The sequence below is a fragment of the Pleurodeles waltl genome, chromosome 3_1, assembly GCF_031143425.1.
Source record: "Pleurodeles waltl isolate 20211129_DDA chromosome 3_1, aPleWal1.hap1.20221129, whole genome shotgun sequence".
Classification (NCBI taxonomy): domain Eukaryota; kingdom Metazoa; phylum Chordata; class Amphibia; order Caudata; family Salamandridae; genus Pleurodeles; species Pleurodeles waltl.
The window spans coordinates 1,695,567,581-1,695,855,938 of record NC_090440.1 but is presented as its reverse complement, the minus strand read 5'-3'; the positions used below and the strand labels follow the sequence as shown (position 1 = coordinate 1,695,855,938).

The window sequence follows — 288,358 nt, the reverse complement described above, 5'->3', positions numbered from 1 at the left end:
TTGCACCATATTATTCACATTACTGCACGGACACTCTCGCTTCCAGTGCCCAAAGCTCCTGCAGGCGTGACATGGACTCAGTTTCTTCAGTGACTGAACATCATCCACATTACAACTCTGATCTATCCAACCACTATGTGCTCTACCTCTGAACTGAGGCACATTGGTAACCTCCTGTTGCACACCCTGCATCCCACTAGTGTTCACCATCATTTGCGGATTTTGTATTCCTGCCTGTGCTGACTTGATTTTCATCGTCATCATTTCTCCTCCAGCCTTTAATGCTTTAATTCAATTTCATTACTACAGTACCTAGCATACTGTAGTACTTAATCAATCGGTTCATTCTGCCAACAATTCTAATGATTCTGAATCATGTTGTCAATTTCAGGTTTCAATCCTTGCGCAAATCTACACACAAAATGACTCATGTCTTTTTGGCTCAGTAAACAATGACCCATTATGCTGTTTGAATGCTTGAAACAATCACTCATAATATGCATGAATTGTGTTGTCCTCTCAATCTTTTGCCAACCAACATCCTTTGGGGGAAACTTGGTTTTTCAGAAATGTAATCACTTTATACTATTGTTTCATCACCTCTTCATACGGCGCTCTCGGCAGCTCACGAGTTGTCTAATCAACACTCCGTTTGCATTCAACCCACAAATCAACTGGAACCACAATGTCAAATAATGTATTCAAATCTTCCCACAGGCATTTTGAAAGTTTAACAAACCTCTCTGTTTGCTTGTACCACTCCAGGGGTTTCTCTCTCAATTTCGGGTAATCATTTGTGAATGACAGTGTGTCACTTGTACATAACCTCCACCTGGTATCTTTCTCACTGGCAGCATTTTTATCCTCTGACCAGCTTGATTTACTCCAGCCGGAGGCATATTCTGCTTTGTTTTCTTCCGATCTCTTTTCTTTGCCCATCTACCCTACCATTTATCTAATGTTCCCCATGTTTGAATATTTGTGATTAATTCTTTAATGTGCATTCTCATGCCAGGTGCTCTCATGTTTGCAATGTCTTTTGGACTGAATTCTAATCTATAACTTTTACTTAAGAGTTTTGATTGTCTAATTCAATCTCATATTTTTCTGCCAACTCTGTCAAAGACTGTCCTGCGCGCTGTGTAACATCTTTGCACATGAAGCACAATTCTTCTTCAGTATAAGTATCCAATCTTTCCATCTCAAGTATTCTCTCATTCAATTTGTTTAATTATAATTTTAATCTGGGCACATTTACTGTCCTGTCTCTCTCTGGGGTCTCTTCTGTTCTGACACTAATGTTTATCATACCTGTTGCTCTACTCAGACTGTCAAACCACTCAGTTAATTGGTGTGCTGAAAATCCCTGCAAACTGATGTTATTTCCCTGTGTCATCTTCTCTGGGGTATTACAAGGTGCTCTCATAATCTGTTCTGGTGTGGGCATGTATGAAACTGGGGTTGTTGGAGGACATATCACATCTATTATTGGACCTGTTCAATCTAACATCAGGTTGGGATCTGCAATTCACATGGTGGTCAAAGCTGCAACAGATGTAGCAAGCCTTTCCTTTTCCGAATTAGTTGAATATATTGATCTTTGCGTATCGCACAGTAACACCCTTGCAGATACGGGATTTGGGGTCTGAAGGGTACTCCCAGTATTACCTAGAGCATACAGTGGGACAACTGGACCTATAATTACAGGGACTGTCATTCCTTTGGGCCCTGTCAGATTAGCTTGATTTTGTGGACTTATCATCCCTGTACCTTGACCTGTCAGTACCGTACTGAAAGTCTGTCCTGATTGATTCAGGGCAATATTTGGGGTTGTCAGAACTGGAGAATATATGGGCGTTGTCTGTCTCTGACTAAAATTTTGTGCGCTTGCTATTACAATAGGTGTAGATTCCATCTGACTCATCTTTGAGTTTTACACTGTCTGGCTCACACCTGGGACTGTAATGTACTGCTCTGCACTAACAACTGGAACTGGTGGATAAATTGTGGTCACCTGTATCACTGAACTGACAGGTGTGCTTGGGGCTACCTGAACTGGACTTTGTGAAACTGGAGCTGTGGGCACACTTGGGGCTACATTCTGTGATCTCCCTTGCACTGCATGACATGTCGGGGGACGATTCATTAGGAGCTGACTTATAACCTTGTCTTCTGAGTCACTTTCTTGTGTGGCTGTCTTTTTACCCTCATCTGCTGTCTGCTTTGTCTTGTCTGTCTGCTTACTTTTCGTTTTCAGTTTTGTGCTCCCATCACCTTCTTCTGTTATAGCAGTAAACATTTTCACTCCTTCTAACATATCTGATCTCAGAATTTTCTGTCCCTCATCCCATCTAGCTTCTGCCAATGTCTTTTCTGCCCTTCTCATTTCATTCTGATTTTTTTTCTGTTTCTTTCTGTCTAGCAACAAGTTCCCAAATAGCAAGTGCTTCAAATTGTGTTGGTCTTGGAGGAGCCTTTAGTTCACATAATACTCTCCTCAAATTCTCTAGAATCCTCAAATTAAAGGTTTTGTGACATGGAAAAGCCAATGAACCTTCTTTCTCTGTGATTTTATACCACTGTTTAATCCAAATACATACCGAAGCTCCCCTTGCTGCCATCACCTTATATGGCGGTGTTGGTTCACCCTCCCTAACTGGAATAGACACATCTCCTCTCAGCGCACTTCTTAATGCTTTGAAAACTTTCTTTTTTTGCACTAAATTTCAATCAACCACATGAATTTCAACCAAACCAGGAAGTAAATTCAATCCCACAATTCTTTCCGCAAGTTGTTTTCAACCAATGGCAATGCAGTATTGTCCACAAATACGTGTGCGACTTGTCACTAACTGACCTATCCCAGTACGGTACAACTGACGTCACACTCACTCCACTCAGCAGCTGCAAGTCGCTTCGCAAATGCCTCTTACACTACTACTCACATAAACTAAACTAAAGACAAAATATTGCAAGCACTAAAAAAAAAACCTGTCTCATCACTATGGGTAGGACTCAAATGCTTTGAAAATGTATGGACTACATTTCCGACCATGGCTTCCACAATTACACAAGTAAGACTTGACCAGCAAATCTCACCCTGGTTGATACAGATCCTCCACATGAACTCAGGATTCACCTAATACCTACCAACAACTCACACTCACTCAAGGAAAACTACTGGTACTGTCAATGGTCCCTCATGACCAATACCTCACTGCAGACAATAAATTAACCAAGTGTCTCCATACACTTGTGCATTACCCAGGGGTCTCAGCATGGACCCGTCAACAACAACCACGGGTATCTTTGAGCACAAAGCGCCTCAATCACTTCAAGTCTGATGACTCCACAAACACCTCACAATGTCACACTTGACCGCAATCCTACTTATACATACACCGTACACTTGTAACACAACACTGAAATGTCATCAACCTCTCAAACTAACCATTGAACTACTCTACAACCAGATTTGTCACTCTTAACATTCCCCAAATATATGGTTCCCCTCCTTATGAGACTAAATCCTCACTCCGTTGGCAGATCTGTCACTTCTCTTAAAATTCCACATTTTGTGGTTCCCTTCCTGTAGGAGGCTGGCCTGGCTTATAGTGGGTAAATTTTGGTACTTACACCCTGTGCCAGGTCGAGTTATCCTTTATTAGTAGAATAGAGGTGTTTCTAGCAGCTTAGGCTGATAGAAGGTAGCTATGGCAACGCAGCTTAGGCTGAACTAGGAGACATGCAAAGCTCCTACTATACCACTTATATCATATAGCACAATATCATAAGAAAACACAATACTCAGAGTTACTAAAAATGAAGGTACTTTATTTTAGTGACAATATACCAAAAGTATCTCAGAGAATACCCTCACTTAGGAGGTAAGTAATATACACAAGTTATATGTACACAAACCCAAAACAGGTAAGTAACAGTAAGAAAAGTAGTGCAAACAATGTAGAATCACAATATGATGCAATAGGCAAACATAGGTCTAGGAGCAACACAAACCATATACTCCAAAAGTGGAATGCGAATCACAAATGGACCCCAGACCTATGGGAGATTGTAGAGGGTCGCTGGGACTGTAAGAAAACAGTAAGGGTGTCCAAAATACCCCACCCCAAGACCCTGGAAAGTAGGAGTAAATTTACCCTACTACCCCAGAAAGACAGAATAGTCATGATAGGGGATTCTGCAAGAACCACAAGCACCAGCAAAACACTGAAGACGGATTCCTGGACCTGAGGACCTGTAAAGGAAGAGGACCAAGTCCAAGAGTCGCAATAGTGTCGGGGGGCAGGAGCCCAGGAAACCCCAGATGAAGGTACAAAAGGGCTGCCTCCGGGTGGAAGAAGCCAAAGATTCGCAACAACGAAAAGGGATAGGAACTTCTCTTTTGGATGGAAGATGTCGAACGGCGTCCAGGCAGAAATACCGCAAACAGCATTGCTAGCTGCAGAGGTCGCGGTGGAGGTTTTTGGGTGCTGCTGGGGACCAGGAAGGACCAGGATGTTGCCCCTTGGAGGAGGAGACGGGGGGGCGCTCAGCAACTCAGAGAGCCCCCGCAGAAGCAGGCAGCACCTGCAGAAGTACCGGAACAGGCACTTAGAAGATCTGTGAACTCAGAGTCACAAAAGGAGGGTCCCACGACGTCGGAGTCCAACCCAGCGGGTTGAGCACTGCAGGACGGAGTGCTGGGGACCCAGGCTAGGCTGTGCACAAAGGAATCCTTGGAGAAGTGCACAGAAGCCGGAGCAACTGCAAATCATGCAGTACACAGGTTTGCTGTCTGACGTGCGGAGGCAAGGACTTACCTCCACGAAATTTGGACAGAAGGGCCACTGGACTGTGGGAGATACTTGGACCCAGCTCCTGTGTTCCAGGGACCACGCTCGTCAGGATGAGAGGGGACCCAGAGGACCGGTGATGCAGAAGTTTGGTGCCTGCATTGGCAGGGGGAAGATTCCGTCGACCCACAGGAGATTTCTTCTTGGCTTCCAGTGCAGGGTGAAGGCAGACAGCCCTCAGAGCATGCACCACCAGGAAACAGTTGAGAAAGCCGGCAGGATAAGGCGCTACAATGTTGCTGGTAGTCTTCTTGCTACTTTGTTGCGGTTTTGCAGGCGTCCTGGAGCAGTCAGCGGTCGATCCTTGGCAGAAGTCGAAGAGGGAAGTGCAGAGGAACTCTGGTGAGCTCTTGCATTCGTTATCTGAGGAATAGCCCAGAGAAGAGACCCTAAATAGCCAGAAAAGGAGGTTTGGCTATCCAAGAAAGGAGGTTTGGCTGCCAAGAAAGGAGGTTTGGCTGCCAAGAGAGGTAAGCACCTATCAGGAGGGGTCTCTGACGTCACCTGCTGGCACTGGCCACTCAGAGCAGTCCATTGTGCCCCAACACCTCTGAATCCAAGATGGCAGAGGTCTGGGACACACTGGAGGAGCTCTGGGCACCTCCCCTGGGAGGTGCAGGTCAGGGGAGTGGTCACTCCCCTTTCCTTTGTCCAGTTTCGCACCAGAGCAGGGCTGGGGGATCCCTGAACCGGTGTAGACTGGCTTATGCAGAGATGGGCACCATCTGTGCCCATCAAAGCATTTCCAGAGGCTGGGGGAGGCTACTCCTCCCCAGCCCTTAACACCTATTTCCAAAGAGAGAGGGTGTAACACCCTCTCTCATAGGAAATCCTTTGTTCTGCCTTCCTGGGACTGGGCTGCCCAGACCCCAGGAGGGCAGAAACCTGTCTGAGGGGTTGGCAGCAGCAGCAGCTGCAGTAGAAACCCCGGAAAGGCAGTTTGGCAGTACCCAGGTTCTGTGCTAGAGACCCGGGGGATCATAGAATTGTTCCCCCAATACCAGAATGGTATTGGGGTGACAATTCCATGATCTTAGACATGTTACATGGCCATGTTCGGAGTTACCATTGTGACGCTACACATAGGTAGTGACCTATGTGCATTGGACGCGTGTAATGGTGTCCCCGCACTCACAAAGTTCGGGGAATTTGCCCTGAACAATGTGGGGGCACCTTGGCTAGTGCCAGGGTGCCCACACACTAAGTAACTTAGCACCTAGACTTCACCAATTGAGGGTTAGACATATAGGTGACTTTTAAGTTACTTATGTGCAGTGAAAAATGGCTGTGAAATAACGTGAACGTTATTTCACTCAGGCTGCAGTGGCAGTCTTGTGTAAGAATTGTCTGAGCTCCCTATGGGTGGCAAAAGAAATGCTGCAGCCCATAGGGATCTCCTGGAACCCCAATACCCTGGGTACCTAGGTACCATATACAAGGGAATTATATGGGTGTACCAGTGTGCCAATGAGAATTGGTAAAATTAGTCTCTAGCCTGCAGTGACAATTTTAGAAAGCAGAGAGAGCATAAACACGGAGGTTCTGGTTAGCAGAGCCTCAGTGATACAGTTAGGCACCACACAGGGAACACATACAGGGCATACACTATGAGCACTGGGGTCCTGCCTAGCAGGATCCCAGTGACACAAGGGCAAAAACAAACATAAATACAGTGAAAATGGGGGTAACATGCCAGGCAAGATGGTACTTTCCTACACTTCCTCATGGGACAAAACTCTCACTCTGCTACCAAATTTGTTACCACGTTTTTCTCATCCTTCGCCGGATTTGAAAATGCTTCCCGAGGTCGATGGTATCTTTGGACCAATCAATTCAAACCTAAACAACAAATTTAAACACCATGGCCCATGTAGCCATGGAAGAATACTCCCTCCAATCAATAAAAAGTTTCAAAGCTTTATTTTATAACCACAAAGCCAAGGTCATGTAAATAGTGCATAAGATCAAGTTGTAAAGGTAAATAAACACAATAGATTGACCAAATCTACAAAACAGATTTAATCTACTCAACATCAAGACCATTAGACAGTCAAGAACAATAATGCATATCAATAAAACAATCACTTGTGAGACAGACCAGCCTTCAAATCAGACTGTGAATACATTAGTCAAACCAGATTAAAAACATTTTTAAATCAGAATTTGGACATAGGTTCTCCCTACTGCTAGCCAAATTAGGATAAGTATGTGTGCGAACTGGCTAACACATGTGGGCAAAAGTCAAAAAGAAAAGACAAAAATAATTTTGAAAATTGTCTATCTTTGGCTAAGTTAAACTAACTAGAAAAAATAGACAGGTATGAACACACTAACTCTATTGGGGAAAAAAGGTTGAGGGGCCAATTAGCATTGCATTTGAATATACCTTGCCTGGGATCGGCATTCAATTCAGTTTTGTCAGCAAAGTATGTAGATCAGCAAAGTTCGTTAGAAGCACCATCAAGGGGAAAGTGCAGAAGACGGGCGGCACATGGGAAAAGAATCAGGAAACATCCAATGAGCAAGTTAACAGCACAAGATTCTAAAGAAGACTGATTAAAACCTACTAACTCTATCCAATAATTAAAAATACTCCTAACAGTTTCCTTAACAATTTGAAAATATCAATTTGTGTCTGAGTTTATTGAAATTCATTGGAGGGGCAAAACGTTAGTTTTAATTTTAATATTGATTCCTCTGCTTTTGTCAATATCAGGATTACTACATTTATTAATTGCAATACTCCCTATACAATTTATTGTCTAGTTTGCCTATGCCAAAATAAATATATTGGCAGTACCAGTCATCTGGTACAGAGATGCATCCTGGAACATATGAGAGCTATAGACAATCGAGATCCATCTTATCCGGTAGCCAGGCATTTCGAAGTATTTCACAATAGTGATAGGACATTACTTACATTTTTTTGTATTGATCACATACTCTAGGAGAAAGAGGAGGAGACAGGGTATTAAAACCAAGGCGTTCAGAGTCTCAATACATCATTGATCTTCATACAAAAATATCTTTTGGACTCAATAGTGAAAAGGAGTTGGCCATTCATTCAGGGTAGGTAGAAGCTACATATAAGTATCAAGGGATGTAACACTGTTGACCCATATAGGGATTTAATTGTTGAGAAATGAACTATGCCCATACAGGGCTTTATTATGTTCACAAGCAAAAAGAGAATTACTTGTAAAGCACAGGGGGCAATTTGAAAAACAAATATATATGGAGTTGGTTGGTAAAAATAAAAATAAAATATGAATGAATAATCATATACACGATTATGAGTTGGTAATTTATTTTGAATTTATTACTGTGGTAACATATACAAGGTTATATGAAATTTGGTGATTATATTGAAAAAGATGATTAAATATTGTTATTAGATGGCGGCCTCCATTAGACTTTACTTATAGCAATTGTCCCTTTTCACTATTGTTGAGAGAGTTGTAGACAATCATAAGTTTTTAAATCTAAGACTCGCCGCAGGAAGACGACACTGACAAAGGTGCTCACTGAAACACGTTTCTTTTGGTGAAAGACCGTGTTCTAATAATGAGCGTTGAATTCTTCTCCGAGAGTGCGGACTCTGTTTTGAGAGGGTGTATCTGGAGGTGAGCGTGGTTGTGACAGTCTCTGTCTGGGTGTGAGAGGGCATGCATCAGTGTCTTAGTGGGTGCATCAGTGTCTGTGCAGGTGTGTGAGTGGGTGCATGAGGGTTTCAGTGGGTCTGTGAGTGGGTGGGTGAGAATCTGAGTGCGTCTGTGAGTGTGTGTGTGCGTGTTTCAGTGGGTCTTTGAGTGGCTACATGAGGGTCTGAGTGGGCCTGTGAGTGGCTATGTGAGGGTCTGAGTGTAGCAGTGTGTGCGTGCACGAAGGTCTGAGTGGGTCTGTGAGTGGGTGCGTGAGTATCTCAATGGGTCTGAGTGGGTGTGTAAGGGTCTGAGTGGATTTGTGAGTGAGAGAAAGAGATTGAAAGAGAGAGAGAAATAGGGAGAGAGATATAGAGTTTTTTAGGCTTTAATGGATGATATACTTTGAATGATTTCTGGACAAATTCAAAATAAAAATGTATTTGTCATTCAAAAAGAGTGAGATCACCTTTCAGTATGAACCTTAAACCTTTGAAGTTTAAAAGAAATTAAAGAAGGAAAGTGACGAAAGGCACACCTGGAGTAGAACCCTCAACTTTCAGTGCAAGGGTCTGTGACTGTAACCTTTAGGCCAGAGGTGACACCTTACTGTAATGCTTCCAGATATACCTGTAACAGTCAAACCCACTCAAGTGATTGTAAAGAAATATGAATGTTCCAGCACTAGGAAGGTTTAACAGTCGAAACACCAGTAAATAAAGAAACATACTGTCAAGCGATACTAGGATTTGAACCTTCAGCCTACTGAGTGATGGCACAAGACCTCGACTATTAGCCCAGAAGTGATTCTGTTTCGCTCTGCATCCAAACATAACTATAAAATTCGTCCAAAACATCTTGCTAGTCTTACTCTTTAAAACCATTGCATGGAGAGACCACTGCAATGACAATCTCATTCTCTTTCTACCATCCCATTATGGGATAAAAGAGAGAGAGCGAGAGAGAGAGTGATAGGACCGTGGGTAGAGCCTGAAGGCCCCCATGGTCCTAGCCGGCTCCCCATGTACTGCGGGAGCTGGCATTGCTCCACCTAAGCAAGAAGCTGCTTTTAATAGCAGCTCTCTGCTTGGGGGATCAATGTTTTCATCTGACTTCCCCGCACGGATATTTGCATGCAGGGAAGACAGATGAAAACTCTGCTTTTTGCAAGTGAGAGCTGTTTGACTCACATTCAAATAAAAACAAGCCCCGGGGAGGTGGTGATCCCCGGAGCTACCGGGATGCCGAGCAGCCCCGTATTAGATTAAACTAAAGCCCCGGGGAGGGGTGGTCCCCAGGGCTGCGGGGGAACCACACACCACCCCCACCACATTAAATGAAAAATAAGCCGCAAGAAGGTGGCAGTTCCTGGGGCACTGAAGCCAAGTCCCATGATGGCTGCTAACTCTTCCTTGTTGAAGTGTTTGCAGCCAATCAGAGCTGTGCATTTTCCTGCCAAGCTCGTCATTATTTGTGAAGGCTTCGCGGCCAGAGATATACAATTTTGGATTTCCTTAAATTTCTCAAAAACAACTGAATTAATTTACACCAAATAAGCAAAAGCGTAACCTGCGTCCTAAAAGCTAGCTTTCTGACAAATGTGGTGTAATTCTGTCCAGAAGTTTGGGCTGGAGTTGTGTCTAAAGGTCCTATAGGGATTAACATGGAAAATGCAACTTTTTTGAACCCCCTTTTTCTTGGCCCCCACTTGACGGATCACCCCGAAACTTTCTATGTGCAACAAGAATCCTTTTTTTGGAAAATGTTTTGAAGATTAGTCAAACGTTGGCAAAGATATAGGCAAGTAAGAAAAAGTTTTTTCTTTGGAAACATGGTCCTAACTATAACTACCTAGCGGGGACTGCCACTAGGCAAAACATATATATATATATATATATATATATATATATATATATATATACATATATATATATATATATATATATATATATATATATATATATATATATATATATATATACACATATATATATATATATATGTAAAAAGGTCCATTCATTTTATTTACTTGCTGCTCGTAATTCCGACTGGCATGTAGGGCAGCAAGGAAGGTCCTCCATTTCTGTCTGTCTTGGGGAAGTTTCTGTGTCATGCCCTAGCTGTGGTTCAAGATCTTCATTTCTGTTTCCACAGTTCGCCTCCAGGTGTTCTTTGGCCTGCCTCTCGACCGTTTGCTTTCTGGGGTCCAGTAAATAGCTATTCTTCTAATGAAGTCTTGTTCTCCTATGATGGTGTGTCCTCTCATTCTCCATTTTCTTTGCACATAGTGAGTAGTTCATGGTTGGGCATGGTTTGCAGCCGGAAAATGTGCAAGATTCTTCTCAGGTTACTGGTGTAGAAGACAGTTTGGTGATGTTGCTTTTCATCCTCTGCCAGCATTATGATCCACACAAGAGTGTGGAAAAAATGCAGTTCTGGAAAAGACTCAGACTGGTGTTGGAGGTATAGGGAGACGAACCCTGCACATTGTTCACCATCCTAAAGGCATTCTTGGCCTTGTTCAGTCTGCTCTTGATGTCTCTGCCTGCCACTCCATCATGTCTGATGTCTAGGTAGGTAGGTGAACATTTCAGGCGTGGCTAGGTGTAGGAGGCTGGACTGGCTTGTAGTGAGTACCTTGGGGTACTTGCACCTTGCACCAGGCCCAGATGTCCCTTATTAGTGTATAGGGTGTCTAGCAGCATAGGCTGATAGATAATGGTAGCTTAGCAGAGCAGCTTAGGCTGAACTAGGAGACAAGTGAAGCTCCTACAGTACCACTTAGTGTCATATGCACAATATCATAAGAAAACACAATACACAGATATACTAAAAATAAAGGTACTTTATTTTTATGACAATATGCCAAAAGTATCTCAGTGAGTACCCTCAGTATGAGGATAGGAAATATACACAAGATATATATACACAATACCAGAAATATGCAGTATAGTCTTAGAAAACAGTGCAAACAATGTATAGTTACAATAGGATGCAATGGGGACACATAGGGATAGGGGCAACACAAACCATATACTCCAAAAGTGGAATGCGAACCACGAATGGACCCCAAACCTATGTGACCTTGTAGAGGGTCGCTGGGACTATTAGAAAATAGTGAGGGTTAGAAAAATAGCCCACCCCAAGACCCTGAAAAGTGAGTGCAAAGTGCACTAAAGTTCCCCAAAGGACAAAGAAGTCGTGAAAGGGGAATAAGGCAGGAAAGACACAAACCAACAATGCAACAGCGATGGATTTCCAGTCGAGGGTACCTGTGGAACAAGGGGACCAAGTCCAAAAGTCACAAGCAAGTCGGAGATGGGCAGATGCCCAGGAAATGCTAGCTGTGGGTGCAAAGAAGCTTCTACTGGACAGAAGAAGCTGAGGTTTCTGCAGGAACAAAAAGGGCTAGAGACTTCCCCTTTGGTGGACGGATCCCGCTCGCTGTGGAGAGTCATGCAGAAGTGTTTTCCCACCGAAAGACCGCCAACAAGCCTTGCTAGCTGCAAATCGTGCGGTAAGCGTTTTTGGATGCTGCTATGGCCCAGGAAGGACCAGGATGTCGCAAATTGCGTCAGGAGAGAGAGGGGACGTCGAGCAAGACAAGGAGCCCTCTCAGCAGCAGGTAGCACCCGGAGAAGTGCCAGAAACAGGCACTACAAGGATGCATGAAACGGTGCTCACCCGAAGTCGCACAAAGAAGTCCCACGTCGCCGGAGAACAACTTAGGAGGTCGTGCAATGCAGGTTAGAGTGCTGTGGACCCAGGCTTGGCTGTGCACAAAGGATTTCCGCCGGAAGTGCACAGGGGCCGGCGTAGCTGCAGAAGTCGCGGTTCCCAGCAATGCAGTCTGGCGTGGGGAGGCAAGGACTTACCTCCACCAAACTTGGACTGAAGAGTCACTGGACTATGGGGGTCACTTGGACACAGTTGCTGGATTCGAGGGACCTCGCTCGTCGTGCTGAGAGGAGACCCAAGGGACCGGTAATGCAGCTTTTTGGTGCCTGCGGTTGCAGGGGGACGATTCCGTCGACCCACAGTAGATTTCTTCGGAGCTTCTAGTGCAGAGAGGAGGCAGACTACCCCCACAGCATGCACCACCAGGAAAACAGTCGAGAAGGCGGCAGGATCAGCGTTACAGAGTTGCAGTAGTCGTCTTTGCTACTATGTTGCAGTTTTGCAGGCTTCCAGCGCGGTCAGCAGTCGATTCCTTGGCAGAAGGTGAAGAGAGAGATGCAGAGGAACTCGGATAAGCTCTTGCATTCGTTATCTAAGGAATCCCAAGAGACAGAGACCCTAAATAGCCAGAAAAGAGGGTTTGGCTACCTAGGAGAGAGGATAGGCTAGCAACACCTGAAGGAGCCTATCACAAGGAGTCTCTGACATCACCTGGTGGCACTGGCCACTCAGAGCAGTCCAGTGTGCCAGCAGCACCTCTGTTTCCAAGATGGCAGAGGTCTGGAGCACACTGGAGGAGCTCTGGGCACCTCCCAGGGGAGGTACAGGTCAGGGGAGTGGTCACTCCCCTTTCCTTTGTCCAGTTTCGCGCCAGAGCAGGGCTAAGGGGTCCCCTGAACCGGTGTAGACTGGCTTATGCAGAATTGGGCACATCTGTGCCCAAGAAAGCATTTCCAGAGGCTGGGGGAGGCTACTCCTCCCCTGCCTTCACACCATTTTCCAAAGGGAGAGGGTGTAACACCCTCTCTCAGAGGAAGTCCTTTGTTCTGCCATCCTGGGCCAGGCCTGGCTGGACCCCAGGAGGGCAGATGCCTGTCTGAGGGGTTGGCAGCAGCAGCAGCTGCAGTGAAACCCCGGGAAAGGCAGTTTGGCAGTACCAGGGTCTGTGCTACAGACCACTGGGATCATGGGATTGTGCCAACTATGCCAGGATGGTATAGAGGGGGCAATTCCATGATCATAGACATATTACATGGCCATATTCGGAGTTACCATTGTGAAGCTACATATAGGTAGTGACCTATATGTAGTGCACGCGTGTAATGGTGTCCCCGCACTCACAAAGTCCGGGGAATTGGCCCTGAACAATGTGGGGGCACCTTGGCTAGTGCCAGGGTGCCCACACACTAAGTAACTTAGCACCCAACCTTTATCAGGTAAAGGTTAGACATATAGGTGACTTATAAGTTACTTAAGTGCTGTGAAAAATGGCTGTGAAATAACGTGGACGTTATTTCACTCAGGCTGCAGTGGCAGGCCTGTGTAAGAATTGTCAGAGCTCCCTATGGGTGGCAAAAGAAATGCTGCAGCCCATAGGGATCTCCTGGAACCCCAATACCCTGGGTACCTTAGTACCATATACTAGGGAATTATAAGGGTGTTCCAGTAAGCCAATGTAAATTGGTGAAATTGGTCACTAGCCTGTTAGTGACAATTTGGAAAGAAATGAGAGAGCATAACCACTGAGGTTCTGATTAGCAGAGCCTCAGTGAGACAGTTAGTCACTACACAGGTAACACATTCAGGCACACTTATGAGCACTGGGGCCCTGGATGACAGGGTCCCAGTGACACATACAACTAAAACAACATATATACAGTGAAAAATGGGGGTAACATGCCAGGCAAGATGGTACTTTCCTACACAACCCCCCCCCCAAACGAAGGACAATAAGACTAGCCATGACCTGATGAGTCTTCATTGTCTAAGTGGAAATATCTGGAGAGTCCATCTGCATTGGAGTGGCTACTCCCAGGTCTATGTTCCACTGTATAGTCCATTCCCTGTAGGGATATGGACCACCTCAATAATTTAGGATTTTCACCTTTCATTTGTTTTAGCCAAAGTAGAGGTTTGTGGTCTGTCTGAACAATGAAGTGAGTGCCAAACAGGTATGGCCTCAACTTCTTCAGAGCCCAGACCACAGCAAAGGCCTCCCTCTCTATGGCAGACCAACGCTTTTCTCTAGGGGTCAACCTCCTACTAACAAAAGCAACAGGTTGATCCTGGCCCTCAGAATTAAGTTGTGATAGGACTGCCCCTACTCCTAATTCAGATGCATCAGTTTGGACATAGAATTTTTTAGAGTAACAAGGGCTTTTCAGGACAGGTGCAGAGCACATGGCCTGCTTCAGCTCCTCAAAAGCTTTCTGACAGCTTGCTGTCCATAATACCTTTTTAGGCATTTTCTTGGATGTGAGGTCATTATGAGGGGCTGCAATGGAGCCATAGTTCTTAATGAACCTCCTGTAATACCCAGTGAGGCCTAGGAAGGCTCTCACCTGAGTCTGAGTGGTAGGGGGAACCCAATCAATAATTGTTTGGATTTTCCCCTGAAGTGGTGCAATCTGTTCCCCACCAACAAGGTGTCCCAGATAAACCACCTTACCCTGCCCTATCTGGCACTTTGAAGCCTTGATAGTGAGGCCTGCCTTTTGCAGGGCCTCTAAAACTTTCCATAGGTGGACCAGGTGATCATCCCAGCTGGAGCTAAAGACAGCTATGTCGTCCAAATATGCTGCACTGAAAGCTTCCAGCCCTTGCAGGACTGTGTTCACCAACCTCTGAAAAGTGGCAGGTGCATTTTTCAATCCAAAAGGCATTACTGTGAACTGGTAATGTCCTCCAATGGTTGAAAATGCAGTTTTAGGTTTACCATCTTCTGATAATTTGATCTGCCAATACCCTGCAGTCAAATCAAAAGTGCTTAGATACTTGGCAGATGCCAGTGTATCTATGAGCTCATCTGCCCTGGGTATAGGGTGAGCATCAGTTTTGGTTACCAGGTTGAGACCTCTATAATCTACACAAAACCGCATTTCCTTCTTTCCATCCTTGGAATGAGGTTTTGGTACAAGTACCACAGGAGAAGCCCATGGACTTTCAGAGTGCTCAACCACTCCTAGTTCTAACATTTTCTGCACCTCTTGCTTTATGCAGTCCCTGACATGGTCAGGCTGCCTATAGATCTTACTTTTGACAGGCAAGCTGTCTCCAGTATCTATAGTGTGCTCACACCAAGAAGTGGTACCTGGGACAGTAGAGAAGAGTTCAGAGAATTGATCTAGGAGATTTATGCAATGGTCTTTCTGCTCAGCAGTAAGACAATCAGCCAAAACTACCCCTTCCACAAGAGCATCTTGTTCTGTGGAAGAGAAGAGATCAGGTAGAGGATCACTGTCTTCTTCCTGTCCCTCATCAGTTGCCATGAGCAGGGTGAGATCAGCCCTGTCATAGTAGGGTTTCAGGCGATTGACATGGAGCACCCTAAGGGGACTCCTGGCAGTGCCTAAGTCAACTAAGTAGGTGACTTCACCCTTCTTTTCAACAATTATGTAGGGTCCACTCCATTTATCTTGGAGTGCTCTTGGGGCCACAGGCTCCAAGACCCACACTTTCTGCCCTGGTTTGTACTGAACCAAAACAGCCTTCTGATCATGCCATTGCTTCTGGAGCTCTTGGCTGGCCTGAAGGTTTTTACTGGCCTTTTTCATATACTCAGCCATCCTTGATCTGAGGCCAAGTACATAATCCACTATATCTTGCTTTGGAGCTTTTAAAGGTTGTTCCCAACCCTCCTTGATAAGTGTTAGTGGACCCCTAACAGGGTGACCAAAGAGGAGTTCAAAAGGGCTGAAGCCCACTCCTTTCTGGGGTACCTCCCTGTAGGCAAAAAGGAGGCATGGTAACAGGATATCCCATCTCCTGCGGAGTTTTTCAGGGAGACCCATAATCATGCCTTTGAGAGTTTTATTAAATCTCTCCACCAGTCCATTTGTTTGTGGATGATAGGGTGTAGTGAACTTGTAAGTCACACCACACTCCTTCCACATGGCCTTTAGGTATGCAGACATGAAATTGCTTCCCCTGTCTGATACTACTTCCTTTGGGAAGCCCACCCTGGAAAATATTCCCAGGAGGGCCTTTGCCACTGCAGGTGCTGTAGTGGTCCTTAAAGGAATAGCTTCAGGATATCTTGTGGCATGGTCCACTACCACCAAGATAAACCTATTGCCTGAAGCAGTAGGAGGGTCAAGGGGGCCAACTATGTCAACCCCTACCCTTTCAAAGGGAACCCCAACCACAGGCAGTGGAATAAGGGGTGCCTTTGGAGTGCCACCTGTCTTGCCACTGGCTTGACAGGTTTCACAGGACTTACAAAATTCTTTTGTGTCCTCAGACATCCTAGGCCAATGAAACAAGGGGACAAGTCTGTCCCAAGTTTTCATTTGTCCCAGGTGTCCAGCTAGGGGAATGTCGTGGGCTAGAGTTAGGAGGAACTTTCTGTACTCTGAGGAATCACCAACCTCCTGGCAGTTCCAGGTTTAGGATCCCTTGCTTCAGTGTACAAGAGGCTGTCATCCCAGTAAACTCTGTGAGAGTCACTGACATCCCCATTAGCCTGTTTGACAGCTTGCTGTCTTAGACCCTCTAGTGTGGGACGGGTATGCTGTGCCACACTCAGCTCCTCCCTGGCAGGCCCCCCTTCACCCAAAAGCTCAGCAGTGTCTGCTTGCAGCTCCTCTGGTGTAGGTTCTGCACAGGGTGGACATTCTTTTTCCTCAGAAGTAGAATCCACTGTAGAGGGAGGGATAGTAGGAAGTGGTTTGCTTCTACTAGCCCTAGCTTTAGGGAGCACTTGGTCCATTGTTCCAGGATCCAAGCTTCCCTGTCCTTTTTGCTTTTTGGCCTGAGCCCTTGTTAAAGCAAAAATATGCCCTGGGATGCCCAGCATTGCTGCATGGGCCTCCAACTCCACATCTGACCAAGCTGATGTCTCCAAATCATTCCCTAATAGACAGTCTACAGGTAAATCTGAAGCTACCACAACTTTCTTTGGACCAGTAACCCCCCCCAGTTGAGATTTACAACAGCCATGGGGTGGCTAAGTGTGTTGTTGTGAGCATCGGTTACTTGGTACTGGTGACCAAGTAGGTGTTGTTCAGGGTGGACCAGTTTCTCTATGACCATAGTTACACTGGCTCCAGTGTCCCTGTAGGCCTGAACCTCAACACCATTTATTAGGGGTAGTTGCTTGTACTTATCCATATTAAGGGGACAAGCAACTAAGGTGGCTAAATCAATAGCCCCCTCAGAGACTAATATAGCCTCTGTGGTCTCCCTAACAAGACCAACCCCAACTAAGTTACCAATAGTGAGCCCAGCTACTCCCTTGGATTGGCTATTAGTAGGTTTGCTCCCACCACCACTGCTATTAGTAGGGACACTAGGTGTAGCAAGAGGGGTTGTAGTGGTAGGAGGCTTGGTGCTTTTCTTTGGACAACTGGGATCTGTTGTCCAATGGTCTTTTATTTTACATAAATAGCACCATGGTTTCTTTTCCTTGTTTTGATTAGAAGAGGATTTGGGCCCACCACCCCCACCAGAGTGTTTTTGTGGGCCTGATGAAGACTCATTTTTAGATTTGTCCCCACCCTTGTCAGAAGACTTACCATCCTTCTTTTTGTTGCCATCTTTGTCACCCCCTGTATGAACTTTTCTGTTCACCCTTGTTCTGACCCATTTGTCTGCCTTCTTTCCCAATTCTTGGGGAGAAGTCAAATCAGAGTCCACCAAGTACTGGTGCAACAAATCAGACACACAATTATTAAGAATATGCTCTCTCAGGATCAAGTTATACAGGCTGTCATAATCAGTAACTTTACTGCCATGTAACCACCCCTCCAAGGCCTTCACTGAATGGTCAATGAAATCAACCCAGTCTTGTGAAGACTCCTTTTTGGTCTCTCTGAACTTTATCCTGTATTGTTCAGTGGTTAAGCCATAACCATCCAGGAGTGCATTCTTAAGAACTTTGTAATCATTAGCTTCATTTTCTTTCACAGTAAGGAGCCTATCCCTACCTTTTCCACTAAATGATAGCCATAGGATAGCAGCCCACTGCCTTTGAGGGACATCCTGTACAGCACAGGCCCTCTCAAGTGCAGCAAACCACTTGTTAATGTCATCCCCCTCCTTATAAGGGGGAACTATCTTGTGCAGATTCCTGGAATCATGCTCTTTTGCAGGATGACTATGGGGAATACTGCTGCTGCCACCATGGGTTTCTAAACCCAGTTTCTGTCTCTCCTTCTCTACTTCTAAAGTCTGTCTCTCCAAGTCCAGCTGTTGCTTCTTGAGCTTCAGTCTGGTTTGTTCCACTATCAATCTATTGAGCTCCCTTTCTAACAATCTGTCATCAGGGTGGGTGGGAGGGACATGTCTTGAAACAGAAGTATGATGAGAATGGACAGAAGGAGACCTGTCCCTTACAGAGGGCACCCTAACAGCTTGGCTAACAGAAACATAATTTCTACTGTGATGAGAATGAATGCTCTTGCTATGATGTGAGACAACACTATCTGTATGGTGTGACTCAACATCAGTACCAACTATGCTAGACTGTCTAGTAATGGGCAGGCTTGGAAGTTTCTTTCCTGAATCTTTTCCTGGGGGAGTCCCTGGATCAGATTGGGAACCATTAGCTACTTTTTCAACAGATGGGGCACTTTTAGCCTTATCTTGTTCTCTAAGCATGTTAAGTAACAATTCCAAGGAAGGATTCTTCCCTACACTCAAACCTCTCTCTATGCAGAGACTCCTTGCTCCTTTCCAGCTAAGGTGATCATATGCAAGTTTGGACAGATCAACATTTTGGCCTGTGCCAGACATTTTTAGAGAGAGTTAAAGTGATAGAAAAAGAGAAAAAAAAGTTTGTCAGAGCTTTTAGAAAGACAGAGAAAAAAAACTTTTTAAACTTTTTAGAAAGTTAGAAGTACTTTTCAGCACTTAGAAAAGAGTGAAACGAGGAAATGCAAAACTTTTTGGTTATGTGTATATACACTGAACTTGTTTTGTATATTTTTCTCTTATGAAAAGTACAATGACAAGAGTGGTAAGTAGTCTCAAAGCACTTATCCCACTGCTGCACAACCAATGTAGGAGGCTGGACTGGCTTGTAGTGAGTACCTAGGGGTACTTGCACCTTGCACCAGGCCCAGTTATCCCTTATTAGTGTATAGGGTGTCTAGCAGCATAGGCTGATAGATAATGGTAGCTTAGCAGAGCAGCTTAGGCTGAACTAGGAGACGAGTGAAGCTCCTACAGTACCACTTAGTGTCATATGCACAATATCATAAGAAAACACAATACACAGATATACTAAAAATAAAGGTACTTTATTTTTATGACAATATGCCAAAAGTATCTCAGTGAGTACCCTCAGTATGAGGATAAGAAATATACACAAGATATATATACACAATACCAGAAATATGCAGTATAGTCTTAGAAAACAGTGCAAACAATGTATAGTTACAATAGGATGCAATGGGGACACATAGGGATAGGGGCAACACAAACCATATACTCCAAAAGTGGAATGCGAACCACGAATGGACCCCAAACCTATGTGACCTTGTAGAGGGTCGCTGGGACTATTAGAAAATAGTGAGGGTTAGAAAAATAGCCCACCCCAAGACCCTGAAAAGTGAGTGCAAAGTGCACTAAAGTTCCCCAAAGGACTAAGAAGTCGTGAAAGGGGAATAAGGCAGGAAAGACACAAACCAACAATGCAACAGCGATGGATTTCCAGTCGAGGGTACCTGTGGAACAAGGGGACCAAGTCCAAAAGTCACAAGCAAGTCGGAGATGGGCAGATGCCCAGGAAATGCCAGCTGCGGGTGCAAAGAAGCTTCTACTGGACAGAAGAAGCCGAGGTTTCTGCAGGAACGAAAAGGGCTAGAGACTTCCCCTTTGGTGGACGGATCCCTCTCGCCGTGGAGAGTTGTGCAGAAGTGTTTTCCCGCCGAAAGACCGCCAACAAGCCTTGCTAGCTGCAAATTGTGCGGTAAGTGTTTTTGGATGCTGCTATGGCCCAGGAAGGACCAGGATGTCGCAAATTGCGTCAGGAGAGAGAGGGGACATCGAGCAAGACAAGGAGCCCTCTCAGCAGCAGGTAGCACCCGGAGAAGTGCCAGAAACAGGCACTACGAGAATGCGTGAAACGGTGCTCACCCGAAGTCGCACAAAGAAGTCCCACGTCGCCGGAGAACAACTTAGGAGGTCGTGCAATGCAGGTTAGAGTGCCGTGGACCCAGGCTTGGCTGTGCACAAAGGATTTCTGCGGGAAGTGCACAGGGGCCGGAGTAGCTGCAGAAGTCGCGGTTCCCAGCAATGCAGTCTGGCGTGGGGAGGCAAGGACTTACCTCCACCAAACTTGGACTGAAGAGTCACTGGACTGTGGGGGTCACTTGGACACAGTTGCTGGATTCGAGGGACCTCGCTCGTCGTGCTGAGAGGAGACCCAAGGGACCGGTAATGCAGCTTTTTGGTGCCTGCGGTTGCAGGGGGACGATTCCGTCGACCCACAGTAGATTTCTTCGGAGCTTCTAGTGCAGAGAGGAGGCAGACTACCCCCACAGCATGCACCACCAGGAAAACAGTCGAGAAGGCGGCAGGATCAGCGTTACAGAGTTGCAGTAGTCGTCTTTGCTACTATGTTGCAGTTTTGCAGGATTCCAGCGCGGTCAGCAGTCGATTCCTTGGCAGAAGGTGAAGAGAGAGATGCAGAGGAACTCGGATGAGCTCTTGCATTCGTTATCTAAGGAATCCCAAGAGACAGAGACCCTAAATAGCCAGAAAAGAGGGTTTGGCTACCTAGGAGAGAGGATAGGCTAGCAACACCTGAAGGAGCCTATCACAAGGAGTCTCTGACGTCACCTGGTGGCACTGGCCACTCAGAGCAGTCCAGTGTGCCAGCAGCACCTCTGTTTCCAAGATGGCAGAGGTCTGGAGCACAATGGAGGAGCTCTGGGCACCTCCCAGGGGAGGTACAGGTCAGGGGAGTGGTCACTCCCCTTTCCTTTGTCCAGTTTCGCGCCAGAGCAGGGCTAAGGGGTCCCCTGAACCGGTGTAGACTGGCTTATGCAGAATTGGGCACATCTGTGCCCAAGAAAGCATTTCCAGAGGCTGGGGGAGGTTACTCCTCCCCTGCCTTCACACCATTTTCCAAAGGGAGAGGGTGTAACACCCTCTCTCAGAGGAAGTCCTTTGTTCTGCCATCCTGGGCCAGGCCTGGCTGGACCCCAGGAGGGCAGATGCCTGTCTGAGGGGTTGGCAGCAGCAGCAGCTGCAGTGAAACCCCGGGAAAGGCAGTTTGGCAGTACCAGGGTCTGTGCTACAGACCACTGGGATCATGGGATTGTGCCAACTATGCCAGGATGGTATAGAGGGGGCAATTCCATGATCATAGACATATTACATGGCCATATTCGGAGTTACCATTGTGAAGCTACATATAGGTAGTGACCTATATGTAGTGCACGCGTGTAATGGTGTCCCCGCACTCACAAAGTCCGGGGAATTGGCCCTGAGCAATGTAGGGGCACCTTGGCTAGTGCCAGGGTGCCCACACACTAAGTAACTTAGCACCCAACCTTTACCAGGTAAAGGTTAGACATATAGGTGACTTATAAGTTACTTAAGTGCAGTGAAAAATGGCTGTGAAATAACGTGGACGTTATTTCATTCAGGCTGCAGTGGCAGGCCTGTGTAAGAATTGTCAGAGCTCCCTATGGGTGGCAAAAGAAATGCTGCAGCCCATAGGGATCTCCTTGAACCCCAATACCCTGGGTACCTTAGTACCATATACTAGGGAACTATAAGGGTGTTCCAGTAAGCCAATGTAAATTGGTGAAATTGGTCACTAGCCTGTTAGTGACAATTTGGAAAGAAATGAGAGAGCATAACCACTGAGGTTCTGATTAGCAGAGCCTCAGTGAGACAGTTAGTCACTACACAGGTAACACATTCAGGCACACTTATGAGCACTGGGGCCCTGGATGACAGGGTCCCAGTGACACATACAACTAAAACAACATATATACAGTGAAAAATGGGGGTAACATGCCAGGCAAGATAGTACTTTCCTACACTAGGTCCCTTCTATCCACTTTGATTGGTGAAGGGCTTGGGATGTTGAGTGGCATGACTTCTGATTTCATTGTGTTGATCTTCAGGCCCAGCTGCAGTACACAGATGGAGGTGAGACATCTCTTCCTGCATATGCTGGTGTGTGTTAGAGAGCAAGACTAGGGGCCTAATTATGAGTTTGGCAGGCGGCGGAGGCTGCCCGCCAAACGCTTTGGGCTGGAAGACTGCAACCCTGGTTTTCCACCAGCTGAGCGAGTGGGCAGAAATGTTTCTGCCTGCTGGCCCAGCGGAAAACTCAACACAAAATTGACGCTGGCTCGCAATCGAGCAGGTGGTAATGTTGCGGTGCGTCGGGTGCGACAACCCCCTGTCACGCTTTTCACTGCCTGTAATTAAGGCAGTGAAAAGCGCGATGGGGCTGTCCATGGGGGCCCCTGCACTTGGCATGAACAGTGCATGGGCCGTACATGGGGGTTGTAATCCCCAGGGCAGCGCTGCTACCAGCGCTGCCCTGGTGGATTAAGACCGCCAGCACCGCCAGCATCGCCAGGTTGTCGGCTGGCCTAAAAGTGGCAGTGCAAGCAGACCGACCGTGGCGCTTTCGCCACGGTTGTAATGTGTAGGTCGGACCTCCCCTTTGGCATTGGTCCAACCGCCACCGCGAGTGTGACGGTCTTAAGACCACCACACTCGTAATGAGGGCCTAGGTCATCAGCATAGTCAAGGTCTCCCAGTATAGAGACTAAGGTTTATCTGATGCCCCTGGCTTGGTCTTCTGCTGTGCGTTGCATCACCCAGTCGATGACTAGATTGAAGGGCAATGCTGGCATCACACACCCTGTCTGACACCGGGCTTGACTTTGAAGCTACACTCACTATGTCCCACCTTGCAGGTAAAATTGTTATAGGAGCTCCTGATGAGGAGAACTGTATGCTGTGGTATGCCATAGGCTCTCAGTATATGCCAGAGCCTGTCACAATGGATACTAGCAAAGCTTTCTCAAAAGCAATGGAATTGATTTATAGTTGTATTTGCACTCCATGCACTGCTCTGTGATGTTGCACAGAGTAAAGATCTGAACAACACCCTTGCAGACCCAGCCTTTCCTTTTCTTAACTGTTTGTCCATTGCATCAGATATGTGTTTTATAATGATTTCTTCCAGGTGATTCCACACCAGTTGTTACAGTTGGTTACTGCTTCCTTTGTTGACGATAATGCCTTTGTTCCAGTCGTCTGGTATTTTCATTCCCTTTCAAAGCGCTGTAAATAGTGGCTGGAGGATCTTGGCTGATGTTTCAAGATCTGCCTTAAACGTTTCTGCATTCAGGTTTCTTGACCAGGAGTTTTTCCATTTTTGAGAGATCGAATGAGAATGATGATTTCTTCTTTCTGTGGTGGGGCGATGTGCACAGCCAAGTCTGTCTCTGCTTTTTGGATACTGGCTTTGCTTGTTAGTACTCATCTGTTCAAAGCATCTTTGAAGTGCTTGGCCAAGTGTGCTTCCTGCTCTTTCTTTGTGTGACTAGTCTCCTTTGCTTGTCCCTGATAGGGGTGTTGTATGGTGCACGAGATTTGCCAGTGACCATCCTTGTGATATTGAAGACCTTCCCCTGTTCTCCTCTACTGGCTGCCTCCTCTGCTTTGCTGGCAAGGTTATCCATGTTCACCCGCTTGTCTGCTCTTGTCATTCTTTTGGCTGCTCTGTTTGTTTCTATGTACTGTTGCTTGTACTTATGCTGCAGCCTGTCAGATTTGGCCCCCACAACCACAATTTTATTTTCTGCTGCTCTCCTGACTTCAATAGCTTGTCATGTGTGTTGTCTTATACATCCTTAACTCTTTCTTGGTATGCCCCCTAGGCATTTTTCACTGTTCTACACATATTTTGAAGAGATCTGTTCCATTATCTTGATGACTACCAGGAGTTGGAAACTGTTTTTGATTTGTAAGATGAATGCCTTTTCGGTCTGGTGGGTCCTGTAATTTGTCCACATTGAAGTGCTGTCATCCTGATATTTTGCATTCTGTTTTTCTGAGCTTTTGCTTCACAAGAGTGGTCACTAGATGGTGATCACTGCCAACATCTGATCCCTTCCTCACGGGACATCTTTCAGTGAGTATCTCCAGGTGCTGCTTATCCTCAGGTGATCAGTCTGGTTTCTGTCTCTGCTTTGGGTGCGCACCAAGTTAGCTTGTGAATGTCACAATGGGGGAAGAGAGTCCCTCCTATGAACAGGTCACTTCCAATAGTCTTTCTCCATTGTTGTTCATTGTTCCACAACCTTCCTTTCCCCTGACTCTATAATGGTTCATGTTGCCATTTCCCAATTTAGCATTCACATCACCTATCACAATCTACAGGTTGTGGTTCAGCACAGCTTCAAGCTCAGCTTGCATCTGTTGGTAGAATATGTTCTTGACTAATTCTTCTGCGTCATTTGTTGGATGATAGCATTGGACAGTGGTGGTGTTGATGTACCTGCCTTTCAACCACTTGTCATGAGTCTGCTGTTGACTAGTTCAGTATGATGGCAGCTCCTTCGTGATGTCACTCATCGCCCCTTCCTGAGTAAAGTACCGTCTTTCCTATGGTGGTTTCGATTCTGCCAGATACTGTCAACATTTTTTTGCTGACCCCAAGATGTGTAGGTTTTAGTGCCTCATATCATATGTTACTTGAGCCAGCTTTCCTTTTCAGACATCATCAGGCTATGCAGACTTTGGCCAGCCTTTATTATACCTTGCGGAACTTTTGCCGCCTGCACTGCAGTACTTAATTAAGCAGCACTACAAATATAGGTGTCAAAATGCATGTGGGCACAGTGGGGAAGGCAGCCACGGCAAATAAAAAATGGCAATCACCAAACGCTATTGTCCAGAGTTTGTCTGTGTTTGTCCCGCTATGAAATGTTTGCAAATCCATGATGTGTATGTTCCAGAATTTGATTCTGGTCTTGCACAAGGCACTCAGAACTTCCTTCTAATTTGCTTATAACTTTTAACCCCATTAACAAATTTGCATGAATTTTCCAGTCCAATCTGAACAGAGGAAAAAGAAAGTTAAAGGGTAATATAAAAAGAAGTGTTTTATCTCCCCTAGGAAATGTTCCTTGTGCCTATACCCCAAACTGCTGGATGGATTTACATAAACATAGTATGAAAGTAGAACTTCAATCAGAAACTGTGCTTTTGTTGGTTTGCTGTAAATCCATTCAGTCGGTTTTGAGTTAGACGTTTTTCATAGAGTTGGAGAGCAGGCTTTATTGGGCTAACACTTTTTATGGGCGAGCGCAAAGCGTTCCGTCCATTCTGTAATCTCTCTTTGGGCTTCAAACCACACCCATGTCACGTCAGTCACTTACATTGCTTCATGGACTTGCCTTTTAAAATCCGCTTACTTTCATTTGTGAAATGCATGCATACGTCATGCCCTGTCTGGTGTTTAGCCCACCTAAACAGCAACGGTAAACTACTAAAAACATGCGAGGCCCGATGTTTTCAGCCTGGGGTCTGGACTACTTTATCTGGTTTTTTTCCACGCAGCACGATTGCGCTGCATCTTACATAGCGCGATTGCGCTGCGTTTTTTTTCTTTACAACGCTAATAACTCTAACTCGAACAAATGCGAGACCCGTTGCATTGAAAATGCTTGTTATTTCTCTGTTCTTTTAAATTGTGAGCACTGTCAATCATATTTCGAATGGCATTAGAAATGTAATTGGCTTAAGAAGGAATCTGGATTTTTTTTAATTTGTCCATCTTGAAATCTGAGTCAAATCTGACTTATGAATTTCCTACGGTGGAAAAAAAAGTTCTGCACAGCCACGGGAGGCACTTTCAGAGGTGGCGGAACTCAGGGGAGTGCACCGGAGTAACACTGAGGCATCAAAATCGTAAGTGTCATGCGAGGGAAAAAATGCAGACCAAAGCATGTGACCCATAAGGCAAAAGGAGATATCAGTCATGCAGGCAGCAATTGTAGGCAGTGACTTCATCCACCATTGTATCACAAAATGTGACTTGCGGGAATCACAAAGGGTTCAACAAATAAAACAGACAGCATGTAAGACAGAGAGATAGGCATTTGTGTAGTTAGGTTGAATGAATGGCAGGGGGTCGGGTGGAGGGCCTGGCGAGATGCCAGCGACAGCTTTGAACCCTCACTGCGCACATCCGAAGGCCAGAAAGGGGTTGTGCTGAAGGCGCAGGCCGCATCCCAGGGTGATTTATGGCATGTGTTGTGTACATTTTAGTCTGGACAGCCGATGATGGGATAAGCCTGTTTTGGTAGGTGTGGCGGAGAATATCAGGAGTTAGAAGTGTGTATGCACTCCATGGTATAAACAGGAGGCTTTAGAAGAGTGTGAAAAAGGGAGGGCAAAAACTGCCTAGGAATCTAGCACAGACCTTAATGAACGACTATGTGAAAGAAAAAGGTGCACTGATCCAGCCAACTCAAAATCTCTTCAAGCCCCAACAGATTGTGACCGAGGGCCTGCAAATGCTTGATGGTCAGTGTACAGATGTGAAAGAACGTTTACCCTTCTCGGTGGGGTACAAAGCTGGCAGACCCCTAGCTCTGTATTCCAGGCTGTAAATGGAGGTGCTGTAAGGAAAGGGACGGCGACCTCTAGGGTTGAAAAGCCCTAGCTAAAGGGACTCCTGTCCATGTAATGTACCGCCAGTACCAAAAAGCACATGTAAGTGTACTGAAAAATGGGTCAAAGGCACTAGCGATGATTATAAAAAGTATTTTGGAAAAAGGTGTCTTTGATATTGAGCACTTGTGTAACCTTAAAAAATCAATGAAGGCCAATAAATATAAATCTAGCCTGGAGCAATAGGCAGCTTTTCTAAATTGGTACAATGGCGCTATGAACTGTAGAAAGGATACTCAGGTGCTAGTATTGAAAGCCATCCAGCAGAAACTGATATACCAATGTTAGCACTTAGGGACAGGATTAGGGCTTCTGGCTCCACTGCACAACCTCCTCCTTACATTTTTCCTCAAATTACTAGTGAGAGCTCCAAAGTAATAGGAAAAAATGAACGAGGTTTTGCTAGATATTTTGAATTTCCCCATACCATCAGGAGAAGCTGGCGATGTGCCACAAAGTATGCCTGAGGATGGAGAAATGCTAACTACTGGACTGTCTGGAGGGGGCCCAACAAATTCAGCATAAGCAAACACAACATATGTGACATGCAATTAAGTGACTGGCGCAAGGACAAGAGAAGAAGCCAACATGCCACCTCAGAGGCAATGTCAGTACCCATCTGTGAGAAATTGATTGAGGGGGGTGTGAGCTATTCGCTAGCAACAGCCACAATCATTGTCAGAGTGAATCACAAAAAGTAATTAAATTAACCTGTGCTTAACCCTCTGGTAACGACAGAGAAGCAGTTAGGAAAAACTTAGAGGCAATGTGTAAACTAATTATGCAGCACTTAAACAGTAATAAAGTGAAAACACAACACAAGAAAAATCAAACACACCAATTTAGAAAAAATAGAATAAATGTTAATAAATTATTTGACATCAAAATGACAAAAATCCAATCAGTACAATCGAAGTTATGAATTTTAAAATGTTAAAGTTAAAAATAAACCTAAAAGATCAAAGCCCCAACCGTGGACATCAAGCTGCAGAACACCGGGGCAAAGTCTAAAGTTATTGACGGATACACAAAGTGAATTGGGCCCAGTCCCTGCTTCCCTTCAGACATAGAAGTATTTTGAAGAAAAATATCAGAGAAGGTAAAGTTTAGTGGGGCAAAGAGGCTGGCAGTGTCCGAGGAGGAGGTTTTGTCACCCAGGAGCTGCTGGATGAAGTCTTAGTAAAGATGTCTACTTTCAAACTTAGTATGGCAGTCGAAAATCTCCAGCAGGACGAAGCTGGAGGCTATAACTCAAAAGGACTCTATGAGGCAGGATACCCATTCTGCTTGGAGTTACTGGACAGGAATTGTTGCTGCAGAGAAGAACGTAGCAGGGGTGTAGCATGGGCCAGTTTCTGCCGCCGACAATTCCAACATGAGCGATGATGACAGGCCTTTTCAGTTCAAGGGTAATGCATTAGTCATTAAAGACGACTTGCCCCTGGAAGCTGATGTAGCTGGAATTAAGGGGCGTGGTATTCACTAGAGGAAAGGATGCCGGAAGCTGGCAGCAAGGGGGAAGCCACGAGGAACGAAGGCGAGAATCCGCTCATTCATTAAGTTCAAGACTGTTTGTGATTGCAGCCATGAGGATGGAGACACCTTGCCAGTCAAACAGCTGCCCTGAGAAGGACACAACCACCAAACTACGAACACTGTGAGGGAGCCAACAAAGGAGATGCAGGAGCAACTGATGGAGAACAGCGTTGCAGTCCTGTCAGCTGCAGCTCCTGCCCAGAGGCGTGGCTATAGGCAATTACTGACTTCACCAATTTTTGTTTATTTACAGGGCTGTTAGTGGGGTTGTGTTAGCCTGGAGAGGGTGTTTTCTACATAGGGGACACCATGGGCACTTTTCCCACTTTCTGGGCTCTTTGCATTGGGCCATGTTCAGGGTGAAAGACAGTAGATAAGCACAAGTCAGTGAGGAAGTGAGCTTGTTTACTCCCTGTGGTGATTGTTATGAACCTTAAGTGTCTGTTGAAAACATGACTCAGGACCCTTTCCTTTTATTTTTGCATTCTCCTGAGGTCTAAAGTCACAAGGACAATATGACCTGGGCCAGTTGATGGAACCACAGATTGCAAAGCAGGAAGAACAGACTCTTCTCTTAATTGTTCTTGATATTGTTGGCTTGATACCTATGGGACACAATACATAGTATTCCCTAACCTAATAATAAAAGAGGTTTGCGCCTCAGCCAGATTGTGTCTGACATAATTTTTTTGTTAAATGGAGCACCCACAAACTGAGGCCAACTGGCGATGCACCTTGGGCGGACGAGTGAGTAGGTAGTCGCTGGTTTCCTGACGAATCTCAGAGCACTTTTCTGAGTCTCAGGTTTTGATTTGGACTATCTGGGCACGTTTGACACCACCTTCATGGATCCAGGACTACAGTAGCACCACTTGGATGGTCAGGACTCACTTAGGCTGGGTACAGGTGTGGGTTCAAGATGTTTGGAGCCTGAGACTCTGATTAGGAGGTAAGTCAACTAGCCCTTGGAGTCCCTCTGGTCATCCTAAGTTCACGCAGAAAAGCAAGTCTCTAGCAGCAAAGCAGGCCTCTGAGGGCACAGGTCCAGCCTCAGGTAGCAAGGCAGTCCTTTGGTGCAGCAGAGCAGCCCTCTGAAGTACATAGCAGGCCACAGGCAGCATAGCAGCCTTCTGAGAGTCCTTCCCGGTCCAGAAGTAAACTGAAGAGTGGGTATGAGGGTCCTAAGTTTACACCTGGTGCCAGCTTTGAAGAGGAGGAACCTTCTGGAGTTCACTCCCCGCACCTCACAAGAAGTGTCTGGAATTTCTTGATTCTCTGCCCTGGTTCCAGGATGTCTAGGAGCACAAAAGGCTGGTGTGAAATTCTGATTGTGTGGGCTGAGGCAGCTGCTTTGAAGTGCAAGTTGGGCTATGCACAGCTCTGCTCCCATGCTGTCAGTAGGGCTCATCCCAACACCAAGACCCCTATTGTGTGGCTGTCCCGGAGTAATACACAAAGGCCAGCTGTCAATTACACCTAGTCAGGTGACATTGGAACAGGCTGCAGCACCAAATGGGACAAGAAAATGGCAACTTTCTAAAAGTGGCATTTTCAGAATTGTGACTTAAAATCTGACTTTACCTTTAAAGAAGATTTTAAATTCCAATTCCTTAGACCCCAACCATGACATTTTTACCTGCTCCCAAACAAAAGTTAGCACTTACTAAATGTAATATGGTAACCCCATGTTATCCTATGAGAGAGGTAGGCCTCACAGTAGTGAAAAAACAAAGTTGTGAGGTTTTCACTACCAGGACATGTAAAACTTAATAGTACATGCCTTACAGTTTAAATACAGTGAACTGTGCCGTAAAGGCTGTTTATGGCCTACCAAGGGGGTGACTTATATGCATCAAAAAGGGGGGTTTAAACTTGGCAAAAGGTTTATTTTACTGAGTCGGATTGGAGTTTAAACCTGCACACAGGCTGCAATGGCAAGCCTGAGACATGTTTTAAGGGGCACCTTAAGTAGGTGGCACAATAAGTGCCCAATTTACCGGCCCTGGTTATATGGCATGCCACTTTAGTAGGGACTTATAAGTAAACTAATTATGTCAATCAGGTGTATGCCAATTTTACCATGTTTTAGGCAGTGAGCACAAGCACTTTAGCATGTGCACTGTGTCCTAAGGCCATCAAAAACTAATTCAGCAGAAAAGGAGGAGAGAAGGCAAAAACGTTTTGGGTGACACTGCAGAGAGGGCCAAGTCCAACACCACCATTTTGAAGCAAGCAATGGACTGAAGTAGTCAGGCTCTAGTCTGACTATCACTTGACAGAGTCTGCATGGTGGAGACCAAGAAAAAAACAATTGTACTCCCTGACCACAGCAGCAACCATACTTGGATAGCAAAGAAGACAGTGGCATTACAGTTATATTACCCATACCCAACCAGATGCTCATCTGTCCTTGCGAGAATTCCCTGGCAATGCAGCAGGGTTAGTCACCATCCATGTTCCCTGGTACCAACTAATCTAGTAAACATCAAACATCAATTCCCCTACATAAAAGACAAACCTCAAAGGTTTTGTGAATAATTGCAAACTATATTTTAATGTTTAATGTTAATTAGAATGATGTTAATCAAATGTTAAGTATCATAATGCTAATTAAAGTGATGTAGCTGCCCTCATTGTTGCTAGAGAAGCACTATTGAGTGGTGTTATTGACGTATGAACGGTCACAACAGACTAGAACGACATTAATAATTTCAAAGAGAACAAAGTTGAAACTCCTGATTATCTTGATCATTTAAAGATGTGTTGGATTGTTAGTCTGGTAATGCTAATGCTACTTAAAATGCTGAAGAAGCTGTTGGAGCTGCATCTGGTCAGGGACTATTACTCAAAGTATTTTAAGAGCTGTTAACCATCTGCCTAGGATGGTTACTGAGTTTGTTTCGGTTGCAAATCATGTGTAGGAAAGAAAAAAAAATCTACTCACATTAGCTAATGTGTTTACATGTGCAACCTCTCCGTCAAATGGTCAGAGATGTTTGAAGGCAGAATGACTGTGGAGAGCAGGGAGGAGGAAGGCTAGGACGAAGGCATTAACTGATTGTAGGAAGCTGGCTCTCTATATGGTGCACTACAAAGAAGTACACAGTGCAGAGAGTCCAGTGGATCTCCAATTGGTTTGCATGGGCAAAAGTAGATAGGACTAATGCTGTATGTTCTGGTAGTGTGGGCGAGCAGTTAGGTCTTTCAGAGGGTAGTGCTAAGTATTTGTTGTACTCATAGAGGCCATACATGAGACACACACTCAAATAATAAATCTGAGACCAAGTTAGAAAAATAACAAATCTTTTTATATATGTATTAAACCCAAGAATTTCGTAATCAGGTAAGTAGACTTTTAATCATAAATATGTTGCAGTTTCAGAAATCAACACAGTGCAATTTACAGAGTTCTCTCAATGTTATCCTATGGCGGAAAACAATGTTCAGCAAACACAGAGTTAATAATGACTTACGAGGCCAATCTCAGGGAGTTAAGGTAAGTACTGGGCAATGATTAGGACCTTACCAACAAATCACTCTAGGCAGCATTGGGGCGACCGGGTGCAGGGGTGCAGTAAGGCATTGGGTGCCCAATGGTTTCATATGGGAGTTTGGTTCTCGTGAAGACAGGCTGCAGGCTCTGGCTAGGAAGCCGGTCAGGGACAACAAACAGGTAGGTCGTAGACCTGGAGTCCTAAGGGATGTAGGTGCACCTTTGGTCATTTTCTCCAGGGCCCAGGGGCAATGGAAGCAGGGGTGTCCTTAGGCATCAAGTTTCTCCATCCGGGAGCACTCGCGGTCAGGGGATCCTTTGTGTTGAGGCTGCATGTGTCATCAGGAAGTCCAGCAGGGGTGAAACTAGGGTGGACTCGAGCTCAGCGGAGCTGTGGGATGTTGTTGGCACCAGTGACCCTCCTCAGATGGGGTCAGGAGCGACAGGCGCAGTGGTTGCTGGAGGGGTTGAGTTTTCTCTCACCACAAGGCTGCAGGAGAGGGGTCCTGCATGCAGAGGCTCCAGCAACTTGGGGAAGTACAAGAGGGGTGAAACCTAAGTGAACTCAGACTCTAGACAGCTGGGGAACTGGGCTGGCACCATTGGTTGGCTTCACCTCTGGTTGTGGTCGTTGGTGCATCAGGTCACTTCAGGTGTTGGGTGTTCCAGGGGCAGCAGAGCCCTTTCTTGAAACTTTGTTGCAGAGCAGTTCCACTGATCACGAGAGTCTGAGTCTCTGCAGAAGGCAGGCAGTCCTCCTGTGTTTCTTGGAGGCCCAGCTGCAGGACAAGCCATCTTTTGCGCAGAGTACGTCAAGGTCAGCCGTCAGGCCGGAGGGGCTGGTTCCAAGTCAGCTGCTTCTTCTTTTCCTCTTCTGCAGGTGCGACTTTTCTTTGTCCTTTGCTTTGTAGGTAGTCAGGATCTGAATTCTAGGGTTCAGGGGTGCCACCTAAATACTCAGTTAAGGGCGTTACAGGGAGTGCCAGGTGGCAATGGGCCGACCACCTTTAGGGTGACTACATCCTTTCAATGACCACTTCCAATGGGAAGTGGGCATAGGCCTACCCCACTGGCCTAATTCCTTCCAAACAAGATGGAGGAATTAAAAAAAATAGTGTCCACTTCAGCTCTTCCACCTTAGGAGTGGGACTGGCATGAAGTGGGCACACCTCATAATCTGCCTAATTTTCCAGCTTGTGCTGCTGCCAAAAAGTGGGGTCAGGACAGTAAGGTTGTTCATCTCCACCATCTGGAGAGACCTGGGTCACATTACAAAGGTTGCTAGACCTTTCAATGTCCCCGCCCTGCAATGTCCATCCTGCCTGGGTGAGGTGATAACATCTCCGTCCAGTGCAGGCTTTTGTCTCTGTCCCTTGAGAATGCTGTCTCTCACTGTGGGGGTCCAGAAATGCATCTGTGGTGGCTGAACTAGTCAGGACCAGTCAGTCAGCACACTAGTAGTTGGTAGGTTTTCAGGGGGCACCTCTAAAGTGCCCTGTGAGTGCAGTTATTAATAGATCCCTGACTGGCATCAAAGAGGGTTTATTAATCTGAGATGTTTGAAACCAATCATCCCTATATTCAGAGAAGGCATCATGTAGCTGGAGAACTCGTAATGACTAGTGTCCAGCACAGCCCTCCCTAGTCACTTACTGTGGCTGAGAATCGACAAAGACATAGCAGGGGCATAGCTGCTAAAGCAGATATACCCTCATCTATAATATAATGCACCCTGCCTTAGGGCTGGAAGGCCTGCTAGAGGAGTGACTTACATATTTTACATGAAGTGTTGGGGGACATGGGACACAGGCTGTGTGCCATGTTGTGTTTTCAATTTTGGGGGTACCTTGTCATGATGCTTTCACTGGCAGTCAGCGTAAGGTTGGTGCTGGGTCCCCTAGAGTGGCACAAGTTGTGCTGCAACTCTGAGGGGCCCTCTTCAGTACCCATGCCCTAGGTACCAGGGGTACCATTTAATAGGGACTTACAGTGGGCTGATGGGCCCGGTCACTTGGGGATGAAATGATCAGGTATCTTGTTGTAGGGACGGGACACTGGCACTGGGGACCTGGTTAACAGACAGATATCCAGTGCACTTCAGTCAAAGTTGCATCTAAAAACCAGGCAAAACGTGGAGGTGTACTGTAACCTGAACACAGCTCCCTACACTGATGCCCTACCTTTTAGGACAATCTGAAAGGAGCCAACTGCTCTGTAAGTTCTTATATACCCTGTAGAACAGAAGGGGACCATATGTAATACGTGTCATTAATTGAAAGCCCACCTCATACCCTAATGATACTGGTGCTAGTAGGCTTTCCACTACCTCTCTTGGGCTAGACTATCGATGCAATGAGCATTTGTAGCACAAATGGTCCTCACTATGTTAGTGGCCCTGTGTTTAACTCTTTAGGGTCTATCACTGACCATTCTCTTGTGTCTTGCCTTTCCTGCAAAGCTCCTAGGAAGGTACATTGTGTGTAAATTGAAATGTATTGTCTACTTGACCAATGATTGTGTCTAGTTGAATGTACCACTAAAAATAAGCATGCTATTTTAGCAGTCTTGTGTGAAGATAATAATTTATGTGAAACTGGTGACGCTAAATCTTCACGTCGATCAATGTCTGATAAAAAAGTTCCTTCCACTCCTTGGTTGGAACGTGCTAATCATGTAAGTTTGTCCTAACTGTTGAATTGCAGAGTAAGCCAAAAAATGATACTCCTATGAAAAAACCTCCTGCAAATTTCCCACTAACCTTTACATTCTGAAATGGAGGCTGTGAACATCCCAGTTATCGCTGTTGAAACAAGGGGCTCTAGGGCCCTCTGTGAGTGTCTCTAACACTCCTGTGTTACCAATTAAAATGCTTGCTAAATAAACATATAATTTTGCACAACATTTAGGTTCTGTTAATGTTGCAATCTTACCAAGTTTTCTTGTTGTGCACAACCCTGCAACTATTCTGTCATGTACACCAGAAACCACAGGTTCATAATTGTAGACTTGTGGTCTGCTTTCTTCTCCATCCCAATACACCCTGACAGCTATTATATATTTTGCCTTTGCTTTCTTTGAGGTCAAATCACATAGTCACATCTCTTCTGGGTGTAGACAGAGTATCTTTCATCATTTCACAGACTCTAAAGGACCTGCGTTAGTTCAAGACGTTGATCATTTGGAGGTTGCTTCTAGCGTATCTGACCAATGCAAGGTTGATTCAACGTATCTGCTCCCTGAATAAACAAAGAAGGGGCACAAAGCACTTAAAGTGAAATTACAGTGCTGTTTGCCCAGTGCTTGATATTCAGGTTATACCATTTCAGGGAAGGAACAGCACCTGTCCACTTAGCGCACTGAAGTCATCTGTAAGGTAGAGAGACAGTTATTGTCTCCCTAGTATGTACTCTTTTAGAAGAATTTCACGCCTGAACCTTTGTCGTGGTCCAAGGAGGCAGAACAAGCATTTCTATCTCTGAAGCACGCATTGCCCTCTCTAACAGTACTAGGTTTGCCTGATTATTCCAAACTTTCACATCATACTGTCATGAGAGAGAGGGTTTTGCTCTATGGGTTCTGGTTCAGGATCACAGTAATAACAAGAAATCTCTAGTCTAATGCTCTTTTGGTCTTGATGTGGATGCATTCATGCATGTATGCACTGGCTGTAGTGACCCATTCAGTCAATGCTCTGAGAATATTATCTAGAATCCTCTCTCACGATAGATGTAACTGATGCTATAGCAGTATGATTGCTGACCACTAAGACTCAATATCTTCCCATGTCAAGACTCTCAAAATAATAAATATCGTTACTGTGTGCATCTGATTTAACACTTGGACAATATCCTGTATTGAATCCTGCTTGTTTTTCCCCACTGTTTTTGATTGTGAGCCTCATATTCATACTGTCACTACAATACCCTTAAGCAAAACTAGTATCAATCTCATTGAGACACCTTTGCCAAACTGTGATGTGTATCATGTTGATGGTTTGTGCATTAGAAATGATAAAAGAATTATAGTTGTAGAGTGCGCCATGTCCTCCTGTTAGAAATGGGGTCTCTAGTTAGCAGTCTGTTTACACCCTGTCCAAGTAGGGACCCTCACTCTAGTCAGGATAAGGGAGATACCCGCTCAGATAACTCCTGCTCACCCCCTTGGTAGCTTGGCATGAGCAGTCAGGCTCATCTCAGAAGCAATGTGTAAAGCATTTGCACATAACACACAGTAATACAGTGAAAACACTACAAACGGACACCACACCAGTTTTAGAAAAATAGCCAATATTTATCTGTGTAAACCAAGACCAAAGCGAGAAAAATCCAATCTCTCAACCAACCCATTACTTTGGGGGTGGTAAGGAGTGGTGAACTTGTAGTTAACCACACATTCCTTCCACATGGCCTTTATGTACATGGACATAAAGTTGGTACCCTGGCCAGATACCACCTCCTTGGGGAAACCCACTCGGGCAAAGAGCCCCGTGAGTGCCCGGGCCACAACGGGCGCAGTCACTGTCCTCAGAGGGATAGCTTCCGGGTACCAGGTGGCATGGTCCACCAAGATCAGGATGAACCTGTTGCCCAGGGCTGTCTTGGGGTCCAGAGGCCCTACTATGTCAATGCCCACCTGCTCGAAAGGGGTGCTCATGACAGGAAAGGGTTGGAGTTGCCACTTGCTTGGCAAGTCTGACAGGTTCTACAGAACACATCTGCATTTTTTCTCATTTAGGGCCAAGAGAAGTGGGTGACAAGCCTGTCAAAGGTTTTGTCCTGCCCCAAATGTCCTGCCAGAGGCACATCATGAGCCAAGCCCAGTAAAAAGGCTCTGAAGCGCCGGGGTACCACCAGCATACGGGCTGCCCCAGGCTCAGCAGCCTTAGGCTTGCTATACAGGAGACCATTCTCCCAGTAGATCAGGTGATCTTTGGGCTGAGCGCCAGCTGCCTGGTCCTCGGTCTGCTGTCTAAGACCTACAAGAGTAGAGCAGACCTTCTGCTCTGTGCAGAACTCCTCCCTAGTGGGACCCCCTTCTTGCTGCCAATGGGTCAGCTCAGGTAGGTCTCCCAGTTTAGCCACTTATTCTCCTGTAGATGCCGGGGCGTCCCCCTCGCGGTCAGCCTCCTCCTGGACCGTAGGAATTTCTAGGGCAGGTTTTCCGCGCCCCTTGTCCTTTCCCTTGGCATTCACCTGGGCCACTGTTTCATGCTCCAGGTCTTTCTGATCAGCTTGACTTGTTGCCATGGACTGAGTGGTCACACACACCCACTATGGCAACCCCAACATCCCCAAGTGTGACCTGAGTTCCACCTCCTTCCAGGCGGAAGTCTCTAGCTTGTTGCCCAGCAGACAGTCAACAGCCATAGTGGGACTCACAGCTACCCTCAACGAACCTGAGACCCCCAACCCACACCACTCAAAGGGAACCTGCGCCACCTTACACTGGCACTCACAGTTGTCCACTGCAACTACTTGGTGGACTACCCCAGGGACTAACTGCTCTTCAGACACCAGGTGACTCCAGACCATGGTCACACTGGCTCCAGTATCTCTGAGGGCCTCTGCCCATTGATGGTCACCCACTGCCTCTATTTTTTAGTGTTACCAGGCATTAGGTTTCCCTGGACCATTTCACCATCCCCTAGTGAGACAAGGGTCTTCCTGGTTGGTTCCCCACACCCACCTGGGACCAACTCCTCCCCAAGCGCTACACTGGCCAACCCCTTGGTCTGCCCACCGGTGGGTGGCTTTGCCCATTTGGGACATATGGGATCCCACTTCATGTGACCCACCTGGTCACAAGCAAAGCATGTACGGGGTCCCCCCGCTGCAGGCTTTCCTGAAGAGGCCCATGTCATGGTTTCTTCACTCCTAGGGGGTGGGAATTCTTTCCCGGGTTATTAGATTGGGGCCCTTTGGAGAACTCATTTGGTTTACCCTTGACCCGCCCACCCACTCTGCTGCTGGGAACCCTGCCCACCTTTGGTGGAGTCTCCCCCATAAACCTTCTTGTGGACCATGGTACTCATCCAGCGGTCTGCATCCACAGCAAGCTTCTTGGGGTCAGTCAGCTTACTATCAGTCAAGTGCTGGGGCAGCTCTCCAAAACACAGACTAGACAAGTGCTCCCACGCAATTAAGTTGTACAGCCCCTAAAAATCTGTCACATTACTGCCCTTCACCCAACCATCTAGTGCTCTGCAAAAAGAATGTACACATTCTAACCAGGTCTGTGATTCCGTTTTCTTACTCCCTCTAAACTGATCTCTGTACTTGTCAGGAGAGAGACCATACCTGGTGAGAAGGGCCTCCTTCATGTCAGCATAGGTGAGGTAGTACCCCTTACCCAAAGCCAGCAAAGTGCCCCTCCCCTCCTCTGTGAAGTGGTTCCACAATCCTGCTCCCCAATTCTTTTCAGGGACCCCATTCATGTGGATAGATGCCTCATATCCCTGAAACCACCTCTGGATATCATCTCCCTTCTTGTACTCCCTTCCTACATTCTTGGGAGTGTGATCTATCCCATCGGAGTGCACTGAGGTATTGCAGCCACCATTGCTGCTGGATCTACTCTTTTGGTCCAGCTCCTTTAATCTAAGCTCATGATCCAAGAGCATTTTCTTCTCCTCCATTCTTAATCTCTCCAACTCAATCTCCTCCTGCCTCCTGGCTTCTCTCTTGTCCTATAGCTCCTCTGGAGTCAGGCCCTTAGAACCACCACTGCTGCAGGACCCAGGGGGTACCTCCCCACCTAGCAGCTCCTGCACCCTCAGCACATCTTCCCTAGGGTTTGGCTCCAAAGACTCCCCAATTGGATCCTCAGAGTGCCCACTGGCAGCTCTGGCTGCTATCCAGGGGCTCAGCGCCTTTTGTAGCTCCTCCTTCTTGGTGAGGCCTCTAACCTGGACTTTGAGGTTTTTGCAAACTGCCTTCAATTCCTTCATGGTGTAGGTTTCCAACCTATCCTCCTCAAAAACCAAATCCTGGGATGCAACTGATGATGCTCTTGACTGAGACACGATATCATTGGGGTTCGACTTGAACTTGAGATCAAAATAGGTCAAAGAGAAAAAATCAAAAACAAAAATCTGTATGTGGCACGTAGTGGTCTGCGATATGGTAGTAGTGTACACCAATCACTGTAGGTCAAGTGCAAATGCAAGTCCTATCTGCATAGCTGACAACCAATGTTGGAAATGGGGTCTCTAGTTGGCAGTCGGTTTGCACCCTGTCCAAATAGGGACCCTCACTCTAGTCAGAATAAGGGAGGTACCTGCTCAGATAACCCCTGGTCACCCCCTTGATAGCTTGGCACGCGAAGTCAGGCTTATCTCAGAAGCAATGTGTAAAGCATTTGCACATAACACACAGTAATACAGTGACAACACTACAAAAGGACACCACACCAGTTTTAGAAAAATAGCCAATATTTATCTGTGTAAAACAAGACCAAAAAGAGAAAAATTGAACATACAGTAATAAAGATATGAATTTTGCAAGAATTAACTTAAAAATACAGTTCCTTGAAGTCAATAGCTCCACCTGGGGCTATCACGGCATTGTGATCAACAAATCCAACAGTTCAGGCCGGCCTCGGCGTCACAGGCCAGCTACGGTGTTGGGAAGACCCGCAAACAGTACATTCGGAATTGCAGCGTGTTGTGATCCTCGTGATGAGATCCGGAGAGCGACATCGCTGGCGTCGCAAGCGTTGGTTCCGGAGGTCGGTGCGGGGGTCATCGGGCCCTGGAAATCACACGCATTGCAGATCGAGCTCTGGGCTGATAAAGTCAGGAGCACTGGTGTGGATGGCATCGGGGCTGCCATGAGAAGCAGGCCGATGCGACGTGTGGTGCCCACAGGTCACTGTGCAGCCACCAGCTCGGTGACGGCGTCCAGCGTTGTCGGTGAGATCAGGGCTGCAGTGTGAAGTGGGGCGTGTGACATGCAGTGTCACCAGCTCAAGGTGAAGGCAGCAGCATCGTTGTATGCTGAAGCGCTGTCGTCGGTAGGCCCAAGTCAGCGGTGCGGCACCGGACGGGCTCCATGCAGAGTCCACGGGTCACGGTTTAGACAGGGATGTCTTTTGTCGACACTTGAGTCAATGGTGCTGGCGTCAGTGGGCCGGGGCTGCGCTGCAAGACAGGACGGTGCTGCGTGTTCCTCACAAGCAGCGTCCACAGGCCATGGTGCAGTCAGCGGCGCTGGTGGAAGCAGGAGCTGCGTCTTCGGGGATGCCCAGGCTGCAGTGTGAGCAAGGCCATGCCAGAGTGTGGGCCCACAGATAATGGTGCAAGCAGCGGCTCGGTGGCGGTGTCAGATGGCAGCATCGGTGAGACCAGGGTTGCGGTGTGAAGAGGGGCTGTTCGACTCTGTGTGGCAACGGCAGGTCACAGTGCAAGCCAGCAGCATCGTTGGCAGTGTTGCAGTCGTTTTTCTTCTTGAACAGCACAAAAAACACAGTTCCCAGTGCTGTAGGCAGATGAAACTGAAGTCTTTGGTGTCCCTGAGACTTCCAACCGGAGGCAAGCTCTACTCCAAGCCCTTGGAGAACTTACTCAAGCAGGATGCAGAGCAAAGTTCACCCTTTGCTCTCTTTTAAGGCAGAAGCAGCAACTGCAGGCCAACCCAGCAAAGCAACACAGCAAAGGGGCAGTACTACTCCTTCAGCTCTTCAGCTCTTTTCCTTGGCAGAGGTTTGTCTTGATTCCAGAAAGATTCTAAAGGTCTGGGGTTTTGGCTCCGCTACTTATACCCCTTTCTGTCTTTGAAGTTGCCCAACTTCAAATGAAAGTCTCTGCTGTTGACAGAATCCTGCCTTGCCCAGGCCCCAGACACACACCAGGTGGTCGGAGACTGCATTGTGTGAGGGCAGGCACAGTCCTTTCAGGTGTAAGTGAACACTCCTCCATCCACTCTAGCTCAGATGACTCATCAGAATATGCAGGCTACACCCCAGCTCCCTTTGTGCCACTGTGTAGGGGAGAGGTGCAAACAGCCCAACTGCCAAACTGACCCAGACAGGGAATCCACAAACAGGCAGAGTCACAAAATGGTTTAAGCAAGGAAATGTCTCCTTTCTAAAAGTGGCATTTTCAAACTAACAATCCAAAAACCAACTTCTCTAAAAAATATATTTTTAAATTGTGAGTTCAGAGACCCCAAACTCCACAGTTCCATCTGCTCTCAAAGGGAAACTGCACTTTAAGGATATTCAAAGGCAACCCCCATGTATGAGACAGATAGGCCTTGCAACAGTGAACTCCGAATTTGGCAGGATTTCACTGTTAGAACATGTAATACACACCAGTACGTGTCCCACCTTTAACATACACTGCACCCTGCCCATTGGGCAAGCTAGGGCCTACCTTAGGGGTGTCTTACATGTAGTAAAAGGGAAGGTTTGGGCCTGGCAAGTGGGTACACTTGCCAGGTCGAATTGGCAGTGCAAGACTTCACACATAGACACTGCAGTGGCAGGTCTGAGACATGTTTACAGGGCTACTTATGGGCTACTTATGTGGGTGGCACAATCAGTGCTGCAGGCCCACTTGTAGCATTTGATTTACAGGCCCTGGGCACCTCTGGTGCACTTTACTAGGGACTTACCAATAAATCAAATATTCCAATCATGGATAAACCAATCACCATTTCATATTTATTTGGCGAGCACTTGCACTTTTGCACTATTACCAGTTGTAAAGTGTGCAGAGACAATAAACCAGCAGAAACAGAGTTCAGTATACCATAAAAACAGGAGGTCAGAAGGCAGGGAGATATGCCAAAAAGCTGCCAGGTCTAACGCCTCCTGTGTATGACATCACTAAGACCCTCATTGCAACCATGGCGGTCGGTGATAAAGGGGCAGTAATACCGCCAACAGGCTGGCGGTAAAACAAAAGGAATTATGACCACGGCGGAAACTGCTCAGACAGACAGACACTTTAACACACTGACAGCCAGGGTGGTAAATGCCGCTGGACTGGAGACTTCGGTCTCCAACCAGGCGGCCTTCTCAATCCCACCCTCTGGATTATGACCCTGCCTACTGCCATGGTTTTCCTGGCAAGCGTACCGCCACGAAAACCATGGCGGTAGGCACTGTCAGTGCTAGGGAATTCCTTCCCTGGCACTGATAGGGGTCGCCCCGCCCTCTCCCCGGGTCCTCCCCCACTCTCCTCCTCTCTCTCCACCCCTGCACATTTACACGCCCACACGTGCACACATACACACTCATACACACACGCATACCCACATCCACCCACGCATGCACACACATACCCACAACACACACCAACATACATCGTTGCTCACACACATTCACAACACACAACATACACATACACTCACATTCAGTCATTCACGCACTCATTCAGCGTGACTAACACCCGCATGCAAGCATACAAAAACAGACACCCCCCCCACACACACAACACCCCTCCACACACACACACCACCCACCTCTGCTGTCGGAGAACCTGACTTACCTGCTTGCAGGGGGTTCTCCGGCACGAGACGCAGCTCTGCTGCCAGCAGCAGCGTCCGCCAGCAAAACACTGCCAGGCCGTATCATTGCTCACGATACGGTTGGTGCTGTTTTTCTGGTGTGGCGCTGCTGCTGGCAGGAGTGCCACTTTACCCCCGTCCACCCCCATGACCATCGACGGAATACCGCCAGCCTTCTGGTGGTATTCCGTCTACAGTCATAATGCGGTTGGTAGCCACGGCGACGGTATGTTGGCGGCCGTCGCCGTGGCAGTAGGCAGCATTTACCCCCAATGTTGTAATGAGGGCCTAAATGTCGATCTTTGCCTAAACTCCATTCTTATTAAAGTGTCTGAACTAATTAATGTCCCATATCTCTGAATTTTGGGTACCTGGAAATGTATAACAATAATCACTGATTCAGAGTACGCCTTTGAGGTTGCCCTTGACTTCGGTCTTCTCTTAAAACAGATTACTGTTGCTTGCATCCCTATCAAAAATGGCCACTATGCAAAAGGTTTGCTTGCTTCTCTTTACCTGTCATCTAAAATTGTTATTGTTAAATGTGCTTCTGTGTGTGCCAGTTGAAATGTCTAGAGAGAATGCCGTCAATGATCATGTTACTAAAAAAGCTGTTTTGTCTCCCAAGCCTTAAGGCACTAATTCTGAAATCATTTGTATGTACCCCATTGTGCTAAATCCATCTTGCCCTCAATTAGGATTTCACTGAATTACAAGAATGTGCCCCCGATGCTGAAAAGAGTGTTTGGTCAAAATAGGAGTGTAAAACTCAGGAGTGTAGATGGACGAGTAAGGGGGAGTGATTGCCCAAAAAGTGTTACTCCTGTATCTTGCCACAATATATCTTGGTGTTGCCCACTTGAGCAGACATGGTATCCGTGCATCAGTGGTTTGCCCCTTCTTCTCTTCCATTGCTCAACACTATTTCACCCCTGTGCCACTTGTCAGGTCTACAGCATCAACACAACCTCCGCTGCTCACTCACCCTCATCTACATTCAGATCGACTTCATTCAAATACCTCAATGTTGGTTCTGTGTTTTTGTTCTGGTTCTGCTATAATTTTTGTTCGGGACAGATTGAAGCCTATCCATGTGTTCAAGTTGATGCAATAATTGCAGCTAAGAAATTGTTTAGAAATTGTATCCCTGGGTTTAGAATTACCTTTCAGATAGGAGTGACAATGCTTCTCAATTCGTGTCACCTGTAGTCCAGGAACTATGTATGACTTAAGGGATCAAACAGCACTTTCATTTTGCTTACCATATTGAATCCTCTGGGAGAGTGGAATGGTCCAACAACACTGTGAAAATCGAAATAGCTAAGATGAGAAGTGAAACAATGTTTATGTGTCCCAATGCTCTACCTTTGGCACTCTGTTCAATCCAAGCCATTCCTTAGTAAAACACTAAGCTAAGTCACGACCAGGTGATATTGGGACGACCCACGATCTTCTCTTCAAATCTGCTAATGTCGCCAGCTTTGCTTGATTTTCAATTGGATGATGATCTGACTTGGCTATATCGCAAAGAAATGATTCACTTCTCCATAAGCGTATGTTGGCATGTGCAAGCTATAATACCCATCTGTCCACCAGAAGCCTGCCATGATCTGCAGCCTGGCGACTTGGTGCCTGTGAAACTGCATATTCGAAACTCATCACTCCAACCCTGTTGGCACATTCTCCCTACCAGATCCTGCTGACCATGCACAGCACTATAAATTGCAAAGGACTGCCTGCCTGAATTCACACACTGAATTGCAAGATTACCACCAAACAGAGAGACTCCGGACCTTCCAATCAAGCTCCCTTGCATCTGTTCCTGAAAGCTGCACAAACTGCTACTGTCTCAGCCATTTGCCAATGCCACTGCGCTCAGAGGTGCCTCTGTTGCTGTTTCTCAGCTGTAACAATCTCACAGTAATGCAACCCTCTTGCTGCTCACAACTGCGGCCTATGATCCTGGCTGTGCGAAGCTTCCGGGCTACCAATTCTCAATGGACCTGGCCAGTCTGTTTCCTGAGAGACTTGTTGCTTGGCACACTGTGTGTCTGACTCTGGATGGGGCAGGTGGCAGGCATGAAGCAACAATAGTGAGCCTACTGCCCACCTCTGGGACAAGCATTCCCTCTTTGGAGACAATAATAACCTACAGTTACAGAAGCGGTACAAAAGGGATTTGAACGGGTGTACACCCATTTGCCCATGGATTCTAAAGGGAGTGTGCCTATGATTTTAATCCCATTTTGATTGAAACGAGCAAGGTCATGATTTGCATGTGTGTGGGCACTACATCTTTAAATGTTTTACTATACCTTTCACTTGCTAATCAGGCAGTGCCCTTGCCAGGCTCATGTATTGTAGCCCCTAGTGTCCATTTTGCTGTTGCTGCCCATACACTAGTGTGGAAAGTTAGAAATGGGAATGACTTCATTTGATACAGTGGCTGTACATTGACCATACCCAAACATACTCAACCAATCCCTTGTCCTGTCTTCACTCCAGTACACTTATCATGAACAATCTACCTTCCTGGTGCCGTACTGGGACACAGTGGGGCCACCAGAAGACCTGGTGCATAATTTATGTCAGAAAAGAGGGTCTGTGTGTGGTTTCCTAAGACTAGTCTGGATCCTGTTATCCTGCTTCTGTTGTACCTTCATGTTGAGACAGACATGTCTTCTGCCTACTCCTGATAGTATTTCAGGAGCAAAAGGCCTCATCCCCCACAGTTGGGCCCAGTACCCCCTACAAGCCTCCTGGCCCTCTGAAAGGGGTTCTGACACTTGATAAGTCACACATCTCCCGAACATCATCCCATCCATACCAGACTGCCCAAAGAGATTTCTGAAACAGCTTGTTTCCCTGTCATTTTGAGTCCTATCTATGGAGTAAAATTGTCCTTCTATCAAATCCAACAACTAGCCAAAGTATTGTAAGAGGTACTAAGCTCTACTGCAATTGCCCTTGCTTGATATATTGGATCAAATGGAACCAATAAGACGACTCTTGATTTTGTCCTGGCTGCCAAAGGTGGATTTTGTGCAATCATAAACTCTGAATCAATCAATCAAGAAATCTATAGAGCACGCTACTCACCTGTGAGGGTCTCAAGGCGCTGGTGGGGGGGAGAGATCACTGTTCGAACAGCCATGTCTTGAGGTTTTTTCTGAAAAGTAGGAGGTCTTGGGTCTTGCGGAGGTTGGTGGGGCGGGAGTTCCAGGCCTTGGGGGCGAAATAGGAGAATGATCCGCCTCCTGTGGTGGTGCGTTGGATGCGGGGGACTGTGGCGAGTGCGAGGTCGGTGGATCGGAGGTGGCGGGTGGGAGTGTGGAAGTTCACTCTTTTGTTGTGGTAGGTTGGGCTGGTGTTGTGGAGGGATTTGTGTGCGTGGATGAGGATTTTGAAGGTGATCCTTTTGTCTATGGGGAGCCAGTGAAGGTATTTGAGGTGTGGTGAGATGTGTTCATGGCGGGGAGGTCCAGGATGAGGCGTGCGGCTGTGTTCTGGATTCTCTGGCGTTTGGGCTTGAGTTTGAGTGTGGTGCCGGCGTAGAGGGCATTACCGTAGTTTAGCCTGCTGTTGATGAGAGCGTGGGTGACGGTCTTTCTGGTCTCTGTGGGAATCCATTTGAAAGTTTTTTTCAGCATGCGGAGTGTGTTGAAACAGGAGGAGGTGACGGCGTTGATTTGCTGGGACATGAAGAGGGAGGGGTCCAGGATGATGCCAAGGTTGCGTGCGTGATTTGCGGGGGTAGGTGTGGGGCCCAGGGGGGTGGGCCACCAGGAGGTGTCCCATATGGTTTTGTGGGGGGTGAAAATTATGATCTCGGTTTTGTTGGAGTTGAGCTTGAGGTGGTGTCATCCAGGTGGCTGTGTCAAGGAGTGCAGAGTGGAGGTTGGTTTTGGCAGTAGTAGGGTTGCGGGTGAGGGAGAAGATGAGTTGGGTGTCGTCTGCATAGGAGAGGATGGTGATTCTGTGTGGCTGGAGGACGTTGGCTAGTGGGATCATGTAAATGTTGAAGAGTGTGGGGCTGAGGAAGGATCCTTGGGGGACTCTGCAGATGATTTTGGTGGGAGTGGATTGGATGGGTGGGAGGTGGACTTTTTGGGTTCTATCGGTGAGGAAGGAGGTGAGCCAGTCTAGGGCTTTGTGTCGAATCCCAGAGTTGTGGAGGTATGTGCGGAGTGTGTGGTGGCTGAATGTTGCACTTTTATACCTAATGTTGCTTATGTTATACATGAGCAGATTGATCCAGTATACACAAGTGTTAGGAGCTTACACAAGTTATATGTATAGGTTTATCAGTTATTCAGAGCTGTAGTTTAGGATGAGATGAAAACATGTTCAGTAGTTGTCATTGAAGCAGTGTTAAAGAAAAGTCTATTTGTTTCCAATCATATCTTGATTTTTACTTTTAATATTACAAATCTTATTTTGACTAACTGTGGAATATATTGTACGAACAGAGGGAATGCGAAAGAAAGGGACTGGCTCTGTGCAGCTTGAAGACAAATATGGACTTTTTGCTTTTGCTGAAACTATCAATAATGGGCAGAATTGCCCTCATTAAGATGGTGACCCGCTCAAGACCATGTACATCATTACATTTTATCATGTATTCGCTGTAAATGAATAATATAATTAAAATAACAGCAAAAGTCAATGAACAGTTTTTTTTCTAAATGCAGGCGAGAAGTCCATATGCTTTGGTGCTAGATATTGAGAAATCCTCCTTTGATATTTAGTAGCATTGAGGGGGCTATTTCTTAGATGGCCATTTGATTCCAAGTGTGAGGAACGTTGAGTGACAACTGTTTCAAGAGCCTTTGTAACAAATGACAGGCCTATGAAAGGACAGTAGTTGGGGAAGATGTCAGGTTCTGCCAATGGTGTCTGACTATTGTGTGTTTGAAAGGTTGAGTGATATACCAGCTAGAATGGTGACCTTAATTAAGCGGGTGGTGAGAGGTAGCCGTGGAGTGAGACCCAGGTTTACCCCTTTTGCATTAAAGGCGTCCTATGAAGACAAATAATTTTTGGAGGCCTTCTGAATTAATCCTCAGTGACTGGAGTAAACTCAAGAAGTGGGGCTGAGCAGACACATTCTGGTGGAAAGGGGTCGACGGGCATTGTGCAGTCGATATATTCTTTCTTAAGACAGCAATGGCGTCAGTGAAGAAGCAGGTCATGAATTTAAAAGGCCTGTTTAGCTCTGTGTGAAACAGTGAGACATCTGTTGCCTTTGCTCGATATTTGGAATGCCACCTATGGTGATGTGGAACAGTAGACTTTGGTGATGGGCACGCGCGTGTGTGTGGGTGTGTGTGTGCGTGCGCGCTAGACTTTGAAGGACGCGTAGGTGCGTGTGTGTGTGTGTGTGTTACTCTTTGGAGGCAGCACAGATGCGGGTATAAGAATGTTCGATGAACATTATTTTTTGTAGTTTGTCAAAGGCTGTGAAGCGTGCACAGGCGTAGAGTTGTACAGATGTGATACAGATGCGTATTTCGAGTGTGTTTAAAAGTCAACCTTCGGATGCCATGAGGGGTATGCACGTTGTTGAAGACTGTGCATGCTGAAGGCTCTGCATTCTCGGGTTTCGTCATGTCATTGGGATGTGCATTTGGTGGTCGCGTGTTGGATGTGGTGAGGTCTGGGTGGTCACATAGCTGGTGTGTCGTCCGTGCACAAGAGCGCCGTATACATTGTAACGCGCAGCCATTCGTCCTCCTCGCTCCGTCTATCTCTTTTCCTCATCCACTTCCCTGTCACACTTCCGCCTGTTTTCTGTTTTTATTTTCTCCCCCCCCCCCCCCCCCTCGGGCTGCGTCTCCCTCTTTTGTGCAGTACCCTTGGGTGACCTTGACACACGCTAGTACCTCATTCAGTTTTTCTGGCGTCATTGATGTTCCTATCCCGCTCCCTGTCGTGCTCCTCGCTTCATGACCCCTCCCCGTTTTACAACTTCGGTTTACAGTCGTCCCTGTTTCTGCACCTCCGTCCTCATTCCCCATCCCCCCACCCCTGCACATCCCACCGATCGATGTATTTTTCTCGCCTCTGTGCACCTCTTCCTCTCAGCTTCTCCTTTCCCTCTCTGCACCTCCTTTCCCCCTCTTCTTCGCATCTTCCTCCCTCTTTTGCCTCTCAACTCCCCTTTCTGTTTCTCCATGCCTTTTCTTTATTTTCCGCACGTCCGCCCCCCCAATTGCCATCGCATTTCCTCTCTATGTTCCTCCTATATAATAGTTCTTGTCATAATTCCACAAATGTCACTGTCCCCGTACATGCTGCCCTTGCCTGTGAATAATGCAGGGCCGCCTCTGCTGAATTATGCACTCCGTTGTCAGTGTGCTGTGTGTTTGTTTAGGATTATAGGCCCCCGTGGAACCGGGGTAGAGGTGGTCCGTGGAGGAGGGTGTGGGAGGGGGTCTGGCAGGGCAGAGTGCTGTCTGTGTTCACTGATTAGCCTCAGATCCAGGTTAAGTGTCTCCCCCGGGGCCCTTCCTTGGGTTAGTGGTGCAGAGAGGGATTGTATCCGGAAGGTTACAAATGAAATGAGGACAGACTGGGATGGATGGAAGAAATGAGCACAGGCCCTGCCAGTCGTTGCTCTCTCTTAGTCCAAAAATCGTATACTTGCCACCATCGTGTGACCAGAATAATTCATCTGGTTTACAAGTTTTAAAACCACTAACTAATATGATGATGACGTTCCCCGAAATTACATCACTGGACTGTTGACCCGGTGATGACATCACGGGAAATTACAATAGGGGTTCTACGTCCCCGAAAATAATCTTGATATGTCTGACCCTGATGACGTCAAGGGGAATAAATATCAAGGCATATATGATTGACCTTTGAGCTTTGACCTCCATGAAACATCTGTTCACCAGCAGACATCTGTGTGGTACAGTGATGCACTCAGTTACAGCAGCAGCAGAGGCGAGGCATACACAGCAGAGCACTGCAAGGCTTTGTAGACCCCTGGTTTAAATCTTCGGTAGGTGGTTTACCTCCTACCCCGTACCCCACACAGCCTCTTCCAAAAGCACTCGGAAGACTGGGAAATCTGTAGGTTGTGGTCTGGGTCAAAAACACACACCTGCCTCCTAAATCAATAGTGGTGGAAAGTACACCGTCAGGCAGAGTACAGTCACACAGCACGCGAGGTGCATTGCACTCAGGGTCGGACTGGCCTATAGGGCAAGTTTAGTATAGTGACCGATGGGCTAGGCTGACAGATCAGTGTGTGGGGTGGGTTTTAGCAGTTTTGGGGCCTGTTTTATGGCTAGGTGGGCCGGTTTTTACTGTTCCTCTTTCTTGACATTACCACAAATATTACCTGCAGTAAGCACAAATGCATGCAGTCTCCCATACCTTGTAGAATAAACATGCAATGTGTTTTTTCAAGGTCAAATCTGGCCTGATTTGCAAATGTGGGCCACTTTTTTAGCTGTATGGTTTACTAACGGGTGGCCTATTTTATTTTGGTGCCATTCCCTTTTTCATGTCCCAGTCCCACCCTGATTGTACTGTACAAAGCATACCCTTTAATTGGCAATTAATAGTTCCATCATTCAGTTGCCAGAAGCGCAATATGTGGCGTATACCATGTAATTTACGTTCCTCACCTACCTTCTTGACGTCAGGATAGCATGCTTCCTCCCACAGGCTTTTCTGTTAGGCAAATAGATTTAGCAGAACCAACCCATTTCTACAACTCCCATAATACATTAGGTTTTCAAGTGAAAGTCAAGGAAATTAAGCATTATGTACTAGACATGGAGTGAGGGAGCATCCCTAGTCCTTATAGCCAATAGACGGTGAATATAGCCTCCCGCAAGACAGTGTGAGGATACAACGAGTAACATAACATATTTTCTCCACCCCTTCTCCCCCGTTCTCTCTACGTCATTCCTTTCCCTTCCCATCCTTTCCTTACTTCTTCTTTAACCTGACAGTTGTAAAATGACATAAAAAACACATGCTGTAACATGTATTTGTGAGTGCATTCATATAGCGCTTACTACCCCTGGTGAGGCACTGAAGCACCATGGTTAGAGCAGCAGACCCTGATGTAGAGATATGGTCCGGGACCAGGGTTCAATTCCCACCTCGGCGGGTCTTGGGTTCAATTCCCTTGGACCATCTAATTCTCGGTGGCTAATCTAATTAATGGGCCCCACTCTGTAACTCTGGGCAATAGCTTGCTTAATCTCCACAATGGCCCTTACAGCGCTTGGATGCCTGGCTTCACCCTGGGGCTGTCCAGGAGTGGTTGCCTCACAGGGAAAAGCCAGGAGGGGTTCCACAGCGGTATGCGTACAGTGCCTTGAGATCCTAACGGGTGAGTAGTGCGCTATACAAGTGTGACGTTTTTACAGTTTTACTCAGTTTCTGACCCCCATAGAGCCAGAGTTTATTGGTGTGGTAATTATCACCTCCGATAGGTGTTCAACTTTCAAATTACAAATTAGGAGGAGACCCTGATTCAGATGAGGCCAATCTGGGATTACACATTTGGCAGGAATGCATGCTCATCAAGAATTTCTTCATTCACATTTCAACAGGTAAAACCTGATGAAATGGTGCAAAAACTATTCGCTTGGATACTCCTCATCCCTAGTAACAGCTCTTAATCTGGACGGAATCCAGTACCATAGAATTATCGATTCCTTCAGCATAATTCCAGGGTACAGAGCTGCTGATCTGGTTAACTCACTACTTGTAGAGAGGAGATTTGTGGCCTGTTGCATCCAGATGAACTCCTGATTGGCTGGTGCTGATATACATTAAACTCCGGATTTACCCTAGAAGAACCCAGATTACAATGGGTTTTCTCATCTGCATAATCGTTGCCTTGATGATGGTCTGCCGCAATCATGCATGTGATCCAAAATGTCACCTTCCTCTCTCGACATTTGTCCTAGTGTGATAAAATCCTTTATCCAACCAGCAAGGTCATGATACATACCCTAAACATTATTATAACCTGTACTTATTGTTACTGTGTCTTATAACAAATTTCACTGTAGTGTGCAAGGGGTGACACTGTATTAAGTATTTGTTTAGAGGCAAGCCCTTCTGTCTAGGAATTGTGGCATTTAAAAAACAGAATTACTATTTGGATCTTGTTACAAATTGTGAATCATTCGGTGCGGCCCAAGCAATATCCTGAGAACGTAAAAGAACTTCCTTGGACCAAATTTCAAATAAAATGTAGTAAATTTTCAGGCATGAAAGGGATACAGGCTTTGACCTTTAATATGAAAACGAAATTTTATGACAAGACCGGAGGCTCTATTATGCGTTCTTTTCTTACTTTATTTTAAACAGCAGCAGTCAAGAAACTACAGCTCCCAAGGGGGTTAGCGACAGACTAACCAATGGGAGTAAAACAGGAACTAAAAGTGAGCCAATCAGCATAAGCCATTAACCATAGAGAGTGCCCTTGACTGCAAGCAGCCCTCTTTTCTTGCTGCTCGCAGTCAAGATAAGTACTCTCTTTTGGTCGTTCGTCTATTCAAATGTTCGTTTTTCAAACCTGTTTCCATGTAATAATTTGATATTGTTTATAACCGGTTATTTTCCTTGTGGGTTGCTATTTTTACTGTTACGGTATATTTATTACCGCCCCCCCCTCCTTTGTGCTGCCGTTATTTTTCAACGCGCGCTAACCGCCACGTTCTAATTGCTCCTTCTCCTCTGCGCTGAGTCAGCGCGCGCGATAAAGCAGACGCGCGTCTGACAGAGGTTGTTTTCTTTACCTCGCGTCTACAGCAACCGGTTTTCAGCAACCTTGCGGGTCTCCAGCTTCCCGCAGAACCGAAACTGCTTTCCTTTCTCGACGCGCCTCTAATTGTTGAATTCCTCCCGACCGGCTCTTTCTTTTGTCCCCGCCTGTGGGGAGGAGCTGTATCGTGCCCCAGGGAGCATGCTGCTCCCTCATTAACCCTTGTATTTCCATTCATTGTTCCTGGCCCCAAACGTTTATTGACACCCCTTTGTATAGTTTCCTGGTGTTTCCCATATATAAAAAATTCCATTATGGATTGTAGTTCACCTTTAAGGTCAGACTCTGGGGAGGATGAGGAATCCTTCAAACAGGATTTAAATGATTTTATTCAATCCTCAGTGAAAAATGCTTTAAAAGCATCAATGGATAAAATGTCTAAGAACATTGAGAACTCAGTCATGTCCATGGTGTCCAATTCTATGGCCCATTCTGCGGGGGAAAGCAGAAAATAAAAATTATTTTCATTTAAATCACGTAAAGGCGCACAGACAGAGAGTGAGCTTGCCTCACACCAGACTGAGGACTTGATTCCTCCCAGGCCTCCTTCCAAGGAGGGGATTTCCGCCAAAAATTTGACGCCTCTTTCAAAATGTAAAGCAAAAACAAAGCATATTCCTGCGCCAAAAAAGATTGTGATTTCGAAAATATTGGACACAGATGATGAAGACATGGACGACTTATCCCAGTCTGATAATCTTGACAATACGTTTTCCCCATCCTCTCCCCCCCCCAAACGTATCAAATTATCTTCAGGTGGCCCCTCCACCAGTGTGGTGGACTCTGAGGGCGTTCCCATGTTCGATCCGTCCCTCATTCACCACCCTAACTCAACAGAGTGGCTCCCGTTGGACCACGTAGGTGAATATATCTCTTCCCGCCTACGACTACCTTTGGACAAACAAACACGGCCCAAACTGAAATCAGAAAGCCCTAGACTGTCGTTGGATTCCAACATTACCGTAACACCGACTATTGATGAGAGTCTCATCACTTTCTTTACCAAATTCGGCAAGGACCCCCGCAAAGGGGTGGACAAGACCTGGACCACATGCCAGGATAAACTCTTGGACGTGGTCGGTCCACTAGCAAGAATTTTTTATCTGGCAGAATCAGCCAGATTAGAGGACTCTCCTATTGATCCCTTAGATCTTTCTCTTTGGACTCAAAGAGCCTTTTGTTTTTTGGGCAATGCGAATTCCGCTATTATTCATGAGAGACGCAAAGGCCTTCTTCTCAGGATGGACCCTAAGCTGGCTAATTTAGCCACTCGGGATCCTGGCATCCAAGCCGACGGTAAGCTCTTCGGCGATTCATTCATTAAGGACCTTAACCGTTTTGTTTCGACCTTCTCATCTCTGGACAAAGCCCAACAATCAATAAAAAAGGTCTTCAACCAACGTGTTTTTGCCCGTGCCGGTAGAGGTAGGAGCCGCTTTACCGGCGGCTCATACAGAAATCAAGGCTCAAGAGGATACTCAAACTCATACAATCCCTATCCCCAGGAATTCAAACCCCACTTTTACCCACAAAGATCAAGGGGCTTCCGCAATCGTGGTCAACGCTTCTCCAGATCGTCTAATAATCAAGGTAAGCCAACTTTCTGGCCCTCCCGTAGGAGGTCGTCTTCCTCCAAAAATGGAAGTCAATTTCAGCAGACCCATGGGTCCTTTCCACTATTCGGGGATACCATATCGAACTTCTTTCCCCCCCCTTCCAATCCTATCTTCCTCCTCTTCCAAGGTTTTCTCTCAAAATGTCCTCTCTAATCTCTTTAGAAATCCAATCCCTCTTAGAAAAAGAGGCTATCCACTATTGCACTCCAGACCCTTCAGGCTTCATCAGCTCTATCTTCCTCGTTCACAAAAAGAACAAAAAGTTAAGACCAGTAATCAACCTAAAATCTTTCAATCAATTCGTCGTCTATTGTCACTTCAAGATGGAAGCCATTATCCATCTCAGGGATATTTTACTCCAATTCGATTGGCTAGTCAGACTAGATTTGCAGGACGCATATCTAACCATTCCTATTCATCCTTCTCACAGGAAGTATTTACAATTTCATTGGAATTCAAAAACATTTCATTTTTCCTCTCTTCCTTTCGGCCTATCGTCCGCTCCCTGGTGCTTCACAAAGCTATTGAAACCGGTTGTGACCTATCTTCGATCCCTGGGCATCAGACTTATTATCTACCTCGACGATATACTGATCATGCACCAGAGCAAGTCTTCTCTGCTGAACCATCTTCACTTAACATCCACCCTTCTCACAGAACTCGGTTTCCTTATAAATCACAAAAAATCCGTGGTCCTTCCTTCTCAACAGATAGAGTTTCTAGGCTTCCAGATAGATTCGGTGTCGGCCTCTCTGCTCCTTCCCCATTCCAAGATTTCTGCAATCAAAAAAGAATTGATTCTAACTCTTCAAAAAGACACTATCTCACTCAGAGCGCTCGCAAGGGTCGTCGGTCTTCTCTCTTCTTCGATCCAGGCCATCTTCCCAGGACCCCTTCATTACCGCGCCCTCCAGCGCCTCAAAATTCTTCATCTCCACGTCGAGGATTGGCCTTCTCCGACCTCGTGTCTCTAGACCAAGAATCCCAAATGGAAATTCAATGGTGGATATCCCATTTAGAGGCAGATCCATCTTCCCCTCTGTGCCCGATCTTGTGTTAGAATCAGATGCAAGTCTCACGGGTTGGGGCGCCCGCTGTGGTTCGATATCGACTGGCGGTACATGGTCCGCAGAGGAGTCCAGATTGCACATAAATTGTTTAGAGCTTCTTGCAGGCTCCTTTGCAATCAGAAGCTTTACGAAAAACAGAGCACGATGCTCTATCCTACTCCGCATGGACAATATTTCAGCGGTACGTTACATCAACCACTTAGGAGGCACCAGATCCAAGCCTCTCGCTCTACTAGCCAAGAGCCTCTGGGAATTTTGTCTGTCCCACAAATTTTCCCTCCTAGCCGAATATCTCCCAGGCTCTTTGAATTCCAATGCAGACTGGCATTCACGCCACTTATCGGACTCCAGCGATTGGAAATTACACCATTCAGTCTTTTGCCAAATAGAAAGAAAATGGGGTCCTTTCCAGGTAGATCTCTTTGCGTCCATACTCAACACCCAACTTCCTCACTTTTTCAGCTGGCGCCCGGATCCACTTGCCATAGCTACAGACGCTTTCCTCCAAGACTGGTCCAGAACTCTCAATTATGCCTTCCCTCCATTTATTCTAATCAACAGAGTCTTAAATCAGGTCAAACGTCAAAAGGCGCCCCTTGTCCTGTTGGTCCCCTTTTGGCAGTCACAGATTTGGTTTCCACCCCTACTCGAACTCGCGGTAGATTTTCCAATCCTACTCCCGATTTTTCCGTCACTCCTTCTAGTCCCTTTCGGAAGTCCCCACAATATGATTCTCAACAAGTCATTAACCCTGTCAGCCTGGCACATTTCCGGTCTACCCAACAGTCCTTCGCTATTTCGTCAGAGGCTTCAGAGTTCATCAATAACGCATGGGCACCCGGCACAAGGTGAGCATACACATCAGCTTGGACTCTTTGGTCAAGCTGGTGTGTGGGAAAATGTGCCAATCCCTTTTCAACAGATCTAAATTTAATTATTAATTTTCTAGCCGCCCAGGCGGGTCTAGGCAAGACCTATCGGACAATAAACCTTTACAGATCCGCTATATCCATGAACCACTCACATATTGATGGCAATCCTATCGGGATCCATCCTTTGATTTGTGGCCTCTTAAAAGGCGTGAAACTCTCCAGACCCCCTTCTGCCAAATATTCCCATGTCTGGGACGTCTCCCTAGTGTTGAATCTACTCCTTTCTTGGCCAGATAATTCAAGCCTTTCGCTCAAAATGCTTTCGGCCAAGCTTACTATGTTGCTATGCTTAATTTCTATCAAAAGGACTTTGGATGTTAAGTCTTTAGACGTCTCTGCCCGCCGATTCTTACCTTCGGGGGTTTTGTTTCACATTTCCAAACGTACGAAAACTAATTTACATTCTGTCTTCTACCCTTTCTTCCCCAACAAGCCAAAACTATGTGTGGGTCTTTGTTTAAAAGAATATGAAAAGAGAACTGTTAACCTGAGAACGTCCTCTTCCAATCAATTGTTGATCTCCTTTCGCAAACCCCATAAACCAGTGTCTTCGGCAACTCTAGCCCGTTGGGTTAAATGGATCATGTCCCTAGCGGGTATTGACATCTTGGTTTTTGGAGCTCATTCTTCCAGGGGAGCCATGGCCTCCAAGGCATTTGCCCTGGGGTCCAGTTTAGAGGACATTCTCATGTCAGCAGATTGGTCCAATGTTTTTAAAACCTTCTATTGTAAACCTGTTAGATCTGCTTCTTCAATTGCTATTGACAAGCTTTAAACTCGCATAATAGAGCCTCCGGTCTTGTCATAAAATGTAGATTTTCCTAGTAATTTATGACGGAAAGTCTTAATTTTATTAAAGACACGGAGGCGAATATTATCCCACCACAGTACTTCTATTAATATGTACTTTTTTCTCCCTCCCAGCGACTCCAGCGACTCCAGCACTTCCTCCAACTTCCGGATAACGCCGCTGGCTCCTCCCTCTCCTTCTTCAAGAAGAAACCTCCGGATGCGTCATCGCAACCTTCTCAGGATCTCCTGCCATCTTCATCTGCCTCTCGATTCATCGCTGTGGTCCAAGAGTTTTGTTCCGTTTCCTTGGCATTGGCAATTGTCAGACTTATTTACCCTTTGTTTTATGACTCTATCTGACTTGCTCGTTCAAGAAAAGAGGGCTGCTGGCAGTCAAGGGTACTCTCTATGGTTAATGGCTTATGCTGATTGGCTCAGTTTTAGTTCCTGTTTTACTCCCATTGGTTAGTCTGTCGCTAACCCCCTTGGGAGCTGTAGTTTCTTGAATGCTGCTGTTTAAAATAAAGTAAGAAAAGAACGCATAATATTCGCCTCTGTGTCTTTAATAAAATTAAGACTTTCCGTCATAAATTACTAGGAAAATCTACATTGCACACAGTAGATAGGAATGACCTGTACTTCACCTTCGATCCTGATTGATGAAGTGATGTTGCATAGGCGCAAACTCAAGTATGCACCCATTTCAGTATTGCATACTTGGCACAAATTGGGCACAATGTGACTTTCACCAGGTAAAACCAGGTGCAAAGTGTACAGGTAAATAACACATATTATGTTTGTGCACATCAGAATTGAGAATAATGTGCAAGTAAATTGTTATCCTGTAATAAGAGGGGCACAAAGAGTACTCTGTTGCAAATTGTGAATTTTAAATTCCGAAATCAGCACACTCAGTGTTTACCATGTGTGCATTTTGTATCTGGAAAGCAGCTAATTACATATTGCCGTATGGGCTTTTGTGCATATGGCTGTGTGTCTTCCATGCACAAGACTAATCTCAATAACCAATAACATTGGACTAACCACTAAACATTGGGTTCCACGGCAGCGTGCTTCCCGGCATAAAGTGCTTCAATGCCTCACCAGGGGTAGTAAGCGCTATATGAATGCACTCACAAATACAGTACATGTCACAGCATGTGTTTTTTATGTCATTTTACAACTGTCAGGTTAAAGAAGAAGTAAGGAAAGGATGGGAAGGGAAAGGAATGACGTAGAGATATGCCGACAAATTGTGCTTCTGGGAAGGAACCAAGACTAATTTGTAATAAGAAAAAAACAAGATAAAATGATGAAATTGAATGATCCAAGCCTATTACCAGAGGTTCATAGTATTTTGAGCACTTCGGCTAGGTGTGTTACTTTATGTTCCTTGACATAGGTCCCAAGCGGCCAGAGCCCCAAGGGGGATGTGATCAGACAGTTCACATCCCCTCAGATCCATCCATTTTGGCTAAGGTGACACAAGTTTCCTTCTGGTTTAAATGAGAAATACTTTGCCTTTTTGGACTTGTAGGTTTACTTTTTTTAGCATTATGGGTATGGCCCTGAAAACCCCAGAATACAGCGTGGTATTGGTTGTAAACCATGACTGCCTCGTGACATATGAGGTGTAACCACATGCTAGCCCTGCAGATAAGACTGACTGAACTGGCAAAGCCCAAATAGAAGCTGGGGTTAGACAGAAAGCGGTGGAAGGGTGGGGGAACACATGAAACCGGTTTATAGAATATAGTCAAAACTTTTAACCTTGGACTGCACCGTCACAGCTTCTGTGTGAATGTAAAACGGAGAGCACTCCGAGGAGCAGACAAACTGTGGCCTGGGGTATTATGGGGTCATTCTAAGGAATAGGAAAGGGGCCAATACAAGTACATGTAAGGTGGTGAGTAATCTGCATGAGTTAATGTGCCCACTTCAGAGATATGTGTGTAACCTCAATGTCATACATTTAAATCCCAGCTAGTGCATATATATACATGTGCTCAGGCAATCTTTTGCATGTGAAAATGCAAATGCTTAGTGATTCCCATAGTTATTTTTTTTTAAAGTTACATATGGGTGTACTGAAACAATTAACTTATTACACATTTCAGTTGACTTTTTTTTTGTTGAAAATTAGGAAGAATAGATTACATACTACTTTTTCAATTATCCAGTACTTCCGCTAGACTGCTGCTTGTATTTGGAAGCAACATTAGTTTTGTAATGGAATTGAACAATTGACTTTGAAAAACTTAACACTCATGTCCACTTCACCAGAGTATTTTCTAAATGTTTGGCTCAATGGGGAGTACTTTCATTTTCTACCCGAGGTAGATAATTCTTCATCAGGTATCCTCTTTGCTTACAATGATAATACCTCTGTTGGTAGCAGAGGTTGTACACACATCTGATTTACAGAACTGTTTATGAAATAGAAACCCACCAATGTATGTTCAAAATGTGAACATGAATCGCCCAAGCAAATAAAACCTGGTTGTAATGTGGCCTGTTGCAATCTCCTGTGCCATGAAGAGTGGGTTGAGTGTGTACACTTATCATTAGGCCTAAAATGGTACCTTCAAAATGGATTTGATGTTCTTTTGGCGTGGTACGGTTGTACAGAGCAAAGTTTTCAGTGGACTGGCTTATGGCGGCATGGGGGTGGTGTTCATTGTAGGGTACGCCATCTGGGGTGGCAGAGGGGCTTCTAAGTCAATGTAGAGAGAGATGGATATAAGAGCAGTAATGACTCGCATTGATGCCTGGCAACACTGTGCTGCATGCCTTGTCCACTTGTCAAGTTCACACATGGCTTGCGTCCCTGCACCTTTTTGTTTTCTCTACTTTTCGTTCCCTTCAGGTTTGCCTCCAGGGAGATTCTGGATTTTTTCTTGTTTACCCTTCTCCCTTCAGCTTCTGCTTTGAGTACCTCCATTTTTGAGGATACTACGTATGACTGACATTCTGCAGCTTGTTCACTGCTGTAGCCATGAGTTAACAAAGCCGTGCCTGACCAAAACCAGCGAGTAACAACTGCAAAATGGATATGGGCTGTAAACTATTGCTTATACATTGCCAATATCCAGCCTTTTGGTGCTAATCCCTGCTTAGCAACATATGAAGCCATTCTGCAGAGGTTCTGAGACGCGTGCTTGGCCTTAACCCTACCCACATGTTGCAAATCCTGAGGAAACGCAGCTATGTTTTTGTCTCTATCTCTGTCCCTTAATCATTCAAACTACCACCTGAGAAATACCTAGCTTGCCCACTCAGGTCAACTGCAGGTGCAGAGGATAAAAACCAGGGATGGGGTGAGTCGGTGCTTAATTTGTGCAGGTGGCTGCAGGTGGGGCCTACTGGCACTCATTTTTGGGGACCGGCACTTACTTTTCCTCATGACACTTTGACCCAGAGCTAGAGATATAGAAACAGACAAGAAGGAAAGGGAGCGAAAGATGGAAAAACGGAGACAAAATCAGAAAGCAGGGATGAAAAAGCACTTGCAAGAGAGGAATAAAGGGGTCGGGAGTGTCTGCTGGTGCAGGAAAGAAACATGAGATGGAATCCTGACTATGCAGCCTTGGCATTGGCAGTTCCGACATTCATCAGCGCTGGCTGTGGGTTCCTGAAAAAACATTTGGGCACCGGCACTTATTATTTTACACATGATAAAGCACTTAGGTGGGTTATCGTCAAGCACAACCTGTGCTGAATTTCCCAGACAGATATTTTATTGGTGCTTCTGTGAAACTGCCACGCCTCCTATTCAGTCCTGTTCAAGGATAAGGAGGACACTTCCATTTCATTGTTGCTCCTCTTCCCGCTCTCTGCATCATGACCTTGCTAAAGCTAAAACGTTCTACATGTTTTGGGTGGGTGTAGGAGCATTTTGGTTCTGAGTGAGAGGACCCCCTCCAGTTCCACAGACATGCTAGTAGAAGAACTATAAATAAACTCTTCTAATTAAGTAAGGTCGAAAAAAGAAACCGGAAGCTGTGGGATATGCTGTTTGTGGAGACATTTAACTGATAACCTTCTGATTCACAGTAGATATGTGGGGCATCATATGACCCAACAACAAATACCATAAATAGAATGGTACCCTAAGGCAAGTAAGGAGTTCCAAACTAATTGATAATGGATGTGTGAAGTATAATGTTTGGTATTTTCATCATTTTGATAACCTTTGTGATATGCTGAGTTAGCTATCATTATAGTGATATTTATGATACATATGGGTCTGGAGGTACATAGGCATTTTACTGTCATAAACATTGTGCAAAATGACAGTTTGCGATCTCCCCAGCAAAGCAGATCTGTGTCTGGAAAATATTGCAAATAGTGGCTACTAATAGGCTAAACTCTCAAAATGTGCAACAAAACTTGTTCTGGAACTTCACCTCAAAAATAGCCCAACACTGCAGGAGGGTTCTTGCATGTTGTGACAAGGAGTGTCAAAACCCTCATTATGGTGCAAGAAATTCATAATCTAAAATCCCTTTCAAATGCTTCTCTAAATGTGGGCTATGTCACAAGAAAGATACTTTCATGGTGACTTTCACAAACAACGTGATGGTTTCTGTCTGTTTCTGCCTGAGTAGACTCTGACGTAGAGCACCTTTTCAATTTCATTTAGATAATTCAACATTTTTGTTGTGCTCCCTGGATTTTTCTTTACAGCTTAAAGTCTCTCTTTTTAACTTTTTTAAATTTTATAAAGTTCAATTTGTAATTGCCCAATGTACGTGTAATGTTTGGAGTTTTCATGTGCATCAGTTTCTAAAATGTTCAATACCGCCATGCTGCCAATGTTTAATCGAACTTTTGTAAACTGAAATCGCATTGTTGCCGCTATAGTATACAGTTCTCGATATAGTGACTACAAAAAACATTTTCTTTGTCATTAAAGTGGGGCTTGTGGGTCCAAATAATGTAGTATCTGATCATGCGACGACATTAGCGTTTCCATCACTGACGTATTCTCACCAACAAAATAACACAACTGTGTATTTCCATTGTGTTGATCATGCAGCTGTGTCAGTTAGCAACACCAAAAGTAACACTGCGAGAGAAGACATCACAAGCGAAGAACATATAGAGTGACAGGAAAAGGGTTGTAGAAAACTGGGAAACATACTTCTAGATGGTAAATTATGATCTCTTGATGATGCTAAGGATTTATACTCATTGAAGAAAGAACAATTTCTGACAACTATTAAGATAAGCATGATAACAGAGAAAAGGTGGCCTGAGATATATGTGGAGCCAAAGCAATCATTCGTCTTAAATACACTGGGTGAATGTTTGAGATCCAAGAAGGCAGTAACCTTATTGATAACTATTTGATACACTGTAACCATGGGACTCGAAATACACCTAGAAATCAATGTGAAATAGACAGGACAGTGGACACTGGAACAGAAATGGGCCTGAGCGTGTCAACATACACAGATGGAGTTATTCAATTCTAACTTTGAATTCATACATTTTAGGGCACTCACACCTGTAAGGGCACACACATTTAAACTTAGTAGACCCTGAAAATTCCACTGTGTGTTTTTGAAGAAACAGACTTTTTTTTACTTGTGATCCAACAGACGGACAAAGATCACCCACTACCTATCATAGGATATTTGTTGAACAAATGTATGCTCCCTTAAAATGTGTATTCTTGCACCAGCACAACCAAAAGAAAAGATAAACTTATGTTGACATTGATTTATTACAGTAGATTGGTAGGCGGATATTGGGGAAGGTGACAGCACTAGCGTATAAAGGATGGCTGAGGTCAACCATTACTTATGTGGGTCAGAGCTGCAACAACAATGCAAAGCGGGGTAGCATAGGCAAGATACAGACAACGGTCTGAAGGTATGGTATCTTTTCCGAATTCCGTCAATACATGGCATGGAGACATGCGGGCCAAGGAGGAAGAGAGGTGATAAGAGCATCAGTGTAAACTTAGTAGGATCAAATGAGTAATTGTGGATAAACAGCATAATAATTGGGGGAGACGTGCTGCCCAACCATGTGCCTTTTATATGGGTTATCCCTGTAACTCATAATGAGACTTCAGAACCAGGCTCTGACAAAGATTTAGCTACCAATAGTGCAGCAGGTGCAGTGGCACTAGGGCCCTTGGATGCCCTGGATCCCATGCATTTCTGTCTTTTACTACCATATTGTGGGAAGATGGCTATTTCTCTTGCTTTCAAGAGGATCCATGGCACCCTTGCTACCCAGTCTGCTGTGAAATTGAGGGGGCGACCTCTTTTAGAGAAGTCTTCTCAACCAAGGCTGTGACACTCTGTTGGCAGTGGTGGTGTAACTGTAGTGAAGGGGAAGACAGTTTACTTGTACCCCTCTGGAGGAGATGTCTACTGGTCTCCCCCGTGATCAATGTCTATTTATACTCCCCTAACTGGGTGCCTCAACCACCATTCTGCCTAACACACATATGGAGGGTGAGTGTGCACGTTTATGAATGAGGTTGAGGGTAAGGTCTGTGTCCATGTCTGACTTAGTGCCTGGTGGAGTCCATTGGACATCATGGTATTTTCAAAATGGTGGCATTGTTTTTGTGAAGGTGGCACTGTAAGAATCCCAAGTTTCCATCCATTTCCACCTGCTACCACCTGGCACAGTTGTTGCGATGGGTGAGGGAGATGGTCCACCAGGCCTTGAAGCAGCTGCAATGCCTCTGCTACAGTGTGTCCAGTCCCTCCCACACTTCCTATCAGGATTTGCATCTCTGAAGAATCTGGTCTCAAGTCAGGGGCTGATACATGTTCTACTTGAACCAGTTTTGAACTATCCCAGGAGACTATCCTTGAATCTTCCAAGCCTCCATCACTCATGCCCTGTGTGATTGGAAGAACACCCTAAGGTTTACGATTATAGATGATGTCACTTGTCCAGACTCTTCCAATAATGTCCTGGTTGAACACTTTCTTTAGGTAACCTGGCGTTACAAAATGGCCCACAAATAATAGACCTTGAACTATGACCCTCACCCATTGTGGGCCCTCAAACTAAAATGTTGTGCTGTTATACAATCGTTATACAATGGTTATGATGGTGTGGAACACTTTTCTCCAACTGTGTGCCCTCCGTTAATGAGCTTTGTCTAATCGGCATGCTTACTGTGTTGTTACACAATAGAACATAATGGTAAACAAAATCCTCATGGAAATGATAATGCTCTGTGTTCACTGAAAAATATCAGGGCCAAACCGTATGATATCATGGTACCTGAGTTAATGTAATAATAATACATGGGACTCTGAAATCCCTGTATAAACATCAGTGTCTAATTTCTTTATAATCGGCAGCTTGTGACACACTCAGACCCCTATTACGAAGAAAAGACGTCAGAACCTGACTATTATAAGTTATTACAGTTGAGTTCTGACATCACAATGCCTGCTGCCAGGGCCAGCAGCTAAGTTGAAAGGCAGGCCATGTCATGGAGCATAACGGAAGTAGCTGTTTTAGCCACAGAAAATAAAGTGTTGCTTTTCTTTCTTCTGCTCTATTTTTCGGCTCACAGTGAAAAAACCGAAATAACATATTTCTTTTTGCACTCTTTAGGTAATTATAGAAACGTTAGAATCTTTCTACACACCCTGAGCTACTGCAGTTAAAATAAAACTGACTTGTATTGAACTGATTCTAATATATTTTAGCAACACATTTCTAACTGGTTTCATTTTGCACCAGAGGTTCTATTTTTATTCTTTGTGTTTGCTAACATGCTCTCTCTTTCATATGAAAGTGCTATACACCAAGGTTTTAAGTAGTTTGTACAAAAGGTGATGTTATGACTGTGTATTATAAGGGACAAAGTACCCCCTGCCATACGTGATCAGGATAATTCAAGTGACATTGGAGTTCCATAACATTACAAAGGAACTCAGCCTTTGGTCTCATCCCTCTATATAGTTATGAACTGCTTGGAGACTTGCAATATTCTTATAATGTAAGGCGGGGTACTTTATCCCTTATATAATAACAGTGTTTTAGGCATTCACTCTATGTACTACCTACAGAAACTAGCTATACATTAATCTAAGGTCCAGAGTGCAATGCGAAGAAGGAAAATGTAGTTGATATTTCAAGACTATAATTGGTTTAAATAGTGGTAAATAAACTATATCCATATGAAACATTCACAACAACACTCGGGATAAATGTCAACAGATATCTTTATTGCAGCTACATGGTCATATCTCTTATGGGGTGTACATCAAAAGGTGATGGCGCAGTGCAAAAAACTGTGAAATAAGTGAGCTGTGCATATAATACAGTGCGTTCAAAAAAGTAAATTTAAGGCATTCAGGTCTTCGGAAACCCTGATGCTGTGGAAAGGGCTTTCAGTCACATAGAAATTCAGTCCAGTTGGGTAAAAGCTGATGTTTCTACCCTATTGGCAAATATCCCCATTCCCGAAAAGGACAGGAACACGGCAATCATACTGTGGGTCACCTACATGTATACTTGGGTACCCAAATCCACATCCATCCAACCATGCGCTCAGATGGGGTTCCTGGTAGGCTAATAACCATCAAAGTGACTGTGACATCGAAAGAGGTATCAGGTGCTATAAAATACTATGATACAATACAATATTTTGTATATTTGTAGTACCTTATTGATCTTACTATGACAGTGCTACCTCATTACTTGCAAACTAGAGGCAGATCCACAAGTGAGTGACAGCAAGTAGCTGCTTCCCGTTGTGCTCTGCAAGTAGATCTCACTCTTCATGGACTGCCGGGTAGATCCCAAGCTTAACCTTTGTTCACTGCTGATAGATCTCACACCTTGTGCACCGCTGGAAATCCCCATCTCAGCTCTTGGGCAATTCAGGTAGATCTTACACCTAGTGCAGTGCAGGTAGATCTCAATCTCAGCCCTTATGCACTGTAAGTAGATTTCAATCTCAACACTCTGGCACTGTAGCTATGTGTCAGCTCCCATACACTACGTGTATCCCAATCCTAACCATTGTGCTATGTTGCTAGGTCCCAAACTCAATCCCTGTGCACTGCAGAGAGATATCAATCCTGATTAACTTCCGGTTGGCCTCACAACTTGTGCACTGCCAGTAGATCTCGGTCATAACCTTTGTGCACTGAAGGAGATCTCACACCTTGAACACTGTTTCTAGAGCTCAATTTAAACCCTCATGTACCCCATATTAATCTCACATCTCGTGAACTGTTAATAGATCTCATTCTTAACCCTTGTGTGTCATTGGTAGACCTCAGTCGTGGTCTTTGTGCACTGCAGACAGATATCAGACCCTCTGCCCCGCAGGCAGATCTCTTGGGCACATCATTTAGAATCCATACTTTGCGCAGTGTTGGTAGATGCCAATCGCATCCCTTTTGCACTGCCGCTAGATCTCAATCCACATGCACTGCAGATAGTTCTCATCTCTCAGGCACTGCAGGTAGATCCCAGTCTCAACCCACATGCATTGCAGCAAGATCTCAATCCCAATGCACTGCAGATTGATCTTAAACCTTTGTACTTTTCAGGTAGATCTCAATGTCAACCCTCATGCACTGCAAGAAGATCTTGATCCTTGTAAAATGCAACTGTGCACTGCATTTAGAAGTCATTCTCAAAAGAATGTATATTGTGTGATGCAGCACCCCCTTTTTATTAGACTGAGTAAACACAAATTTATTCCAACATTCCAAATTTTTCAAACACATATATTTGAAGAAAGAAATATATAAAGGATTCTTTGTTGACATGGCCCAATCAAGTGTGAGCCACAGACAAAGAGAAAATGTCTGTGGATTTATAGATCTTAATTGTTTCCCCTGGTAGATTGCAGGTAGATTTCAACACTTGTGCATTGCAGGTGGCACCCAATTCCCACCCTTGTGGGCTGCAGATAGACTCAGTCTCAAACCTCATGTACTGCAGGTACCATCTTAACCTTTGTGCATTGGAGGTAAATATCTAAATGCGCACTGAGAGTAACTTTCAACACTTGAGCAGAGCAGGTAGGTGTCAATCTGAACTTTTGTGTACTGCAGGCTCGTTTCATTCCTCGTACACAGCTGGCAGCACTCACACCTTGCTTGCTCTGGATATGTTTCAATCTCAACCCTCATGCACTGCAAACTGATTTAACTCCTTGTACACTGCAGGTACATCTCACACCTTGTGCACCAGAGACAGGCCACAAACTCAAACTTCGTGCACTGCAGGTCCAAACTCCACACGTGTGCGCTGCTGCAGGTACATATTTATGTGTGCACCAGGGGTAAACCGCAACCCTTGTGCACTGCAAGTAGATCTCAGACCTCATGTGCTGCATGTAAGCCTCAATCTCTACACTTGTGCACCGGCAGGGTGATCTCAAGCCTTGTACACCGCAGGCACCTTGTACACTAAGTAGATCCGAATCTCTACCCTCTGTAGGACATGATCTCAGCCATTGCAGAGGTAGATCTCATTTTTGCACTGTGGACAGGCCTCACTCTCAACCCTTGTACATAGCAGTAAACTGATCCACGCGAGTCAGACGTTTTGGAAAGGACAGTGTCAACAAACTGACGTCGGCCTCTTTATATTAGCAAGGAACTGTTTCCAAGTTGTTAAAAAAAATGTCTTGCATGGAAAGCGATAACACAACAGAGCTAGTATCTGGTGCCATCTAGTGGTAGAAGTCGTGATGACCGCCGCCCCATTAATAAAACAAAAAAGGACACATTTACTTTAAAATCTATAAATGTTGTAACTTTACATTAGGAACCGGTGTCCTGAAAAAGTATGGGGTTTAAGGAATAAATTACCCCTCCGCCCGATCCTCCGGCTCCCTCCACCGGGCCTGGGCAGATCGCAATCTGTGAACACTGCAAGCAGAATTCACACCTCGAACGCCTAAAGGGTCAGGCTGTTGTGACGCCGGTTGCACTGTAGCTGACTGTTAAAGATAATTAAAGACCGAAAGCAATGTGTTTTCTCTCTATACTTATTTTCAAAAGCGGAAAAATACAGAAAAGTATGAGTAACTCTCCCTGCTGTGAATTTCAGACCAGCAGCTGAGCCAATACAAGCATGAGGATGGGATTTCCTTAAATACAAGCATGTGTTTGCATATATGAGTACAAGATGCTCATATTTATCTGCAGGTGTAGTTATTTGATATATTTGGCTGCTTACTTTGCTAAAACGCGACAGGCATCAAAGTAGGAGTGCATGCTTCTCAGTAAAATAAATGTGGAAATGTACCATTTTACAACTCCTTTTATCCTCAAAACACAAAAGAAAAAAAATATACGGATAAATAGGAAGGAAAAGTAAAAAAATACCATAAAACAGGAAGCCCTAAAATTCTTAGACAACTTGAAGTGGTATCACGCCAATTGCTAAGGAGCCACAGGTAGGTCGCGGGCCCCAACACACGGACTGGAGCAAAATAGAGACGCCCACGAGCGGTCCCTCTCTCACTGTATCCCGCCTCTACTCTGCATCTCCAGAACAGGCTGCTGACTGGCGATGGGTGGAGCGGGCTGGGGGAGGGGGAGCAGGAGTTATGAAACTCGTTCTAAGAGCCACTTAATATGTGAAGAAGAAAAGGAGTGAGAGAGATCGGTAGCTGCGCATGTCCGGTGCCCGAACTGTTGTGAGATATACCATTATACACATACAAATTAGCTTTGTGCAGCTCTGCAGCCCCGATTTAATGTAAAACGCGACATACATAATAGAGCGGTATTAAAAAAAAATTGGTCGTAAGTACCGCACAAGAAAATACAGCATGCATGACGCACTGCAGGAACTATTGTCAGCCTAGTCACCTGCGCCATACAAATTACCTGAAATGTAAAAAAAATAAGGCGGTGCACAGTCAATGCTGTGCGCCTGAGAATGGCACGGGGTGTTTCTCGTCACTGCCAGCTAAGCCAATAGCAGGCGGCGTCCACATACTGTACAGAGGGCTCTATAGATGTATATATACATGTCATCGTCACCGGGGGCGGGGGCGCCACTGTACAGCCTCGGAGTCTGTCCCGTCAGCAGCACGCCCTTCAACTTGGCCTGCCTCCCTCCCCGCCTCCGCAGTGCAGTGCGCGGCTCTTCGGTGTAGCTCCGGTACTGCACGTCTGCGCTGGTGCCAGCCAAGTGAAAACACACACACACACACGTACTGAGAAAGGGTGCAGCCTGTGTGCGAAGAGGGGCCCTGCGTGTCCGAGGCACTGCAGGGATAGGGGTGAAAGAAGGGAACGGAGGGTGGTGAGAGAGGAGAGCGGGAGGGACGGGAGGGCGGGAGAGCGAGGTCTCTGCCTGTATTTACTTTGGCAATACTTGTCTGACTAGTCGCGCCAACAGACTAGATCGGATCACGCGTGGGGTGGGTCGGACAGGGGAGAAAGAAGGGGAGGCGGCAGGAGAGGGGTAGGGAGCGCGCCAAGGGGGCGGTGGGGCAGTGAAGAGGAGGAAAAGAGAGAAGGGGGAGGGCAGAAAGGAGGGGTGAGGAGGAGGAGGCCGCGAGAGGCAGACGGGCAGGGAAGGTTGGAATTAATTGCTCCTCTTGCTGGCTGGGAGACTCGGCTCCCTCGAAGTTTTCTCGGTGTCCTTTCGTTTTCTGCGCGCGGAGCGGGCCCTCAAGGTGACATCTGGCCCGCCCCACCGGCCCTGCAGCCGTGAGCACGCCCCTCCGCCCCTGCACGGTCCTGCCAGGCGGGCGCTCCGGATGTGGCTCGGGCGCTGTGTCCGCGCTTCCCACCTGCTCCCTCGGGCCCTGAGGCGCTTCGAAGCCTCGTAGACGCCTTGTTAATCCACGCTGCGTACATAACATTGTTGACAGGCTTCAATCTCGGATTGGCCCAAGTTTTCCTGTATTTAACCAGCCGTTCTTGTTTTGGTTTTGGCCCGTCCTTCGTCTCGTGGAGACTTTTTTCTTATTTCGCGCTGCTGCGTATCTCCCTTTGACCGTCCCGTGAGTTTCGGGTTATATTTTCACTGGATTTCTGTTCTGACCGCTACCGACTCTCTCGTCTTTAAATTGGATTTTCAAAGATTTCCGGGGGAATACACGGTCACTGATCCTCAGACCCTGGCACGGAGCGGCCCAGGGCCCCCGGGAGTGCCCACGCCCTCCACTCGTCGCTTCGCTGGATACCAGGCCGGGGCAAAGCTGGCTGGAGACTCCCTATCTCGGAGGAAACATTGCTTCCGCGGAGTCCACCATGTTGCCCTCTGGAGGAATATATGCAATGAAGAAGAGGAAAAAGCCTGTGCAAAAGAGGTAGGTGTAGTTACGTCTCTCCCAGAAACCATTTGCCGCCTCGCATGAGATCCGCATCACTATAAGGACCCGTGAGTAAAAAGCCCCTCATGTGCTTAGACCCCATAAACACCCAACATTCCAGATCCCTCGGGACCCCCTCTCCCGCAGAAGACACGATACGACTTCACACTGCTCAAAACATATTTCTCCAGAAAAATGCAATATTTCAAGGATTCCACACATCTCTCAACAAGTGGAAGACAACGATATAATGTTCATACGCTTGTCACATGTCATGTTATATTATTCCTTGTCCCCTGTCTACATTCCTAGCGGTATATGTGTCCTGATGTTTCCCTCGCAGCACCGAGCCTATTCAGCCCTTGCCACTGGTCTACGACTTTTTCACTGCCTCCTCACTCTGCCCATTGGCATTTTGGCTCTCCTGTACCACCGCCATCGTCCCTTGGACGTTTTTTTTTTTATAACACCGTGGCCCCTGGAATCCATGTCCCTGGGTTCTGATTTCGCTGTCTCGTTCCATTGGGGTTGCCTGTCTTTTTTTTACTATGTCTTGCTGTGTTTTAGTCCTGGTCTCTGTCACTTGTCCACGAGTTTACCTTCCTTTTGGGCAAGTTTCTCCATCCTTTATTTAGTAGTTCCTTCATCACTTGACTATGGGATTTTTTTGCCTCTTGTGTATGTTTTGCTGTCCTTTGCTTTTAGTCTTGTAGTCTCTTGCCCATGGTTTTGTCTGTTTCTTGACTATGTCTCGTGTCCTGGTCTTTGTTATGCTTGACCATGGACTTGATGGTCATTGGTCTCGTAGTTTTAATTTATAAAAAAGAGTGCCAGGGCCCTTGTCAGGAGTCAATTGCCATTTGGAAAACCAATTTACCCTGCCAGCACTGACGATGAAAGTACTAACACAACTACTAACCATCACCCTCCTTCAACTATGACAATTCAGACTATCCCAGGCGCCCAACACTATAAAAATGGCTTTTGCAGCACAAATGAGTCCCTTTTAAAGTATAGTGAATTAAACAACTGTTGTCATGGCTCTCTGCCTTTTCCTCCTTTGCCTTGAGTCTCTGTGTCCTTCTTCAGGGGTTTTTGTGTCTTTGGGTCCTAATGTCTCTCAGCTCTACTTGTTTCCCAGTCTCGGTGCGTTGGCCCTACTGTCTCTCTTAAATGCTGCTCTTTTCATCAATGTTGCATTCACCATGCACAGCAGGACATTCATTATCCATCTCCTTGTATCGCTTTGTGGACTGTGCCTGAGGGTTTCTGCAAATGCTGGCAACACTATGTGGACACAAGAAAGTAACCAAAGCCTTATTTCACCAAAAGTACTATTTGGTTGTGATCTTTATCGATTTCAATATACACTGACTCCTTCCCAGCTACAACCTCAATCTTCTTGCCACATCTGGCTAGTGCTGGGTCTCATTCCTAGCATAGGTGCTCACATAACCCAGCCTTCATGGCAGCTTCACAGAGGACAACAAGAGCTTGTTTGCCCACACTGACCTCAAGGCACTGGTGTAGGGCAGACAGAAATTAGATTGGGGAGGGGCAGTCATCACAGGGTAGTGCAAGATGATGTTGGTTGGACACAGGACAGGCTGGTGCTTCTGCAGTAGGACTGTTGCAGCCATTGAGGAACAACAACATAGTCAGAGCAGTGCAGCCGTGGTCTCAGAGCAGGCTAATCTTACTACTAAAATCAGGGAGTTGGCACCGTGGATCAACCAAGGCATTGCCACAGAAGCCTCCTCTGTGGCAGGAGTTCCAAATTGGCTCCCAAAGTGAGTGTTAGTTATTGAACCCTATCTGGATATATATGAGCAAGGTCAGAAGCGTAAGTAGCATAAACTGAGCTGCATCACACAGAAGGGGGTGCATAGTGCATTCAAAATTTTAACCACATCCAGAAATGAAGAATGATAATGCATGATGGGTGAAGTTGGGCAGGGGTTTGACACATAGATGGACTGTATCCTAGAAGTAGTGTGTGCTAGGCTGAAGCCAACCAGTAGGGAAGCAGTACGGGAGCTATGGACGGAAGCAGTGAGCCTGGCACGCAAAATACTTTTTTGTGCGGCACAGTAGATACTTCCTCATAGGGGCCTCCACACTGTGTGGCCAAATCAGACAAAACCAACTCCTCTTTTCAGTTCACATTTTTCCAGATACTTGACAGATGCCCACGATTGCCTTACAAGGGGAAACTTACTTTTTGTTAATAGGTAACTTTGGGTTTGCATGCTTTCAGGGTAATACAGGCACAATAATTTTGATGCACACATATGCAATCCAAAGATTGCACATTATAAAAGACAATAGCCACCTATAAAAGTTGTCATTGACCCTGCTGAATGCATCACTTGCAGGTAGGAAAAATGCATTAATACTTCATATCATCAGATGGTAATAGAAACTTCTGAAATTCTACATTAAAATTTATGGTTTATAGACCCTCCATTAAGCAGTTAACCAAGCACAAAAAGAAACACCCACACATGCACAACCGTCTCCGTCTCTCCCTCTTCGCCTTCCCTCTCTCTATCACTCTCACTCCCTGCCCCGGCTGCCTCAGTCCATTCACTCTAGATGTCTGTTCGTTTTTCTTTCTGATCTGTTGATATTGCTGTTCCTAGCTCCAGGCTGCTATCTCTTTGGCCTATTGTGCTTTGGCCTCTCTGCCAGTTGTCTCTTGCCCTACCCTTCTCAGTACAGTGGCCCTCTATCTCTCCCTCCACCGATTTTTTCTAACCCTTTGTTGATGGAGTGCTTTTTCTCTTGGCCAAGATGTTCTGAGTTCCACATAATACCTTGACCCACAAGATAAGTCCCTACCGAGTGCAGAATATTGGGTATTTACGGAAACAGTAAATTTAACTTTGAATTTTTAATGAAGCTGTGGATTTTTTTCAGGTCGCTGTGTTTTCTTAGGCCGCAAATGGATTCTGATGCAGTGAGCTTATTCTTGTTTTGAATATTATATTTAATAGGTTGAGAAAAAAACCATATCCAGTAGATACTGTATGTAACATTTCAAGTAGTATGCAGTTACAATAGACAGCTGTGCATTGTCAAATAAGCAGAAGCGTGAAAAAACGAATACATCGTGGGGCATCAAAACATAAACTTCAACTATCCATATAGAACTTCTATATATTGATATCTGTCTAAGTCAGCAATAATATACATAGTAAAATACTGTCACATTCCAGTAACATGCAAGATATATGACAACACGTACAACAGCTAAAGAATTAGGGAACATTACATAGAAATAGAAATTAAAACTCTTACCATGGGTGCCATTAAAGTGATACCACATTCCTTCATTTCTATCGTCAAAGTCCAGTTTTTATTTTTAAATAAACCTACTTTTTTTTTTTTGAAAGAAGAGACATTTCCAAAATTCAACTTTCAATTACTGGAACCCCATCTGCCTTCCATACTCCTGTTATTTATTTATTTTTTAACCACAGTTTGGGCACGAATTATGCACAGAATTTGACCATGGGAAAATGTGAATTGTAGTAGGAAAATAATGTAAACATATCAACACAAGAATTTATTCTAATTTCATTCCTCTTTCCAGTAGGGAGTTACTTTTCAACAATGCAGCAGCTGTTCTAGTCAAGCAAACCCAATTGTATATTTTTAATTGGTGACCAAAATCCTCTAACATAACTATTTATTGTGTCTATTTTCATCTCAAAATCAATGTGTATATAAATAACCCTTTATATATTATATCCCACACCATATCACTAATAGGCGAGTCTGTAAAATAAACCACTATCTCTGTTTTTCAAACGTATTTTTAGTACCTATGTTTCCATTAAATAATTTATATAGAACAGAAGCGTAAAACAGATTTCTGTGAACTGTGTGCAAGAGAAAAGGTACACCAGGAATGTGTCCAGCAACCATCCAAGGGAATGTTGTTCACACTTCCGGTAGTAGTTTCGATCTATGTAAGTGATTATTTGTATCATATATATTTACATTTTAAACATTTAAAATGGTGCTATCCTTTCAGATTTGTCCTGTTCTAAAGGTCCATGTTTTTCCACAAACTATACAAGTGTAATATATTTTATATATTATATCTGTTTTAATTGAATTATCCTAGTGCAGAATATATTCTGAATCAGTGTGTACATTCTGCTGCAGTGAGTGTATTCGGTGGTATTGGGTACATTAGGAAGCAGTGGGTATATTCTGTGACTTTATGATACATTTGTAAGGCAGTGATGCAGCAGGTATTTCTTAATGAGGTACTTTCTAAGTTAGTGTTTGGTTTTTTGAGCCAAATTAAATTATAAGGCGTTGTGTATTTTTTGAAACAGTATTTTCTAAGGCAGTAGTTACAGTCTGAAGCTGTGAATTTAACATGATGCAGTGGGTACATTGTGATGTATCGGATACAATCAGAAACTGGGATACATTCAGAGTGGTAGAATTTTTCATAGTGACTTGGTATTTCCTTTGCATTGGTTATTTTTAGATACAATGGCTATTGCATTAGGCATTTGATGAGGCAACATATATAAGGTCAGTGGATGGTTTTAGAAAAAAAAAATGGATGCTTTAAAGATTTGTTTCTGTAGCACAATGTTTTGACCCAAGGGATACATTTTGAGGCTGTGGATATATTTTGAGGCTTGCACGTTGTGAGGCAGTTTCTAAATTCCGAAACTTTAGTATTTTCTGATGCATCGATTCTTTTCTGTGGCAAAATATTTTCCTGAAGCAGTAAGGATATTGTCAGGCAGTCACAATGCATTTGGGCATTGATTGCATTCACAGGCAGTGAGTATTTTCCAAGGCCTTTAGCATTTCCTGAGACCACACACATATGGTGAGGTAATTCATGAGTGTGCTCTAAGGCTGGAAGTATTTTGGTAGGCACGTAGTTTGTGAAACATTGGGAATTTCTCAGAGTTTGAATATTTTAATGCAGGGGACATATATCGAGGCATTATCTATGTTTTGAGACATTTACTATATTTTGACGGCACCGGTATGATTTGTGGTAATTAATATATATTCTAGTGAATCTACATATTTTAGTGCAGGGAGTATATAATAAAACACTGGTTGTTGTCATTGATATTTCATTATACAAATTATGTTTTCTGGCTCCTGTGCATGTTCTGAAGCATTTTTTGAGGCAGTGAATATTTCCTAATTCATTAAGTATTATAGGTCACTGAGTATATCCAAAGCAGCTTGTATTTTTTGAAGTTCTGTGTTTTTCAAGGGTGTTTACTAATTTGCAAGGAAGAGAGTGCTTTGTGAGTCAGTGAGTATTTTCTTAGACCGTTACCGTGTTCTAAAGCTGTGAGCATACTCCGAAGGTGTGAGTATTTTCTGAGACAGTATATTTGTGCCGAGGCGAAAGGTATGTTCTGAGGCATTGAGCATGTCTAGGGGCACGCCCAGGTGCATTTCTGCATTCACAGAGTGGCTATATCATGAGACAGTGGATATTTTCTGATGTGGTGACTACATTCCGAGGCACTTGAGTGCAGTATGAAGTACTGGGTACACTCAGAGGCAGCAGGCATTTCCCGTTGCATTTTTGTGAGGTAGTGGGTATTTACCCAGAAGTGTGTTGCGAGGCAGCGATTGGTGTTCATTAAAAAATATTTATTGTAATACTTATTTCCTGAAGGAGGGGCTTTTCACAGCGTCAGTTTGATGCAGTTAGTGAAACCTGTGGCGCGTCATTCTCTTAGCCAGTGGTTTTCCTGTGGGGCACTGGGTATTTTCTGAAGATAATAGCATGCTCTTAGAAAATTCTTATTTCTGAAGTATAAAGTATTTACCGAAGCGGTGACTATTTTCTGGGGGCACCAGGTTATTAAGGGCTTTTTTTGGTACATTTCATGTCGGCTAGTGTTTTGTGAGGCTGTGTTTGCATTTAGCAGTGTACATTTGGTAGTTTGAGATGCAGTGCTTGCTTCTAAGGCAATTCATGTGTATGTTGCTAAGTGGTTTGTGTTAAGACTATTTTCTGATGTAGTGGGTATGTTCTGAAGCAGTGTTCTAAGGCAGTACTTTAAGGTAGTGAGTATACTTGAAGACCAAGTGTATTTCTTGAAGCAGCAACTAGTTCTGAAGCAATTAGTGCATTAAGAAGTATTGACCGTTTTCTAATGTATTGGGTATGTTCTGAGACAGTAGGCATGTTCTTAAGCAATGTGTGCATTTTCTGAGGAAATGGTTATTTTGAGGTAGAGAGCATTATCTGAATCAGTAGACACGTGGGGAAGAATACTTTTAGAGGGACAGAGTACTTTTGGATGCAAACTTAAAAGACAAGTAGATATGGTACCTTTAGATGCCACAGGCATGTTGAGAAGTTAATATATTTTGAGGCATTATGCATGTTAAGTAAAAGTGCTTATTTGCAAGTACCAAGATGTTTACTCAGACATTAGAACATTCAGAGGCGTTGTATATTCTAGAGGCAAGGACTGCCAGTTTTTGAGTAGTTGCTGCACTGTGAAGCAGTGAGTGATATGTTCAAGGCGGAGAGTAAGATCTGAGTCATGTATTCTGCGACCGTGAATATATAAGGAGACAGGGGGCACTTTCTGAAGTCTGCAGTGCTTTCTATGGCAGGAGATATTTCCTGGGGCAGCCATTAACGTCTGCGGCACTGTGTAAGTCCAAAGGAAATAGGTATTGCCGGGGGCGCTGGGTTTTCAAACAGTGGATATACTCTGAGTGTGAACAAGTAAAATTATAGGACGTGCGCATGATTGTAGACATGAAGTGCACCCGATGAGAGTATTTTCTGAGGTGAATATTTTTTTCTGGGAAACGCGTGTGTTGAGGCAGTTTATTTTGACGTAACGTGTATATTCTGAGGCATCTTGTACATTCAAGGGCACCAAGTAGTAGAAATTAATATATTTGAAAGAAAAATATCCTGATAGAAAAAATTATAAATGAACTTAAAGTGAAGTTTTGATTGTGCAAAGTGGCCAATTTGACTTCATTTAAAATGAATGCACTTTTAATGTATTAACGGTGAGCATATAATCAGTTGGACCCTATGCAGACGTAAACCAAATTGTTCCTGTTAGGCCTCATTCGAATGTCGCCCTCTTTAATGCAATATTTACACATTTTCCATGCTTTCCAAGTGAAAAGCAACATTGAATTAGCCAACCTATATTTCGAGGTAGTAAATATACGTTGAGGAAGTGATCATTTCCTTTGGTGGAAACAGTGAACAGTTTCCTAGGCAATGGATTTAAGGCTCTGACTCCCTCTTTCAAAGTAAGATGTATGTTTCCAAAAAACAATTCTGATGAGCCAAACACCACGATCCATGAAAGAGAAAATGCTCCTCATTCGGCCCTTACTGCCAGCACAATGCAAATATTTTTACAACGGTGCAACCAGTGGTACCAAAAATCCATTGACTGATTATACCACTGCATATGGCTCTGGTGTATTTTGCACTAGACGGATGAGGTGATGGTACTAGCTGGATGAGGAGAAAGAGATCTGCACAGCGGACCCATTCATTGGGTACCTGATGTGGTTGTAGCAGTTCCATCAACCCAACACGAGTACCCCAATCACTGGACATTTTGCCCTGGTTTGTTGGGACAGATGGCTAACTGGGCCAAGTGTAGAGGGAGGGAACATGAAGCAATTGTCTAGGGGTGTCTCACACAGCATTAAAATTAGTACCTCCACCCAAACCTTCTGTCCTTTCTCCACATGTGAATTCATGTGATGTCGACTGTATTAATGTCTAGTTGTAGATTAAGTTTATCTCTGCGTTCCTATTAGCAATGGTTTCTCTTTGATGTGTTTGTTGGGCACTTGAATATCCGTTTGTGTTGGAGTGTGACTTGCATGTGTAGTGGTTTTTGACTGTAGTTGAGGTTATGATATTCTGACGCAGGTCAGTGTATGTGGACATGTCTTTATTGTCATTTTCATGTCAATGTTAACCCAGTCTTGCCCGGGAAAGAACACGCCCCACTGCATTGCAATGTGATGTAGGGTGCAACGTAATACTGCGATCAGACACACCTTCTAGAGGGAGTATAGAAGGGTGTCCACTGCGTAAACATCTCAACATGTTTTTCAGGATATCTTTTGTCCTGCCTATAGTGCTTCAATTCTTCATGGATGTCCTAAGGAATGTCCGACATCTGTTGATATTGTTGCGTTCATTGAGGTCAGGAACGCAGATCTTTACATGGTTGTCACTGATGCATAATCTTTACACTGGTCATATATTCTGCACCATCATTAGGTGCAGTACCCATTATACCACCACATGACTGCGTGTGAGCATAATTTGCGTAGGAACGGCAACATGTGTGTGGAACCTGTAGTGGGGTTATTTGTTTTTTGGACATATGATGTTGTGCTGGATACCACTCCAGTGTACTTTTTGATCTAGACCTGTAGTGGGCCCCCTCAGGCACACAAATGTGTGCACTTTGGGGTCCAGCAGCCACGTCTGGTGGTTATGTTTTGCTGCCATGACTTCCGGTTTGCAGTTGGATCTGAGGATAATTGTGTTTTACTTGGAACACAGAAACACACAAATTACGTGTGGTGGCGGAGCTTGCATCATTCATCACTTCCATGTTTATGTCTAGGTTCTTGTACAGCTGTCCTCTAGCTTTCTAGCTTTCAGGGGGGGAGTTCTGCAAGAGTGCAATCTGTACATTTAATAACATTGGGAAAGCTGGCAAGCTGATTGAATTTGGTCTGGAATCCACGCAGGGTAGCTACTTCAGTGGTAAAGATTATTGATGTGTTTGCGCTGTCATGAGATGGTTGTTAGCACCTGCTGTAATATATTATTGAATGCTGGCTGAGAGGGGCCATTTAGAAGGATCCTGTAGCACATAAATGCAAGACTGGCAGTAATTTGAGCAGTGTTGGGCTGGCAGTAGCAAGGCCTAGTTGTGGTTCAAGTTCATCCCTGGTGTGTCTTTCTAGGGTGGCGGCTACATCCAGTCCGCATTATATTTGATGCTCACTCGTTTGTTCTGGGCACAGCCTGAAGGAACAGACTTGAGCTGTCATCTCCTCCTTGGTGTGCCTTCTTTATCAACCCATGTCCAGTTGTGCATGTGTCCAATGGCCAGATACATCCTGCGTTTGCCTGGATCCCTGGGTGCATCGTTTTCTGAGGCAGTGTTTTTGAGCATTCCTGTCTCGTTTTCGCGCTTTGCACGACTGGGGTTATGACCGGTGTCTCGCATTACTAAAGTTCCCACACTTCACTCCATCTCCAAATCCATCATATCTTTTGATGGTGGCAGTTTGAACTTTAACGTCAGTTGAGACGCTTAATCTTCACGTAAAGTGTGGGGGCCGCTGCATTTTAACTGTAGCGTTATCAATGTATGCTTTGACAAAATTACGAAGTTTGCAGCTTAGAGAGTTCTGTTCTGTGCTTTGTACCTTTATTATTTTGCACTTCTACAGAATAAAGCATACGAGTAGTAGAATGTGTGGGTCTGTGCGTTAATATGCTGTTACGAGTACATGTAACGAATCTGTGAAGTGAAGAATAGCTTTTCGCATACAGTAATAACACGCATGTAACACACAGGCACATGTTCTGTTAATCGCACATCAGTCATTCTTTGACACCGTGTAGTAACAGTGCAAAGGCACCTGGCTTCTAGTTCTGGCTAAAGTTTAACACTGGAATCTGTTCCCGTTGCTGTCTGTTTTTAACAGCGGTAGCAACGAGCACGGGAACCATTTCCCTGTTCCAGTTCGGTTCCACCCTTCCCCTAGCTCGCCTGGATATCTTGGCAAGCCCCGGGAATTACAAGCAAACACCTAAACATAAATCATAGTTCTTTGTCGATGCTTTGAAAGCATTCAGCGCAGACTCCATCCTGCTGCTAAAAAATCCGTCTGGATGTGGGGGGGGGGGGGGGGGGGGGAACACTGTCTTTGTTACAAACGCTTCTTGTTTGAAGTTCAGCGCAGTAGCATAACGCAAACTACTGCCACCCCCCCCCCGCAGAATGTGAAGAGGGCCCCCCGAGTCTCCCATGTCCCACAGATATTTATTATCTTTGGCCTGAACGGGTTTGAAAGAAATGTTGAGGCCCCTGTAGTGTTGGTGCCCCGCGTGCTGCGGAGGCCAGCGGGCCCCTAAATCAGTACTTATGAAAGAACCAGCAGGTCGCAAGATTGATTCATTTTAATTATTGGTAATTGCCCGAGATTTACCACCAGATTCAGATTTGGGGCGTAGTCCCTTGTTTACGCACAGGAAGGAATTTCGAGTTGTTGGGTATTAAGGGCCACATGAATTGCTATTCAGCAACTTGTTACCAACTAGCAATTTGGGATTTGCGATTAGGTGGAAGGAAGGGGCGTGTTCAGGGGGTCTCTTCCTAATACTCAATCTGAATGGTATGTCTGATTGCTTTGTGACCATGAATGCGGTAGCAAAACTATCTCAGTTAGCCCCGATTTCTGTTAACCATGGGACCCCCTCCCCTTTGTGAATGCATGCAAAACTATTTTTAAAGAGCAGGCAGTAGTGCCATGGGCCACTCCCTACTCTTGAACAATGAAACTGAAACATTTCATTTTTTTCTTTTTAAATGCATCCCGTTTTTCTTTAAAAAAAAAAAAAAACGTGCTGCATTTAAAAGAAAATATTACTTTATTTAAAAGAAGTCACAAACATGGTGGTCTGCTGTCCCCAGCAGGCCACCACCCCTGTGATTTTTGCCATTCCCAGTGGGTCACAAATTGCCACCTACCTCATTAACATTAATGAGGTAGGTCTGTTTGCGACCCACTGGGAATCGCAAAAGAAATTCAGTGGAGTTTTTTACATTTGGAATTGTGATTTCCTAATTCCGTTTCGCATGGAATCCCAATTAAGAAATTGCAATTCCAAATGTTCATACATGTGGTTCCTTAGTACCTTAAATAACTCAATCATCATTACATTTTGGAAGGTCAAACTTGCTGAAATTTAACATGGGAAATCCATACGGTATTTACTGTATCATGTGGATTTTGGTGTGTTAAACACCAAAATCAGCATGCTGTTCCCCAACTACTCAGAATAAGTGGTAGTTATTGCACTGGATAAATAGCATACTCCTTTGTATCATTATTTATCATGTGCGATAATTACTACCTATTCTCGTAATCAGGCCCTAAGCAGAAATTGGTAATTGGCACTTTTGTAAGAACCAGTACGAGTAGAATGTGTGTGAAGCAGTACTTAATGTAAGAATCAGCATATTGTTAAAATAGACGCTTGTGTTAGACTCAGTACTCATGGAAGGGTTGGTACTTTTATAGGAAGTAATGCTTGTGTAAAAACTCACATTTATGGAAGATTCAATAATTGTGTAATATTGAGTACATTGTAATAAAAAGTACCTGTATGAGAATTGATACTTGTGTTAAAACACTTTTTAAGATTCAGCACTTGTTTAGGAGCTTGCCTTCTGTAAGACTTAGCGACATGATAACAACCAATGGCTGCTGTATGTCAGCCTTGAGGGCTTAAGCACTGCATGGTGTGGTGCAAGTTAGATAAAATGTATATGCTTACTAGAGGTGTCTTGCCATTGCAGCTGTCATAACCTTATGTGATCAAGATAAAAAGATTTCAGAAACTCTACTGAGGAAGAGGCTTAGGCTCCACCCACATGTTGGTTCCCTAGTATACATTTGATTGAATTTGAGTTGTTAAGAGAGTACTTTTATTACACTTTTTGAATCGTGGGAAGGTGTCCACTTAGTACAGTGGAACTGAGTTAGTTATATCAACAAGACATTGATCAAAGCTACAAGCCTAATCTGTTTATTATGAAAAGTTAATGCAAATGCTGTAGGACAGTCACCTTTATTGTGTAAAGCATATGTTAAAGGCAATTGGCATTCAAGGGTGGATTGTTGTTACTCTGTAATGAAGCCTGCAAGGAAGTATTTTGTATCATTGTGCCCCACAGATTACAATGGGAAGGGTTTTGTTGTTGGTTACCAACTATGGAAAACACTGGGGATTGAAGATTTGCACAGTGATAAGCCTTGTTAGGCCCCCAAGGACAGATAATACTTTGTTTTGCCAACTGTAATTTTGTATATATATATATTTGTAATGTTGTGACTGTAACTTTCATGGTGCCTTGTGGGGAATCTTATGCTTAACACAGTAGGCCTTAGTTGGTTCTTTGACAAGCCAATGACTTGTTGGTTCACAGGGAAGATTTATAACTGATGCCCCGCGTCTGATCTGTTTAATCATGAAAAGGTATGACACAGTAGTACTCTTGCCTTATTTATGTGAAAAGCATTTTTAAAGGCAATAGGCTTTTAAGTGTGGAGTATTATCGAGAGAGAGATAAATTATTTATTCAGCATCAAAACCATAAAACCATAAAACATAAATACATAGTATATTATATCATAAAAATTAATCTAGCACATAGCTTACAGCTTCCTAGTGGTTCTTAATCCAAGACAATTCATGATTGTAATGCCTTCCTAGTAAAATCTAGTATTGCTTGACATATTTCTATTCATAATAGCTGTACAGACCTTATTACAATTTTGCATAGATCAATCCAGCCTAGCCCAATAAAATTCCTAAAAAAAACAATTTAAATATAATGGGCAAATCTAAATAAAGTGAAAGTACATTACTTTAAAACCTGATTCAGGAGATATGGTGATAAAATGTTTTTCCCATGTATCTTGGGAGGAAAGCCGCTATGACATATGAAATTACGATCCAGCAGCAGTTAAATAGGTGGAGTATCATCACATTGTGTAACAGGGTATTGGGTTAAGTGTAATCTCACAGATTGCCTTGTAGTTTTTGGTGTTGGTCACTCACTCTGACAAATGCATGGTGTAGACTATTTTCTCTGTGTTAATTCCTGTGAGGCCATTTTGAGAGAGGTTTTATATTGTTTTGCCAATTGTAATTTTGTACATATTTTAAATTTAATGACTGTGTGCATGATGGTTGCTAATTTATGTACACTTCAATATATCACGGTTGGTTATGGTGACAAGTTAATGGTATAGGCCAGCGGTTCCCAACCTGTGGTCAGCGGACCCCCAGGTGTCTGTAACACATTCCCATGGGGTCCACAGGCCTGGGCCGGGAGAAAGGCACTTCTCCAGCTGGGGCCTCTAACAGTAACACGTGCGTGTTTTTATTTGTGCAGCAATGTAAAAGTCCTCAAAGTTCAGTGTAAAACCAGCAGCTTTGCAAAGAACATAAAAGCTTCAAGATAACTCTGGTGATTATTGTACCTGCTGGAGCAAGATGGGAATTTTGTCTAGTGGCAGTTTTGACTCATCTAAGGTAGCGCAGATGGTTAATATGCCTGCTGCAAAGAACAGTATTTTATGTGCATAGCACAGTGGGTTACTGCTTTTGTTACAGAGATTCTTTTGTTACTATGCAGTTTATAAATTACAGTCATAACATAGCAGAGTGAGCTATGAACTGCCATCAAAGATCTGCATGCAAATTGCATGGCACAAATTAGAAAGCTTGTTTTTCCCAGTCCCTCATTGGGTTTGCTTTCGTAGAAATACATTCTTATTATTAAAGTCAACCCTAACCAGTGTTATGTTCTGAAACCTGAGTTTGTGCTTTTCCAGACCAAGCCCTCTTAGAAAATGCCTACCAGTGTTGATGACATGTAAATCCTGCACCTTGTAGTCCCCTGCAACGTTCACCAACACCCTACAGTGGTATGAGAGGTGATATATAACAAATTAATTACATGTGACAGAAAGGCTATGGCGATATGAGAGGCTCCTGTGGTTTTACTTCCATTCCCCACCACATTTATGTGAAAAAAGCATTCTCAGATCTTATATACCTAAAAAATAAAAACAGAAATCGTCTGGGAGATGTAGAATCTGACCTGAGGATTCAGCCTTCCTAAACAAAACCAAATATTGAAAAGTTAGTTTCCAAGATGCAGCACCAACCTTCCCATTAAAATGTTTGGATTTTTGCATATTTTTTCAATATAAAATAATTATATCATTAGCAATTCAATTATTTGTTTGGTGTGTACTTGTTTATGTATTTTGTGCGAATTACTGTTTTAATGTCTGAAATTAAAATTGTACAAACTGCTTAGGGGTCCCCGGCTTCTAGTAGTGATTCAGTGGGGGTCCTCAGGAGTCAAAAGGTTGGGAACCACTGGATAGGCTTTATTTATTCATTGGGAACAGAGTTGTCGTATTTCATAGGTTTGATCTATTTATTGTGAAAGTTATGACAAAGCCAGTGGGACTGATTTACATATTTTGTGTTAAAGGCAATAGGCGTAGAATGTTATTATACCTGTGCTAAAGCCTCTACGCAGGTTTTTTATTACATGGAATATTCCAGATTACTGTAGTAAGAAAGGGTTCTGGTGTTAGTGTCCCATTTAACTAACTATAGGGATAGAAGTTTGCATTATGATGATCCTTATCAGCCCTCTTAAGAGGGATTTTATATTGTTTGGGAACTGTACATTTGTTCATATTTGTAATTGTATTACAGTATACGTCATTGTGGGAAAGCTTATGCGCAATGCAGTATTCTGAGTTGGTTCTGGGGAAGAGCTAACAATGAAGGTCATAGGTCTTATTGGTTCACTGGGAAAGGTTATTTCAAATGCCATAGATAAGAGCTGATCTCATTTTTTTTTATTTGGAAATGTTGTGACAAAGGCAAGAGGCTTGATTTATTTATTATGAAATACATGTGTTCAAGCCGATAGGCCTTTCAAAATGAATTATTTTTGCCTTGTGTTAAGGTCTACAGACATATATTTTGTTCTATTAAATCTTACAGATTACCTTTGTAGGCAAGGATTTGGTGTTGATTACCCAGTTAGACAAACCCTACTGGTAGGAGATTTGTACTGTCATAATTCTTGCTACAATCTCTTTAAAAGGCCGGCCAGGCTTAGCTATGTCTGGAAAGACACTAATAAACCGTACTGGCACTTCTAACCATAACTTCAGTTGTTGGTTATTCAACTTTTACTCTCTTTGTGTGCACAAGAGGTAATGTCATTCTAGTCCTAGAACTACGCACTTACACAGATCACTGCACACACCAAACAGTGGTTTGTGTCACCCTCTTCAGGCTCTGCTACTCCTATTCCAGATGGCTCATTTGCTCTCTTACAAAATCTAATTCCTCACTCTTCCAACTCATTAGTTCATGTATTGTCCATAGGTGGTCTATGAAAAAATGATGTGTTTCACCCATACTAAATCCTTCTCTTAATAATGCATCAGTGTAACTCCTGTTAAAATGAGTGTTCTTCATCAGGTAATTGTCAACCTCCCTGGCAACCCAGTGCATTTCAGACTGAACACCCATCTTCAGGGGAAAACTTTAATGCAGCATTTCTTGAGATTGCCACATAGTTGCCAGATTCATCATGTTTCGCCAAAACCACACTTACATAAACTGAATCTGTACTTGCTGGACAGGCGATAGGTACCTGCTATCACATCATGTGGAAGTTGGAGACAGAGAGTACAGTGACCGAGAGGCTAATCACTGTATGTGAGAAGTGCATCGGAGAATAGGAGTAGCAAGATGCTTAGCCTCCTGGGAGGGCAGCTCTATCATAGATTGAACAGGCAGACCCGATAGTTTTGGAGAAGATGAAGGAGAAGGGCTCGGATGGACGGTTCAATGGAGCTTAGGAACAGCGCAAGGGCTGCTAAGTTGAGACTTGTCAGGAATGGGACATAGCTGAGCCAAGGGTTTATCTAAGAGTGGAAAACACTATTAACGTCTTTCCAATGTCCTGATAGGTTACAAAATGTATAATGTCGGCAGCACAAGACTGGATAATTTACTCCAGCATGAGATGCTGCAGACCGGCCAAGCAGTGCCTTGGAAAGCATTACACACTATAGTTATCCATGCTTTCCAAAAGCGAGGCATCTCAAGTAATAATTGGTATAGAGGTTACGCTGATGTATTTTATAGGGAATGATTTTGTGTGGATGAAATAAATGCTTCATTTTTTTTCAAGGATTCCACATGAACAGAAAATGAACTAATAAGAAGCTAGAGTGAGGAAGACTGATTATTGCACAGAGTACATTTCGAGCACCTCGGTGTCCGATGTTAACATGTGGAATAACTATCGCAGAAGAAACTGTGCCATTTGTAACCAGGGTCCAAAAATCAGTACTTGGGTATGAAATCACTATTTGCCTAAGAGCAGTGCTTGAAATGGAAAAGTAGAAGTGCAGGTACTCTGTAGCAGAGTACCTGCTTGTTTCTGAGAAGTGCCGGTACTCCCCAATTAAAAGTATTACGTTTTTCTTGAGAAGTGCCGGTACTCTCCCTCTCAAAATAAAAAAGTGCCGGTACTCAGTACCGGACAGTACCGGCCCATTTAAACCACTGCCTAAGAGTAAATACATTGTCAGGCTGGTGACGCCAAGAGGCAATACGAGGCTTCTGAGATGGTTGCCACCATCAACGGGGTGCGATAACCTGTTGTTCTGTAGGCACCAAGTAAGGGCGCATTCCCAGTGTAGAATGTGGCAAGATTTCACTTGCCTATAGCACTGAAGATGATATTTGCACAGCAGTGTAAGTTATAAAAATTCGCACCTGTGTGAGAATAACTGTTTGCTTAAGAATCTTTGTCTTTGTCTAAATTGATACGTATATAAGAATTAAAACTTACAATTATACATGGTGTACGATTTGGCTGTTCTGCATTTATATTTCCTATGGTAATCGTTCACTTGTGTTCTAGTGCAGATTTGTGAGTTGAGTTTCTTAGGCACATTCCACAATTGCAAACGCCCTTCTGATTTGGGCCTGGTGGTGTGCATAGCGCCTGGTCTGATATGTTAAAAAAGAGACTTGCTTGAGATATGAAATCAGAGGCCAAATGGACAAATAAACCTGTGGAGGAGTACTATTGCACCAGTACTATTATGAGGAACCAAGATGGCAGCAACATGGTGTTGTAGCAACCCATGCCTGACTATCCTTCCTAGGAATTAGCAAGTCTGTCAAAGACTTACAGAAAGTGAAAGTAAGCTGTTGGGGTCAACTAATTCTTAGAGAGTACCATACCGTACAGGGCACTGGCAGTGAGCCTCCCTGGCACTGCTTTGTAGCATATGGGGAGATATTCAGTTGCACTGTAGCCAGAATAGAGATAGAGTTTAGTGCAGTATATCTTTAGACTTTCAGAGTCGTTGTGGTTCTCGGGCGCCAGCACATTCGTTCATGAGATCTGTTGCAGAAGGCAGATTTCTTGGTTGAAGCTCATGGTACCTTTTGAAGTGATACTGTCGGCTTGATACTATTACTGGTTGAACACAGCAGTGAACTTGACTTTATTCTCATCACCACCAGGGGCGTGGTTTTAATGCTTGTGTCTGTCTTTCTCGTATGACGATATCTCCGGAAATGTCTTTTGGGGAGTTTTTTCCAGAGAATGTACGTTTTCATTTTTGGACTGTGGGTTTGATTGGTTATTTATTTATGTTGGCTTACGACCTTTCAGGGATATGGGCTTTGTTTGAGGAACCCTAACTTTTATTTGCCAGCCAAAGAAAATTTCCTGTGGACAGCAACCTGTTTTGCTCTGCAGAATGTATCTGTAGTCTCTTGGCACCTAACCTAGTGCTTGTTTCACTGGTAGCTTGCTGTATATCTGCTCTTTAGACCATCTTCTCGAACGTTTACATAAATTGCTCTCCATCCCATTTGCTTGTGGCCACAAGACTTTTTGTTGGATTACCTCACAGGTGCAGGGCACATATACAAGACAATGAAAGATACAGGTGAAAGCATTTGCTCTCTGTCTCTGTGACCCTCCAGACTTAAGAAAATGTATGGCTGGTCAAATTATGGCCTTATTTGTGCTGTCCCAGTATGTTTCTATGCCGCATTAGTCTGGCTTTTACCATCTGTTCAATGGATAGCTTTTTGTTGAAGTAAGCTACATCATTTGCTTATGCAAGGTCATAAATAATTTTATAAAGTTTTGCTTGATATGTGGACAACTAGAGAAACCTTTGCCCTTGAGAGATTACATTCCCTTACATACAGTGCTAGAACTGAGATTTGTCAAGATGAAGTGTGAGTCCCACCTTTTTGCAGTACCAAAGATTGTTTGTCCAGTAGTGGATCATTTTCCTTCCTTGATTTGCCAAAGACAGGTAGAGTTTTACTACAGTTGAAACAATGGCACAGAGGGAGGTTCACCTTTTATTGTTCTTGTACTGTTTTGGCCACCATGGGATATTATGTGCATTTGTAAAGTGCACTATCACCCCAAGGGTATCCTGGCGTGAAGCATGTGTGTGCCTCGCCCTATATATGGTAGGTTGGTTAATTGAAAAGCAAGATCTTCAGCTTCTTGTGGAATTCAAGACGTGGAATTGGGGGGGGCTATTCAATGCTTTGGGAAATAACTGCAGCCAACTAAGAAACAACGTAATGAAAAGCATTTCAATGCAACTAGCCACATACTTCAGTGTCACAAACGTGTCAGTTGGAATATAACTTGTGCGTCAGAATACGAGAGGATAGCAATCAAACTCCATCTCTCAGCAGTCAACGTCGGCATGTTTCCTTGTGGTATCAAATCCCCAGTGGCAAACCATGACAAATTCTGAGGCACAATAGAGTCGTTATTGCTCTTCCAGTATAAAGCACTATACAAGTTTACTATGATGAAAGAACAAATTGGTCTGAATTCACAGTAGCATTCCGTGCTGCAAAGTTATGCTCCTGCAACTGATCTTCTCAGCCGTGTCAAGGTGTAGCTCCTAATTAATCACAATGACTTTCAACTTGATCACCACTCATGATTTGAAGAACAAGTTCCGGGTACACTGACAATGTTTGGCAAAACCCAAAGGCTCAGTCACACTGCACAATCTGCCAGCCTCACTGCACACAACTGTCGTAGTCATTCATCTGCTACCCGATGCTGAAGAACAACTTTTCTATTCAGCCATGTCATCAATAACTCAACAGTAGGTCCAAAGCCATGGGCTCCACAAATAGTAACAGAGCCTAAGACAAATTCAGGCAAAACACAAATCTGTGTAGACATGGCGATCAAGAGGTAGCAACACCTAGAACTATTTGCTACAACGTTATCAGTATCCTCAGCAAAGCCTAAGTATTCTCCTAGGTAGACTGTTGCAAAAGCTTCTATCAACTTAAATTTTAGTTGCAGTTAAAGCATCTACCTACCTTCTCCATACAAGACCTCTACCATTTCAACTGGTTAAACGTCAGCATATTTATGATTTCTCATTATTCTTTTGCACAGGATGTGACATCACTGGTTTCCAGCCCACCATGCCCTGCACTCCTCCCAGGATCTATTTGATGGACATGCAAAGGATGCATGCAGTGGGTGCACCAAAGGCAAGCCTGTCTGCATCTGTCTGTACCTGGGCTGCAACCACAGCCAAGATCCCTGTTTCTCCTCCTATCCGTCCTGCTACTCTCCTCCATGCTCTTAAACCTGGCTGCTGCTCTCCACACTGCTGCCACACCACACAACACGTAAGGAGCATTCAGATGTGCCTAGTGCTAAATCTTGTGCACTCTTCCACACCGTACATCGATCACTCCAGCACCAACATCATTCCACTCCAAGAAACCAGCTACCCTCGCACACTCACAAAGTCCAAACACCACACAAACACCATAGTTGCATGCATAATCCTCAATACCTGCCCACTCACCAAACATGCCATGGAGATATGGAACCTACTGCACAACCACACTCCAGACCTGCTCTTTCTCACAGAAATATATCTAAAGTCAACTTCAGCACCAGACATGGTACAGCCATCCCCGCCGTCTACAAGATCACCAGGCAAGACCATCAGCACAACCCCAGAGGTGGAGTCACCATCATATTCAAAGATACCCTCAGCTGCACCACCGACACGCCCAACAGCTACATGGAGCACCTCATGTTTAAGATACGCATCACACCCAACTTCTCCTTGGGTTGAATCCTCATATACAGCCCACTAGGACCCCGTACTAATTTCACCATCTACATCACAGACTTTGTCACACCCCTGATCATCTACGCCAGCACCTTCATCCTCCTCAAAAACCTTAATTTTTAACTACAAGACCGCAAAAATTCAAACTCTAAGACCCTTCTTCAGAAATCTTGGCCTCACCCAGCACATTACTGATCCCACACACCTCCAGACACCTCTTGGACCCGATTTCTTTTCTCAATCAGCAACATCACTGTCAACAAGCCCTCAACTATGACCTTGACAAACCACGCCCATGTCGGTTTCAGCATACCCATCCTGCACCACGACAGACCTACTACCATCGGAACCGCATGCCGCAGCCAGAAAAGCATCCAGAAGAGGGGGATTGTGCCCTCTTCAAGTACCGGCCCAAGAACAAAAGCAACTGCCGAAAGCCATCAAGAACCTAAATCGCATGTACTGTCACCCTGTCTCACCTCCAGTGCAACCCAACTGAAACAGCCCAAACACAGGCCAGCTGGTACATAGAGGAAGTTGCGCTGACGAAATGCCAATGCACACAATTGGAGTACAAATGGAGAGCAAATCAAGACACCGCAGCTAAAGACATCTGTAAATCAGCCTTTGGACACTACCACCAGTGGATACGGAACACCAAGCGCACAGCTCTTGCATCAACACCAGCACTAACAGCAGCAAGGGAATCTTGAAAGATTTCACAATGCCGTCTGCTGCTTCTAGCAACACCAACCCCTCACAAGACCTTTCCAACAAGCTCTCTGAATTCTTCTGTAACAAAATTACCTCCATATACAGCAGCTTCGACCATCAACTGGACCCCGGCATCGTCGCAACTCAACTTCTCATCATAGCCGATGAACAAACCCAGACCGCGTGTCTTGTCATTACCAACATCGAAATAGCTGCTACAATGAAGACTATCCACTTGGCGATTCCATCTGATCTTTGCCCCGCCACGCCTTTATCAAAGGATTCCTACCAATCAGGGAAGCACTAACACTCATCCTCAATGTCTGCATTGGCTCAGCCACATTCCCCAACACCTGGAAATATGCCACTGTCATGTCATGCCCCTGTTCAAGAAAACATCGTATGACCCAGCCACGCTCTCCAACTACAGACCCACTTCCCTGTTATCATGCCCAGCAAAGTCTTAGAGAAACGAATCAATTGACGCCTCACTGACCACCTCAACAACCACCAGTCCGAATTCAGGCCCAACCACAGTACAGAAACAGCACTAATCATCTCCACCACAGACATCATCCGCATGATCCTTGACAGAGGATACACGGCATGCAACTCACTCTATCCCTCTCGGACGAGACCCCCCGACATAAGAAACAAGATGCTAACTGGTTGATGGGCAACTGACTCAAGCTCAACATCAACAAGACACAAGTAGTGATCTTCGACAGGAACACCTCACCATGGGACTCCATCTGGTGGTCGGCTCGAACTCGGCCCCACACTCAGAATCCACGCCAGAATAATCATCAACAGCTTACTGCACATGACCGCACAAGTCAATGTCGTCACTGCATCCGGCTTCCACACTCTGAAGAGGCTGAGGAATTGTTTTAGATGGCTCCCGAGCAACACCAGAAAAACTGTCAATCATGTCCTAGTCACCAGCTGTTGGATTATGAGAACACCCTCTCTGCCAGGATTACCAAGCATCAAGGCACTACACATCTCAGGGCTCACCTATCTGAACAGTCACATCTCCTTCCACCAACCACACACCTCCTCTCCCCTGGACTCCTACTCTCACACAGCCCAAACTATTTATGAATGATGAGGACTTATATCTCTCTTCTCCTGTTTCCATGATGCATTCATATGTTTGTTCTGTTTTCACAGTTAACTTAAGGGTGTCTGTCTGGTTTCCTGAATCTGCCACCACATAACTAGTGTCCTCACATCAGGTTTGGGCCTGTGGATCTTGACCGACTACATCCATCAACCACTATCCAGCAACCTGAGTCAGCGACAAGTCGTGTTTTCAGTCATTTGCAGGGGAATGCTGTCTGGCCAATGAAGTAGCACAGTGATCACTCCATTAAACAACAGGCTCCTGTAGAGTGTGGGACGGAGCTCATGGTTAGGGGAGTTGAGGTGCACTACCTCCTCTTACCCTCTGGCCATGATTAATAAGTCCCTGTTTAGAATATTTGATGGGACTACGACCCCTTGGGGTAGTACCTTATCCTCTTAGTCATTATAACATGAATCCAAAAAGTAACATAAAGGTAGGAGAGATCACAAGAAATTCTACTGGAGTCATTCAGGGTATTTGGGATAGGGGTCCAAATTATGCTGTGTGTGGTCAAATTGACACAACCTGGTTTGTAAATATGGTTTTGATATGATTCACCAGTGGTTTCAGGTGGTAAATTAAAGACATTGACTTTGTGAATTTGAAATAGACAATTAAAGTGAAGTATTCAGGGAAAAGCAGAGGTCATTGGTATACATGGTTCTATCCTATTCTATGGGAGCAAAGTCTGAGGCCTAAAATGAAACAATTGTGCGGAATGGGGCAAAGCTCAGACAGGAACACTGCACCAGTAAACACAATATCTGCCTGAATCACACTGTTTTTGCAGTTTTATATAGCACTCTCTCGACCCAAAATTATTGAAGCGCTTTACATGAGCACCAGTTACACTACACAAGGACACATTCATTTTTTGGCACAGGGAAATTAGTTGATTACTGCAGAATGACAGGATATTGAGTTGACGTCTAAACTCGAACCTGGTTCTCTTGTTCAAAGTCGGCAGTTCTGGCCATACTGCCACATCCTCTCACTATGGGGTACCTACAAGATGAGCTTTATTCTGAGAATTCTGATAAGGCCCCTAGGAAACCATTACATAATTGAGGCAATACAACAAACCAAACTAGGTGGCAACAGTCTTATATCAGAGACTCCAAAATACAGGATGGCAAAATTTTCCAACAATTTGACATGGGAGGAGCACAGACTGTTAGCTACATTTTCCACTTACGAAGGCATGCAAGAGTGGTATTTCCGTGCATTCTGCGAGGAACGAGACTACAACCCAAGAACAGAGAGAAGATAAAACACACCCTCATCCTTGTGAAAAGAGCTGAACCTGTGGAGTACCAAGAAAATGTCTGTGCACGACAGGAGAAGAGACAGACATAGGGTCCGACAGCTCCCACGATAAAGTTTTATAAAAACCATGACAAAACAAGACACACATTGACAAAACCAAAAAGCTGACCATCAATGTCATACCTATTGGCTTTGCCAGTGTCTGATTATCTTCATGTTTCCCATAATCTTGTTGGAACTGGTTACACTGATTTTTCCATTATGAATATTTTTTGGAAGTACTAGCATGCAACAACACATTTTTCTGAATGATGTTTTCTGGGAATGATACCTAAATTTCAAAGTAGTTTAGCAGAACGTTTTTTTCCCTACTTGCATTTTTTGGGAACGTTTTATTCGGAAAGCAAAGAATCAACAATCTTTCTTTCTAGCTTTTGCAAATATTTGCATCAAACCAGAGAGCACACTGGGAGCAGTATACGTAGCCTCATAAACTCTGGTAAACTTTGCAAATGTTTGTTCAGATTTTTATACTGGAACCACTGTGAGTAGTGCAGTCCAAGCTTACAACATTTCCTTAGAGTGATCACTCTAACAATAAAGACTTTGCATTAATGAACCATAAACATATCTTCAAACAGCATTAACATATGCGCACAAATGTTACCATAACTGCAGACAGTGCCCTTTCATGATCTATAATGTGGTAAAATAAACATGAACTTTTGTTGCCCTTGGCCCCAAGCAATATGTCTTGGGCATCGTGCTATAGGAATTCCACACCCCTGACATCCACATATACAAATATCTATCCTTATAGATACATAGAAGGTCTATGGGTCAGTTCTGTTCTACCATTGGTCTGTCTGCAGGTCAGTTAGGCTCTGCTTCTGTCTGTGACAGCATACTGCATGGAATAATGGTTCAGTTCACATCAGGCATTGGCTCTCTTACCAGAGAATGAGAGCATTTACTGATCACATGTGTACATCCACCTGAAAATTTGTTTCCTTTAGTGTTAGGGCGGGATGGCCATTCTTTCAGCTTTCAATTTTCTCCTTTCATGGTTTCCCTTTCATTTTGCTTCTCCTTTTTTAATTTTAATGTTTCTAAAGATAATACTACAGCTCTTCAGGCAGTGCTAGTGGGTCACTTGCTTGCCACTCATTTGATCTGCAGTACCCCACATTTGGTCTCTTCCTCTCAACCAAGAGACCATTATGGAACGTTGTTGTTTGTAATATATCATTGTTTTACCATTCCAAGGTGTCAAACAGATTGGTTCTAAATATGGTGCCCATGCTGGAAGATTGAAACAATGAAAGACTATTTACAATACCTCTGCAAAATGGACACCCACTATTGTGTTTAGTGTTGTTATTGCAAGCATATGCCTGCCATGTTTGGACAGCAACACATTTTCTTTTTTCTATTTATATTCTTTTAGCTTATCTAGTATATATTGTTGAGTTTATCTGTCTGTTATTATGGTTGTGTCAGAGGGTAAATGCAGGAATGAGTGAGGAGATGGATGAATGGATGGATGAGTGCAAAGATGAGTGACAGATTGCATGTATGATGACTTACTGAGTTACTAAACTTATTAATGACACATATGGCACTTTCATACTTAGCTAGACCTATTGGCATTGCCAGTGTTTGTTACCTCAGCCATTGATATGGCCTACTCCTGCCTTACCTACCACTAAGGAAGCCCACCTGCTTCGGCATTGGAACTGTACCACTTCAGTACTCAAAGAGACCTCCTCTTGCTCCAGGAAGGCACTGGCCCTCCATCCGTAGTTCTTTCCTCAGCACTAGAGAGATTCTCCTCCTGCCTTGTAGTGGGTGCAGTGTTGTACTCACGTGTAAGGCAGAGGTGCTTTCATTCTGAGCCTGCTGAGTATGTTGAGGTTGTTGTTTTTCTACAAAGTGCATGCGTCTAGCCTTCTACACTTCGCACTCAGATTCTGTCTTGGTTGTCCTTCTGCACAGCCCTGCCTTGCTAGTTCCCATTTCTTGAGGAGACTCTTCTTAGGACTTTAACCCTCCGACCCCTCCTCCACTTATCTTGATCATTTCATGTTGTAATGCTTCAATTTTGCCCCTTCGTGTATTTCTTTCTTCCCAGCTTGCTTCTTTCTTTTATCCTGATCATCACACTGAATCTGGATTTGTTTTTATTCATGCATCACTTAAGTGCCCCATACTCCTCCATTACTCACTTCCTTTCTTTTCCCCTCTTTTAAATATTTCTCTTTTTTTCTGCCTTTGGTTCCCCATTTCCATTCCTCTGTTCTACTCTATTCTGCCACGCCCCTTTGCTACCTCGATTCTTTTCTCCCTAACTCCACCCACTCGCTTCTCTTCCCCATAAGCCATCTTTGTTCAATGTGGGTTGTGGGGGGTTTTCCTTGAAGGTGTAGGTTGGGGTGGATGTTTCTGGTGTGGGTATAAGAGAGCTAGGTGTAGGGGTATGTAAATAAAGCTCAGTGGATTTATATTTGAAGTACATCTACATGTGGCATTACGCTTTGCAAACACTAATGTGTAAATGAAAGCACAGCTGGCCCTCGGAATGAGCTTCAGATCCTAAGAGTTGCCCTTTAAACAAAACATCAAGGACATCCCTGATTGTATCATTTAGTAGTTTACAGCTGACATCCGGAGAGTAAGGGTCCTATTCTGAGAATATTTTGGGGGTAACACATAGAATCAGGAGACTGAAATGTAGACCCTGCTGGTTAGCATGTATATTGATATAATTTAGCGAACCTTCTGGAACCTGAGAAGGTTGTCTGTCTTGTGAGTTAACCAGATAAGACGATAGACCTACAAATGCTTAGTCAATCCCCAAAAGGTCACGTGTACTGATATAATAGCCCCACTTGAAGAGAATAGTTCTCTTGGAACATTCTCCCAGCGACCCCACTCACTTCCAGAGATATACCTCTTGACAACAAATTTCTGAAGAAATATCTAATTTTAGGATTATTTGTTTTTCAAGCTACAACTGCATTTTGAATTGAGAAATGTGGTGAACTGGGGCAAGGTAAGTAGGTTTTAATGAACTGTGATCCAGATCTTCACTAAAGTTAAACATATTGCATCTATTTTTGACTTTTTGCTTAAATGTAACTGTGTAACTATACTCAACATCCCTGGGATCGTCTGTTCTATCATACTAAATGCATTTATGGCATTTCCTATGTTTATTTTAAGCTTACAACTGGCCAGTGGTTCTTCTAGTAGCAGGGTAAAGATGTGATCGTTCTCGGGGGAGTAAAGGACAATCCATACCATCTTCTATCAAATGCTGAGCATGCCTGAGTATGCATTCGCCCTCTGTACACTAGGCTTAATCAAAAACGACACAAACATTATGCAGATTTGTAGTGAAATCCTTCTGAAACTGAGCTATTCACAGGATAGGTTAAGAGATGGAGGCCTATTTCAATGCTTCAGTTGCAGATGGACTGAAACTTGAAACTTCAGTTACTGATTGTTGGGACAGAAATGCCCCCTGCATTATATACTGTCGTGTCCTCTGCCCTGAGTGCTGTGAGTAGCTGATATCTTGGATTTTGGATCCCTGTCTCAAGCTAATCTAGAATTTGTGCAGAGGCTTAGGCTGGTCTCTTCACAAGAGTATGATCCTGAACTGTCTTGCACGCACCAGCGGGGACACACCAAGCACACACTGATCCTAAACTCCTGACAAGAAGGTTAGTCCACATTGGTGAAAGCGGGCTACTGCTCCTGTCATGGGATTTGCGTGGAGAATGGAGGTAGCACCATACTTTGTTTTTGTGACCCTGTAGTTCAGACTCGAATTGTTTATTTGTGTCACAGCAGTGAAGACCTGCCATCCCACTTGATTGAAGTTCTGCTGATATTTGCTAATCCAGATTCTAACGCTAACATCCCAGGATATGTGTGCCTGTGTGTAAGTGTGTGGTCTGCATTATACATAGCCCTTCTCGTATTGACCCAAAGTGAAGAAAGCCTATGGCTTTCATTTCGAAAGCCCAGGTTCTGTTCATGTGCGCAACATGAAAGTGAAATTGCTGTGCTTGACAGCAGACTGTGTTGCTGACATTCCTGAGACTGAAGGAAAGGACCTACAATATGGGGATGACCCTGTTGTGAGGAGCATCATCCTGCACAAAGGTCAAGTCTGGACATCAGTCGGGAAAGGAGAGAGGAATAAAGAACCAAGCCAAACTGGTTCTGAAAGGGCAGAGAGAGAATACACAACCCCTGTCTGCTTTATATAAAAGTGACAGCTGCTGACGCACGTTCTTCATATTCCAAGTTTTCTTTGGCCAGGGAGGTGCTGTGCTGGGTACTTAGAGGACTGCTGTGCAACCAGAGCTGGTGCCCTCTATCAGCCAGCTTTCCAGAGGGGAGGAGACACTTCCTGGAGTCTGATCTGTAAGAGTTGTCTCCCTGTCCTGAAGTGCCTTTAATTAATTCATGCATCCAACCCATCACTTTTATGTTTACTTCAGTACGATGCCCTGAGTGCAACAGGTATGCCCAGATTTGGGTCCTGTGCTCAGTCTGAAACTGGAACCAAGCTACACCGAATTGATGAGCCCCAATCAGGGCAAAACCAAAATCCACTTGCTTGTGTTCTGGGTCAGGGAGGACCTGGCATAGCAGTATGGGCTGGACTGTTCCTAATGAAACAGGGTCAAGGCTGAGTTGTGTATGGCTGGGTCAAACCTGGGATAGCATGGTGGGAAAACGAACGATGGATTGGAATACTACCCCAGGCAATTGCCCAGCAGAGGGCCTGTCATCTTGGAAGACCGCCGTTGATCCTGACCATGACTGATGCCACCTTCAAGAAGTAGCCCCTACTTCTGCTCCTAGGACGGGAGTTGGGTGCCAACACACCTGTGACTGGCACATCTTCCCTAAAGGAGGGGATAGAGAAGGACTGACGGGTGGTACAGCCCAAACCATGAGCCTTCCATTAGCCCGTGGATTGGTTACAACTACTGAAGACTAAGGGCCTGAGTTAGATATTGGCAGATGTGTTACTCAGTCACAATGGTGACGTATATCCCGTCCGCCAAAATCTAAATCCCATTGTATACTATGGGATTTCGATTTTGCTGAACAGGATATCCGTCACTGTTATGGCGGAGTAACTTGCCCACAAATATCTAAATCAGACCCCAAGAGACTGAGCACACCATTCTGCTTTCGAGGGGGTAACACTACACCTGGGCTTGAGATTGACCACAGACTACCCTAAGACACAGAAGGCGGGTGGGAGGGAGACCATCCGGGAAATCATTGCCCTGGGTATAGTGGCCTTGTGCCAGAGACGCAGAGTACCTACTTCTTTTAGTGCGCAGTATTGTATTTTAAAGTGCATTGTAGCATTTTCTTTATTGTATGAACAAGCACTGGGTTGGATGTTCAGTTATTGTCTGTTGGGTGATTTTTGAATGCTAAGCTTGTTGCACTCCCACACCAACATCCCTGAGAAGCCTGTGACCGCTCACCATCACCACCACTAAGAGCCACGTGCGTAAAGGCACTTTGGCACATGGAAGCAAACGACCCCAGCGCCCATGGCTGAGGCCTAATAGCCCGTGCTTGCCTTGTGCCACCCCCCAGCCCGGAAAGGGGGTGCCACCGATGGTGCTGGATCTCACTGCTTCGATTACAAATGAGCTGGGGCTCGTTGTATTGACGGGAGACAAAGTTGTCTGACAGTATTCTGGTCGCAGAGTTGAACCTCAGTGTTTTGGCAGGAGGTGAAATTGTATCGGTGCTGGTTTTATAATTGCATCTCAGTGTTTGGGTGATGAAGGAGTCGTATCGCAGTTTATTGGCTCAAACTGGAGTATTTTCTCACTGTATAGGTTACACACGGAGTAATATCATCATACGGGTTATAAATGGAATTGTATATACGAATTCCATTTAGAGAGTGAGTTGTAGCTCAGTATTTCGAATTACAGGAGGTGGTACCACGCTCAGTGTTTCGAAAGCAGCCGGGGCGGGGTCTCTCGGTCGCCTGGATGGGCAGGCCTGGAAGTCCGAATTCGAGTGAGTTGTCTGCGTTTGGTTCATGGCCTGGTCGTGAGCTCTGCGGTCAGCGAGAAGTTCCCTGATAACGGCTGATGAAAGCAGCAAAGATTGTAGCTTTGCTCTCAGACGCTTCCATACCTGCCTCCCAGCGCGGTGCTCTCCTGTCCGGGCTTGCCCCAGGGGAGCCCTGCCGCACAGGGAGGCGTTGCGAGAATGCCTTAGCTGCCCGTGGCTTCCTTTCTCCCTTTCCCAGAAAGCTCTGACTTCCATGCGCCCAGGGCTTCCTATCCCGACTGGCAATGGCCAAAAGCAACCAGGCTTCCGGCGTCAAAGTCTTGGGGTCACCTGGGGGTTGGACGGGTGATGCTCAGCTTCCCGTGTCAGTTCCAGCCGCCCTGACTCCTTTCTTCGTTCCGGTGTCTGGGGCCTCCAGTTTCGCCCGCACGTCTGGGCCCCGCGTATGCTGGTGGCTGCAGGCCTTGCACCCGGGAGTTTTCATTCTGGTGTCTGAGTGAAGCCTCACTCCTCGGCTCCCGTGCAGCTGCGGGCTGTAGCCGCCGCCCGGGCACCTTGTCCTCCCAGTGTTACGAACAACGAACTCTGTAGTGGTGCTTTTATCGCCCTGAAGGAGGCAGGATAAAAACTACCCTCTCCGAATTTCAACACGTGACATAACGATGTCACATACGTGTCTGCGGCACGCTTTGCTGACAAGTCCGTGTCCTCAGAAACCGGAGTCGTTGTTTGGTGGGCGTTGGGGGGAGGGGTACCGGCGGAGTGGTGACGAGGGGCTAAGTTTATTTCGTATGGAAAACGCGCGGGGTTTGGGTATAGGGCTCACTAGTGCGCACTGCTCGAGCTTTGCACACACTCACAGGACCGGTAATTCTTGTCGGGTGACGCCCTTCACCTCAGTTTCCGGTCCGGTTGTGGGAGGGGGTTTCGCTGAAGCAAGGGGGCTCGATGTACAGCCCTGCGGGTAGAAGGCAGTTACTAGTGGTTGTAACTGAATACTTTCAGGCGCCCCAGACCCGCCTTGTTTTGTGTGCTTGGTGTGTAGAGCGGGGCGGTTCATCGCTCCCCGTCACCCGTTATAGGCCTCGTCCTGCTGGGGATGGCGGCAGGGGGGTCCTCCGTCTCGAAGAAATATTCCACGAATCCTGCAGCTTCCTCGAAATCCCCAATTGTGGGGCGTTGGAGGACGGGGAGGCTTTTCACACTCCCCCTGGACCATTCGTGTGGTTTGTGCGGTTCGAAGCGAGCGAAGGAACTTATTGGCGGAGCCGGAGGTATAGGTTGGCTCAGGGACGGCTTTAGCGGTGGTCTTTGTTGAACCCCCACACCCCTGCCCAAATAAATCCGAGAATTCACTCACTACCAAGCTCCACCGGTGCCCCCTCACATTTCCATAGCCCCTTTCTCGCATGCATTTCGTTTGTTTTATAGCGCTATACTCGAACCAGTGTAGGGAGTAGGGCACTTAACACCACACACATATTACACAGAGTCAGTGAATCATACCTTTGTAAATCAGTCATTAGGAAATGTTACATAACAAAATGAGTATTACAAGGTGTAGGAGCCACATGTCACCTATTCTAGTAGGCAGTATATCTTAAGAGTGGTCAGGAGAAGCACAAACTCAGGATTTAAAAAAATGCCACAATAGTTGATTTTACTGTTTAGTACTATGAATGTATTTCTACCCAAACGAACATTTTTTAGCAACATTAAAAGACTGGCGGGGAAAACATAGCATTCTAACCAATACAATTTGCCTGCAACTCTTTAATGATAATTCATAGCTCAATATGCCACAATTAGGATTGCAATTTAAGAACTGCAAGTAACAAGATGATTTCTATGACAAAACAATAAACTACTGGGGATAAAATACAGTTACATGACTTGCGTGGTGCATGTTCTGTGCAGCAAGGAAATAACCCGCTAGCTACTTTATCAGGAGTGGAAACTGCCACTAAACTAAACTCCATCTCCTTCCATCAGGAACATCAATCACCAGAGTTATCTTGACATTTTTATTATTGCCTGAAAACTGCCGACACACAAGGACATCTCCAGCAGGTGGTTTTTAACCCTGTTTTCTTTCTTAACATTGTGCCAGCCAGGTGCGGCTGCACTAGTTGCACCGTCCTAGAGCCGGCCCAAGGTGGGCCTCAGGGAGGTTTCGGCTATGTGCCCAGGAAGTGCTCACTCTTCCGTGGCTTCGCCTTCTTTAGGGAGAAGGTTGTGTGGAGAGATGGCGCTGGTAAGGGCAAGCGGGGTTGGGTGGCATGATAGGCTGGCTAGGCTCCTGTACCTGGGAGGCGGGCGGGGGGTCTGGTTCTTTTTTGTCGCTTGAGGCTTAGAAAGTTTAGGAAGGCCTGGCCATACGGAATGGTTACGAACAATCGGAGGCAAGGGTGGGGGTCGTTGGGGCTCCACCGTAGGTAGCGCTTGAAATGGAAAAATAGAAGTGCAGGTACTTTGTACCAGAGTACCTGCCTGTTTATGAGAAGTGCCGGAACTCTCCAATTAAAAGTATTGCGTTTTTCTTGGGAAGTGGAGGTACTCTCCCTCTCAAAATAAAAAAGTGCCGGTACTCAGTACCGGCCCATTTAAAGCTCTGACTGTAGGTGGTGGACACTTGTAGGACGTGGAGTTTAAAAGGGACGTTTAAGGTTTGAGGGAAGATAGTAACGGCGTTTGCAACGGTAATTGTGTGAGGCGTTGTGTCGAGTTTACGTTGAGGCGTGTGCCATGGTCGCATAAAGAGGTTTCTGCACGCCTAAAGAGAGTCCGTCGTGCTAGTGCCGTGCTGTCAGATCTGCGCACGAAAACCCACTAGACTCTCTCCTGCCAGGCCCAGGGCCTTTCATTTACTCATACTTGGGGCGCGGGGGCAGGTCTCGCCATCCATCGCACACCATAGATTTCAGCTCAGGTCATATGCGCCTCCAGATAGGACTAATTGGAAGTATGTCAGTTAAGCTTTCAAGCGTGCATTCTGGGAAACGTTCTCTTTGGGGGGACTGGCCTCTTCCCCGAGTGATACGTTGTCCTGGTGCAAGTGAGGGCTGCAGACAACCACCTTCTGCTTTGTTTACTAGGGTGATGCAGTCATGGCCTCTGATTGAGAACACAGTATATATTTGGGGCTCTGGATTCCTGTATTAAAGAGGATTTCCCTGCCAGTTCCATGCCTGCGAGAAATAGGACACTCGAGCTCAGCATCGGCTTCTGCCATTTTTTTTCCTGTATGCACAATACGGTTATTAAGATATGATATAAGTATTTACGTAGCACACATTCTGCCTTTAGTGTGGCACTATAACTCTTAATTATGTGCAATTTGTGACGTCTTATGCATCTGGCGGCCAGAATCAAGGCACGTTGTTACTGTTTGTGAATACTGCCGGGAGCCCTTAGGCCTTAGCGCTTGCGCCATCATTGTATATAAGCCCTCACTGCAAGGGCACCTGCTGCTCTTATACTTCGAATACGTGCAGACTCAAACCGAAAGAGCCATCACCTTTATTTGATTTATTAATGTATCGAGATGGTTTTCTATTGCAGTGACGGACCTCGCGGGCATCGAAGCGCTGTACAAAAATGCTGTTTCATTGTATGAACCGACAACAAAGTAATTGGCATCCACGTGTGCAAATACACATATGTATGAAGCAATGTCGGCCCATCAGGAGGGGCATTACGCGTATAATTAGCATTTTTCTGAGTCAGGCTTTCAGCAGATTATAGAACGCATAAACTTAAATACAACCGTTTTTCAAAGTTAAATGGTTTCTTGTATGCAACATAAGGCAGTTTGATCTTGCAGGGAGGACACGACTCGCTGTGCCCATGTATGTCAGTGGCATCTGGCAGTGTATTTCACACATGGGTTCTGCTTTTTAAACCTGTTTTTTTTTTGCCTCTTCTATGTGCGGGTCCACCAGCCCGAAGCCGCCTCCTGCAGAGGGCATCAAGTCGAACCCCTCAAAGCGGCACCGGGACCGCCTGAACCAGGAGCTGAATAAGCTTACCAGCCTCCTGCCCTTCCCCGAAGATGTGCGGGCACGGCTCGACAAGCTGTCCATCCTGCGGCTCATCGTGGGGTACCTGAAGGTGAAGGGCTTCTTTCTAGGTAAGTGGCTGTTGCACAACACAGTTATCCTTGTCCATTCTCACGCGAATTAATCCATTCATACAATTAAAACACCCCCGCACTGAAATGACACTCAAAATATGTTTTACAACCAGCTATGCAGATCATATGTAAACTCGCAACATTTTTTTAGGTGTGAAAATGTGTGGTCTGGGTTGTGACCGAGGACCACACTGCTGTCTGTAGGTATTGATGGTTTGAAAAAATGGTGTTCACAGGGGATGAGCATTGAGCACATTTTTGTGGTTTCATTACACATCACCCTCTTCTCAGTTATCCTACAAATATCTTTAAGAGCTGCAGATCTCAGCAGACATGGAGTTTACCAAGGGTAATGACCGTTCCCCGTCCCTTTTCCGTCTCCTTGCATTATCTCGCTGTCTCCAGCCCTGAAGGGTTAAGTGGGCAAACTTTGGTTATGTATTTGGAATGGAGCAGTATTGGGACACCAATGGGATTCTGTCCATTAGCCGGCTACTTCTCCGGGAGTGAAAGAAAATCCCTTGCAGTCTCGTGTTCACTTTATTCTCTTATTTGTATACATTGGCATTGCTTAGAAACAGGCTTACTTAAGTTAGCTAGTACTATTAAGAGACCTTAATAGGACACTCAATAAGGGTGTTACCGGAAGACAAAGTCCAGCGGGTGGGTTTTGTCTGTGGTACTTGGGGACTTGATGTCTAATCCTAGTTTAATCACTTTACCAAAATACACTGGTAGTAAACATAATATTAAAATATAGGCAGGTCGCCCAACATAGTGGCACTTACATAGGGATGGGAGTCGTTCGGCCTCCGCAGCCACGCCATCCAGGTTGTAGAGTTTTTTTGTATTTTACAATTAGTAAAACTGGTTGAACTTGTTAATCTGTTTAAAAATGCCATAGGGCTTTACCCTTAGCCCGTAGACTCGCTGTTAACTGAGTTCCACTAATGTAATGTAAAGGCTTCATGGCAGAACCCTGCTGGTTTAGAACCTTTTTTTCTGACTGTCCAAGGCACTTTATGGTAGATGTGTGCATTTCTTTCTTTTAACGACCCTAAAGAGAAAGTCTTCCTAAACCTGTGTTGGGAAGGACACCTTAGTGTTGCAGATCCATAAATCAAATACTCATTGAAATAAACACTGGTCCCTCTCTGGTACATTTAAACTGCTCCTGTTTACAATATGCAAGGCTGCCTGAAGTGCTCCTACAAAGGTTCCTTGAAGCTTTGGTTCCCATATCTAGAAATCTTCCTGACTGTCAGCGACCTGGACAATAAACAGAAGCAGGATGTTTCTGTTGAACAAGAGGGGCGCATCAAAATCTCTGGCAAGCCTCAAAGCATTGCGGGCAAGGGAGTAGCCAGAAAATTTAAATAGCCCCCACTTTGAACTAAAGCGCTGATGCCGCCAAGCAACCAAAGCAAGTGAGCCAAACCCTCCTTAGAATAGTTTAATCGTCTCTTCCATCCACACATTCATTCTTTCATCCTTCCATCCACCTGCTGATATCCACTGTTTCACATTGCATTGTGTTTTTCATTCATTCATTCATCATTTTGTCCAATATTCAATCTTCACAATTCCATCTATACATCCAACATCCATCCACTCTGCCATTCATTCACTTTTCCATCCATCCACTCTGCCCTCCATCAATCCATCAATTCAGTCTCCTATTCATCCATCCAATCTGTGATGCATCCATCTAAGCACTGCCATCAATCCATTTATCCGTTCACCAACTCTGCCATCCATGCATCCACTCTGCAACCCATCCACTCTGCCATTCATTCACTTATCTTTTCACCAACTTATCCATCCATCCCTTTACGCTGCCATCTTCTCACCTATCCATCCATTCCTTTACTCTGCTATCCTTTTGCCTGTCCAGTTACCTATCCAACCACCCATCCATTTACTCTGCCATTCTTTCACCTGCCTATCCACCTATCCATCCATCTGTTTATTCTGCCACGCTTTCACCTGCCCATCCACCTATCCATTCACTCACTCATCCATCCACTCATCCCTTTACTTTGTCATCCTTTCACCTATCCATCCACCTATCATTCACTCATCCTTTCACCCACTCATTATCCTTATACTCATTCAGCCACCAACTCGTGCACCCATAATTCCTTTTTTTCACCCTTCCTTCCAATAGTCCTTCTTTCTTTCTGCGTTCTATGTACCTAGCCAGGGCAGAAGTTGAGGGTGCATGCGGGTAGACTGTGTCTACCCACCATTTTCACAGGTTGGAAACCGTCTACCCTGCCAAGAGTTTGGACCACACAGAAACATGCTAAACTTGCCATTGGGACACATTCAGCAGTGCCAGTACGTTCTGTGCTTTCATTCCGAGCCGCAGCATGCAGGCGTTGAGGGGGCTCAGCAGATTCCAGCTGGGCCCATAGCAAAGGCTGAAGTTAAGGGGCCATCAGGCCTTCTTTTGTTGGAGAATCCTGGCTGGGAGCTATGGGGAGCCTCACACTTGAATGCAATGGAGTGGAAACAAAGGCACAGAGATTCTGCACAGGTACTTAAGAAAATCATGCTTGTTCAGACCCTGTATAGAAGAGATATACATGCACTGAATGAATGTCATGTGTTAGTCTGTACCAGTATTTACATAAATAACACTTTAAATACCACTATTTTGTGCATTTCTTTCATTGCGCTGTAGCGCTACTCATCCCAGTGCAGGGTGTCAAAGCGCTTTACATCACACACACATATACATTGACAGGAAATTATGTGTCATTCACCGTACAGGATGTGTTACATAAGACAGTGATAAGAAGTAGGAGTCACATGTCCTTCATAGTTTACTGTGCTATATGAGAAGGATTACATTTTATGAACTGGAAGTAACAAAATGATCTTTGTATTAAAAGCAGTAACCCACTTTCCTATCTACATAAAATAAAAATCTGTTACATAATGCGCGTTGAATGGGACACATTAACCCTCTCTTACTTTGATTGAAAACTGGGACTAGACAAAACACAGATCTCTCTAGCAAATGCATTAACCTCTAGAGTTATCTTACCATTATTATTATTCCCTCAGATTTAGTTGGCACACAAAGATCGCTGCAGAAGGCACCTTAACCCCATAAGATACCCTAAAATGCAGAATTTGCAACCAGTTAAGCAGAACAGATTTACTGCCATATTTCTACTTATTGCCAATTTCTTTCTGGCAAAGTTTTAAAATATATATTTAAAAGTTGAGGCCCAGATTTTGCGTTGTGGTTACATCACTTTTTTTTGGCATAACCCGATGCAAAATCTAATTTGTTAAATATTGTAATGAGCTCAAATTTACTCATGATAGACCTGCTAAACATATTTGTGAGGTCTTAAGATCTGATGTCATTTCTTTTGATTTCAGCTCCTAAGAGGTCATGGGTTGTGATGCCACACCCTGTGATTCAATGTCCAGTGTTACGTGCCGTGATGTCATGCTCCATGATGCCACTTGCATACCAGTTAACTTGGAAAGCCCCTACCTCTTTTTAGGACATGTGCCCTGTATACCCAAGGAACCCCACCCCCGCTGTAGCTGCTAAAGTAGGGGGTTCACAATACCCGTGATTCTGGGGGCCGTACCACAACTATGCCGGATGGAGATGAAAAAGTAATTTCTGTGTTGCAAAGCAGTGGCCATGAGGGGGCATATTGGTCTGTATGTCCCTTAGGAAGGAGCAGATGAATGATTCAGCAGTGGCATCCAGTGTCCATTCAGGGTATGGCTCTGATTAAAGACCCAAAGGACACCTAGAAGCAAAATAAATGTGTATGCATCAAATCTACAATAGGATTTGTTAAACTAATACACACATCACACCTTAGACTAACGGATATGTTTAGTTGTTTTATAAAGTGTTGGTGTGTGACTGATTGCTACTGCATTGCGCCAATGACAGTTTGAACAGTCAGTGACACTTCATGGGGATTACTTGTACCCATCCTAGCTTGTACCCACCCTAGTTGAAACAGCACCTGAAATTGTGGAGGGTCAATATGGCACAAGTTTTAGCTTCAGTCTCCAGGTGGGGGTCAAACTACACAAAGGGGGGGTCCATCCGTTTATTGGGGGTGCGATAATTCCAACAGTTCAAAGATGAAATGGGAATGCTTCTTTGAATAGCCTTGTTTTCAGGTTTATTTTTTTTACCTAAAGTTGTCAGTTTGAGTTGGCTCTTCAGATTTAGATATAGAGCATTGTAGGGGATTGTCGTCTCACCATAGGGCTTCGGTTTAATCGCACTCAACAGAGCAGATTTGCATTTCTGGATCTCAGACTGAAATTGCGTTATAGTTCGAGAAAAACGACTCCAGGCACCTTGACCCAGTGCTTTACCAGACTTAGACGGTAGAAAGAAGTCTGAAAGGCATTCCCTGTCAGCAGCACCCAGAGCAGTTCTTTGAGGACTGGTGTGATGCCGATGCCTTCTTGGAAGTTGTAACAGAGTCTGGCTACTTGATTTTCCACTCTGGAAATTCAGTTTCTCTTTCTTTATGGCTCCGGAGTGAACAACATTGCAGTGCTCTGTGGACTACTATCAAAGACAAATGACTGGACTGTTTAGGCAACATGGAATTATAATTCCATTAGCCAGCAGCAGATCAGGAATACTGTGTAATGTCATCAGAGTAAATCAAGGTGTAGCTTCATTTGGACATTTTCCACCAGCCAACACTGGTGCAAAATTCCTATAGAATTAATATTCAGTAAGCCACAGTGCAGAATAGCGTCAAGACACCCCAAACTTTATCAATTGACTACGGGGGACAACAAATTGGCAATACAACCATTGTGAAGCAAGGTCAATGCAAAAGAAAAGATATCATATGAGTGGTTGAGGTCTCTATCTCACATACACCAGTTGTGACTTATGAGCGTCCGCCCAACAGGTGCACAGTTAAAGTGTGGAATGTTATTTTGTTGGGAAAACACTGAACTAGATTTCCTGTACAATGCTCCTTTTTATTTTTACATGTTAAACCCCTGTAGATCGCTGCTTCAAAGCTACTGAACGTCCAGTGGATTCAAATCAAAACCTTTCTTCATTGTATGGATGGGTTTAATGTGGGGGAATAGGAGCAGTGTTTTTACCGTTGTCATTGGCTCATGGATTTTTTGGGCTAAAGAGTGCTAGTAGAGTGCTTATGACCTCTGTAAAACCCATAGTAATTACTCAGAACACTCAAGGTCTAATTGCTCTGTGAGCAATGGGATGTGAGACATGTTGGCAGGAAGGCAGGGGCTACCCAGCTATATTAAAACATGCCACAATTCTCTGGACACACAATTGGATGGCAATCTTGTGTTAGCAGGGAAATGCTGTCCGTGCATTGAAATTGGGTCACACACAGAGAAATTGTTCTTTGCATGCTGTATGGTGCCACCTCTTATGTATTGTGATTCTTTGCTGGTTTGAGAGTGCAGTGGGCATGGAATGTGCTCGTACTCAGGGATTCACTGCTCAAAGTTGGCACATTTTTCAGGTGAAATCGTTCATCAAATTAAATTGTCCATGAAGCCTGATGTTATTCTTCACTTGGACCCAGTAAATGGAGAGTTCTCGCAGTCCGCATAGGTTCAGGAGTTTAAATTTGGTTGGCTGGCTAATAGTCCTTATAGGCTGCAGTAAACGCTAAAGTCTGTAGGTGCCTGCAATACAGGTGATGAGAAATCAAGCAGGCGATTTTTTTTTTATGGACACAGATTTCCTCACTGTATGAACATCCTCCAACTGCCCAACTGAATATCAAAGCAGCAGCTTTCCAGTACAACCAGGCGGTGTCGGGTGGCTTCAGATAACTAGCCACAGGGGGATTTAAGTGATCCCTATCAAACGTTATTGGGAAAAAGTCTATATATGAGGCAATGTAAAAAAGTCTATATGAGGCAGTGCTAAAACGTCTATATATGAGGCAATGTTAAGGTATAAAATGTATGGAGTTAAAAATTTATATTTTGTAATAGACTTTATGAGAAGACCTATGTAAAAAGATAAAAGCTAAGTGAATTACATTACTTAGATACGGAAATAGAAGACAATTTGGGGTGGATGGTGTGAATGACGTTTGATTGACAGTGTGTAGTGGAGGTGTTACATTGTATTTGTAACTCTGTTCATTTTCTAGAAGTGTAAATATGTTGTTTCAAAGGTGTAATGAATGTAATTAACAGATATGTTAAATTTTGCTATTGATTTATAAAAAAAAAATGATTTTAGTAAACTAAACAGTTCGATGGCATCTGTTGCTGCAGATACACATGTTGTGCACAGTCCGCCATCTGGTGTTGGGTCGGAGTGTTACAAGTTGTTTTTCTTCGAAGAAGTCTTTCGAGTCACGAGACCGAGGGACTCCTCCTCTTTGCTTCCATTGCGCATGGGCGTCGGCTCCATCTTAGATTGTTTTTTTTCCGCCCTCGGGTTCGGACGTGTTCCTTTTCGCTCCGGGTTTCGGGATGGAAAGATAGTCAAAACTTCGAAAAACTACGTCGGTATTGTTTCGCTCGGGATCGGGATAGTTAGAATCGACACCGAATCGTGAAGAGCTCCGGTAGCCCTTCGGGGTAATTTCGATCCCCGTCGGGGCCTGGTCGGCCCGACCGCGTGTAACATCGACACCGATGGAACGGACCCCGTTCCGATTCTGTCCTAAATGCCACAATAAATATCCATATACGGACCAACATTTGGTCTGTAACTTGTGCCTGTCACCCGAGCACAAAGAAGAAACTTGTGAGGCCTGTCGTGCGTTCCGGTCCCGAAAAACGCTCCGTGACCGTCGAGCCAGAAGATTACAGATGGCGTCCACGCCGACAGAACACCGAGAGTTCGAGGAACAAGGAGAAGAGGAGGAAGCCTTCTCCATCCATGAATCGGACTCGGATGAATTCGACGTCGATGAAACTGTGAGTAAGACGTCGAAAAGCACACAGCACAAGAAAACAGACAAGGCCCAGGGGACGCCACTGCCAACTGGCCATGGCTCAACCCATAAAGGTGACCGTCCATCGGCACCGAAAAAGGCCGAACTGGTGCCCAGAACGTCCGACTCGGGTCGAGACACAGGCACGCAACATTCTCGGGACCGAGAAAGTGTTGCCGAAAAAGATCGACGCCGAGAAAGCGGAGCCGACGCTGCTCGACGCAGAGACAGCGGCACCGAGGATGATCGACGCCGAGAAGGCTCGACTCCGAAAAAGAAGAGATTCGCCTCGGAGCCGAAAACAAAAAAAGACACAGTTTCGGTGCCAAAACAACCAGCAACCGAACCCACTACCGGCTCATATTCAGAGGAACAATCATTGTCCTCTCAAATGCGTAAACACAGGTTTGAAGAGGAGTTACAGACTACTGATGTAGACCATACACAAAAGAGGATCTTCATCCAGAGTGGAACAGGGAAGATTAGCACTCTTCCACCAATCAGGAGAAAAAGGAGACTAGAGTTCCAAACTGAACAACTAACACCACAAGCAAAGGTGGCAAAGAAAGCAACTCCGCCACCCTCTCCTCCACCTGTAACTCAGATATCACCGGCACAAACTCCGTCACATTCACCGGCTCACACCACCATGAGCCAAGATGACCAAGATGCTTGGGACCTATACGACGCCCCAGTGTCAGACAATAGTCCAGAGTCATACCCTACCAAGCCCTCACCACCTGAGGACAGCACAGCACAGCGTATGCGCAGGTGGTAGCTAGGGCAGCAGAATTCCACAACGTGTCGTTACACACAGAACCTGTCGAGGATGACTTCCTTTTTAACACCCTCTCCTCCACCCATAGCAACTACCAAAGCCTGCCTATGCTTCCAGGAATGCTAAGGCACGCGAAGCAAATCTTCAAAGACCCTGTCAAGAGTAGAGCGATCACTCCGAGGGTAGAGAAAAAATATAAAGCACCTCCCACAGACCCTGCTTTTATCACCTCTCAACTGCCACCAGACTCAGTCGTGGTAGGGGCAGCTCGCAAAAGAGCCAATTCACACACATCGGGCGATGCACCACCCCCGGAAAAGGAAAGCCGAAAATTCGACGCAGCTGGGAAAAGAGTCGCTGTACAAGCTGCAAGCCAGTGGCGCATCGCAAACTCTCAGGCGCTCCTAGCGCGTTATGACAGAGCCCATTGGGACGAGATGCAGCATCTCATCGAGCATCTACCCAAAGAATTTCAAAAGCGGGCAAAACAGGTGGTTGAGGAGGGACAAAACATCTCCAATAACCAAATACGCTCCTCTATGGATGCAGCGGACACAGCTGCAAGGACAATAAACACTGCAGTAACCATCAGAAGGCACGCATGGTTACGCACGTCTGGCTTTAAACCAGAAAGCAAGCAGTACTCAATATGCCGTTCAACGAACAACAATTGTTCGGACCAGAGGTTGACACGGCGATTGAGAAGCTGAAAAAGGACACTGACACAGCCAAGGCCATGGGCGCGCTCAACTCCCCGCAAAGCAGAGGCACTTTCGGCACCTTCCGTAAAACAACCTTCAGAGGGGGGTTTCGGGGTCAGGCCACACAAGCCAGCACCTCACAATCAACACCGTCTACCTACCAGGGACAGTACCAAAGGGGAGGTTTTCGGGGCCAGTACAGAGGGGGACAATTCCCGAGAAACCGGGGAAAATTTCAAAGCCCCAAAACCCCAACAACCAAACAGTGACTTACAAGTCACTCAACCCATCCACATAACACCAGTGGGGGGAAGACTAAGTCAGTTTTATCAATCATGGGTGGATATAACAACAGACACTTGGGTCTTAGCAATTATCCAACATGGTTATTGCATAGAATTTCTACAGATCCCTCCAAATATCCCACCAAAAACACAAAAAATGTCAAAACAGCATTTAGACCTCCTAGAAATAGAAGTTCAAGCACTACTGCAAAAAGAAGCAATAGAACTGGTACCATGTACAGAAATAAACACAGGAGTCTATTCACTGTACTTTCTAATACCCAAAAAGGACAAAACACTGAGGTCAATCTTAGATCTCAGAATACTAAACACCTACATCAAATCAGACCACTTTCACATGGTCACGCTACAGGAGGTGTTACCACTGCTAAAGCAACAAGATTACATGACAACCTTAGATCTCAAAGTCGCGTATTTCCACATACCGATACACCCTTCGCACAGGAAATACCTAAGGTTTGTATTCAAGGGAATACACTATCAATTCAAAGTCTTACCGTTCGGTATAACGACCGCACCAAGAGTATTTACCAAATGCCTAGCAGTAGTAGCCGCACACATCAGAAGGCAGCAAATACACGTATTCCCGTATCTAGACGATTGGCTAATCAAGACCAACTCGCTAACAAAGTGTTCACAACACACAGAGTATGTCATACAAACCCTCTACAAACTCGGGTTCTCCCTCAACTACAAAAAATCACACATTGTGCCGTGCAAAATACAGCACTACTTAGGAGCGGTAATCAACACAACAAAAGGATTAGCCACTCCGAGTCCACAAAGGGTTCAAAATTTTCACAAGGTCATACAGGCCATGTATCCAACACTAAAAATACAGGCAAAAGTGGTTTCAAAACTCCTAGGCATGATGTCCTCATGCATAGCCATTGTCCCAAACGCAAGACTGCACATGAGGCCCTTACAACAGTGCCTAGCATCACAATGGTCACATGCACAGGGTCACCTTCTAGATCTGGTGTTGATAGACCGCCAAACATACATCTCGCTTCTATGGTGGAACAGTACAAATTTAAGCAAAGGGCGGCCGTTCCAAGACCCAGTGCCACAATACGTAATAACAACAGATGCTTCCATGACAGGGTGGGGAGCACACCTCGATCACCACAGCATCCAAGGACAATGGGACGTACATCAAACAAAACTGCATATAAATCACCTGGAATTACTAGCAGTATTCCTGGCGCTAAAAGCATTTCAACCCATCATAACCCACAAATACGTTCTTGTCAAAACAGACAACATGACAACAATGTATTACCTAAACAAGCAAGGGGGAACACACTCGACACAGCTATGTCTCCTAGCACAAAAGATATGGCAATGGGCAATTCACAACCACATTCGCCTAATAGCACAGTTTATTCCAGGGATCCAAAATCAACTAGCAGACAATCTCTCTCGAGATCACCAACAGGTCCACGAATGGGAGATTCACCCCCAAATCCTAAACACTTACTTCAAACTTTGGGGTACACCGCAAATAGACCTATTTGCAACAAAAGAGAACGCAAAATGCCAAAACTTCGCATCCAGGTACCCACACAGACAGTCTCAAGGCAATGCCCTATGGATGAACTGGTCAGGGAAATTTGCATACGCTTTTCCCCCTCTCCCTCTCCTTCCATATCTAGTTAACAAATTGAGTCAAAACAAACTCAAACTCATATTAATAGCACTAACATGGGCAAGACAACCTTGGTACACAACACTACTAGACCTGTCAGTAGTACCACACGTCAAGTTACCCAAGAGGCCAGATCTGTTAACACAACACAAACAGCAGATCAGGCATCCAAACCCAACATCGCTCAATCTAGCAATCTGGCTCCTGAAATCCTAGAATTCGGACATTTAAACCTCACTCAAGAATGTATGGAAGTCATAAAACAAGCTAGAAGACCATCCACTAGACACTGCTATGCAAGCAAATGGAAAAGGTTTGTTTGCTACTGCCATAATAATCAAGTTTATCCATTACACGCATCCCCAAAAGATGTAGTGGGATACTTACTACACTTACAAAAGTCAAATCTAGCCTTCTCTTCCATTAAAATACACCTTGCAGCAATATCTGCATACCTGCAGATTACCCATTCAACTTCACTGTTTAGGATACCCGTCATTAAAGCATTTATGGAGGGCCTAAGAAGAATAATACCACCAAGAACACCACCTGTTCCTTCATGGAACCTTAACATCGTCTTGACAAGACTCATGGGACCACCTTTTGAACCCATGCATTCTTGCGAAATACAATTCTTAACCTGGAAAGTTGCATTTCTCATTGCCATCACATCTCTAAGAAGAGTAAGTGAAATTCAGGCGTTTACAATACAAGAACCTTTTATCCAAATACACAAAAATAAGGTTGTACTAAGAACCAATCCTAAATTCCTATCAAAGGTTATTTCACCGTTCCACTTAAATCAAACAGTAGAGTTACCAGTGTTCTTCCCACAGCCAGACTCAGTAGCTGAAAGGGCACTACATACATTAGATGTCAAAAGAGCACTAATGTACTACATCGACAGAACAAAGGAGGTTAGGAAAACAAAACAACTGTTTATTGCATTTCAAAAACCTCATACAGGAAACCCAATATCAAAACAAGGTATAGCCAGATAGATAGTTAAGTGCATCCAAACCTGCTATCTTAAAGCAAAGAGACAACTGCCCATTACACCAAGGGCACACTCAACCAGAAAAAAAGGCGCTACCATGGCATTCCTAGGAAATATTCCAATGCACGAAATATGTAAGGCAGCCACATGGTCCACGCCTCACACATTTACTAAACACTACTGTGTAGACGTGCTATCCGCACAACAAGCCACAGTAGGTCAAGCCGTACTGAGAACTTTGTTTCAGACTACTTCCACTCCTACAGGCTGAGCCACCGCTTTTGGGGAGATAACTGCTTACTAGTCTATGCACAACATGTGTATCTGCAGCAACAGATGCCATCAAACTGAAAATGTCACTTACCCAGTGTACATCTGTTCGTGGCATTGGTCGCTGCAGATTCACATGTGCCCACCCGCCTCCCCGGGAGCCTGTAGCCGTTGGAAGTTATCTTCAACATTTGTACATTTGTATATATATATATTACTTAACCTTAATTTGTACATACTTATTCATTCCATTGCATGGGCACTATTACTAACACACACAACTCCTACCTCACCCTCTGCGGGGAAAACAATCTAAGATGGAGCCGACGCCCATGCGCAATGGAAGCAAAGAGGAGGAGTCCCTCGGTCTTGTGACTCGAAAGACTTCTTCGAAGAAAAACAACTTGTAACACTCCGACCCAACACCAGATGGCGGACTGTGCACAACATGTGAATCTGCAGCGACCAATGCCACGAACAGATGTACACTGGGTAAGTGACATTTTCATTCCTTTTCTGGCCATACAATTTGATGGAATAATAGAAGTATGTTTTTTTTTTATTTAGATTAGATAATTGCCTAGGGGGTTTCTTTGCATTGGCTTCAGCCACGACTCCACCCACAGAAAGTGGCAATGTCAGAATACATAAGGCAACAACTGAGTGCTTGCCTCAGTTCCTGTTTTTCTGGTCCTTGTGATTGTGGACTTGGAGCACTTCTCCATCCTTTGTTGATGTATTTCCTCAACGTTTCTACAGGAGCTTAGTCAAATGTCTCCTAATAATTCACAGGGATAAATGCCCTTTGCAGATGCAGCAAGATGTCATTGACATCATGGCATCTATATGGGTTGCCTTGTAGCCAATCAGGACCCCTTGACCTTCAACTCCTGTTCTCTAATGCACCCGGTGGCCATCACTGAATGAAAGACCAATCTATATTTGGCCGAGCCTCAAAGGGAAATGCAAAGCCCTCCTTCATTTAAGTCCATAGATAGGTATCCCACGAGGTCTTCCTACAAAAAGCTCTGTATGAAAGAGAATTCATCTTCTTCCTTGAGAAAACAGCCCGATCCAACAGCCCCGCTTCTGTCTCCATTCAGAGATTTAGTGCTGTTCACTAATGAAGGCCTCTTCCACGTTAGCGGAGCCAAATCCAACTTTAAAAAAGATGAAGCTGGAATTTCAGCTCTTGGGCGACAGTACAAAGTTCGATGCCTTCAGGCTAGTTTTGCTGGCTCTCTTTGGGATATTTCGCTTACCCTTTAGGCCATTCGCAAAGGATGGACCAGAACCTGTGGGTTTAGGGACTGCGGTGGCTTCAACTCTGATTCCACCCAGCTCCACACCTGCAGTAGCTCTGACATCAGCGCCTCCACTGAAGCAGTGCTTTCCAGGTCTCTGTGCCCAGTCCATTTGGTGCTACATACCACACAGGCATCTTGCTGGCTTTGGAGCCAGTTCTGGCACTGCCCTTGAAGAAGGGTGAAATTATTTGAGTATTAAATGAGAACGATAAAGCCTGTTTTGCTTATGAGCTCTTGGCACAGACTCTTTTGGGCCCCGGAATTTGCCTGGGTGGAAAAACATTCCCGCTCAGAGTCTAATGTCATTATAATGTATGATAAGAATTATGGAAGTACAGAAAAAAACTCCAATGACCTCCTCACCTCTTAAAAACACAAATGCAAGTGGGTTGAATACCTCCCCATAAGGGAGATATATACTCCCTATTCTGGCAGTCATTCATAGGAAGTCTCTTTGTTGACTAAGGTGGTAAGAAAAGCATCAGGATCATTGGAGTTGACTTTCCACCTGTAGAGGCAAAGTCATTTGCAGAGGCAAAATGTTTTGATGGAGGTCTTGCAGCCTTTCTTTATAGTTTTGGAGCCTCTGCAACCTGTCAATGAGGAGGTATTGGAGCTCGTCCTGGCTGCCTGGGAAAAAACCTGCTTGGGCTGAGCAGTTCATAGACAAATAGCTAGATGGTACAGATCTGCCATTTGTGAGCCGAAGTTCTTGTCACACCCCCTCAATGAAAAGTCTGATGGTACGAGCTTCCTCTACAAAGCTGAACTCAAATGCCGTTCCCTTCTGGCACCATCCAGATCAAGTCTAAAAGACTGGACTCTATGGATCAAATGTCTTTGCTCTGCTTATTGCTGTCTTTCCATATGCACAACAAACTCCAGTTGCCTTCTAACAACTATGACTATGTCCTGTGAAAGCTATCAAAACTGACTATCATTTGTCTATGGGACCACATGAAAAAGGCCCTTTCCAACCTCCTCAACAATTGTTTGGACATTCTAAACAAAAGGTGAAGTATAACTTAGATTCAGCTGCCACCCTTCCCTGTCACAGTTTGATGCGATCCACAGATTTCTCTTGAGATGTCCAAGCTACAATTGTGGACATACTCTGTGAAGGTGGATAGCTCTTTAGCAAGGCCAACTCCTCGCTGGAATGCATTAAGAACAGTAGAGCTGTGACTCACTCGCTGGGCCTTGCCTTCCTATGTGATAGCTCCAACAAAATGTTCTTGAGGCTATTACAGGGCACAGTAATCCCAGAAGAGATAACCATCTCAGCCAGTCCAGTTGTCCCAAGAAATGTACCCCTTATTTTAGGGAAAGTGTGTATGGCCTCCATACCCAACAACAGCAGCAGATCCAGTCAGCACCGTCTTCTGCTGATTCTGCTGCCTCAAAACACTCTGCTGCCCCCCTTCCACTGAGTCTCCATCTTCTGGTATGAGGGAGGATTTTCTTTTTTTCTACTATTTGAGAGACAGTCATAATGGATCGCTGGGTCATCCAACTAATCGGCTAGGGCTTTGCCCTACCTTTCCTCTCCCTCCCCTTCAACTGCCCTCATTCAGCCAGGATGTGCTCTCTGGCAAAGAACCATATTTTGGAGATGGAAGTACTTGCTCTCTTACACAAATGGCCCATAGCGTTGGTGCCTCCATAAGAAAAGGCTCTAGGTTCTACTCCCTTTACTGATTGGTTCCCAAGAATGATGCAGTTCTAAGATCAGTCCTTTGCCTTTTCCTCTTGAAAGTGTTCATTTGGCAGAACAAGTTCAAGATAATGCCCTAGAGCCAAGTCAGCTGGTCCTCAGTGCCTGGGATTGTATGGTTTTCCCTGGACCTCGAGTCCACCTTTTATCTGTAAATCCTGCCCACCCACAGTTGCTACCTTAGCTGTTTGCCTTGACACCCCCTTGCACTAGTTTCACAAAAGTGCTGGCAGTTGCGGGATACTTCCTACAGAGGTCAAGGGTCTATTTATTTTCATACTTGGACCACAAGGTGGTGAAGGCGTTGTCTTGGCAGTGGTCAAGGAACATCTTCATCTTGTTGGTGGGTCTTCCATTCAAACCTAAGATGCTGCACAGAGCTGTGGTCACGAGTGCGTCTTCACTGGATTGGGTGAGCCATCTGAGCAACATTAAAATACAGGGCCTCATGTCTGTTGGAGAAGCACCTGCACATAAAAATGCCTGAGGTAAGTGCAGTATGCCTTGCCATAAAGGCCGGCCTTCCTTTCGTTTAAGGAGGCACCATTCAGTTTCTGTTTTATAACATCACCATCATTCATTATGCCAACAGATAGGATGGTGTGGGGTTGTCAACAACCCTGCTTTGGGAAGCAGTCCTTCTGTGGTGGTGATCTTAGCATACGGGGATTTTCCAGTGGTACACCTTGAGTCGCTTTTTCTAAAGAGGGCTGCAAATAAGAACTTTAACCTGAAGTGACAGATGTGATCTTCATGCCATGGCCCGGACCATAAATAGACAATGAATGAATGATTACATTTATAAAGCGTGAACAGCTGTCTCAATAGGCTTCCCGGTGCTGAGTAGAGAACACAAGGTATCATATTTAATCAATCACCAGTTACTGGGAGGAAAACAAGCATGTTCTTGGCAGTTTTCTAAATTTAGATTCATGTCAAAGGTACCACATAAATGCGTTGACATGAATGTAAGTGCATCTATTTTATCCTAATGCACTGAAGATTTGCTAAAACACAGGCTTTAACCGGACAAAATGTGCATAACCTAACCAGATGTAGGGGCTAAGTTTAAAGTAGCAAGATGAAACTAGTAAAATACAGTGTTCTGAGCTCTAGGAGTGATGAGTGTTTATCCACTCAGTCCCACACCTGTCATGAACGTATCTTGTAATTGAACATTTATCAAAGTAAAACTCAGTTTATGTTGCAAAAGACACTGGATCCCAATGAATTCTGTATCAAAGTGATGATATGGCTTCAATATATGACCTCTAAATGCACTCCACGGAAGAACGGCTCCCATTTTTTTCTGTCAATATTTGTTGCAGTGGAGAGAGGGCCAATATGTGTATCTCTTTCTCTCTCTGTCGAGAGAAAGAGTCCGTCCCTGTTCCAAATTACCCCTCAGTAAGCTGTAACGTGTTGTCCCTCAGCAGAAACGATAATGCACGTGCCCTGAGGACTTTCTGTGATATGCGGTGAGACCCAGAGAGTGGCTCTGTGGTCTGAGGGGCCCAGCAAGTCCTCCCATTATTTAATCAGTGTAACTATCACCGGACTGTAGATGACTGACCGTGTTGGTAGCGACACAGATATAGTAGTAGGGCAAGTCTTTTTACCTGTCGCTTGTCAGGAAGAGCACCCTTGTGGCCTCTCCTGTGTTTTTAAGTTGTTGAGCCAGACCTTTGCAGTGTGGTCTCTTGCCCACCCGTATAGGACAGATAATGTATTTGAGTCACTGGAAGTGCATTACTCGAAGCGTGCAAACGATGCCTGTGGACAGCGTGTGAGGCGGACGGCTGCGTACACGCTGGGAACTGTGAAGTATTGGGCATACCGTAATGGTATCCAAGATGGAGGATTGGTGGAACAGCAAGACAACAGGTCTTCCCCCTGGAGCATTCCAGGGATCCTTTGTAATGTACCTATCATTTAGCCATCTATTCTTCCCCACCTTCAGTCTTCCCTCCAGCCAGAGCGGTAATAAGGCACGGACAAGGTTAGCTCTGGCCCAGTGCCCCAGCCTTTTGACCCTCACGCCCCTGCCCCGACCCCCGATAGAGCCAGCTCTGTTCTGCAGAGTCTTACCCGATGACCTTGAACAATTCTTAAACATATTGTTAAAAATACTGTTTTCCTTTCATTTATTTTAATGTGAGTGATGTGTGAGTCTCACATAGACATCTTGCAGCCAAATATTGTGTTTATTTTACATGCACCATCAATAAAAAAGTTTATTTTAGCTCAAAACAGGACCTCACTTATGAGAAATGGGAAGGTGTCTCGGAGATTATTTTCAGTAACGTTAGTGAGCAGCTGCTGTGTAACAATAATGAAAACCCCTTACTATCCCTGAATATTAGATGGAAACACATTTAGAATTTGGGCATGTGTGCCTGTGTACTGGCAGGAACTCGCCAAAAAGGGCATGAAAAGACTATTGGATCATCTAAGTTCAAAACTGTTCCAAACAGGAACGCTCAAAATATTTGGCTCCGGGCCCCCCAAATCCTTAAGATGTCCCTGTCTCCAGCGTCAGTGGATGACACTCTTCCCACAATGCCACTAAATTTGAATCCCAGTGGTTCACATGTGCCCTGATGACTTAAGTGTCCACCTCCCAACACGCAGCATTGCCCTGGGGTAAGAGTTTGGCTCCACCGACCTACCGAGCTTAGGAACTCTTGCAGGATAAAACTGAGAGAGTACCCGGCCAGGTCTCTAAAAAGAAGTACCTTGGGAGCTATTTTGTGAAAGTGTCTTCATGAACAAAGAATAAACTCAGCTCCCTGGCTTCCAGTGGACATAAATCCAAACATCTCATCTTGCCACCTTTCGCTCAACTTTCACACATTCGACATCCAGTCACTACCAGCCCAACATCCTGTGAGTACGTCACACATTGCTTCATCTCTGGGCGGGACTGGAACATTCTGAAAATTAAAGCACGGGAACACACACATTGAAACCCTCCCAGTGCTAGTCCGAAAACATACTGCGAGTAGAGGAAAGCCATTCACCATGCCAAGCGTATTCTGCCAGGTAGCTCTCTTTTGCATACATTTATATCAGAAATCTTGCAAAGGTTAACGTTTTGATGGCCTTGAGTTTAGTGCTGAGGACAAAGGTGAATATATTTGTTCAGTCTCCGAAAGAAGTAGATTTTTTTTTGTATTGTTAGAAAGTCTAATTGGGTCTTCATAGTTGGGTTTTCGTTCTCTTTACGTTGTCTAGTGTAAGCTCGGGCATGAGCAAATAGGGAGTGGGGCAGAGAGAAAGAATGGGTTGTTAAATTCTGCATTTATTGTGCTAACTTTTTTGATTAATTGAAGCCACCTATGACCAGATCATGGCACAGAAGGCCTTGGTAAGGAAATAGGGGTTTTACAAAATACTTCATGTGGATCACCACCAAGCACTCTACACTGTTGTCTTCCCATTGTCATTTTTCCCCTCACCCACCCCTGTACATTTTGTTTTTAAAGTCTTCTGCTCTTGCCCTGAGCTTTTTCTTATGATTTCTTGGGTGGCGTCACAAATTCAGGGTGGGAAAATGGAGGAAGGCCACACATTCATGGAGGCGGGCTGAGTGCAGTAGTATCCTATGCGTCCCCATTCGCTGTGTGTCTGAGCAGGTGTCTGGACAGCGGAGAGTGAATGATGTAATAGAATGTTGATGCGTGTGTGGTGTGGAGTGGAAGCGCGGAGATGGGAATAACTGGAGAGAGGATGGAGCCCCAACAAAAAATAACTGTTCCCCCAGCCCACGACGTTTCACATTTTTGTATTATTTACAAGTCGGACCATGATCCCCTGTTGCTTTATTTTTTAACAAGGCAATAGTCCAACTGTACTTTTTTTTTGAGCATCGAAGAAGATTTGACACAAGCATTGTGTTTCTGGTGGGGTGGGGGTAGCATTTATCTCCCCTTCAGTTCATTGTCTGCATACCCAAACCAGGTCTTTCAGAAAGCACTTAACAATTTTGCTTATGTTTATGCTGAACAGCGATGTATGAATGGCAGGCTTATTAAAACACTTTTTAAATAAAACTTCTTTCCTTTAAAGATGGTTTATCTGTTTACTGTTAAGCATTAACATAAAATTGGATTCAGACGCCCCCTCTCCTCGGACAAAATAAAGGTTGTGGAATAAAAAGACTGAGGGGGCTTCACTTTAGATCTTCGATTGTCTGGTGCTGTTCAATAACTTTGTATTCTCTTGAGTTACAAGGCCATCCACCCTACTCCTTGTTGATGGCTAACTTTATGCTTTTGTGTCAAGATTAGGCAATGAGTGATCAGATAGATCAGATAGGGTGGGCCTACTCTACTCCCAAAGTGTTTTTCTTATTTAATAATAATTTACTTTTAATATATATCTTCATGCCATGTTACCACTGCTTCTAATTGCTGTAAATACATTTGTTATCATAGCTTAGTAAAAGAGTGCTTATAAGAACAGGAGGCTTTGTTGACCTTCCTACGATTTGACTCTGCGACCTGCACCTCACAGTATGTTGGCTCCAAGTGGTTCACGTGCTGATCCTAATTTTTTGGCATCCAGGGCACACTGGGTTTGTAATGGTGGGCAGGAAAACCCCTGAAGGGGTGCAGTGTAATTATAAAGTGGTGTAGATAATTTTATTCAAGTGCTGAAGATCTTCAGATGGTGTAGTTGTCCAAAAATATGCACGCGTTCTTTAAAGAGGGACATGTGAATTGTAAAGCCATACAGCGGATCCTTAAGTAGGAGAATGCAGGAAATGGAATCCTTAAAAGAGAGCATAGGTTTTTTAAGAGGTTCGGGAATCTTTCAAATAAGGCTGGTAGATTTTTAAAGTCAACCTCTCACTGTCCTGGTTCACATACACCTTGATTCCTTCTTTCACTGCTCCACACCTTGGCCACACAGTTTTGTGTATTAACGAGGTAAAAAGAGACTTGACTGTTCTTGGGCGACACAGCACAATCGTGCCACCCAATCATTGACAAAGCAATTGCTCTGGCATTGTGCTAGGTAAACATTTGGTAATAAAAAGCTATCGTCTGAAATAATCGTGTTACGAAAAAGAGTCTGAACATAAAGTTTGTGGTGTAAGTAGTGAGTTTAAAAGGCACGTACAGCACAACATTGCATCGTACATACGCTTAACAGAGGGTCAGTATTTAAGAAACACCATGTATGCACAAGTCTTTGTGAACAAATAAGCTCTAAATCTAACATAATGTTGTAGGAAAGTAGTATCCTTCTGGCATAGTTATCCCCATTTTTTGCCAGGTGTCATTATGTTTAGACTGTAGTACAGTGGGATCCTGCTAGCCAGGACCCTAGTGTCAATGTTCTCTCGCTTAAATTTAGTTGCATGATAACTTTTTACATCCCACAATTGGCATACTGGTGTACCCATGTAAGTCCCTAGTGTATAGTACTTAGGTACTCAGGGCATTGGTACACCAGGGGTCCCCCGTGGCTGCACCATGTATTGTGCCACACATGGGGCCCATGCAAACTATGACTACAGGCCTGCTAGTGCAGCCTGTGTGAAATGGTGCATGCACGTTTCACCACAGATATAAGGTTTGCCTTATATCATGGTCACTTCACTCTGACCCTATAAGTCACCCCTAAGGTAGGCCCTACAGCCCAAGGGCAGGGTGCCTGGTTCTCAGTCTAAGGGCACTCCTGCAGGAGCAGAGGTGCACCTACAAAACCCAGACTCAATTTTATGGGCTTTGTAAGTGTAGGGAAGCCATCTTAAGGTATGTAATAAGACACTGGTCAACGCAAGATGTCCAACTACATAATAGCTTCACCAAACCTAGGCATTTTAATATCAAACATGTTGGAATCATGCAACTACACCGATTCAAGTGCTAGTTGCATGATATCTTGTTCTCTGGGGGAATCCCTAGGGGATGCCGCATGTCTGTTTGTACACCTTTGCAGGGTCTGCATGCCAGTCCTTGCTGCTGCTGACCGCAGACACTGTTGTGCTTTCTTGCTGCTGAGCTTAATTCGGGCAGGGGAAAGCAGAACAAAGGATTTCCTGTAAAGGAGAGGTGTGACCACCTCTTCTTTGGAAAATTGGTGTCGCTGGGGTGGGGGTACCTCTGAGCACCACCAGACTGCTTCGAAGGGCACATATGGTGCCCTCCCTGTATAAACAGGCTTGCACCAGTGCAGGAACATCTGGTTTCCGCTGTGGCACAAAACCACACAAAGGACAGGGGAGTGCCCACCCCTATCCAGCTCCTCCACTAGGGAGGTGCACAGAGCTCTACCAGGTGGCCACTTGATTATACCATCTTAGAAATAAGATGAGCAGAGGCCCCTGGGAGCATCTGACTGGTTAGTTTAGCTGGATGACGTACCTGACCCCTGTGATATGTAGGTCACTGCAGTAAATGGCCAACCCCCTTACTGGGTGACCCTAGATTTGTCTGCAAGACTTCAAGAACCGTCTGCAAGCCAGGAGGCACAACACTTCTGCAACTTGGACACCGGAACTGCTGCTGTTTTTCGCTGGAACCAAGAACAAGAATGTAACCAGTAATAGGGCTCCTACTGCAACTTTGTTTCCAAGTACTGCAAAGACTTCTACAACCACATGGCCGTGCATATTCCAGCATCACAGGCACTCTGCCTCCATTTAGGAAAGCAAGACGGAATCTCTCTTGGAGTGAAGGAGTCAATCCCATGCATCCGCAGGCATCTCAACGACGATGACATGCTGGTGGATCTGCTGTCAAAAGAACTTTTCGAGGGTCTGCAACACAGGTGGTGGTTCTGTGGCTTTCCCTTGGTCCGACCTAGCTTCCGTGCAACTGGAAAGTCTGTGGTCCCTCGCTGGAGCTGCTTGGCTGGAACTCCTGTGCACTGTGTCTGTTTGTCGTTGCCAAGGCTTGTTGGCTCTTCAGTCCAAAGACCTCCTAGCTTTAAGAAGCCCCGACCTCCAGCATTCTCTAGCTCCAAAAACAACGTCCTCTCTGCAACGCCTGCGACGTGGGCATCACTTTGCTGTGCTCTTGAGGCCTCCTTGTGACTCTCATCTTGTTGGCAGAGGATCCTGCCGGGGGCTCCACTGATTTCTGCTGGCTCTCCTCCATGCTGAGGGCTGGCCTGACCTACCTGGCAAGGTTGGGTCACCTGGACCTTCCTGGTCCTCACAAATCCTGCAAACTCCGTGCAAAGCTTCCCTGCATTTGCCAAAGATTGTTGGTGGTCCCTCTGACCACTGACCCTTCTGCAATTGGACGACCGGCGTCTGACAGCTTATGGACGACTCCTGGAATATTCCTGCATGTCCAGACTCCACAGCTGTACTTCTTCATCCATCACCCAACAGGAAAGCATCTCTGAGAATAGTGGGCATTGCCCTCCTGCACCGCTTGGGCAGCTCTGGGTGGTCTGGACTCTGTCCCCTCTTTCCTTAGGTCCTCTTCGTCCAGAATCCATGCCTGGGTTCCACCAGCCTGGTCCATTGGGCCACAACAGCAGCTGGACAACCATGGTCCTCATTGACTTCAAGGGAGGTTCAGACACAACTTCACCCCTATACACCTGGGCTCCCAGTGTAGGTACTCCCCTGTTCTGAGTATCCATGGGTGGGGGCACTATCCAACCTCCCTTGTCCGAACGGGTTTCCTAAACCGCGAAAACTCCAACTGCGACTTCCCCATGTTATCCTATGGACACTGACCCGAGATTACAACTCTGCACACGGGTGACTAAGGTCCTTGGGTGGTACTGTGAGTTGGGAGCGATTTTCGCATTCCATTTTTTAGTATATGGTTTGCCCCCACCCCCTCAATAGGTGCCCATGTTGTTTTATGCTTTTACTTACCTGTTGCTATATTTTTGAATGTTAATATTTCCAGTTAGGAGATATACCAAAGTTAGTTCTAGAGTGTGTGTTACAATAAATATAACATTATTTTCTAATACTGGTGTGGTTCTTTCCTTTGTGTACATAACTGACTGACCTGTGTGGTATTTGCAACCACTTTGCACCCTCCTAGAATAGCCTTAGCTGCTCTCCACAGCTACCCATTTGAGAGCTCTGGTTATCTATAACCTCCTACAATATCACTAAGTGTTGATTGTACTCAGAACAGGGTGCCTCACCTATAGGTGTTCACCATATACTTAGCCAGCCTCCTACAAATGTTATTGTGATAACACAGTGAAACAGATTAATGCGCATGGGTTATTAATGAACAGTACCATGTTTTTTTAACAGGCTAAGGCATCCAACCAGCAGAGACTTACTAAACAAGCTAGACAAATGTTATTGTCTGAGCAAAGTAAATACATGAAAGGACAGGCAATGCCTCTAGTTTAACAGAAAACTGGAGCCCGATCACCAAACCCTAATGAGAACACAAATAGGACAATGTAGCCATTCACAAAATGCCTAGGGCCTTGATTGACAGCCCATCCAAACAATGGGAAACCATTAAAACACATGAAAACCAATGACTGAAGAAAACTGACAAACAGCCTACTCTGTATTTTGCCGTTGTGCTTCTTGAAAGAAATGCTTTCATGAGGTTTCCCAGGCCGCTTGTAGCCAGATCTAACAGTGTGTTAAACACCACTTTAACACGCTGGACCTGCATATTATTTTAATGTAGGCAGCACCTGTCTTGGAGGACCTAAATCTAAACCTAACCAAGGAGTCATTTGTATCCTGTCCTCCTCACCGAATGACCTGTTTACTAAGGCATACCGCCCCTCGCATTCAGAACAGAAGAGCTTATTTTAATAGTGCTATAAGCTCCTTATATCCTGCCTCTTCCTTCTTACAGGTCCTGTTCGTGCAGTCCCCAAGCAAAAAGGGAGGGTGAGATCCCCAAAACAATTTGTAAGTAGCATCAGCACAGCTAATAGGCCTCGTCTTCTGTTTGGCAATAGTCCTCGTCTTCTGTTTGGCAATGTAGACCTACTGGCTTTGTCAATACTTTTTGCTGATGCCAAATAACATTGACAAAATAAGAAAAAACATTTTTGCCAAAGCTATTAAGCATGAACAAAAGAAAATAAAAAATGGTGATATTATGTATGTGTATGCATTATCCTGCAGGCGCCTATGCTTGGTGATGTTTCTAGCAGCCCTGTGTCATGATGTTTGCGTTATCCTGCAGTCGCCTATGCTTGGTGATGTTTCTAGCAGCATTGTGTCATGATGAATTCATCACATCCGCATCACCCCACATTGCGCCCGCATATGGCATAACGCAGCTGCCATTTTTTGTTTTCACATTTTCCGTTCTACGGCGAATACGCCCATCTTGAAGTGAATAGAAAAATTATTTACCTGTGTGTAGAACCGCATTTTGAAAAAGAAGCATCTGGCAGAAAATTACAGCTGTGGTCCATCCAAACATTTTTTTAAGAAAGGTTTTTTATAGAAACTTGAAGCCTTGATAGGGGTGGACAACAGAGGAGTGGGAGAGGACAGAACTCAACACAGCGAGGCGATAGAGCAATGGAAAAAGGGGGCTGGGGCAGCACTATTGGAGCTTATGGCAGGGAGGAAGGAGAAAAAACACAAATAAAAAAAAAATAAAAAAAACTGGGCAAGAAGGGGTGAGAAAAGCAACAGAGGTGCTGGAGGAGGATGGGGCATAGAGTGTGCAGGTGGCAGGTATTTGAGAGGGAGAACAGCAGATATGGCAGGGAGCAGGAAAAAAGCTGTATTCTCATGAAGTGCTGAAAGAAAAAGAAAACAGTATTTCTCCATATGTGAGAATTGAAAAGATGAAAGTCATCCAATCAAAAACCAAAAGGACGTAAGCCATGCTCCAGGTGCAGCACAATCAAAAGAAGGGGGAGTAAACCCACTGAATTAGGAGCAAGCAATTTAGATTAACAAGAAAGCCAACCAATTTTAAGCAACAGGCATGTCCAAATCACCTCTGTAAGTATTGGTGTGGTCCACAATAGGTCTTCAACATCAGACAGCTAAAAGCTGTATGTAGGCAAAAGCTAAAACGGGCAACTGAAAGTGGGTACACTCTTAAATGTGTCCTTCCCTTAACCCATTGCAGCTCGGTGATATGCATTGTGAGGTTTGAGGACTCTACCATTCGTCCAGAACTCAATGTCTGTATCCCTCAGTATCCCTGAGAATGTGGGCATCCACCTGCCCTTGTGGTTGCCTCCTTGTGGGAGTGGCCAGGTTAGTTCCTGGCACTGTCTGTACAAGATCAGCCTGCCTGTTGACTGCTGGGGCTTGATGTTTGAGTTAACTGTCCGACACTCAGAGACTGACATAACACGTGATGGACTGCTCAAGGTGTTTGAGGGCGGGGCCGGTCTACGCGCTACAACAAAGAGCTCTTTGAAGTAAGAGAAGACACCAGCAGGGCACAAAACCACCTTTGTCCTGACGGGAAGTGCAGTCCTTTCCGGGAGCCTGGGGGGATGTGTACTGCACCTCCCCTGAGAGCACATTTCATCGAACAGTAACCATAACTTGCATAGGAGGAAGCAGCACATGTGGCAAGTTAAAATATCCTCTTGCAATGCTTGACGCCTTAGGTGGTAGTACCTCAGTTTACGGGTTGTTCAGAATGAGTTGAACGTTTAAACTCGCATTTTCTACATAAACCGGACGTTTACAAGTAGTTGGCCCGGGGTGACAGTGGAGGTCGCCGTGGCCGCGCAGAGACTCAAGGTCAGAGAGCAGTGACGTCACGTAACCCAAAATGACGGGGGCCCCACTGCAGAATGCAGACATCCATTGGCCTTGGGCTGAATGGGGGTCCGGCTGCTGGGTTGGTGGACCCCCCTCGACGCAGGGTTAGCGGGGGCGTGTGTTACGCGGCCCCTGCCACAGAGAGGAGAATGGGGATAGCCGGGACTAGGGTGCTCAGATTTTGAAAATCAAAAACCGGCCACAGACCTCAGCGTAGGACTACAATTTTGCAGCAACCAGATGGTTCAGAAAGACAGGCTTGACAGCACTCCCCAGCCGTGAAAACGAGGGACAGCGACGCCCGCCTGGTACCGTGATCGGTATTTTTGCACTTGCAACATTCCATGCAAAACAGAACTCCTTCCCCCTTCTTATGTACACATGGAAATCTATACAGAGCTACAGTAGATTGCGAACGTGCATTTCCAGAGACCCGTTACGTGTTTGTCTTTGGTACTGTAGTTTAATTAAATTAATACAAGTTTATTTAATCACAAGCTTTATCATATTTGAAATTAAACTGGCCATGCAGAGCCGAACTTCACTGGGGGAGGCCTACCAAACTCAATTTCACAAGAACCTTCGACTTTCAGATGAACGCAATGATCCTTAAAAATCCTTAGGCCTTAATATCTGTCAAGAATTTCTTGATTTATGAGTGAAGTTGGACGCCGACAAACCCCCATTCCACTAGAAAGCCCAAACTCCTCTTTTAAAACATTAAAGTTTTTTTCCCAGTTATGTGAATTATAGAATCCATAACAGGAAATACGACAAGAGTGCACCACAGGAAAATGTTTTCCCACTCTTTCTACTGAATGTACTATTTTTCCATGGTGCCTTGTATATGTTTTTCCTAAGCTTTCTTTTCTACTACCTGATGTTGTACTGTAAACTTTTCCCATGTTACCCACAGGGGCGTTTTGTGCACAGGCAAGTGCTGGGCCTTCCCAAATTAACTTTACACTGGTGCAAAAAATACAGTGCACATCCAATAGCACAATTTTGCTGCTTTTGGAGTATGTAATGAAGCAAATGGTATTTGTACCAGTGTAAAGCTTGAAGCAGACCTATTTAACAGTGCAAAATAAGGGAGTACAATAAATTGCCTAAGGTTTCAAATGTACAGTATGGGGTCTCTGAGGCAAAGTCAATTTGCTTCATTTTTTAGCTTTATTTATTTTTTATTTTTTAATTTTTAAAAGGCTTAGGGTTTGTTAAAATATATATGAATCATGTGTTGCAAAAAAGTTCACAATTCCTTGCCCTCTGTTTGCTTTGTTGCAAAAATATTTGTGCTGTAGACTGCAGCAAACATAAACCTTTATTTAGGCCTAGAGTCTGGCAGTGAATCGAGCAGCGGGCTGGGGGAGATGCAGTGGGACCAGTTAGAGGCCCGTGTGGAATGCCTCCCAAGGGCGGGCAGCCAGGAGCGGGAAGGATTGCAAGCCTGTGAAAAGTGGGCGCAGCATTTGGGTAGCGGCATTCGAATGGCCCAGTTGGATGGAGGGCCATTGTCCAGGAAGAGGTTAAAGGGGCAAGCGGCAGCACAGAGGTCAATGTGCTTTGCCTTCATGAAAGTTTGGAAATGCTGTGTTTCTCTGCTGCCCCGAAGAAGCACTGACCGTAAGGATGCTGGCAGGAGCCAGTCGTCTGACTGCTTGAGCATTGCCAGTAACAAATGTTAGCTGCCTCCCTGCAGTGGGAGAGACTGGGACCCGCTACATCTCAGGACGTGCAGCTGCCAGCCGCTGAGCAGGCAATCTGACTACGCAGCAAGGGACCGGCCAGGTGGATGACCGGCAGCAGCAGCACGTGTGGGCCTTACCAGCTGCAACAATCATCTGGTGAGCCTGGAGTGGCGGTCTCGGCACACAAACTGGGTGCGGCCTCACAGTGAGTGCAGGGCAGGGGCGGTACTAAGATAACAGCCTGGTTCCTATTGGGGGTGCAACCGCAGGATGTTACAAGTGGATTTAAACAAAGACTATTCGTGAGTGCAGGTGTATGTTCAACCATGCAAATGCTCTTTTTGTGCATTCCTTGATAACATTTCCAAGACTTCAGATGCCTCTGTGCCACTCTTGCTAAGCTGGGTGAGTAGTTATAATGCACCCGCCTTACAACACAGTTTAACGTGAAATTTATTGCATGCGTGGAAAGTTCTATGCAAAAGAGGCTTAGTTTGCTGATGACAACCTGCTACTGTGTTTGAATTGCAAGAGTATTAATACTGTCAGAGATGTCAAGCTGCCCAACGTCAGACAACATTAACCCATCCTTTTCTGAACTTTCTTTGCACCGTATTTGCAGTTTTGCTGACTGATATTTCTACAAACTTAAATGTGTGACTCGCAACAAACAGATCTAACCCATTTTACACTCAAAGCCAAATAATACAAGTGAGGCGGCTAACAAGGGGAACTGCAGAGCAGGGTGCGAGTGCACGCCAAAGCAATGGACTGGCAAGCAAGTGCAGCCAGGAGGCAGCCAGGACAACATTGTCACTGGAAGACATTGATGATTGTCGACACTGTCTGATATGCCGCACAGCAATAATAAAGTGGTGGAGCGATTCCCCCAGAGATGACAACCACTGGGCAGAGTGCTGTGCTGCAAGGCATGGTCGGAAGCTCTACCCAGGGGACATTGTGCAGGGTGGAACAAACACCAAAGATTTCAGTCCCACCATACTGGCACCTGCAACCGGGACGGCAGTGCTCACGGGTGACAGCGGGCATCTGGAATCGTCCAAAGCAGTGCGGAGAACAGGACCAGCAGTTCAGCACATATCACAGGAGGAACACACCTGTCCTGTTAGACTGGCACCCGCAGCTAAGACGGCAGGTCCCAAGAGGAGGCAACAGGTGCATGGGATCTGCAGTGGTAATGAGGACCTCTGGACAGAAGTGAGTGTTTCCCGTAGGCACCTGGAGCCAGCGCAACTGTTTCAGTGGGGAGCAACACAGCTGGGCCATGGGGTATCCAACCATGGAGCTTCTGGTTCTTGCTGGAAGGGCTGACCTTTCTAGGGGCTCACCCCGCACAGACTGTGCCCCTCCGGAGCAGTCGGCAGCAGCACATAGCAGAGGCTGCATGCAGATGCCTTCCGCTAACTTGATGTGAGCTTTGTGATGGCTGGTAATGGCATGCTGTGCGGCATCAGTAGATTTGGGTCATGCGTTGCGTTTGATGGAGTGCGAGCGTGGTAATGAAGGGACTGTCTTGTTTCTTCAGGAAGCAGGCCTTTGGGTACCGGTCTTAGGCACTAGATAGCCAATTCCACGTCTCGGTTGGGAGGAAAATAGCTTAACTGTGCGTACATCCTCTCCCCCTCCACTGCTTGTTCCGTTATTTGGCTGTAGGATGCACAGGGCGTAAAAGCGTAACCAGTGCTGGGAACGAGAACACTGATATGGCTCATTCAGGGGCCACGCGCAAGTAAAAGGACAAGCACAGCCGTGCACACAGAGGTAGGTGATTGCTTAGAAGAGGAAGCCTGGCAAGACTGCCAATTCGGGCAGTTGAAGCCGTTAGTCATGCCTCTTTATCTACGGTGTTTTAATGCTAGCGATTAACTGGATCAGAGAAGGCTGCACACCCGTCAACCTCCCCATGTGCTTCTGTGTTATATCTGTGGGACCTTCTTACCGGTGGAGTTGCTGGCGATCAGAGGGGTCCACCTAGCGAGATGGGTGGTATGAGATCCAGGCGCAGACCTTAGGGGCGGCCATCTTACAGACAAACTCTGAGAGCGCCCTACCTGAAGGCCAGAACGTTATTGGATCACGGTATACCACATGGGTAAAGGAGTAGCCAATGGGGCATGTTGAAAACCGAACATGAACTCGCTCCATGGCGTTGCTAATTAGAGGGCTGCTTTAAGTCGTTTTGCAGCCGTTTTGTACAACTTAGCCACTTGAGTCATGACGAGAGCGGGTAACAATTCGAGTGCAGGTATAGTTAGGTTAGCCACTATTTTCAATTGCTCACTGTAATTGGTTTGACAAGCGGTGGCGTTCGAGTGTAAGGCAGTGAATGCTGGTGATACAACAGGCTCCCTAGGTCGTTTAAACATATTTTGCATTGCCAAGAAGGCGGCAGTGCAAGAAGGAATTGTAACAAGGGCATTTCCTAGTAGTGATATAGCAAACTACATGCACTGGCAGGGGATGTGGCTAATAGCCAGAGCTGCTGAATGAAACTGGAGGGCAGAGTCAGAGTCACGGTGGTGACTCGACATCTTGGAGTGAGCTTCAGTTGCACAATCGGCTAGCGCGCTGTACTTATTTACCAATATAAGTGGCGCTGCAAAAGACTGGCGTCAATCACAACAGGTAGGCCAACATCTTAATGATTTGCTGGAACTGCTCAAGCATGTGATAAAACATTTCAATTGTTGGCATACGTGTAGCTTTCAGGCATTCCCACAAGTCAATAAGAAATAAGTTAGATTGCGATTCGAACAGTGTGCTGCACCTACAGAAAACATGAGGCTCCATGCAGGATAGCCTGCAGTGAGTACAAAAGAGGTTACGGTCTTCCAAAGAGCATGGCACCAGGCAGGGGAACATGGGCTCTTTCCCACTCAATCCATTTCATACAAGGGCTAGCACTGAAGGGGAGCCATGGGCTTACGGCAATGAGGCAGACTGGCTCTTCCCCAGCACTTGGAAAGGTGTGACCCTAGGCAAAGCATCTACTTGTTACTTGAGAGGTTCTATGTGATCTGGTGTAAGCCAAGATCATTGTGCTTCCACTTTCATATGCAGGATGCGCTTTCTCGTAAGGTCTTCAGCCAGGCTATGTTTTCCAGGGGTCAGTTGTCCCTTTAACAAGGCGCACATCCTCACACACAGTAGTTCCCATATGCCAGGGACTACTATGGAGGCAGCCTACTATGTGACAAGGATATCTGGAACTAAAAAGTGCACTGTGGAATGAGCCTTCCATGGCTTTCTTACAGTGCAAAGGTTTAAGGGCTGTTTGAGTTTAGCCAGGGAGTTGAAAATCAGTTGAAGGATGGAGTTGAGTCGGCTCAGCTACCACTGAATAATTCCGCAACGATCGTGCTCTAGTTCTTCGTCATTTAGGAGAAGCAGGATGGTCAGCTCAAAGGGAAATGAGAGGAAGCAAAGATTGGCAGGAAAGCATGGGCGTCACACTAGTGCAGCATTTACGGGCTGACCCTAAAACAGCAAAGAACACCAGGGGGTGGATTTAGTCATACCCAACATTAGCCCTCTGAGATGAAGTATGACAAGGTAATAAAATATAACACAGAAGCTGCAGGAAAGTCAGAATTGGGGGCCCGTGGCGATGTTTGTCACAAAACCAGCCATGGGCACATGCAAGTTGCATACAAAGGTAAATAAACTACTTTTGCCCCAAACCATAAAGTTTGACTGTCATCTCTATTAGAAGAGAGACGCTGGGTGGCCTTTGACACAGGATTCCCTCTCATTCATTCCTGTCGGGATCTTACTACAGATTACAGATAGTTGGTGGAGGAGATATCCGGGTTATCGCCATAAAAGTACCACTATTCTTCGTCAGGAAGGACAACAAGTCTAGGGTTAGGTCCCAAAGGGATGAGGAGGAGCTGTGCCTCAAGCAATTAGATAAATCATATCAAATGAATATGGAGAACTCGATGGACCAAGTGGCTCCCTAAAGTCTGCGTGATAGACACGGAGACCAAAGTAGAAGCTTACGGAGTGATGGACATCTTCATGGCAAAGTTCCACCGCTGCTCTGGAGCCATTTTGATAAACAGCCCTGTAGTGCGAATGGGCAACCAACAGCCATTTCAATACACAGAGCACACAGTAAGCTCATTGCGGTTTGTCTCTAACAGCACTCACCACCACAAAAGCAGAGGAAACACATTGGCACACCCCTATAACAGTATTTGGTAGCAATGACAATTGGTTGTATAGCCCCAGCAGGCAGGCAGGCCGTCACTACTACAGAAGTCAGTCAACCATAAGGGCCAGGGCATCCATTAGAACCTGAGCAGGGGAGGACCAGTAGACTCACGATAAAGAATTATGGTGCACGTGGGCACTAGGTTACTGCTGTAATCAGATCCATATGATCAAGAGCTCAGTTGGAATGCGGTTAGCCCCCCTTTTTTTCTTCGGAGAAGTGGTAGAGGAAATGGGGGCACTCCCGAATGCTCCGTTGCACAAATAGCCTGGGTGACGTACTCACAAAGTATTTAATAGGGGGTTGTAGTTGGGCAACGGATCACTTGTAAACAATACAAAGGTGAATTTGGGATCTCCAGAGATAGCAGCTGCTAGCCTTGACTTTCCTTTTGGATAGCCTGTCACTGTCCTTGCGACCCCTGGCTTCAGATCTAGTAGGAGTGATGTGCCAGGATTCAGGCAGGCAGGGCTGTGAGACCCTGGTTTGTTTTCTGTTATCAGCGTCTTTGTCTAGATTCCCGTTGGCTGCCAACAGAATGCTCTTGCATAGTACATGCATTTGCACAGGCAGCATGCATGCATGCAGTCCCTCTGGAAATCGTGTGAAGGTACAGACAGAGCATGGATACCTTCATTCTCCACTTATGACCCTTCAAGTGTGCTGCCAGTGGGAAGAAACGTTTTCATGGGTACCTAGATTTTCTTTGCAAATATATTCTTGTAATCGTATTTATATAGCGCTTACTACCCCTGACAAGGCTTCAAATCGCTTTTCGGCGAGCAGCACTCTACTCCAGAACACAAAAGCATTAGTATAGGGAAATATGAGTACAGTATGACTATTCATATAGGGAGGTATAAGTTAATTTGAGCAGAGGACATGTGAGTCTGTTAGTTAGATTTGAATAGAATAATAGGGGGGTAGAGGATGGAAGAGTCCAGAAGTCTTAATTGGGAGATCATAATAGTAAGATGTCAAGTTAGAATTATATATATGTAGTACTGTCGGAAAATCACTTTGTTCACCCTTCGGGGTGCGCGTGCCAAACTCTGGCCTATTCGAGCCGACGGCGTGGAGAGCCTGATGGATCGGACTCCATTCCGATTCTGCCCTCAGTGCCACGCCAAGTACCCATACACAGACCAGCATTTGGTTTGCAACCTATGCCTTTCTCCAGACCATCGGGAGGAAAACTGTGAGGCCTGTAGATCGTTTAGATCAAAAAACACTCTTAGAGATCGAAGAGCAAGAAGGCTTGAAATGGCGTTGAAGTGCAGTGAACATCTCGACGTCACCGAAGAAGAGCAGGCGCAGACAGCAGTCTCTATCTGAGACACAGACTCCGAGCAGGAATCCGAAGACGACAAACCCATCACAGCTGGCCAGCATGTGAGTACGTCTGCCTCTGCACCCCAACACAAGAAACATCTTAAGGCCCGGGGTACACCACTGCCGGAAGGCCATGGTTCGGCCCGAAAAAAGACAGTCGGCGACCGACCTCTGGGTTTGGCACCGAAAAAGGCCACTCCTCCGACTACTTCGGAGTCGACTAAAACTATAAAGGGCTCCATTTCGGACTCCAGCAAGAAACACCGAGTTTTGGAGTCAAAAATTAAAAAGCCAGCTTTGGAGCCGAGACCTTCCACAACATTTACGATACAGAAAAAACAACAAACTTCGGAACCGAAAAAGACATCTTATACAGAGGAAGAAGGACCTTCCAAAAAAGTACGAGAAAGCCATAAAACCTCTGAGGAAGAGTCGGACATTGAGCCCATTCTACAAATTATGGATGAGAGACAATCTAGAATACACAGCCATAAAGTGACAGGGAGAATTATTACAGCACCTCCTCTAAAAACAGAGAGAAAGCTGGCATTCCAAGAAGAACTGGACACTGCACAGCCCCCAGTTAAAGTGCAAAAGCAAAAAGAGAAGCCAGTACCTCCTCAGTCTTCTCCTCTTCATTCTCCTAACAGTAGCGCTCCACCAATGCCTTCTCCAAAACACTCCTTTTATTTGCAAGAAGACATAGTAGATCCATGCGACCTTTATGACCCTGATCCCATCTCGGATAATGACCCAGATACCTACCCATCCAAACCATCTCCACCTGAGGATACCACAGTATACAATCAGGTCATAGCCAGGGCTGCAGCTTATCATGGGGTAACAATGCACACTGAACCATTGGAGGAAGATTTTTTGTTTAATACATTATCTTCAACACATTCTAGGTACCAATGCCTCCCAATGTTACCAGGCATGGTAAAACACGCAGACCAAATTTTTAATGAGCCTGTGAAATCCAGAATAATCCCACCTAGAATAGAAAAGAAATATAAGCCTGCACCCTCTGACCCAGATTATAATACTCATCAGGTGCCTCCAGATTCAGTGGTGGTTAGTGCTGCACGAAAGAGGGCAAATAGCCAGTCTTCAGGAGATTCACCCCCTCCGGATAAAGAGAGCAGGAAATTTGACGCTGAGTGGAAAAGAGTTGCGTCCCAAGTGGCAAATTAATGGAGAATAGCTAATTCCCAAGCACTACTAGCCCATTATGATAGAGCTCATTGGGATGAGATGCAGGATATCATACATCATCTCCTAAAAAAAACACCAAAAGCGGGCACAACAAATAGTAGAGGAAGGGCAAGCCATCAGTAACAATCAGATAAGGTGTACCGTTGATGCTGCTGATACAGCTGCAAGGAGTGTTAACACAGCCATTACCATCAGGAGACATGCATGGCTGTGCTCCTCTGATTTTAAACCAGAAATCCAACAGGCCATGTTAAACATGCCTTTTGATAAAAAACACCTCTTTGGCCCAGAAGTGGACACTACAATAGAGAAATTACGAAAAGGCTCTGATACAGCAAAGGCAATGGGTGCTCTGTATACTACACCATATAGGTGGTCATTTCTTAAGCCTCAGTTTCGAGGAGGTTTTAGAGCACAATCTACAGAGACTTCTACTTCACAAACAAAACAACCATATCAAACCCAGTACCAGCGAGGTGGGTTTAGAGGAACATACAGAGGCCATTAGACCTCAGGCCCCTCAATTTTTACATCTTATCAGAACATTTTCACATGGTAACTCTGCAAGATGTTATCCCACTGCTACAAACAAGATTTTATGACAGCCCTAGACCTCAAAGATGCGTATTTCCAGATACCCATCCACCCAGCTCACAGAAAATACCTCAGGTTTGTTATACAAGGAAAAAACTACCAGTTCAAATTGTTACCTTTCAGCATAACAACAGCTCCAAGGGTGTTTACAAAGTGTCTAGCAGTAGTAGCAGCATACTTAAGACAACACATCCATGTCTTTCCATATCTAGACGATTGACTAATAAAATCAAACAATAGTATGCAATGCCAAAGACATATACGTTGTGTGATAGAAACTCTGCACAAGCTAGGATTTTCTATAAACTACCAAAAGTCACACCTTCAACCAGCACAAGTACAAACGTATTTAGGTGCTATCCTAAATACTCAGCTAGCTCTAGCGTATCCAAATACACAACGGATACAAGCTTTCCAAAATCGAATTCCACTTATACAGCCAAATCAACAACACACTGTAAGATTTATCATGAAGATTTGAGGAATGATAGCATCTTGCATAGCAATAGTCCCACATGCAAGATTAAACATGAGGCCCTTACAAAAGTGCCTTGCACAACAATGGTCACAGGCACACAGTCGACGTCAAGATCTAGTGTTGAAGGACCGCCAAACACATATGTCCCTTCAGTGGTGGAATCGCAGCAATTTAATGAAAGGGTGGTCGTTTCAAGACCCTGTGCCTCAGACCATAATTACAACAGATGCATCAATGGTTGGTTGGTGAGCTCACCTATACAATCACTCCATTCAAGGGCGATGGGGTGTTAAACAGAAACAGCTCCACATAAACCACTTAGAGTTATTAGCTGTATTCCTTGCCCTAAAAGCATTTCAACCTCTTCTCAAACAGAAGAATGTTCTTATAAAGACAGACAACATGCAGGGAGGGACACATTCATCTCAACTGTCCCTTCTAGCCCAAACAATTTGGGAATGGGCAATTCACAATAAAATTCCCCTAATAGCACAGTACATTCCAGGGATAGACAATCAGTTGGCAGATGTTCTCAGCAGAAATCACCAACAAACACACGAATGGGAGATTCACCCCCAAGTACTTCAAAAGTACTTTCAAAGGTGGGGAACACCAAACATAGATCTAGTCGCAACAAACGAAAACACACAATGCGAAAACTTAGCATCCAGACACCCACATCCCCTATCCAGGGCAATGCTATATGGATCAATTGGTCAGGGATATTTTCTTACGCTTTTCCCCCCTCTCCCACTCCTTCCATTTCTGGTCATCAAGTTGCGTCAAACGTTACTCAACATGATACTCATAGCACCAACATGGACACATCAGCCTTTGTACACTACACTACTAGACATATCTGTAGTAACTCACTCCAAACTCCCAAACAGACCAGATTTGTTAACACAAAACAAAGGCCAAATCAGGCATCCAAACCCCAGTGCTCTCAATCTAGCGATTTGGCTCCTGAAGTCATAGAATTTGGATACTTAAAACTTCCATCTGAATGTATGGAAGTCATTAAACAAGCACGAAAACCCATTACTAGACAGTGCTACGCAAACAAGTGGAAAAGAGTTGTCTACTATTGTCAATCTTAAACCATAGATCCACTTACAGCATCAATACAAGATATTGTATGTTACTTACTTCATTTACAAAAATCAAATTTGGCTTTTTCCTCCATAAAAATACGTCTTACTGCAATATCTGCATATTTGCAAACTATTCAACATAGTTCTTTATTCAGAGTTCCTGTTAACAAAGCCTTCATGGAAAGATTAAAATGCATCATTCCACCAAGAACACCACCAGTTCCATCATGGAATTTAAATATTGTACTTACAAGACTTATGGGACCACCTTTTGAACCCATGCACTCTTGCCAAATTAAATTTCTAACATGACAGGTTGCCTTCCTTGTTGCTATTACGTCTTTAAGATGAGTTCGTGGAATACATGCATTCACTCTTGAGGAACCGTTTTCCCAAGTACACAAACATAAGATTGTACTAAGAACAAATTCAAAATTTCTACCAAAAGTACTATCTCCTTTTCACATCAATCAAACAGTGGATTTGCCAGTCTTTCCACATCCAGATTCTGTGGCAGAAAGAGCTCTTCATACCCTAGATCTCAAAAGAGCTCTTATGTACTACATAGACAGAACTAAACAGTTTAGGAAAACAAAACAACTTTTTGTAGCTTTCCAACAACCACATACAGACAATCCTATATCAAAACAAGGTTTAGCAAGATAGATTGTTAGATGTATACAAACATGTTATGTCAAAGCAAAAAGACAACTTTTACTCACTCCTAAAGCACATTCTACAAGAAAGAAAGGTGCAACAATGGATTTTTAGGAAACATACCAATGGCTGATATATGTAAAGCAGCTACATGGTCAACCCTTCATACATTTACTAAACATTACTGTGTTGATGTTTTCTCACAACAACAAGCCACTGTAGGACAAGCTGTCCTAAGAACATTATTTCAGAGAACTTCAACTCCTACAGGCTAGCCACCGCTTTTTGGGAGGACTAACTGCTTTGTAGTCTATGCATAGCATGTGTATCTGCAGCTACACATACCATCGAACGGAAAATGTCACTTACCCATTGTACATCTGTTTGTGGCATGTTGTGCTGCAGATTCACATGCACCCTCCCTCCTCCCCGGAAGCTTGTAGTCGTTTAAGTTAATAACATTTGTACATATGTATGTACATTTACATGGACATCTCTTTTCTCTTATATACTCTATCACTCCTTTATTCACTTTCTGCAGGAAAACAGTCTAACAATGGAGTCAATGCCCATGCGCGATGGAACCGAGAGGAGGAGTCACTCGATCCTGTGACTCCGAAAAGGCTCGGAGTGTTACAAGTTGTTTTTCTTCGAAGGCTCCGAAAAGGCTTCTTCGAAGAAAAACAACTTGTAACACTCCGTGCCCAACACTAGATGTCAGAATGGATATGCATAGCATGTGAATCTGCAACACAACATGTTACGAACAGATGTACACTGGGTAAGTGACATTTTCCATATATGTATGTATATAAACACACATATACCTACACATACAAATACATACATATATACATTTAACTAGAGTAAAATAGACATTTGTTAAACAGGCCTAAAGAGTATGTATGTATTTTAAGGTAAAATAGTTATTATACATATTTGTACAAAGAAATAGATATATCTAGATATATACGCAAAATCAAACTATAACATGTTTACATACATGGGGATATGCAGTCCATTGCTGTTTGAATATAGTGGTTATGTAGGAAAGAGTTGACTCTCAAGTAGTCTTCTGACGATAAGATAGTTATCCATGGATCTTAATTTTGGGGTAATAAATTCCATAGTTTGGCCGCTTGAACAGAGAAAGATGTACTACCTATTGTCTTTTTCTTCCGTGGTGGTGTTTGAGGCGGAGTGCCAATCTTGAGCAGAAATTTCTTTGTTGAATGTATTTGGTGATTTTATTCCTGAGGAAAAGCTGTCCTGTTCCATGTATTGCTTTGTGGGTGATGCACAGCAGTTTGTAATTTGCCTCAACACAGTATTTACCTAGGATTGGAAAACAAAACGTCAGATTTCATTTTTGAATGAAGACATTCACACAATAATTGTTGTGTAATACAGAAATGGAAACTACTTTGTAGTTCATTCTTTCAAATACCTTATTACTGTCCTAAGCAATGTAAACAGTTAATTAAAAAACGATCTTAACAAGCACTAGTGAAGCAGTTCAAACATGCATAATCCTCCAGTTTTACAAATTAATTAGATTTAATTGGCCATGCATTATTTTGCGAATATATATTCCTTCTGGGACTTATAGTTTAGCTTTCGTTGTATAGTCAGACCCCTAATGGATAAAAAAGACGACCTGCTGAAAATGCCACACATGCCCTCAAGCTGCTTGATGGCTTTGTGTACAGCGCCTTATGACGATTGTGCAGTCTTCACCTATCTCCAAATGTTATTGGATTCTACCTAAAATGTTGATATAATTGTGTATCAGTTCAGTGCTTTAAAATACCTAAACATTGAGCCTGCAAGATGTGTGTAACGCAAGGCAGGACCCTACTCTCCAAAGCTTGAGCCAGTAAGATCTGTGTGACTTGAGGGATCGTTCTGCTGTTCAGAGCTTTGCGCTGCAAGCTCCGTGCAGCCGAAAGATCTGTGCAGCCTTATGGGTAGCTCTGCTGTTTCAAGCTTGAGCCTTTGATATCTGTGTGACTGATCTGTCTGAGGGTCATGGCTGCAATATCTATATAGCCCAAGGTTTTGTTCTGATCCATGAGACCTGAGCTTGTATTTTTTGTTTAACATTAAGGATATTTTACCTTCTGATGGTTAAGCATAGAAGATCTATGTCGCTTTAGGGAAACGTCTACTAACAAAAGCCAGCGCCTGTATCATTTGCATAATATGATCGATAGTTCAGCTCTTTGCAGGGTCAGTCTTTGAGATCTCTCAAATACACTTCTTATGACCTTACACATGATGTGAGTTGTGGAGTCACAAATAGTATTGATGACAGCTCTGGTGATTTTAAATTTCATGTTATTGACATCGCTGTCGGGACATTATTGTCCTTTGTTTAGACATGTGTTGGTATTTATTGATGTTAGATTGCTTATTTGTTGGTATAAACATTGTAAGGTCATAAGTAGTACATTTGGTTGGCAGCTACAGTTTTCATGAAAGAAATCTGAGTTATGCTTTGTGTAGCTGACCATAAATTGGCCAGTTAAGTGGGTGTGCAGGGATCAGGTTTCTTTTTTTCATAGCCATAACTTCACTTTAACTGTGGGTTCTTAGGAGAATTTCGGAGTTTGTTTTTGAACATGCGTTAATGTGTTATGCACGTAAGAAATCATAACCCACCAATAAAAAGGATTTCAGAAAATATTTTGATTGGTTTGCAAATCCTCATGTAATCTTGAGAGAAACTACTCCCTCATCCAACAAGATTTTTGTAGTTTTTAAAATTTTGCGTCTAAAGGATGCAAACCTTGGTTTGTGAACTATTAGTGAATTAACAGTCAAGATAGACAAGTCTGTTTTTTTTTTGTTTACCCATTGCAGCCAGCCAGACTCCTTTCTGTAAAGCAACTTTCTCAAAGAGTACTGGATGTGTTTACACCACACCAAGCAAAGACATTCTTCTTAGTAAAGTTCTAGGTTCATGCCAAATTGGTTGTAACATGGTTCATAGGTTTTAGCTGTTATGGAGAGCAACATTTCCTTTAGGAGTTCGAAAGAGCGTGTGCAACTCTGTTAGTCCTTAAAATAGCTGAAAGGTGGTCAGCAGTTAAGTAGGATTACAGTTTAGAGATAGCTTGAGAGCTGACACGGTGTTTCTTAAAATTCACCTATAACTTTAGCACCTTTTGACGAATTTGCATAAAATTTGACAGGCATTTATCATGTGTTCAAATTCACGGGGATCCATCAAGGGAGGCACATGTGGGGGGCAGAACTTGTTCATTTAGTAATAACTATTACACTGTTAGGAGAATTTCTATGAAATTTGGCAAACCTGTAGCATATTCTGTTTTTTGTTGGCAATTCAGAATTACTGCAGCCCGATCAAGGAGGCCAAAGTTGAAAGGGGGGGAATAACATATTCCTTTGCTAGTAACTTTGATACCGTTTAATGGATATGCATGACATTTTTCAGGTTGTTGGCAAGTTAAGCGCACCTCAGGAATCTACCTCTGATTGCTAATTACCGTGGTTGAATTGTATGGCTCTGTATACAGCTTGGCACATTTTTAGTACATTTAGCTTAATTTTGATATTGTGAGTTTCATTCATATCTGCCAATATGTGACACGACTACATGGGGGAAAAAAGAAGTATTCGTTTGTTAATAACCTCTGACAAATTCACACAAAATTCGGCTAACAGGCAATGTTTAGTTTTCTATTAGCATGTCAAGGAAACCCTAGTGCAGCGAAATTGGGTAGCATCAAGATCTGACAAAGGGTAAAGGGGATTAGTTTAAAACTGGGGGAGGCGTGTCAGAAAAGTGTTCCTTGGTTAATAACTGTGGCGCTCATTAACAGATCTGTCTGAAGTTCCACAGTCATGTACATATTTAGATTTCTATTGTTATGTCATGTTTTGTGCCTGTACGTTGGAGGAGACAAAGTTGAAGGGAGAATAATAACATAATTCTATTATAATTTTGGTGCCATTTGATTAACCCAGGTGAAAATTGGGAGGGAGTTAAGAAGTTAGGCCTCTAAAGCCTGCAGACCTGTTCTCGAATCTACAGACCTCTGCACACTTCAAATGCTTTCTGATGTTTTCATTTGGTAAAAGTTTGCATTTCCTTCCACCAAATCAAAAGGTGTTTTTAGTGTACAAGCCACAACCACCTTGTGAGAAGAGCGGGAGGCCGTAAATAGCTGAAAGAGTGTCTCTGAGTAGCAAATGTTGAGACAGGTCTGAAGATGAGGTTCTAGTGCCTTCAAGAGCGCCTGCTCCTCAAAAAGAGGAAGAAGTAATGTGAACAGAGGAGTCTGGAACAAGAAAAAAAACAAGGATTGCATAGTTTAGGAGTTTTTCCCTCATATCTGCATCGGACATGGTAATGGCAGCTGCAAGAGAAACTTTACTTTTGCGGTCATCCAATCAGAGCCTTTAGGTTTGTTGACCATACACGATCTACGAGAATAAAAGATATTGTTCAAACAAACTAGTTTAATGTTTAAATGTAGTCCTCAAATGTTCTGCAAACCTGGTTCCATGCACCACCCATGGACTAATGGCCCAGATCTATCAAATTTTGTTTTACCCTTTCACTCCCCACAAAACATTTTTGAAATATCTTGAAAACTAATGAATTGATTAACACTAATTCAAGCAAAGGCACTTCCTTGAGTAAAGTCACTGGTAATATTGAACCCTATTATATCATTACCCGTTATGTATCATATATAACAGACAAACTGTCTACAGTGCTGGAGATGGTTTGAAATGTATAGTCTCAGCCATGCCAGTTCTTTCATACAAAAAAATCTACTTTATGCATCTTGAAGTCCATAAAGCAATGAACATTTTTGTAGTTAATAGCAAAAATCTGCCATTCACATTTCCCTTTGTTACAGTCAATAATAATAATTTACAATATGCATACATTTATTTACATGGAACTTTTACGATCTCAGGCATTGGGACACAGGCTGATTTAGGTGAAATGACACAAAGTCCCTTGAAGTACCCATCGCTCTTCTGTAGACAGCCCGGCCAGCCAATGTATATTTAGACCTCATCTCCACAGGCTGTGGAGAGGCAGCCACTGGCACCCACCGGCAGTCAGGTTGTTTTGTCAGGCACCTAGCAGTCAGACAGCTGCAGTTAGGTGTAATTTAGCAGTCACGTAGCTGCTGTTAGGGTGCCGAGGAGGTGAGGAGCCAACGTTTTGCAAAGTATAAGGAGTAGCTGAGACGCTCAGTCCGATTTTCTTTCACCTCAGATATAAATGTTAGGTATCTGTCATTTTTGAAAATTACAATATACATGCCATAGCATAAGAATATTAATGTTGAGCGGAGGGGACAGGCCACTGTGCTGGGTATGCTCCGGGGACAGGCTGTGGCTAAGAGCAGACACTGTGTTTCCGTTGGTAATTACACATCCTGCTTAATTATATAGCAACAGGCTCCAAATATTATCCAGATTCCGGTCTGCGGAAGAAGAGCAAACTTTCAGTCTTTGTTTTTTTTTCTTCACTTTTTTGATGAAAGCGCCCACAGGGTTCCACGTTATTCGCTGCGTCATAAACAGAGCTCCCTAACTCCACCTCACACACCCCAACCTCTCCCAGGGTACGCATCTCTCAGCACCCCCAAGAACTATGATCATTCAGCCCCACAGCGAGGGGTCAGGGGCCCTCTGCACCCGAGTGACAAAAGCAGGGCCACACAGACCCAGGGAGCCCTCAACACGGACTGGATTATCCCGGGTGTGGGTCTCACGTGAAACGAAGGCGAGCATCGACGGAAAGCGTTGGCAGGGGTACAAAGACACCAGGGGTACAGTGATGACAAGGGGCACAAACTGTGCCCTTTGTAGGGGATGTACCGGCTCTTAGATTTATTGTATCCGAAGCAGGCTCTGAGTGATTTTGGAAAGCTTTGATGTTTCTGGTTCTGGTGGTTTGTAAACTCGAATGACTGCCCAGCTTTTTCCATCGTGCCTGGAATGGTTAATGCTCGTTTCACTTCCTCTGATTGTTCCCAGCTCAGAATTCTTTAAAAATATCAGCATGCCTTGCAGCATCCGTAGCGCAGAACAGGGACAGGGGCGTGTGTGTAGGCGTGCAGAGTTGCAAGAACAGATACTGCAGGCCATATTGTGCCTTACATGGAATACCAAGAACAGGTATTGCTGGACCTATGGGCCCCGATTACAAGGCAGGCGGAGTGGACCTAGTGTATGCAGCTCTGCTCCGTCTGATCATGACAGGCAAGGTATTCCTGCACCAGGTTTACCCAGTTATTCACAACGACAGGATACCTTAAAGGCCCTAGGAAGATGTGAGATGTCCAACAACTATTGTCCTTGAGTAAGTCTCTTAACTGAGAAAACCTCCCAGGGATGAATGCCTGAAAAGCTTCTCAAACCGAACCAAAGATGGTCGTGAAGCGATATCCAAGAGGCTGATTTGAAGATTCAAGTGTTCCCATACTCTTGCCATCTAGTGTTGGGAGCGGACATTTGCAAGTTCTTTTTGTTATTTTTGTTTGCAGAAGTTTTCGGTCACAAGGTGTTTCGTGACCCTTCCTTTAGTACAGTGGTTCCCAACCTTTTGATTTATGTGGACCCCCATTTTAACATAAATGGAACCCAGGGACCCCCAATGAATCATCATTGGAATCCGGGGACCCCCGCCTGAGTCATTACTGGAAGCTGGGGACCTAATTTGTCAATATTTGTTAATATTTCCTAATTTTCTAAGCAGTCGCGGACCCCCTGAGAAGGCTTCGCGGACCCCCAGGGGTCCCCGGACCACAGGTTGGGAACCACTGCTTTAGTACATAATGCACCAGGACAAACACTCCTTTCAGATTTTTTCCACCATTGCGTTGGATGTTCCAGGTTTGGAACTAGCAACATTATGCCTCGGACCTTTGGTGCCAGTTGCCTTGAATTTCTCTCCATTGATTAAAGAACTCTCTACCTGATAGGCAGCCTCTAGGGATTCAATTTTGAATGCTGAACACTGCGTCCTCGAAGAATCTTAGGTGGTATTAAGAATGACTTTTGCCAGAATAGGCACGAACCTCAAGGTCTAGCTTCTTGCTTCATGACCTCTCGACCCTGAGAGTCTCCCTCCGCTCCGGACAAGCTTTCAGGGAAGGACATGGAGCGTTGGCATCCATCCATGCTGGCTCAAACTAGAGTCTCTGAGAAACCATCATCAAAGATGAAATCGACGCTTAAGCTGACTGACAAACCCACCCAGAGGCAGGCTCCTAAGCAGGCCTCAACACTGAGATTGAATTCGAGGAAAACTCCACTTTCCCTTTGGCTCCCTGAGAAGCCCAATGTCAGGTAATCGAAGATTTTCATACATCCCTCCAACAGGAAAATCTTAGCTCAACCATCTCAGACAGAGAGGAGGAAAAGCTCAGCTTCAAGGCCAAATATCAGAGGAACTGCAGTACATCTGATTCCCAGAAAGGTTAGGGGCAAGGCCACTAGTACCCCTCTGGACATCCTTCGCCCTTCTCCCTGGCCTCAGCCCCCACAATTGACAACACTGGTAACTCCTCAGCCCAACAAATCACCACCTCCTGAGTCTTTATGGCCTACTCTTCAGACCACTCTGACTTTGACCAAGGTAACCCTTCTGAGCCTCCAGATCCACAACTCTATAACACTCAGCGATGAGTATAACCCTAGGGAAGATTAGGACAATCTTGACTTAGAGTCTTGTCCTTTGAAGACAACCCATCAAGATGACACCACTGCGTACTACTGCGATTATCCAGAGAGTGGTGCAGCACAACAAGGTTAAGCTGAAATTGCTGAAGGAAGGGACCACTTTTTAGTTGAAATCCTGTCTAAAACAGAGTTCAGTCATGTACTTGCCCATGCTAAAAAGTATGACTGATTGCACTAAGGATAACTTCAAAGACCAGGCCAAAGTGAGGTTTATCATTCTGAGGGTTGTGTAAAAATATAATGGGGCCTCATGCAACCCAACTGCCAAGGATGATCCTCCACCACACAAAGAGAGCAAGAAAATGTATTCTGCTGGGAAGTGAGTCGCACTGATGTAAACAAAAAAGTGATGGGTGGGATGCTTGAATTAATCTCAGCCACAGGTAATTACTCAATGCTTCATGGCACTCCATCATTTTTTTGTCCACAATGCCACCTAGAACCAGTCACATACAGATGAGCCTTGAACCTGCTCCAGTAGGAACAGTTAGGCCTAATTGCCAAGCCAGGTTCTCTGTGAACTGGAACAGAAGCATTCCAACACTGGTTTCGCCCTATCGGTGGCACTTCTGTCGATGCAACTTGGTTCCAGTGGCAGAGTAATCCCGCAACTCACATCTGGGAAAACCTGTTGCACTTAGGGCATTGCACTGAAGTAAACAAAAAGGCATTTGGTGGGGTGTGTGAAGGAAGTGGCTGTGGGGTTAGCTACGCAGTGGAGGATTGGCAGTTTATTTGGACTGCTCTCCAGATAATATTGCTATCACTGAGAGGAGTTAGATGAGTTAGTGAAGCACCTCCCTAAAGCTTACCACTAAAGGGGCCAAGAACTGTTTGCAGAAGGGAGAATAATCTCTAACATCCATATTTAGAATACAGTGGACTCCGCTGACACCGCTGATAGAGAGAACAATACCGGTTTCCTGCAGAGATGCTAAGCTTGGCCTGAGTTTCTCGGGCTTTAGATCAGAGGTCCTGCACCATCTAAGTAATGTCTTGCTTGATGGTGAGCATGTGTATATCCCCTCATTCAATTCAAACTCTTTGGTGGTGGTTGATACCACGGCAGTGGCAGAGTCAGGATTAGATATAATTCCAAAAAATGTGTCTACCTCCAAGGTGTGACTCACCCATCATCCCTCCTTCACTCCTGTCGGGGGAGGATTTAGGTTGTGCATTCTGCAGTGGGAGGAGAAAATCTTGAACAAATGGGTGCTTTTGGCAGGAGTGCTGCCTGGAGTTCCACACAACGCCAACAAACATGTCACCTCATCACCACGTAAGGAATCAATACCATCTCTGATTGTTACGGGAAGAAAACAGCTCCTCCTCACCAAAGGAGCCACCGAGCTGATGCCCCCTCACCAATGGGGCCAAGGAGTCTACTTCATATATTTCCTAATTTCCGAACACGATGGAACTCTGCAGCCTAATCTAGACCTCAGGATTTTAACTGCTACATCCTGTCTGAGCACTTTCAATGACCACCCTGCAGGACATCATTCTACTGCTCTGCACCGGAGATCACATGGTGACACTCAACCTGAAGGATGCATGCTTCCACATCCCTATATCTCTGCCCCTTTGCCAATACCTGCGCATTGTGGTAAGTGAACAACACCACATATTCAAAGTTCTACCTTTTGAGGTCACTATAGTTCCTTGGATATTTACAAACGTCTAGCGGTGGCAGAGGCAGACTTCACAGAAACGCCATTGACGTCTTTACTTACTTGGACAATTGCCTGATAAAGAGTGGTAGGTGAGAGCAATACCTAGCACACACTCAGATGGCAGTGTCGTTGGTACACAGGCTAGAATTCACAGTCATTGCCAAAAGTTGCATCTTGTGCCACAGTAGATCCACCCTTTTTTAGTGATTGTGTCAAATTCCGTCACATGGAAAGCCTACCCAAATGAATAGAGGGCGATTACATCCTAGAGGCTGCTGTATCTTTTTCAGCCACCACAACGTCTAACGGTGAGGATGACAAGTAAATTGTTGGGAATGATGGCTACAGGCAGACAGACAATATGGAAGCCATTTATTACATCCAGAGTATTATGGGAAGCCTTTAAGGTCACAATATGTTGGAAATACAAGAGAAGTTCATATGGGGTAAGTAGGACTCTGGTAGAGGCAATAGCTAAATCGAAAACGTTCTCACTATAGAGGTTCAGTAAGTCAGAGGGACTACTGACAGAGGATTGAGGCTAGAGAAGAAAGAGGAATGAATAGCAACAGGGGGTCAGATTGCACGATTACAGCTGTTATGGTGAAAAGCGACATGAAAGGGGAGATAAAGCTGGACATCTCTTGACATGGCTGGTAAACTGAGACAAAGAGAATAAGGCATTAGGAGCGATACAAGGACAGTGAGCGGTGATTTCTAATTGAACAAATAGCGACAAAATACTCTGATTTGTGTTGTCAGCAGGGAGAAATGAATCGAATGTCAGTTGAATTAGTCCTGAATAAGGCAGGTTTGCCCACACTGGAAGAATGCCTCGGGGTTGACCTTAGTGCATCTCTGTGTGTAGATGAAATAAAGTGAGTCATACTGCAAATGGAAAATGGTAAAGCACCTTAGTGCGACAACCTGCCAGTGGATTTTTATAAGGAGTATGCAGAATTGTTTGAGAGTTGATTGTGGTACGACGCTGGGATGCCTGTGTCCCCAATGGACTTTGTTTTGTTTATAGAACCAATGGCGTAAATAGTGTGGTCCAGGAATGCGGGGGATGGGAGAAAGGTGAGAAACACACCATATAAACTCTTTGTAGGATGCTCACGTTTTGTTCTCAGATGCCCAGCTGATACCTGGTGAGGTATCCTTCAAAGATGTTGGAGCCCTATCTGGGCTCAAGCTTCACCGCTGCTGTCCAAGAAAAGAGTAAAAACCGTATATTTCACATTTGACTTTATTGAGAGCTGCCCAAGATAGGGTACATTCCCACTGGGCTGGGATTTGTATATGATATGGGGCGGTTGTTGTTTATACATAATTCTGCACCAAATGGCATATCAGCAATGCCGAGACGGCAGCCTGATGTATAGCGCTCGCTGTCTTCCGCTGCTGGTACTGCAGGCGTCTCATTCCACATTTCACCATAACCCGCCTAAACATGTCCAGTTCGTAGGATTGAAACCCTGGCGCTACCAGCCTCTTTTATTGTAGTGCAATTGTCCTCTTAGCAAGGACCAGTCCCAGTTTCACTACTCTGAACAGGAAGTACTCAGCCCCCTTTCTAACGAGTGACTATTCTGGGCAGGTAAAGGTAAACCCAGATCTGAGTCTGGCGGTGAGTGTTTGAAAAGTTTCAACACTCTGTGCATCATTTTATTTGTGATGTTGCATGTGTGCTCTAATTGGGTAGGCTATGCCCAGACGTGGGACCCTTTCTCGCTGTGCCACTGGATTAAAGCTAGCCTGGCTGATGAGGGGTGATACCCCGAAACCAGTCATCTCAGGATGCTTATTTCTGGTCAAGGGAGGACTTGGGATGGCAGTTCAGGCTGAACTGTTCCCTTGAGGAGCAGGGTCAATACTTATTTGCTTATGGCTGTGTCCAAACTGGGGTTGACGTGCCGAGCAAAATAACAATGGATTAAACCCAGATCTGTGACCTGGGGTGAGTGTTTGAAAAGTTTCAACACTCCGTCCATCATTTTAATTTGTGATTTCATTTTATTTTGTGATGTTGCTATTGAGTGTTCAAACCATTTATCTTGCTCCAGAAATGGAATGCAATGAGCACTGTTTTCCTCCAGAATTGAAAGGTATGTATACATTGCATTCAGTAATGGAAAATAATGTGCAGTGTTAATCTTTAGTAACAGAAAGGAATATATACTTATTTGCCCCATAACAGCATACTCACCCCCACCTCCCACACACACACTCTTAGCTTGGGGTACTTTAAGGCTTGTATATCCTCTCTACTTTCTCATTCATCATTACTTGTATGTATTACAAACTCTTTAATACCCCAGGTCTTGCACTCTATCTCTGTCCTTGAATACACCAGTACTAAATTTTGTATGACTCTTTATTACCACAGGACTCAATACTCAATAATCTTTAATATTACAATCCTTGCATATCATCCGAGGATACTACATCTTTGGCTTGTACCTCCTACTGGCCCTTGATTTCACAAGAACTGGTGCACCCTAAGGTGATGTAATAACCTATCCATCATGTAATGGTACACTCCTTATACTCCATGAGTGGCACATCACATACACTGTGTAATTCTTCACTCCTTGACTATGCAACCTGATGTTTTGCTGTGCCGTCAATTTAGAGCTCACTCTGGCCATGGTCCGAAGATAGCATCTGTCTCTGAATCCCTGCCCTAAGGCACGGTTCAGGAGGTAGACTGCTACATTTGTTCCTCTATAGAAGCTGTCTGTGGAAGTGACACTTTATATTCTTCCAACTAAAAGGGTAATAAGCACCACATTGGCTGATTTCTTACCTCTAATCCAGTTTGTACCACTTTCTCTGAATTTCCTTTTTAGCCCATGTCTGTAAAATCCTTTCAGAATATGGCTCCTATTTAAACTTTCCATCAGGAAACACGATGTGTCACATGTTGTTCCACCAGACCATCATAGCCACCTATGCAGTCTCTAATGTTGTCACATCCCAACTTATCATGGCAGCACTATTTCCTGTATGTAACTTTCCTCTTCCTCTTTCAGCTTCTCCCTGTTTCATCCTACTTACTTTATCAACATTATACAGTTTATCAAGTTTCAAGCTTATTTTTATTTGTGATACGGAACTCCCATGGAGCTCCATATAAAACAAACATATAAAAGGAAGACCATAAGTTTACATTCCCCATTTCTATGAAGTAATTCTATAATTAAATTAATACAAAATTAAAAAGCATTAAAAAAAGTAAAAAATTCTATAGGAAAACATTTCATTTGGGGAGGCAGAGAAGGCCTGCAATACTTCTGATGCAGTATGTAGAGAAAGGTGAAGGCTGATAGGACATAACAATCTACGATGAAATAACAGTAAGGTCAGACAAATGAAAATAACATGATTCAGGTCTTGGTCACCATTTTGACTGAAATTACCACTAGCCGAAGATCCATAGCCTGTAGTGTATTGAGAGGGAGCAGCCCCTGTTGCAATAGAAGCCAGAACCTTCTGTTCCCATGTGGCAGGTTCCACCTAAGATAGGGCTGCATTTCCTTTAATATTATAGTATAAGTTATAGATCAGAAGCCCTGCCTGTGTGCACAGGCATTCTTATCCAGACAAAGTCTTGCAGACCAAGTTGCTTGCCTAATAATGGATTTAACTGTAACAGAGAAAGTGTAAGAATAGAGGCAGGATCTGACTGTAGGAGATCTGTGGCATATGTGAAGTTCCTGCTAATGGTGTATTTTTCCCTGCTGCCAGCCAAAATATATTTTTTTAACAAAGACCTGAGAGAATCATCACCATAATTCATCAAACTGACCACCCAGCGTACAACCCTGACCAGTCCTTGCACAAATGCGCTTCGCAAGCCTATCTCAAGCCTTAAGGTTGCAGCTGAGAGGGCCGAGTTAGCTCATGTTAAATTCCTCAAGACGCGGCCCTCCAGCTTATTTAAAAAAAATATTTTGAAACTCCAACTTGCTCTAGGCCATAAAGTGAAGAGGGAGGTATCTTTGCCCGGTATACCTCTAAGAGGCGTTTAAGATGTCTCTTGCTGGTTGCCCTATAAAGGGCGTTTCAGCCATTAGCTTGGAATAGAGCCTTGCGTTGGTTATGTTCTTTGTGTGCCCTGTCGCTGAGGTTTCTACAAACAGTTTTACCCAAAAAAGTATATAAGTTTACCCTTTCGAGTTTTGGAGCTCCCAATGACCAGCAGAAACTGTCATATTTAAACCTTTTTTTACCATGGAACACAGGATTCTACTTTTGGAGCAATTTATTTTAGAAAGTGGGCTTCTGTGAATTGCCATGAGGCTTGAAGGTGATTACTTAGCCCTTTTGGTGTACCATCCAGAATGATTATGTCATCAGCATAAAGCAAACAGGATATTGGCCTTCCTCCCAATATGGGGGCGAAACCCTCGCTCCGAGTTAAATGACCAGTTAAATCAGAGATGTACAAGGAAAACAGCAATGGGGCCAACATACAATCTTGTTTTAAACCATTCTGAGTTGGGATTTCATGGGACAAGCCTGTGTCTCCCCCTAACAACACCCTACATCAGGTGGAGGAGTGGAGGGCAATCTACAAGGATGCCTGACATGCCTAATCTTAAGAGCTTTCTCCACAGTGTGGCTCGATCTACTTTATCAAATGCCATAGAAAAATCGATAGAGGCTGCATAAATCACCCCCCTCTCAAAGAGACATGTTTCTCATTTATTACCTGGAGGGCTGAGATGTTATCATTTGTTCCATGCTTTTCTTTGAAACCATATTACTCCAGAGGGATGATTTTATTTATTTCTGCCCAGTCACTCATCTGAGAAAGCAAACATTTAGCAAATATTTTGCCAACTGCATCGAACAGAGCGATCTGGCGGTAGTTCTTGGGACATTTGTGATCCCCTTTCTTAGATAGAGGAACAATAATACTACCCTTTCAGGATGGAGGGATTTTCCTAGTTTCATAGCAGCACTGAAAGACCTGGCACAAGAATTTACTCCAGGTAAGAATATCATGTTTTATAACCAATACAGGAATTTCATCTGGACCCATTGCTGCGGAACTATGCATGTCTCTAATAACATCATCAATTTCTTTCATAGAGGGGTAAGTATATGAGGGGTCGTCACCAGCTTGAGGAAGCTCCACAGTAATCCCATTGGATGCATAGAGACCAGATATGAAAGTGGACCAGCTTGTTTTGTTGATGGCCACTGGAAGAGATCTAGTTCTCGAGCCACACCCTTCTGCTACCAATGACCAGAAACGCCTTGATTGGCCATTAAAAGCTGATTCCTTTACATTAATCCAGAACCAATTGCATATCTTTTTAGACGTGCTCTTAAATGCCTCCTTATTCTTTTTAATAGGCCCAGCTGAATATGCCTTTCTAAAGTGTATTCCCTGTATTGCTTGCGAGTAAGGGTATTGATTTCTCTGTTCAGGGAAAGTAGGGGGAGTGGTTTTACCATATGCTTGCTCTGGGCCTTTTGGCGGGTGATCATAGATAGTTGATGCATAAACTCTGAGAACTTCTCCAAAACATTTCCTGCCCAGTTTTTGAGGTTGCCTGAGGCTGTCTCTAGAATACCTTCCAGCCCCTTGATCCTGTCCTGGGACCAATGCATCCTACCAGTTTTAATATTAAACTTTAATTTCAACACATCAAAGCTCCAGGTATCAGCGGGGAGAACTTTCAGGTTAATAGATGCTACCAGAGTATTAAGATCTGTGCTAAGTGCTGTTTCTGTCACTTTTATGTCATGTACCAATGGCTGATAGCTGGTTATCACATAATCCAGAATAGCTGTTTCCCCCTGAGATCTGTGCATATAATGGGCTGGCGAATTGGAGGGGAGTCTACCATTCGCTATGATACAGTCACTCTTCTTCAAGTGCTCAAAGAAAAGCTTCCCACGCCTATTGGTTCTTATTTTATGGGGAAAGACGCAAGTGGGGATTCCAAATTCTTCCTCATTTAACTCATCCCAGAATTGTAAAAGGACGGGGTTAGAAATTTTACAATTTACAATTTAAATTCATCCTATAAAAGTAGTACCGTGCAATGCAAATACTCAAGAAACTGGGGTTGCGGAGGTGGATTTTCCTCCTGGTTACCTGCTCTTGGTTTTATGGGTGTTCCTCCTCCATCCCCTGAAATCTTGCTAGTGCTGTATACGGTCCTCACTTATTCCAGTCCAGATTTTGTGAAGACCAGGTACCTAGTGACCCTTCAAGGAGATACCTGTTTCTTGAGCATGATATTCTTAAGTACTAAGAAACACAGAGGCAACAGAAAGGAGCCACCCTTACTTCTGGCAGCTTCCACGAAAGAGGAAGATGTGGCTGTTGTGTCAACCTATTGACACCTGCCATATAATACTCCAGGGCTGGCACATCCTCATCACACTGTAATTATACTCTGCGGTATCCCGTGCCTGTATAGTCCATGCACAATACTCCAGCTGGGTCATATTTTCCCAAGTACCCTGACACCTTCCCTGTTATGTAATTCTCCATAGGCCAAACAGCTTCTCTGTTCTTTAATGCTGCATCCTTAATGGCCTGTAGTACTCCTGTGTTTGCTCATTTCCTCTGCTATGTAATAATCTAGTACCGGCACATCCTCTCCATGTCATGTAATACTCCAGATCTGGCACCCCATAGCTACTCTGTAATACTCTAGCAGTAGAACATCCTTTCCACGCTGTAATACTCCATGGCTTGCACATTAACTACTCCACATACTTCAAAACTGGCACATCCTCTTAACTGTTTAATACTCCTGAGGTCAGACATACCTCTCCTCAATAATGCCATATACTTCATGTCCAGTAATGCTCTAGTGTTTCCATGTCTCTTGTACGCTGTAATACTCCAGCACTGACACACTGCCTGCCTTGTAATACTGCTATTCTGGCACCATTCCTACTGTGTAGTACTCCAGCACTGGCACATTCTACTCTGTAATACTCTAGAACTTGCATATCCTGTTTACAGGGGCTCACACGTTTTCTTTTTTTCTGATGCTCTAACACAAGTACATCCTCTCTACTCTGCAACACTCAAGAATTGGATTATCTTCTCTACTCTGAAAATACATCTGCAGTGAGACATCCCCTCTACTCTGCAGTACACAGTACACCAGGGAATGCACATCTCCTCTACTCTATAATACCCCAGCTCTGGCATGGTCTCTGTTCTCTGTAATTCTCCAGGGCTCGAACAGACACTGCATTGTTAAATTTGTAATTTCCTGTAATACAGCGGGGCTAGTACATCCTCCATGCCATGTCACTGTATGGGTTTGGCACATTCTACATCCCTTAATATAGAGTTGGTACATTCTGTCTGCCCTGAGGTACTGCAGGGTTGACACTGTTTTGCCCTGTAGTGCTGGTGAAATGGCTCATTATCGACACTGTATAATACTACACACCCTCTTTGGCCTATAATATTACAAGGCTTGCACATCCTATATGCCAGGCATCTCCAATGAGTAGCTTTTGAGCTACTGGTAGCTCTACAACTGCCTGGAAGCAGCTCCCCTGTTTACAGCCTACTAAATTAGATGCTTTTGCTTGGTTGAGTAATATATGTACCCCAAAACTGACATTGTACCGAAGATGTGTTTATTTTCATAACTCATTGCCTGGTATTTGGAGAACATGTGTTGGATTTCTAAATATATATTTAAAGCTAATATCTGAATGATGAATTATGAGAGTTTGGGGAGACCTATAAAAAATAATATGACATTGGAGGCAGGGGCATAATAGCTATATTTGTTATGTATTATCCATATAGAGGTATTCCAAATTGATAAAGCCTTTTTCCCTTCTGGTAACTCTGTCTGATGCACTGAGGTGATCATTGTAATCTTGCCTGACAGGATCACTATTACCACATTAATTAAAATTATTAGTAGCTTGGTATGATTTTTATTGAACACAAGTAGCTCTTATTACAGTAAATGTTGGATACCCCAGCTATATACTCTGTAACACCAGCAGTAGCATTTTATGTAGAACAGGGGTGCCCAGTGGAGGTTCATTGGGCAGGTTTCAAAATAGATTTTTAGGATAAACACAATGTGTATTTGAGCTCCATTTAGATCCATTTTATGTAACTATGTGATATCCTGAAAATCTGGCATTGATCCCACACTCCTTTGCCTATCATGGACATCCACTCTCTATATTCTGTTTTTTAAAAATGAGGTACCGCAGCATGGCTGCCTTGTAGTACTCCAGGGCTGAAACACACTTCTTCCTATAATACTCCAGTTTTGGTCCATTCTCTGGTTTTAGTAAACCGGGTTGACACACCCCCTGCCTGTAATACTACAGGATTGACATATACTGCCTGTATTACTCCAGTGTGACATATTGTTTGTCTTGTCATACTTTGTGGTTGGCTCGTCCTCGTTGCCTTTTAATACAGAATGATTGGCCCATCCTTGATACCTTGGTTTCAACAGCACCAGAACCTTCTCTCTGCACTGAGAGACCCCAGAGCTGGCACGCCCACGCCCTGAGTTGTTCCAGGACTGGCACGCCCGCACCCTATGGGAATCCAGAGGTCGAACATCCCTCCTGCCCCAAACCCCAAGGCTGGCTTGTGTTCATGAGCTGTAGTGCCCAGAGCTGCTACACTGGTCACAAACCGCTTAAGTCATTATGATTTTTCTCTCCTCTTCCCCGCCTCCCCACCACCTGCCTTCTCCCTTCCTTCCAGAAATCTCTTTAATCTCATTTCTCCTTCTTTGCTCATTTGCCCTCTTGCCTCCTTCACCTTGCCGTTGATCCCTTTCCTGCCCTCTATTACTCACCCACCTGGAGGCCTATCTGACCCCTTCCTGCTTCAGTTTTTTAAAAGGTTCCTTCTGTCAACATCTGTGGCTATCCCAGTTGGAAATCATGGCAATAACTTGTTAAACAAATGGGACTTTACCCAGTGGAGCAGAGGAACGCTTACAGATGCCCATTAATAAAGAAGAATAGCTTGATTCCACACAACCCGAACAATTACCAGAGACCAATCCCCAGTGGACCTTTCCTTGACAAAGTTATGAAAAGTGTTACGAGCATCCCCTTTCTAAGATTGAGAGCCACCGCCATGAGTGCTTTATAAGTTTACATTTAAGCTTTTGTTGTGGGGCAGACATCTGTCTACATAATTTTATGTATCTCTGTTTAGCACGTTATCTATATAGATAGGAACCGGGGCGCCACCACATGGGGACATTAAGCGCTGTACGGATACTACAGTGGTTGTGCTATCCCACAATCAAATAATGTTGTGTCTTTCTACAGTTTTACATCCCCAGATCGAATTCTATCTAAAAGATACCTCTTATATTTCTAAAACCATGCATTAAAAAAAGTGACTTTCACTTAAAACTGGTGATTATTTCTCTCTCCTTCCTTCTTATCAAATGACCCTCACCTTACCCGCCATACTCTAAGTGTAGCCCACCCTAAGCCTGTCTGTCTACTCTCCATTAGTGTATTTCTGCCGTTGTCTGTTACCTGCCCTCATGTATTACAACCTCCTTTGAAATGATATCCCTGCAGCCTAGCAGTGTCTAATCTCTTGCCTATAGATTTACTGCATCAACTACTACATGAACTCACATACAGTACTAAGGATCCCAACTAACTGCTATTAATGTAATCTACCACAAAGAAACGGGAGTGCATGTATGGGATGGTTTGCCAGTAACAATAAGTAATAATGAGTACTAACCAGTAACCAGGGCCACTGAAAATATGTGGCAAAATTGGACCAAATTATGTGGCAGGGTGACAGAATTATGTTGCAGTTATGGAGCATAATGTGGCACATTTTGTGATAGTATCACTTCATTACTTTGTCATGTTTACACATGATAAAACTGTTGTTGAAAGATGTCATCTTATTTGTACTAGTTGAACTCATAAGTACAGTAATAAGGCACTGAAAGATGATCTGTCGATCTCACTGTGCAAGAATATGTTTAGCTGTGTTTTTTTTGGTAACTTTTGATCCGTTTGAGCTAGAAACTGACGATTTTGTTAAAATCTGCAGATAATGGATTATGTGGCATATGAGACAAATTCTTAATTATGCGAAAATGCCACATCTGCAGATTCACATAATTCCAGTGGCCCTGCCATTAACCCAACAATAGCTACTGGATTAACCACTAACCTTGTGTTCCAGAGGACAATATCCAGGGCTTCAAGTGGGCCAGGTCCTGCCGGTGCTCCTATCAGGCTCTCCATTTTTGCCCTCATCCTCAGGGTGTTTTTTTTTTTTTTTTTTACTCTGCAGCTATACCACACTTCACTCCCTTTGATGTAGCTTCAAAGAAACTTGTTAAAATTCTTTCATAGTCTCATCATTTCAGAATCTGAAGCTTTTTCAGTATTTTATACCACTAAGCCGTTTTTGCTTATTTATCTTATGCAACTAACAATTATTGACACAGCCAATAGTCCAGGCGTGTTGTAATTGTAATGTTACTTGCTGTATTATATATCTGGATGCAATGACAGAAAGAAGCAGCAAAATAGCAGCAAGCGGTACACTAGAGAGGATGTGACATAACGGCCAGAGCTGCCAACCCTGAAGCTGAAGAACCTCAACATCATGTGATCCTGCGCAAATTACTTAATCTCCCCCTGTCTACCATAAATGAATGTGTCCTTGTGTAACCCAACTGCTGCTCGTGTAAAGCGTTCCAATACCTTCGGGTCGAGCTCACGCTATATAAAACTGGGGGAAAAAAAAACTGATTACATCCCCTTTGAGAGACTTCCCAGTTTTTTCATCCCATTTGAAGCACATGGCATACCACCTGCCATAAAGTGCTTCAATGCCCATCTGGGGTAGTAAGCGCTATATAAATGCAGTTACAGTACATTGCCTCTTTCTCTCCCCTATCTTGTCCTTAATCCACCGCAGGCCATTCATTCCTTCCCTCGCCACACTGTTTTCTGTTTCCTTTCTCACTACCAGTATTGCTCTGTATCTGCGGTCCCTTCTCTGTTGCGCGCGCCCCCTCTCCCGGTCAGCTCGACTCGCCTCTCTCGCTTTTCTGCTGGCCCTGCTAAACGCCTCCCTATCCCTGTGTCCCCCTTATTCCCACCCCACTTCTTGTTCAGCCACTCTTTTTTATCTTCTTCTTATTGGCCCCCCTCCCTCCTTCCTCCCTCGTGCCCTCCGCCTCACCACAGCTCCCCCCGCCCCCTTGTTGTCTCCTCTCACTCCTGCGTTCTTTGATGGGAACCTGCAAAACTGGTTTGAATAATTGATGCGAGGAGGAAGCTGCTGTCTGCGCATCTCCAGCTCTGAAGGAAGCTGTGACCCACATAGGCCTCAGCATCAGATAGGAACCTGTTCCCAGGGGCATCGTGCTTAACCCCTGAAGTTCCAGGGCACGTGTTGAGTAGCGCAACTGCACAACTGGGCCAGTTGCAGTGCATGGTTAATTGTTAACCAGTGCACTTCTGGGTGCCCGTGAGATAGCGCCATGTTCTCCTCCTGTATTGTTTTGCATCAGAAGGTTATCCGCACTGAACGCCTCGCGCGCACCACTGGTGCACCTGTGAGCCACAGTACGTCTCCCCTTTATCTGCTGGGGCCCCTGCACGGCCAAGGTATCTGACGGGCACTGTACTTGTAGTAGTGCCACACTGCAGCTCTTGCACCGTCGCACTTCTGAAGGTTAGTGCCACTTTGCCTTCCAAAATAATGCTGGCACCTGTGTTTATGACGCACCGGTGTTTATGACGCACTGAAGCATTTGTTTGTTCGTGCCGCACTTAACTAACACCCAATCTCCATTGTCTGTTTCCCCAACGTCTTCCTCTTCAGACGGCCCACTGTTCCATCTCTGCCCCTGTTCCCAAGGGCACGACTCGTTCCATGGATGAAAAACACTCTCCTTAGTCCATACGTGCTCACGTGATCTGTAAGGATTATTGACAGCCCTCAAGCTAAGGTGGGGAGTTGGTTCTATGCTCGAAAGCCCAAGGGAAGATGTTTAGGCAAATCGGGCAGATGCGATTCTACATAAAGATGGAATATGGCTCCAGTATGATACCAAGGTTCTTTGCATGGTGGCAGACCCAGGGAAAGGCTTCTGTACTGCAGTTGGTGGGGCCCACCTACAGTAAGAAGTTGGGCATAGTAATCGATTGACACTCCGTGGCCAGGCGCTACAGTTCAAAAGGAAAGATCGATTCGAAAAAATGAACGAAATAAAGGAAAAAAAATATCATACTTTAAAAACACTTGCTGCCTTTGATAAGCATCTGTGCCTTATAATTTCACTTTTTGCTCCACATTAATGGCTAGACGAAGAGAGCACTACTCTGGTCCTCACAAAACGTCAAACTCTACCCTTATAGGCCACATTGTATATTCACACTTCCACCTATACCACTCCCGCAGAATAGTGAACTGCTTTTAAGCAAAAAAGCTTTGGCAACTCGTGGGCAGGGGGACGAAGCACTGTGTAATTGGGAATACAATATGTACAGTAAACCAGAGTGGGGCATTCAGTGATGATGCGTTGAAGAGAGGTGCTGCAGCAATGGAGAAACTGCAGATGAAAGGCAAAAGTCTAAAAGACTGTGAAATTGACACACTCCTGAAAGGCAAATCAAGGTAGATCAGTTGTAATAGTATTTGCTTACTACCCCTGATGAGGCGTCAAAACGCTTTTTGTCGAGTAGCACGCTACTCCGTAGCCCAGGAAGAATTAGTGGTGGATTAGTACAGGGAAATGTGAGTGCCGTTTTAGTATTATAATGAGTTAATTTGAGCAGAGGATATGTGAGTTTGTTAATTGGATTGACTAGAGTAATGGAGGGATAGAGGAGGGAAAAATCCAGGAGTGTTAATTGAGAGTTTATAGTAATAGGATGAGGTTTAGGGTGAGTAAAGGAGAGATGGGGGAGGGAAAAATCTGTGGAAAGGGTTAGGGAGATCACAGTAGAAGAAGGGGGTTTGGATGAGTCAAAGGTGAGCTAAATGAGGGAGAGTTTAGTAGGGTTGTTTGAGAGATAATGGTAGTAAACTGAGGTTTGGGGTGAGCTAAATGTGGGAGAGGAGGGAAGAGCTTAGGCCGGGTTATTTTGGAGATTAAAGTAGTAGAATGGGTCTGGGATTAGTCAGAGAGGGAATGGAGGATAGATTGATAGAGACATGAGATAGGGTGATGGGTAGACAAAGTAAAGCTTATAAGAGAGTACATTTATATAATTTTTTATTTATTTATGATTGTATTAATATCTATCTATATATTTTTATATGTATGTATATATACACACACACTTTTTAAATCATTATTTTTATTTTTATTTAATTTATTCATTATTATTCTTGTTTTTTTACTTTAATTTACTTTTTTATAATTTGAATTTTATTTATAGATTTTATATTATTTGTATTCAATTTTTCTCTAGTACAGTAGGACAAGAGTAATAAATACATAGATATGTAAATACATAGTAAAGAAATATATGTTCAAGGAATATAATATGAGAAGAAAAGTAGTATTGTATAAACACATACTTTCAAGATTTGTAATATTTGAAGTTAATTAATAAGTGTACTTTTCTAACATTTATCTTTCCTCAATTTTTAAATAGCAAAATGCTTATGATAATAAAACATTTGGTCTCTGTGATATAAAACATGAGCAGGGATTCATAAGTATGTAATAGAACAACTTATTTAGGAGCTATGATATGACCTATGAACTTGTTAAGCATAGAATAGCATACACATATATATGTATATATACACACACACACACATATATACATACACACACATATATATTTAACAGTGAGTAAATATACATTTGTTACACAGGTTTAAAGAGTATGTGTATAATTTACGTAGTAGCAATACATATTTTCTAAAGAACTATACATATCTAGAATATACACATAATCAGATTAAAAATATTTATCAACACAGGAATATGCAGTCCATTTCTGTTTGGTTTGAATATGGTGGTTATGAAGGAAAGAGCCAACTCTTGAGTAGTCTTCTGAAGAAAAGATAGTTATCTGTGAATCTTGTATTTGGGGGTAATGAATTCCATAGTTTGGCTGCTTGAACGGAGAAGGATGTACCACCTATAGTCTTTTTCTTGTATGGTGGTGTTCTAAGGCAGGGTGCCATTTCTTTGTTGAATGTATTTGGTTATTTTGTTTCTGATAAAAAGCGGTCCTGTTCCATGTATAGCTTTGTGGGTGATACAAAGCAGCTTGAAGGTGGATCTTCTGGCAACGGGTGACCAGTGTAGTGCTTTCAAGGCAGGGGAGATGTGGGCTTATGGCTTTACATGTAATAGTAGCCTGGCTGCGGAGTTCTGAATATGTTGTCGTTTTTTCATAATAGAGATGATCCATGGTAGAGGCCATTGGCATAATCCAGTTTGGTTAATACAAGAGAGATAGTAGCCCGCACCTTGTGGGGAAATCCGAGGTGGGGGAAGATGCGTTGCAGAGTCTTCAAGGTGATGAAGCTTGTTCGTGTTAATTTGTCCTCTTGGGCATTCATTGTTAACTTGGAGTCCACGGTAATTCCAAGATTTTTAACTTCCTTGGATAATTGAGGAAGTAGTCTGAGATCATCAGCCTAGGCGCACTGTGGGTCATAATTTTTCCAGTCACCACATATATTTCCGTTTTGGATGCATTTAGTTTGAGATGGCTCCAAGCATCCACTGATCAACGGCTCTGAGGCAATTGAAGATTGTAAGTTTTCAATGTCTTTGGGGCATTCCAATTTAAGTAGTATCTGTGTGTCATCTACATAGTTGTAGCATGTGGGTTGGAAATCATTGATCAGTTCTGGTAATGATATCATGTAGATGTTGAAAAGCAAAGGTGAGATGACTGATCCTTGGGGGACCCCTGATTTTGTCAGGTAGGGGTTGGACAAGAAGGGGGCAGAATAGATAATATTAGTTCTGTTTTGAAGGTAGAGTGTGATCCAGTCGAGAGCAGTCCTTTCTATGCCAGCTTTGTGAAGTCTTTGAATTAGGGTGTCATGGGCAACCGTATCAAAGGCAGCCGAGAGGTCCAAGAGAAGTAGTGCAGCAAATCCATTGTAGTCAACTGTGTTTTTAAGATCTCCCCAGATTGCTATGAGTGCCGATTCAGTGCCTCTTCCTGGGCGGAATCCAGTTTGGTATTCTGAAAGTATGGAATTGTCTTCAGTGAATTGTAATGTCTGGGCGAATCTGCTCTTTCTGTCAGTTTGCCTAGGAAAGGTCCATTTGTGATTGGTCTGTAGTTGTTGGGGTCCTGTGGGTCTAAGCTTGTTTTCTTTAATAACAGACGTATGTATGCCTTTTTCAGGTCTTCAGGACAAGTTCCTTTAGTTAAAGAGTTATTGATGATTCTTCTTATAGGTGTGGCAGCAGAAGTAGATAAAAGAATGTTCTTGAAGATGTGTGGTAGACAAAGGTCAGAAGGGCAACCGGAAGGCCTGCTTGCTTTGACCAAATCCATAAATTCACCTTGTGATATTTGTTTTAAGGACTGTAGAGGCTGGGTTGGTTTATTCTTAGAGGGGATTTTAGGAAAGGGTGTTGGTGCTGATGGTTTTCTTCTGTTTTAAATAGGAGTCCGATGTGTCTGCCTTGGTTGTGTAATTAGTTGCCAGTTTGTTTGTGAAATCTTGAGTCGTGGGATGACTTCCTTCCATGCATTTAGGTTTTTGAAATTCATTGAGCATTTTATGTAATTCTTTGGTTGCAGATTTAGCATGTAGAATTCTCTCTGATTAGTACCTTTTTTTTTTTTTAGTTTTTTTGATTGATGATTTGTATATTCTGTTATGTTGGTGTAGCTGCAGTTTGTCTTGAATGTTGTTTGTTTTGAGCCAGGTCCGCTGCAACCTTCTGAGTTGTTGCTTTATAAGTTTAGGTTCTGTGTTTCTCTAAGGTGTTGGTTTTCTTTTGTCCTGTTAAGTTTTTCTGAGTGGTATTAGGTTATCAAAAGCTTCCTGTAGCCACTTAAAGTTTTGGAACATAATTAATGGTATCTAGATCGATGTTGGCTGTTAGTTGTGTTTCTAAGTCTTAAAAATTGAGTTTTCTCCATGGTTGATAGGTGCATGTTTGTAAGTTGCTGTGGGATGTGTTGATTTGTGGTGTTTTATGTCGGAAAGTTATCAAATGGTGGTCTGACCATGTGATTGGCGTGATGCTATGAACGATAACTAGTTCAGGCTTTGCAAAAATGACATCTAGGATGTGTCCAGCGATGTGTGTGGGACTGTGTACAATCGGATGTAGGTTCAGTATGACTAGGCCAGTAGTGATAGCTTTTGGATGGGGCATATTGGGTTTCTTAAACCAAATATTTAGGTCCGCAAGAATGCATAGGTTTGAGTATAATGTAATAAGGTTTGAGTCTGTGTCTAGAAAAGCATCTGGGAATGTTGAGTTGTTAGGTGGAGGTCTGTAAAGGAGGAGAACGTTACAGGAGGAAGTTGGAGTTGGGTTGCATTTGGTTAGGAGGACATCACAACCTTGTATGGAAATGTCTGTTTTACTAAGATGTATTGCTTCTTTGAATATAATAGCTAGTCCACCTCCTCTCTTACCTATACGGTTTTGCATGATGGTTTGATAGCCCGGAGGAATGGCTTTATGCAACACCGGGACCATGTCATCTCCCAGCCATGATTCTGTTATAAATAGTAAGTCGGGTTGTGTGTCCGTGAGCAGGTCGTAGATGTGGTGCTTGTTTTTTTAGAGTGATCAAACGTTAATGAGCAGGCAGTTTAGAAAAAGTGTGTTAGTGGTGGTGTTGTTTTGTTTAGGGGAAGGGTGAGCGGTATCTTTTGAGCTTGTAGCAGGTGTGTTGCTAGTTGTGATAACTGTGTGAGGGTCACTATACTTCTGTTTTTTTAATATAGTGATATATCATCAGGATTGGTAGATGTGGTCAAATTCTTGGCATGCGATCAGATAGTATGCTGCATGAAAATCTGTGCAAAAAGGATGTGCGATGAAGTGACTGATCCTGACTTTGGGCGTGGGTCCATGTCTGGCCTTAGCGCTTAATTGAAACATTTTTGGAACTGGGAAAATCACGTAATATTCCTGTGCCTAAAATGGAAGTATGTGAAATGGAAATATAACCCAAAAGATGTAATAATGTACAGGGCTCCGATGCTAGGTTTGTGGTATTTGTATAACAGTAGATCACAAGGCTGCTCCAAGAGGGGCTAAACTGGTGCTTTACAGGTTGCTAGCATTCAAACCCTCAAGTTCAAACATGTGATATTAAGATAATGGGGGCCAGATATAGAAAACCCTTTTGTGGTTCGAAACCCTGCAGTTCCCCAAATCTCAGCCTTTGTGTCTACAAAAGTGCCTTCAACAATGTATGAAAGCACTTTTTTACAAGTTGAAAAAGTCTTTCTGTCTTGTTACAGAACTTTTGCGACCCTTTCCAATCTGCAAATGGGGGTGGAGGAGCTTGAAAGTGGCGCCCTGCTATGTGCAATCCTCAAAAGATGTGCATCATTAGTTTGTGCCGTAATTGTAGTTGCAAACAGTTGATCAGTTAGAGTGGTAGCTGATTCGCAAAGATGTTCCCAGTCATTTGAATGTCGAGCAGCTGCTGCAATGTGCAAGGGCACAAGTCCTAAAAAAACCAAGTATTTGCAATGCAACGTGTCTCGCATTTGGTCCAGTTAGAGCTATTCGCGTTGTAAACTCCGAACTGGAATTTTCTTGCCACACAAATTGAATGAAAAAAACAGAGCGCGATTGCGCTGAAATTGAAAAACTAACGTGATTGCACTATGTAAAACCCAGTGTGATCGCACTGCGTGGAAAATAAAAAGATAAAGTAGTGCAGAAAGATAAAGTCGTGGAAAATAAAAAGATAAAGTAGTCGGAAAACATCAAGCCTTGTAAGTTTTCAGTAGTTGGCCGGTGCACTCGAAGAGGCTAAGCACCAGAAAAGGCATGACGTATGCATGCCTTTCACTAATGAAAGCAAGCGGATTTTAAAAGGCAAGCCCACGAACCAATGAAAGTGACAGGCATAACTTGGGCATGGTTAGAAGCCCAAAGAGAGATTACAACAGGGACGTAGCTCCTGTGTGCTCGACCCTAAAAAGCAAGTGGGAGGAATAACCAAGTTAGGTGTTATGCAAGTGGCATCATGGCATGTAATATAACAGCGCATGACATCACATGTGAAATCACAGGAAGTGGCATCACAACCCATGAGCTCACAGGAACTGACATCACAAGAAGTGACATAAGAGCTTAAGACCTCACGCATGTGTTTAGCAGGTCTATCATGAGTACATTTAAGCGCAGTACAATATTTAAGAAATTAGATTTTGCGTTGAAGTTGTGCCAAAAAAGTGATGCAACCCTGATGCACAATCTGGGCCTCAATTTATACATTTATTTTTTAAAACTCTGGCAAAAATAAATCTGCAACAAGGAGAAATGTGACAGTATATCTATTCTGCTGAATTGGTTGCAAAGTCTGCATTTTAAAATATCTTATGGGATTAAGGTACCTGGTGCAGAAATCTTTGTATGCCAGCTAAACCTCAGGAATAGTAATAATGGTAAGATAATTCTGGAGGTTAATGATGGAGAGATGTGTTTTGTCTAGTCACTGTTTTGAATCAAAGTAGCATAGAGGGTTAAAATGTCTCCTGTAGAGCACATTATGTAACACACAGATGACAGATTTTTATTTTATGTAAATGGGTAAGTGGGTTACTGCTTTTAACACAAAGATCCTTTTGTTACTTGTAATTCATAAATTGTAATACTTCTATTACAGCATAGTGAGCTATGAAGGACGGACGACTTCTTCACCTTGTAACCCTCACTGTTTTATGTAACATCCTGTACATTCAGTGGTCCACATATGATTTATTCTCAATGTATAGTAAGTACATGTAATGTAAAGCGCTTTGACACCCTGGGTTGGTATAAGTAGCGCTTTGAAAGATAGAAACAAACTACTGGTATTTAAATCGTTATTTGTGTAAAAACTGGTACAGACCAACACATCTGACATTCTTACAGTGCCTGCATATCGCTTATATATGTGGCTTGAACAAAGTCAAAAGCATGCCTTTCTTAAGTACCTATGAATAGATAAGCTGTGTCCCTTTGTTTTCCTTCCATTGCATTTAGGTGTGAGGATCCTGATTGCTCCTAACCAGGATACTCCATAAAAAGGTGGACTGATGACTCCCTAGCTTCGGCCTTTGTTATAGGCCTAGCTGGAATATGATAATCCCTCTAGCTGCCTCCTGAACGTTGCTGCTGGGTAACAAAGCGTTCAGGCGGTGCTGAATGTGCCCCGTTGCCTGAACATTACATAGGGAGAGGTTTAGTATATTTCTGTGGGGCCCAAACTCTTGGCAGGGTAGACAGCGTCCACTCTGTGATAGGGTGACCAGGCTTCCCGGATTTTCTGGCACAGTCCGGTTTTTCACCAGCTGTCCTGAGAGATTTATGCAAGTTTGGCTTATGTCCTGGGGGCTGACTGCAAACAGTGAGAGGCACCTTTTTAGGTGTTCTAAACCGTGCTAACTAGCAGATGTTATAAGTGAGCTATTTAACTAACGGGTATGATGCTGGTTTCAAAAATTACATTGTTTTTTTTCTTAGTGCCTCTTGTGTCTTCCTGTGTTGATGAGAGTTGTCAATCCGAGGCGCTGCCCCCTTGATGTAAAATAGTAGTCCCTTCCTGTGTTTGCACAATGTCCCTGATATTTGTTCTCAACATTGGGTCACGTCTAACCTATGAAAACAGTAGGTAGACGCCATCTCTCCGCGGGAAGGCAGGACTCGTGCCCCGCGTGACGTGACTGATAATACACCAGTCTTACAAGCCTCCCAAAGTCTCCAACCTTTGAGGCAATTCCACATGTCCTATCCGCCAGCCGTTCCCTGCTGGCCTCAGGTGCAGAGACACGCCTAGCTGGGGGCGGGGGGGGGGGTCACGTATACATGCTTGGGCACACTCCTGAATACTCACTCCACGCCACACAAAAAGGCAGCAGACGGGCCATCGAGTGCACTTTAAACACTTTCGGCTCCTCTCTGCTCAGTTCCCTCCTGGGCCCAGGGCCTCTGAGCAGCTGAGCGCTTCCTCCATTGCCGCGGGTCTATAAATAGCAGGTGTGTGGTCGGATGCTGTCCGTGCCTCGCTGCAAGGTGACTGGGGGCTCTGCAGTTCCGTCAGTGGCCCATTTTAGGAACCGGCGTAGTGCTGAAAAGGTGCTTCTTAGTAAAGGGCTCTCCATCCGCCCTTCTCGGACCGAGCCAGCGCTATTGCCGGGAGGCGCGCGAAGAAGCCCCGGTGTTAGGCGCCTCCGTCCGGTCTTGGAAGCACATTATAAACCATTGTGCTCACCTCGCTCTTTCTCCCTCCGCCGAGCCCCAGCCCCTTTGGGCTGTTTGAGAATGCCCCTGGGGAAAGAATGCTGATTATAGTTATTTTTTGTAGACAGTGGCGTAACGAAATATTATTCCTCCTTCCGCCACCCCTGCAAATTACATGGAGGGAGCCCCGTCCTTCCGGACTCACCAACTACCACTTTTGCTAAGGGTCCCTCCTGGAGCTCCCTCCCGGCCCCCCTCACCTTCTTGGCGGGGACTTATGTTGCGTCACTGTCTCTAGATATGAATACATTTCTACTTGTCCCCACCTTTTCGTATTTCAGCAGTGCAGTCTGTGGAGATGAACGTGCAAGCCCCCGGGCAGCGCTTGTGTGTGCCTGTGGTTGCAGTGCATGTGCTCGGGCCCTCACTTGTGGGGACCAGGACTTATTCTTCATCTTTAGACTCTAATCTAGAGAAACAGGGAGAAAGGCGCAAAGGGGGATCTGTTTCAGAACGGGCTCTACATTGAGGGCGAAAATAACTCGATTACCTAAATCCTGTCTTTCCCCCTCAAAAGCGCGTCCCACACGGCAGGCAGACTGATCAACAGAATATGACAGTTTGACGGAATCACATGCGCTCTCAGCTCTCTAAAATGACTTACTCCAGAAACTCATTCCATCCATAGGATTACCACATGCAAGCACGATACCATAATTCCTCACCTCATTGAAAAACTGGACTTGTGTAGCAAAACCTTGATTTTAGGAAGTAGAAACTCACGCCTCCTGAAAACACGGACAAATATTTAAAACGTCGTCCACCGCCAATGTACTTTCCCGGGTGTTGGGGACAAGGAATGATAGACAACTTCATTCCACGTTTAAAATCTTCAGGCATAAAACGGCTTACTAAACCTGACTAAATCGTATCGCAGCTGCATAGAGCAACTCCTCGCTAAGGTGTACATTGCTTATACTTTCTGTTCCTCCATATAACGCTGATTTATTGTAGTCTCTACCCGCATTATTATTGTGCCTTTCCTGTCTACTTGTTTATTTTATTTTCCAATCACATTTGAGTCTTTATCTAACACTTCTGAATCGTTTTGTCTTCTGTTGCATTACTCTCAGTTGTTGCCGGCTATGACACAGTTATTTTCTTTACCTATTGTTACAAGTTCTTTAATTTATATATATTTCATATATTTTTTACTTATTGTTTTATGTAGTGCTTCCACGACCCAGAGGTGTCGGAGATTTTTACAGTATCACTAGGAATGCTACAAATATAAGGACATTCGAGAAGTTCGTAGCAATTGAGATTCCATTAATTCCACCAGCTATAAAGTACAAAGTCAGATTTTATTTACAGAGCAAAAAATAACGAAGAGGTAGTTAATTTGGTAGGCATTTCTACACCAATAAGAGTGTTACATTCTTCTTGAATGTTTCAAACATATGTTTGTACATAATTCTGGAGGGATCAAGTTCCATGCTCTGGGTGCACTTCCAGAGAAGCATCAGGAGATGGTTCTTTGTGTCTTAAACCTGGGTGGTTCTAAGAGTATGGATTCTGCTTTAAAAAGAGATCATCTACACCTCGATAGGCTTGGATTTCATGCTAGGCATTCTGGGTTGTCACAATGCAAGGCTCTGTGTGTAAAGCAGGTCACTTTGAATATGCTTCTAGCTCCCACTGAAGTCAGTTGACAGTGACAGGCACTGAAGTAATGCAATTGAAGCATCTCACTCCTGAGCGCAGTCTCACTGCAGCATTGAGGGTTGCCTTGGAGCCAGGCACATTTTGAGGATTCCTGGCAGTAGTGCAATACTATAGTTGAGTCAAGATATGGCAAGGGATTGTACTGCATTTTTAAAACCTGTTCCTTGCATGAATGGGTTGATATTTCTAGCAACACTACGTGGGTGATGTGCACTCTTTGTTAGGCCGTTTATGTTCACTTGACAGTTAAGACTCTTGTTGATTGTGATAATGAGAAATGTAGTGCATTCAGTGATTTTGGGTTTGCAGTTCAGTACATTCACTGAGTCCAGCCAGACTTGGACCGGAATTGAACTACGAGGTCGGAGGATAGGGGAGAATCATAAGCAGGTTTAGCTTCATGTGGCTGAAGGATAGCTAAGCTTGTATACCCTTTAAGATTGGACCTAGAAAGAGCATGTCATCTTCAGGCAAACCTTTTAGATACTGCTGTGCACTGTCTGTATACCTATGATGTACTAGAAGAGGAGTATTTCTCACCTCATGCTGTTGTTCTTTTGGTGTATCATTTCACTTCCTTTAGAGTTCTTGCATTGCAATGCACGAGGAACTATTTTTCATCTTAAACGTATTCTGAATCACACAAATTATTTTTCCAGAGCCTCCATCATTTTGCAATCTTATAATTGCAAAATTAGTTAAGAAGCACGAAGGCTGCAATATTTAATATACTGGCCGCAAAAAAAGAAACAGTTTTTCAGTAGTGAAAGCAAAATGTTTCACGCTCTCAGAGAGCTTTGTTTACTTAAGTTGCTTAATGGCTCTTAACAGAATTACCTGGCGATACAGCAGAGAACAGTAGCTGCTTTCTTTTGCTGAGCAATTGACCTGAGCATAAAGCCAAGAGCATGACAAGAGACCTAAAAACTGGCAGGTGATTTGAGAGGTTGCTTTCAGGACATTAAACAAGCATTTGCAATGCAACAGGTCTCCCCTTACGTCGAGATAGAGCTATTAGCGTTGTAAACTCCTAACCAGACTTTTTTTGGCACATTAAATGAGAAAAAAAAAACGAGCGCGCGCAGCGTAATAAAGAGAAAAAGTAGTCCAGAAACCATACGGAAAACATGGAGCCTCATATGTTTCCAGTAGTTTACCAGTGCTCTTGAGGAGGGCTAAACACCAGAAAAGGCACGACGTATGCATGCCTTTTACGAATGAAAACACACAGATTTTAAAAGGCAAGATCATGAACCAATGAAAGTGACTGACGTAACATGGGCGTGGTTTAAATCCCACAAGAGAGAGATTAGAAGAGGTGCGGAGTGCTTTGCGATCACCCCTAAAAAGGCACAGGGTAGAGTAGAGAGGCGTAGCATGAAGTGGCATAGAGTGCAGTGATGTAGGGTGGAGTGGTGCAGAATGCAGTTGCATGGAGTGGTGTAAAATGGTGTGGTGCAGAGTAAAGTGCAGTGGTGTCGAGTAGTGTAGAGTGACGTAGAGTGGAGTATGCATGGTCTGGTAGCACACTGCCATTACAGACAACACATTTTCAATTGAAATGACCATGGTATTTGCACAGACATACAGGTTAACCCGTAAAAGTATACAGTGCATCCACATGAGCTTCTTTAGCCAGACACCAAGGGTACTGCATGACATTGAAGTTGCAATGTACATATCAGATAAAAAGAGAGATTCTCCACCCAGCTAACATGAATTTTGTATGAGGCATGAGAAAGGCTGGGGAAATAGACTGGCACATCAGTTTTTAAACACTCTAAAAACAAGCCTTCTGGAAGCTGAGCTTGGGTACATCTGTCCCCAATTACCTCTTTAGCTGAACTAGACACTTAGGATTGGAAACTCTTACAGGCGGCTGAGTTCTGAAAGCTGGATGAAAAGCACAAGCTACAATAATACATTTAACCTATATAGAGAAAAGAAGGAAGACTGGTCCCAGGGAAGACAACAGGTTGTCCTCAAGCCACACTTATTCCAACACTAGGATTCACTCACTGCTCGATCAGTGCACAGGAAGCACACTTTAATCACACTTGCTGCTCTAGCACTGATACTCAGACACAGTATTAGTAAAACACCTCAACCCCGACCTACACCACACTTGGTATTCCAGTATGTGACCCAGGAACAGGTTTCATAGGAGACTATAATCTCCAGTCATGCTCTGCAGCATCCACCTCTATTATTGCACCAATGACCACATCCAGACCTCTGCTTCTGCTCCTCTACCATGACCTGTTGCTCCTCTGCATTTTTAGGGTCGAGCCTGCGTCGCATGCGCTCACGCATGCGTATCGCTAGCGAGACGCTTTAGGGATTAGAAAAGGGCTCGGAGCCCTGTCAACGTCATGTCAGTGTCTTTCATTGGCAAGTTGGCTTGCCTGTTAGAATCTGCTTCTTTTCATTAGTGGAAGAAACACATACGTCATGCCTTTTCCGGTGGTTAGCCCTCCTCGAGCGCAGCGACCAAGTACAGAAAACATGCGAGGCTCGCTCGGTTTGTGGACTACTTTTTCTCTGTTTTAGCAGCGCGATCTCGCTGGGCAGAAGTCCAGCGCTTCGCATACTATCGACCTTGTTACTCAGTTAATTGCACTTTTATTAGTGTGAACTGTAGCGGCGCGATCACACTTTTTTTTTTTTATGCAGGAAAAATACGGTTGGGAGTTCACAATTGTGAACAGCTGTAACTCCGACAAATGCGAGACCCTAGTGCATTGCAAATGCTTGTTAGTATTGAGACCCACCCAGAGACTGCATCACCTACTCATCTCAGTCCTGACCCACACCTCCAACTGACAGCTCTTAACCGGCACTCTCACCAATGCTCCTTAGTCCCGTCTTACAGCACCTCAGCTGTTATAGCACACAGGCATCCAGTGCGCCTCAACCATGAGCCTAGCACCCCTGCTATTCTAGGATTAAGAAAGAGACAGGCCTCTGTTAAAGTGCCCCAATTATGAACTGGAACACCCTCGCTGTTCTCGACTTTACTCTGTGTTGCGTCACCAAACCAATCTTGTTTCGATTCAGTTCCTTCAGCTGACCTCCATGTAGTGCAGATATATCAGTTTACTCCTTTGAGAAAGGAAAATGGTCAGGTGAACATCTCCCAAATTTACCTACAAAAGGATTCTTATTAGGGACAAATACACCTGGCAGAGACAACAGATACATTTTGCTTTGGCCCTCTCACTGTTTCCCCAAAGAGAAGCCACAGAGAAGAAGCCAGGCCAGGTATTGTTAGAGGTTTAACCTAAGCTGAACTAGTGCAGAATACATCCAGGATGATGCAAAAAGTGGCCATTGAGAATATGCAGAACCTAATTACTATGAAATGAGATAACATGTTTTTTTCAATATTTCCTTTCCTCCCGTGGCCCATCTAAAATAATAAGCACCTAATATGTCTACCACTTTCAGAGGTGTAATGGATTATTGCTAACCTGTTTGGTAAGGGCTGACTAACCTCAGCTCGCACGTCTAAGTTCTGTCAGAGAGAGCCTAGATGGGTTATCACCCAGTGTCCTTGGAGACGCAAAATCCAAGTATGCAAGCATTTGAGCCTCTTAGAGAGAGAGCTTAGGTACTGTTTTGCAGCACTATCTTCAGGAGGTATCCCGGTGAAATATGATTCAGTTTGTGAAGAATCTTGTGAAAATTCGTACTCCTACTTGAGAATATACATATAACTTAACAGTAGGCCTAAACAAAACAGTATACCGCACATAAATATATAAATGAAAAGCACATTTTTCTGGTTATGCTTCTTTCTAACAGGAAACAGGGTGCCAGATTCAGCCACGTTACATCCAGATTCGCCAGATCAGCTGCGGGTCTCTCTGGGCATGGTTTTTCAACAGAGACATCACTCCTAGATGTAATCTCCTCTTCTGGTCCTAACTGCAAATATAAGCCAATACCATTCAAACATTATTCAACCTCCATGAAGACAGTCCAAACTCCATAAACATCAGCCTGTGTGTTGGAGGCAGCACATTCTGGTTGGCTGAAGCTGGCCCTAGCCAGGCAGAACTCACCACTCCCATCAGGGGTGAGTGATTACACTCACAGTATAACCTGCGCTCACCCTCGGGTTGTTTGGCACAGAGCAGTCAGGTTTATCACAGGGGCAATATGTAAAGCAATGGCACAGCAAAACCACAGAGTTACACTGAGCGTCACAAAAGAGACTTCACACAAGGTGTATGTAAATATGTTTTGTATTCAACACAGACATTAATTAACACAGCATGAATATCATGTTACTCTGGGCAGGAATCACCATTTGAAACAACACTTTCAGTACTAGGCCCAGCTGTGTTAAAACGACATTTGCAGTATGCACACATGAAAAAAATAATACATTCCCTCCCAGCATCCGCGTGAGGTGCCAAACATTGTCAGCACGAGACCCACCCTAGCGATTACCCTAAATCAATTATACACGGTCCTAGGGTGCACCCCGGTTCACAATGATGGCAGTAATATGTACATACAGTGCAATGCAGTACTTTAAATTAGCTCTGCAGCTTAGGCTGCACAAGTAAAATTTAATGTCAATCGTATAAGTCCTCTGGCAAGAATTAATGTGTCTGGCAACACCGTAGTACGGTGTAACAATCACCTGCAGTCGCTCACACAAACACACACTCTGCACCGCCAGGTGGTGCCCCAGATAACACAGGGCTCATAAATTACGCACTCACATACACTTGCTCTCAGCACCCTAATGCGGTGCACTGATACCCGGCATGTTAGCTGTCACTGCACTTGCAGACCCCTCCTTGGGCCCCAAACCCTTCCTCCACCCTCCAACTGTCTCTACTACCCCACCTCCTACTAGCTGAAGAAGTGCACAGCCTTTTCCCGGGTGCTGGGCCGGACACGGCCAGAGTCACACTTGTACAGACACTCGGAGACAATATGGGAGGAGATTAAGAGATACCAGTGGAGCAGATAATAGTCATTAAATTGAGATTTGGCCACCACCGGGGAAGTTCACTGAGAGGTCTCCACACTGTGCCTTCCAGCCCAGGTCTGCAAAGCATGGGGGCGGGTGGTTGGGGGGCACACGCTGGTCACAGTGGTGCCAAGCAAAGCCAGGCACTGTAATACACAATAGTTCCCAAATCCCGCACCTACCTGCGTGGAGTCGCAAAGTCTGAAGTGCGATGACTTGAGAAGCCCCAGACTGTCCTGGTTGCACATGAGGAGACCTCCCTGGATGGAGGCGCTATGTTGGGTGCATGATGACTTGCGTCGCATCAGACAATTCTAATCACAAACACAAGTGCTCAATGCCATACCTCCCTGAAACGAGGCACAATGTCCGGTGCACATTGACTTGAGTCACACCAGACAGGTTCCAATTGCACACACAAAGTGATCAAATTCGTAGCTCCCTGGAATGAGGCACAATATCTGGTGCATGATGACTTGAGCTGCACCAGACAATCCGGTTAAACACACAAAAAGGGATTCCACTCCTGTTCCTCCCTGGAATGAGGCACAACGTCTGGTGAGCGGTGACTTGAGTCACACCAGAAACTTCTGATCGCAAACACATGTTCAGTGTCGTATTTCCCTGGGTGAGGCACAACATCTGGTGCACAATTACTTGAGTTGCACCAGACAGCCCTGATCACCAACACAAAGTAATCCGGTATCGTACCTGCTTTGGAATGAGGCACAGCGTCAGATGCGCGATGACCTGAGTCACACCAGACAGTCCTGGAGCATGCACACAAAGGATTACAATTCTGTACTTCCCTGGAATGAGGCACTATGTCTGGTGCGATATGCCTTGAGTTGCACCAGACGATCGGCTCAACAGACAAAAGGCGCAAGTTCAGAGGAGACACACAAGGTAGGATACGTCACTTCTCCTGGGACGCCCACACCTCTGAGGGTTAGCACCTATGACACAGACACCGCACACAATGAGCATGCAGGTGGGAGTCGCATGAGAGAAATGCGACACACTCGACAAATGTGTGTCAAGCAGGATCCCGCACTGGTGAATCTGCTCACAACAAATCAGCCACATATGCATGTCGTGGCCCCACAATGAAGGGCCACACTTTGAAGACACTGCACCAGAACTGGTCTCCAGGTAGTATACTTGCTTCAGCTCTCGCACTGTTGCTGCCCAATGGAATCCAGCTGACGAGGCTAGTACTACAAGGGCACCGCTCTCCAGATGACACCAGTAGAAGGTGTAGGTCCCGCACGGGAGGTCTTTGTTGTCCCTGAGATTATGTAGCACAGCAGTCAGAGCGACTGTCTCAGGAGCTGGAGACCCGGGTTCAATCTTCGGCGTCACTGCAATGTCCTGTGATTCTGGATAAATCACTTAATTTCCCCCTGGCCAGGGAGAGAGCCTTGAGACCCTCATGGGTGACATGCCGCACTATATAAAATCTACATTTCATTTCACGAGAGAACAAGGGCCACACCGTCGTACCCTTGTAGAGCACACTTCAGAGTGCCACACTGCAGCGCCCAGCTTGTGTAGGCCAACCACAATGTAAGAAGGGTGCATTGTCACTTCCAGGGGTCAGTAAATACTCATTGTGTACAAAAGATTCCTATGGCACCACACAATCCAGGGACTCCTTCCCATGTTCCTGCAGTTGCAGCTCTAAGTTGCTGAAGTATATACTGAAGTTTGACTTTGAAGTTGGGGGTGGTTGAAAGGTCTCCCCTTTGAACCACAGATGTCTCCCCTAAATTTCAGTCCTGTCTGCCATGGCGCCATGGAATGCAAATCATTATCCTTAGTGGGGCCTTGATCTGGCTCCGAGAGGCCCAGTGTCAAAACTTGCCCCTGCAATATATCCAGCCAGGCCCTAAACTGGAGGAGGCCTTTTGTTGCCTGTGCCCATGTTTTATCACTGTCGCTGGGGAATGCACAGATGTGCTTTCCCCAGCCTCCACTGAAATGGAGTCTGAATTAAAAGGCACAAAAAGAGAGGTTTTTTTAAGAGCATAAAAATGCCCACTTCTTAGAAGTGGACTTTCTAGAGCATTACTGACAAATCCGCTTTTACCATGGGAATCGGTTTGTCTTTGTGAATCCAATGATAGTAAATGCCATGAGGCTGCTCCGCTGCAATCCACGGTTGCAGTTCAGGATCAGTTGTAACCTATCCCCATGTTAACCTATGGGCAGAGCAGCTCTTGTGTAGAGAAAACACACGTGTATATTCTTTCACCAAATAGGCACATGCACCCTGGCGCACGCCCAAACCTGAGGGGCAGGCTGGACACAAGTTAAAGGACACCACGGGGGTGCAAGTGTGCCCATTGAGGCCTGCAGTGCCAGGCCACATACACAGGTGCACACCAGCGTGCATATGTGCACATACTGGTCAGCAAACTAAGGGTGTCCTGAATAAATCAATAAAGGAGCGGGACAGGGACAAACCAAATATAAGAAAGAAAAAACTCACCTCCTATCTAGTTTCCCAAAAATGGAATCCCTATAACAAGTTTTGTCAAGCAAAAGCATTATGCATACAAAGACAATGTTCGTAACGAGCTCTTGGAGCAGCCAGACAAAACTCACAATGTACCATACAACAGAGGAGCGTGTCAGTTAGACGCTACTTCGAAGAAGGAGCCCTTCATATAGGACTATCATGAGGCCTTTGGATAGGTGAGCAAAGATTATCTGGAATAAATTATTTTTATTGTGTCATTACCAGATGTCCGTATTTTGGACAGGAAGCATTATTTGCCACCACTTATATGAAATCATGTATAAAGGGGTAGTAGATTCATTGGATTTAGGACCAGATTCTCCCCTTGTGTTTATTAACCAGTTACAGTGGATGTACCACGTGCCCTGAAGAAAGTGTATGACCAGTTGGTCACTTGGCACCGAAATGCACGATTATTGGCCAGACAAAGCTATTTGTGTCTCTCTTTACACCTTGTACCGATGGATTTATGAGTTTATGGACTTAAAAGATGATCGGTGTAAGGAAATAATCAGTACAACACAATCAATTTCCAGGAATATAACAAAAATTGGAACGTGTTCTTATTGTAAACAGTTGAACTCTGAAAATGTACTACAGTGTAATACATTTATTTATTGATATCCATGCATTCTTTACAGGTGGCATTTGAGGGAATTTTTTGGTCATTCATAGTTTTTAGCCAGTTAGTATGATGTGAGTATGTTGGTATGAGAGTGGAAGGGAGTTTGCATTCAGGTCTTATTTTTATTAATATTGCACACGATGACATAGAATGTATTTTTGCCTAATGATCAACAAAATAAATACAATTATGCCTATCATTGTCTTTGTATGTATAATGCTTTTGTTATAGGGATTCCATGTTTGGAACCTAGATAGGAGGTGGGTTTTTTCTTTCTTACACATAATGGTCAGCGCCACTTTCCTGGCATAGTTAGGAAGGCGCGCTTGCTTTCATGCTGTATTCACAGTGGAAAAGCGCCTAGGGTCCCAAAAGCACTTTAAATCTCATTGTTCATGTGCACTTCCACTGGCCTGCTGTGTCAAGCTCAGTGTACATTGAAACACCATTATGCAAGTGTGCACATACTGGTAAGCAACGACAGACCCAGTACCTTATTGGACACCATGGGGCAAGTCCACACATAGGGCCCTGCCAGGGCAGGTTCAGTACATGTCAGAATACCACGCCATGACAGGTCCAGTATACATTGGTTAGCGCCACTTCCCACAATGCGTAGGAAGGGTGCTGGCACTTCCACACTGTACTCAAAGTGGGACAGTGCCCCTGACCCTATGTCGATTCACAGGGAGTCAGCGAAACCTATGGGAGGGGCCTACCCCTAGATAGGGAGAACTCACGTCAGGATTCTTCCCTTCCTGGGCAGGAAACACCCTGCTGTCCCTGCCCTGCCTTACGCCTACCACCTTCCTTGCCTTTCAAGAGGCTCCTTAGGGCTAGCGTAAGGTATGCTCAGGGTTGGTCAAGGCCACCCTGGGTGCAGACACAGCTGCGCCTCCACAGGCCTGCACTTTCAAGCCTGATATGCATGGGTCAGGCTATTCTGGTGGGTGGCACACATGGTGCAGCGCCCCACCAGTAGCCAGTGCCGTACCTGCCCCAGGTGTGTGGTGTACCTTTATACAAGACACTTCTGGGTACAGCTCCTCAGCCGCCCACATATACACCCCTTCCTGGGTTATGTAGGAAGGGCGCACACAGTTTTCCACTGCATTATGGTGGGAAAGTGCCCAGAGTCTTAAGGCCATGCCAAGAGACTCAGCAAAAAGCTGGGAGGAAAAAGCAAAAAGTTTCAGGGAAACCCCCCTAACAAGGTCACGTCCAACCCTGTGCTAGTAGGTCATGAATGAATGGATGGACTCAACACCAACACAGTAGAAATGCTGATTTTTGAAAGAGCAAACCCAGAAGTGATACCTTTCACATGGCGAGCAGACCTTGCGTCACATCCTTCACCAGCCAAACTATCTTGAAAACTTGGAGTCGTCTTCAATTCAGACCTCTTCAGTGCATTAGGAGCTTAAACAAGTACCCACTACAACCTTTACAACGTATCGCTCAACATTCTCAAACATGTCTTCCTCCTTCAGGCAATTATGCCATCTAGAGCTTTCCACTGTTCTATAGTCTTTCTCAAAGCTCCATTAAATATGTTGTCTAAACTGAAAATGGTTCACAACTGAGCTATCAGATTTATCTTCAGTCTGAAAAGCAGCACATTTCTGCCAGTTGATCTCAATGAAATTGGCTTCCTTTCAACTCAAACAAAAATCATACTAAACGCCTTCCAAACCATTGGGAATTCTACAAATCAAAAAGCCCCCAAGAACCTCACACTTAACTGTGCCAACCAAAAGAAACCACCACTCCTACAAAGACAGCAATTTCACCTTTTCCATATGGGTTAGGAAAAGCCTTGCTGCGAGATAAAGCTATGGAATATTTTTTTCACATGTTGCAAAAAATGCATGGTGGGCACGAATGCAGATAATGTGTAAAACCCACACAACTGACTCTCATAGGCTTCAGTTCCTGCTGTTCCTGTACTGTAGCCCATGAAAAACACTACCCATGCGCCCCAGTCTTGATCTGTGATTTTGTTTCATTGAAAAACTGGTGACTTTATATGTAACCTGTTTTCACAAAAAACACCAAGTAAACTGATACATAAAGAATCTTCTGTTTTACCTCATGCCATAACATTCAAAGCTAATCTTGTCTCCTTTGGTTTCATAGCTACCATGAAAAAAAACACCAGCTGGCTGGGGGATGTTCCAGGCACATTTGGGGGCAATGGACATAGCGGCCTACAGATCAACGGAGAGAGCATCTCGGAAGCCGAACTGGTCCTGCAGGTAAGTGAAGAAGCTGCTTATTGAAATGCCTCGTTTGATTGGTTAAGGTGAAACTGCTAATGTAGGTAGGTTGATTTTCCCTTCAGTCTTTCTGTTAACGGGAACACTCACCTTACCACCCTGTGGAGAAAAGAAAGCTCCCTGGTGTCAGACGAGGTCCCAGAAATTAGGAAGGCCAGATAGTGCCTTCAGGAGGTGTGGTGAAGGCCTTAGAGCCAGGAACAGAAAAGGAAATAAAGAGTGGTAGGTGGGTGTGTTCTGATGGCCTCTGGAGATCTGCTGGTCCCCTTCCATCTTGTGGACGAAGATGGAGTGCTTTTGGAAAATTAGCTGACACACTCTCTTAAGAACATCAACCTGCAGAAAGAGCATTGTGGCTAAAACACAAGTTAGAACTACTAACAATAAAGAACATGCATTTGTTAAAGTTCCTTCTTGGGAAGAAATAGTTAATCTAAAATTATGTATAGTGAGAGTGCCTGCAAGCAAAAGTATGCTTGCGCTGTGTGAAGCATTGGTTTTCTTGTTGCTGCTTAGGTATCTTGCCTTAAATACATATTTTAAGTCCCTTATCTGGATACAGGGAAAACTGCTCTGGAATGTTCAGACACCTCTTTCTCATACATTTCATGTGATCTTGGGCCATTTCTTCAGGTTGAGCTGGTTTCTTTCATTGATTGTGGCTTAACCTAAGAGATTCAGCTGGGCCTTTTAAACTGACTCACTTTTCTAAACCAGAACAAATTACAAACCATTGCTTACCTGGCCTCTCGGTCAGCTGAGAGACTGTTTATCTGTGGTGCTTGCAGCTTGTGTGCATGAAGAACACCACCCTTGTACTAAGGGCTGTATATCTGTGGCACTTGGAACATGGATGCATGAAGCACACAGCCCCTATACATAGGACTGTATATCTGTGGTATTCAAAGCTTGACATACACTGTATGTGTGTATGAATTTCAACCTTCCCACTTGGAACAACACCACAGAGGAAGACACACAACTCGCAGAACACCGACCGAACACATCAACAGCCTACCCAAAGCCATCAACAACTTTACCAACTGGACAACTGCCTGTGCCAAACCTTGGCCCCCTTCAAGCACAACAAAATCACTAGATCAAGACGACAAGCCAACTGGTACAAGGCAGAACTAAGGATGATGAAGAGTCACGGTAAACAACTGGAGCACAGGTGGAGAGCAACTTACCACAACGTAGACAGGAACATCTTAAAATCCACTACCACTAGCAGATCCAAACCACCAAACACACAGTGCTCACAGGCGGCATCAACGTTGGCACAAACATTAGCAGAGAGATTTTCGCCATGGTAAAGAATTTCACCTCATCAGAGGTTGCTTCCAATAGCACCTTTTCACAGGACCTCTGCAACCAGCTCTTGCAGTTCTTCTGCAACAAGATAACCTCCATATACTGCAATTTCAATCCTTAACTGGACCCAACAGGCCTCACATTGAAACTCCCCATCACATCCAAGCATACAACCACAACATGTCCTGGCATCGCATGATAGAAACCTCCACCATCAAGTAGTCGATTCACTCTGGGCCGATCGCACCCCTGCCCCCACTACACATTCACCAAAGAACGTTTACCAAGCAGCATGGCACTCGCTCCTATTCTTAATGCCTCCATCACTTATGTCACCTTCCAGATTACATGGAAACATGCTAACATGCTACAATCCTGCTTAAAAAGCCCTCTGCAGACCCTACGCCACTCACCAACTACAGACTTATCTCCCTGCTAACATAGGGGGCCAAAGACCAAGAGAAACTCATCAACAAATTGCTCAACAACCAAACAACCACCTCATCCACCACCAAGTCCTAGATTCCCTCTGCTGGATCAGCTTTTTCCTGACTGGATGGACCCAATCAGTCAGCCTAGTCTCCTACTCTTCAGACACATGCAACCTCATCTGTGCAATACCACAAGGATCCTACCTTAGCCCTTCAGGCTTCTTCAGTGTATACGTGATCCCACTTGCCAGCATCATCCGCACCCACAACATAGATGTTCACTCATACAATGATGACACTCGGCTCATACTCTCCAACTCAGACAAGTCTCCCAACACCAGAAACAAGGTAATCACTTGCATGACCGAAGTCGCTGACTGGAAGAGGACCAACCAACTCAAATTTAACACTGCACAACAGAAGTGATCTTCGGGAAAAAAACATCACTATGTGAATCCACCTGGTGGCTGGCTGAGCTAGGACCTGCGCCCGCAACCACCTCCCACACTAAGAACCTCATGATCATCCTCAACCATAATCGCAACAGGACCTCCCAAGTCAATGCTGTGACAGTTTCAGGCTTCCACACCCTGAAGATGCAGAGGAAAAATGTCAAATGCCCCCCGACCAGCACCTGCAAAAGTCACTTGCTCCGTCATCACTAGCAAATTGGACTATGGGAGTGACATAAATGCAAGGGTTGGAAAACAACTCACCCGATGACTACAACAATTCATAACTCAGACGCATCACCCCATGCAGGGCTAGACTCACACCAGCTTATCACCAGGATACTCTCCTAGGTGATAGTGTGCCCAATAAATACACATAACCGCCCCTGTACTGAGGGCTGTATATCTGTGGTGCCTGCAGCAGGCATGCATATGGACCACTCCGCCTAGATCAGTGGTGCTTGTACCACGTGTATGAAGTGTGCAGCCCATGTACTGAGGTCTGTATTTCTGTGGTGCCTGGGAGGTGTGCAGAATACTGTTGCAATATACTGTATACCTTGCAACTGTGTTTGTGCTATGCAAATCACCTGGCAATTTGCAGTCTGTTCTGCCCATCGATGACTGTAACTGTGTGATTCATAAGAGTACTCGGATAGGAAGTGCACAGCACCAGTCCCCGCCTCTGAGGACTATACCTATGGAGCCTCACGCATGTGTCTACTCAGGCCCTGGTACCTCGAACGAGACCTATCTGATCCACATCCCACAGCCTTTGTTATGTGGTTGATTTGTACTTTCACTTGGGGTTGCATTGCCAGCACAGTGGCATCAGAACTGTATGTAACATCAATCGGCAACATCAGAGATGTGTATAGCATAATGTTATTACATTGTGGCGGCATAGAAAAGCATTTGTGACAGAACTACCTATGCCATTGTTTTGTGACGCTAGACCTTGGTTTAAGAGTGGCCTCTGATAGCAGCCTTAGGTGACACTAGAACGGTGTAATACAACTTGATGTAATACCAGATATGTGCCTTACTGTTGTCTGTAATAATCGATTTGTTTACAGCAGCATTCTCTGTATAACATGAAAGACGTTTCTAGGATCCTTTTTGACATCAGTGCTGCGTTTTACAGTATTTTGTGGCACCAGAACTATGTATGATATTGTTCAGTGACACTAAACTTGTGCTTAACAGCGACCTGCTGCATCAGCCTAAGGTGCCACCTGAAGAGTATTACAGCATGATAAAACACTGTTGGTGTGTCAGAAAATTAACAAAAATATAATTTGACAAATACTGTGGCTTAAAATACTAGTTAAGAAACTATTGCTGCACCAGCTGTCAATTTTGCATTATTAACTCCAGGGAATATGACATTTTTGTCAGACGATATTTAGGCCACAATATTCTGCTGCTGTCCCCTTCGGCAACGTGGCACATCATGACATCAGACACAGCATTCTGCTAACTAGCACTGCAAAATACTTCGAGGAACAATTCCATATGAGCAGCGTGTGATAAAGGACAATTTGTTTCTTCAGTCTCCCCTGCTGTATTTATACATTTTGTCCATTTTTTAGGCTTTAAAACCACAAGCATTATTTTACTTTTGGAGTGCAGGAGTTACAGGCCACTACTTTAATTCACAATGTGCTTGTGTGTGTAGGTTTTCAACAGTCTTTATGTACCAAAGAGCGGGCTTTCCTAACTTTTTCAGCACCCAAATGCAAGTTTACCAGAGATCCAGCTTTTCCCAAGTGCAACAAATCATCAAGGTTATGACCTCTAGTCTTAGGTAGTTTTGTTATGAAAAAGACAATGCAAACGCTGGCTCGTGAGGCAGAAACGCCAACAGAGATTAAACTACACCTTCCAAACATAGACTAATTTAACGCTACCCTACTAGCAAACGTATAAAAAAAGTTCAGACAAGGCACAGAACTAGGGCTGGGTGCATGTCTTTGTGGTTGTGTCCGATAATGCTCTTTCGTTTTTTCCGGTGTCCGGCCAAGGTACAACGTGCTTCTCTTGCAGATTTGTACATTATCATAGTTTTATGAGAGTAGGGCTGCTCATGAAAGCATTCCGTAAAAACAGTGTTGTGTGTAAACTCATCTTGCACCATGATTCTGTTAGAAATGTGCGTATTGTGCATAGGTGGTTGGATTCAGTGGGGTTTCTTGTTTTTCCCTAAGTTTTGTACTGTGGGTGTCGACATACCCATGTGTCGAATTACTTACCGCGATTGAAGCCCAAGCCCCACTGTGCAGCACGTTGTAGACTCAACCCTCAGATTACCTTTTTCACCATTGGCCTTGGGGTTGGAATCATGCTGGAATGGGGAATAACCCAAACTCCAATTTTTGTGGTATTGTGTGGCATCGTAGCACACAAACAAGTGATATGGGTTGTTTTGTTGTTGAGCACGCTGCGACAGTGGATCAGCTTACACAGTGTTCTATGACTTCTGTGTTGTGCACCGCAGCATTCTGTGGCACCCGAGCAGTGTATTGTATCGCTCTGAGGCACAGCACTGGTGAATAGTAGCATTTTTTTTTAGCTGAGTGTAGCAGCATTCTGTGACATCGAAGATGTTTTTTTTTTATATCATTGTGCCAGTATTTTGACACCAGTTCTGTATAATGGCTCATCCTGTGACATCAGAGCCGCGTCCAGCATTCTGGTCCAGGGATGATGGTTGGTGAGGGACCTGTACGACAACAATTAATCCTTGTTTCAGAACTGAAAGCAGAAGGCCTAACAAAGTATTTTTTTGGTGATGGAAAATCTGCAGTGCTGACAGACCTGAAATGTAAGGAGATATTTCAGGGGCTCCTTGAAGGAGAGCTGCAGAGGCCTGAAGGGGAAACAGAGAATTAGCTCTGCTATGCCTGCTACAGTTTGTGTGTCCATCACTCGCTTGTAACGGCAAAGTCGCAACAGTGAGCTGCAGCAGTACCCACCACACAGACAGACACCAGTACCCCTACTCCATAGCCTAAAGTTTTCCATCAATTCCAAATAGTTACACCTCCAGCTCCAACTAGGGCGGGCCTTTCTAGGTTCCATTGGAAATACCGTCATGGGGAAGGCATACTCCCAACAAGAGCCTGCTGTCTCTTTTTTAGACAGTATCTCCTCTTACAGTAAGGACTGTAATTAAACTGTTGGGGATGATGATGATGGTTTCACGCATCGCAATAGTATGACACGCCAGACTGCATATGCAACCAATTCAAGAGTGCCTTGGAAGGCAATGACCACGCGGGAGAGTTGCTGGGAGAATCTAGTGCTGGTCTCATACACAACGCTCTCAGCAGTGGTGGAACAGTGCCATCAACCTCTTGCTCAGCAGGCCTTTTATCAACAATTTTTGCAGGTGACCTTCACCACAGACGCCTCGCTGACTGGGTGGAGAGCACACCTCAATCACATCACTGTCCAAGGTAGTCCATCTAGCCCTGAAAGCTTTCCTCAAGCTCATCTGGGCAGGACAGTTCTCTAAAGACAAACATGACCACCATGTTTTACATTAAAAAGCAGGGGTTAGTGAGAGGGTTCACTCTACATAACCGTCTACTTGCTCAGGATATCTGCGGCTGGGCAGTCCGCCATGCAATCCTAGCCCAGCGTGGACAACAATTTTGCATACCTGCTTAGCAGAATGCAGCAGCAAACCCATGAATGGGAAAGCACCCACAAGTCCTTCACGGGCACTTCCATCGGTGGGACACCCTGACCATTTACCTCTTTGCCACCCCCAACAAACATAAAATCAACAAACATAAAATACCCAAACTTCACCTCCACTTACCCATACCCACAGACCATGGGCAAAGCACCATGGATGAATTGGTCTGGGATATTTGCAAGTTTTCTTGTTCCCACCTCATCCCACACGTGGAGAGGAAAATTAGGTGAATGTCCATGACATTCTTCTTCACAGCCCCAGGTAGCCCTGGTGCTCATGCTTCTGGAAACGTCCATAAAACTGCACAAGTTGTTGCTCAGGCTGGACCTTCTTAATTAATGTCAGAGCCTACTCAGACATTCTGAACCCAATCAATTTGACCTAGCGATTTGGCACCTGAGTGCCTATCTGGAATTTGGTTAGCCCATTCTCCTAGAGGACTGTATGTTTATAATGTGTGAGGCGTGCAAAGCTGCTATGCGAGCATGCTACAAGATAAAATGAAAAGGATTTGCCCACTGCTGCATATCAAAGCAAATACACCCCTTCAAAGTCTTTGTGCAGGATATTACTTGCTACCTCTAACACCGGCAAAAGGCTATGCAAAAGCAAAGTGTGCACTTCATGTGCTCCCCCGGACACACTCTACATGCAAAAAGGGTGCCTGTGGGGCTTTTCAAGTTAACATCCCACTGACTGATATCGGCAAAGCTGCCACCTGGTCAACTCCACACGTGCTCACTAAGTAACACTGCCAAAAGGCAATATAGTTGGCCAGAAGGTGTTAAGAACTTTGGGGCAAATGTATTTTAAAAAATCACGAAGTTATCTTCCTGCACTACGTGATAGGGAAAGGGCAGGAATGTGCCGTATTTAACATTGTACGGAGCATTCCTGTATTTTACCTGTGCTGGAGCACAATATGCTGCCTTGCTCCAATACAGTCACAGTGTCTGCTTTGTAGGCAGGATTGTTTTTGTGCATGAAGGGGCACCTTCCTGCACAAAAACAATCCTGAGAGGCATTTTCCTCTATATGTGCTGCAGGCTGCAGCACACATAGAAAGAGGAAGTAACAAGGAGACATAAAGATATGTTCGATGGCATCTGTCGCTGTAGATACGCATGTTCTGCAATAGCTCGCCATCTGGTGTTGGGCCGGAGTGTTACAAGTTGTTTTTCTTCGAAGAAGTCTTTCGAGTCACGGGACCGAGTGACTCCTCCTTTTGTCTCCATTGCGCATGGGCGTCGACTCCATCTTCGATTGTTTTTTTTCCGCCATCGGGTTCGGACGTGTTCCTGTCGCTCCGAGTTTCGGAACGGAAAATTAGCTAATTTCGGAAGATTTTCGTCGGTATTGTTGCGTTCGGGATCGGCGTACTTAGATTCCACACCGCATCGAAGATCGAAGAGCTCCGGTGCCCTTCGGGGTAGTTTTTCGATCCTCCGTCGGGGCCTGGTCGGCCCGACCGCGTGCTGAAGAACGCTGATGGAACGGACCCCGTTCCGTTTCTGCCCCAAATGCCACAATAAGTACCCTTACACAGACCAACACTTGGTCTGCAACCTGTGCCTGTCACCTGAGCACAGCGAAGACACCTGCGAGGCCTGTCGTGCGTTCCGGTCCCGAAAAACACTCCGAGACCGTCGAGCCAGAAGACTTCAGATGGCGTCCGCACCGACAGCCCAACGGGAGTTCGAGGAACAGGAAGAAGAAGGTACCTTCTCGATCCAAGACTCGGACTCCGAAGGATTCGACGATACACAAACCGTGAGTAAGACGTCGAAATCCACTCAGAAGAACATTTACAAGGCCCAGGGGACGCCACTGCCACCAGGCCATGGCTCCACCCATAAATTCGGTGACCGCCCGTCGGCACCGAAAAAGGCCCACACAGTGCCGAGATCGTCCGACTCCGGTCGAGACACCGGCACGCAGCCTTCTTGGGACCGAGAAAGTGCTGGAGACAAGCCTCGACACCGAGATGCCGGTGCCGACACGGCTCGACGCCGAGACAGCGGCACCGAAACAGATCGACGCCGAGAGGTTTCGGCCCCGAAAAAGAAAAGAGTCACCTCGGAGCCGAAAAAACACGCAGACAGGGTTTCGATGCCGAAACAAACTGCAAGCGACCCAGCTTCAGGCTCTTATACAGAAGAGCACTCGCTAACCTCCCAAATGCAGAAGCATAGGTTTGAGGAAGAGCTGCAAGCAACTGATGTGGACCATACGCAAAAGCGTATCTTCATACAGCAGGGGACAGGAAAAATAAGCACCCTTCCCCCCATTAGGAGAAAGAGAAGGTTGGAGTTCCAGACGGAACAAACACCACAACCAAAAGTGGTGAAAAGGGTTACCCCACCACCCTCTCCTCCGCCTGTGATTAACGTCTCACCAGCACAAACTCCATCACACTCCCCAGCTCACACCACCATGAGCCAGGGTGACCAAGATCAGGACGCATGGGACCTATACGACGCCCCAGTGTCAGATAACAGTCCGGAGGCATACCCTACAAAGCCATCTCCACCAGAAGACAGCACCGCGTATTCTCAAGTGGTGGCTAGAGCAGCACAATTTCACAACGTAAGCCTCCACTCAGAACAAGTCGAGGATGATTTCTTGTTTAACACACTCTCCTCCACCCACAGCTCCTACCAAAGCCTGCCTATGCTCCCTGGTATGCTCCGGCACGCAAAAGACATCTTTAAGGAGCCGGTCAAAAGTAGGGCAATCACACCAAGGGTGGAAAAAAACTATAAGGCGCCTCCTACAGACCCGGCTTTCATCACTACACAGCTGCCACCAGACTCTGTCGTTGTAGGAGCAGCTAGGAAAAGGGCCAACTCTCACACATCTGGAGATGCACCACCCCCAGATAAAGAAAGCCGCAAGTTCGATGCAGCTGGTAAAAGAGTCGCAGCACAAGCTGCAAACCAGTGGCGCATCGCGAACTCACAGGCACTACTTGCGCGCTATGACAGAGCCCACTGGGACGAGATGCAACATCTCATTGATCATCTGCCCAAGGACTTACAAAATAGGGCAAAACAAGTGGTTGAGGAGGGACAGACCATTTCCAACAACCAGATCCGCTCCTCCATGGACGCTGCAGATACAGCTGCACGGACAATTAATACATCCGTAACTATCAGAAGGCATGCATGGCTCCGAACGTCTGGATTTAAACCAGAGATTCAACAAGCAGTTCTCAATATGCCTTTTAATGAAAAAGAACTGTTCGGTCCAGAAGTGGACACAGCGATTGAGAAACTCAAAAAAGATACGGACACTGCCAAAGCCATGGGCGCACTCTACTCCCCGCAGAGCAGAGGGAATTACAGCACATTCCGTAAAACGCCCTTTCGAGGGGGGTTTCGAGGTCAAAGCACACAAGCCAGCACCTCACAAGCCACACCGTCCAGTTACCAGGGACAGTATAGAGGAGGTTTTCGGGGACAATATAGAGGAGGGCAATTCCCTAGAAACAGAGGAAGATTTCAAAGCCCCAAAGCCCCTACTACTAAACAGTGACTCACAGGTCACTCACCCCCTCCACACAACACCAGTGGGTGGAAGAATAGGTCATTATTACAATGCATGGGAGGAAATCACTACAGACACTTGGGTTCTAGCAATTATCCAACATGGTTATTGCATAGAATTTCTACAATTCCCTCCAAACATACCACCAAAAGCACAAAATTTAACAACACACCATTCCAATCTCCTGGAAATAGAAGTGCAGGCACTATTGCAAAAGAATGCAATCGAATTAGTGCCAAACACACAAATAAACACAGGAGTTTACTCACTGTACTTTCTGATACCAAAGAAGGACAAAACACTGAGACCAATCCTAGACCTCAGAGTAGTGAACACTTTCATCAAATCAGACCACTTCCACATGGTCACACTACAAGAAGTATTGCCATTGCTAAAACTGCACGACTACATGGCAACTTTAGACCTCAAGGATGCTTATTTCCATATACCAATACACCCATCGCACAGGAAATACCTAAGGTTTGTATTCAAAGGAATACATTACCAATTCAAGGTACTGCCTTTCGGATTAACAACCGCACCAAGAGTCTTTACCAAATGTCTAGCGGTAGTCGCAGCACACATAAGAAGGCAGCAAATACATGTGTTCCCATATCTAGACGACTGGCTAATCAAGGCCCATTCGTTAATAGAGTGCTCAAATCACACAAATCATATCATACAAACCCTCTTCAAACTAGGGTTCACCGTCAATTTCACAAAATCCAAAATTCTGCCACGCAAGGTACAACAATACCTGGGAGCCATAATAAACACATCAAAAGGAGTAGCCACTCCAAGTCCACAAAGAATTCAAAATTTCAACACCATCATACAACGCATGTATCCAACACAAAAGATACAGGCAAAGATGGTATTACAACTCCTAGGCATGATGTCATCATGCATAGCCATTGTCCCAAACGCAAGACTGCACATGAGGCCCTTACAACAATGCCTAGCATCACAGTGGTCTCAAGCACAGGGTCACCTTCTAGATCTGGTGTTAATAGACCGCCAAACTTACCTCTCGCTTCTGTGGTGGAACAACATAAATTTAAACAAGGGGCGGCCTTTCCAAGACCCAGTGCCACAATACGTAATAACAACAGATGCTTCCATGACAGGGTGGGGAGCACACCTCGATCAACACAGCATACAAGGACAATGGAACGTACATCAAACAAAACTGCATATCAATCACCTAGAACTTCTAGCAGTTTTTCAAGCACTAAAAGCTTTCCAACCAATAATAGTTCACAAATACATTCTCGTCAAAACAGACAACATGACAACAATGTATTATCTAAACAAGCAGGGGGGGACGCACTCCACGCAGTTAAGCCTGCTAGCACAAAAAATTTGGCATTGGGCAATTCACAACCAAATTCGCCTAATTGCACAGTTTATACCAGGGATACAAAATCAACTCGCAGACAATCTCTCTCGAGATCACCAACAGGTCCACGAATGGGAAATTCACCCCCAAATTCTGAACACTTATTTCAAACTCTGGGGAACACCTCAGATAGACTTGTTTGCGACAAGGGAGAACGCAAAATGCCAAAACTTCGCATCCAGATACCCACACAAACAATCCCAAGGCAATGCCCTATGGATGAACTGGTCAGGGATATTTGCTTACGCTTTTCCTCCTCTCCCTCTCCTTCCTTACCTGGTAAACAAACTCAGTCAAAGCAAACTCAAACTCATATTGATAGCACCAACTTGGGCAAGGCAACCCTGGTACACAACGCTGCTAGACCTATCAGTGGTACCCTGCATCAAATTGCCCAACAGGCCAGATCTGTTGACACAGCACAACCAAAAGATCAGACACCCAGATCCAGCATCGCTGAATCTAGCAATCTGGCTCCTGAAATCCTAGAATTCGGGCACTTACAACTTACCCAAGAATGTATGGAAGTCATAAAACAAGCAAGAAGGCCATCCACCAGGCACTGCTATGCAAGTAAATGGAAGAGGTTTGTTTGCTACTGCCATATTAATCAAATACACCATTACACACAACTCCAGAACATGTAGTGGGTTACTTGCTTCACTTACAAAAATCTAACCTAGCTTTCTCTTCCATTAAGATTCACCTTGCAGCAATATCTGCATACCTGCAGACTACCTATTCAACTTCCCAATATAAAATACCAGTCATTAAAGCATTCATGGAGGGCCTTAGGAGAATTATACCACCAAGAACACTACCTGTTCCTTCATGGAACCTAAATGTTGTCCTAACTAGACTTATGGGTCCACCTTTTGAACCCATGCACTCCTGCGACATACAGTTCCTAACCTGGAAGGTGGCATTTCTCATCGCCATTACTTCCCTGAGAAGAGTAAGCGAGATTCAGGCGTTTACTATACAGGAACCTTTTATACAACTACACAAAAATAAAGTTGTCCTAAGGACCAATCCTAAATTTTTGCCAAAGGTTATTTCACCGTTCCATCTAAATCAAACAGTGGAACTTCCAGTGTTCTTTCCACAGCCAGATACCGTAGCTGAAAGGGCACTACATACATTAGATGTCAAAAGAGCATTGATGTATTACATTGACAGAACAAAAAACATCAGAAAGACTAAACAACTCTTTATTGCATTTCAAAAACCTCATGCAGGAAACCCAATTTCAAAACAAGGTATAGCCAGATGGATAGTTAAATGCATCCAAATCTGCTACCTTAAAGCTAAACGACAGCTGCCCATTACACCAAGGGCACACTCAACCAGAAAGAAAGGTGCTACCATGGCCTTTCTAGGAAACATCCCAATGCAAGAAATATGTAAGGCAGCCACATGGTCTACGCCTCACACATTCACCAAGCACTACTGTGTAGACGTGTTATCCGCACAACAAGCCACAGTAGGTCAAGCCGTATTAAGGACATTATTTCAGACTACTTCCACTCCTACAGGCTGATCCACCGCTTTTGGGGAAATAACTGCTTACTAGTCTATGCAGAACATGCGTATCTACAGCGACAGATGCCATCGAACTGAAAATGTCACTTACCCAGTGTACATCTGTTCGTGGCATCAGTCGCAGTAGATTCGCATGTGCCCACCCGCCTCCCCGGGAGCCTGTAGCAGTTTGGAAGTTACCTTCAATTATTTATATATGTATCATCTCAACCTTAAATAGGTGCATACTTAGTCACTCCATTGCATGGGCACTATTACTACAATTCAACTCCTACCTCACCCTCTGTGGGGAAAAACAATCGAAGATGGAGTCGACGCCCATGCGCAATGGAGACAAAAGGAGGAGTCACTCGGTCCCGTGACTCGAAAGACTTCTTTGAAGAAAAACAACTTGTAACACTCCGGCCCAACACCAGATGGCGAGCTATTGCAGAACATGCGAATCTACTGCGACTGATGCCACGAACAGATGTACACTGGGTAAGTGACATTTTCATTCTCCTCGTTACGCCTTAGGTGGGGAGGTGCAGCATTTTGACACATTCCCTGGTCTAACAGTAATGGTAAATCTGGGAATGCGCCAAAATCCATGGGTGGATGCATGGAACACTCCTGCTCTACCCATGGGACGTCCTCCTAGGGCAGAGTTACTCTAGATTTATCAAGCCAGGCAAGGCCACGTAAGATGGCCTTGCCTGGCTTGATAAATCTAACGTAAGAATTGGTCTCTCTTGCGCCCATTGAGTGACGCATGGTTGACACGAGCCTTTAACAAATATGTCCCTGTGTTCCAAACAATTGCATAATCTGTCTCCTAGCCACTGCTTTAGGGGACTGCTTTACATCTATACAGAGCATGTGTATCAACAATAATATGTGCTTTAAACAGAAAATGTTGCTTACCCTTTAAGCATCTGTTCATAGTTGACGTATGGCTCTAGAACGAAAGCTGTAAGACCAATGGCTTCAATAACAAAAGCGTTAGAACGAAGCTGGCCTTATCACACCAGTTTCTAGAACGAACTGTTTAACACGCCTGCACGTGGAGCGCTTTTAAACATACCAAAAAAACAAAAGCCTTTATCATGCGGCCACTTACAATGCATAATTCTGCAGTAAAACATTCCACTTACTTTTACACAGTTGTAAATCATTTGTAATGTCCCATATCATGTTGTCGCTTTCCAGAAATGCATTGCACAGTATTTCAAGTGTACTGGTTTGTTTCTGGCCAGTGCGCAAATACAGTGAAGTAATGGATGTGTAGTTCTGCCTTACTGTTTACTTCTCACATCTGCACTCTCCCATGAGGCTGTTTCACGCTATCTCAGACAGGTGCTAGTAGCTGAACTTTTACTGAAAATCCATCTAAACCCCATTGTCTACACTCTGACCACGCATGAGATGGATGGATGACACAACAACGGAAGCCGGAAGCCAGAATCCAGGCGCAAACCCCCCATACCCTTAGCCCTAAAACCACTCCTTCTTCTGCTCTGAGCCCTAAATCTGACATTCTGGAGAAGCCCCCATACACGCCATTAGCCCTAGAACTGTCCATTCCTCGGTCTGAGCCCTAAACCTGACATCTGGGTGCAGCACCCTCTCTCCCCAACGCCCTTAGGCCTAAAACTGTCCCTTCTCCAGCCCTGAGCCCTAAATCCGACATGCTTCAAATTCAACTCTCTCAATAGCATCTTATCTAGCCATCATAGAAAACAACATCATTGTTAATAATTAAAACGGCAAAAACCTTATATGGGCTGAAAGATTGAAGAACAGGGCTCAATTGCCTAATGGACACTTGGTCATCATCCTGCATGAATGGAGGATTACTTGGAATGTTTGAAGATTCACAAAGAATGAACTTTTGGGTTTAAAGTATCAAGTGGATCCTCACATTAACGGACAGTCATTTATATTGCAGCATTGTATTTGAGTATTTTTTATGTGCTTTTATGGTATTAGGGATAGGATATTCCAATACATTGAAAGCTGTATGCATAGATAATTTATTATTAAAATTGTGGAAGATATACATAATTTCAACACCCTATTGATTCTCTTTTCAATTGCTCATGTTCTCTTAATTGGGTATACTTTGATCTAATTCCCCTTTCTTGATGGCTTTATTGATTATCACATGAGGGTCCTATATGAATTTTGAGTGCGCCACTATATTTTCTTTTTAGCACTTCAACAAGGAAGTGATGGCAGCCATCTCGGGACTGGGCTTCAGCCAAGTCCCAGAACAGAATGTAAAAATTAAGAAAAAGGGGCCAGGGTAGGGACACCCTGACCCCTTAGCTTTGGGGTCTTAGAGGACCCCCCCACCCCCAATAGCAACAAAAAAAATTGTTTTTTACATTTTAGGCGGGAGACACTGGGGATAAGCTGAAAATAAGTAAATAAATCAAACAAGCACAGGCTCCAGCGTTTGTTTAAGTGCAGCCCCTGGGTGAGACACATCACATGGGCATTTAAATTGTGAATGTGTGGGGGTGCCCACTCCTTCCCCCCGCAGCCTTGGGGTCTGCCACCTCCCCAGGGCTAATGTTTTATTAAAATGGGGGTTGGGAGGGGCCTTCCCAAAACAGAATATGTTTTAAGAAATGCATGGGGCCCGCCTTGCCCCCCAGGGCAGAATATATTTAATGAAATGCAGGAGTGCCGCCCGGCAACTCCCACACAGCCCCAGGAACCTCCCCAGGACAGATTGTCCGGAGTCCGTAGCGGTCATTGGTTTATCGTATAATAATGGAAATTATTTTACGTTAAAAAACATGGAAATTCACTGAAAAAAACAAAGGTTACAGGGACGGTATAGTTAGGCTCACATTTTAAACCTACAAAACCATAGAAATTCACCTGTTATAGTTAGAGTTATCTCAAGTAACTATAACTCGTGCTCTAAGGTAACTATAACCTGCGCCCTCACCATCCACTGCTAATTACCCCACAAATGATGGCACTTATGACATCTTTGATAACATCATTGACAATATCAATGATATTTAAAGTAACATTTACAGTAACATTTTTTATGAAAAAACGCTGCATGGTGGGGTCACGAATTATAGTTACCTTAGGGCGTGCAGCCAGAATTTTTTCACAAGTTTCTTTTGTTTCTTGTCTGAATGGCTATCCTTAGAGTTTTGCACTGTAGGGCACATTTTTCTGGACCTTTTTAAACAGAACACAGCACAGTTCACTCCTTTGCATTGTGGTAAATGTAGAACAAAGTTTATGCATACATGAATATTATCTGTAGTTTTTCACCAGAGTTGGTTCAGACCTTAGTACGTTTTTACAGACTAGCGAAGAATAGCTACTCTTGCAGTCATGGTGTATTTAATAACTTAATGAGCTTGAACTAATACCTAAATCTTTCTACTACAATTCAGTGACGGTACCCAAACATTTTCTGATGGGGATATGTAAATCAGTTACAACTTTATTGCTCAGTCTGCTAGTACATTTTCTCTATTGGTGTTCATTGCCTGTATGCACCAACGAACAATCTTAGATATGTGTATTTCATGGCCTTGTTACTGACATTGATCATTTTTTCGCTCTTTCTTGCAGGCTCTTGATGGCTTCATCATCGCAGTGACAGCTGATGGGTACATCTTCTATGTGTCGCCCACCATCCAGGACTACCTGGGTTTTCACCAGGTGAGAAAGTACCTTCCAGAGACACCCTGGTCTAACCATTCTACTGCCCCACTCTATGTCTCAGGCCAGTCTCACATCAGCTTGTCACTCGGTTCATTCTTCACTTTAGGGGTACAAGGATACCTTTGACACAAGGTGTCTTTGCGTATTTCACTCTAATACCCAAGCAGGCCAAATGATCTCCACTGACACTCTAATGACACCAGTAAAGGAGATGTCAAATATCAGATGGGCAAAGGGACTGCATTGCTTCCTTTTTAGGTCGCTTCCCAACAGAAAACAGTGTCCTTTGGAGGGAAGAGGACTCTTGGAAACCTAATTTTGGCATTCCATTTTTTCTCAGAATTTTGCGAAAAAATAATGCTTGCAGAGGTTATGCCAAACACAGAGGATGAAAATGCCAGTAGTGATAAATCATTGATGTACAGAATTGTTGATAACTAGAATATTGTAAGCTATTGCCTGCTCTTCTTCACCTTTCCTTGCTCATAAAAAAACAAGCGTTGGCAAATCAAATGGCCTGGCTTGCATTTTACCCTCTAGGCATGTTAGGGTTGCTAAAGTTGTATTTCAGCTTCAACCCTGTGGCAAGAATAGAGGTACTGCTGCACAAGTGCACTAAAACATATACTATATCGTTGCTAGGGTGCAATATAACTTCCCTCTAATACAGATCATTGCAGAAGCCCAATCTTTGGTATCCCTAGCAAATATTTTGTTTTGTATTAAAAGGGACAAATGTTCTTACAGTGGAAAAATAACAAACAAGTATTGCTTCTTGCATAAAATTAATGTTTGAAGTAAGGAGTTGAATATGGCTAAAAATAAGATGATTAAGTCTGCTATTAAGACATCACAGTCCCTCACGCATTCCATTAAAAGCACTTCTTAGAAGGCTCACAGACATGCAAGCAGCCAATACCCAGCATGGTCCTGGATTGATGCATTTTAAATGTGGTATTGTAAATATCATAGCAAAAACATTTGAAGACAAACATATCAAGCACATTTATGTCAGTACAGCTTTACTATACTTAAATCTGCATATATTTACCTTGATTACATATAAGGCTCCTAGTTTTCCATTTTTACAGATTTTTACAGATAAATACAAACAGAAAACAATGCTTTCAGTTAAGAACTGAAAAATGCAGAAAATTAGACATGAGTGACTTTCCCTGCGGGTTAATCAGTTAAATAAGTGTAGAAATATGCCATTTTACAACTTCCTTTATTCATAAAACACAAATTAAATATGAGTAAATACCGATAAGATGGACAAAAGGAGCCTTAATTATGTATCTTAAAGGTAGATAGAGGAGGAGTTAACAATAGTACGTTTATACTTACCAATTTATACTTACTTGCTTGAGTATTTTGGTTGTCTCTATGTTTCTTATGATATTTTTGTAGTACAATTCTTCTGTAGTTTATATTTTGACATAGAAGCACAGTAGTATGACAGTGAGACTAAAACACTGCTCTGAGCTGGGCCAAGATGGAATTGACAATGTTTCGAGCTAACAGCTTACCCATGCAATCTTTTGATTTGAAAGGGGATGACACAAAACAAACTTATTTTATTGAACTCAAGTGATTGGTTATTCCAGACCTAAAAATGTGCACTGAAATGTGCTAAATTGCAAAAGACTGAGAACCTTCCCATGAAGATTCTGCAGAGAAACAGCAATCCATCTAAGTGTATGCATCACTTCACCTGATCCTTTTCACTTGTTACTGCTCCTGTTGTGGGTTGCAGCGTTTAGCAGTGTGATGGATGAAGAAGTGTGAGAAATAGGCTCGCAGTTTATGGTTTTCAGTAAGCTGGCAGCTTTAAGCAGGTCTGCATGCCCCTTTTTTTGGTAATCCTCATGTTCAAAGTTCACTTGGCTACGTACTGTAGGTGGTTGTCCATTCTGAGATATTTTGTTTAAAGTTTATGGGCATCAGCAGGCATAAGTCAAAGGGAGCAGTGGTGGAGAGATCTGCTCGAATGGACTTCGTTAATGTCATCCTAAATCTGATTATCATTATGAAATGCCAAGAATTGGCCATAGTATGTTGCTAGTCAGGTTCTGCAGTGCTGGATTAACTTAGAGTCATCTGTTGGCCTGCAGTACAGTGCAGCTCTCGTCTGTTATTCTGTGCCTTATCGTTTAAGACCGGTACAGTACTGGGCTATGGTTTGCCTTATGTGAGTGAAGAAGTATGAAGTAGTAAAAGGGAATTATTAAGCAGCCTGTATGAACTACAATCGTCTTCAGACCGCTGAGTGTTGTGTTATTAGTTTTAGTGTGGGTTACATATATATGGTAGTATACTTGCATTACATAGCTCCTGCTATCCCTGAAAACGCATGGTTGTACTTTCACGCAGGGCAGCAAGCTTCTCCAGGTCCGAGGATTAGTATTTTTTGGGTAGTTATTTATGGTTATTGGGATTACTATTGTGCTCTACAGGAGCCATCCATGTCTTTACTCCAGTTTCTATTTGGTGGATTACAGTAGTAGGAGATAGGTGTGATCTTTAGAGAATGTGGAGGGTGTTGAAATTTCATGCATCAGTTAGCTGCATTAGTAGATGAGCTGCAGGAGAATTATGCGTTGTCAGGTTGCAGGGGTAAGAGAGAGGTTGTGATATTTAAACTGAGTAGTGGTTAATACTCAAAAATACAATAAGAGTGATTAAGTCAAATAGCATGTGATTTACAGTAGGCTGTACTCAAAGAGTAATGCATGCATAGGATGAAAAGGAAGAAAAGAGTCATTTGAAAGGAAAGGGAGAGTCAACAGTTTAAGTCAAAATCAGTATCATGGAGGGATTTTAAGAGTATTGTGGAGGCTTTCTGAGACTGCATGCTAACCTGTCGAAAGAAAAATAGCATTATTTGTATATGTTGCAATATCATTGCAGGCCATGGGAACACCACTGCGTACACACGCCACGTCACCTACAGGTACATACAGTTTTATCGTTCTATAAAATCCGATGGAAGGAAAACATGCTCTTGCTCAGCTACTGGGAGACTAGAAGAGAGTCTGTTTGGGGTCATAAGCCTAAGAACTCCCTGCACTGATGCTGACAAATCCGTAATAATAGTGGGGCACTGAGAGCCACTTGGCATCTATCCCTGGAAGCCCCATTTAAAAAAGAGGCATGCAATGGAGTGTTTATGCCGAATAAAAGACACGGAGAAAATAGAGTCATCGGCAATATTTCATGTTGTCCGCTCCTACCAGGCTGGTATGTAACAGGAACAGCAGGTGTCTGTCTACAGAAGGCTGTGTCAACAGCTGGAAGGGGCGAACTCCGCCCGGAAGCTAGGAAGGGTTTAGGGTTTCTCACAGTGATGAAAAGAAAGGCTCATAACTCATCCCAGATGGGCCTAAGCACCTAGAAATGTACAATTTGCCCCTTCCGCTCCCCTTCTCAAAAGCCCTCTGCCCAGAGAAGATTTAGTCAAAAAGAGGCAGCTGCCTAATTTATAGCAGAATCAGGCAAGAGATGAGAGACCAGCCTGGCATTCCCCTGGATCCGGATCACGGCTCTCTGCCATACTGCCAGGAACCTGCCTGCTTTAGCTATGAGTCACTGCAGCATCCAGACACCTTCTTCCCTCCAGTACTTGTAACTGGCGCCCTTTTCTTGGCATTAAAGTGAGACCTTATATTCAGGTTCCCCTCTCTACTGTTGAGCAGGGCCTTACACTTAAGATATTTCCTCTGCTTGTGAGTAGTACCTTGTATGTGTTTGCTCTACTTGTAAAGTGCAAATGGTCAGAAGTTAACTCAACTTCAAGGCGCAAGACATCATAGAACAAATACAGTGATACATAAAATACAACAAAAAACAGTCATCGGAAACCAAATCTACAAATAAACAAAAGCTGAAAAGACCTGATTAAAAGTAGGTCTTTATCAGCATTTGATTGAGGCCTTGCATTGAAATATTGCCTCCTCTGAACTTTGTCTTGAAACTGTCTCTTTGGCTATGAATGAGTATGAGTTCTCACAGGCAAGAGGCATTCACCTTATATTTTCAACTCTTTTCTCAGCCTAGAAGTAAAGACGTGCGTTAGACGCTTTTCCAGGCCTATAAATGAAGCCGTGTATTCAAGCTATTTTCAAGGCCTGTTGTTGAATTCTTGGACCAAAGTTAATTTCTTAGCCTTCGAGCAGAGTCTGCTTTTCAAATGTGGCACTGACCCTTAGGAAGGAACTTGTGTCCAAACCCTAGAGTATGAGTGAGGTTCAGCTTCAAATTATTTCTTTGTCCTTGGAGTGAGAGCTTCCATTCAGACATTTTTCTCTGGTTTTAAGGGATTCCTTGTTGTCAGGGTTACTCAGTAGACAGTATGGTTACTTAATTAAGCAATAAAGGGAAAATTATGCGGCATACTGCTGCACATTTTTTAATAGCATTACTTCCGTTTTTAATATTTTTTACACATGCTTCCCCGTATGGGGTTGATACAAGTCTAGCACACAGATACAGCAATAAGCAACAGTGAGATGACCAGTCAGCATTTGCAAAGGGGCTTCCACTTCGTGGCAAAAGGTGTAGCTGTGTTTTTAGTAACGTTAAATCCGTTTGAGTTTAAAACTTTTTTGTTAAAATCTGAAGAATTTGCACTAGGTCAATTATGTGGCAAATACATAGTTATGCGGAAAACGCCACAGCCCTTGCCTGCGAGTAAAACCTTGTATTTAAATCTTTCCCTCGGTTAACGAGTGAGGGCTTTCCATCTAAAACTTCCCAACCACCTGCCATTGATGCGCCACATTCGAACCCTTTTTTTATGTGTGAGGTTGATGCCTGATTTAAATCCTAGCCATTCAGCTAGGACTCGTAGTCAAACGTAAACTTCGGCTTTATTTGCTGAGTGAGACACACTTGCAAGTTACATCCTATTGGACGGGATGCCATTTTAAGAAGACTAATAACTGAGAACCAAAAGCAGAGAATAGTGGCCTAGTTACAGTCGGATTGCAGAGTATCAACACCTTTGGCTGTCTCATAGGGTAGCGGGCGCATATGCCGAACTGCTCAAAGTAGCTTGAATTTGCTCCTGTCCGGATACTGAATCCTGTCCCACTATTGATATGAAAAGTTGCAGATTAAACTCGTGTGCATCCTTTTAGGATGTCTCCGTATTTGTGACCTTCACTAGCCAAAATGCAGGAGAGCTGTACAGAGTCAAAGGCAAAGATACAGTGAACAAGTAACTGGAAGGGTAGCTGGTTTCTGGGAGCAGAAGTGGGATATTGCTGCATTGTGAAATAATACTAGAAATAACCAGTATGAGAGGATTCAAAACAGTGCGAGACCCTCTGGAACGCCATGAGTTTTTCAGTTTTATATAGAGCGAACTCAGCCCAAGGGCATTGGAGCGCTGTACATGAGCACCAAATTAACTAGGACGAGTTCTTTTTTTAGGCACGCGGAGATTAACTGACTTGCCCAGGATCACAGGATGTTGAGCATGCGTCAGGATTCAACCCGGGTCACCCAAGTCCCAAAGTCGGCAGCTCAGCCCTTTGGACAGGACAGTCTTTGTTTTCAAATGATTGTTTTCAAATGATTCCCCGGACTGTGCTGGAGATGAGGTCTTGGACCCAGCCGGCGTTGAATTACATTATCAGGACAGAAACTTCTACCTACAAATGTACCGAGACAACTGCCGAAATATGGTCACAGCGGAGCTAATGATAGTCAATTCGCACTTACCTCGGCGGTATTTGTGGAGTCAAAATTATGGTCACATTATTTGACCTACAAGCACGCAGCCTGTACGAGTGTGGCTGTGTCGTCTACAAACCCTGCCAAGGGCCCGTGAGCGAGGCCGGGCTTGTTGCAGCCCGGCCCCTCGGTCTGTGAGTGAGGCCTCGGGGCGTGGGGTCCCTGCGCTCCCTGCTGGTGACAGGGGGTTTTCCTGGCCCGAGCCCCTGCGGTATCTAACGCGGCCAGCACTGCCGGGAATTCAAACCGGTTTCCTCCCAACAAGAGCGGGGATTGTCTCCCCACAGCCCCCGCACGCCTCCCCTCCTCCCTGCACCAACACCCGCCCTCCCCTCGCCCTCTCTTGTGAAAGCAGAGCGGCGAGTGTTTGTTTTCAGGGCTTCGCTTCTTTCAGCGGAGTCCAGAACAAGCAGCCCTTCTTTCAGGAGGAGGAATGCGGTACATGAAGCAGCTTCAGGAATTTGGAGACGGGGGCGCCTTCCCTCAGCTCCAGGACGCCTCTTCGCCCAGAGGCAACGCCCTTTCCACTACCCCATGGCCATTTACTGATGAGGAAACGGGGCCCCTTAGCCCTGCTCCAGTTGTAATGTCATGTCCTGTTGGCCGTAGGTACACTGCCTGCTTCCGGCCGCTTCCGAGCGATGCAGGGGACAGACGGTAATAGTGGGGCGCGAAAGGAGACGGGGGTTGATGCTGCGTCGTGTTGGCTGCTCGTGCAGCGTCTCTCCTGCTCTAAGGCCTCTTCCGATTTCTTAGGGCTGAGGGGTGGAAGGCGGTAGGTAACAAGAGCTCGTTGTGGGAGGATGTGTCATAGAAAAGGAACCAAAGATGATGGATACTTTGGGTGGAACACTCAAAAAACCCGTGAAATAGCAACATTGGTCTGTTTGTGGCTAAAGATAAGGGAGACTCTCCATCTTACCCAGGGTTGAGGGTTACATGAGTTCAGCAAACCTCCTTAGGTCTCCTCTCATGCTAGCCTCACTCCATTCCTGTGAACTTTGCACGAGTAGCCCCAGCAATAATTTCCAGAATAGAGGAAGGATTTAGCATAAGGGTTCATCACAGTCAAGACAAACTGCAGCTACACAAACTTAACAGAATATACAAATCATGAATCAAAAAAGCTAACAAAGGTACTACTCAGTCAGAATTCAAAATGCTTAATCTACAACCAAGGAATTTTATAAAATTCTCAATGAATTTCAAAAACCTTCATGCATGGAAGGAAGTCATCCCACTACTCAAGATTTCACAAACAAACTGGCAACTCACTACACAACCAAGGCAGGCACATTGGACTCCTATTTAAAACAGAAGAAAACCATCAGCACCAACCCCTTTCCTAAAATACCCTCTAAGAATAAACCAACCCAACCTCTACAGTCCTTCCAACAAATATCCCAAGGTGAATTTATGGATTTGGTCAAAGCAAGCAGACCTTCCCTTCTGAGCCTTGCCCACCACAAATCTTCAATAACATTCTTCTATCTACTTCTGCTGCCACACCTGTAAGAAGAATCATCAACAACTCTTTAACTAAAGGAACTTTTCCTGTAGACCTGAAAAAGGCATACATATGACCGTTATTAAAGAAAACAAACCTAGACCCGCAAGACCCCAACAACTACAGACCAATCACAATTGGACCTTTCCAGGGCAAATTGATAGAAAGAGCAGCATTCGCCCAGATGTCACAATTCATTGAAGACAATTCTATACTTTTAGACTTCCAAACTGGATTCCGCCCAGGAAAAAGCACTAAATCGGCACTCATAGCAATATGGGATGATCTTAAAAACACAGCCAACAGCAGTGGAGTTGCTGCACTACTTCTCTTGGACCTCTCGGCTGCCTTTAATACGGTTGACCATGACACCCTAATTCAAAGACTCCACGAAGCAGGCATTCAAGGGACTGCTCTCGACTGGATTACTTCCTATCTTCAAAAAAGATCTAATATCATCTACTCGCCCCCCTTCTCGTCCAAACCCTACCTCACAAAAGCAGATCAACTCACCTTTGCTTTTCAACATCTACATGATATCATTACCAGAACTGATCAATGATTTCCATCTCACATGCTACAACTATGCAGATGACACACAAATACTACCTAAATTAGAATGCCCCAAAAACATTGAAAACTCAGAAATCTTCAGTTGCCTCAGAGCCGTTGATCAGTGGATGACCTGGAGCCATCTCAAACGAAATACCTCCAAAACAGAAATACTCACATATGGTGACTGGAAAAGTTATGACTCTCTCTGCGTCTGGCCTGATGATCTCAGACCACCTCCTCAATTATCCAAGGAAGCTAAAAGCCTTGGACTCACCATGGAATCCAAGTCAACTATGAACGCCCAAGTGGACAAATTAGCACAAACAAGCTTCATCACCTTGAAGATTTTACAACGCATCTTCCCCCACCTCGGATTTCTACACAAGGTGCAAGCTACTATCTCGCTTGTACTATCCAAACTGGATTATGCCAATGGCCTCTACCATGGATCATCTCTATCTATTATGAAAAAACTACAACGTATTCAGAACTCCGCAGCCAGGCTACTAGTACATGTAAAGCCGCAAGCTCACATCTCCCCTGCCTTAAGAGCACTACAATGGTTACCCGTTGCCAGAAGATGCACTTTCAAGCTGCTTTGTATCACCCACAAAGCTATACATGAAACAGGACCGCTTTTTTATCAGAAACAAAATAACCAAATGCATCCAACAAAGAAACCTCCGCTCAAGGTTGGCACCCGGCCTTAGAACATCACCATACAAGAAAAAGACGATAGGTGGTACCATCCTTCTCCTTTCAAGCAGCCAATCTATGGAATTCATTACCCCAACTATAAGAGTCACAGATACATTTCTTGTCTTCAGAAAACTACTCAAGAGTTGGCTCTTTCCTTCATAACCACCATATTCAAACAACTATGGACTGCATATGCCTATGTTGCTAAATATTTTTTCTGATTATGTGTCTATATCTAGTTATGTATAGTTCCTAAGAAAATATGTATTGCTTCTATGTCATAATAAAAAAAATACCCATACACTCTTTAAACCTGTTTGACAAAGTATATTTACCTATGGTTTTAATTATGTATTGTATGTACATATATGTGTGTGCATTCATGTGTGTTTGTATGTGTGTGTGTGTATGAATATATATATATATATATGTATGTATGTGTATATGTTGTTTCTGTGCTTGGCATGTTCGTGGGTCATTGCATGGCTCCTGGGTGGGTTGTTATACTAAATATCTATGAATCCCTGCTCTCATCTTATCACACATCATATGTCATGTCTCAATCAAACTATCCTCCATTCCCTCTCTGACTCATCCCAAATCCATTCTACTACTTTCATCTCGTAATAACTCTGCCTAAACTCTTCCCTCAGCTTCCACATCTAACTCACCAAACCTCACTCTACTACCATGACCTCCCAAACAACCCTACTAAATTCTCCCTCATTTATCTCACCCTGCTACTATGATCTCCCTAACCCTTCCACAGAGTCTTCCCTCCTCCATCCCCCTTTACTCACCCCAAGACTTTGGGATGAGTAAATGAGGGGTATACTCCCAATTAACACTTCTGGATTTCTTTCCTCCTCCACTCCTCCATTACTCCAGTCAATCTAACTAACAAACTCTCATATCCGCGGCTCAAATTAACCATAATAATACTAAAACTGTACTCATATTTCCCAATACTAATCCTTGTTGGGTTCCGGAGTAGCGTGCTACTCGCCAAAAAGCGATTTGACGCCTCGCCAGGGGTAGTAAGCGCTATATAAATACTATTACAATACAATACAATACATAACATATTACAGAATTCTTGTGCCAGTGTTAGAAAAGGCGACAGAAGAGCGTATGTCTGTCCATTAGTTACCAATAATGGCATTACTCCTAGCCCTTCTCCCTCGACTTCCTTCTTAACAAACGAGGGAAGGGATAAATGCCATTATCAGTAAGTAATGGACACGTTACCTCCTGTCCCTCCCTCCTCTTCTTTCTTAACAAAAGAGGCATAGCAAGCAAACAAAACCGAATAACTGAGTTGCAATCACACGTGGACTTTATTAAAGTGCGCGGATACCACACAGAAATCACTATTCCCTCATTGAGGACAACACTGTGTGACCAAGAACATTATCAAGGCATTCCAACTCAGAAACCCTATAGTGCCGAACAAAAGTGGATGGAGTAGCCCAAGTCTCTGCCATGCAAATCTCCACAACTGGGGCCTCTGGTAACTCTGCCACTGTAGCAGCCCTACTGCGGGTAAAATACCCCTGAATCGCCAGTGGAGGAGCAACATCCTTTACCTTATAAACTAGGAGAACCAAGGAGCGTATCCACCTATTCAAAGTAGCCGTAGATGGTTTCTCCCCTTTCTTGGCAGGACCAAAGTCCACAAACAATGCATCCCCTTTTCGAAACAGTTTCACCACCTCAAGGTAAAACAGCAGAGGCCTCACATCCAAACAATGCAGTCTGCACTCCTTGTCAGAGGAAGGGTCCAGACAAAACTCTTCAAAGCCATCTGAACAAGAGGTTCAAATGGAAGACCAGTTAAAGCATCCAACACTAAATGTAGAATCCAAGTCAGAAAAGACCAGACAACTCTAGGGAAAAATTCTACAGCCCCTGGAGAAATCGAGGCATTAGTCCATCCTCATCCTTCAGATTTTGCCATGAACCCAAAAAATCCTGAAAAGCAGCCCTCTAAATCCACAGAGTAGCTACCATTGAATCCTTTCTAGCCCATCATGCAAGAATTGCATAACCAGAAAAAGACTAGCCTAAGTGGGATCCACCTGTTTTCCTAAACACCAGGACGAAAAGGCTTTCCAGTGTCAGGCATAAGAATGGAGAATAGATTACTTCCTAAATGCGTGCAAAGTTGAAGCTAACTGCTCAGGAACCTTTAAACCATCGAAACCTCTCCATTCATCTTCCATGCCGTTAAGTGCAACTTCCACAAGGACCCCAGGGGAAGAGATGGAAAAAAGAGAGGAGACGGGACAGCCGGAAGAGTCCACTCCTGACCGTTCCGCAACAGTTCCAGAAGAGGAAACCAATTTGCCCTTGACCAGTGAGGCACTATAAATATTATGTGAGCCCTCACTCTCCTAACTCTTACCAGAAATGACTTGATCAATTGAAAGGGCAGAAAAGCATACAGCCAGGGCCCAGGGCCAGGGGCATATCAAACCATCAATTGCCCACACCTGGGGACAGCTCTCCCTTGTACAAAACCTCCCCACCTTGGCATTTTTGGGAGCGGCAAACAGGTCTAACTCTGGCTGACCCCACCTCTGAACAATGCAGGTGGAACAGAGACGGGTGCAGCGAGAAATCCGTGGATGATGTAATTTCCCTGATCAGAACATCTGCCCGACATTTTCCACCTGAATGTAAAGAGCAGTCATCGCCAGAACTTAACTCTGAGCCCACTCTAGGATCTCCCGTCCAATCAAGTTCAGGGATCTGGGCCTGGTACTACCCTGTCTGTTGATACAGGACTTCGCCACCAGATTGTAGATTCAAACCAGAACCACCCTCAGTACCTTCTGGAAATGAAACAAAGCCAGCAGAATAGTCTTCAGCTGTCTCCAGTTCGATGAACTTCGAGAGTCCGGCAGAGGCCAGAACCCTTGGGCTCTAGCCAGGCCCCCAACCCAAGAGGATGGCATCCGTCATGATTACTACAGGAGCCAGAGGAGAAAGGGATATCCCCACTCCCAGATGGTCCCACTCCATCTACCACAACAAATCCCTGCAGATGTGGACCAACATGGTGATGTAGGAGTGAAGATTCTGCGCACTTGGAGCCCAATGGGAGTGAATCCAGCCCACAGCTTGTGAAGGTGAAACCTGGCCCTAGGAACAAGAAACACTGTGGAAGCCAATTGACCCTGGACCTGCAACCAATCCATCACTCTTTGAGCCGTCTGAGACAGCAGGGAGAGAACCTGAGCCTGTAAGCTGACCAACCTCCTTTGGGATAGAGTCACCAGTCCTCTCTGAGTCTGAAAATGATCCTCAATGAACACCATGTTGTGGGATGGAACCAGACAAGATTTTTTCCAAGTTATCAAAAATCTGTGATCCAAAAAAAACCTGCAAAACCCACTCCACGTCTCTCACCAGCTAGAGCTCCTTTGGGGATTGTATGAACAGATCGTCCAAATAAGGATGAACAAAATCCCCTTGAGCATGAAGAATATCCACCAGAGGAGGCACCAAAGGAGCCAGAACCTTTGTAAGCACCCTGGGTGATGATTTTAGCCCAAAGGGGAGCACGCAAAACTAGAAATGATCTTCTCCTGTTGCAAAATGCAGAAACTGCTGGGAGGGCACTGCGATAGGGATGTGGAGATAGGCATCCTGGAGATCTGTGGAAGCCAAAAAATCTCCTGGATCTACTAGAGAAAGGATTGACTGAATTGTCAACATTTGAAAATGGATGGACCATATCCAAGAGTTCACTCATTTTAAGTCCAGGTTGAGACGAAATGCCCCCAAGACCTTTTGAACCAAAAAGAGGATAGAATATGCCGCTTTTCCCAGTTCTGTGTTTGGCACCCTGCAGATTACACCTTTTGCCAGAAAGTCCATGACCCATCCAGAAAAGCCTGTGCTTTGCCCCAGTTGCCGGAACCAGAGTCACAAGGATGCCAATATCTGAAGGTATGTGCTCAAACTTGATCGTGTAACCATTGGCCACAGTGTCCAAGATCCACTGATCTGACACATCCTGCCACCCCACCTGTAGAAAGTGCAATAACCTGCCTCCGACTGGCAGATCCCTCCAAGGACTGTGATTGTCAGGGGCCCTTTTTTGCAGCCGCCTTTTGAGCTGAACCAGAGTGCTTAGGAGAAAACCAAGGCTGAAACCTTCTCCTCCTAAAAGAAAAATGACGGGCATCACCTTTCGGGGATGATTTAGAGGGATTATTCCAATGCTTCCTGACAGATGAAATACCTTTATAATGCAAAGCATGCTAATGCCCCTTAAAAGCTTTGGCTATCATAGTAGGCAGCTGCTTCCCAAAGAGGGTCTGATCCTGAAGGGGAATCTTCATCAGAGGACTTCTCCCCTTCCACTCTTAGCCACAATCCAGGCATCCATGGACCTGGCAAACCAGCAAATGATATCCAAGAAATATCTGCCAGCAATCTTGCCTGCTGCTCCATTGCTGCCAACAGATTGGAACACTCCACACCTGTCTGAACTGCAACAGCAAGTTGATCAAAGTCCTGGACCAAGGATTGCGCAGAATAAGCTGAAAGAATACTAGTCTTCAATGCTAAATTCTCCGCTGCAAAAGTCCGCTTAACAGTATCTTTTACATCAATAGGGGTACAATCCTCAGGATTGATGGCAGTCTTACCAGTCAGAGTCTCTAAAGTAAGAGTCTGGGTTAACGAAATGAGAAAGAAAATCCTCCCCTTCCAATAGATACAGTTTCTGCAGAAGATGAGGAACCTGAACCTTGTCCACATCCTTCCATTCCTTAACTGGACCCTGAAAGGGCATGGCAAACTTAGAGGGTTTAACATACTGAGGAAAAAAGGCTCCCCCATTATCTGATGCTTGAAAGGCTTGAAATCCCAAGTTTTCTCTCACATTTACCAACACATCCCACGTGTCTTCTCAGGAGACATATTTACCACCAGAAGACATCGATGGAGCCTCCAGATCCAAATCCGGAGACCGAGTCTTGGGATTAGGAGCAGAAACAGGCTTCCCAGGACTAGCCTGAAGGGCCCTAGCCACTGCCGCCTCAATCATGCCCTCAACTTCCTCCCTGGATATGAGAGGCGCCGTCCCCCCATCAGGACTTTGAGTGGTATGAGCCCTCTTAGGAGGAAGAGGAGCCCCTTAGAAGAAGTAGTGGATAGGAAATGTTTGTGCTAAGTCAGCCTCTTGTTCTTCATTCTCAAACACGAATGCAGAGGTACCCAAAGATGCCCATATAAGAAGGGAGACCGAACCCTGAAACAAACCAATGGGGATAAACCAGCACCACCAATCATAGCCCCCGCAATTTCCTGTAAAAGTAAAGAAAAACGTCTCAAACTCATTCCTATCAGGAATAGTCTAGCAGAAGCACTCCCAAGTCGCGCTCTGCTCTGCAAAACCACTGACCCGGAAGCGCAGCCACAGCAGGACCGCCAGATTCCATACAGCGTCTGCTGAATGCGCACCATTCCTCCAGCTGCGCTGAGCAAGACAGGATGCCACGAGACCAGGAGATCGTTACGACGAGCTCTGCTCGTCCCCAGGGATCCGAAGACGATGCATCTCCAGGCCCTGTCATGGAGGAAGAATTCAGGAAGATAAGTATCTTTGGAGACAAAAAAGAACAGGAGCTGGAGGAGGTGGGAGAGTTTTATTTAGAAGGGGAGGGGTCTAGTTCGCGGCAAAGGAGCCTCATTTGGCGAGGGAGGGACGGGAGGTAATGTTGAATACTGTCAAAGCCAATAAGTGTGGCATTGGCTACCAGCCTTCTTGGTTTGTCAGTGATAGTTTTGTTTTGTCATTTTTTGGGGAAAACCTTTTTGCTGAGTCCATTGCCAATATAACAAATTTCGAACACTGGCTGAAAGCAAACATTTTTTGTTCTCAAAAAGGACACACAGTACATTACAACAGTAGTCCCTGGCAATGAAGGGAATTACTTTTTGTGTAGATCTTCTTCCTGCGAAAGCAGAAAGCTGACACTCAGAGTTAAGTTAGCTAGTGGCTGAAGTGTGCAATAAAGTGCCCCATGCTGTAGTGGGCCGTAGAACAGTGCAAATTACCCAACAGCATACCAGTGAATAAAGAGGGCTGGCTGAAAGACCTTAGTAATAAGTTTATTATTATATATATAATTTTAGTAAAAATCAAAAGGTCTTGGCTAACGTCAGACCTAACAAATCGCTCCATCAAAACGTCAAGACAAATCCTCATTAAGTAAGTATTCTACGATATACATAATTGAATTCTAAAAAAAAAAGTCCCTTAAAAAGACTGGTCTTGTGTCATCGACCCAGAAAAAAAAATGAAGATCTGAAATGTCACTTTGGGTGGTGTCGAAGAAATTTCGAGAACGACCAGATTTAAAAACTGACCCACCCCTTTTCAACCATAAAACATACTGCAGCCTTCAGTACCAGAAAGAAGGTGACTTATAAGAAAACACTCTAATCAACACTGAAAATATTGGAGCCCCTTTGTCACAAGAGCTCTGGAAAGAAAAGGTGCAATTTCAAAGCCACTTTCACAGCCGATTCACAGATGACAGCAGTCAGCAATGCTAAATATTCCTACGATAGAGTTTCTAACCAGTAACCAGACATCTTGTGATGGAACTTAAGTGAGAAATCTAAGGTCCCTGCCAGACGGAAGAGAATCTACAGTGCTTGCAGTATGCTTATTTTCCATGGGACTAATACAGAGTTCAGTCTCCTACACATGAGAAAATAGTCTGTGTCAATTTTAATAAAACACAAGCAATATACTTCTAATGGTGACATTTTGAGGGATGTAGAGATATTCCTTAAGGCTTCCTCATAGAAACTGTGCAACATACATAGTTCTGAAATTAATACCTCTCTTTGATGGTGCAGGTGGTTGAAGCTAACAGAAGAGGTTATTGCCAAATCGACAACTAGACCACTTAATCCCATTATAGAAAATGTGTTTAAGTCCGCCCCAAAAGACCCTGCCTGAATAAAGTAGTGTACAGGAGCATACCATATTAGAGCGACAGTAGCCCGAAAGAGGTTATTACTTCGTGCAGGTTCCTCAGGGTCTTCTCCAGAAAAGAAAGTAAGAAACTGGAAACATTAGCTGGAGAAGAATCCCTGCTACAGACACCTGCAACTTATGTACAGACAACTTCCTTGTATGGTGAAGGATCGCGCAAACCAGTGGATGGTCATGGATGGGATAACATATCCTTAAGCCTCACAAGTCAGTGTTCGTGCCAGTTGTATAGGAAGAGCAGATAAGTGCCAATAAATCCACCATCTAGACATAACTAGACAAAGTCAAGACATCTGCTAGACAAATGCAGCCATGACGATATTCAGGAGACATGTCTGAGTCTTCCTGTTGCCAGATACAGACGTTTTCATTTCGCTGTGACCTTGTTTGGAAGAAGACTACGGAGGCATTGAAAATAAAAGGCATTGAAAAAGTCATTTATGTTGACTTTTCTGTCGGAAGAACTTTCCATCATATTTCATGTACACACAAAGAACAGAAGCACTCTCAGCAGAAGTGTAAGATTCCCTTATGCGCAACAAAGGTACATCATGGCAGAAGCAGTGCAAGCTTCCATACACATAGTTCATCAGCCGTGCCAGCTTCACTCTAGCAGAGAACAAGAGCAGTATGGGTAACGTCAGTGCGAGCCGATGAGTGTTGCAGCAGGGAATTATATTAAAAAAAGATGTGTCCCTTTCGTTGGCAGCCTGCCTTTACCCAGAGCTTGCAGCGGTTAACCTATTATTCTTTAGGCCTAGCCCCACTAACCAAGCTCCTCATGTGTGTTTGAAGAAAGAAGGGGGTGAATCTGTGAGCAGGCACAGAAACAAAGTTATGCAAGCACAGTTCATGGGGACTGCGTGATGAGAGCTGCACTGAATATCAAAGTATACCAAAAATGATTGATGTAATGCTTGGATTAATCTCAGCCACTGGTAATTACTTGGGTTTGCCTGCCAGTCTGCCGTTATTTTGTATACTAAACCACCTCATTTCGACCCAGCCATTCACAACTCAGTCTTGACCCTGCTCCTCATGGGAACATACAAGCCTGAACTGCCAGGCCAGGTCCTCATTGAATTGGAACAATAGCAACCCAGGAATGGTTTCTCCCTAGTTAGGGCTCATCAGCCAGGTATAGCATGGATCCAGTGACACAGTGTGCATGGAACCTAAGTTAGGGTATACCCGTTCCACTTAGGGTGACATACTAAAGTATGCAAAGTTTGCACCAAATATTCACTGCACTGAGTATGCAATAAAAAGGCAGGCATTTGTCTGACTCAGGGACTTCGGCCGGTCAGCCAGGCTCCTTGAAACAGTGCAGACCCAATTAAATCTACCATAGGAACAACCTGCCTGGCCAGCTTTATATGAACCCTCTGCTAGAAAATGTGGTGCCTGAGCATATAGAAAATATAGCCTTCTCTGGTATTGTAGCAGAATATTGTGTCCCAAAAATAATTTGGCAAAAATATTGTGTCTTGTAGTTTTCAGTGGGGAGTTGCAACCCGCAAAACATGACCCAAGTCACCCATCTTCCCATCTATGGGCACAGTACTGTCTTACCCTCTAGGTCCACGTCTAATGCAAAGCAGCATGTACCTTGCCAGATTTGGGATCTTGCATCTCTTCAGTCTCTTTCATTTCTATGTCAGTTATCTTACTACTGTCATTGTTTCCCACTGATTATAGCTTTCAGATTGCTGTTCTTATATTCTTCTCTGCTGTTGTGGGGGCTACCTATCACATTTTGAGGTCTGGTCGGGCCTAGTAACATCTTCAGTAAACGAGGCGGCCATTCTGGAATGTCATGTTTCTTGCTCATGGTGACTGAACATCAAACGTAGGTCAACCAAAATGCAGAAAAAGCTATTTTTTTCTTTTCTTTTTTTTTTTTTTTTTTAATAAAACAGCCCTAAGTTCGTTAACACCTAGTTGTAAATATTATTAAAATATTTGAAGGTGCAAATGTCATTGTGCTCAAATTGTTATTCCTCCACTTTATAACGTAAAGCTTTTCTGAAACAAGCCATACACTTTGTGGCCCTCGGTGTAGGTGAGTAGGAAGGTATGATACCTATGGTATATGGGAGATGCAGATTTGACAATATGGCTGTCATGTGTGCCCAGTTCATCGTGCCTTCAAGTAAAAAGAGCATCACTGTGCCGTGTTCGAAGTAGGACACAGCAAAAGAAAGTGGTGACAGGCGGCATGACGCAAGTTAGTCCTAGGCCTTTGCTGGCCACTATTTCCCACATACGAACTTGTAATTCCAGGCATTTTACAGAGGACAAAGTTCTTCTGGTATGATGTAGGGTAGTTTTTCCCTGGTAACAAATGAAGAGTTCCCATACTTTGGTATAGCAGGTACGGTAACACCACACCACTTGTAATCCCAGTTTGGAGACTGTAGTAGAGAATATACAAAGTAGGATATTGAAAGGTTACAAGATTGTGGACAGAATATCAAGAGACAGAATGTCGAAGAGCTAAGTGCCTAGAGGGAGGTATGGATTTACTATTCTTAACTCCACATCAAACGTCCCTTAAAGATCCATATATTTGGAGTTAGTTACAGAAAATCTATAGAAACCTACCTCAATATTCTAGTCTTGATATTGTGACCCTTCCATATTCTCTTCTAATATTCTGGACACACATCCACTTTGGCTGTTTTCGGCCAAAATGGTGTTTCGAAGCCAATAATGGGGTCCCCAGCTGTACTATGAAAATAACCTGGGTTTTGATCTTTGCACAATCTTAAGGAGTGTGAGAATGCAGGTTTAGAATTGCAGTTGGGCAGTGGTGGCCGGCAGCTTTAGGAGGGAGGGGGGCGGCGGGACGCGCGCACACACACATACTCATTCTTTAACACACAGACACGCACGCACATCCATTAACAACACTCATACTATACAAACATGCACGCACGCACCAAACATTAATTTCAAATCACACACACTCATTCTTTCACACACGCACGCACATCCATTAACAACATTCATACCATTCAAACATGCACACACGCACCAAACATTCATTTTGAAAGATCGCACACACTCATTCTTTCACACACACACACACGCACATCCATTAACAACACTCATAACACTCAAACATGCACCGTCGCACCAAACATTCAATTTAAAACATCACACACATACGCACACACACACACACACACACAGACACACTTACCTTCAGCCTCCAGGTCCCAGGAGGGTTGGGACTGCTGCCTTCCCTCATTGGCTGACCTTAGGTAGCAGTCACAGCCTCGTCACAGAGTGGGATGGGGTCAGTGAGATTGCTGACCCCACCCCACTCTGTGACGAAGTGTCACTGACTGACACTCGCCTTGGACACTTCAGGACTTAAACCTGAAGCGCCCAGGGAGAGTGTCAATTGGTGACGCTTTCCTCGTCACCCAGGGGAGGGCCTCGAGGCACCTTTGCTGAGCCGAGGAGGTCACGCCCATAGGAGCTGTGACCTCCTCAGCCCAGCAAAGTTCAGCTCAGGCAGCCAGGAGTCTGCGCAAATCACACATGGCTCATTCCTGGCTGTCTGAGCTGAACATGGAGAGTGTCTGTCAGGCTGACCTTTGTTCAGCCTGACAGACACTCTTCATGAGGGGTAAAAGGTGGGGGAGGGTGGCCCCTCCGCCCTAAAGGACGGGCCGCCACTGCAGTTGGGTGTTTTGAGTCGGATGGAAAAGATTGGGGTTCTAAAATGGGTGTGGCATACAAAGCTTATCAAAGAAGCCCCCAGACGAAGTGTCGCTTACTTGACTAAGTGCAAGGCCTAATAAATGTGAACTAGAATACCGTCCTTGAAAATAGGCGGTAAATAGAGTCTGGACTCACCATAAACGAAGTCACCAGGCAACAAGATAGGATAATTTTACAGTAATGTAATAACATTATCCTGGATAGTAGGGAATACAACATTGAAAAGCTAGATATAAAATGAAACAGCGCTTAAGTAGATAACTTGATGGTTCAGTTAGAATTGATTAGCATCTTAGGAAGTCCCCATGCCATCCGGGGTCTCTGATATTGCCAGACAGGTACACTTTTCTTTCTTTAGTTGGTGAAGGACATATGTAGAGGGCCCCAACTGATCCTGGTCTAATGTCAGTTTATGTTTTTTTGCTTTGCTTTGGTTATGCTTAACAACTTTGTTTATAACCCCTGCATGTGACATCAATCATACATGCAGATGTGATGAGTGTAATATGCTGCTTATTACCATTGTGGAGGGAAGGGAGGTGCATCATGACCTACTCGAGGCTTTGCCTCTCATTGGCCCTGCCCCTTCCACACTCAACAATGGAAATAAAGAGCAGATAACACTCTACGCATCTGCATAGTTTCTATATATGTCATTTGGATAATGAAAGGACAAGGTCATGGGTTATTTTTCATATTTGACCTGAAGTCTTTCAAACAATGGAGTGATTTCTTGGGCCCAAACACTGGTGGACGAGTAGTCCTGATGTGGCAAGTGACAGGTGTTACTGGCCACATCACAATTACATGTAATGCGGTGAAACTGTGAGAACACCATGGCTCCCTGCTTTTTACTTGGACCTTTCATCTGCTCAATGCAAGCAGAATGCCCATGTGAAAAAAGCCCACACAGGGGAAACAACATACAGGAATTAGTCCAGAAACATTGGTTTATATATGTTGGTTTCTATTTCTCACCGGAAAAATCGTGATTGCAAAATATTCCTATATCTGGGATGTATTGGCACCAGGTACTTCCTGCATTACTTTTAATGGATCATAAAGCAGTGCTCTAAGTGGTCCAGGGCCTGCAGGGACGGGCCCTGGCAAAGGCAAAGAATAGACATTGAACCAGGGCCCCATGGCGTCCCCTGTTTCTGTCATTCACTGGCAGAAGAAAACAAACCCTGCTTTTCTGCATGTCACGTACTAGAGCTGCAAAACAATGCCACCAGAAGTCTGGCGACACAGAGACTGACAGGTGGAACCTGTTGTTTAACTTTATTATTCCAGGTCCTAAGGTCCCGCGTTACATGTAATTGTGATGTGGACACCTGTCACTAGCTACATCAAGACCACTGGTCCACTCGAGTTTGGGCCCAAGTAATCACCCCATCGTTTGCAAGACCTCAGGTCAAACATGAAAAATAACCTATTAGCATGCCCTTTCATAATCCAAATGACACATATAGAATGCGTAGAGTGTTTTGCCACTCAAATATAAGCTTCCCTTGTCAAGTGTTTTTTATTGCTTTTGGCCTTGAATAAAGGTGCTATATAAATTGTTAAAACGTATCCTGCGGATTTTGATTATACTTTGTCCAGTGAGGCCGCCATTAATGAATTTGTTAAACAGAGGGTGCTTTTTGACACGTAATCCATTTTATAGGCAACCTTTTTCATCCCACTTAAAGCATGTTGGAAAGACTTCAGTTCCTGTTCTTTCTTGCGTAGTACGAGAGGGCCTTCTTGGTGGTTGAATTGACCTAGGGCATAAATGCTAGCTTTTCTCAGGGATCTGAAAGCTCTAGCAACGTTTGAGGTGTTTCTTGTGCACCTTGGGAGAGCTGCGGCGATATCTGGGTTCTTAGTGAGGCTTTCAGTCCTGTCTCACTTGGGTGGTGCTTGCTCTTTGATTGTGATGAATGAATGTTTTTCCAGTAGTGCTTTCCCTCTAGCTCACCCTACTTGAGTTAATTTTTTTTAAACATTTTCAAATGCTTGCATTCTCTTTTATTAGTCGGACGTCATCTACCAAAGTGTGTATGAGCTTATTCACACCGATGATCGGGCCATGTTCCGCTGCCAGCTGCACTGGGCGCTTAATCCTCCTCCTTACGATAACCAGGAGAGTGAACAAGGGTCAGAAGGTAAGAACTGAGGGAGAGCCCTGGGAGAGGGGCAGAGACTGAGAACCTGTGAAAAAGAAACTGTGGATAGAGTGAGGGCTGCAGTGAGGAGCTGGAGCAAGGGGGCAGATGGTGAAACCTCGGGGGCAGAGAGTGACAGCTGAGGAATATCCTGGGGTAGGAGGCCCTGTGTGGGAGCCAGCAAATAGCCCAGATGTTTCAAATGAACACTCTTGGTAAGAAGAACTTAGAGTGACTCCCGTGGGGTTTGGTGGCAGGCAGCAGAAGGTAGGGCCAGTGTCGTGGCGTACTCATTTTAGGCAGCGGCAGAGGGCAGTAAACTGACTGTAAAAGTGTCCAACCTCTTCCTTAGCCAAGGGGCAGCGCAGCCTAATGTCATTTCCCTTAAAATGCAGAATCCCTAGCATCGGGCCTTGTAGAAAGTTAGAACTGGAGGTCCAAATGGTAGGAGTACACCGTGAAAACCAAGGGAACATCAAAAAAGGAGGGAGATGACCTCTTGGTCCTGAGGATAGAGAGTATAATGCGAGAACTTAGAAGAGGCCTTGAACAAGAGGCTGGTTTGAGAACTGGCAGACGAAGGGCGATAGAAACTAGGAACTGTAGAGTGGGGGAGACAGGGGATGTAGGCAGAGGGTAAGAACTAGGACACTGGTAGGAGGGACAAAGGGCAGAAGAACCGCAGGGGAATGCTGGAAGGGATCCAGGAGATGAGAACATTAGGTGCACCATGGCTAAGAGTCTTAAGGGAAGAACTCGCAAAGAACCTGAACACAGAGTTGCAGGGTGTGAGTGACAGAAGAGAGGGGCAGAGAGGAGGAACTGCAGGTTCTAGAAACCTGGAGAGGGGATACCTGGAACTGTGGAGTGGAGCTTGCCATTTTATCCTCCCTATTATCTACCAGAGACACAGTGATACTGAAAATAACCCAGTTCCCTCAGCCCACTCCACATTAGACTCAACTAGGTTTTATCAGATGGACTTTTGCGTGTCTCCTTTTCATGATGAAAAAATGTTCACTGCACAGAGAACAAGTGTCTAGTGTTATATATTTACACCCTATTTCTTTGTTCCAGCTGTGCCAGTAAACCAGAATTTACATAAGAGTACCAACACCTATACACCCGACCAGCTGCCCCCAGAAAATTCTTCTTTCATGGAGCGCAACTTTGTCTGCAGATTCCGCTGCCTATTGGACAATTCATCTGGATTTTTGGTACTTGTTTTTCACTGTATCTTAGAACATCAGGTTGGGGAAAATGCATAAAATAAGGACAGAATGAGGTGTGTGGCCATAGATCCACTGAATACTCAAGACTTTGACTCATCTTCTAATCCCTCTTCTTTTTAAGTCTGTATATATTTTATGCTCAATTGGTGCATCTTACCCAGCTTACAAATCACCAACAATATATACACATAGTATCACACATCAACAAATACATCCATCCTACTCTGCAGCCCATCCGTCCCGTGCTACTCCGAGTTAGAATCTACGCACAACTTGTATGCACCTCACTCATGACCTCTTTCTTTCCCTGATCCGTAGCCTCTCTACTGTTCCAGGTCATTTACCTACTCATAGCTCTGCCATTGCATTTCAGTCATAATTTACAGAACTCGGCGCTGTACATGTGCTGGCACCCAAACATGGGTCTTCGAACGCACCTCAATCGTCATTTTCAGTAGTCGTTTCCGTAGAAGTAGCTCACATATCTGCCAATGCACCTGTCCCCTGACGCGCAGCACTCCAGTCTATGCCGTTCCAGTGTTGGTACCCACATACAGCCCTCCCACTCCCAGTGTTCCTAGTTTCTGCTCCAGCTACTGTAGAGTCCTAGCATTTTGTAAGTTGTTTTTTGTCCTTTGCCAGGTCACAAAGGCTCTCCAGTCTGTATGTTTCTTAGTCTGGGGTTTCTTCTGTGCCTCTGTATCTCAGCCTCTGTTTTCACTGTACCTTTACCAGCCTCTAATGTGTTTCCGCAGGCCCTCACCTTTCAAGGGCGCCTAAAGTTCCTGCATGGACAGAATAAGAGGTCTGAGGATGGGTCGGTTCAGCCACCCCAGCTGGCGTTCTTTGCTATCGCCACCCCTTTGCAGCCTCCCTCCATCTTGGAGCTTCGCACTAAGACTTTCATCTTCCAGACTAAGCACAAGCTGGACTTTACCCCCATGGCCTGCGACTCCAGGTGGGGCCTTAATATAGTGTTGTGGGCAAACAAGAAGCCTAGAACGAGGAGGGATGGGGGAGGGAAGGGACTGTATGGAGGGGGGGAGAAGGAAACAATAAGAGGAAGAAGCTGGGTTGGTGCTGTGGTATGTCACTTGTGGGAGTGATGTGTGGACATTAGGCTGAAGCGGTTTGGCGGTTCCAGACGCGAGGGTGTGTGCACCTGGCTGGGAGAAGCATAGGATCACGTTTGTGGCAGCCTAACACACATGTAAGTTGTTGCTGCAGAAGCCATCTTAAACGGCTTCAGACCCCTAAATACTTCCGCTCTGGGGAGGATCTCTGGTGTGAGCAGGCATCTATGCGTGTCTCGTGATCAAAGCCCTGGACCTGTCCCTTCGAGAAGTGACTGGTAGAGCCAGGCACTCTCATCATTGGGAAGGCTGTAACGAGTCTTACATGGGTAATAGTGTAGTGTTCATCAGAGAGTGAAGACACCCTCCAACTAATCTCCTTTGCTCACCCTAGTAGGTTAATACTCGAGATTATAGTTTCTAGATTTGCAGAATGGTTGTGATTGCCCTCAACTATCTGCCTATTGTTGGTTTTTGTACAGAGTTTAAAGGTAAACAAATCATTGCGCATAGGAAATTATTGGTGTGGTGAAGTTTCTCGCAGAGCACGTCTGTTTTCCTGATTTGAAGAGGGTTGGTTGAGTTTAGTGGGTCACTTGGTGATCCTGACGATTTCCTAAGTGTTCCCTCTCCTTACTTACAGAGGAAAGGTCGTGCTGGGCTATACAGAGATGGAGCTGTGCATGCGCGGCACTGGATACCAGTTCATCCACGCAGCAGACATGATGTACTGTGCCGACAACCATGTGAGAAGTAAGTGCTTCCCCAATCTGTCAGATTACCTGAAATGGGGATACCACAGCCTGTACTACTGTCAGAGAAGTATGTTTGTGACTGTAGAAGAAGGGAGCTACTATAGTGTTTGCCACATTAAGAGACGGACCAATACAATTTGCGCTGCTGTCAAATATTGGAGATTTCGTTGCTTGAATGTCTGCTTGGCAGATGTGTCACCAGGGACTGTGCCTCTGCAAAGGCAATTTCGTGTTTACTTCAAAGAGCATGCAGGGTTACTGTGATGGTCTGTGCTCCTTTCATGAAGGGGAATCTTTATTAGTCAATTTATTACACTCCGAAACAGAAATCCTTCTATAATCTGGGATACGAACAAGGGGGCACAGTCTGTGATAATATTACAGAGGCGATCTCCAAAAAAGGCGTACTGCCACCAGGGGGAATGTTTTCCGCACTCTTCATGGCCATCAGAAAGGGAATCTCAAAGGCTATCCGTGCTGACATCCATAGTAATTAGGAATGGGTGGGCACGATGAAATATTAAATACAGTTATACCCTTAGCAAATTCTAGTTTGTAGAAGCAACAGTGGGTCTGCGTTCTTTGCAGCATTTGGTACGAAGGGATTTGAATTTCAAGTGCTTTTACAGCCAAAGTAAGAAAGCTAGACTGTATTTCATTTTATTTAAAAATTCAAAACATGTGTGAGTTGTTGAAGATCATTTTATAGCAGCTCTTTAATCAGCGGCGCTGCCCCAGAGCAGTGAAACCTTTTAGTACATTTTGATATTCACAGGCTAGACTAGACATCTACATAGCTGTTACGTGCTCCTCACAGGAAATCGCCTAATGCCTCCATTGACAGGCTTATCAGTGTGGAGTATCCTATATACTGGAATTCTATCCTAAGCTGCATCCCTTTTCTTGCTGGTCTTCGCGTGCACAATGCTAGGGCTCAGGCAGCAGCTTCAAGGCCATGTATCTTTGGATGTCATCTATAGGGCAAACATGAGTGGTCCTCTTCATACTCCAGGGTTGCATGGTATAAACTAGGTAATGTGAAGCCATTTTCAAGGATATTGTTAATGAACGTTGGTGCATCATTTGTTGACATTCCATTCTGTTATCACAATGTCATACACTCATGTCTTCAGCACGGAGATATGCAGCTGGATGTACTAGTTAAGAGCAAGTCACTCGGGGTAGAGATTATTGTACCTCCTCAGCGCCATCTATCCTTCGGCTCAGTTTCTCTTCGGGATTCTGCAAGGAGGGCACAGCTGTTAGCCATATGCACACACCAAACTCCCCATTGAAAGTTTTTTTCTGTCACAGTGCAAATAATTTTCAGGTATACCCCACTGTTGTCAGGATATCCCGTGAATCTGGAATGGGCACTAAAGACATGAGGTGGATAAATCACTGAAGTGAGTAGGTACAGCCAGGGGCGTCCTCTCCGCAATGGCGGAGGAGCCTCGCCCCACTGGCCAAGAGCCAGCAGCAGAAAAAATTACCCGCTGGGTACAACTTTGTGAATATCCTCCTAAACATCTTTGACTGATGCTTATTCTAGGGGAACCTGTCATTTGACCTGACAGATTCTTCTAGTATGGATATCCTGCAAGTTAACAGCAGACCTAAACGTGTCTGTGACTTCTCTTGCCACTTTTCTGCTGATTCTGTACCATATTGCTACTTCCTATCCATGGCACTCTGTGTAAATGACTACTGTAACTGTTGCACAGAGGTCTGTAAAAATGGTGAGTGAACTTAAAAAGATTACAGCAGTTTGTTGACTGACTCATTCTCGGCCTCAGACGACCTGATCACCTCCCTTTTAATGATTAAACAAAGGGTTGAATTGCCTAGTCCAGGCAGACTGCTTGTCCCCTTGCACCAATCTGAGGTTAGCCTCCCTGTATCATCTCAAGTTGCTTCTGGTGAGGTACAAACGGTTAAGAACATGTCTTTGCACCCTCAAGACTTCTTTGCCTTTGCTTTTTGACTTCAGGAAATTTGGAAGGACTTGAAGACCCACCTCTCCCAACAAGCATCCTACCATGAATTAGTAAAAGTGTTCTGTCTGTTGTTTCTCACTTTCTTCTCCCACATTTACCCATCGAGGGTTTTGAAACATTCCACGAAGAACTTTACAAAAACCGTTTAATTAATTGTTAGTCAATACTCGCCTAATATTTCTGCTTCTTTCAGTTTCTGAGCTTCCAAATCCCGCGTACTTCATAAGTGATCTCCCTAATGTGGAGATATGGGAACATGACGCCAAAGACAAGGGACCTTTCAAGAATCGTGTGGGTATTCAGAAGAGAGCTTGGGCCAGATATATGACTCGTTTTACTGGTTGCAAACAACCCATCAGCCCATGTGCAACTGGTAAAATGCGTTTTGGCACGTACCAATGGCAAAATGCGAGTCAGTAACTTGTTACCGACTCGTATTTTGCTTTTGCAATGCGGTATTAGGAAGGGGTGTGTTTAGGGCGTCACTTCCTAATACCGAATTGCACTGGCATGTATGAATGTTTTCAGACTGGAATGCGGTCGCAAAACATTTATAATATACTGACTCCGTGAAGGAGGTGGTAAGCCATTCACAAACGGGAAGAGGTACCCCTCCCCCTTTGTAAATGGGGGCGCTAAAATTTTTTAAGAGCATGCAGTGGTCCCAGGGACCACTGCCTCCTCTTAAAAATGAAAAGGAGACTTTTCATTTTTTTGTTTGAAATGCATCCCTTCAGGGAAAACAGGCTGCATTTAAAAAAAAATGCTTTATTTAAAAAGAAGTCACAGACATTGTCGTCTGCTGACCACAGCAGGCCACCATCCCTGTGAGCGCCGGCCATTCCCAGTGGGTCGCAAATTGCGATCTGCCTCATGGATATTAACAGTGTCTCAGACTCTGTTGTAAATAACAGTTTCAACTCGCAATTTGCGACTTGCTAAAATTAGCAAATTGTGATTCCCAAACTATGATGGTCGTACATCTGGTTCCTAGTTGTTAGGTGTGCTGTCAGATTTTGAAAAGAGCAGCTGGTGCAAATGGTGGTGATTGAAAGTGGTCATTGATGGCATCAATTAAGCACCAGAGCTCAACCTGAAATCCAATGGCCATGTTAAAATCAATTTTCACATAACATAACATAGCTTGTCTTGTACCTTTTTTCTGATCCCCAATTTCTCAGATTGTTGTTGCAGATGACAAGAGACCATTGTCTCAGTCTACTATTGTAAGGGGGATTTTTTATAACTGGGTTTCAGTGTGCGAGTTAGTGGTACTCTCATGTTGTAGACTACAAGAAAAAAGAGCACTATCGCAAGTGATTTTCATGGGGTTTTTATAACCTCAAGTCTGCGCTACCAAAAGTGAAAGTGCAGGCAGCATCCAGGCAAAAGAGCAGCACTGCCTAATTCAGTTTTATCGACAGAAAGTTGCAACTCCACATTGTTACTGTTGACTTCGATCCATAATCTTGTCGATTTGAGTTGCTGCGCTTGTTCTGAGGTAAATTTATGGCCATCTGGTCGTTTCTCAATGAATTAGTGTCCCTCTGCTCATCTCACAGCTCATTTCTGTATTTTTTGCTGGCTTTGCTGTTGGTATTTTCTCTTCTGCTTGTTCATGAGTTAATTGTTTACTCTCTTCTTCTCTTACAGTATGTTTGTGTCCTTACAGTTGCCTCCAAGTTTTTTTTTACTCCTTTGGCTCGTCTCACATTTTATTGCTTGTCTGACAATCATTTCTTGTCAATCAGTTTTGTCAGCCGGTTGATTTCTGTCATATAGCTTTTGTCACAGTTGGTATATATTCCTCATGCTGTTTTTTGATATATTCTTTGTTTGTCTAGTGATTAAGACTGGAGAAAGTGGGATGACAGTTTTCCGATTATTGACGAAAGATGCCGGCTGGATCTGGGTTCAGGCCAACGCTCGTCTAGTGTACAAAGGTGGACGGCCCGATTGTATCATTGCTCGTCAGAGGGCATTATCGTAAGTACATTGTAGCAGGAAAGGTGGTGGGTGGGTTGAATCAAGTGATAAACGGTTGTAGAGAGAGCTAAAGCTTGTGACGGCAGGACAAGGAAAGGCATGACTTTCTGAGGTAAAAGCCAACTATCCTGGTTCTATAATAGATGATGCAAAGGCACTCCTTGTAGTTTTTTATGCTTTTTGAAAGACAACTATTAGTATTAAGTCTAGTTTTTCTGCTTTCTTGTCAGCCCTTACATAGATAATTGTCCGGTGGCATTCTTAGGGATAAAGGTAAGGGATCCTATGGTTTATGTCTTGAATAACCTTGCGTCTCTGTCCAGTCTTAAGAATCAGAGCTCAGCATGCCGCTTCTCCCCAGGAGAGAGTAATTTACTTATATACAGTCAATGACAGAACACACATGGACATTTGAAGTGGACATTTAGTTGTTTGAAACAGTAATCTGGATTAGTCAGTCAAAAGTTGCACTCACATTTTGAGACCGTAATTAAGGACCATTGTATTTCACACCTAATGCATCACCTCCATCTAGAACTGTACCTCATGTCAGGAGGATAAGAGTAAAAACCATGTTTTTGCCTAGAAAGATGCAACATAAAGTGAAACTGTAATTTCCTTCTGTATTGAGTGCTGGGTGGTCCCTGCCAGGAACTACTGGTGTCATAGACACTACAGATACTAGTGACCTGCCATGCACATTCATAAGGATCGAAAACAAGAAACAGGGGTTCCAGCCTTGGTAATAAAACAGATGAGCAGCAAGGAGATTCACAAGCTGAATCATGAAGTAGGTTCTCCATGCCCAACTTGGAAGTAGAAGATCAATGTATCTGGGGCCCGAATGGAGCTGTACTGTTTTCAGAACCATACCATATCTCTTTTTTGTGAAGCTCAAAACCTTGTGTGTAGGTTAGTGTATGAGTTAATGTATCTAGGACATCCCCTTACCTGTGTCCTGGATGAGTGTTGGCCACGTAGGACCTGAGACAGCGTCAGCTTAGTACCTCTCCTTCCTAACAAAGGCCTAGTGACAGCCATATTGCAGGTAGTTGAGTTGTAGAGGTGGACAAGAATGGGATAATTCTTTAGGAGCCTACATCAAAGTCCTTACATCTTTAGGACTGTCCCGACTACCTAGGATTACAGTGGCCCACTAGAGAATAATTTGGGGGCCAAAGTAGAGGTGTTATTTAGGGAAGATTTAAAACAAGATACTAAGTGGGCTGAGTGACTGCATCCACTCATTCCTGGGTATGTCAGACTGACCTTGGCTGATTTACTGAAAGTAGAAATTCTGTTCCTGTAAAACTATCTAGCTTGGCTGCAGGTGTCTCATAGCTCTAAGCCAACCGATTCTCCCAGTTTTACTTGCATGCCAGCTTTCAGTTGCTTGGCCGATGTACAGATCAAGTCAGAGGATTGCTTCTTTCTTCTTCTGGTTGATAACATTTCTCTATCGTTCAAGACTTATCCACATCAATCATTCCATTCATTCCACGTACTGCTGTAAATCACTGCACACTCCTGCCATCTAGAATTGGACATTCTGTCTGTAAACTGGTGAGCAGAGTCTCCTTGAAGTCCAGTTGAAGCATGAGTTACTATCTCAAAAGGATCAATATCTATCACACTGGAGGTAAGTCAGTGCCATAAGGCTTGGTACTTCCAGCTCTTCTGTGTCAAGTCTACACTAGGCCCTGGTTACAACTAATAGGATCTGAATGGTTACATTTCAACACATACACTGATGACACCCAAATTAATTTTTGATTCAGTCACAAAAATAAGTTTGATGGTGTTGCAGCAAGACTTTATACGCCCAATGGTTAACAATGGACTGAAACTGAATACAGAGAAAAAGTTTATTCTACTGGATGGCAGATATATGCTCACTTTTCTTCTCTCTGTCTGCACCCACCAACCGTATCAGCCTTTCTACCAAATTCAATGACATTGTTTAAAATCTGGGGAGAGTCTAATTCTGCAGATAGACAAAGTGTCAGACTGGAAGGTTTAAGCTGTGAAAATTACACAAAATACTCTAGTTTGTACTTGGAAAGGTGCAGTGTTTGCTTACCTTTTCAAAAGTACAGAATAGGTGTCTTTTTGCCGAGCAATTTTGTGATGTGCATATATATACATATATATATATATATATTTATGTTCGATGGCATGTGTAGCTGCAGATACACATGCTTTGCACATCCCGCCATCTAGTGTTGGGCTCGGAGTGTTACAAGTTGTTTTTCTTCGAAGAAGTCTTTTCGAGTCACGAGATCGAAGGACTCCTCCCCTTTCGGCTCCATTGCGCATGGGCGTCGACTCCATCTTAGATTGTTTTCTTTCCGCCATCGGGTTCGGACGTGTTCCTTTTCGCTCCGCGTTTCGGTTCGGAAAGATAGTTAGAATCTCGGAAAATTTGACGGTATTGTTTGTGTTCGGTATCGGGTTAGTTACAACAGATCGACACCGAATTTTGAAGAGCTCCGGTGGCCCTTTGGGGTTTTCGATCCCCCGTCGGGGCCTGGTCGGCCCGAACACGTGTCTCTTCAAGGCTAATGGAACGGACCCCATTCCGCTTCTGCCCAAAATGTCACAACAAGTATCCTTATACAGATCAGCATCTGGTCTGTAACTTGTGTTTGTCTCCAGAACACAAAGAAGATACTTGTGAAGCCTGTCAAGCGTTTCGGTCGAGGAAGACACTAAGAGACCGAAGAGCGAGAAGACTACAGATGGCGTCAGCGCCGACAGGACAAAAACACTTGGAGGAGGAAGAAGAAACCTTCTCCATCGAGGACTCGGACAAGGTCGATCCCGAACAGACGCCGAAAACCGTGAGTAAGACGTCGACACACAAAACTCACGGAAAGACCACTAAAGCCCAGGGGACGCCACCGCCAGCAGGCCATGGCTTAACCCGGAAAATAGGTGACCGAACATCAGCACCGAAAAAGGGCACACATGTGTCGAAGGCATCCGACTCCGGTCGAGATACCGGCACAGAGCAGACTCGACCCCGAGACAGCGGGTCAGAGCAAGTTCGGCACTGAGAGGGCGGCACCGAAACGAGTCGGCACCGAGAGACCGGAACACCGAAAATAAAAAAAGTGTCGTCGGAGCCGAAAAAGACTGACGAAAAAGTTTCCATACCGAAACATCCGGCCTCGGAACCGAAAACAAGTTCCTACACAGAGGAACAGGGACTGTCCTCACAAATGCAAGGACATAGGTTCGGACAAGAACTAGAGTCAATGGAGCCAGATTACACTCAGAGAAGGCTCCACATCCAAAAAGACACAGGGAAGATAAGTACTTTTCCCCCAATTCGGATGAAAAGAAGACTTGCCTTCCAAGAAAAAGACAAGCAGCCACAGGCAAAGGTGGCAAGACAAGTAACCCCGCCACCATCTCCACCACGCTCAACACAGACATCACCGGTAGCCACTCCACCACTGATGCAGTCCCCAACTCATACTGGAATGAGTCAGGATAATCCCGACGCATGGGATCTTTATGATGCGCCAGTATCAGATTACAGCCCAGACTGTTATCCAGCGAGACCGTCACCACCTGAGGACAGTACAGCCTACACACAGGTGGTGTCAAGAGCAGCGGTGTTTCATAATGTCACCCTGCATGCAGAGCCTATTGAGGATGACTTTTTATTTAACACACCATCCTCCACACATAGCCAATACCAAAGTCTCCCTATGCTACCTGTAATGCTAAAACACTCCAAACAGGTGTTTCAGGAGCCTGTGAGGGGCAGGGCCATAACTCCAAGGGTGGAGAAGAAATACAAGCCGCCTCCAACAGACCCGGCATACTTCACGCAGCAATTAACACCAGACTCTGTGGTAGTAGGAGCAGCTCTCAAGATAGCGAACTCACACACCTCAGGAGACGCACCACCTCCAGACAAGGAGAGTCGCAAGTTCGACGCTGAGGGGAAAAGGGTTGCAGCACAAGCGGCCAACCAATGGCGCATTGCCAACTCACAGGCATTGCTGGCGAGATATGATAGGGCTCATTGGGACGAAATGCAACATTTCATTGAACACTTGCCCAAAGAGTTCCAAAAAAGGGCACAACAAGTGGTGGAGGAAGGACAAAGTATCTCGAACAATCAGATACGCTTGGCAATGGATGCTGCAGATACAGCTGCTAGAACAGTAAATACAGCAGTGACTATAAGGAGACACGCATGGCTGTGTACGTCAGGATTCAAGCCGGAAATACAACAAGCCGTGCTGAATATGCCATTTAACGGACAGCAGTTGTTTGGGCCGGAGGTGGACACTGCTATCGAAAAACTTAAAAAGGACACTGATACGGCCAAAGCCATGGGCGCACTCTACTGCCCACAGAGCAGAGGCACATTTAGTAAAACACAGTTTCGAGGGGGGTTTCGGGGACAAAGCACGGAACCCACAACCTCACAAACAAGGCCCACTTATCAGAGCCAATATCAGCGGGGACATTTTCGGGGACAATATAGAGGGGGCCAATTCCAAAAAAGTAGAGGAAAGTTCCAAAGTCCCAAAACTCCACAAAACAAGCAGTGACTTCAACGTCACAAATCCCCAACACATAACACCTGTGGGGGGGAGACTAACCAAGTTCTACAAACAATGGGAGGAAATAACAACAGACACTTGAATCCTAGCAATTATCCAGCATGGTTATTGCATAGAATTTCTCAAATTCCCTCCAAATGTCCCACCGAAAACACACAATATGTCAAAACAACACATGGATCTTCTACAACTAGAGGTCCAAGCGTTGTTGCAAAAAGATGCAATAGAAATGGTACCAATTCATCAGACAGGAACAGGAGTTTACTCGCTGTACTTTCTCATACCCAAAAGGACAAAACTCTAAGACCTATATTAGATCTCAGAACATTAAATATCTACATCAAATCAGATCACTTTCACATGGTGACATTACAGGACGTAATCCCATTGCTCAAACAACAAGTCTACATGACAACACTAGACCTAGAGGATGCATACTTCCATATACCGATACATCCTTCACACAGAAAGTACTTAAGGTTTGTATTCCAAGGGGTACATTACCAATTCAGAGTGTTGCCATTCCGGATAACAACTGCGCCAAGAGTTTTTACAAAATACCTGGCAGTAGTAGCTGCTCATATCAGAAGGCAGCAAATACATGTGTTCCCGTACCTAGACGATTGGTTAATCAAAACCAACACGCAAGAACGGTGTTCACAACACAAAAAGTATGTCATAGAAACCCTCCACAAACTAGGTTTCTCACTCAACTACACAAAGTCACACCTTCAGCTGTGTCAAACACGGCAATACTTAGGGGCGACAATCAACACAACAAAAGGGATTGCCACTCCAAGTCCACAAAGGGTACAGGCATTTCACAATGTAATACATGCCATGTATCCAAAACAAAAGATACAAGTCAAGATGGTGATGAAACTACTAGGCATGATGTCCTCATGCATAGCCATTGTCCCAAACGCAAGATTGCACATGTGGCCCTTACAACAGTGCCTAGCATCACAATGGTCACAGGCACAGGCTCAACTTCTAGATCTAGTGTTGATAGACCGCCAAACATACACCTCGCTTCAATGGTGGAACAATATAAATTTAAACCAAGGGCGGCCTTTCCAAGACCCAGTGCCTCAATACCTAATAACGACAGATGCCTCCATGATAGGGAGGGGAGCACACCTCAACCAACACAGCATCCAAGGACAATGGGACACTCAGCAGAGACAGTTTCACATAAATCACTTAGAACTACTGGCAGTATTTCTAGCGTTGAAAGCATTTCAACCCATAATAAGCCACAAACACATTCCTGTCAAAACAGACAACAAGACAACGATGTATTATCTGAACAAACAGGGAGGAACACACTCGACACAGTTGTGTCTCCTGGCACAGAGAATATGGCATTGGGCGATTCACAATCACATTCGCCTAATAGCACAGTTTATTCCAGGGATTCAGAATCAGTTAGCAGACAATCTCTCTCGGGATCACCAACAGATCCACGAATGGGAAATTCACCCCCAAATACTAAACACTTACTTCCAAAGATGGGGAACACCACAAATAGACCTATTTGCAACAAAAGAAAACGCAAAATGCCTAAACTTCGCATCCAGGTACCCACAAGATCAGTCTCAGGGCAATGCGCTATGGATGAGTTTGTCAGGGATATTTGCATATTTATTATTGCCATAATAATCAAATTCAGCCATTACACGCATCTGCTAAAGACATCGTAAGCTACTTACTACATTTGCAAAAGTCAAAGCTAGCTTTTTCATCCATTAAAATACATTTTACCGCAATTTCAGCTTATCTGCAAATTACGCACTCAACTTCATTATTTAGGATCCCAGTCATAAAAGGATTTATGGAGGGCTTAAAAATAATTATCCCACCAAGAACGCCACCAGTTCCTTCGTGGAACCTCAACATTGTCTTAACACGACTCATGGGTCCACCTTTTGAACCCATGCACTCATGTGAGATGCAATACTTAACATGGAAAGTAGCATTTCTAATTGCCATCACATCTCTAAGAAGAGTAAGTGAGATACAAGCATTTACCATACAAGAACCCTTTATTCAGATACACAAGCATAAAGTAGTTTTACGAACAAATCCTAAGTTCTTACCAAAAGTCATATCACCGTTCCACTTGAATCAAACAGTAGAACTACCAGTGTTCTTCCCAGAGCCAGATTCTGTAGCTTAAAGAGCACTACATACATTAGACATCAAAAGAGCGTTAATGTACTACATTGACAGAACAAAACAAATTCGGAAAACAAAACAATTGTTCGTTGCTTTCCAAAAACCTCATACAGGAAACCCAATATCCAAACAAGGCATTGCTAGATGGATAGTTAAATGCATTCAAACCTGTTATCTCAAAGCAAAAAGAGAACTGCCTATAACACCAAGGGCACACTCAACTAGAAAGAAAGGTGCTACCATGGCCTTTCTAGGAAACATTCCAATGACTGAAATATGTAAGGCAGCCACATGGTCTACGCCTCATACATTTACCAAGCACTACTGCGTGGATGTGTTAACAGCACAACAGGCCACAGTAGGACAAGCAGTACTACGAACTTTGTTTCAAACAACTTCAACTCCTACAGGCTGAACCACCGCTTCTGGGGAGATAACTGCTTACTAGTCTATGCAAAGCATGTGTATCTGCAGCTACACATGCCATTGAACGGAAAATGTCACTTACTCAGTGTACATCTGTTCATGGCATGAGACGCTGCAGATTCACATGCGCCCGCCCGCCTCCCCGGGAGCGTGTAACCGTTTGAAGTTGATCTTGAACATTTGTAAATTTGTAAATATATTGCTTTAAACCACATTATGTACATACATATTTACTCCATTGCATGGGCACTATTACTTAATACACAACTCCTACCTCACCCTCTGCGGGGAAAACAATCTAAGATGGAGTCGACGCCCATGCGCAATGGAGCCGAAAGGGGAGGAGTCCCTCGATCTCGTGACTCGCAAAGACTTCTTCGAAGAAAAACAACTTGTAACACTCCGAGCCCAACACTAGATGGCGGGATGTGCAAAGCATGTGAATCTGCAGCGTCTCATGCCACAAACAGATGTACACTGGGTAAGTGACATTTTCCATATAAAAAAAAAAATATATATATATATATATATATATATATACACATATATATATATTACCGTCTGGCAGTCGCCAGTAGGCAGTTATAGTTAAGGACCATGTTTCCATAGAAAAAGCATTTTTTGACTTGCCTATATCTTCGGCGCTGTTTGACGAATATTCACGAAAATATCCCCCAAAAATGTGCCTGTGATTCTTGTTGCGCATGAAAAGTTTTTATGTGATCCACCAAGGGGGATGTGGGGGACAAAAAATTGTGTGATTCCCTTGTTAATTCCCATATGGGTTTTTAACAGGACTACAGCCCAAACTGGACGGAATTACTCCGAATTTGGCAGAAAGGTAGCTTTCAGTTCTCAGATTAGGCTTTTGGATATTTGGTGTAAATCCGTTCAGTAGTTTATGAAAAATTAGGGAAAGTCCAAATTTATGTATCTCTGGCTGCAAATAAATTGTGAATACCCGCGAATGTGCGCATGACTAGAAGCGCTGTAGTTGGCTGGCCACAACCTGACTAAAAAGTTGTGGCTGCCATTTTATGCTATGGCAGAGGGTCCCCGGGGCTGAAAATAGAAATGATAAGTGATATAAGGGGTCATGGTAGAGGTACTCCGATCCCAGGGGTGTGATATAGGGATGTTTTGGGGTCAAATCATCGGTTTAAAATGATTTTTCTTCACCATGCGCGATATTCTTGAATATCCTCCAGTAAGCTGGAATATTCAAGAATATTTGAGGATATTCAAGAATATTCGAAAATATGCAAAAACATTAAAAAAAAAAACTTTTGCAGACAGATTCATACACTAATTCAGTCACTCATAATGCACTCAGAGACTCATGCGTCTACTCACAGATCCACTGACAGAGTCAGGCCCTGTGGCCAACTCCCGCTGTGCACGGCCGAAGGCTGTGCGTGGCACGGGGTTGGGTGTTTATAAGGGCTTGACTGCAGGCCATGCCTTGTGGCCAACCCCCAAGGCTGTGCGCGGCTGTGGTTGGATTAACGTACAGTAATTACAATTACTTTATGTTAAAAAACATAGAAATTCTCTGGAAAAAAAAAAGTTACAGGGACGTTATAGTCAGGTTCTAAATGTACTCTTACAAAACCATAGAAATTCAACAGTTGTAGCTAAGAGTTATTTCAAGTGACTATGGGCTATATATGCAAAATCTGTTTACATTTCTTAATGGTCCGAATCGCTATTTCGGGCTGTTAAGAAATGCAAACTGTGATTTTCTTATGTACAAAGCCCTTTAAGGAATCTCAAAGTGAGATTTCTACCCTGTAGAAATTGCAATTTACAATTCCTAGAATAGGAAATCACAAATAGGGATTTCCTATTTGTGATTCGTATTCTGATGTACCATGCATTTCCTAAATGCAACTTTGGCATTTGGGAGATGCAATTACCATTGACTTGAAAATGATCATAACCAGGTGCAATTTCAAATAAAAGCACCCCAAAGAGCTTTTATTAAATTGCAATAGAGCACGCACACATGCCCCTTATGCATATGTGTGCTCTACAGGTGCACCCCTATTTTTGGGGTGCACCAAGCGGGTACTTTTGCCCATTGCCATCCTTGTTTTGCATTTCCTAATTAGCGATTTCCTAATAAGAAATCGCTATTTAGGAAATGCAAAACCGGCCCATTGATTCAAATGCAACTGGATTCTACGTTGTAGGAATTGCTTTTAGGAAATCAGTATCTTAGTACATAGCATTTTGAATTTCTTAAATAGCGATTTCTATGAAGTTGCTATTTAAGAAATACAAAATTGCATTTTCTTACATCTAGCCCACTAACTTGCTCCGTAAGGTAATTCTAACTTGCGCCTTCGCCATGCACAGCTAATTACTCCACCATTGATGACAGCTTCTATGGCATCTTTGATATTATCACTGCAACATTTGCAATAAAATTATTGATAAGAAAACTGTGCATGGCGATGGTACAAGTTATAGTTACTTAAAATAACTCTATCTATAGCTGTTGAATTTCTATGGTTTTGTACAAGTAAACTCAGAACCTAACTATAACGTCCCTGTAACCTTTGGTTTTTCCAGTGTGTGTATATATAATACCGCCAGTGCAGTGTCAGTAGATGGGTCTCTGACCACTCACAACAAACACACAAACTACAAACCCTGTGTACATAAGGAAAGGCAGGGACCAGAGTTATGGTGGCTGTCTGGGTTCTACTTTATTAAAGTGGCATTCTGTCCACCAGGGATACAGGTAAAAAAAAAAGGCACGTGCCCCCGATTTCTGACATGCTGGCCTCACCGCCAGTCACCTCATAACCTGGTGTAAGGGAACAGTAGCATCCATTCGTCGGGGAACAGTTTTGGTACATAACTTCAGCAGAGTTAGGCTCTGCTATTAAGTGCTTTGTGGTAAAGAATGTGGCCCTTCCCGTGGCCTCTCAGATTGTCTAGTCCAAAGGAGTCAAAATAGAAAACAGATCAAAAAAGTGAACGTGGTGGCACAACTTTAAAAAGTCCTTCAGAAGGCGCCTGTCCAACGCACCCATGTGCCACTCCTGTGCTATGCACGTGATACCCCTGTGATATAATATCCATATGCTTGCCATGTGACACCCTTCTGTGCTCTCTTTCCCTGTGCTACCCTTCTACTCTTTGTCTCAGTGTCCTTTGCTTTCTGTTCGCTAGCTCTGAAGTAACACTGTATTACACCTTTACTTTCTCGCAAAGCCCTCGTAATTCTCTTCAGCTGTCGCTGTGCTCCCCAATTTACTCCTCCGTCCCTATGTGTTTTCTTTAGGTAGTTACCTGTTCTCTTACACCTTGTGCTCTTCTTGGCATATATTTTGCTGGGCATTATTTACCCATAAACCATCTGTCCGCTGCTTTGCCATGTTTGTAGTAACATGCTTGTTTTTTATGTTTTCTTGCAGCAACGAGGAAGGCGAGGAGCACTTGCGCAAACGGGCTCTACAGTTACCTTTCAGCTTCACCACAGGGGAAGCTGTCCTTTACCAGAACAATCTGCCGCAGTTCCCCAACCCTGTTATGCCAAAAACAAAGTTTTTCAAAAACCGCAAGGCCACGGAAATGGAACAGAAGCCAGTGGATCCCAGCTCGATTCTTGGGGCCATGATGAAGCAGGATGAATCAGTATATGTCTCTCATCCAGGAACTGAGACCCGCTTTCCTCTTCCTGAAATCATGAATAAATATGTAGAGGGCTGGCAGATCAACCACAACGGCGTAAGCGTCAAGCAAGAGGGTGACCCAGTGATGGCTATATTGGAGACACTGCTTGAGAAGAGTGAAGTGGGTGAGGGACCCCTGCAGGACTTGGACGTGGGTGACCTAGACCTGGAGGGCTGGGAAGAGAGTCTGCTGCAAGTGGAACGGGACATGGATGGACTCTCTAATTTTAGTAGCCAGCTGAGTGGTGAGGTGGCCTCCTTCTTGGAGGATATTCTCTTCAAGCAGGAGAAGTCCAAGGACACTCCTTTCCCTGGTGGCGCAAGCCCGGCTCCTATCTGCCTCCAGCCTACAACACCGAGACAGCTTCATCCCAAATCTCCGACCAGCCGACAGCAGAACTCTGAGTCTGAAGGATCTCATAGACTCCACCAACCACTGAAGCATTTACCACTTAATAATGCACTTGGACTTCAGGATCCTTTCCCACCAAGTCTGCCACTGGATGCAGAGGACAGTTCAGACAAGCCAAGGGTTCCGGATCAGATGAAAATGAACCCAGCCATTTGCAGTAGTCATTGCCCCCTGCCAGGGGATTTCTCCAGCCCAGTGGGGGTGTTTCAGTTACCTGAAGGGTTACACCCTGCAAACTTTTCTAGGCAATCAATGGAGCTCAACTGCAAGAATTCATCAGAGAAGGATGAAACACCAGTTGCTCCCCACTACCTGCAGACACCATCCACTCATGTTCATACATATTGTTGGCCTGTGGCAACAAACACAGTTCCCCAGACCTCATCCTTCATGAGCTCTCAAAACCTGATGGGTGTGGCCCCCAACCATTTAGACAATAAAACAAAAAACATTTGGAAACCACTGGTGACCGAACACTCAGTGCTAGAAACTACAGAGATGGGCCAATCATCACAGGGCGTGCTGGCAGCAAGCAACCAGTGGACAGCCCCACTTCAGAGACTTCCCGAGGGGGGCAGTGTGGAGTATTCACACACGAGGGATATGCAAGTCCTCCTTAAAAGTGGTGTTGAATATTCTCGAGGCAGGGGCCAGTCATGCTTTGAAGGAGAGGGCACAGATTGTTCTCGAGGACGTGTCAGCATGGCGTATCACCCGGGACAGCCAAATACAATAAGCAGCCTTCACGATCGACACTTTCACACACAAACGTCTCTTGCCATAGGCCAAGCTTATCAGCAACAGCAAATGCTTTCACAGCGTCAGCCATTTTCCTCTTCTTTCTCTGGAACAACATTCCAGCGGCGGACCTCAGCCCACCAGGACAGTCATGTTATGCCTGGTGGCCATGAAGATGAATCAGAGTATCACTCTTCTTCCGACTTGGGTGGCCAAGTGGTGGAGAGTGATTCTCATGCCCGACTGGGACCATCAGCCCCTACAGACTACATGTATCCTCCTTGTGGGTATGACATGATTGCCCCTCCAACTCTCAAGGCCAGCATCCCCCATCATCAGCGCTTGAAGGCGTGTTGTGCTCTTAGCACGTCAGAGGACACCTACTTTTTCCAGAACATTCCAGGAGATTGCCCACTGAGTTTATCTGCAGTTGCCCAGATGGACCCTGGTTTCAGCACGTCCTCCTTCTGCCAGTTCGAATCTGGCTGTCCATCTGTATCGTTAACTGATGGCCAGCAGCTCTTCAGCTACAACATTCAGCTTGAGGTAATTTGCAAGGACAAGAGGAGAGTAGAGAATAGCTGTAGCTCTTAGCACTTTAAGTGAGGAGAGGTCTTGCAGAGGAGCAGTACTAAATCTTAACAGGCGTTGAGGATAATTGTGGCAACGCAAAACAGGCACATTGAGGAGACAGTGCTAATTAAGTGTAGCACCAACTGCTGTAGAGGCACAGTGAGAAGCTGGCAAGGCATTGTACGTCATAGCAGGGCAGATGTGATTTTATGGTCAACCTTGGACTGGTGGCAGCCCTACAGGGAGTTTATTGGGGCAACAAAGCACAGCAGAACAGTATTCAGAACAGACACAGTGAGAAGAGTTTATTGTGTGGGACTAGTACCACTTCCACACTTCAGAAAGGATGCAAAATTGGACTTTGCCAATTCTGTGTGCAGGTGTAGTGAAGAGGGGGTGCAGATTTGGGGCACACTTACCAAGCAGGTATAATGAGGTAGAGTGTTGATTGAGGGTAATGATAATGTTCGATGGCATCTGTCGCTGTAGATACGCATGTTCTGCAATAGCTCGCCATCTGGTGTTGGGCCGGAGTGTTACAAGTTGTTTTTCTTCGAAGAAGTCTTTCGAGTCACGGGACCGAGTGACTCCTCCTTTTGTCTCCATTGCGCATGGGCGTCGACTCCATCCTCGATTGTTTTTTTTCCGCCATCGGGTTCGGACGTGTTCCTGTCGCTCCGAGTTTCGGAACGGAAAAAATAGTTAATTTCGGAAGATTTTCGTCGGTATTGTTGCGTTCGGGATCGGCGTACTTAGATTCCACACCGCATCGAAGATCGAAGAGCTCCGGTGCCCTTCGGGGTAGTTTTTCGATCCTCCGTCGGGGCCTGGTTGGCCCGACCGCGTGCTGAAGAACGCCGATGGAACGGACCCCGTTCCGTTTCTGCCCCAAATGCCACAATAAATACCCCTACACAGACCAACACTTGGTCTGCAACCTGTGCCTGTCACCTGAGCACAGCGAAGACACCTGCGAGGCCTGTCGTGCGTTCCGGTCCCGAAAAACACTCCGAGACCGTCGAGCCAGAAGACTTCAAATGGCGTCCGCACCGACAGCCCAACGGGAGTTCGAGGAACAGGAAGAAGAAGGTACCTTCTCGATCCAAGACTCAGACTCCGAAGGATTCGACGATACACAAACCGTGAGTAAGACGTCGAAAACCACACAAAGAAACATTTACAAGGCCCAGGGGACGCCACTGCCACCAGGCCATGGCTCCACCCATAAATTCGGTGACCGACCGTCGGCACCGAAAAAGGCCAAAACAGTGCCGAGATCGTCCGACTCCGGTCGAGACACCGGCACGCAGCCTTCTCGGGACCGAGAAAGTGCTGCAGACAAGCCTCGACACCGAGATGCCGGTGTGGACACGGCTCGACGCCGAGACAGCGGCACCGAAACAGATCGACGCCGAGAGGTTTCGGCCCCGAAAAGGAAAAAAGTCACCTCGGAGCCGAAAAAACACGCAGACAAAGTTTCGATGCCGAAACAAACTGCAAGCGACCCAGCTTCAGGCTCTTATACAGAAGAGCACTCGCTAACCTCCCAAATGCAAAAGCATAGGTTTGAGGAAGAGCTACAAGCAACTGATGTGGACCATACGCAAAAGCGTATCTTCATTCAGCAGGGGACAGGAAAAATAAGCACCCTTCCCCCCATTAGGAGAAAGAAAAGGTTGGAGTTCCAGGCGGAACAAGCACCACAACCAAAAGTGGTGAAAAGAGTTACACCACCACCCTCTCCTCCGCCCGTGATTAACGTTTCACCAGCACAAACGCCATCACACTCCCCAGCTCACACCACCATGAGCCAGGGCGACCAAGATCAGGACGCATGGGACCTATACGACGCCCCAGTGTCAGATAACAGCCCGGAGGCATACCCTACAAAACCATCTCCACCAGAAGACAGCACCGCGTACTCTCAGGTGGTGGCTAGAGCAGCACAATTTCACAACGTAAGCCTCCACTCAGAACAGGTCGAGGATGATTTCTTGTTCAACACACTCTCCTCCACCCACAGCTCCTACCAAAGCCTGCCTATGCTCCCTGGTATGCTCCGGCACGCAAAAGACATATTTAAGGACCCGGTCAAAAGTAGGGCAATCACACCAAGGGTGGAAAAAAAGTATAAGCCGCCTCCTACGGACCCGGTTTTCATCACAACACAGCTGCCACCAGACTCTGTTGTTGTAGGAGCAGCTAGGAAAAGGGCCAACTCTCACACATCTGGAGATGCACCACCCCCAGATAAAGAAAGCCGCAAGTTCGATGCAGCTGGTAAGAGAGTCGCAGCACAAGCTGCAAACCAGTGGCGCATCGCGAACTCCCAGGCACTACTTGCGCGCTATGACAGAGCCCACTGGGACGAGATGCAACATCTCATTGAACATCTGCCCAAAGACTTCCAAAATAGGGCAAAACAAGTGGTTGAGGAGGGACAGACCATCTCCAACAACCAGATACGTTCCTCCATGGACGCTGCAGATACAGCTGCACGGACAATTAATACATCTGTAACTATCAGAAGGCATGCATGGCTCCGAACGTCTGGATTTAAACCAGAGATTCAACAAGCAGTTCTCAATATGCCTTTTAATGAAAAAGAACTGTTCGGTCCAGAAGTGGACACAGCGATTGAGAAACTCAAAAAAGATACGGACACTGCCAAAGCCATGGGCGCACTCTACTCCCCGCAGAGCAGAGGGAATTACAGCACATTCCGTAAAACGCCCTTTCGAGGGGGGTTTCGGGGTCAAAGCACACAAGCCAGCACCTCACAAGCAACACCGTCCACTTACCAGGGACAGTATAGAGGAGGTTTTCGGGGACAATAAAGAGGAGGGCAATTCCCTAGAAATAGAGGGAGATTTCAAAGCCCCAAAACCCCTACTACTAAACAATGACTCACATGTCACTCACCCCCTCCACACAACACCAGTGGGGGGAAGAATAAGTCATTATTACAAAGCATGGGAGGAAATCACTACAGACACTTGGGTTCTAGCAATTATCCAACATGGTTATTGCATAGAATTTCTACAATTCCCTCCAAACATACCACCAAAAGCACAAAATTTAACAACACACCATTCCAATCTCCTGGAGATAGAAGTGCAGGCACTATTGCAAAAGAATGCAATCGAATTAGTGCCAAACACACAAATAAACACAGGAGTTTACTCACTGTACTTTCTGATACCAAAGAAGGACAAAACGCTGAGACCAATCCTAGACCTCAGAGTAGTGAACACTTTCATCAAATCAGACCACTTCCACATGGTCACACTACAAGAAGTATTGCCATTGCTAAAACTACACGACTACATGGCAACTTTAGACCTCAAGGATGCTTATTTCCATATACCAATACACCCATCGCACAGGAAATACCTAAGGTTTGTATTCAAAGGAATACATTACCAATTCAAGGTACTGCCTTTCGGATTAACAACCGCACCAAGAGTCTTTACCAAATGTCTAGCGGTAGTCGCTGCACACATAAGAAGGCAGCAAATACATGTGTTCCCATATTTGGACGACTGGCTAATCAAGGCCCATTCGTTCATACAGTGCTCAAATCACACAAATCAGATCATACAAACCCTCTTCAAACTCGGGTTCACCGTCAATTTCACAAAATCCAAAATTCTGCCACGCAAGGTACAACAATACCTGGGAGCCATAATAGACACATCAAAGGGAGTAGCCACTCCAAGTCCACAAAGAATTCAAAATTTCAACACCATCATACAACGCATGTATCCAACACAAAGGATACAGGCAAAGATGGTATTACAACTCCTAGGCATGATGTCATCATGCATAGCCATTGTCCCAAACGCAAGACTGCACATGAGGCCCTTACAGCAATGCCTAGCATCACAGTGGTCTCAAGCACAGGGTCACCTTCTAGATCTGGTGTTAATAGACCGCCAAACTTACCTCTCGCTTCTGTGGTGGAACAACATAAATTTAAACAAGGGGCGGCCTTTCCAAGACCCAGTGCCACAATACGTAATAACAACAGATGCTTCCATGACAGGGTGGGGAGCACACCTCAATCAACACAGCATACAAGGACAATGGAACGTACATCAAACAAAACTGCATATCAATCACCTAGAACTTCTAGCAGTTTTTCAAGCACTAAAAGCTTTCCAACCAATAATAGTTCACAAATACATTCTCGTCAAAACAGACAACATGACAACAATGTATTATCTAAACAAGCAGGGAGGGACGCACTCCACGCAGTTAAGCCTGCTAGCACAAGAAATTTGGCATTGGGCAATTCACAACCAAATTCGCCTAATTGCACAGTTTATACCAGGGATACAAAATCAACTCGCAGACAATCTCTCTCGAGATCACCAACAGGTCCACGAATGGGAAATTCACCCCCAAATACTGAACACTTATTTCAAACTCTGGGGAAAACCTCAGATAGACTTGTTTGCGACAAGGGAGAACGCAAAATGCCAAAACTTCGCATCCAGATACCCCCACAAACAATCCCAAGGCAATGCCCTATGGATGAACTGGTCAGGGATATTTGCTTACGCTTTTCCTCCTCTCCCTCTCCTTCCTTACCTGGTAAACAAACTCAGTCAAAGCAAACTCAAACTCATATTGATAGCACCAACTTGGGCAAGGCAACCCTGGTACACAACGCTGCTAGACCTATCAGTGGTACCCTGCATCAAATTGCCCAACAGGCCAGATCTGTTGACACAGCACAACCAAAAGATCAGACACCCAGATCCAGCATCGCTGAATCTAGCAATCTGGCTCCTGAAATCCTAGAATTCGGGCACTTACAACTTACCCAAGAATGTATGGAAGTCATAAAACAAGCAAGAAGGCCATCCACCAGGCACTGCTATGCAAGTAAATGGAAGAGGTTTGTTTGCTACTGCCATATTAATCAAATACAACCATTACACACAACTCCAGAACATGTAGTGGGTTACTTGCTTCACTTACAAAAATCTAACCTAGCTTTCTCTTCCATTAAGATTCACCTTGCAGCAATATCTGCATACCTGCAGACTACCTATTCAACTTCCCTATATAAAATACCAGTCATTAAAGCATTCATGGAGGGCCTTAGGAGAATTATACCACCAAGAACACTACCTGTTCCTTCATGGAACCTAAATGTTGTCCTAACTAGACTTATGGGTCCACCTTTTGAACCCATGCACTCCTGCGACATACAGTTCCTAACCTGGAAGGTGGCATTTCTCATCGCCATTACTTCCCTGAGAAGAGTAAGCGAGATTCAGGCGTTTACTATACAGGAACCTTTTATACAACTACACAAAAATAAAGTCGTCCTAAGGACCAATCCTAAATTTTTGCCAAAGGTTATTTCACCGTTCCATCTAAATCAAACAGTGGAACTTCCAGTGTTCTTTCCACAGCCAGATACCGTAGCTGAAAGGGCACTACATACATTAGATGTCAAAAGAGCATTAATGTATTACATTGACAGAACAAAGAACATCAGAAAGACTAAACAACTCTTTATTGCATTTCAAAAACCCCATGCAGGAAACCCAATTTCAAAACAAGGTATAGCCAGATGGATAGTTAAATGCATCCAAATCTGCTACCTTAAAGCTAAACGACAGCTGCCCATTACACCAAGGGCACACTCAACCAGAAAGAAAGGTGCTACCATGGCCTTTCTAGGAAACATCCCAATGCAAGAAATATGTAAGGCAGCCACATGGTCTACGCCTCACACATTCACCAAGCACTACTGTGTAGACGTGTTATCCGCACAACAAGCCACAGTAGGTCAAGCTGTATTAAGGACATTATTTCAGACTACTTCCACTCCTACAGGCTGATCCACCGCTTTTGGGGAAATAACTGCTTACTAGTCTATTGCAGAACATGCGTATCTACAGCGACAGATGCCATCGAACTGAAAATGTCACTTACCCAGTGTACATCTGTTCGTGGCATCAGTCGCAGTAGATTCGCATGTGCCCACCCGCCTCCCCGGGAGCCTGTAGCAGTTTGGAAGTTACCTTCAATTATTTATATATGTATCATCTCAACCTTAAATAGGTGCATACTTAGTCACTCCATTGCATGGGCACTATTACTACAATTCAACTCCTACCTCACCCTCTGCGGGGAAAAACAATCGAGGATGGAGTCGACGCCCATGCGCAATGGAGACAAAAGGAGGAGTCACTCGGTCCCGTGACTCGAAAGACTTCTTTGAAGAAAAACAACTTGTAACACTCCGGCCCAACACCAGATGGCGAGCTATTGCAGAACATGCGAATCTACTGCGACTGATGCCACGAACAGATGTACACTGGGTAAGTGACATTTTCATTTCTGAGCAGGCACAGTGAGAAGAAGATGGTAATTGGGGTACTGGCTGTGGGAACTGGCACGATGATGGGTGCTTATTGGCCTGCAGTAGCAAATACAACGAGAAGGCGGTGGAGGTAACTCTTAAGAATTGATTGCCTGGTTAGGCAAGAATATTTGCATCAGGACTGCTGTTATGCAAATATTCATTCATTCATTATGAGGTGGGACAGTTGATTGTCAATACGCTTAACTATTTGAGCAGGACACTGAGAAGGAGAAGGTGCAGTAGAGGGACAGCATCAACTTGGAGAGGAGATACAGTGACTCAAAGCACAAATCGGTAGTCTGATCTAAGCTTAAGCAGACAAATGGTGCAAACACCTCCACCACACTGGGGGAGGGCGATAAACCTAATGTTGAGTTCCCCACCTGGGATGCGAGCCCTTTTCCCTGAAGCAGCTCCTATCTGCATGGCGGGAACTGCTTTCTAGTAAACAGCTACCTGCCAGCAAGAGCACCATGCTATGATTGCTTAGAAGAATTGTGTGGATAAATATACCTCCAAAATGGGGATATGTTTCCAGTAAAAATGTCCCTATCCTGCTGGGTGTATTCCCCAGGGGAAAAGAAACATTACGGGTAATTTATTATCGATGTTTTAATGACAATGTAAGAACTAGTGGTAGGTCAAACACCGTAAGTTGGTCTGCCAATTTGAAGGTATTTAGCAGCAGCTTTAAGCCCCCATATCTGTTTGTCTTCCTTATGTCGAAGCCAGTGGTGGATCATCCATGGCAGTGGCTGCCTTCTTGTGCACTCAAAATACAGCAGAGTAAGGTCGCAGACAATCAATGGAACATAGCTCATTAATTGACAGAAGTCCCGCTTTTAGCTTTTGGATCGTAACCATAACTTAATTCAAAAGTAAGATTTTAGGATCATTCCCATTTCCTTTTTGTAAAGGCAATTTGCAGCCTGAGTTGCTGTAGACCTCATGCTATACACTATCCTTCCATATAGTATTTGGTTAAGAATTCTCCAGCTTCTTTTTCTTTAAGGTCTTTGTTTTGGAATTGAATGCTCATAATCACACTACTAAAACCCAGAATGTAACAGTTCATATATTGCACCTCAGATTGCTCTTCCATCAGGAGTGTGGGTGCTCTGTGCAGAAGCTACTTCAGGACTTGGCAAGGGAAGTTCAATGCTGACTGGACACCATGAACACCTAAGAGCTTCATTCAGTCACCGAATATTGTTACAACTTTCAGAGCCATGCCAAATATCCACTGACTGGGATATCATGTCATATGAGAATAATTAAAGTGGTTAGCAGAGTATGATCTTCAACGTGCTTGCAATTTATGCCTTCCTCAAGATCACATGTCCGAATACTCAGTGTCCCAGCCACGTATGTGCTAAAAGCCAAACATATACACTGTGTTCACCATGGGATGGAGATAAAAGCAAAGATGTCCATGGGACATATAAGGAGATTGAAAGTGGTGCTAAACTGGAGAACCAATATAGCCCTGCTGATAGCTGACCCATAGAAAGAGGTTCAGGGCTAATCACATTTACAATGTCAGCCCTCTGACTCCAAGGACATTGAAGAAAAATTAACTCCTTTTGAAGCCCAAGAGTAGGTTTACCCAAACACTATAACAAATTACACGAACTGAGAAGGAAACATAAACACAGGAGGTGACCTCTCAAGGAGGATCGACTTAAAAGGAACCTCTGCTCCTTGGTACGAAGCACACTCCAGAGGGCACACTCTGAATGAAAGAAAGGCCATGCAGGAAAGCCTTGGTTTCAGAGAGCAAACGGATGCAGCATAAATTATTGGTGCCCAAAGAGCATCGAGTTGAAGGCTGGCCTCACGAACAAGTCTTGAAACTGTCCCTTGAGAATACCAATACTCAAACTGTAAAGCAAGCCCTGGAGTATTTCGGCCTTGATAACCTCCTTCAGCTCTAGACTCAAGGTAGGGGGGAGAAATTAGACTATTTTGAGGGTGAAGATGCACACAATTTTAGACAGAGGAGATGTTAAATTAACTCAGTCACAGGTCCCCTAGCAACCTGAATGCAATCAGAAAATTCACGGGGGAAGTCACCAAATAACATACATATAAGACTACCAAACGAAAACCTCTTGAGGCAATTTCTGCTCCAATAAAAAGACATAAAATTCCTAAAGGGTTAAAAAGACAGACACACAAGGGAACTAGATACAACACTAGCTTTAATACAAGACTCAGATGTGTGTACTGTAATACAACAAGAGCATCAGCAGGATAAATCTTGGGATGATACTTGAAAATCAAATGTAGTGGCCTCAAAGGAGGAGTAATCTTCAGAACATTACCCCACGAAGGCCCCTTCCCCCAACAAAACAATGGCCTGTCTTTCCGTCTTACAAAAGAACAACCTCATTATGGGGCAACCATGACTGTAGAGGAGGAGGAGATTGGCGTTCTCGTTGAATGTCTACTGCGCATGACATAATTCTATTTTAACCAATGCTAAAGACTTTAGACCTGATCAGAGCTCTGCAAATTGGTTGCTCCATCATAAACTTGACAGATATTCCATCCGCCCCATTACAAGTGAATTATACCTAATGGTACTCATACAGAGAAAGAAATATCCATCACGTTTGTGATGGAGTAACTGCCTGCCAAACTCTAAATCATGCCCTTTGTTATAAAACGCAATAGGGATTTTTAAAACATTGGTAAAGATGCACTCAGTGACACCTAGGTTGGAGACAAAATATAGAGCAACCCCACAAGTCACACTTTAAATTAAAGGCTTGAAACACAAAGACTCTATGGTGATTTAGTACTTCATATAAAATAGCTTGTCAGCAGGGCACCACAGGTGGGCCACCTCCTGACAAGAAAAGCAAATATATTGTTGCAGCAAGAAAACTGTGTCAATAAGCGCAACCATTATGACATGATGTGGTGGGAGGAGATGCAATAACTTGTACCTGAAGTTCAGAAGAAAGGGGGTTGGGAAAATTGCAGCAAAGGGGAATACCTTCTCTCATGGTTGTCTAAGTTGTGTCTTGGGTGCTACAGACAGTCTGGTTGTCAAATGAACGCTAACATCCTAATCAGGAGACAGACATGGCTAAATGTCTTAGATTTCAGGCTAGATGTACTTTCAATATGCTATTTGACGGGGAGAATTTATTTGGCCCCAAGGTAGACGGTCGCTTGTAGAAGATCAGAAAAGGCTATGGAGATTGTAAAATCTATTGGAGCATCGCAACAATAAAGATTGTTGTATGAAAGACTGGTGGCGCCACCGATTTCCCTCCTTAATGTAGAGGTGAAAGTGCTTGCCACAGTACTAGCGATGCGCCTTCAGGGAGTTATCACCCATTTAGTTTACGGGGACCAATCTGGCTTTGGGATGGTCCATGAGATATAATTTGAGGTGTACACATAACTGGAGACATACTATCCTGCGATGCTCGGATCCACACATATTCTTGGCTCTGGATGCTGAAAAAATATTTGATACAGTGCATTGGCCTTTCCTAGGTGTACCTTGGAGATATTCAGGGTGGGCCCCAGATACCGGGAATAGGTGCAGCTGCTCTACTGTAATCCGGTGGTGGTCAGGGTTAAAGGGACCCTCTCGTCCAAGTTTCCTATTGCAAGAGGCCCTTGCCCCTCTTGCTATTTGCCCTCACCATAGAATCCCTAGTGTGTGGGATCTGTATCCACCCCGAGCTGTATGGGTTCAGGCTGACAGGGGAGGAAAGGGAGGAGGAACGCATATCCCTTTATGCGGATAATATACTTCTCTATGTGGCGAAACTCCTCTATTTTCTGCCGAGACTCTTTCAGATTTTTACAGAATACAGGAGTTATTCTGGGTACCAGATTAACTGGAATAAATCATGTCATTGGCCCCGCAGGAGGACACGGTTCTCCACTCCCTTCGATATCAACTAAAATATTCAAGTGAGGGATTCATGTGGGGAGTGTGACTGGAATGTGCCATGCTGATATGGTGCATTGGGGGGTGGGGAGGTCTTCCACTTACTCTGATGGGTAGGGTGGCTATGTTTAAGATGATCCCCCTACCAAAGTTACTATGGGCCTGATTACGACTTTGGCGGAGGGGATTACTCCGTCCCAAATGTGAGGGATCTCCCACCCGCCGTATTACGTGTTCCACAGGATATAATGGATTCGTAATTCGGCTTCTGAGATATCCGAAACATTTGGGACGGAGTAATCGCCTCCACCAAAGTCGTAATCAGGCCCTATACGCCTTACAAAATACATATTACCGGATCCCACATGGGTTTTTCCCGGACCTGGAGCAGGATGTACGGGATTTCTATGGGAGAAGAGGCAACTGCGAATTGCGCTCAAAACCCTGCAACGTAATCAATATAGTGGGGGCCTGTCCCTGCCGAATGTGGAAGCATATTATTGGGCGGCACATCTGATCAGTGTTAACGATGATCATGCTACCTTCAAGTTGGAGAGATTACAGTGGGAGGGGAGATCATGTCTTCAATACTTATAAGGAGGTGGGGGAGTGAGGTGGCTCTTACCTGCTACATTGGATTATGGTCTAAGGTCACCAGGGTGCTGGGATGGATGCGCAGACCCACCAGTATGACCCCCCTGTGGGAGGGTTGCTGGCTGTCAGAAATTGGCAAATTGACCGGATTTGAGGTGTGGGATTGTATTGGAATCTCCAATCTAGGAGATGTGTTGGAAGAGGGGGAATCTCATGCCCTATGAATCACTACGGGCTGCATTTGGGCTCAACATGACGCAGCTCTTCTACTATGCTCGATTGAGGCATGATTGGAGGGCCTTCCGGGGATGGAATTCCATCATATTTTTGCACACCATGCCACCTTAGTTTGGACCCAGCCATATGCAAATCAGATTTGGCCCTGCGCCACTGTAAACAGTCCTGCCTGAAATGCCATGCCAAAAAAAAAAAACAACAAGTGATGGATGGAATGCTGAACAATGTCAAACATTAACCCCCAGTACAGTGATCTGGGCCTAAATCCATTGTTTTTTTGCTGCCCATGCCATTCCAGTTTTGGACCCAGCCATATGCAAATCAGTCTTGACCCTGTTCCCCATTGGAACAGTCCAGCCCGAACTGCTAGGCCAGGTCTTCCCTGGACTGGAAACAAGCATCCTGGGACCGGTTTCAGGGTTTCACCCATCATCAGCCAGGCTAGCTTGAATCCAGTGGCATGGGAAGCACGGGACCCACGTCTGGGCATACCCTTCCCACTAAGGGCGACAAAGCAAAAAAAACAACAAGTGATGGACGGAATGCTGAACAAACTCAAACATTCACCCCCAGTACAGAGATCTGGGCCTAAATCCATAGTTTTTTTGCTGCCCATGCCATTCCAGTTTGGACCCAGCCATATGCAAATCAGTCTTGACCCTGTTCCCCATTGGAACAGTCCAGCCCGAACTGCTAGGCCAGGTCTTCCCTGGACTGGAAACAAGCATCCTGGGACCGGTTTCAGGGTTTCACCCCTCATCAGCCAGGCTAGCTTGAATCCAGTGGCATGGGAAGCACGGGACCCACGTCTGGGCATGCCCTTAAAACAACAAGTGATGGACGGAATGCTGAACAATGTCAAACATTCACCCCCAGTACAGTGATCTGGGCCTAAATCCATCGTTTTTTTGCTGGCCATGCCATTCCAGTTTGGACCCAGCCATATGCAAATCAGTCTTGACCCTGTTCCCCATTGGAACAGTCCAGCCCGAACTGCTAGGCCAGGTCTTCCCTGGACTGGAAACAAGCATCCTGGGACCGGTTTCAGGGTTTCACCCCTCATCAGCCAGGCTAGCTTGAATCCAGTGGCATGGGAAGCACGGGACCCACATCTGGGCATACCCTTCCCACTAAGGGCGACAAAGCAAAAAAAACAACAAGTGATGGACGGAATGCTGAACAAACTCAAACATTCACCCCCAGTACAGTGATCTGGGCCTAAATCCATTGTTTTTTTGCTGCCCATGCCATTCCAGTTTGGACCCAGCCATATGCAAATCAGTCTTGACCCTGTTCCCCATTGGAACAGTCCAGCCCGAACTGCTAGGCCAGGTCTTCCCTGGACTGGAAACAAGCATCCTGGGACCGGTTTCAGGGTTTCACCCCTCATCAGCCAGGCTAGCTTGAATCCAGTGGCATGGGAAGCACGGGACCCACATCTGGGCATACCCTTCCCACTAAGGGCGACAAAGCAAAAAAAACAACAAGTGATGGACGGAATGCTGAACAAACTCAAACATTCACCCCCAGTACAGTGATCTGGGCCTAAATCCATTGTTTTTTTGCTGCCCATGCCATTCCAGTTTGGACCCAGCCATATGCAAATCAGTCTTGACCCTGTTCCCCATTGGAACAGTCCAGCCCGAACTGCTAGGCCAGGTCTTCCCTGGACTGGAAACAAGCATCCTGGGACCGGTTTCAGGGTTTCACCCCTCATCAGCCAGGCTAGCTTGAATCCAGTGGCATGGGAAGCACGGGACCCACGTCTGGGCATACCCTTCCCACTAAGGGCGACAAAGCAAAAAAAACAACAAGTGATGGACGGAATGCTGAACAATTTCAAACATTCACCCCCAGTACAGTGATCTGGGCCTAAATCCATCGTTTTTTTGCTGCCCATGCCATTCCAGTTTGGACCCAGCCATATGCAAATCAGTCTTGACCCTGTTCCCCATTGGAACAGTCCAGCCCGAACTGCTAGGCCAGGTCTTCCCTGGACTGGAAACAAGCATCCTGGGACCGGTTTCAGGGTTTCACCCCTCATCAGCCAGGCTAGCTTGAATCCAGTGGCATGGGAAGCCCGGGACCCACGTCTGGGCATACCCTTCCCACTAAGGGCGACAAAGCAAAAAAAAAACAACAAGTGATGGACGGGCCTTTCCTGAACCAGAACACAAGCAGCCCAAGACCTCTTTTATCTTTATTAGGGCTCATCAGCCAGGTATAGTGTGGTTCAAGTAACACAGTGTGCATTGAACCCACTTCTGGTCATACCCTCCTCAATTAGGATGGCACAATGAAGTATAAAAAAAGTGATAGATGGAATGTTTGAATTAATCTCAGCCACTGGTGATTACCTGGGTCGCATTCCAAGCCCATTGTTATTCTGCACACCATGCCACCTCAGTTTCGACCCAGCTATGTGTAAATTTGTCAACCATTCCTCAAGTGCTCAATCTTGTAATATTGCTCATGAGGTCTTCAAGTCTGCAAAACACCACATTGCTAGTGTGTTAGGCTGTAATGTAAAACTGTTTACCACTTATTGTACCATTGATCCCTTGAAAGTTTGCCAAATACCTTCTTTCTTTTCAAAATTTGAATTAGCATACAGTTCTATTCAAGTTCAGTTTCAGCTTTATTTATTAGTTTTTTTAAATGTCAATAAAGGCCTTACAAACTTTTAAAAGCCATAAAATGTCTTTAAAATTTCAGAAACAATATACCGTATTAGGAGTTCATTATTTGTCTTTGTGACAAATTGGGTTACTGGTTGACTGGGGTCTGAGTCTTGGTCAAGCAGTAACAACAATCCTTGTCAGGGTAAGGCACAAGCAAACCTCAAATTACCTGTGCTCAAGCCACTGATATCTTGGCACAGTCAGGCTTATCTTAGAGGCAATGTGTAAAGTATTTTTTGCAACACTTGAAACAGTAAAACACCACACAAAAAGATCCCACAGAAGATTAGAAAAGGAGTCAAATTTAATAATTAAAACAAGACCAAAACAACAAAAATCCAATCAGTAGAACCAGAGTTCTGAATTTTTAAAGAATAAAGTGTAAAATAGAGCTTGAAGGCAGAAAGTGCGAACCATAGCTATCCCAAATAAGTTGCGCTACATTTTTTTGTTGTTTTCCAAGAGCCCCTTTCACATTAGAGAAGGCCGTGAGGAGCAGGAAGCGTGCCGTGGGAGGCTGTCGGCGTGGTGCCACGGACGGGCGGGCGGGCTTTTGCTTAACGTTGGCAGTCCTCGGCATGCGGTCAATGCTGTTGTGTGAAGAGACAGACTGGTGGTGGCTCATGCTAATTTTTGGTGCAAGTGGCACAGTCTCAATGCAAACGGGCCCAATAGCTTGATTTAAGAATCTGTGAGCCACACCAAGGGTCCAGGACCAGAGAGACACCATTTGGGTATCACAAACCCACTGCAGCTGGGTCTAGGAGCTAGTTGAGGAGCCTTTTGTGACCCTGAGACTCAGATTAGAAGACCCCTCAGACTAGCCCATGGAGTGACTCTGTGACCTTGGGTTCAAGGTGAAGTTGCAGGTCTGGTTCTTATTCCCCAGACAAGAGGGCAGCAGGTCAGCGTAGCAGGGCAGCTGTTCCTTTAGAGCAGCAGTCCATCAGAGTATCAGTCCTTGTTGCAGCACAGCAGTTCTTCTTCCTGGCAGAGTATCCACATTCCAGAAGTGTACTGAAGTGGTGGTGCCTGAGGTCCAATATTTATACCCAGTTGTGCCTTGAAGTGTGGAAAAAGCTTCTAGAGGTTTCCCTTTGAAGTCCCCAGGGATCCTGCCTTCCTTGTCCTGGCTCCAGGCTAACTATAGTATGCGGCTCTTTGTGTGGAGGCAAGACACAGCCTATTCAGGTGTAGGTGGAGTTGTACCCAGCTCCTCCCTCCCATCCTGCCGGTGATGGCCTATCCAGGCACACCTAAGCTCCCTATTGTTTGTGACTGTCTAGAAGGAATACACAAAGCTCAACAGTCAGCTCCAACCAGTCATTTGATCAGAGACGGGCTACAGGCACTAAATGACTAAGGTAAGATAATGCCAACTTTCTAAAAGTGGCATTTTTAGAATTGCAATTTAAAATCCGACTTCACCATAAGTTAGGATTTTAAAATTGTGATTCCAGAGACAACAAACATGAACTGGGTATCTCTTTCCATTTGGAAATTACACTTATAAAATGTAATAAGGCAGCTCCAATTCTGTCCTATGGGAGAGATAGGACTTGCAGTGGTGAAAAACAAACGTAAGAATTTTTCACTCCCAGGACATGTAAAATTTAAAAGGACATGTATGACGTTTGAAATATGTTACACTCTGCTCTCTGGGCTGTCCAGGTTCTACCCTAGGGGTGACTTATACATGATAAAAAGGAAGGGTTTGACCTGGCAAAGGTCCTGCCTGACTTACGGTTTTCTCCCTTGAGCTTCGAATCTACGCCCTGAATGCACTCTATAAATACTACAATACAATACAATTTTGCCTGATCGAAATGCAGTTTAAAACTGCACACACACGCCCTGCTATGGCAGACCTGAGACAGGTGTAATACGGTACTTACGTGGGTAGGACAGCCAGTGCTGCAGGCCCACTAGTAGCATTTGTTACAGGCTGTGGGCACATGTAGTGAAATTTAATAGGGACTTACCAGTAAATTAACTATGCTAATTGGGTATGTTACCATGTTTAGAGTAGAGAGCACAAGAACATTTCGCACTGGTTAGCAGTGGTAAAATGCACAGAGTTCTAAGGCCAACAAAAACGAGTTCAGCAAAAATGTAAAAAAATAATTGGGGATGACCCAGCTGAAAGGGCCATGTCGAACAATCTTTACATTACTTATGTACCAATCCTAACTTCAATTTGTTTGGTAACATTAAGTTAATTTCGCCCTCTCAAACATTAAAAAACCTTCCCAATTTAAAACATAAAACAATATTTTAACAGTACTCTATATAAGAAATATTTTCAGTAATTTTACGAATCTGCAAAGATCTCATTATTGGTAGCAGCAAGAGTTTACACAAATCCATTAAGGATGTACAAAATATAATTATGTAGGTCAGTGAAATTGCAGCCATTCCATACAGTAGACAAAATATTTCTCTTTTTCTTTCTTTTGGACACACCATGTAAGCATTTCTTTCAGTTGGCCCAGTCTACTTACTGCATATTCAGAATTAAAAGACATCTCTTTTACAGATTCTCTAATGTTCTTCCAGATGTTATTAATATGGATAGCTTTAATATCATCATCACTAAATGTTAAGTTTCACTTGACTATACAAATGGCCTTACACCATTGAGTATCTAAACACATTTCAGTATCCTTTTTTAAAAATCGATCAAAAGCTTCCATCACGAGATAAAAATAATCTGAAAAATAGTTTGGCACCAAACAATTTAAATCCTTTTATATTACGTAAATAATATATCAACTATACCTTGTTGTAGCCTCAGTACATATCCCACAGTCCCTTGAGCTTATCCAACCTGTCTTTTCTACATCATGATTTCAGCATGTTAAATCCTTTCAAAAAGTCAGTACAAGCATCTTACTGCCATATGGTAGTACGTTTACTACTTTTGACTCGTATTTTTCACTTAAAACGTCTCAAAGATGCAACATGTCCTTTAAAATTCTAAATGTTCATATAAATTACTCCCAAGTAGGTATTGGAATTTGCAGAAGTTCAGTTGCCAACTACAAATATCTTAACTTTCCCATTTTTAAATACCACTATTTTGGTTTTAGTGGTAGCCATTTTTTAAAAACTTACTTCACAATAGTCAGCAAATGCATCAAAAGACTTTTGTAACTCAATTGGTGTAAGATACAACATGACCTGGAAAGTTATTACCTGCTGTTGATTAAGTAGATTCTGTGAACAACAGATTGTATCTTTAGAGGAACCATACATACAAGGACATAAGGATAGGGTGGTTCTACAAACCCACCTGTGTTTCTTACCCACATTTATATTACATTTTCATGTCAGCTAGTCAAGTCAGTAGAATTACATACGTTCATCCCAAGTCATCAAGACAAAGCAGAATGGGACTCTTCACTTGTTGATGTACTATAGTGACAGAACAAAAACATTAGGAAGCCAAAACAGTGTGTATTCTTTACACATCCTCATTTAGGCAAACCCATTTCAAAGTCTAAGATTGCAATCTGAACTGTGAAATGTATCCAAATATTTCTGATGACCACAGATTCCTCACCTTTTGAATATTACCCAGGTATCAGACTGGAGGCAGAACTCTTTCAGCAGTCACCCTGCACAAGGGTAGGTGGCATAGCAAACCTCCAAACCAACGTCGTTCCACTTCAGAATTGGCATGTGGAGCCTCATATAAGCTCCCCCCATGTACTCTGTGGTCAGTTCCTTTCTTTCCTTGCTACCAGATGCAGACTCGGAGCTACCACTTGTCTCTTCACAAGACTGTTTTCTTGAAATTTACCTAAAGTGAACAGAGTGCAAAGGAAATGTCACCCCCTAAAAAGGGTTCAAACTTCATAGGGACTTTCACAAGCAAATGTCTGTAACAGATCTCTGCAGCTTTATCTTTAGTGCTTGGGGTCAGAACACAACTCCAAGACCTGTAGCAACTGCATCTTGATGAGGCCACTCAGGACCATGAGGCAAACCTGTATATTACTGGGCTGCACGCCGGGACTGGTTAATGTTGAAGAGAAAGCCCTGTTCCTGCTCTTGAAGTTGTTACCTCACCAGATCTACATTGCTGTTGAAATCCTTGAGTAAGTAAACAAAATCACAAGAAGTCCAAGCGGAACTTAGCCCCTTCCTGCCTTTCTTGAACTTGTAAGTTGGTGCAAGTTCGTAAATGTGCTTTTCGGTCTCACTACTTTGGAGCCAATTCTTACTGTCATGCTGGGGCAACTGAATTTCAAGGCCCCTTGGCAAAGCAGTAGGAAATCCACAAGTTCTGCAAAGCTTTGCTGCATCTCATTGGCATGCTGCTGGCCTCACTTTGGTGCACTGCTGGGCCCCAAGGAACTGCAAGGACACCTGGAATTCCGCTAACAGATCCGTCCTCTGCACCAACTGGAACTGCTGGATCCTGTATGGACCCTGCACTGGGTTTGATGCAGACTTCAATCTTGGAACTATAACCCATAACAGACCCTGAAGCGTTGGTCTCAATGCCGACCCCGGATGACGAAGCACAAGAAATAGTGCTGTCCAAGATAACCACTTGACTTCGACCAAGGCCGCACCCTTATCCCAATGGGCCACAGCCTTCCAGCAACCCATCAAACAATGACACATTACCCTTTTCTCAAGGATGTGCCCAGATCATCAACAATCTTTTTGGCATAGATTTCAGTAACGGCTGTTATGATGAACGCAACAAATATGCTCAATCCTATACTTAGGTCAGCTGGTATGATAAGATGCCGGTGGGCTGGTACTTATCTAGAAGGTGAACTATCTCTCCACCTGGTCCGGCTACCGAAGAAAATGCCTTCTTCCTAGTTGTGATGCGAAAGGCAACTGAGGTTCTTCTCCTTCAATTGCCCACTATGGAGGTGAAAACCAGTGTTCTAACCAACAAAGTACTCCAACTCGGACAAATTAATACTTACCCCCTACTACCTTCCAATGAGGTTCTCATAGACACCTTTCTTTGGACATTTGCAAAGTCATGTTCTGGTCTGACAGTGTATAGGCAGATTGCAGTTGCCACCATCCTGCCCCAGTTGATCCGGCCTTCTTAAAGCAACATCTGACTCCAGAGAGCTCGGTGGTTCAGGCATCCACGAGCAAGGTCATCCCCACTGCCTTACCTACCACCCCACCAGATAGAGAATCCAAGTGTCTTGAAACTTTCAGGAAATGATTGTTGTGATCCACCAGCCTGGCATTGCGTTCCATCAATGACAACTGCTTATTATTCCGCTATACTCATGTGCTTTGGGATTCCGTTGTCAGATCTTACCTGCTGTGCCTGATGACTTGTGTGCCACTCTTACACAAGCCATTCAGGACAATTGCGATGCTGCAAAATTCATGATTTGTTGTTGGTTGGACACTACAGATTGCATTAGTCGGGCAACTGGCACCGGTGTGAAGCTCAGGAAATATGCCTGGATGATGTCTATGGATTTCTCCACGGATGTCCAATCATTGCTAACGGATATATCCTTTGATGGCTCTCACCTCTTTGGTGAAAAGGTAGAGTTGGTTGTCCAGTGCTTTAAAGACAGCAGGGCCACAGTACTCACTTTGGGCCTGTCTGCTTTAATGTGTCTGCTCCACTAGCAGTTCTCCCCTCACCCATCCTGTGACTATGGTAAAGGTTTTCAGTACTACCAGCACCCACCCACACTACTAGCCTAACAATCCCTACAGCTTTTTTGTGACAGGGGCCACAGTATCCATAAACAACGTGGACAATAAGGGAAACATGCATCCAGTCCCCCACTCTGTCAGCTGCAGCAGCCATGAAATCTCTTTAATGTGCCCTTTTAGGAGCGTAGCCACCCTGTTTTGATTTGACATTTTCTCCTAGGGTGGCAAGCCATCACTTCAGCCAAGCGGGTCCTACAGTTGTCCGGGAGAATTACACCCTTATGTTTTTTCTTCACCCACTTAACTTCCACTGTCCTCACAGAAGCTGACAGAGGAGCAGCTGTCCCTCTTGCAGCAGGAAGTTCAGTTTTTTTGGCAAAAGGGGCCATAGAGAAGGTTCTGGCCTCAGAAATAAAAACTGTGTGTTACTGTCACGGCTTCCTTGTGCTTATTTCTACATCCCCATCGTGCAGGCCCACCGGTGCCATCAGCTGTTCAAGGAGGGGCAGGAGCACTTTCAGTTCAGTGGGTATAGCACCAGGGATGTTTCTGCCTACTTCCAGATTATGGAGGAGACTGCAAACGACCTGCCGTGGTGGCTGCTGGACCACTATTGAGTCAGCAGCAGACCTCTACCCTTACCCCACTTAGAGCTAACAGTGGTGACTGATGCATTACTTCTGGGTTGGGGAGGCCAAATGGGAGATCTGGAGATTAGAGGTATTTGGTCTCCACATCAATCTCTTGGAGCTGCTGGCAATCCACTTGGCGTTGAAAGCCTTTCTGCCATCCATCAAAGGGAAGCTAGTGCAGGTGTTCATGGACAATGCCAATGTCATGTGGTTCTGCAACAAGTTGGACTGGTGGGGTCTTGTATCCTCTGTTGAAAGGCACAATGCCTCTGGAAGTGACTGGAACTCCAGGGCATTTTTGTAGTGGTACCCCACCTGGTGGGATCTCTAAATGCCACGGTAGACAAACTCAGTTGCTGACCTAGAAGATCACAAATGGAAGTTACATCCAGAGATGGCACAAGGAATAATCTGTAGGCTGGGGAGAACCTCAAATCGATCTATTCACCACTACCAAGAATGTTTAGTGTCCATACTGCTGCCAGCTGGAGTTTCTCATGCGGCTTGCTTTCTGAGATGCATTCGACCTAGAGTGGAGGTCGGGATTCCTGTTCACCTTTCCACCACTACATTTTCTTCTCTGAGTTCTGAAGAAGATCAGAAACAACCAGGCCAAAGTTATACTAGTGGCACAGGATTGGGCCAGGACAATGTGGTACTAGGAACTAGTGTTTTTTTAGCATCTGTCCTCAAATCAGGCTGTCGCTTCGTGAGACTCTTCTGTCTCAACACAGGACAGAGTCTTGCAACCAAGCCTGCAGTCTTTACCTCCATGCTTGAAGATTGAGAGGTGGCAGTTGACTACATTCAGCCTTCCTCCATAGGTTGTTGATATCATTTTGGTAGCAAGGCATCCCTCCACAAAATCGGTATACTCCTGTCATTTGGACAAATGTGTGGTTTGGTGGGAAACTTGGCAGATTGACAAACTTCTGGCCAAACTCTCTGAAGTGTTACTTTTTGTAATTGGTACACTCCTGTCATTTGGATAAATTTGTGTTTTGGTGGGAAACTTGGCAGATTGACACACTTCTGGCCAAACTCTCTGAAGTGTTACTTTTTGTAATTGGTACACTCCTGTCATTTGGATAAATTTGTGTTTTGGTGGGAAACTTGGCAGATTGACACACTTCTGGCCAAACTCTCTGAAGTGTTACTTTTTGTAATTGGTACACTCCTGTCATTTGGATAAATTTGTGTTTTGGTGGGAAACTTGGCAGATTGACACACTTCTGGTCAAACTCTCTGAAGTGTTAGTTTTTGTTTTGTCCGTAGTTAGTAAGGAGTTGCCGTGGTGTAGTGACTCAGAAAATAACTCAGATTCCAATGTGTTAACGCTGCCCCATCGACTATCAGACTCCAACGGTCAACTACACATCCAAACCTACACAGAGTTCTAAAGCATGAAACTCAGAACACTATGATTTACAATGAGCACTGATGTGAGGCATAGCTAATACCATACATCTTCCCTTCATACTATAAAGATTCAAAGAAAGTAAAATGAGCAACAGTTAACGAACCATTAAATAATCCAAAAACTATTCATTTAAGTTAATGACTTTCCTGAAAAACAGAACAATAATGAAAAAACATTGTTACAGTAAATGATAGTAAAAAATTTTATGTCCTTACATAATCATTGAGATATTTAAGAAATATGGAGAATGTCTTCAGCTTTCCACGTCCTGGCAACCTATTATTATTGCTACCATGATAATCTACTTCTTCGTGAGATGAAGCCCCAAAAGATTTTGTAGGTCATTCACAATCGACAACTTGTTTCTTGAAAAGGATTTCTTGGAAACATCATTTTCAGAATCATAGTCCTTCAACTGCTCTACCCTACTAAGAATCCATATTTTGCCATCCTCTGTTTTGAAGGCATTTCTAAACCGTACCTTTCTTGGCTCTGTGTACTTAGATCCAGGTTGTGCCCACAGAAGAGCTTTTATTCTCACCCAATCCCCTACCCTGCCATCCATCTTTCTCACAGCATGTCTTAAATCCAAAATCCTTCTTATGTTTTACCATTTTCTCATGTTCTTTGTTTCTCCAGTCATCATCCACTGAAACATTTACCCATGCTTTCACAGAATGTCTTGCATCCGAAATCCTTCTTCTGTTTTACCATTTTCTCATGTTCTTTGATTCTCCAGTCATCATCCACTGAAACATTTACCTGTCCTTTGCTCCAATCTATCCATCCTAGAACTAACTTGGAGCTAGGTTTCCTGCCTGTGAACAGTTCAAATGGGGACTTTCCTGTTGTCAAATGAAGGGACAAATGATAGGACACTAGACGATTCTGCAACTCTTTTTTCCAGTCCAGCCCAGCCCGCTGTTCTTATCCAATCGATACCCTTCTTTAGTGCCCTATTTAATCTTTCCACCATTCCACTGCATTCAGGGTGATATAAGGCTGCACGGTTCCCTAATATGTCAAGAATTCTTCTACCTTTTGGAACAAAACTGCACTCCATTATCTGTTAAAAGCTTGTCAGGAGCACCTTCTCTTCTGAACAGGTCTTCCAAGAAATGAATGACTGCTCCTGAATTATTTTCTTACACACATGCTACTTCTGGCCATCTTGAGAAAAGATCTGCTACTACAAACAAGTGAAGAGTGCCTCTTTCCCCTCTCATAGGACACACTAGTTCAAGAGATATTTCCTGCCAAAGATCTCTCAGCATTTCTCTGTAAGCCATGGCCACACACCTAATTTTGTGCATCTTGTCATTCTCCCTGCCCTCTATGCATTCTCTTATTTTCTACTCTGTCTCAGTGTCCAAACCTTGCCTCCAAAAATCAGATCTACTTCTTTCTTTCGTTTGCTAATTCCTCGATGTCAGTCATGAGACATACTGATTACTCTATTTCTCAAGCTTACAGGGACCACTATGGGATCACCTCTATACAATAATCCATCATAAACAGAAAGTTATCTTTAATCATCCAAAAAGTACACTCTTCTCTATCAAGTTTGTTTCTAACAGGCCATCCACCCACAATATATTGAATGATTAACATCAAATTATCATCACTCCTAATCTCAGTTTTCCACTCTTCTTCACTGATGACTCCATCTTTCACCACACACATATTTATCAGTTCATATAATGTCTTCTACACTGTCAATTCCATTTTTCTTACAGTCCATGACCAAACGAGTCAGACAGTCGGACGTGTTTATTTGCACACCCTGAATATATTCCACAGAGAAAGTATATTTTTGCAGTGCCACTACCCATTTTCTAATTCTTGCTGACACACTATCTAAATCCTTTTTTAAAACATTTCCTTACAGGGTTTATGATCTGTTGCTACTGTGAATGGTCTCCCCCACAGATAGTATTTGAATGTTTTAATAGCCCTCTCAGCTATTTAAAAAGTCAGAGCCTTTTTCTCAATCCCTAATTACACTCTGCTCCTCTCAATACGCGTAACGCACATTTGATAGAGTGTTCCTTTTCTGCATTTAGCTAGAGTAGGACTGCCCCAAACCGTTGTTACTCACCTCAGTTGCCATCTTAGTTCGCCTGTGTGCCTTAAACACATCTAGTTTTTAAGCCTTCTGTAGGTCATCTTTAATGGAATCAAACTCCTTTTCACACTGATCACTCCAAACAAACTACCCCCTTCTTACACACTTCTCATCTGCACTGTCTTACTCTACCTACTGCTTATGAATTTACTGTAAAACTCTGCCATACCTAGAAAGGATGCTACTTTGTCTTTGTTTTTAGGAGTACACAACTTGCACATAGTTTTTAATAGCTCCTGTTTTGGTTTAACTCCTTCATGTGTGATAGTATGCCCCAAGTATGATATTTCAGACTTTCTAAATAAACATTGTTGCACCTGGCCCTTTTTGCAGGGCCATCCCCAATCTTTTTGCCTCCTTCTTTCTAATTTTATTGAGCACTTTTCGTTGGCTTTAGGACTCTGGGCACTTTACCACTGCTAAACAGTGCTAAAGTGCATATGCTCTCTGTGTAAATTGTACTGTTAATTGGTTTATCCATAACTGGCATATTTGATTTACTGGCAAGTCCCTGGTAAAGTGCACCAGAGGGGCCACTGGCAGGTAAATCAAATGCTACTAGTGGGCCTGCAGCACTGGTTGTGCCACCCACATTAGTAGCCCTGTAAACCTGGCTCAGACCTGCCACTGCAGTGTCTGTGTGTGCAGTTTTAAACTGCCAATTCACTTGGCAAATCTACCCACTTGCCAGGCCTAAACCTCCCCTTTTACTACATGTCAGGCACCCCTAAGGTAGGCCCTATGTAGCCCCAGGGGCAGGGTGCAGTGTATGTTTAAGGTAGGACATATACTAGGGTGTTTTATATGTCCTAACTCTGAAATACCGCCTAATTCGGTTTTCACTGTGCAAGCCCTATTGCTCTCATAGGTTAACATGGGGGTGCCCTTAAATATCCATAAAGCATAGATTCCCCTTGAGAGCAGATAAAAATGTGGAGTTTAGGGTCTCTGAACTCACAATTTAAAAATACATCTTGTATTGAAGTTGGTTTTTAAATTGTCTGTTTGAAAATGCCACTTTTAGAAAGTAGGCATTTTCTTGCTTAAATCATTCTGTGACTCTGCCTGTTTGTGGATTGTCTGTCTGCGTCAGTTTGACAGTTGGGCTGTTTTGCACTTCTCTTGACAGTGACACAAAAGGTGGAGGGGGTGTAGCCTGCATAGCCTGATGAGTCATCTGAGCTAGAGGGGAGGGAGGAGTGGTCATTCACACCTGAAAGGACTGTGACTGCCCTCACACAATGCAGTCTCCGACCCCTGGTGTTCGTCTGGGGCCTGGCCTAGACAAGCAAGATCTTGCAAACACTTGAGACTTTGCTTTGAAGTTTGTCAACTTCAAAGGCAGGACGGGGTATAAGAAGACCCAAAATCCCAGACTTTTAGAATCTTTCCGGAATCAAGAGGAACCTCTGCCAAGGAGAAGAGCTGGAGGAGGAGTACTGTCCCTTTGCTGTGTTGCTTTGCTGGACTGGTCTGCAGTTGCTGCTTCTGCCTGAAAAGAGTGTAAAGGGTGAACTTTGCTGTGTGTCCTGCTTGAGAAAGTTCTCCAAGGGCTTGGAGTAGAGCTTGCCTTCTGTTAGAAGTCTCCGGGACACCAAAGACTTCAGTTTCCTCAACCTGCAGCATTGAGAACAGTGTGTTTTGTGCTGTTCATGAGGAGAAACCACTGCAACGCCGGCAACGAAGCTGCTGGCTTGCACCGTGATCTCCTGAAACCCCACGGAGCCGTACTCCCCTGTTTCGCCCTGCGCCCCTAATCCCCCCGACCACGTCATGGGATGACTTTACCGAGCCGCTGCTCGCAACGCGACCTATGGGCCCCGCACTCCGGCATCGCCTGCTCACACCGCAGCCTGGGCCTCCCTGATGCCACCGCTCCTGCTGACACCGGCACTGCTGCCTGCACCGTGACCTGTGGACACTGCTCATGAGGAGCACGAAGCACCGTCCTGTCCCGCAGCCCCGGCCCACCGATGCCAGCACCATCAACTCCAGTGTCGTCACCAGGCATCCCTGCCTGCACCGTGAAGGTCACGAAGCACCGTCCTGTCCAACAAAGCTGGCTTGGGCCTACCGACGACAGCGCTATAGCAACAACGACGACGATGCCTGCACCATGACCTGGTGACACCGCACGTCGCACCGCTTCACACCGCAGCCCTGGTCTTACCGACACCGCTGGACGCCATCACCGAGCCGCTCCCTGCACCGTGACCTGTGGGCACCGCACGTCACATTGTCCCACTGCGCACTGCAGCCCGACACCATCCATGCTCCTCACTACATCAGCCCGGAGTTCGATCCGCACGCATGTTACTTCAAGGGCCCGACAACCCCTACACGGCCTCCGGAACCGATACTGTGACCCCAGTGACAGCGCTCTTCGGAGCTCACAGCCAGGATCACGATGCTCTGCAATTCCAAAGGTACTGTTTTGCGGGTCTTCCCGACACCGTAGCTGGCCCGCAACGCCACGGCTGGCCTGAACTGTCGGTTTTGTTGATCATAACACCGTGATAGCCCCAGATGGAGCAATCGACTTCAAGGAACTGAATTTTTAAGATAAATCTTACAAAAATTCATATCTTTAACACTGTATGTTGGATTTTTATCGTTTTGGTCTCGTTTTACACAGATCAATATTGGCTATTAGTCTAAAACTAGTGTGGTGTCCTTTTGTAGTGTTTTCACTGTATTACTGTGTGGTATGTACAAATGCTTTACACATTGCTTCTGAGATAAGCCTGACTGCTCGTGCCAAGCTACCAAGCGAGTGAGCAGGGTTATCTGGGCGGCTATCTCCCTTATTCTGACCAGAGTGAGGGTCCCTACTTGAACAGGGTGCATACCAACTAGAGACCCTATTTCTAACAAACATTTATCCACATTGCCTGTCAGATCAACTTCTCTGATTTTACGTAACACAGCAAAACCTCTTGCATTATGTTCTTTCCAATCATTACCGTAGATAAGTACGCCATCTTTGAAACATTGCACACCTTCCAGTTTTCCAAACACTGATCCCATTAATCTCTAAACACGAGGGTGCTGACAGAAATTCAAATGGCATCCTCAAAAATTTGAACATTCCCAGGGGTGTTATAAAAGCCGCCAAATCTTGTGAATCAGGATGTACCCTAATCTGGTGATAGGCAGATGCTAGATCAAGTGTAGTAAAAAGTCTTGCATCGTAGATAATGATCCTCATCTCTGAATTATTGGGCAATGGGAACTTATCCACAGTGACCTCCTTATTTAATTCCCTTAGGTCCACACACAAACAAATGACCCCAGATTTGTTTTTTTAGCGATTGCTGTGGGTGCCAACCATTCCATGGCTTCTACTGAAGTGATGCCTTCAGATTCCAACCTTTCCAATTCTTTGTGAACATCCTCTTGCACACTGTGTGAAATTTTCATGACCTTGGCTGCACCGGTACAGCACCTGCTTTAAGTATTATGACATGGTGATATCCTCTAACATACCCCACTTTTCTAGTAAAAACCCCTGGGAATTTACTTGCAAAATCAGCAAAGCTCTTCATCACTAACGTAACTCCTACCTGAGGTTGTGCATTGGGATCTAGATATACACCCAGCTCTTTTTGATGTGTCCATCTCAGGATATTATCCAGGATATAATACGTTCTTGATATTCTACAGTAGTTACAAAATATCCCTGTATTTTCATTTATTGTCTTCCATAACCACCTGGTCTATTATCCATGCGCACAGACAGATTCCAGTTTTTTTTTTTTTTAAGAGACCGTTATCTATAATAGTTTCGAGCAAGAGTCAAATAACATATTTATATTGACATTACCCACTTTGACTATACTCGCAGGATATTCGGATGTTTTCACATCAACATCCCTTCATTAATTTGTAACACAACTTCTTGTCCAGCTTCCTTAACACTATAGTTTTTATCAGCATTCTCTTTAGATTTACCAGTTTTCTCAGTATGAGAGGAATTGGTTTTACCAGAACAGCAACATTTCATGAAATGGCCCCTTCCCCCACATTTATGCACACCACTTTCAAAGTAGGGCGTCCACTGTTATTTGTTAAATGTCCTACTTGTCTACATTTAAAATTTTTCCTTTAAATACCACCAAGACCCTTCTGCTAAGCCACCACAGATGACATCCGCTTTCTCCTCGACCGTGGCCAAACAGCAGCCCTCATCCTACTAGATCTATCGGCCACTTCGATACAGTGTCCCATCACACCCTATGCGCCAGACTCCCCACAGCAGGTATACGCGGCAAAGCCCTTCGATAGAAACACTCCTTCCTGACAGGCACAACACAGAGAGTCAGGCTCCCGCCACACCGATCAGAGCCTACAGAAATCAGCTGTGGAGTACCCCACGGATCCTCAGTGAGCCCCACGCTGTTCAACATCTACATGAAACCCGTTCACCCCATTCGGCAGGAACTACGGTATGAACATCGTCTCCTATGCTGATGACACCCAGCTTTTCATCTCCCTGTCCAAAAAACCCTCACCATCCAAGCATTTGAGAGGCGGGACGGAAGCAGTCACCGCCTGGATGAAAGAGAGATGCTTTAAGCTGGCCTCCAACAAGACTGAGATCCTCATCCTGGGACCTTCCTCCTCAGCCTAGGATGACTCCTGGTGGCCCTCAACACGTGGCAGCCACGCCACCCCCACAGACTATGGACAAACCCTCAGCTGCTTCCTCGACTCCGCGTTCACAATGATCAAAAAGGTCAACTACGTCGCATCCACCTGCTTCCACACCCTCCGACTTCTAGGGAAGATTTTCAGACGGATACCTAGCGACTGCAGCAAAACCGTGACGCGCGCCTTGATCACAAGCAGACTTGACTACAGCAATGCCTTCTATACCCGAACCACCAAGAAGAACCGGAACAAGTTGCAATAAATCCAGAATGCTGCCGCCAGACTTGTCCTGAACATCCCCCGCTGAGAACATCACAGGACACCTGAGAGACCTCCACTGGCTCCCCGTCGGGAGGAGAATCAACTTTAAACTCATCATACATGCCTACAGAGCCCACCACATCGGACCCAGCTACCTCATCACCTGGTACTCCCCTTCCAGACATCCCCGCTCCTCCGAGCAGTCGATCGCCGCCGTGCCCTTAATAAAGAAGTCCTCGGCGATAGGAAGATCGTTCACCTACCTGGCGGCAAAAGGTTGGAACACCCTACATCTTCACATCAGACAGTCGCCATCTCTACCACAATAAAGGAAAGACCTCCACACCTGGCTCTTCGACTGAACTCTGAGGACATTCCTGCAGCGCCCTGAGACCCTATGGGTGAGCAGCGTGCTCTAGAAATAATTGATTGATTGATTGAAATATATATCAAAATTTATTTGCAGACTTCATGTCGATAGATTTTACCACTTCTTACACTGTGTCACATTTTCGTAGTTCTTTGACAAACGTACTCATGTGTCCCACAATTTTGGCTGTGGCCAACACATCGCTCAATGGTGGATCATCTTTCATCCATAGTTCTTCTCTAATGCGGTCACTCTAGCAGTGGGGTAGAATTTGTTCTCTGATGTGTTCTTCCACCAGCCCACCAAATCTGCAAGTGGAAGCTAATTTTATCAAACTTGTTACATATTCCTTTACAGATTCTTCATCTTTCTGAACATGTCTATCAAATTGATATCTATCTAGTACTGTGCTTGTATGCGGTAGAAAATGGTTATCCAACTTCTTTATCTCTCTCTCAAACTCATTTAGCCTCTGCTGCTCCTCTTTGTTAAGTCCTGGCACATTTTTCAACATCTCTTGACTTTCTGTCCTTAGAGTATGCATCAAAGGCACTCATTTCTGTTCTGAGCATAAACTTGTTCCGTACATTCTGGCTTAATTGAAAAATACTTTCTTTCATTTTGCTCATCTCATGGGAGAAGCTCCTGAGCTATTGAGAAAAAATGTTGACAATGTAACATTCTGCATGGTAAACTCCTTTGCTTAAAGCTGAAAACAAAATAACAATAACTTTATGTTAATACAATAAAGATATTAACCCAATTGCTTTATATAGTACTATGGGTCATATTCAAAATGGCGGCCTCTTTATAAGAAGTGATCTGTTTTCTCATTAACTGTCAACAAGCCCTGTCCTCATGCATACATATTGCTGTGCGCACTGTTGACATCAAATATTAAAAAGATTAAACAGTGCACCTTGTTCTTCCTATGAAATTGCTGCAGTCTCTATCGATGCACAGTCACCCGACTGCCATCTGACTCTAAAATGGCAGCCAGTCATGCGCGCTGTACATAGTGCCATACTTGCTGCTGCCTGGCCTTGTTAAATGGCCGCCAAACGTGCTCATTTTGCTGTAACACGCTCTGCCCAAACCTTAAAAATGGCCACCTGTCATGCACACTGCCCACAGAAATGTTACTTTCTGCATCTTGCTCCACCTCCTTCACTTGAACACTGCCTGCAATTACTGCCCACTGAGATTACCGATTTGAAACGCAGACCCCATAGAAATTATTGCCTGTAGTCTTGCCTCCTGTTTACTGCCGGTAGTGTCTCCAGGGTTCCTCTCCCTCAGGCTGTCTGGACTATAGCTCAATGCCATGCTCCATGGTTTCCTTGTGTTGGGGCAGGATGAGCACTGACGTGAGGCATAGCTAATACCACACTGGGCACAGTTAAAATGTATTTGTCTGCTGTGTGGGGTTGCCAGATCAGCTTTCTTTATTCAAATCATCAGTTGTGATGCATTTTTTGAAAGGTTTACGACAAATGTTTCCACCTACTCCTTTCAATATGTCCCAGTAGGACCTAAATCTAGTCCTAACATTCCTCATTTGCATGCCCTTTGATATTCTGCACAATTGTCTATTACAGCTTCTTTACCCTCAAGACAGTTTTTCCTCTTTGCTGTAAAATCGGCACGACATGTGAGTGAGTAATAGCCCTCTCTCCTTCAACCTGTCATTCACAACATACTTTCTGGACAAGCTGGTACTGAGGATCTAAGCCGCCTTTCTTCCAAAAGTGGTGACACCTTTTAACATCAGGCAAAACATCACCCTTCTGGCGGTTTTTGCTCTTCCTCATCCGTCTAAGGAGGAGGAACAGCTCAATTGGTTAGATCCTAAAAGAGTTCTCAGCTTTCACATCAATTGTATCCAACCCCATCAAGTGGACGATCAGCTGTTTGTTAGATTTGCAGGCATGAAAACAAGGCAAGGCAGTGCAGAAGAGAACCATCTCCAACAGTGCTAAGGCTGCTGCTGCTGCATTGGCACTCAGAGTGCCTTTCCTGGATATTTATTAGGCTGCTAAGCTGGAGTTGCTTCATATGTTCATAAAGCACTAATATTTGGACAGCATGGTCCGTCTCAAAGGCCACTTTGCCTGATCAATCTTGCTGGACTCTTTGGTCTAAGCCAGTTCACAAACCCACCATCTGGGAAGTACTGCTTAAGTATTTGTTAAAATGTTAAAGAATCTGCAGTTAGAAGTATCCATCAGAAGAACAAGATTCTTACCTTCAGTAACGCTCTTTCTGGTGGATATTCTATGTAATTCAAGTTCCTAACAAATCCTCCCTGATTTATGAACTGTCTCCTTTCTCCATCTATAATTGTCCGAAGTCTGGAGATCCGCACACTCATCACAGCCAATTTGCTGATGGGCTCTGTGTCTGGGAGCGCAGAAAGTCTAGAAAGCAACTGACATTGGCGCACATTGGTGGGACTTATATTTAGCTCTGCAGAATGCCACCTACCAGTACAGTAAAGATTTTATTAATCCAGTCTGATGCCTGGGGAGTGAAGTGAAGAATCTGCGATTAGATAACGTATCTACCAGAAAGGTGTTCCCGAAGGGAAGTACGTTGTTTGTGATGCTCATGCCAAACACACATGAATTACAAAGCCCAAGGCACAATCCATAATTTTTTTTTTTTTAAAAGGAGCCACTATGGATTTTCATCGGTATTCACCCACAAAACATTGCTGTTTTGATGCCAGAAAGGAAGCACAAGTGGGTCAAACTCTGTTAAAAACAGTTTTAGTATCACTACTACTTTCTGTAATCCACAACCTTGGGGGTGGAAGGTATAGCTTCAGTCTATGCATGTGAAGTACAAACACATACTGCAAATGAAAAATGTTACTTACCTGAAACACTCGGTTTGAAGGTGGTACTTTAGGTTCATGAGTAACCCATCCCACCTTCCCTTTGATTGGAAGTACTAGTGATGGTGTTTTATTTTACAAACAGTTTTCGAAACTTTACACATTCACCCACTTTTCATGCCCTGGGGCAGACAAGGGCACGAGTGCCCATATCATGGTGATTGAGGTTGTTGGTGTCCAGTGATCTCTCCTATTACGGCTATGTAAACTGGGCCAAGCACTAGTCTTAGAGCACTTTATTCTGGTGAGGGCAAGCAGTCTGATGCTTCTCACAGAGAAACAAGAGCTCAGAACCCAACAGTTAGACAACATACACAATAATGTACCGTCCATCCCGTTCATCATCTTTTGTGTAAATGAAACTGCTTAAATCTCACAGCAGAACTATATACTACACAATTCAACGGAAACTTAAAACACGTTAGCAGTGGGGTGCTACACACTCCTCTTCCAGTATTCTCCCTCCCTGCTAGTGTTGGGATCCTATCTCTACAGCCCCCAAAACACTATGATTTAGGCATCAATCAGGCACGAGTGCAGATAGTGGTAAATAACTTCAATGGTCAAATATGCAACTTAGATCAATGTATTTTTCCCCTCTGGCAGAAGTCTCAGGTGTATGTGGCAGACTCTTCTGCGCACCCTAGTCTCTGGTCCCGAGTAGACGCTACTGCATGGGTTTATCGGCAGGTTATTGATACAGCTTGAGCAGTGTGGTCGATTTGGTTCATGCTCTTGCCATCACTGCTGCGGCTCTTCTCTTTAGAGAGCAATGTTGCCAGCTTTGCCCTTGGAAAGTGTTCACGAGACATCAGTGAGGATGATCTTCACAGCAATCCTCGTCTTCCGCGGTGGTGGCCTTCCCAGCTTGTTGCAGACAGGGATTCAGAGTCTGCAGTTGTGGCATCCAGGCATGCTATCTACTTGGTGGAGCTTCAGCAGTAGCGGCTTCTGGACTGATCAGGTATTCCCACTTCAGCAGCAACGTGGCTTCGCAGCCTCTCTGACGTCGGAAATAGCAGCACCAGTTTATCGAGCCCTCGGCAGCTCTTTAACAGCATTAGTGTGGCTCACACAGAGGGAACAGTGAATCACTTCACGATGCAGGTTCCACACACTGGGAAAAGAGTGGTCTTCTCTTGGTCAGTCTCTCCTTCTGCAGGGCAAGCCATGCTCCTTCCATTTGTCAGTAGGCAGGCTTTTAGGTGCTTCAGGCAGACCCTTCGCTCAAATCCAAACTTCAGTTGATGTCTTCTCACCTCTGGGAGACTGGCAGACCCCAGGTTAGGTTTACATGACTCCAGGGTCAAAATCAAAGTAAAGATGTCAGTTCACCTGCAGTTAGGAACTCCAGGGAGGAGTACACCCTTGTTTAATATGCAGGGAACTTTCCTGTCCCACCACCTGCTTTCCAGTAGAGAAAAAATGTAACAAAGTTGTAATTACAGACGAAGTGTAAGTTCCACGAAGTATTTGGAGAAGTGCAATTATGAGTCATTCTTCCTGTGCTCAGTTCCAAACCAAAGACTTTGGAAGAAAAAAAACTTAGCAGTATTCTGAACACATAAGAAGGCAGGATAGTGCACAGCATTTGAATCTGCATAACTACAAGTGCAAAACAGGTGTTTCACGTAAATATATATTTCCTTACTTCCTCATTTGAGTAAAGAAATATAGGGTCCTTTAAATGTTTGGTTAATTGAATATTTATTTAAAATATAAAGTATTTGAAATGATAATTGAAGCACACAAAAGAAGTGCAGACATCATGATCATATTGTAGACATAGAGACAGCCATCGTGCCCAGGATTTTAAAGTGCAACTGCCTTGTTAACAAGTTTATACACTCTATCACCTACACTTACATACATGCATTCATACTCACATTCACCTCAGCACTCACACTCATTCAACCACACATACACACACCCATCTAAATACACATACACACAACCATCCAAACACGCATACTCAGCCATCCAAGCACGCATACTCACAGCCATCCAAACACGCATACTCACACGCAGACAAACACGCATTCACCACAACACTCATACTCTCATACACACACCCATACACACTCACATGCATACACGCACTCACTTCTACATTCAGACACGCATACAGCCACGCACACACATATTTATGGACACGCAGACAACACACACTCGCACACACACAAGACCCCCCTTCCCTGTCAGATGATCAACTTACCTGGTCCGGGGAGGAGGACGTCCGGCAGGGAACGGACGCTTCCACCTCCGGCAGAGTCCTGCCATCAGGACACCGCCAGGCTGTATTATTGCACATAATACGGCAGGCAGTGTCCTGGTGGGGCGAGGCCTGTGGTAGAACAGCCCCAGCGCCTCCGCCCGCCAGCATGACTACTGCTGTATTTCCACCAAAAATGTGGTGGAAATCCAGCAGTACCCATAATATGGTTGGCAGAAGACCGCCAGCACTGGCGGCCTTCTGGCGCCTGTGTCAGAAGACCGCCAAAGTTATAATGAGGGCCTTTGTCTTTAGACCTGGCTGGAGAGCAGGGATCTTTGTGGTTGTAAACCATTGGGCAAGATCTTTGGAAACCAGGGCAGACAAACTAAGGCACCACTCCCCAAGGTGAACTAAGGCAGTTACTCCCCAATGTGACGGAGGATATCATGCAACAGCGGGGAGATCCCTTGTTAGACGTTTGGACCACCGTCAAGAACTGTCAGTGGGAAAACCTTAGTGCAATGGAGTTACCAAGAAGGCTGTCTCGAAAAAGCACTCCAGTTAGAGCGGAGCAAGGGACTTCTATACTCCTTTTCACTGCTTCCTCCACTGACATGAGTTCTGAAGAAAATCAGGAATGCTGGGCCCAAGACATCCTAGTAGCGGCAGATTAGGCAAGAAGAGTGTGATGCCTGGAACTTCTTAGTATGAGCATCTGTCCCCTGATCAGGCTAGAACTTCGGGTGGACTGCTTGTCACAGCAGCAGGGCAGGGCCCTGCAACCAAAACTGCCCAGTCTGCTCCTCCATGTGTGGAAATTGAGCGTCAGCAGTTAACTGAATATAGTCGTCCTCCTGAAGTTGTGGTTGTCATCCTGGCTGCCAGGCATCCCTCTACTAAGTGTGTGAATCAGGGCATTAAAGTTAGTTCGTAGCTTGGTGGGCACCTGCAATACTGATCCATTGCAGGCCACTCTTTCGGATGTCCTGTTTGTTTTAGCTGTGGCCCAGCAGGAACTTGCATCAGGCAACATTAAAGGTTTCCTGTAAGTCGTTGGGCATTTTTACATTTGCCAGACCAACACTCCTTGTTTAAATCACCCATTCTGATGACATTTCTGAAAGGTTTGATTAATGTATTCACTCCTACACACTTTGTGATACCTTAGTTGGATTTTAATTTGGTTCTCACTTGTGCACGATATTCAAACCAATGCACAGCTGTTCACTACTTCTCCTGACCCTTAAGGCTGTGCTCCTGGTAGCGGTAACTTCAGCTCGTAGTGTGAGTGAACTCAAAGCTCTCTATTTTTAGCCACTTTACACCACCTTTTTCCCCAAATACAGTGGTTCTGAGGACCAGTGTGATCTATTTATCAAACGTGATCTATTTACCAAACGTTGTGACTGCTTTTCCCTTTGGGCAATCCATCACCTTCCTAACGTTCTTTGCTCCGCCTCTACAGTGGAGCAGAGTCTCCATCGACTGGACTCCAAATGAGCGTTAAACTTTTACATTGATTGCACCAAAGGCATCTGGGTGGACAATCAGCTCTTTATGGAGGTTTTTGGGGCAGAGAAGGGCAGGGTAGTGCAGAAGAAGATAGTTCTTTGCATTAAGATGTGCTACGTGCTGGCTAAGAAGCACCCCGCGGAGGAATTGTAGGTCCATTTTACCCTGCGCTGGCACATGGTGTGCCTGTCCTTTACATCTGTGAGGATGCGATGTAGGCATCGGTACACACGTTCAGAAAGCACCATTACCTTGACAGGCAGGCTGAGGGAATGGGCATTTCACCTGTTCGGTTCTGAGGACTTTGATCAGAGGCATTCCACAGATCCACCACCTTGGGAGGATCTGCTTTACCATATACATAACGGTGAGGAATCTGTGGTTAAAAGTGTATATCAGAAGTACAAGTCTCGTACCTTCAGTGGTACTCCTCACAGTGGATATTCTATATAACCACAGTTTTCTCACTGCTCTCCTGCTTCCCAATTGTGTACAATGGTCTCATTTCCATTTAAAAAAATCCCAATTTAGGAATCTGCACACTTGTACTTGTGATTATTGTTGGGCTCTGTCAAAAAAGAAACTGACGTTCACCTGCTGGGGTTGCGCTTATACGCAGCTCTACCGTCACTTCTGTGATGATACAAAATGAACATGAAGCCTCATGGCACCATCTGCTGGTGTACAGGAGCTTTACTGGTAAAATCCTCTTGATCCACTCTGGTGCCAGGAGATATTCTAAAGGTGAGGAGTCTGTGATTAGATAGAGTAGCCACCAGAAAGAGCATTACCAAAGGTAAGTAACTTGTTTTTGTTCATATTTCATCCAAAGCAAATCTTAATGAATATAGCTGAAAAAAGTCTGGTAATACTGGCATACACACCAGAAAAGTCTTCTCATAAAAAAAATTCATAAGGTTGTGCTTTGCCCCCATTTAAAGACCTCTCTTCTCTATGCTTCCTTTACAGCAGTGTCAACGGACGGATGAAAATGTTGCAGTGGGATTCACACCAGCTGCTCCCACGCAAAGCCACATTTTCTCCTGAAGCCTGGACAAGTGAATGAATGAATGGATGGATGAAAGAGCACTGTGGGATAACCTGGCCTTAAAAGCATCTGTTATTTGCACTACAATACAGGTCATCCTTCATGGACCCAGGAATACAACAGTGGAAGTTTGACTTTTTTGATGTAATGCTTGCTGGATTGTGTTAGTATTTACACAACCAGCCCCTAAACAGTTGGCCCGTTGGTTCAGCTGTTGGCTATAGGAGTGTGGCCCAAGCGTATCCAGCCATCATGTAATTGTGAGGATCTTTGTTCTTAGTATGTCCATCAATGTGTCACCCCCTGCAAGGCAGCCTTCACCCCCTGCCTTCCAGCTCATAGGAAAATTCCCTTTAAAAGACAGCACGTAACTCTACCCCTTACACACTGGTTCTTAGCTATTCCCCGTGAAATGCAGCCCAAAGCCCTAGACCCCTGCCTGCTGTGTGTGTTGGTGGAGGGTCCTGTAGCCCACTACACCACAGTTACAGTTTAACACATCCTCACCCCTTACACTTGTATATAACGCATCAACTCAGCAACTTAGAAGCAGTACAAACCACTTAGCTGCTCAGACGGGAACTGCATCAGACTTTATTTGACTCCGTCAGTATCTTGCTCTTTTGAGGCAAGGTCTACACGACTAGTGCTAATCGCTAATCTCTACTCCATACTTATTCATTAGAGGCAGCTGTAGACCCACATTTCCATCCAGCCGTAGGATCCCAGGTTACAAAAAAGGCTACAATGTGAATCATTTTCAACTTCTAGTTTTTCATCAGGATTTGGTGTTGGCAGTAACAATAACTTTACTGAAACCCCATCTTTCAGCTTTCTTCAAACGGTGTATCACATTTTCTTCCTTTCTGACCTCACTGGAATATCTTCCTTCCACTATCTTTCCCTATTCCCGCACCCAGGTTTTATCCCTCATTGTCTTTATTGCACTGTTGTCCCTCCCCATTCTTCTCGGTCCTCACCACAGTCTTCAACTCTCTCTCCATGGACATTTCAGTCATGTAATGAGCCTCTTGCTTTTCACAGTGTACAACCTCATAGCTCACCATCTTCCCTGGCCTATCCTCATGCTGTCAATCATCACCGCAGTGTAAACTTCCATTACCCACATCACCGCACAGACAGTATCCCTCACTGTTGCCACTATAAGACTTCTCCCCTTTCCACCTCTGTCCGCCTTCACTTCACCCATGCAACTTCCTCATACATGTCCACCTCACAGGACTATAATTATGATTCAGCACCCCCCCTTTCCCCTCCCCCCGCAGTATCCTCTTCCTATACTGCAGAATTCCACTTCTTTCTCTAGCGGCATCTTTCCAGAATCTGTCCTCTGTTGCTTGGTCTCTATCTTTCTCTCCTCTTTCTTTATTATTGCTCACAACACTATTTCATCCTCTCCCTCTACTGTGTTGCCTCCCTCGGTCCCCTTCCTCCCTCCTTTGCCACTCTGTGCTGATTATCATCCTCACAGTGCCTGTATCATTCTTTCTAAAATATGCTGTCTCTATGTTGATCGTTTCTCGATTCCATTGTCTCCCTCAGTAATCCTCCACATTGCATTACTGTTCTCTGTGTTCTGTCTCTCTTCCCTTCATTGTCTCCCTCTAAACATCACATCAGCATTACATTGTCTCTCTTGATGCTCATCTCTACATTGCATCACCTCTCAGTTTGCACATCCTCCCACATTTCTTTGCCAGTCTGTCCTCATCCTCTCTATTGTAGGCTGCATCGGTCCTTGTCAAACAGTGTTTGGGTAAGGCCACGTGGCTGACAGTCTACTGGGCCCCAGCCATGATGGTTGAGGTTGTGTACTGGTATGGCTCTGTAAACTGGGCCAAATATAACACTTTCTGCACTTAACTCTCCTGGTAACAAGGGTGATAGACAAAGAATTCTCATAGAGGCAGTGTGGGAGGGAAGCAAGAATTCAAAACTCAACCATTAACCAACTAACACACTTACTTAATGTTCAGCATAGTGCTTCTTTTTTTATAAAATAAATTACTTGTACTCACACTGTAGCACAATCTCGTTTGCAAATACAGGTTATTACTCTATTCACTTTAGTCCCAAGCAGCCTCTAGCAGAGGAATGAACTATGCTCATGTACAGATAACGCTTACCACAGGTTTAAATGCACAATCACTCACTTTGATCTTACCCCTGTTGTGGTTGTGGGCAGAATAATTCTCAAGCCCTTGAGCTCAAGTCAGTAGATTAGGGCTCTGTGTCCCAACCATCGATGGGGACCTGTGGTACTCACTTGTTTTCACAGTTGTCGGAAGGCAGTCTAATGCAGCCTGTGTTCTTTGGTGTGCAGTACCTCGTAACAGAACAGAAGAATGCATTTTGGCTTTGGTGTAGCAATCCCATTACTTTCAGAAGTTGCAACCCTCATCCGGGCGGAAGCAGGCAGATCCCATGGCCTTGGCAGTTGTGGTCTTCTTCCAGGCAAGAGCAGACAAATCCTACAGCAAGATAGTTGCAACCCTTCTCTGGGCTAAATGCTCTACAGGTGGATGCCTCAGGCAGTTCTAACCTTCTCATTCTGGTCAACTATTCCTCAGCAGTGTTGCTACTTTTTATGTTGTTGGCGGCAGCAGCGCTGGATTGCGGCCCACAACAGCCAGCAGGGGCACATGGATGGTGTTAACAAAGTAATATGTTGGGTTCATTTCCTGATGGGAACCACAGAGGAAGTCCTGGGGACCCACTTGTAGCATGGATTATGTCTAGTTAACTCTGTCAGTCCGCTAGCTTAGAGTTTTTCCCACACTAGAAACACTGTCCTTCTCCTGCATAATCAAACCCTCCCACTCACAGCACACAGGTAGGCCAGTAGGCACTAGACATACCCTTAACTATTCCATCAAAATGTGCAGACCTCATCTGATATCAGCCCTCCTCTAGGAGGAGGCAGGCTGTAAGGCAGCCCTCTTCACACAGAACTTCTTAGATTAGTGTCTCTTGTGATGGACAAGGTTGAACAGGAACAAAGTGAGGTGTTTAGATCCCACTGTAATGCTAATTTTTTAGACAAACTTCACAAACAGTATGGGTTGGTTCCCTTTCAGGTATTCTTCTAAGGCTGCTCTCCAGACCCAGCCTTTGTGTCGTGTGATGCCTTCACAGCAGATAGCATTGGGCCTGTCTTCAATCAGAAGCATCCACAACATGGGCACACTTAAGTGTGCGGTTTTTGCCATTGTCTCTGATCAGTGTTTCTTAATCAGTAATCAGGAAAAGACAAAATGACAGGCCTGACCTAGAAACATACTCACCTTGAACAACCTTCACACCTACCATCTACCAAATGGTAGTGCTCAGGATGAACATCTGAGCAGCTCCTTGTTAACAAGGGGCCCGATTTAGGTATTGGCGGAGGGAAATACTCCGTCACAAACGTGACGGATATCCCATCCGCAGTATTACGATCCCATTATCTTCTATGGGGATCATAATACTGCAGACGGGATATTCGTCACGTTTGTGATGGAGTATTCCCTCTGCCAAGACCTGAATCAGGCCCAAAGTCTTCATGGGATTTCTGAAGGTAGCCATATGTCTGTCCTTCTCAATTCAGTGTCTGGATCTCCACCTTCCAGCCACAGGAATGCATGAAATACACTTCCCCTGTCTGGAGAAGCTGTTCTCATCCTCCAACTTGTCCATTGCTAAACTAGGGACATCCAAAATGCATCCCACTGGCTTCAGTACTTCAACTCAGACACACAGGGGGTCATTCCGACCCCGGCGGTCGGCGGGAGCACCGCAAACAGGCTGGCGGTGCCCCGCAGGGCATTCTGACCGCGGCAGTTTGGCCGCGGTCAGAAGAGGAAAACCGGCGGTCTCCCGCCGGTTTTCCGCTGCCCAACGGAATCCAAGCTGCGCCGCCATGGGGATTCCGACACCCCATACCGCCATCCTGTTCCTGGCGGTTCGCCCGCCAGGAACAGGATGGCGGTATGGGGTGTCGTGGGGCCCCTGGGGGCCCCACTTTGAATTTCAGTGTCTGCTGTGCAGACACTGAAATTCGCGACGGGTGCAACTGCACCCGTCGCACCTTCCCACTCCGCCGGCTCCATTCGGAGCCGGCTTCCTCGTGGGAAGGGGTTTCCCGCTGGGCTGGCGGGCGGCCTTCTGGCGGTCGCCCGCCAGCCCAGCGGGAAACACAGAATGGCCGCCGCGGTCTTTTGACCGCGGTGCGGTCATTCGGCGGTTCCCGCCAGGCGGGCAGCTCCCGCCGCCCGCCGGGGTCTGAATGACCCCCACAGTGTCTAGTTACCACACATGCATTACACGTATACTGTACATGCACAGCCTCTCAACATACAAACCACAAGGTTCTGGGCTTCACATAACAGCAGAGCATTACAGAAGAGGGGTCAGTGGGCCTCATCCCCATGGACAGATATGTAAAGGTCTGGTCACACTAAAGCTGCACCAGATATCAAACACTACTACCACCGCTGTGTGTTCTTCCTGCAACAGGGTCAGTAGCCCCCTGTTGACTATGAAGGCATGCTTGGTGCACACCTTGAAGTCCCAGGACAGGTCTTGGACTTTGCATTGTCAGGGCTAGGCTTAGACATCTGTTGGATGATAGATTAGCGTGCCACCAGGGGCAAAATAAGCCAGGATTCCAGAGCCTCCTGATCTTCTCTCTGATGCATTGTTTGCCTCTATCCTTATTATGTATGTATTGAATTGTCTTCCCATCATCATCTTGTCTTGTTTGCATCATTTCCCTGTGTTATTGTGTTTTCTTTTTTTGCTATGTCATCTTGTTTTGACCCTTTATCTATTTTATTGCTTCACAGTCCTTACTCTTTCGCCAGCAAATTGAATCTCTCTGTTTCTCCATAATCCACTACATTGTCTCTTTCTGTCCTGTCTTCCCGGAAAGCATTGTCTGCTTTTGTCCTGATTGTGCAATGTCTTTTCTCATTCTGCTCTCTTTCACTCTTCCTCACGTTCTCCCTCCGTACTCATTCCATGTTGCATTCTGTACCTGACTTAGGGCCTGATTTAGATCTTGGCAGAGGGGAATACTGGATCACAAACGTGATGGATATCCCATACGCCATATTAAGATCCGATTATATCCTATGGAGATCGTAATACAACGGATGGGATACCCATCATGTTTGTGACGCAGTATTCCATACGCCGAGATCTAAATCAGGCCCTTAATCCTTTCTCCATTGCATTGCTCTTCTCTGTGCTCACCCTTTCCCCAAAGCATTGTTTTCCTTTATTGTCATAGTGTCTGCATTGCATCAACTCTTTGAGCAAACCCCCCCCCCTCCAGTACATTCTCTCCATCTATCTTGATTAATTTTACCCTGCCCTCATTCTTTCTCTGTTGGAAATTTCTGCCTCTCTTGATCATTTTCAGTTTTGTAGTCCCTTGTCCTCAGTTAACTATGTATTTTCTCTGTCATACTCTCTTCAATGCATCATCTCCTTCTTTGCACCTCGTCTCTCCATTGCATGTTCTCTCTCCTTGTGCTGTCTCTGATGCTTTGTCTTCATCTTCCATGCAGTGCATTGTCTGCTTATGTCCCAGTTCAGTTTCGCCTGCTCCTCATGGATTCGTCTTTGCACTGTCTGTCTTCCTCTGTCTCCATACCTTCTATGTTGCATTCTCTTCCTGCATTGATCATCTTTTGATTATTATTCTCATTATTAGACTGTGTTTCTCGTTCTTCTGCCTTTGTGTATGGTTTATTCTTTGTCTTCATCCTCTACCATTGCATTATCTCCCTCTGTATACTTACCTTCTGCGCTGCATTTCTTCATTGTCATGCTTTGTCTGTTGCAGTCTCCCTATCTTCATCTTTTCTTCCTTGCATTGTCTCTTTATATGACCTCCTTTCTTCATTGCACACTTCCTTTAATTCAATTCCTGCTTCTTAACACTGTATTGTTTCCATTTCTGCTCATTTTTTTCATTCCATCGCTTCCCTCGATGCAAATCTTTCCACTGCATTGTCTTGTTATCCTCATCCTGTCTCTGATGCTCTGACTTAGTCTGTCCTCATCTTCCCTTCATGCATTCTTCCTTCTACGAATCGTGAATCACTAGTGCAGTTTCTTTGCTATGGTCCAACTCTCACTTCATCTATTTCTGTCCATCCTGTCTACCTCTCTCCATGGTATAACCTGCCTCTGTGCTGCCTCCTAGCCACTGTCCTGTCATCTTCTTCTGCACTCACCTTTTCCCTTTCGAATAGCCTTCTGTCTCACTCCCCTCCATTTTCTGGCCACTGTCAACCTCTGTCCCGTCTCCCCCCTCCCTTTTTCCCCCTCGCCCTGAAGCAAATTATTGTTTCACCCCCTATAGTGTTTCCAAATATTCCCCATGTACAAGGAAGAGCGATTAGATAAGGTCTTAGTGAAACGTCTTGTTCCCTTGTAGATGAAACACACCCTCATCTGCCCATGGTTCCTTTGTTTGATTGTCTAATGCCAACACTTGATATATACCTGCTGAGAAACACTAAGGGCAGTAGCCCGTAGGCACGGTACAGCAGCTGTTATGATCTCCCATTAACATGGAGGTTCCAAAGGTAATGGACTTTCATGGCCTATACGTGCAGGTGTCAAAAGTGGCTTCTGTCGTGATCTTAACCCATGTGGAGGTACCACCACAAGAAACTGTGTTGTGATCAAGAGCTAAGGGATGGCCATGGTGTCATTCCAATGTGAACCTCCAGTACAAGCTCACAAAATTGGGTCACCAGTGTTTGCCACACATTTTGGTCATGCACACTTACTTCAGTTCTATCAACTTCACTTGAGAGAACGTAAATAGTGATTTTTTTAGGAGGTTCCACATTCAAGAGAACTTAAGGGGCAATATTCCAGGCTCATAATGCAGTGGAGATGGGGCTTCTTGTGTAGCTGAAGAAGCAATAAAAAAACTGTCTGTATGGAGCTGAGGAATTGCCACGATTACACCATGGAAATTCCTCAATTAAAACATCATGGCGTGCTACTGGCGCATAACCTGGTTTGGGCACTCAGTGCATACAGAAACACTGCATGTATGGGGTAACTGGATGGCCAATCACTATATCCTCCCAAGTAAGCTGTTCGCTGGCAGAGATCAGGTGGGCTACAATTATAGACAAGGACTCTGCTAGTGACTGCAGATTCGCCTGCCAATCCCTACACTGCTGAATGAGTCACATTCTGAAAAAAAGACCTGTAATCTTAAATATTTGCAGCTATTAGGGTTCATGATGAAACCTCCCCACGAGAAAGGTTAGATGGGGGGCATAGTTAACTTGTTTGATCAATAGTGATATGGATAATACCTCTAAGGCCTCGCTTGCGGGAGCAGCAGTGCTGCATTGCAGAGTTTGTTTGATCCTGCCCTCACCGCTGGCCAGCACCAAGCTCCTCGTAGCCTCACTTTCACAGGATGTACTGGCTCCATATGTATTGCAATATGTGGTTGGAAGATTCTGCACATAGTTGGGTTTCCCAAGCACCTCTCCCTAATTGGAGGACACTTTAATATTGCTTCAGGGATGAGCAACCCTTTGCCATACTTGCTAAGTCCCCCTGTAATGGTCACACTGCGTATTACAATCATGTATTTGTTATATATTGTATATACATTGAATCATTATATAATATATACATTATTATATACATATATGTATGTATGAGTGTATATACATTTATATATTCCTTTTTCATTTGCCACTCCATGACTTATGACGTGTGTGTGTGTGTGTGATGCTGTTATGTCTTATTTGAAAAAAAATGTATTTGTGTGCTATTTTGTGCAGCTTCCTGTGTAAAGCCTGCTTTATACGGCCTGTTTTGTTATAAATTAAAGTATGTTTCTGTTTTACAAACATCCATATCATGTGAAGGTTTATATAAGCAAGTCATATTGTACTATACTGGTAGGATGTGTGGCAGAGGACAATTGTGACTAGATGCTTTTCTGCAGGGAATACCTAAAGATGGGATATGCCAAAGAAGAATGGGTGGAGAATTTGATTTTTGAAGTCGCTTTACATAACCAGTATGGTAAGCCAGGAGATAGAAAGGTCACAATGTAAAGCCAAGTTGTGTGTTAACTCCTTTAAAGCCCAAAGTGGCTCTAGTTAGATAAATTCGTTTCTCTGAGGACCTGGTTAGTCCTTGAACGATGGCTCAACCAGAAATACTTCTTACGAGGAACTGTGTGCAGTTCATGTAGCTGACCAAAATATACAATGTATCAATGTCCAGTCAACTTAGTTAAAACATTATGAATTAAAATGCCACAAAATGAAGGTACTCGGAATTAGAAATTAAAAGGTATAATCAAAACAAATTGAAATGCTTATTCTTGGTAGTTTCTAGGAAGCAAAATCAAGCAAAGGCACATGCTATGCATGGTTCCCATACACGGTCACCAGGGCAACAGAACATTTGTTTTGGGCATTGAAAGAAAGCAGTGCCCCAAGCGGTACCAGCTCCCCAAAGAAACGTGTGTCCTTTCAAAACTAGTCCTTCTCACTTGTAGTAGGAACTGGGCAAGTACTTCATGAAAAACGTATAGATGTTAAGGACTGCACTGTTAGAAATGGTTTTCAGCAGCAGAGTCTCCCACAGCTACTGTTCATGTCCACCGTGCAGTGTCTAGTTGCAGCGTGTTTCTGGGTTTTGAAAGAGGCACCAAGTCGCTCAGTCCAAACACACACGAGAAACATTTAACAGGGACTCGCAGAAGAAAGGTCAGGTTGCTGCTGTTCTCCTGTTTCTCTTTCAGACGATACAACTTCCTCAGTCTTCAAGACCATCTGCACTCTCCCACTTCAGGAGGGAAGTTCCAACAAGGACACAGAATTATCAAGCAGATGGGAGATCCTGAAGCAGAAAGAAGGAACGTCTCATCTTTGTTTCTAAGCAGCTCTCTGTTTTCAAAAGGCAATGAAGGAATATAAAACTAAGTGCCTGAGTTACAGCAGACAGGTTACTCTTCCAGAAAATATTCGAATATAGCATCCACCATATTACGAATGCATTATATCTTGTGGCACTTGTAATGCAGTAACAGGATATCTGTCACTTTTTGGATGGAGTAACCCATCTGCCAAACTCTAAATCAGGTCCCACATTTCCTGCACTTTAATAGTCTAATACAACAGTTTGATAACAGTTCCTGTTCTGAAAGTTGCTTTGTAGTGAAAGCTTTCCAGCATACTTTGCATTGCAGAAACCAAAATGGCTGCTCCAGGCTTCCCTCAACTTATGTCTGGCTTTCCCCAAAGCCTTTCCACTCCTGCCTCAAATGATCAGAGAGCATCCCTACCTTTCAGATCTTAGCTGCAATACTTCCCATGCTGTGAGAGGCTGCACAATGACAAATGCTCTTTAAAAAGGAAGTGAGAAATAGGGGTAACTAGGTGCAAGTCAAAAGGTCTGTTTAAGAAAAAAGGTTTCACTAAATAAAGTGAAATAAAGTTCAATCAGGCAATATGACATTTTATAAAACTAGATTAAGGAGCATAGGTGGTCAAAATTCAGTATTACTTTTGATGTTGTCATGGTTTAATCCAAATGGTTCACATTTAACGTTTTTTGCCACCTTTCTACCATTTTTCTAAGTAAATGCAATTTTACTTTTGATTTTTGTCATGATTTCATCTAAATGATGCAAATCTAATGTTTCTGCCATTTTTTTACCCAATTAAGTTTAGGCCAACTTGTTGCATTTTGAAATGCAGGCTGCTTCTGTTTGTGAATGAAAATGTACAAGGACATGCTATCTATTTAAATGTAAGTGGGGAAAATATGACATTCCAATCTCATTGAACGTCGTGCATTTTCAGCAGATTATATGCAGTTTGGAACTGGCTAGCACCCCACCCAGAGGTCAAAATGCCAGGTACGGTGTTCAAACTTTCTTATACACAATGGGGGAAAGTTGAGGCTTAACGGTGAGCCAAGCTAGCCTCACTTCATATCATTCACACACATAGTGCATGGCACTCCTATACCCTTAGCCTAGAGCTCCTATTCTAAGAGACCGTGTTGTAACCCTTCCTACTCCGGAGTTCTGAGAAATCCTAAAGATTTGGACAAGGTTTTGCTCACTCACGTTATGTGACATGCTTCATTATAAGGCCACATCGTCCCACCCTGGTAAAATGATACTACGAGGGCAGACTCAACCTCAAGTGGGGCTATCTTGAGGGAGTCCTTAGATATTATCTTGCTGGACATGGACCTCAGGTCCAGATAACTTTCTTGCTTGGAATGTCAGTGTATTATGCGCCTACGTAAAATGTCACAGGATGTTGAATTACCTCAGTAGACATAAAGTAAGTACACATAGCGTGTCTCCAGGAGACACACATGATAGGCTCTGAAGTAGAGAAACTAAAACTACTCATCCACTTATTTGGCATACGCCCGGCGGTCTCTGTGTGGGTGGCCCCAGGGTACCCTTCAGACCTACATACTCTTCCTGCAGGGGACGTTGGATGAGAGAGAGATTTGTATGCGTAACCTCTATGCACCAAATACTGCTGAAGGGACCTTTTCTATAGGATGCAGGATTTGTTGATGGACTTCCTGGATGTCCCAGTAGACGGGCAGTTGATTTCAATTGTGTATTAGATGGGGGGCTTGATAGCCTCTAAAACATATCACGGAGCCTCATGCGATTACCACATTTCGCCAAATAATGTCCAACACAGGAAGCATTGCTGTGTGGTCAGTACTCCACCCGCTAGATATGGAAAACTTATGTCACTCATTACCACATCATACTTTTAGTAAGTTGGATCGGATCCTGGGTTTGGGGGATTTTCTTTCCTGTGTTTAGGGGGGCGCTATCTTGCAAAATATTTATCTGACCATTCCCCAATGTTGGTCGAGTGGAGCAGGTGTGACGGGTCACTCTCTTGCTGGAACCAGCGTATTGGGAACACCTAAACAAAGTTAGCTGCTTACCTGTCAACCAATAGGGGATCCATGACCACTGGAGGGAATGAATGGGAAGCACTGACACCAGCTGGCCCTCTTGTGTATTTAGGTAAGGGGTATGGGGTAAATGGCACCTGCAGAAAGATCTGATCCCACAAGAGGCCCTGCTGATGGACCTACAGCTTATAGAACCAGGAGGGGAGGAGATTGGGACGGAACAGACAGATACAGGCAGGACCTTAGGAGAATTATTGGACAGGCGTGTCAAGAGGGACTACAGTCTGGGCCTACATAGGAAAGGGGATAAGCTTAGTAAACCGCTCACTTGGAATCTAAACAGAGTTGGCGTCAATGGTGATAAGGTCCACTGGTGGTATAGAGGCTGCGATTAATCCCGGATTTCAGGGGCATCAAAGTGAGTTGTACTGGAGTGAGGACCCAGCCACTCTGGAGTTCACAGCATCCTTTCTGACTAAAAAGAGAGCTCCCATTTGTACCTGAGGCTTTTAGGGAAGAATTGGAAGCAGATATTACTCTGGAGGAGCTGCAGGATGCCTTGGGGATACTGTCCACAAATAAAGTTCCAGGTAGCATGGCTCCCCTTTACTAATCATTTAAGTCCCTACTAATAGATAACTTTGAGGTCGTCTGGAGGCCCAGACACTGGGTGAATTACCCCCCTACAGTGTGTGAGGATTCTATTTGCATGATGCTAAATCCAGGGGGGAAACCCATGGCATGCAACTGCTTATACCATTGACTATGATTAATTTGGATGCTAATGTCCTATGTAAAACTTTTGTGTTATGTTTAAAACAGGGGGTGGGACTTGGTCACCGTGGACCAAGTACCTGCAGACTCATGAATCAGTGCAAGACTGGGACGCGGAGCTGGTTATGACACCACTGGATATCGCCAAGGCCTTTGACACACTTGATTGGACGTACTTAGTGGTGGTCTGAAAAAGGATACGATTAGGGGCAAATTTTGTACTTGGGTCAGGTTGCTCTACGCAAATCCTGTAGCCCGAGTTAGGAGTGGGAGGGTTGTGCCTGAGGACTTGGAGGTGCAGCATGACATCAGACAGGAATTCACTCTCTCACTACTCCTATTTGCATTGGCGCTGGAATCACTGGCTGTGAAGCTCCAGAGGGTGCTGATGGATTGGGGAATCCAGTTGGGAGACCACCCATGTGCATTCTCTCTATGCAAATGATGTTCTATTTTACTTATCACAGCTGAGAGAAGCTTTACCGAGTTTATTAGCACATTTAGATGAATTTGGATGGGTAGCGGGCTGAAGGGTAACCAAAATAAAATAATACTGTTCCCCTTGGGAGCCCTGGTGTAGAGTGCTGTAGACTGCTTGCCCGACCTTGGCCTTTACTAGGAGGCAAATAAATTCACATAGCTTGGTATAATTGTGGCTGTGACACCAGAGAAACAGTATTCCTTTAATATTGGAAGGGTAATGGAAGGGTTGCAATCATCCATCCAGTTCTGGGCATGGCTACCCTTATTCTCGATGGGGAAGGTTGTGGTTGCAAAGATGGTGTTTCTCCCCAGATGTTTTTACATGATACAAAACTTTTTATGCCTCCTACCCAGGCCACATTTAAACAACTAAACAGTCTGTTGGTAACGTTGGTATGGGCAGGAAGGAGAAGCCTTGTGGCTCT

At 44.7% G+C, this 288,358-nt stretch overlaps 1 protein-coding gene across 1 annotated transcript; it reads left to right on the top strand.

Moving 5' to 3' along the window:
* Window positions 1-69,312: 69,312 nt before the first annotated feature.
* Window positions 69,313-283,612, top strand: LOC138285510 (aryl hydrocarbon receptor-like). The gene is made up of 11 exons (XM_069225505.1): window positions 69,313-70,080; window positions 103,231-103,418; window positions 181,883-182,001; window positions 197,995-198,084; window positions 219,358-219,487; window positions 220,565-220,704; window positions 221,475-221,677; window positions 222,436-222,545; window positions 226,389-226,530; window positions 237,143-239,096; window positions 275,639-283,612. Exons 1-11 carry the CDS (start codon window positions 70,022-70,024, stop codon window positions 275,714-275,716), a joined length of 3,213 nt encoding a protein of 1,070 aa, XP_069081606.1. The 5' UTR covers window positions 69,313-70,021; the 3' UTR covers window positions 275,717-283,612.
* The last annotated feature ends 4,746 nt before the right edge of the window (window positions 283,613-288,358 follow it).

What these genes read in the sequence shown, in the direction of transcription:
- LOC138285510 (XM_069225505.1), top strand. Translation starts at nt 70,022, where the DNA reads ATGTTGCCCTCTGGAGGAATATATGCAATGAAGAAGAGGAAAAAGCCT. An exon ending in AAAAAGCCTGTGCAAAAGAG is followed by an intron (nt 70,081 to 103,230) that starts GTAGGTGTAGTT and finishes CGGGTCCACCAG; the next exon opens with CCCGAAGCCGCCTCCTGCAG. An exon ending in ACTACCTGGGTTTTCACCAG is followed by an intron (nt 198,085 to 219,357) that starts GTGAGAAAGTAC and finishes CTCTTTTATTAG; the next exon opens with TCGGACGTCATCTACCAAAG.